Source organism: Sebastes fasciatus, chromosome 13, assembly GCF_043250625.1.
Source record: "Sebastes fasciatus isolate fSebFas1 chromosome 13, fSebFas1.pri, whole genome shotgun sequence".
NCBI lineage: Eukaryota > Metazoa > Chordata > Actinopteri > Perciformes > Sebastidae > Sebastes > Sebastes fasciatus.
In genome coordinates, this window is record NC_133807.1 from 18343947 (window position 1) to 18626707 (window position 282761).

A 282761-nucleotide genomic window follows, 5' to 3' on the forward strand; every position below is an offset into this window, starting at 1 on the left:
CAGTCAATATGTCACGGTAGCCAAAGTGTGATTTACTGGGTGATTTTATGCACTGGTTAGCCTTTTAATGTGAACACTGAGTGGTGAGCTGTGCACCAGATCTTCAGCAACCCTTGGCATGCATGAAAATTAATGTGGGAGGGATTATCTGTTTGACACAACGATAAATCCAACAGCTGACAAGTAGCATATCTCATACATCTACCTATAGCTCTGTTGCCATTGATGAGGCCACACTGTCTGATTCCCTGACTTGTCTTGTCTACAAATCTGTGTCCCTCCTCTCCCACTTCTTCTCTTGTCCCTTCTTCTTCTGCCTCTCTGTAAACCTGGGATAGAATCTGCTGGCATCAAGGAGGAAATCCACTGCTAAACACTGCTTGCCTTCCTTGTGTCTGTGCATCCCTCAGCCGATCCATTCAAGGCTGTCTCGCGTTTCATTTTATTTTCATTTCAGCAGCTTTATTTTGTGCAACTACCACAATTTAAAGCTGGGATATCGCAGCCATGTGAGAGAGGAGTTCATGTGTTACATCAATGCAGTAAACTTGAACATGCAAACCCCCTCCCAACCCCCCTGCTGCACACACATACACATACACCCTTTTGACTCCAACAGCATCCCTCCACAAACATTATCCTCTGCCATGCAACCCTCTTCCATCCACCATGCATGTCATCTTGAAAGAAGCAGAAAAGACAGAAAACATTCTTACTGTCTTCTACAATCCCTGATGAAATACAGAAATCCCTCCTCTGGAAAAAAAAAGGGGACAGAAGTAGAAAAAGAGAGGAGGGGGAGCCCAGCGGTTGCCAGTTGCAGAGGAATAAGGAGTGAGGAGGGGTTAGCAGGAAGATGATGAAGAAGACTGTGGTTAAAGGGGAGGAAAAGGAAAAGATAATCACTGCTGCAACAATGAAGACCCTCCTCCTCCACAGCCGCCGCCGCCGCCACGAGAAATCACAAGGTGTCCGGCGTGCTGCTGTACGCTGAGGGATGGAGCATTATCCTCGGCTCCCAGCCGTCCTCCAGCAGCAGCAGCTCTGTAGTAACACTTCTATCTGCTCGGTCCGGCAATCTCCCCATCCCTCGCTCTCTATCCTCCCCTCCTCCCTCCCTTCAGCATGTTCAGAGTCCCTCTCTCTCCCTTTCCTTGTACTGGTTGGTTGGTTTCTCTCCCTCACCCCCCTCCCATACCGTTCTCTCTCTCTCTTTCGTACCCCCTCCTCCCTCCATCTCTCTCTCCTCCATCATTACCCGGATACAGGGCATACCCCTCCCTCCCTTTATCTCTCTCTCTTTCTCTCTCTGTCCGTGTCTTTGATGTTTTGGAGTTAGTCTCTTAGCTGTGAAGAACTCTGTTTTTTTTCTCCTTCTCACAGAACTGAAAGTACCATACAACACAGTGGGATCCACCCAACGGTGCAGAGATACACACACCACCAAACACACGCATAAATAGATGATTACCACATAGTATCAACAACAAAACCACACACATCAATTAGAGCGACAATTTTAACGGATTCCTTCCATAATCCAACATTTATTTCCAAATCATAGACACAGAACAGCACAATCTGCAGCCAACATGTGCATCCTGTCTCTCTCTCACACACACACACACACACACACACACACACACACACACACACACACACACACGGAGATAAATATGAATTAGGAATGAAGGAGATGTGTATAAGAGGATGAGGGAAGCCACTGCTGCAATGCTTATTACCATACAGAGGGGGGTGAGGGAGGAGAGGACTGTGGGTGGAGAGGGAGCCTTCTACTGACGAGCTGAACTGAATAGCAAGTAGAAATCAACTCCATTATACCAATCAGTGATGAGTGAAGCATGTCAAACTCGCCTCATGGCTTTGATGAGCTAACAGCCCTATAACAGTTGGGGATGAGGAGGAAGAGGGGGGGTCATCATGGTTGTCTATAGTAACAATGATCACTGAAAAAACAGATGTTTTCAGCAGTCACATCTTCCTCTTGTTGCTGAGGGTGAGGATTATAAAATGTGCTTGCTTGACACTCGTTTAGTCAGAAGCTCTTGTGGATATTCAAGTGAGAGTAGGGCTGTCAATCGATTCAAATATGTGATCGTGATTAATCGCATGATTGTCCATAGTTAATCACAAATTAATCGCACATTTTTTATCTGTTCAAAATGTACCTTAAAGGAAGATTTGTCAAGTATTTAATACTCTTATCAACATGGGAGTGGACAAATATGCTTGCTTTGTGCAAATGTATGTATATGTTTATTATTGGAAATCAATCAACAACACAAAACAATGACAAATATTGTCCAGGAATATTGCATTTAGCATAAAAAATATGCTCAAATCATAACATGGCAAACTGCAATGTGAAACAGCTGTCAGTGTGTCAGTGTGCTGACTTGACTATGACTTTCCCCGAACTGCATGTGATTACCATAAAGTGGGCATGTCTGCAAAGGGGAGACTCGTGGGTACCCATAGAACCCATTTTCATTCACATATCTTGAGGTCAGAGGTCAAGGGACCCCTTTGAAAATGGCCATGACAGTTTTTCCTCACCAAAATTGAACATATAATTTTGGAGCGTTATTTAGCCTCCTTCACGACAAGCTGGTTGGTTGGTACCAATGGATTCCTTAGATTTTCTAGTTTCATATGATACCAGTAGCTTCACTCTAGCTTAACTCTTATCACTTAATTTTTAGGCAAGCTACAACCTCCGAAAGATCAATTGCGTTAATGCTTTAAAGAAATTAGTGGCGTTAAAACGCGTGAATATCACGTTAACTTTGACAGCCCTAAAAAAAAAAAAAACATCTGCTGGAAAAAACCCGACAGAAAACGGTCTGGTTACAGTAGATGTTGACGAGTGCTAAGCTGCATCTCAAATGTTGACAAAATATAACTGAATCCAGTTATGAATCTAAGACGGGAAGCTCTCTGACATCAGGCTGTTTCACACTGTTACATTATGAAAAATTATTATTATACTATGAAAAATGACTTCTCCAACACAAACCTTTCTGGATTAATACCCCTGTCTCAGTGTGCATTCTGATAAGCCTTTCTTATAAATCGTGCCTCATTTACTTGACATCCTAAATTGTTCACATTGTTTTTATTCTGCGGAAACATTTCCCAGAATTGTGCTGGTTTATTTGATTTTGCACGTCATCCTATAACTGTGATATAGTAGTTACATTTTTCCTGTTTATTCTTCTCTCTTCTCAAGAAACAATATTTCCAGGGAGTTGTAGATCTCATACTACTGTATGGTGCTGTTTTATTTGTTTTTGCACCATTTGTCATGTTGTGTTTTCCATTTTCCTGACAAAGACATTGTTGGGTTAAAATGTTGCCTTTTAGTCAAACAAACTCGCACAAGCTATAATTCAGCGGGCTGATATCGTTAGGGCTGCAGCTAACGATTATCTTAATGTGACGACTATATTCTTGATTAATTGTTTGGTCTATGAAACAAAAATGTCCGTCAGTGTCCAAGAGCTGAAGATGTTGCCATCAAATGTATTACTTTATCCTTAAACATATTCAATTTACTAAAATGTAGGACAAAGTAAAACAGCATATGACAATCGAGAAACTGGATGTTTTGCATTTTTGCTTGAAAAATCACTGGAATTGATTAAGAAAATTGTTGAGATTAATTTAATGTCAATCAACTAATTGTATAATTGACTAATCGTTGCAGCTCGTCTGCTTTCATCTGCACCTGGATTAAATATAACACTAGCTGTGCTCACAGATACCATACTGCATGTTTCCCACACTATTAACATGAGAGAAGTAAATGCCATGTCGTGGCATCATATCTCTGGCGTGGCGAGGCAGCCTGTGCTTCAACTCAAAGGTCACGCTAACCCTGACATCTCAGCTTTTGAAAGGGGTATTAATACGTATCATTTTATCACCATCCTTCTCTTTATTGTCTCACATTAACATTACATCCATTAGCTCCGAGCTGGGCATCTAGAAACTGATGTGAATGAAATGAAACCTCGCACCGCGGGGGCTGTCCACCTCCTCACTCAGCCAGTGACTCATGCGGAGGTAACTTTCTCACACAGTATTAAAAGTATTACACCATCTGATCTATTGGTTTCTTTAAATGAGGTTTGCATTGATTAGTCAGCGTGCATCTGCCAGCGCTGCTCCTCTGACTGATTGAGTCTGTATGTATCAGAGGGTGTGTTTAACAGGTTTTGTTCATCAGGCTAGAGCAGGACCGGCAGTATTAATTGGATGAGAGTTAAGCAGGCAGTAGCAGTAAGCTAAAAAGGATTGCCGTGCTTCATCAAAACCACACAAGCAACTGCGGTTTGTACACGGAGACGGGGGAGTCGATTTAATAGCAGACAGTCAGACTTAATAAAGAAAGATAGCCATAATAATGATAAGAGCAATATCCCTGCTTGTGCAGCTGACATATTTATTCAGCCCCCCCCGTCAGACACACAGGGTTTTGTTACAGTCATAATTTACACTAATGCACTGACACCTCAGCCAGTAGCCAGTCATTTGGAGCCTCTGCCATCTGTCACCTGGGAAATAATGTGCAACGCAGGTACACATTTCTAAAGCTCTCTGCTCAGGGTTACAGTCTGTTTGTGTCTCCTTGCTCTTTCACCACAAGGATGACTGCTCTACTGCTGCTGATGGTGGTGGTTCAACACTCACACGCAGTCAGCCATTTCACAGGGCTACTGCTGCCGTGAAACGCTCATATGACAGATTATAATCCCCAGAGTCGTAGCCCCAGAGGCTACATACACACATGCATGTAGTAATGGAACTGTGATCTACACAAGACAAGGAGAGAGTGAGGTGATGTCTTAATGAATAATCGTAAATGTGGAAAACTAGTAGGGTTAAAATGGTTGGAAAATATAGTTAATGTGGCACAAAATGGTGTTCTAGTGTATTTTGTATAAAGTAGGGCTGTCAAAGTTAACGCCATAATAACGCATTAACGCAAATTTGTTTTAACGCCACTATTTTCTTTAACGCATTAATGCAACTTGCAATTTTTAGGTTGTAGCGGACTCAGTTTTAAAGAGTGAAGATAATGGTATCATATATGTCGTGAAGGAAATAACGCTCCAAAGTTGCACTAAATTTTGGCGAGGAAAAACTGGCATGGCGATTTTCAAAGAGGTCCTTTGACCTCAAGAGATGTGAATGAAAATGGGTTCTATGGGTACCCACGAGTCTCCCCTTTACAGACATGCCCACTTTATGATAATCACATGCAGTTACAACTGGTAATTAAGCTCCACATTCCTCCACATTGACCAGCTACAACAGTAAAATGCTGCTTACACAATAAAGCATCAGTTTTAACAATTTAATAATGTAAAATATAATAATGTATCAGTCAAAGGGGACATTTCACTGCAGAACCAGTAATTGCTGATTCTTCCACCACCGCTTAAAAGGAGGTAAAACTGAGGGAATCATGTTTTTATGATTGCTGCCACCCAAGTAAAATCAATGTTTGATTAATGGTCGAATAAATCTGAGCAGAATAACAGCTTTATTTCTCCCCTATTTTTCCGTCGCTTTAACTGAACCATCTCCAAGACGCACTCTCCCTCACTACTATAAGGGATAATCTCTCCCTCTTTCCGTCCTCATTATGAGAAAACTGTTATACTTGGCATCAGAATTAACTGCTCGGCTGCTACTGAGAGCTAGAAAGAAAAGCAGAAGTGGGTCATGTGCTGCAGGAGAGGAGGGGAATCGAGGGGAAGAACGCAATCACTGGTTGTGTAGGATGAAAGCACAGGTAGAGAGGAAGGAGGTAAAGGCTGAGCACTGAACCAGGAGGACGAACGCTCGCCCTGAGCTTTGAAATCAACCACATGAAAACATTAGAAGATCACGGATACTCAATACTCATATTTGCTTTATTCCACTTATGCAAAAGAACAGGAGGCCAGTTAATAAACAAACTAAGGCTGTCAAAGTGAATGCGATAATAACGCATTAACGTAACTTACCCACGAGTCTCCCCTTTACGTCCACTTTATGATAATCACATGCAGTTTGGGGCAGGTCATAGTCAAGTCAGCACACTGACACACGGACAGCTGTTGTTGCCTGTTGGGCTGCAGTTTGCCATGTTATGATTTGAGCATATTTTTTATGCTAAATGCAGTACCTGTGAGGGTTTCTGGACAATATATGCCATTGTTTTGTGCTGTTAACTGATTTCCAATAATAAATATATACATACAATTGCATAAAATTAGTATATTTGCCCACTCCCATGTGTATTCAATACTGGGCAAATTTCTCTTTAAGGTACATTTTGAACTGATACAAAAATGTGATTAATTTGTGATTAATCGTGATTAACTAAATAATAAATATATACATACATTGGCATAATGCAAGCATATTTGCCCACTCCCATGTTGATAAGTTTTAAATACTTGACAAATCTTCCTTTAAGATTCATTTTGAACAGATAAAAAATGTGCAATTAATGTAATTAACTATGGACAATCATACGATTAATCATCATTAAATATTTTAATTGATTGACAGCCCAAAAATAAACATTAATATTTATCAGATAAAATGAATAAACATTAAAAGGCCCATAATTCATCTTTCTTTGAAATTCTTAATATTTTTTTTTAATTGACTGACTTATTAAATAAATTAGTGGCACGGATTGACACTAGGCCTATATGACTGATAAATAAAATACATTTACTGCATTTAACAGCTGCAACTGCATTCTACGATTAGGAAGCCCAAATCTGAATACAATGACGACAGAGTAAATTGTGTGATTATGAGGGACTCGATTAAATACTATAGAAAGGTATGTCATTAGATATGGGCAGATACATAATAATAATATAATATAACTAACATAGGAATTACATAATATGGTCCAGCCTTAGGAATGGATGTCTTCACCAATCTAATAACTGATTACATCGACGATCAATCAAATCAACAAGCTGTATAATATTGCAAAATTGTTCATTGTTACATTATGTCTGCAATCACATTGTGTGGTCTCTTGAAATTACGCAAAAAAAGAGAGTCAAAGACAGAAAATACAAAAAAGAATTAAGTGTCTTTAATGATATAGGCTACATTTGTACATTTCTACAGCAGACTTTCAGCAAGACTAACTGCCAATTAGAAAAAAGACAGAAGGTTTCACCTGTAACAACTGAAACATTGGATAAGATGTCAAAGGCTGTGAAATTAAATACTTGATGTAAATATTCAGTTCAGTATTTTGTCCCGTTAAATAATAATAAAAACATTTAATAGTTTGAACAATCAATGTGAAATATAAATTACATTAAAGCACCATTTCAAGGATGAGGATATTAAAATAAATAATTGGCCTTTCCATTTCAAGACAGTACATTTTCATAGTAATGAAAGGCTGTGCAGTCACACTGAACACTCCTGCCCGCTGATGTCAAATGGGCTCAACATACAGTACATCGTGACATGAGGGAAACGCTCGCGTGACTTCCACAATCTACAGCAAATAACTCTGCTAACATTTTTTATAAACACCTATAAATGTGGAACTGCATCAGCGACAACAAAACAACAGGAACTATTGCAGGTGATGCATAACTTATCCTTCTGTTCTTTCTGTTTGAAAAAGTAAAAACCGAATAAAAGGACAAAAGTCAGCTACTCTGTGAGAAAATTGTCACTTTTCTTGAGTAATATCTAAATGTTTCCAACTGGGAGAACTCCCATTACAAAGCCACTTTACTATCGATGTCTCCCACTCACTCACCCACTTAAGGACTCAAAAGAGCAGCTGTGAAAAGCTGCAGTTCATGTCACGCATGTCTTCACCCAGTAGAGTTGTCCTTGAATATATATTGTTTGATTTTACTGTACATCGTTCATGCACAAGCCTTTCATTGATGCACTAATGACTAATGATCTTACTAAAATCTGCAGAGCAACAGTAGCACGATCGGCTACGACAACACACCGTACTTTGATCCCTCAAGACCTGCCTGCCAAATGCATGCACACACTCGTTCACGCACACGCACACACACACAAAGTGAGAAAGGATCTTACTGTGAGTATAAAAAACGAGGGTGGACTGTTCCAACAGGTGCTTCAAAAAGTCACAAAAACATATCAAAGACTGAGGCACAAAGCTGCCTTTTTAAAACCAACCGATACAAGTACCAGCAACCGATGACGGCGCTCCTGTCTCTACTGCCATACGGTATAGAAAAAGTCATACAGCTATGTTACAGTAAGAGGGCTTTCAATGTTTACATGGCCTGTAAGTTCACAAATATATTTAATGCTTTGTTTTCTTTATGCATTTTTAATTTGGTATTCTCAGCAAATTGTAGTGGATATTTAATTTTTCTTTAAAAATCATACAGTAGTTAAAACACGCTAATACGCCCGCTTTACATAAAACTCTGTACAAGCCATTCACACATTAACAGTCCATCAAAATAAGGATTTAGAAAAGTGTCAATCAGTCAGCGGGCTTTAATTACTGGTAGACTATGAATTACAGTGTTTACAAAAACATCTTGTGGCAGAAACTGTATAATCCCCGTTCCAAATGTATTGTGGGATCCAGTGACTCTGAGGGTAGAAATCAATCCGAGTACTGGAGATCTAAGTCCACTGTACCGTCCGTCACCACTAACCTCACCCTCTTGGGTTTTGTGGGACCCATAGAGTGAGACGACGTAACAGGTTGTCCATAGTGTTGTGCGCCTTGGTGTTCCCCAGGCGGGCACTGTTGCTGCATGTCCTTCCTGCAATGTTCGTCCTGACCTTTGAGCCCTGAAAATCCACCCAAGGAAAAAGACGCTGGGTTGGACAGCTGGGGTCCACAGGGCTCGAGGACCAGTCGCCCTTGGGTGCCTGAAGGTTCCATCAGACAATGGTAGGTGTAGTTTGTCGAGCCTAATCCTGGGTAACCCTCAGGCCCATCCCTGAGCCCCAGGGTCAATGAATGATCTCCACTGAAGTTCAGTACGTAAGGAGGACCTTGATAGCCGTAAGGGAAAGAGGCTGAGGAGGCTGAGGACTGACTCCTGTTTGCTGGTGCTGGCGTACCAGGAGGCGTACTGTGGGCCAAGTGGGGGTTGTTGTGCTGAGGCATGGGCGAAAGAGACGAGCCGAAGCTAAAATCAAAAGGGTCTTGCTGAGTGTAACATGGCTGGTGCTTGTCTGTGGTCAACGGAGTGGATTTCCTGTCTTCTGGTGAATAAGCATCAGACACTTTGCTAGGAAAGAAGAAAGGTCTTGGCAGCGCTGAAAGGTTTCTGTATGCCATGTTGGTTTCACCACTTTCATGTTTGTCAGATGGCATCTTACTTTTAATAAAAGACTGAGGTAAACAGGAGTTGAGTTTGCTGAAATGTGGGTTGGACCTGCTGGGGATGCTGGAGGAGCCAAGATGGCCAACATCTTTTCCAAACCCTTGAACAGAAATGTTTCCTTTATGATGACCGTCTGTACCAACACCTAGTTTCTGACTCTGCTGGGTCTTCTCAATAGCACCTGATTTTGCACCGACAATTCTTGATGTGACGCCCGGGCTGCCAGCAGCCATGGCGTCTTTACAAGGTGCACTATACAAGTTCTGACTCTGGTTGCCCCCCTGATACTTGAGCACCCTGTGAATAACCGTAGAGGTTTTCTCGTGGAATTTGAATGGATTGTCAGGTGGATTGGGATTTTTCACAGAGAAGAGTTGAGGAGGGAGGAATTTGTTGGACATTTGAGGTGGCGGGACGGATTTAGTCAAGCAACTCTGGGGCACTCCTCTGACTGTGTTTGGCTGACTACTTGGAAAAGGCTGGGATTTACTGGGAATGGTCATACGATGGAAGGGGCCCTGGGCTTTAAAGTTCGATTGGGCTTTTGATTGACTTGTGCTCGCCTTGACGTTGATGGGGGGTTGGGTTACAGTAACAGGAGCGTGAGCGTGAGCTGTAACAGACGATTGTGTTGCACCAAACACCCGAGGCTTGCTGACTGCAGGATAGGACTGATTTCTGAAGTCTTCTCTGGACAGCCTCATTCCTGGAATTTTACTTAAAATTCGATCCTTAGCGGTGAAGTCAGAGTTGCCGAGAGCTGAAAAACTGAAACTGGGGTTGGGTGGGTTTCTGCCTTTGGAGATATCCTTTGCTTCACATTCCAGAGGAACAGCGTCGCTTTTGGAAGAAATCAGACCTGGAAAAAACTGCAGATCCTCACTGGTGAAGTTATTTCCTGGACTGGGAGGGCCAAGGTACGGCGTCTCAGTGGCCCATGTATCAGACGGGCTGTGAGAGAGGGGACTGCTGAAAGGATCTGTGGGTGGATCCAGTGAGCACAGATCTGACGGGGAAGATGGAAGTATGTTCTGTGGCTGATAATACCCCTCAAAGTTGAGACACTGAAAGTCCAGAATATCATCACAGCAGTTTGTGAAGTTGGGCTCACCGGAAAGCATGTTATCTGCAGTTGTGAATGGAGGAGACTGGGACGGGGGCTGGATGACAGAATTAGAAGCACTGGAACACGCTGTTGGCTTTTCCAACGTCTGAGATGAACACAAGCCCTCGGAGAGCCTGGAGAGACTGTTGTCAATTTGTTGGAGAGTGTGACTAAGACAAGTGGTGGGTGTTTCAACAGGCCCACACTTCCGTGGTCTCTCCATTTTGTGCCTCTGTTTCCTTCCTCCGCTGTTCATCTCTGGCCTTTCAGTGATTGCATCTGCAGCTGAGGATATCACTTCAGTTTTATTGTCGTTAAGAGGGGAAGACAGAGACAGTGGTGACAGAGACAAGGAAAATGGTGGCGGTTCTTTTTTCAGAAGGGCTGTGTTGCTGTTCTGTTTCTGCGAAGGGAACTCTTCTTTGAGCTTGCTAACATCAAAACATCCTTTCTTTTGTTTCCCTAAAATCGGACCCTTCACCTCTTTCTTAACATTGGGCTCTACTTTCAGTTCAGTTTGTATGAGCCCCTCTTTGCTGTCCACCTCCCAAATATCCTCCATCTTTCTGCGTAATTTAATGACTGGTAACGGAAAACCATTTGAATCCAATTCAGGCTGCAGTTGTGACTCAGTTTCAAACAAGCAGCAATTCTTTACAAAACGATCTTCAATTTTTGTTTCTTGCCCTACAGCTGACAGATCACTGTCATTTTTACCACTCTTGATTTTTTCTGGCAGCAGTTTGACTCCATCTAGAATTTCCTTATCAAGCTTCTCTTTAATTTCTACTTTGTCACTGGGCGTTTCACTGGGAACACATACACTTTCAACATGTTCAGAGTCTTTGTCTGATTTTGCGTCTGCGGGAGCAGTTGTGGTCTTTCTTTCACTCAGCCTCTCGCCTCTTCTTTTCAAACGATGCAATCTGCTCTTTGACTTCTTACTAGCGTGCACATGTGCCTGAGCTGCCTCCATCTCCATGTTTAAAATGGATACAGAATCCATGATGGCTTTAAAAGGGTCGCATGTCACCAACTCGTCTCCCTTTTCCGTTTTTAATGCCATATTTTTCATTCCTGCACTTTGCATCTCCCATACTCTCCCTCTCCTCCTCTTAAAACGAATCTTTAAATCGATGCCCGGCTTTGTGTCCTCCAAATCACTTTCCTGGAGTAACGTTTCCACCTCATCTTTCTTTTGAGATTTATTTGGAGTTGGATTTTTACCACACTGCTCTTGGATTTTAGCAGGACGCTCAGCCTGTTTGTCTTCTGCAAGCTTATCACACTCTGCTGCCTGAGCCTCGTCGGTGTCATCCTCATCTGGCCTCTCCAATTTACACTTTTGAACTTTCCTCAATGATTGGCTTCGCTGAACTTCATTAGGTCGGGTACGAAGCACTCGCTTCAAGGAGTTTTGTTTTATGATCCTTTGGGGGTTTAACCTCTGGACTTCTGTTCTCCTATTTCTAACTTTAACATGTCTTATCACTTTGCTACTCTCCCCTGAACATGTGACAATGCCCTGCCCCAGCTCTGAAGATGAATTTAGCTCAGTGGCTTCTTTAGAGGCTTGATCTGAAGCAGGATTCAAACCTTGTTCAGACTCTATTGCCGCAGAACTGCGAAATGTACGTTTCTTCAGAGGTATGTTGGACTGTATGTGTGCCTGTGGATTGGTATCTGGATGCAGATTAGTCGTAGCTTTTGCTGAAATTGGTGACTTATGAGGTAGTGGGTTGAGGCAGGTGGCCGGTGGGACATTATGCCTCTGTGGTGACTGAAGCTCACGCGACTCAGTCTGCACTGTAGCTGGGACTTCTTTGCTCAAGTGTCCCTTGGTGCTTTGCTTAGCTTCTGCTTTTGTTTTCGCTGCTCTAGGCCTCATCGTTCGTCGTCTTATAATCCTCCCCTGCACTGAACAATAGTAGCTGCCTCCATTTATTTCTGCTTCTTCCTCCTCAGCACTTTGCATTTCTTTAGAGGTCAAGGTAGAAAACCCTCTTCCTACAATATCTCCGTGTAATGTCTTATCTATTAAGGGTCTATCTTTTCTTAAAATATCAGATAGCAGAACCTTTGCCTGCTTTATGACAACATCATCTTCATGCCTCGTTACTGGCTGTTTCCTCACACTCGTAGCCATTTGTTCTGGTAATTTAACAACTCCCTCCTCCACTTTATTTTTAACACACTCTATGTTATTCTGTCCTCTAGCTTTTTCACTGGGCATTACTTTACATTCTGACTCTTTCACTTCTTCCTGGGTCTTGTTACTTTTACGTTCCACAATTGCAGATGCAGTATTTCTATTTTCTTTCTGCCCTTCAATTTTGCTTTTTACAATCTCCTGCTGCTCCTTCTGTATATCATCTTTTTCCTCTGACACTGGTTGTATTTCGATGACCTTATCTTTCCCCCCTTTCTCGCTGTGGGATAAATCACCTACAGAGTCGCTTGCTTGTAGCTTCCCTAAATTTTCTTTATCGATGGCCTTGAAAAACATTTCCCTCACCCCTCTGTTGCCTTCAGCTGTGGAGATCTCTGAACTTCCTGCCTGCCGCTGCTGAGATCGGGACATTCTTTTTTCTGACTGTACAGTCAGGGGCGCTGGTCTGGGACACTGGCTCGGCCTGTCCCTTCCTCTTAACGCTACTCCTTTACTAACTTCAGGGGGCTTTTCTGCTTCTACACTTAGTGGCACTGATAACCTTGTTAGGCTGACTGTAAGGTATTGCTTCAGTGATACTGGTGGATTGTCTCCAGCTTTCTTCGTTCCATCAGTGACTTCTAGCATGGACGACGCTCTGGTGGTCCTGTGCGCCCTTGGCTCAGCAGCTGGCTTAGGAGCCGTGTTGATGATGCAGGATTCAATGCTGCTGCAGTTGTTGCTTTGACTCTCTGTGTTTGCTTTTTCAACCTTGTCTTGTTTTATTGCACTGCAGGTGTTGTCATTTTGGACAGGGTTAATAACCGTTGTAGTGTTGGTTGTGTTACTGGACCCTGTTTGATGCGTGAGCGTAGTTTGACCCATGCTTCTTGTTCTCGAGGAGAACCTCTGGGGAACAGCCGGGCTATCCACCACTTTGACAGATTTCCCATTAAGGCCTGCGCTGCTGGCTGCAGGTCCACTTTTCTGACGAACTGACATGGAGGAATTTAGAGTGAAAGGCTTCAAGTTTACCTCACTGCTGTTATTTTCTTCACCAGTCAAATTCTGTTCACTCAGCCTGTTATCTTTTGGCTTCACTTCCTCCAGTTGTTGAAGCAAAGCCCTTTCTTTGCTTTTTGGATCCTTACACTTGAGCAAGAAATCCACTGAGTGACGCCGTACTCTGATTGTAAGGTCCCTCTGAGCAAATTGGGACAAAAGTGTCCAACACTGTTTAGAGGAGTTCAATGGGTGCTTTCCTGACCGTCTGTGCTTATCTCGTCTCCACTTCTTTGTCTGACCAAATTTTCTGTTCTTCAATGCATTTCTCCTCATCTGCTGGGTGAAGGAATTCCTTGAGGGGATGGCTATGAAGGAAAGACAACAACAAAGAAGCAGTTTAACTTGAAGCATCTCTTGCAAATGTGTATGTTTAAGCAGTGCATTAAAATCATGTCCATTAAACAATGACATTTCTACAGTATTCAATGATCAAAAAACTCTAATAAAGTGTTGCAGGAATGAATCCTAAAATCTGGAAATTAGTTAGCATTTTCTTCACTTCCGGTTCCCTCGTCTGGAAGTTAGTGGGTTTTTTTGAATGAGTTTTTAGTTAGATGCCTGTAATAAGGTCTGTGGTTAACACAAGTTGAAGAGATTTTAACGTTTTGCTCTACGAAATAAAATAAGTGAATTTGAAGTTTTTACACATCTTGAAAAAAGGCAGTTTCTAACAAGTGGCTAAATGAGACTACTAAACATCATCACGCCAAACACTTGTCCGTCATGCAACCGTGGTGTAGTTTTTTATAGCACAACGTTGGCTTTTTACTTCTGTCGATTGCATTTGCGATTTAAAAATCATAAAAATGGTGTTAATTTGTGAGGATTATCTAGCTGAACAAAACGTGTAAGTATCATAAACATTTGTTTGCCACAGAGCTTATTTTCCACAATAATCCAAAACCCAACGGAAAAAAATGACATTGGCTTTTTGTTTAGGGAACCAGGGTGATGCCAACTTCCTGGTTGGCCTATAGAAATATGTCATCCCTGCAGCACTCTTGACACTAAAATAAATACCTAGCCATAGGTATGATTTGAGTGACAGAACCCAGAACCCCAGCAAAGATGCGACTTTGGAAAAAAAAACGTGATTTAACCGACCAATTTATTAAATTGTTCTCATTAATTTTCTATCTAGTGAGCTATTTACTGCACAGCAGATGCGCCAAGATAGCCTGTGGTACTAGCAACGCATGTGATGATCGGAAAGGTGTGGGACAAAAGTGTTCAGGGTGTAGAAAGACGACACGTACTGTGAATTATAATGAGCCGGTTTTAGCATATTTTCTTTTTACAAGGAAGCAACCAATTATATCTATTGGCCCAAAACATATCACAGAAACAGTGGGACATATTACAAATGGTACGATTCTCACATATTTTGTGTCGCAGTGACATAAGAGCATACAGACACCCAATGTGAGTAAAAAAACAAGAGAAAACATAACAGAAACTTTCAATTATCAATTCATATACAACCTAAAGTGGCATTACAACTCCGTGCAAACTTACAGTATGTGGAGTTTGTAGCAAAGGGAATGCTGCTTCTTGCAAATAAAATGTCCAACAACCACGGGGACAGGTCTCATGCTTGAAAAGATCCACGCAATTGCTCCTCAAAAGATGCAGGGATCGCTTGCAACTAAGATGGGCTAAACCAAATCTCTTTGTATGTGGTCTCAGTTGTTAATGTTTAGTGTGTTCCCTGTTTGTTTCCAAGGGAGATGTCATCAAATTATTTTATATCCTTCATGGTTACTTGGTGGTACATGGTTTTGTTTTGCTATGGTTATACACATGCTACCTATAGTGCTGAAGTTTTCTGTTGTCTTAACCAAACTAATAAAAACAAAAGAAAACAGAGGTGCTTCAGGATTATTTAACAATTAAGTAAGATATGTAAGTAAACATGTTTGAGGATTCCATGTTACATTGATTCATTATGTCATGAAGAAGCAACACAATGTGCAGAATATATTTAAAACGTGTTTTAACAGGCTCTGGATGACTACATCCATAGTAATTACAGAGCTGTTCATCCCTCCCTATTTCCAAAACAATACATTTGGAAAAACTCAACAGCAATGTCTCTTTACAGAAATCATGACCCGGTTACTCAAGATAATCCACAGACCTTGTTGTGAGCAGTTTCATGTAGGAACTATTTTTCTTTCTACCGAACTACACCTGTCAACCGTATCACCGCGCATGGACGAGAGGCTTGTGAAAGGACGAGATGAAACATTAATGGCATCCTCCTCGACTGAGCTGTAACGTTAACAAGCTCAGTGGTTCTAGGTGAGCTAGCAGTATATAGTATAGATGCACGCTTCCTTCTGCGCGGTGAAACTTTTGGCGGTTGTAGTTCCGTAGAGAGAAACTAGTTTCTATATGAAACTGCTCACAACAAGAGCTGTGGGTTATCTTGAGTAACCGGGTCATAATTTCTGGAAAGAGACATTGCTGTTGAGTTTTTCAAATGTATTTTTTTGGCGCTTTGAGCACCACAAGCCAAGTGCCATCAAGTTCCATTATACTAGAGAGAAGGCAGACAACTATACAGTCGATATCTCCAAAACTCGGCTACTCACACCAAAACAATCTAGATTGATTAAAAGCACTACAGGTCATTTTTCAACATGAATTCTATCATTATTGACATAGAAAAAACCTGCCATTTTGCAACGTTACTATCATCATAGCATTGCAATTTTAGTATGTGAAAACATTATTAAAGCTGCCCTATAATTGTTTGCACACTGTCTCCATAGAAAATCAGTCCGGTGACATTTTTGGAAACAAACACAACAAAGTCAAAATAGAAAAACATTTGTTAAAGTGTAACTTCACCCCCAGGTCTCAGCCTTACTCCATGGGGCAGGTTTATGCTCGCCGTAGTGTCCCTGCCGCGAGTGTGCGCAAGACAAAAATTACATCATCACGTATTGTACGTAAAGCGCAAAGGCTCGGCAAGTTGTTGCAGCATTTGGTCGTGAACCTCTGAATTTGTATAACTAGGCGCCCGCTGTGCACGTGGGGGCTTTTCAGACAAGTCACAGTAAGATAAAAGAAAATAACTTAAATTAAAAAGTAAAATAATGAATTAGAAAGACGACCAATTCGTTTTTAAATGCTTTAAAAGCAGGAGATCTCTATTTTGCCAGCCGAATAAAGTTGTTTACAGGATAATAAATCTTTCAACCTTCGTTTCATTCCAACACATTTAATACTTAAGACTCCTTTCTTTACAGAGATCGTATAAAGGCGATAAAGTATGTCCATGAATATGAGATATGAGTTTATAGTTAATTAAAATTCCTCCCCGGCACTGAGGAGTTTGGTTTATGCCCTTTTGCCGGTAACACTCGTTGACTTCTTGCTTCTTCACAGAATATTTTGTTTATGTTGTTTATATGCCTGCTGGCATTTCGGAGAATACTGCAACTAACAACGCATTGAGCATAAACGCCTTTGTGCATGCACATATTGCACGCATCATCTGTGGAGGCCCGCGCCACGGTGCCTCGCACCAGTATAAACAAAGCGTTTCGTGACATAGATTAGTCCCAACAGGTCAACTCTGTCAGGATTGGCCTTGCAAGATAAGGGCTGATTTAAAACAGTAGTTGGCGTGTTGAGCCATTTTCAACCCATGAAATGCCTATATTTATAAATTTAAAAAATGTCAATATCAACACCAGCATTGATGTGTTTCATCACAGTTCAGTCATATCATTTAATTTACAGCTCAATAAACATGTTCAAGTGTGCAGAACCTCCTAAATATTCTTAGATCTGCAAACAGAGGTCACTTAACAATCATTTTGATAATGTGAGTTATGGGTCTCATAAGGTAATAAAGCAGGCAAGTGCTGAAATTTGACTCTTACTAAGATATATTCAACATATAATAAATTGCTGGTTTTAAAACTGGAATTCCAGCCAGGTTTGTACAAATATTGAGCAGAGTGGACCTTAATGAATGAGAAGTGTTCCTTAAGGCTTTCAATTTGATGGTGAATTTAACAATCACTGAAGTGATGAGCAGACTGTCAGGCTTTTAGTATTACAAGCTGTTATTCTTGACAAACTGCTGTATAATTGCATTGTACAGCTATTATTCCTGTCAGTTGGTTTCGAGCCACTTCTGTGGTGCTGAGAGGCTTTTAGGAAGCCAGCGATGCAAATTTTCTGTTTGAATTAGCGGACTGACAATATTTATTATGTCACTTTCATTTTAATAGTACTTAAAACGTTAATTTGAGTTTAATTTGAGATAATTTTAGCAGTTACCTTTAAAGATACCCGAGTGTATTCCTGGTATTGTCGGCCTCGCAGGAAAGTGACCCTTCTCTCTGTGATGACGAAGATATCTCTCTCTCAGGCGGTACTTTTGCCCCACGGGGTCCTTTGTTTCTTCACATTCAGGCTGCTTCCCTCTGTGTTTGAAGTGACCCTCTCCGTTCCTAAAAAACAGTTAAAATTACAAAATGAAATTCAAGTTAAAAAGTGTACAAGTTTTTTTTTTTTATATCAGATAAACAAAACCTTCAGTTTTCCGCAAAAACCAAGCAACAATAAAGACAATGTCTGATCGAATGATGGACACACCTCTCACAGGTGCAGCATTCACACATTTCATTGCCTTCCCCAAAAAAGCTGGCACCATAGTAACACGTGATCTCCTCCCCAGGTGAGATGGGTCGAATCGCTTCAACACATGCGATATTCTTCTCCCCGGGGACGAACTGGGCGGGTGAACAGGGGAAAGAAAAAAACAGCAAAAGACAAAGACAAAGGTTGGTTGGCCCATGGGATACATTAAAACAGAGCAGATAGAAAACAGAAGGAAAGCACCTAATACACCTAAAATACAATTTTAAATATGTAATATTTTACAGTGATAATTATTATTAGATTATGCAAATAGGCTGTAAGCATCTGTCAGAGTAAAACATCAATGATTTCGATTTGTCAAATCTCTTTAGTGCACGTGATAAATAAATATAGCTGTTTACCTTGCAGTTTGGTTTGCAGTCTTCAACACAGAAGGACAAACAAAGAGAAAAACACAGAGACAAAAGATTTCAAGTTATTAATTCAATCCCAGCAATGAGTAAAGGACTTGATATTTTGTTGATGAGCTACTGAATTAATTTAGCAAAAGGTTCAAAGGCTAAGCTGATTAACTCTCAAACGTTATTAAAAGATCTTGTCAGAGACTGCCCTCTGAGTGGACGGAAGAATTAACTCAAATTTCACTGGACCTCTCATGCACATTACAATTCAGTTCAAACACTGGGCTGACACGAGGTCTGTGAAGTGCAAACTGACTGTGTTTTCCTGTAATGACTTCTAAGGTTGACAAAATGTTCATGTAATAAAATTATGAATTTAAAAATAAAACTTTCACTTGGTCTATAAAATGTCAATGAGTAGTGAAAAATTTCACGATTTCCCACAGCTCAAGCTGACTCAATTAAATGTTTTGTTTTATTAGACAATCCAAAACCTAAAAATATTAAATTCATTATAGGAGACTATGAAAAAATGTGAACACTTTCTGGTTATCAAATTGTTGTTGACAAATTTTCTGTTGATCAACAAATTGATTAATCAATAATTCCTTTCAGCTCTACACTAAGCCGCTGATTTGTGACAATATTTATGATGCAGATACAGTCGTGGCTACGAAAAACATTCACTACCACCCTTGAATTAATGCACATTTTCTCTGTGGTGCAAAATTAGTTCATGATAAATCTGTGTTTTGGGTTTAAACTACACAAAACAATTGTTGCTACTACTAATATGTACGAATTCATAAAAAAAATTCATCATAAAATAAAAGCAAATTGGTGAACTGCACAAGTCTTGAATACATAAAGACAAGTTAGTTTGGTGACGTAAGATAATGGCATACACATTTGAATAATTTTAGAAAATTTTCTTTTCTGGAATTTAAAACTTAAATTTCATAATTCAGTAAATTCAATTTGAGAAATAAAAGTAATTTGCTGAGATATTAAACAAAAGCATAACATACTGTACAAAATAAGTTGCTCATATTGAGAGGTGTGATGCTCATGAAACACGCAGACATTAAGCATCCAAGGACAAAAGGACAATTTGTCAAAGACGCAATAACTAAACAAGATGGGAGTATTTAATGTTTAGTCGGGATTATGATTAACGCAGGAACACAAGAACAGAATCACTTGTTATAGGATCAACAAATTCCTCTTTCCCAATGAGTATGCAGTGCTTACATGACATGTAAAGTAGCTTTGACTATATAAATTGCAAAAATATTTGGATATACAACTGATTTCACATGAATAATATGCATTTTGTGAGAAAAGTATCATGATTGAAACTATAGGCCTTTCAGTATGTATTGTCAGCAATTAAACATTATTAGAAAACAAATTACTTAATAGTTGTGTCGTAATAAAAGACCTGCCAATCAGTTTGAGAGTGATGGCAGCTTCAAATCTTGTGTTTTGAATGTTGATATTTGGTTTTCAACCTTTGGTTGCCATTTGGATCAGACGGTAAGTACTGTACTGTCATTTTTTTTTTACATTCAAAGCTTCAATTGATGTTTTCGTATGAAGCTTTGAATGTCTGTTGTCATATTTTATGACATCACCCTTCAAAGAATAAAAGAAAAAAAGGTGTTTTGTTATCGTGGTTATATAACCATGTGGTTATATTAGATTCCACCACTGGAATCTAATTCTACAAATAGCATAATACTAATAATATTAGAGTAGCCTGATCTTTATCTGCAACTGTGCACAAATACTGGGTAAACAGAAAGCAGTTTGAATAGACATGCAAAAAAAATTAAAATCTCCGTAGCATTAAAATGTTGATTTAGAATTCTAATGTCAACGTTATGAATGAAGCTTCGAACTATTCGGCACCCTACAGACTGTGCCTTTAAAAATGTAATCCTGGCAGGTGAAAATGTTCTTCTGATGAAAATCACGGGCAAGTGCTCCAATTATATATAAAAATGTTGAATTGGTAAATCTATGTTTGCGTGTATGCTGGGAAAGAATGAGTCATGAATGTAAACAAACTCACCATGGTTAATAAAAGCTGCAGGCCCGAGCCACAGCTGAGTGCAGCGCTTGCGTGTGGAATACATCACACTGAAGTCATTGACTCCTGCCCTCAGCACAGCACCATCAGCGGGGCTCAGCTCTGCTATGCAGCCCAGCAGGACCTCCACTCGCTCTCCTGCAAACCTGCGGAGCAACAATGCAAGCTTCTCATATCTACAATTTAAAAAGAAACACAGTCCAGGAAATGCAGCAGCTATTGTTCAGCTATATGCTGCCTTGACAAAATTCAATGTGTGAGTGATTACCATTGCCTCGTGGAGGTTATCTTTGCTCCATTGGTCTCTGAGGAGTATCTGTCACAGGACTCTATCTTGACACCGCTATCCAACAGGAAGGCACCGAGGTAGCGATACACCTGCAGACATCATAGATGGTTTCGATCGTGTTCTCACATTCAAGTCACAAATTCAGGAATCAATGGTTGTTTTCTATTAATCTAACACAGAAACTAAAAGAGGGAGACTTCCAAACACAAATGTTATAATACAAATTTTAATGCATCTTGTCTAATTTAATTAGTGATTATTTTAAATGATTTGTAAGCCTAAACATCATCTTACATGTTGTCTCAGCAGTTCCTGTCGATGGCTTCCCAAAGCATCAAAGTAGTCACCAGCCGGTTCGCCCACTGTCAGCGCCTCGAACGTAGCATTGAAGTCATGCGTACGCTGAAAGCGCAACAGGGTCTCTTTGAGGTTACCCCAACGCCGGATCGCTGGTGGGGGACTAAAGAGGAGAGAAAAGCAAATGACGGCATATAAGAAGAGCAGAAACAATCACAGGACAAATTATAATCACAGTCCGTGTTAGTCTAAGGCGTGTCTTGTGAGTGTTGCTAAAATAACAGAGTATATATTAATTGATGTGCTTGGAGAACATAAGATCACAAAAACACCAAAATCAGTCACCAGTTAAACTTACAACAGAGTAGGGCTAAATGATAGTCACAATTATGTTGTTGAGATAATGATCACTAATTACTTGTGCATCTTTCCCAGTACAATTAGTTTACTTGTATTTAAGTATTCTAATTTAACAACTTTCATACTGTATTTAATAAACGTATAAATAAAAGCTGCTTCAAATAAACACATCTTTTAATAAAAATGACTAATAATCCATTATCATCATTAATATCATCAAATAGTAGATTTGTCTCTCCAGTAACATCCCACTTGCAGGTAGCCGGCAGCCACGATGCATTGGAGGCAGAATGTGTCAATAATCACGGCATGATCAAAACGTATATGATTGGTCAGACAGCTTATACTGTATGTGAATAGGGAGCGCTTAGATAAGCATCTTCTCCATTTACCCAGATGTCAAAGTTTGAAAAGCTATTACACTAAGTGTACTCTAGAGCTGAAACGAGAGGTCAATTAATTGATCGACAGAAAAATAAAAGGCAACTTCTTTGATAATCGAGTAATCGTTTCAGTCATTTTTCAAGCAGAAACAGTGAAACAATTACAATATTCTCTGATTCCAGCCTCTCAAATGAGAGGATTTCCTGCTTTTCTTTTTCATTTATCATTGTAAACTAAATATTTTTGGACATTTGGACTTTTGGACTTTTGGTCGAACAAAACAAGACAATTGAAGGTGTGAAGTTTGTCTCTGTGTAGTTGTGATGGGACATTTTTTGGACCATATTGATGATTTGGAGTTGACAGTGTGCAGGAACTGTGTTGAACTGCAGATCTGTCTTTTGAACAGACACAGGACAGTAAACCGCTGCTATTTGATTCCACACACTATAATTTTCCGATTAAAGACATGTTTAATTTATGTGTCTGTATATAGACACCTTAACAACAGGTCAGGGTATCATGACATGCTCATGCATGGCCCAGTAAACGAAAAACAACAAATAGTCAGAATAGAAAAAAAAACAATAATAATAATGTTTTAATGTGGCAACCCAAAAGAAATAATAAATTGTGTATATATATACACTGATGTGATCACATGTTAATTAGACGAAAATGAGAGGACTTCCTGCTTTTCTTTGTCATTTGTCATTGTAAACTAAATATTTTGGGGAATTTGGAGTTTTGGTCGAACAAAACAAGACATTTGAAGATGTCAAGTTTGGCTCCGCGTAGTTGCTTTGGACATTTTTTTACCATATTGATGATTTGGAGTTGACAGTGTGCATGAACTGTGTTGAACTGTAGATCTGTCTTTTGAACAGACCGCTGCTATTTGATATTAAAGACATGTTTAATTTATGTGTCTGTATAAAGACACCTTAAGAGGGGGTCAGGGTATCATGACATGCTCATACATGGCCCAGTAAACAAAAAAACAACAAATAGTCAGGATAGAAAAAAATAAACAATAATAATACTGTTTTGATGTGGCAACCCAAAAGAAATAATGAATTGTATGTATACACTGATGTGATCACATGTTAAATTAGCCTCTAGGATTTGTGACATTATTTTGAATTGAACATGTCTTTTGAGTGTCAGCTTACCTGATGTTCATTTTGTGGGTGCTGAAGCCCAGCAGAGGGTCCAGCACCAAACCGGTGGCCAGGTCATCTGTCTCACACAGCTCCTTCACACTCATTCTAGTGCATCCGTCCATTGCCTCCCACCATCAGCATGCTGCAGTCACAAAGGGGGTCAAAGTAACTGCTATGACGACAACAACAACAACAACCATCAAGAGTTGTGCACATCTCATCACAATCCAGTAGTTCAAAATGACATAACATTAGCATAACATTAGCTCCTTGCTCACTTGCATCAAGCAGGATCACAACAAACAGTCATGCAATGGACTGTTTATCTGTATTATATATGTCAAAGTAACTGCTATGACAACAACAACAACAATCATCTAAGAGTTGTGCACATCCATCCAGTCGTGCAAAATGACATAACATTAGCATAGCATTAGCTCCTTGCTCACAACCCATGTCATGCAATCAACTGTTTATCTGTATTATATATGTCAAAGTAACTGCTATGACAACAACAACAACAATCATCTAAGAGTTGTGCACATCTCAGCACAATCCAGTCGTGCAAAATGACATAACATTAGCTCCCCTGCTCACTTGTCTCCAGCAGGCTCACAATATGTCATGCAATAAGGTGTTTATTTGTATTATACATGCTGTGTTTGCAATACCTAGTAAATGAAGCTACGTGCAGGTTAGGAATGTGATTGAGTGCAGATTAGCATAACATTAGCTGTTGCTCACTTGTCTTTAAGCAGGCTCACAACAAACACTCATGCAATCAACTGTTTATCTGTATTATATATATGTCAAAGTAACTGCTATGACAACAACAATCATCTAAGAGTTGTGCAAAATGACATTACATTAGCTCCTTGCACACTTGTCTCCAGCAGGCTCACAATATGTCATGCAATAAGGTGTTTATCTACACTGTACATGCTGTGTTTGCAATGTGAAATGGTGCAGCTGCGTGCAGGTTAGGAATGTGATTGAGTGCAGATTAGCATAACATTAGCTGTCGCTCACTTGCATGGCTCACAACAAACAGTCATGCAAATCAAGTGTTTATCTGTGTTATACATGCTATGTTTGCAATACCAAGTATATGAAGCTACGTGCAGGTTAGGAATGTGGACCGAGCTGCAGATTAGCTCTCATAGCACGTTAGCTTAGCATGGAAATATGCGGGTTATCAGCTGAGGAAGCTAACGTGATGGTAGCACTAGCAGCTAAACATGAACCTGCCGAGCTGTGAAGCAAATGTGCTCCAAACTGTGATGCATAAACATACCTGGGAGTCTTGTGTATGCAACGAAAGTCTCGTCAGACAGACAGGTTTATCGCAGAGATGCCTGGTTGCTATAGAGCAGAGAAGTTAGCCTAGCAACAACAACCACAGCTAGCTCGCTGTGCTAGCCCGGACAGCTAGCCGCGTATGAAAAATGGAGTCTCCCTCGTCACTTCAGGAATTTGTTGGTTTAGTTGACGACAGTTAATCCCACAAATTGAATTTACAAAAGGGCAGAAACACACAACCGTAAACTCGCTTTAAAGGTGGAGATGTTATGTAGCTTAGCTAACTAGCTTTTTCTGCAACAACGCTTCGTCTCTTAGTAGCAAAAGTTGATGGGCAACGTTCGGTGCAACCAAACTATCATTTAGCCACGCCCACATGAGACGTGATTCGCTCAGGTCAAAGTCAATTTTACAAATGAGCTCTGTGATTGGTCAGGGGTGTTTTTGTGGGCGGGGCCATTTGGGTTAAAGTTCATACAGAGCAGAGAGCAGAGGTGAATATTTACCTCCAGTGATATGTACCTTTCTCACACTTCACACACTAAAGAGGAGGAGTATACCACACTGGACTCACATATTATACAACACAGATATTCTGTGTCTTGATAGCCTTTTTGTTAGTCGAATGAGAAAGTAGTTCAATCATTGCTCAACACCTTCTAGGAAAATAACAAAAAAAACATTTATGAATAAAAAATGCCAACAAAATTATTAAATTCATTATAAAAAAAATTCTTCTTTTCTTGTGTTTTTGAAAAAAAACACATTTTCCAACAATAATGTTAAGTATTTAAAGATATGATCAATGACAGATCTGCAAAGGTCTCTGCAAAATACGTCTCACTTTCCACTACATCCCCCAAAATAACACTAGTTGATGCTGTCTGTATACCATGTTGCCTCCCACCATCAGCATGCTGCAGTCACAAAGGGGGTCAAAGTAACTGCTATGACGACGACAACAACAACAACAACAACAACAACAACAACAACAATCATCTAAGAGTTGTGCACATCTCATCACAATCCAGTCGTTCAAAATGACATAACATTAGCATAACATTAGCTCCTTGCTCACTTGCATCAAGCAGAATCACAACAAACAGTCATGCAATATACATATGCAATATAAGTATTTAAAGATATGATCAATGACAGATCTGCAAAGGTCTCTGCAAAATACGTCTCACTTTCCACTACATCCCCCAAAATAACACTAGTTGATGCTGTCTGTATACCATGTGTCATGGCATGGCATATTGGAATCGGGTTGTAAATGATATATATAAATTGGAAGAAGGTCTGGAAGCTTCCTCTTAAATATAGAGTAGTGAATGAGGTTAAAAGGAGGTGTCCTTCAAAATGATTCATAAATATTAATACTCTGCCAATCACTATTCAATTCAATTCAATTTGCTTTATTGGCATGACTATCACGTGAACAATATTGCCAAAGCGTCATTTCAATAATAAATTAAAATTAAAAAAAGAACAAAATAAAAACAAAAACATATATATACATATATACAATTCATTAAGAAAATTACAATATATTGATATTTAAAAAGAACATGCAGGTAAATGGAAGAAAACAATAAAGAAGTAATTCATGTTTGTTGTGTCAATAAAACAAACAAACAAATAAAAAACAATTAATAACAATATATTGCAATATCAAAGGATAAATGTAAAAAATAAATTAAAAAAACATGAAGTAGAGGAGTAAATAAACGGCAGAGTGTGAGTTACATCTATTATGTGTTTTTGTTGTGGTTGTCTCTTAGGCTGTGACATGCACTGACGTATCCTGCAGCTTCTATGGCGATGACACTATTTTCTCCAAGTAGATGTTGTATTTTATTTTGGTCAAAGAGGGAATCAAAATTTACGAGTTTACATTTAATTATTGTAAAGAATTCTTTCCTAATTTCTTCATATGTGCTACATTTTGGCAGGAAATGTTACTGCACTACATGCACTACATGCAGACATTTAAAAAAGATATAAAGACGAACTTCTCTTTCTGTGATGAGTATTCAGAAACAGTTTTACACATATTTTTGCAGAGACCTTTGCAGATCTGTCATTGATCATATCTTGAAATACTTAACATTATTGTGGGAAAATGTGGTATTTTTTTTATTTATTTTTTTAAACACAAGAAAAGAAGAAACATATTTTTTTATTGAATTTAATAATTATGCTGGCATTTTTTATTCATAAATGTTTTTTATTGTGGGAAAATGTGTTTTTTGTTTTTTCAAAAACACAAGAAAAGAAGCAATGAGTGAACTACTTTCTTATTCGACTAACAAAAGGCTATCACGACACTTCATATCTGTGTTGTATAATATTTTAGTCTAGTCTGATATACCCCTGCTCTTCAGTTATTTGTATTATCCCCTGCATACTGAATCTGTATTATGCTCTTTTGTTTAATTAAAACAAAAGAGCATAGAGCCAGTCCAGTGGCCTCTCTTTGTCTGCTGCAAAGCATCTAACATAATCACTTACACAAACAGATAACCAGTATAGAGTAGAGATGCTGTCACCCGGAGCACTACCACAACCTGCCTGCTACTAGAAACATATTTACCATCTGTAATGTCAAGATGTCTAAGGATGAGATTGTTAAGAACAGTTATTATTTGCATAAATGTGTAATTAGGTTACTCAATATCTTATCTTCGGTGAGGTACAGTTTCATTTTGAATGGACAATTTATAACAATTTACAGACTGTAATTAAGAATGAGCCTTAATAATAAGCCAGTTGTAATGAGGAATGCAACATGCATAGCTGAAACCAGTATTTTGTTTTTGGCCATAAAAATTGCTCACAAATGATGGATTAGAAATGCGTCATTTTATGCATTTCTCAACTTCATCATAGTGTAAAATACAAGTCTGTTTACTGTGTTTGCAGACCCATAGCATTTACATAAATGACAGACTGAGTTGTTGTCTAGTATTAGTAGGCTATATTTATTAAATGGCATGTCAATCAATTTGAAAGTGATGTTCCAATCTTCTGGTCCGAGTTTGGGGTTTTATTTACATTTGGATCAATGATTGTGCGTTTAAAGGTTCAAAGTTAACGTTCAAAGACCACGTTATCTTTCCGTTTGAAATGTGCATATCTTTGATGCCTGATGCACACCTTCCTTCCTTCCTTCATTGAATAACAAATTAACCTTTGGAATCCAGGCTGTCAAAGTCCAGGTCGATAGACCCTGACTCCTGTTTGAAAACAGACATAAAAATGGTTTCTTTAAAGAATTAGCTTTAATATGTAGCTATGTATCTACCTAAGAGACATTGTTTTGCATTACTGCCCTGAAGCCTGTCAACAGTTTCAGGATCTGTTCTTTCCTACATTTTTGCGAATCTATTTTAAGATGTACATTCATTTTACAATGAAACTATTCAAATTGCTCCACCTCCAAGGAACATTTTTACCCAGAGCTGCCAAGTAGGGAGAAGTTGGAAAAATGGAATTTCCCCAACAACTCGTCTTGAGTGTTGAAATGTATTGGAAACCAAGAAGCCCAACTGGAAAACAATCCAGAGTGGTGCTACTGCATATTTTAAAAGGCGTTAAGGCATTTAAGCTCCCACAGACAACAATCGGCAAGTGAAAAGCAAACCTCACTCTGTCATCACAAAGGCTCAACTGAGGTATTTCATGTGGCTGAAGTCATCCATCACAGATTATGGTCCAGTTTTACACAGTTATCAATGAGTCTATCCTCCACCTCCTCAGTGCAGAAGGTAATTGATTGCACCTTTCACTAGTAGGAAGTATTTTTACCTGTTCAAATATTTATATAGTCTGTTCACACAACCTAAGCTCACATGTACAGATTTTAATTTAGTTTCTCCTGTGAGAACACTGCACACACAAGACTTGGTGTTGCTGTCTGGTGAAGACTCGTCTGATTCATAAATCAACAAGAAGATTTACGAGCTGACAGGAGGTGACTTCACTGTAGAGAAAGTCAGGCTGCACCGTCATAAATCTGCAGGAACATCACAGAGAACATGTAAATGTTGCAGGAACAGGATGTTTCCCTCCAGCAGGTGTGTCATCACAAACTGCTGCTGTTTGATGTTTTCTATGTATTTGTTACTGCTAGTGCTTTCTTTCACTATACATACTCATACATAAATATACTACAGTATATGCACTGTATTGTATTACATGCTTATGAACAAGATCTTTTTCATCCTATTTCCATTTGTAATTTTCAAACTTTATTTTGTCATATTAACATACTTAAACATAAACTTTATGTCATATACATACAGGTACATACATGAAATTTGACCTCTGCATCTAACTTATCCTTAGGAGCAGTGGGCTGCTGTAAAGTGCACAGGGAGAAACTTTAATTTACCTTGCGGTTAAATGACAACCCGCTACAGCTGGCCCATAACACATTAAACAGATTCAGAATTTTGCTTTTGACGGCCTGCATGAAATAAAAGATTACCCAGAGAATTTCTGGCTGTATTTCAGTTTAAAGCAAAAACTGTGATCCGATTTAGAGTATCTTACATGTTTTAATGCAGCTGCTTTGGTTCATTGTCTCTGAGACTTTCTTATAAGCATTCGCAGCATGTTTCACACTTTACAAGATAAGCAAAGGGGAAAAGATAAAAAAACTGCAAGGACAGACACAGAGAAGGAAGCAAACCATGCTGTGAAACCCCAGCCCCATTGATAAAACAGAAGAGAAAGGAAGAGGCTGGCAACAGAAAGATTGAGAAAGATTGTGTTATCTGTTTATTTCTTCTTCTTTTTTTTCATAAAACAGCCAACGCTTAACATGGTTGATTTGGTGAAGTGTCTCTGCTGCCTGAGCCAGGTGACATCTAATAAATAAATAAATAAATAAATAGGTAAATGCACACACCCTACTGACTCATGCACAACTGTTTGACAGTAGAGGCAGATTAATTAACTCCCTTGCCAATGTATGAGCCTTTTCTAACAGCTGATGCTACATTAACTCTTCATGTGGTTGTCAAATATTCAGATTTAATATATGTCAGAAACATTTGGAAAGAAAACCAGACACAAATATACAAATTCTAAGTTTTATTTCTACCTTTTAACAGACAACTTGTGATTGATTTGAAAACAAATGAAATACAAATAAAAAATACTGTTAATTTCTGTTGTTTCTTTTCCTTAATTGTAATAATCTAATAATTTCTTATCTACCCAGCGACAGTGCATGGTGCAAAACATCCCTGATTGATTAAAAAATCCTAATAAGCTTGCAGTATCTAGCGTTAAATTTATCAGTAAAAACAATGTGAACAAAGAAGTAATTCTTAGAGGTAATAACAACAGTAAATATAGAGTAACAAAAATGTTATAAGCAGAGGTTTGTACAGCTGTGAAAATGGGAATGAAAGTGGTCTTTATTGGACCATTTATTCAGAAGACAGAGATCTACAAGTTCCATAATGTTTCAGCACTATAATATTATCTCTAACAGGAGCCACTTCATTGTTTTGCATTGTTGAAGACACAATCTCTCCACTGGAGATGGTTTCCACGACATCATAACTTTCTGCTATCCTCAAAGACTTTAATACCTTACATTTATGTACAGATCTTTCTACATCAACTGTATCCACAAAAGGTGGGCCTGTCTCATTAACAAATCAAAATGACCTTCAAATCAACAGATCGCTCTGAACATTACCACGGTTCACGGTCAACTCATTTCAATATATCACCTTAAAACGGGAACAGAAACTGCAAGTCATCTGACTTGTGAATATCCTCTAATAATGGTGCTTATTGGTGTATTTGTCTTACTATATGAATGAATATAAATATGATGTCCTCATACCATTTGTTTTAGTTTAAACTTCACTTCCTGAGTTGATCTTACTGGATGTGAATTGAACATGAGCACACAATGAGGTCCAATGCTATTTATTATTTCACCTCTCCTACACGATATCTGATGCAGTTAGTTGCACTGTACGCAGATTGTTAGAAAGCCACGCAGGATTCTGAATAAAGCTTACTTACATTGATTTGAGTTTTAAAAAACATTTATTTGCTGAGGTACCGAGTTGAAAACCTCTTGCAGGAGGGGGGCAACGATAGGGCAGGATGACAGCTGAATTCCAGCTTCCTCGCCCTCTGCTCAAGTATGTGCTCACGCTCTGCACTAGACTTGCTCAATATTTACTGCTGCCGTTGCAATCTGGAGAGCTGCATGCGGTCACATGTGTTCATACTTGGACAAAGGGCAGAGGGATGAGGACAGACAGCAGACAAATAAAACCAGACACACCAGTTATGCAATGGGGAGGGGAACTGTGTTTTGATTAGAAATGGGCAGTGAGATACCCTGAAATACTGTAGAAAGAAACATGTTTCACCAGTCGCAACAGCCTGTGCTGAACTATGGGCTGTTTTCACTGGGGACACCCTGTATGCCAACTTAATGCACAACAGAAGGAATGAAGAATTTGTGACATTATGTGGTAAGAGATAGTTTCTAAAAAAAAAAAAAAAAAAAGCCTGTATGAACAAGCAAAAAGTGCCTTTTTGAATCTGAATTCAGTCAAGGGTGACTGTTGTTTTGGGGTTCACAGTTGTCACGGGATCCACTTGGATAATTTTTTTTAAATGATTTGATTCTCTCCGTCTATGGCTCTTTAATGCTTATTTAACAGAAAGCTGCTAAAAGAAAGCAACTCAGGATGATGACTGCTGTCACAAGCAATGCAAGCACTTCCATATCTTTGCTAATATTTACACAGCACAATCTAAGAAGCATAGAAAATGTACTAACTGCTATACAGTGGTAGCTGTTCGCCTGGGAGTCACCTGATGTTGCAAAACTTTAAGCTAGAGTCCGTGGGAACTTGCTGTACATGATTACCGTGAGTATATTATCATGTTTACAGTAAAACAATGATTTTGTGCTCAGATTCCTCATCAAGTTTAAAAGGACTGCATGTCAGAAATGTGGTCTGTTACTTCCATCCAAACACGGCTGTCTTTAGTGCTCATGTTCCTAGTTGCTTGCATGCAACCCTCATTCAATGTGGGTTTAGATTAAAATAAACCCACTCTTTGTTTTGTTTTTATGGCGGATTCAACTGAAGTGGTCTTAACTAGAGCACTTCCAACTGGAAAGGTCAGAGCAATGATTCACCATCTCATCTCCCTTTGATAGTTTTCACCTTTGATCACAGAAAAATATGGAAAAACCTTCGTCTTTTTTGTCCTCAGTAGGCATCTGGTCTTGAGTATGCTGTGTTAACGTTTAATAGAGATAAATAGTGGTGTGTATCTACTAGTGGAACATATCAACAGCACATGGTGATACTGTATTATAAGGTGAGGATTATTGAGCGTTGTGAGGCATTGAGCAACAGAGGACATTTACTTCCTGTTCCTGTAAGTCTTCCTGCTGAAGTTCATTAACTTGTTGAACTTCACAGTCATCCAACAATCATTAGAAAAAATAGACATTTTGCATTGAAGAGCTTCCTAATTAAATATCTATTTGTTTGTGATAAAAACAGGCAACATCTGGCTGTGAGACCAGCTTTGAGCTGTCCTCTCCTACAGTCATCTTTGGCTAAATCACACTGAAGCAACTTGTGAAATGCCCCTTTGTTTGAAGTATAAACTGGGCCAAAATGACACTTTCCAGCATCTATATTTTGTTTAGTCTCCTTCATAAGACATCTCTTCAAGCTGCTGTATTGTCAATTCAAGCTACCACACTCTAAAAGACAAGCGCAGCCACTCAGCATGGCAAAGGCTGCTGACAAACGTGACAAAGCAATGGCAAACACAAAGTGATCAGCGTGATGGCATAATTCAAATAAATGGTGTTTTTATTCATCTTCAACTTTCAGTGAACTAAAAACAAGAAAGAAATCAAACCATGTCGGTTTCATGTATCTACAAAAAAAAGAAAGAAATAAAATAAAGAAGCAAAACTATTTCACATCCATGACTGCGTTCTCAAATCATTGGTTTTTGAAAGGGAAGAGAAAAAAAAAAATATTATCTCATTGTGAATCCGTTTCATTCAAGGATTCAGCTGCACATATATCCACCTGTGCGCCCAGTGTGTGTGGTATGTGCCGTTACCATTTGACCGTGCAACTTGATCCCACCCCCCCTCCCCACCCATCACACAGACATACACACAGACCTCTGAAACAGGATGTACAAAAGCTTGTGTTTAGCATTAAACAGTGCAGGGCCTTAACATAAACAGCTAAGGCTCCTCTTCCTCCCCCTTCTCCTCCACCCCTGCACCCAGGTTTGAAATTACATCACAGATGGGCAAGAAGCCATCTCTACAAAAAGACAGGAAAACAGAACAGAGGGTACAGGTAAAAGAAAAAAAAAACATACATACAGAATACAGCAATTCCCTCTGTATCATTCTCACTTTTTTACACTCTCACACACAAAAAAGTGCACGCAAACAGCCAAACAAACAGTTAAAAATTGTTTTAGAGAGAAAAAACATGATTGAACCCTGGACACTTGTCTGCTTTGTAGCCATTTGGTGACGAGGGAGAAACAAGTTTGGGAGGTAGAGGAAAAAAGAGTGTTGGGCGGACAGAGGGGTGGCAGGTTGCGGGAGGGGGATCCAGCGGCTGTTATTTCTTGGCCTTGGCGGCCTTGGCTGAATTTCGCGGCGGGGTGACCGGTCTCCCAGATCCCATTCCTCCCCCTCCGCCATAAGGATACAATTTCTTATCTGCTGGCTTCAGAATCTGTGAGAGACAACGAAATACTCATTTAGTTTGTTAGACATACACGCTCACCTCTGGAATGATTGACAGTAGAAACCAATCTGACTTTTAGTATCTATTAGGGTTGTCAATCAATTAAAATATTTAATCCCAATTAATCGCGTGATTGTCCATAGTTAATCGCGATTAACTGCAAATTAATTGCAATTTTTTTATCTGTTCAAAATGTACCTTATAGGGTGATTTGTCAAGTATTTTAATACTCTTATCAACACGGGGGTGGTCAAATATGCTGCTTTATGCAAATGTATGTATATATTTATTATTGGAAATCAATTAACAACATAAAACACAGACAAATATTGTCCAGAAACCCTCACAGGTACTGCATTTAGCATTAAAAAATATGCTCAAATCATAACATGGCAAACTGCAGCCCAACAGGCAACAACAGCTGTCAGTGTGTCAGTGTGCTGACTTGACTATGACTTGCCCCAAACTGCATGTGTTTATCATGAAGTGGGCATGTCTGTAAAGGGGAGACTTGTGGGTACCCATAGAACCCATTTTCATTCACATATCTTGGTCAGAGGTCAAGGAACTCCTTTGTAAATGGTCATGCCAAAATTTTGCGCAAGTTTGGAGCATTATTTAGACAAGCTAGTCTGACACGGTTGGTACCAATGTATTCCTTAGATTTCTTCTAGTTTCATATGATGCCATCCTCTCTAGCTTTAAAACTGATCCGGCTACAATCTAAAAATCACAAGTTGTGTTAAAACTAATTTGTGTTAACGCATTATTATCACTTTAACTTTAACAGCCCTAATATCTATATTTCATAATATAGGTAAACAAGTTTTTTTAAAAAGGAAAAATACATGCCATTCATTAGAATTCATTAATGATCCATACTGTATAATCTTGGTTTGACACTGATGAACAGAATACATGCAGCAGATGAAGTACAAACACGGCTCTGTTTTACACACCTGGAAGGAGCACATGAGTGTCTCATCCACACTCATCATGGCACCGGCGTTGTCGAACTCTCCGCAGTAGTTGGGAGCAGAGAATAAGGTGACGAGTTGCCTCTTTGCGAAAAACTCATAACCGTCTTCCACCACCTGAGGACAAAAATGAGACAGTCAACAACATAGACGATAAAACACACGCAAAAAATTAACAGGTCAGTCGGTGACTCGCTTGTTGGTACCGTTTGAGTCCGGTTGGTTGAGTGAAGCAACACAGGCTCAGACTTTCAACTAAACAGGAGTACAGGAGTACTAAATGTTACTATACGTCTTATTGACATGGATGGTAATAAAGAATATTACATATTGGCATATTTAAGGTAATCACCTGCATTTCTTGTATATTTATAGTGAAATGAATCTAAAACAATTCACATTTACATATTTTTAGCTTAAAGCAATATTTCCCACACAAAATTACCAGTTACTCGCCTCATGTTACCTTGAATTCCTGAAGAAAACTGTTTTTCTCTCATGTCTCCACAGTGAACTAAGAATCAAAAACCAGAGAAAAGTCTTGATGAATTGAAGTAAATGGGGGCTGCGTTTAAAAAAAAAAAAAACTATATCAAAACATCCGTTTACAAACTCTCCCACAACTCGTGCAGAATAATCCAAGTCTCATTTATCCAGTCATATGCTCACTACTTCCCAAACACATGCAACTTCAGGCAAAACACTTATGCCTGAACAGTCTCACGCTTGCTGCGCTACTCGTCCGTGTGAGTCCAAAGTGTTAAAAATAGTAAATGAGACTTGGATTATATTGCAGGAGTTGTGTGCGAGTTTGTAAACCGATGTTCGGCTATAGTTTTGCTGTTGTTAAAACGCGGCCCCCCATTTACTTCTATTCAGACTTTTCTCCCTTTTTTTGAATTTTCATTCACCGAGAGGCATGAGAGAAAAACTACATTTCTTAAATAATTCAAGGTAACAGGGGGTGAGTACTTCATATAGAGATGGTCATTTTGGGGGTATAAAGAATTCCTTTAAATATGTTGAACTGAAATAAAATCCCAACAACGGTACACCCCTATTTCTTTCAGAGGACAAATGACAACCCCACAGCTTCAGTTGGCAGGGGCACAAGGCCTCCTGGCTAAACATTACCTGATGTGCCCTGCATATTAGGTCCATGTCGTGTTTGTGCAAAAATTTGGCCACCACATCTGCCCCGAATGTGAAGGAGACGCCACGGTCGTTTTCACCCCAGCCCAGCACATCTTTGTCTGGATCGGCCCACAGCAGGTCACACAACAGACCCTGGTCAGGCACGTCTGTGGGTCGCATTACTCTGCGGATCTGCTCCATGGACTGAAGATCAGGAGAGAGGCCTGGAGAGAGATCATACACCCATCTTAGTTTCGGTGTTATAGCTACTCATCCTCGTGACATGTTCTATTAAAGATGCCTACCTCCATGACAGCAGAAGATTTTCTCATCTACAATGGCAGCCACAGGTAAACAGTTGAAGCAGTCTGTGAAGGTCTTCCACAGCTTAATGTTATACCGTCGCTTACCTACCAACAAAAGAGGAAAGGTGAGAAGTTAGTGCAACATTCAAGAGAGCAGATTTGACATTTTTCCCAGTTACAAAAGTACTCTGCACTTACACTCGTCATAAAAGCCATAGATTCGATTAATAGAGGCGCATTCGTGGTTTCCGCGCAGCAGGAAAAAATTCTCTGGATATTTGATCTTGTAGGCGAGAAGCAGGCAGATCGTCTCCAGTGACTGCTTCCCTCTGTCTACGTAGTCACCCAGGAACAGGTAGTTGCTTTCTGGGGGGAAGCCTCCATATTCAAACAGCCGGAGCAGATCATAGTACTGACCATGGACATCACCTGTAGAGGGCAGCAGAGGAGCACAATCTGAGCACCATACTCTCACTGCTACTGGGAGTAGCTGCTGATCAGCTGATACAACTAGCAATTACAGATGAGCAAACTGTCTAGTAATTCATGAACAAAACCTCAGGTAATCATCCTCTCTTGCCTCAGAGTCAGTTGTAACCTATTTATGACTTCATGGTATTTCACACTTGACGCATTATTGAAACTCACAGACCACTACATTGAAACTCACCACAGATTTTGAGGGGAGCCTCTAGTTCAAGCAGGATTGGCTGGCTCAGGAAAATTTCACGGGACTTTAGGCAAAGGCCTCGGATCTCACTCTCTGACAGCTGGACATTCTTTCCTGGTCGAGAGCCCTTGACTGAAAGAAAGGGAGGTAAAGGGACAGACGTTTAATGGGAGATACACCACAAAGACACACCTTTGCTCAGAGCTGTAAGAACATGTGATTCAAGAAGGACATAAGGAAGAACAATGAAACGTGATCCTCAGATTTTCAGCCAGACAACCAGACTGGGAAGTAAACACCTCCCACCAGCCAAATGCTGGCAAATTCTGTTAGCGGTCTAGTCTAACAGCCACTTCAGCAGGTAACCACATTATTATTTAGAGGTTATATTATACAGTATGTGTACCCTAAGTTTTGGAAATCATAAGTTACTAAAACAAAATTCATCTTTATCAAACCACAACACAACAAGATGAGTCGGTGCACAGAGATGCAGCATCTGAGAAAACCTGATCAGTGCAAACTAGCCTGACGTTGTCAGCCTCAAAGACTCATCTTTTTGCTTAGGTGGCGGTTCAAACCAAAGCTAGGACAAAGACGTGAAACCCACTTCCTCTTCTAGGCGATTTAGCTGCTGCAAAGACGCTGCAAATACGCAAGAAGGATTCTCTTAATATGCACTGTTAAGAAAAAAAAGAATAACACTATTTAAAATAAAAAATAAGGCCAAGAAACAGGTTGTAACATAAAATTAAATCAAATATAAACTGTATTTATCTTGTAATAAAGAAGATTACATTCTGTTCCTGGCATCCAGCTCCTTTCACTGACGCTATCTGAAGAATTCAGCAGGTTTGTCAAGTCTCTCATTGTCATGCTTTTTCACACTTACCACACACTCTGAATGGAGCCAAACACAAATCATGATGAAGTCTTGAACAAGGAACCTAGTTTATTTTCCAGACAGATGATTAGCCTTAAAAATCACACGTGTTGTCATGGCTCAAGTGCTAGAAAAGGTAGGAGGGTGATGCGAATAACAGCAACAGAAAAATACACCTTTAAAAAAAGAGTTGGTAGTCACTCAGGCATTCTCAAATTATTTAATATCAAAGTATCACTACTGCTCATAATAGAGATCAAAATATGTGTACACTGACATGCCAACCGTAGGGTGCTTACGTGAGGCCATGCGACTACTTCTCAGCGACTGTGTGTCTACTGTGGCCTTATGCAAGACTGCCCCTGATGGAGTTTGGAATCTGGTTTGTTTGTATCACTGACAGAATCAATCAGACCCCCATTCCTATATGAGCTGCTTGATGCCAAAGCAGATCCCAACACAAACTGAACAATCCCACTAATGAGGAGTCTCATTCCCACCAGACAAATTCTATCACAGCATACAGAACAGGTTATGTACCTATAGAAGAGACAGACAGGAATCCAAATGTCTCAGTGACAATTACTTTTATGTTGGGTGTGAACAGAGCTCTCTCTAATATGTTTATGGGGATCGATTAATAAGCAGTTGTTGTTAGGGTTTCACCAGTAAACATACAAATAAACAGACTGCAGCTTTCACCTTTAAATGCCAAACAATTAAAGTGAAGCAGATCAAGGGTGAATAATAACAGAAGAACTAGGGAGGCCAATACTCAAATAGCTGGATTGGGTGTTGGTGACAATGGGGCCGATCTATTCAATTCAATTCTATGTTTATATACTATATACATTATATACTGCGATTTCAATTTCTGTTTCAGTTTTGACCGATTTGTTGCAGCATTAAAAAGGTTTACACTCGAATTGTAATTCCTGTTAATTTTGAAGATTTTGACTGCAAAGAAGTTGCTGATGTAAGATTTATTATTTTAATAATAAATAACAATTCAGTAAATGTATATCTGGGTATTTATGGAAAGCAATGTTTAAGTCAAGACTGATGTCACCTTACACATAAAAGAATGATCCCAGTCACTATTATTTATTATTTAGTTAATATTTAAACACTGGTACCGGATCGATACTCGGTACCGGCCGATACCCAAAGCCCAGGTATTGTTATTGGTATCCCGACTGAAAGATGGATCGGTGCATCCCTAAGCAGAACTATAGTTATTTTCAAACCAGGGTTATTTTAATAAACTAAAACTAAAATAAGCAGTGAAAAATATTGTTAGTGAACTGAAACTAAATCAAAATTATATCCTTTAAGAAAAACTAAACTGAAAGGACATGGCTTGGTTAAAAAAAACCTAATAAAATAAAAACAAATTGAAAATTCAAAAGTGTTATAACCTTGATTCAAACTATATTTGTTTCACAACATGAATTCTGTAAGCATACTTCCTACTACTGGCAAAGCTACACACGTATGTCTGAAATGATAGCTACTTGGTCAATACTGAAATCACAATTACTCATGATAGTTCTCCATCCCATAAACAAGATAATCCAGTTGAACATTTACAAAAAACTACCACCACTTTCACACGGTAACTATTAAGCCCTTACTTATAAAACTTGTTTCAAATGAACCGTACTTCCTTCACAAAAAAAGTGTTTAACCTCATAAACCAACATTTAAATAAAATGACTATACTAATGCCACCAGAGCAAACAAATAAGGATTCTTATCTCTATATACAACATGCCATTTCATTAAACTTGCAGGATTGCTTTGTGGTGAAAATGCTTTTGTCTCCGATGACGACTCTGTAGCAGAGAGCCAACAATAACAGGGTGCACGATGGAAACATTTGTGACTGATCAGACGGTTTTCCACTGATTGGTCATCAAGCAGTTTCCATGTGAATACTCTCTGGATTTCATGTACCAGTGACAGTACTGCAACACAAAACGCCAATATCACAAGTGATCAGATTAACTTGTGGTATCTAAAATCATGATCTAATTTATTACAGTTATTATTAGGGCTGTCCCGAATACCATTTTCTGGGCATCAAAGCTTTGGTGAGAAATATTCGAAGGTATTCAAAGCTTCGGGACAGCGCCGCTGCTGCACTACTGTACACACACGCAACTCTACACATACACAGTGATCTGTCTGAGAATAACTAATAATAATTCATGTTGAATATGAATAATGTTGTGGAATTATTCTTTATTTCATGGGCTACTTTGGGTTTTATACATTATAACATACTTCTATGTATAAAAAATACTGATTTGGAGGTCGATTTCAATGGCAACGGTCGAAGCGTTCGGGTCAGCCCTAGTTATTATCCAATTAATGGCAAAACGTCATTGAGACATAGGAGGATTAAATTACATGTAAACTATTTGGCAATCAAAATCTCACAACTTGCTGCAGGTTAACTCGATAAACTTTGAGAAAATAAGAAAAATAATTGCTGTGATGATTGCCAAACTAACATGTGCTTGTATACATATGGAAACAGAGGCACAGATAATGTTTTTAGTCCAAGTGACGAACCATAACTTGAGGAAATCACAGATGTTCTTCACTCCTTGTGATTTGTTGTTACAAGCAGAGAACCTGGCACTTAATTACAGACCATCCCTCAGTAAAACAGATCCAGTTTTAATTGTGCTCGCAAAGCACTTGGAGAGGGAGGGGAAGAGCAGAAATCAACAAATGGATGCAAAATAATGGCACTATCCTGAAGCGGAAACTAAAAGCAACAGTGAAAAGTAGTTATAAATACTGCAGTGCTGCTTGTCACTTTAAACCTGGATTACAGAAGGCTAAGCCCTGACAGAGCTTACTCCAAAGTTAGCCACATAGCCAGTGGGCAACAGTGAGCTTATCATGAGGGGTACGGACAAAAGGCTTTCCACTACACTGATCAGGGGACAGAAAACAAAGAGCTGGACCAGCACAACGGAAAAGCCATTGGGGTACCAGGAGTGCTGGAATCAACAGTTGGTTTGGTCCAGCAGTCCTGACTCAGTGCTGGGTGTTCTGGTTGAGCTTATGTGATGTCATGCTCTCCGGACATGCTATTAGCAACACACACTCACAGAATTACTTAGCCCCAGATCTACTCAAGTAATCCAATTGAAACTGCTCATTATCCAAACACATTTAATTGGTTCGGTCTCGAAACACAGTCAGCAAGCACGAGGGTTACCTTGTTGTCCCCATAGGAGACTGAGCTGCTGTGGAATGTAATTTATCAATCTTCTGATGCAGCACCTGCAGAGGCAAGTATTCTTCACTAGTCTTGAAGAGAGTAGACCCACACAACAGTAATAATAACTGCAGAGTTGTTATTCTCAGCAATAAAACCACAAATGCCGACAAAAAAGGTCAAGTGAGTTACATAAGAGGATATAAATACTGCCACTATCAGGCTTGTTTGTCTTCCCCTGCGTTTTGGCAGACAACCTTATCACGGCCCAAGTATAACAATCCATGTACAAAACACAGCACAGCAGGCAGGGTCCACAGTCAAAGTCAAACACTCAGACTCAGGAAGCACTATGACTGCACATATGCATATTTGTGAATAATCCAAATCACCTCCACCAGCTCAGCTTAGGCCGATCGTGAAGGGCCTTTATTTAAGAAGATAAATAAACAGAGGGCTACGGTCAAAGTTATTAACAGCGTTAGGCCTGGGAAAATGTTCTGTACCCAACATCCACATCCAAAATATCTTTGGATACTATGACTAACGCAATTTTTATGAATCACATTTTGTGGAAGTCATAAGACCCTTAACCAACATACGTGACGTTGCTCCTGTGAAAGTCACATAAAGTCTGTATACAGTTCCATTGGGGAAACACGTTAGTGTACGTGTGAAGCAGGCATCATTTCCGTGTCCAGAGCACTTGTCGCGCAAGGACAACTATAGAGGTCACAACCTTATTTCTTGTGCTCTTTAGATGAACTGTACAGTCGGGTCTGAAGAGATTTATGCTTCTGTTTGATGTCCTCAGGGCTGCTGTTACACAATCATCATGTGGATGTGAAGATAAAACAGTCCTGTGTTCCTTCACACACGAGCAACTCTCCAACCAAAACAAATCTGTCTCCACATATTGTATACACTGGGCATTGGAGCTACGGTTCGTGTCAGATTTGTAGAGCCAATACAGATTACAAATCACTCCTTATCTGCTTAAGGAACGTCTCATGTGTCAAGTTTCTTTTTTTGCAAAACCATTCTAGAGCACTTTTCACAACTGTAAATCATACGCACAAGATGTTTTACAGTTACAAGATAAAAATTACTTTTAGAACTATCCTAATATGTATGCGCTTACTGAAATGATATTTTGCATGGGGAGCACATAAGATGAAAAAGTAATGATGCAAGCAGTCCATATATATTGCTTCAAAAACAGCAGTGGAGAAGTCGAGAAGTCCAAGCTGCAGTTTCACACAGTATCACGGTGAGCATGTGCCAATCAAAGCATCTTTGTTTGTACACCTCATTAACAAGTCACTCTGGGGAAGGCTGTGGCTGCAAACTGTAATCAGACCCTCAACTGCAAAACAGAAAGTACAACAACAGTCTACCCATGTAAATGAGAAGCTCTGGTGGGAAATGGGGCTACAAATGGGGGTCGAAAAAAAACTATGATTACAAGACTGTTCTTACAGTAAGCCAGAGGCAAAGAATATAAACATCTACAAGTCAAAGTAATCCCTCGCTGCCATACTGCAAATAGCAATTCTCAGATCTCGAACTAATAACAGTAATTATTCAGACAGGACATTTCTCTTATTCTGAGCTGAAATACAAATCATCACCTCCTTGATGGAAAACAAAAACAAATGCATCAATCAAAAACTATAAATCCTAAGCCAGTAATGTATGGGTGTCTTGAAAGGCGCCTATAAATAATATAAATGTATTATGAGAAGGTGTAATTTTGCTCCTTTTTCATGCAATGTCACACTGTAACACCACCTATTTCACCCTCGATTTGCAGACTACATGTATTTATCGCTAATGAAAACAAGAGATGGAAAGCTATGATTGAAAAAATTACCTCTCCAATCAAATAACGTTAGCTAAACAATCTCTAAAGAGCAGAGAAGTTGATGGGGCGACAACCTTTCATCCGAACCCGAGAGCATCTTTAAGTAGGCTACTACAAACACACCGTGTGCTAACTTTAACCGATTTATCTGCTTATATAAAACACACATTCCTCTACCATCAATAATCTAAATTAAGTGCATTGCTACACAGTGAGTTTAAACCTACTTTACCAATTAAAAACTATAAATCCTAAACCAGTTATGTATGCGGTCTTGACAGGCGCCTATAAATAAAAAACAGTATTATGAGAAGGTGTAATTTTGAGTAAAATGTGTGTGATGTTTTCGTGCCACCTATTTCACCCTTGATTTGCAGATAACACGGTAACATGTATTTATCTATAATGAAAACAGAGCTATGATAAAAAATGACCTCTCCAATCAAATAACGTTAGCTAAACAATCTGTAAAGAGCAGAGAGGTTGATGTGGCTACAACCTTTCATCCAAAGCCTGAGAGCATCTTTAAGTAGGTTACTACAAACATACAGTGTCTATCTTTTACCTGCTTATATAAAACACACATTTGCTCTACCATCAATAATCTAAATGAAGTGCATTGCTACACAGTGAGTTTAAATCATCCTTACCTTCTAAGAGACTCTAAATAACTATAAATCCTAAGCCTGTAATGTTTGGGTTGTCTTAAAAAGGTGCTTATGAATAAAAAAAATTATTATGAGAAGGTGTAATTTTGCGTTTGTGATGTTGCTACTTCACACTGTAACGTAAACCTATTTCACCCTCGATACAACACGGTAACATGTATTACAGAGATGGAAAGCTATGACAAAAAATGACCTCTATAATCAAATAACGTTAGCTAAACAATCAGTAAAGAGCAGAAAGGTTGATGTGGCTACAACCTTTCATGCTCGCCTGAGAGCATCTTTAAATAGGCTAACTACAAACATACCGTGTCTAACTTTAACCGATTTACCTGCTTATATACAATTTCTGTACCATCAATAATCTAAATGAAGTACATTGCTACAAAGTGAGTTTAAACCTACCTTACCAATCAAAAACTATAAATCCTAAACCAGTAATGTATGGGTGTCTTGAAAGGCACCTATAAATAAAAAATGTATTATAAGAAGGTGTAATTTTGAGTAAAATGTGTGTTTTCATGCCACTTCACACTGTAACGCCACCTATTTCACCCTCGATTTGCAGACAACATGTATTACAGAGATGGAAAGCTATGATATAAAAATGACCTCTCCAATCACTTAGCTAAACAATCTGTAAAGAGCAGAGAGGTTGATGTGAACCTTTCATCCGAGCCTGAGAGCATCTTTAAGTAGGCTACTACCATGTCTATCTTTAACTTTAACCGATTTACCTGCTTATATAAAACACACATTTACTCTACCCATGAATAATCTCAATTAAGATAAGATAAGAGATAAGATATCCCTTGATTAGTCCCGCAGTGGGGACATGTGCAGAGTACAGCAGCAAAGGAGTGCAACATTGAAGATGCAGCAGCTACACAGTACAAAAAGTGTAACAAAATATGAACCATTTAAATAGAAGGAAGTATAAAAATAGGAGCAGTTAATACATGTATTAACAATAACCAGAATACAGTACACAGGGAGAGTTTAACCCATCCTTACCTTCCAAGAGACGCTGAATTATAGAGTCGATGTTTAATTTGTCTGGCTCCGCCATTTTCTTTATTTTCTGACGTTCTCGGGCAGTCAAGACCTTGGTCGGTTTCTCCTTTAATGCAACCTTAGATTGAACAAATCAGAGGGGGAAAAAGACACGTTAATCAAGTTAATCGTAACATACGTAACAAGAGTGCATTGCACTATCTATTAGAGCAATGTTTAGCCGAGTAAAAACAATGAATGAGCTTATCGCGAGCTGAGCTAACCGAGCTAGGTTGCTAGGCAGCCGCTAGTTAAGCTACCACATATCAACTCAACGTTATCGCTGTAATATAAGTATGTAATGTCGCCTAACCTTGTTTTCGGTTTGACGGTGGTCCTCCCGGAGTGAATAAATGTGTAATATGTATCCTCCGAGGTCAATATCGGCCCCTTTCCTTCGGTTTGTCCGGGTGCCTTCACTCTTCCCCCAGGCAGGAACTTTAAAAGAGGGCCGTGTCCACCGAAGTGTCTACGGTAACGTAGGGGGCGGGATCAAACATCAAACCGAGTACGTCACGCGTTTCTGAGACGCTGATTGGTCCAGCTTGCTATTTAGAATACGAATACTGGCATTTGATTGGCTGCCCGCTGGGTCCGTCATTTAACTGCCTCCCCTAGCCAGTTTACAACAGCATCAATGGAGAGAAGTCAGAGCTCAACCTGTGCGACACCCAGTGTTTACACATGGAGCTGCAGGTTGAAACCTAAAAAATACCATCTACAGCAGCTATTCTCAACCACTGGGCCGGGGCCCACTGGTGGGCCTCAGAGAGCCGCCTAGTGGGCCGCGAAGGTGCTGCCAAATGGTTAGATTAACCGCTATTCTGTATTTCAGAGGTTATAGCGGGCTCACTTTTAAAGCTAGGTATCACATGAAACTAGAAATCCTAAAGAATCCATCGGTACCAACCATGTCGTGCTAGCTTGTCGGGTGGGAGGTTAAATAACGCTCCAAAGTTATGCAAAATTTTGGTGAGGAAAAACTGTCATGTCCCTTGACCTTTGACCTCAATATATGTGAATGAAAATGGGTTCCCACGAGTCTCCCCTTTACAGACACATAGGTCACAGATGCAGTGACACAAAATCGAGCAATTTTTGGGAAGGTGGTCCTCGAAAAAATTGTAACAATCGGAAGTGGGCCTGGAGTTACAAAAGGTTGAGAACCCCTGATCTACAGTCTACAGCAGGACACAGAGCAACACCTGTACAGTCAAAAGGAATCGTAACATAAAAGCTTTGTAATAATCACCTTTGGGAGGCTCATAGTTTTCAGATTTAGTGAGACACAAAATAGGCTTCGCTTAAAGGGGACATATGCTCATTTTATTTTATTTTTTATAACTTAGTTTTTATTGCAGTTTCAGCAACTTATACAATCATCATCACATTCTTTACCAATGTATTTTCATTTTACAGATTTCTCTTTGTTTTTACACAAAATTACACAACTTAAAACATGGGGGGAGAGAGAAAACACAAAAAAACAAAATCTTAAACTGTAATTTCAATTGAATTCAGAGAAAAAGGGAGGACACATACTTAAACAATCCAAAGAATTAAAATAAAGTAAAATTAATTAATTCATTAATTAATTAATTAATTAATTAATTAACTAATCTAAATCAAAATAAATGTGGTGAAGGGTCGGAGGTCAGGGAGGGGAAGTGTGTGGAAGGCTATGTGTTGTATGGGTGTGTGTATGTGCTTAGAGAGATGACCTGGGTCAGGAAGACAAAGATACAAATATGATCCAGGATATATACAAATATTCAGATCACCAATCACTATTAGTATAATCATGGCATGGCTCCACTATATCATGCTAATTTTAAGGTTCATGTTTGTATTTTGTGTTTCTACTAGAACATGTTTACTTGCTTTAATGTTCAAAAAACACATTATTTTCCTCAACCTGTCTGTCTAAATATACCTTTATTCATGCTCTGTCTGAAACGCTCCGTTCTAGCGCATTTCAACGGAATGGCAACGGAATTGCGTCGCTAGGAAACAGCTTTGGTCCCTGTTTACTTCCTGTCAGCTGATGTCATTCACATACACTGCAACAGGAAATAAACTGGGATACATTTAGTATGTTTACATTTAAAACTGTGAAATGGTCTAAATATTGTAGATTTGTGACATCACAAATGGACAGAAATTCTAACGGCTTGTTTCAAATGCACAGTTTCTGAATACGGGCTGTGTGTATTTCTCTTTCTCTCTTATATTGAGTGTTTTGATACTTTCACATTATTAATATAGCACTTAAACCTGCTTTATAAAATAAAAGGCATGAAAATCTCACTTTTTACAATATGGGACCTTTAAAATCTATAAAAAAAAACCTATGGGCCATAGTTCCTGATAGAACAGATGGGAAAAAAAAACTTACAAGCACAATCATAAGACATAATGGAAAAATGGAACACCCTGATAAGCTATCTGTAGCTTGAAAATAGGGCCCCAGACACTAAGCAGGTAATATTTAAATATATATTTTTTAGACTACTAACGCATTGTCTGGATTTGAAAAAGTGCATGTAATATACAGAAACATTTACAACCTACAAAACACCTAAGACTAACCAAAGACCCTAAATTACTACCCTAACCATAACTATTTAATGTGCATAATTTGAAAGACATTTTCCTGTACTTAGCTGGCATCACTAGGATCCTGACTAAAAGTTAACCTGTAAAGTTAAACTATAAAGTTTTGTGGGTTTGAAAGGTGACATTTGAGTTTGTGTTGATGGACCCCACCAAAGTATCTGTGGGATTGATAGTTACATTTCAACAAAACAAGTGAATTAAATTATTTCTGGGCGTGGTACCATATCTGCTAGTCATTAAATAAATATGACAGAAAACAAGAAAGCAATGACCAATCTTACATTTGTTTTAATAAAATCTAGGTACGACTATAGGTATATTTATTCAAGTATACTTAAGTATTAATTTGAGATACTTTACTTCAGAATTTCCATGTCATGCTACTAGGGGGAAATATGATACTTTCTACTCAACTACATTCATCTGACAGCTTTTATTACAGTAACAAGCCAAGATACTTTTACAGATTAGGATTTTACTTGCACACCGTATGATAGATAATAAAATGTGAAGCCTTTTTCACTGATTAAACTACCCAAAAGTATATGAAATAGTTAAAATTATCTTCATCTCTACCAATTATAGCAGTAAAACACATGTATCAATGATAATAATTATCCAATAATGTAATACATGGTAGTATAAATATGTATGCATTATAAGTATTTTGATTTTTAATTTAATTTAATTTTGCTATAACAATTCAGTACTATTACTTCAGTAACATTTTCAATGCAGGACTTTTACTTTTAATTGAGCTTACTGAGTTACTTTTACTTAACATTAAAGTAAAAATTGACTTGGTGAGCTACAAAAGTGTAGTACAACTACAAAGGAGTAGCAGAAATAGATCCTCGGTGTTGCTGAGAATATGGGATCATTATTATTATTATGAAATTACAATTAAGTACAAACCTTGTAGAACACATTACAGTTGATGTAACATCTCAAATACAGTTAATATTCATGTAAAAATAAAAATACATGTGTGAGTTTGTGTTGCCTTAAATATTGTTATATAGAGAAAAAACACTCTGTGTTCCTCTCCATCACTGAAACTAAAATCTGAGTTGGTCTGTATATTATGCAAACCAAAACTGCGTGTGTCACTGTCTGCTTGTTTCTGAATGTGTTAATAACGGCTACACTTATTGGCATCACAACATTCCTTTTATATTTCCTAATTTTCTGTCCTTCCCATGATCCATGAAACCACATTTAAAATGTTGCGTAAAACTCCAAAACCCACTCTGTCTCGATTTCCTAAATTAGCCTCCTTACATTCGTCATCACAGTTTCGACAGAGGCAGGTGTGTGTGTGTGTGTGTGTGTGTGTGTGTGTGCGTGTGTGTGTGTGTGTGGGGGGGGGATGTGCAGGTATGGTAGGCGGTCTCTATTTGTTTGGACTGGAAAAAACATCGGCAGTCTTCCAGAATGACTCAATTATCCTTTTTCTGGCATCCCGTGATGGTTACAACCAAAATGAGTCAATCAGCTTGATCACTGTAATTACAACAACTTCTATTTACTACTGATGCTGAGACATTTTAATTTCCCTGTAAGTTTATCCACAGCGGTGTGCTCAGTGAGAACTCCTCTGAGGTGGAAAAAGAGAGGGAAACATATATGTATGTATGTAGGACAAGTCCAGTCTGGTTCTGAGGTCCTTCCCTCCTGTGTGCACTCCCCCGTTGGAGCACAACCCCACCCTACATCTTAAATTCCTTACAAATACCCCATCTTGTCACACCGTCTCTGCACAACACTTGTACATCACAAAAGAGCATCTTCAAAAACAGGCAGGAAGAAAGGAAGAATCAATTTTCCCATCAGGTTCAGAGAACACAGAATAAAAGGTATGCATCTTTTTTATCCACTTTTTATTCAGATGGACAGCCTGAGATTTGTAAAGAGATGTGATTCTGCAAAAGCTCGAAATGAAAGAGGATGAAAGGATTAGGTAAATACCTTTTTATGGGCACCAGAAAAATCATGGAAAGTGCAATTCAACAGCTGTGAGAAATGAAAAGAACAAAAAGGTACGAAAGGCTCAGCAGCATGTTTGTAATATAACGCTCAGTAGTTTTGAGGAAATTATGATTTTCAGGAATATGAACAAAAACATCCGATTCTAAATCCACTGACCCACATTAGATGAGTTTCAGTGTTCAATCTGCTCTGAAAGTTTGTGATCTGGGTCACACACGCTTAAAAGTGAGATATTTTTGTCCTGGTCTAAATTCAGCCAGTTACCCTGCCCAACCCTGACTGGGTTATTAGCTCTCCTTTAGATTTATGGGGAAGGAAGGTTTAATGGTCATCTGAGACATCCTGTTATTGAAGTTTGCAACACAATGCAGCAAAATGAGCTCTTCTGGGTGTTTTCAGATGGTAAAACATAGTTTGAATTGTCTGTATGGATGGAGAACAAAGGGAAGGGCTCGGCCTCATGAAAATAAGGTTATACATATACGGTATAAAAATATGTCTAAAGAGAATATTTAAGCTTGTGTTTCATTTATTTAGTTTAGTTCATTCAGTTTTAGCACCTCCATTTATGGCACATTTTCTTTGAATTTTGTTTTTATTTTTCCAATATCAAAACATTCAGCATTCATTAAAATAAATCACTGGCAATCAAACTGTTAAAACATTTAATCTAAAAATGAATTAAAGATCCTCGTGATTGAAAGTACTTCCTTAAACTGCATCACTTCGTGCAAAGAATTTGCATTGTTCTTCATTGTTAACCTGCCAGGTGTGGGTCCATTTTCTTTCCCTTTTTTTACTCAAACTTTAATTTTCACCTCTATGAAGTTGAATCATAAAGTGACCCTAAAATAAATAAGTAAGGCAGATTTTGAGACGTTTTGAGGGAGTGGTTCAACCAGTGCTGGGTGGAGATCCACGAGGCCATGGCCTGTCGGGACATGCATGTGTTTTAAAATGTAGCCCAAAGCCACATAATCCTGTGAAGGCCTGTCAGAGGGGACGGGCGTTTGTCTGAGTGGGTGTTCAGCTATGTGATCACAAAACCCCCACAGATCAACAGTAACACCACAGTAACAACAGATAAATGGCTCTTACATCTTGGATCAGTGCAGGAGATTCAACAACTCCTCCTCTCAGAGGAGTTTTATTCAAATAGCACTGAAGTTAATATGACCAATGAAACAGAAATAAACAAGGTATTAAATCCTGGGAGAGACAATTAAAAAAGGCATCCCCCTGTTTAGACGGTTGATACAAAGTTTTTGAGAGAAAAAGGTAATTACAAAAAAATAAACAGAAACATTAAGATTAAGCTGAAGGCTAAAGAAAATGTAAAGATTGCACAGAGTGCTGAAAAGTAGAAGCTGTAATTATCACAAACCATTCCTCTGATTCCTCTCTCCTTCTTGTTCTACTACAGGATGGGATCTGTTGGAGTCCAGATTGTGTGTGTGGGCCTCGGGCTCCTCGGCCTGATCGGGACCATCGTATGCTGCGCCATCCCGCGCTGGAAAGTGTCCGCCTTTGCAGGAAGCACCATCGTGACTGCACAGGTAACGAAAAGCTTCAGCCTTTTTCAACCAACATACAGTGTAAAATAATAATGTTTGTTTTACTTTTAACTGCTGCTTTATTTAACGTAATAGAGAAGATTTTAAACCAAGTTTTCAGGGCGTTTAAACTATAACATCATTTTTTATGAGCAGAGTAAAAAATTCAATATTTCCCTCTGAATTGAAGTTGAACTGGAAATAGCACATGTAGGCTACTGAGTTACATCCCAACACTGGGCATGAATGATGTATGAAGTAACTGACCTCTCTTTTTCTCTGTGTGTGTGAGTAGAGCACTCAGGAGGGCCTGTGGACGAACTGTGTGGTGCAGAGTACCGGCCAGCAGCAGTGCAAGAACTACGACTCCTTGCTGGTGTTGCCCTCTGACCTGCAGGCCGCCCGAGCCCTGACCATCATCAGCTGCATGCTGTGCTGCCTCAGCCTCCTCATCCTGTTCTGCGGGGCCGACTTCACCACCTGCATACAGAACGAAGACGCCAAGCCCAAGATGAGCCTGGTGGCCGGGGTGGGCATGCTGCTGTCCGGCATCTTGGTGATCATCGCCGTCAGCTGGTCCGCTCACAATATTGTGCAAAATTTCCATAACCCCCTGGTGGCTTCTTCGATGAAGAGGGAGCTGGGAGCGAGCATCTTTTTGGGTTGGGCCGCCGGCGTGCTGCTCATTCTGGGTGGAGGTCTGCTGTGCTGCTTCAGCAGGCCCGGATCTGGCTCCGGCGGGACCGCCAAGTACTACAGCAACAGCAACAGCGCCAGCAGCGCCAACAAAAACTACGTGTAGTGTCTTTATGAGAGGGGACTGGTGTTTGACAGAAAGGAGGGGAAGGGGGTTTAGTTGGTGAAAGACTGGGGAGCAACAAAGTAGATGACACCAGGGGTTGTTTTGGGAAAAACAGAAAAAATCTGTAAATACTGAATCCTGATAATAACTGTCTCTTTCATATTCATAGTTATACTGGTGATGATTTAAATCTTAACGCTGTAGTACTGTTAGGTGCTGGGTTATTCATATGCGATTTGAAAATAAATGGAAAGCAGATGTTGTAAATGACACACATTTTGTAATCTTCAAATTAAACAGTTTTAACAGATAAACTCTGATTTTGTAGCTGCAAAACTGTTACATTCTCTTTATGTTCCTTGAAATGTTTGACTTCTAAAGTGTCTTTAAAAGAACAACACAAGTTTAAAGTAAAATTCAAGATTTTGAAAATGTGACAGGCATATTTGTGGGAAGAAAAATGATAATCTAAGCTTTAAACTCAACCTTTAAGTATAAAGGAGAGACACCACTAGTACCTCATATTTTACATATACTTTGGATCAACCATTCTGTCTGTATTGCATGTTTCATCACTTATATTCCATCTTTGCTGTTTTTCTATTATTATTCAGACTAGTCTTAAACCAAAAGCACCTCAGGAGGCCTCAGGAAGCATCTGTGTACACTTGTTTTCTCTAAACCTCTACATGACATTGAAAATATTTTATACATTTCTTATCGCTCATTTTGTTTCTGTATATCATTTTGTATGATGATGAGTATAAATGATTGAAATTTGGTGTAAGTCAAATGTGTGTTTCATGTGTATTTCATTTCACAAAAAAGTCAGAACAGTATTTTGAAAATACAGAGGATTTTATTTCAAACTAAAAGCATATATTAAAATAGGAATTTTTAAAATTGATCAGACAAACCAAATAAACAAATTCAAGCTTCAATCCAAAGAAAAGTTTCATAACAACTGTAGGTTTCTATCTCTCCCTTTGTCTCACTACTATCAGATTTACAACAGCCCGTTTTTCTCTGCTCCACTGTTTCTCTCTTGACTTCTGCTTTTCATTTATTTTTCTTCTCTAGTTTAATCTTTGCTCTCCAGGTCCTTCACACGCCTGGTCAGCTCCTCTATCGCTGCGTTGAGCTCTTTCACCTCCTTTCTCAAGGACTGAACCTCCTGACAGACAGACAGACAGACAGACAGACAGACAGACAGACAGACAGACAGACAGACAGACAGACAGACAGACAGATTGTGTTATGATCGAGTATGATTGATTATACATATACATTACATGTAGTATGCAGCATTCAGATCCTTTACTTCGATACCAAAGTGTAAAAATACTTGGGTACAAGCAAAAGTACTGCACCCAAAACTGTCCCAGACTTTAAAAGTACAGAAGCACTATCAGTAAAATGTATTTAAAGTATCAAAAGTTAAAACACCATCATGCATTTTATATTATTATATATGCAGTTATTTAATGATTATTAATGATTATTACATTAGTGACGCTTTGGTGTGTAAGTATAGTGTGGAGCTAGTTTTAATTACTTTATATGCAGTACTAATGCACCATATTTTATATTTAAGATGAAATTAAGTTGATCTGTAAACAAAGTAACTGGTGACTAAAGCTGTGAAATAAATAATATTTCCCTTTGAAATGTAGTGGAGTAGAAGTATAAAGGAGCATAAAATGGAATTAAGTCCAGGTAAAATTTCTTAATTACGATACTTGAGTAAATGTACTTTACATTCCACCACTGCAACGATTGAAACAGTTATTGTAACGTGATATTTAGCTTTAAATGTCTCACCCCGCTGTTCTCCTGTTGATTCCCGGCAGAAGCAGAAGTGGTCTTCAGGAGAGTCTTGTGAACTTTGAACTCCTTGGCTTTGGTGGTTGTTGCAAAGCCTTCCTTTAGAGAGATCAGAATCGGCTTGCCTTCTTTTCCTTGAAACCACTCGTCGGCTTCGACTGAAGGCTCAGGACCGACAGTGTCTGGATACAGATCCTCCTGGAACAGATCCGACTGCACAGGCACAGGAGGAAATAGTGAGTTAAAGGCACAAATGAATCTAAACCCACAAACACAAAAAGTACATATAGTGTATATTGAATATTGTACCTTGCGTGGCACCGTCATGACTATGGGCTCACATTTCCTCTCATGGAGTTTGTAGAACCTGAAGGTAGAAATATTCATATTTTAGGTTGTTGTGCCAGCCTAGCTTAAGATAATAAGCTTCCTTTGGAGGAAGTAGACACATTAACACAGATAAATATATATATAAACAAGACTAAGAGTCTACAGGCATGTTAGTAGCTCTGTGAGGCTGCACTGAGGCACAGTGCGAGCGTAGCTAGAAACACATTAGTCATTTTTCACATTATAGTCTTTCATATCCTTTATGTCTGACATTTGGGGATTTCTCTGATAAACTGAAGGATGAAGTGTTCCTTTAAGTGAGAAAATTCTCCTACTTCTCAAGCTAAATAAACACTTTAAAAAGCCTCTTGGATCAGCTGGAAAATGCATCGTCACAAAGCTGAAAACAGGCTGTTTTTCTGACACCGTGAAAAGTTAACTTTTTAGAGATACACGGTTCTCACAGGACAGCAACACTATACAAACATATCATGATCTTATAGCATATGATGTAGTGATGTAGATTAAACTAGCCAACAGTATATAAAGGAGTTAAAAAAACCATCTACAGCAGTAAAATGCAACATACACATTAATGCAGCAGTAATATTAATCCAGAAACATCATATATAATAGTAAAACACTGACAGGGAACATTTTACTTTAGAATGTCTTTACCTGGTGATTTCACACTTGTTGACCTCCAGGCCCCTTTTGGGCATGTATCCCATCCCCTTCTGGCTCTCCTTGCTGCCGTACGTGGACAGGAAGTGGACATAAGGAGCTTCATCCGTCACCTCAAAGTAACGGAAACTGCTGTCCCCCTGAGAAGAAGATGTGAGAGAGTCAGCTGTATGTGTCCGTGTGTGGGCAGGAGAGAGAGGCAGTTATTTCAACATCTAAATCTCACCTTGCCACAGAGGTAGACGATTCCAGTGTCTGGGTCAAAAAATGGCAGAAGGACGCCGCTACTGGTGTCCAGTTCCTGAAGGGTGAGCGGCTCTCCGAAGTTCTTCTGTTAGAAGAGATTCACACACAAAAGAGTTTGATTATATTCAATGCAACAACCTGTATGAAAAATGCTCCTGGAGCAGACTGCAGGTAAGCCAAGGACTTATCTAACGGAGCTTGATGTGGGATATTGCAGAGCAGCACCGCCCTTAGCGCGGTAAGCTGGCAGTTGTGAAACAGCAGTGTTGTAAATACAGTAAATAACAGATTAGTAACATTTTAAAGTACCACAAAAGTTGAACTGTCAAGGTTTTCACATAATGTTTGAAATTTAAAGTACCCCTTCAATCTAAAAATATTTTATTCTTCTTTTTGTTATTTATGAGCTTCATGTGCAGGATGATGTGTGAGTTTTCACATTTATCTGCTGAAATTATGTAATTTAACAAACACATTTTTCACTTTTATAGAAAACCCATATCAGACACAAATTATTATTCAAAGCACAGTATTTTTACATGTCTTGAAACACATCTGGAGGGGATCTTGACCTATTTTCTTACTATGAGTAATAATATAAACACACACTTTTCTGCCAAAGTTGGAACTGTTTTAGATATCAAGTCATGAGAGAGGAAAAACAAAATATCATGAATGTCATCACTACTGCTGCGTTTTGTATTGTTCTTACCTTTATTTCATATTAATCTAACAGTTTATTTAACTACCAGTTTTTATGTCAAACATTAGCACTTTGTATGAGTGGGTATGAGCATTTTAAATGGTTTTTATTTATTTTTTTATGTGTGTAAAAATCTTCATTAAAAATATTGTTTTAAAAAAAAAAAAAGATATGAGAGTTATTCTTTATTTTGTACTCTTCTAACTAGTTTAAAGTGGGCAGGACCCAGCTGGAAACATGTGATGACATTTCTGGGTTGTTGCTGGTGTTGCCAGGCAACAGATGAGACCACACACACAGTCCTGATGAGTTTTTGAGTGCTAAACTTTTAATAAATAATACCTAACTTACTTGCTAACTTTTCCTGCTGCACAATATTTAATGTTGTAGAGAAAGATTTGAAAACATGTTTTTGAAGAATAAGAATCATGAATGTGAGTAAAGTTCAACCAGAGACAGAAGAGACTGTAAAAGACAAAAGACTTGAAGTTGAACACTCACCGGGTCCCACAGCGCCACCTGTCTCTCACTCACGCGACTGAAGCCGGTAGTGAGGATCTTCCCGTCGGCCACGAACACAGCCCTGACCGGCCTGAAGCCATCATGAGGCTTCTCCTTCTCCTGCAGGCATGAGAGGCCGAGCAGTGTTAGAGCTGTTACAGACAGAGCTATGGACTTATAATAGATGATCTCAAAGAAACTGTGACTCTATTATTCATAACAGACCAGACCTACGTTCTGGGTGGACATAGAATAACTCATTATTAGTAGAAAAATAATATAATATTCATACATTTTACAAAGTAAATTTTCAAATTATTTAATACTATGAAAATATCAAAAACAATTATCTTATTCTACTTGTTAAAATAAAAACTTAAAATTATTATTATTTTATATTATTATTATCATGTGCTAGAGCAAAAATCATAATAGAATAAATGAAAAACCTCACACTCAGATATTAAATATAACATTTCTAGAGTTTTGCACTGAAATTCACCAAAGAAGAAAACATTAACTGAAATCTCTCTCACATATTATAGAAACGATTAGTCAATTAACCAATGAGTCCACTGACAGACAATTACAGCAATTTATATTTTTTTCAAGCAAACATTTTCAGCCTCTCAAATGTGAGACATTTTAGTAAAGTGAATATCTTTAGGTGTTTGTCAGACAAAAAAAGCAATTTGATTTGGTCTCTGGTAAATTGTGATGGGTATCTTTCATTATTTTCTGACCTTTTATGGATGAAATTATTAATTAATTAATTAAAAAATAACTGGCAGATTAATAAATCATTTACACAATCCTTAGGTGCAGCCTGAATCATTACGGCTTGTAAGTTAAATGTCACACATGTTTGCAGGTGAAATATAATTTAAGACTTCTGTAAAGCAGCATTGTGGCTTTAAGTAAAAAACCTACGATGAGGACAGTGCCCTTGCGTGGGTCCAGCACCCGCAAGGTCTTGTCCTTGCAGGCGGTGAGAATCTTGGAGCCGTCCTGGTTCCAGCAGGCGCTGTAGATGAGGTCGGTGTGAACCGTGTCGATCCTCACCACCGCCTCCCCACGAGCCACGTTCCACAGGATCACCACGTTATCACAGCCTGCACGGACACAACAGGGACACAAGTGGTAAATGAAAAGAGGCATCACCGTGGGTTACTAGAAGGGCATACATACATACAAACATACATGTTTTGCAAGTCTTTATTACTGACTGGCATGAAAGATTCAGCCTCTATGGAAAGCTTTCACATTGACTCCCTAACCAGTCAGAGTTTCTGTATTACTTCCTGGATAAAAATCGTTAGTGTGCATCTAGTGTGTTTGGTGATAGTTATCATGGCTACACAGAAAAGAAAAGAGCACCACAAATATAACCCAGAACGTTATTTATTTAATCAAATACTTGACAGCGCTGGATTCACAGTTTGACCTCACCTAAAGTACCACCTTTATCCCAGACTTAAAAGCTGGATTATCAATAAATCAAAGGTTTGTACTGTGTATTAGCAGCAGTTAGAGCTGGTCGATAATTCAATTATTGTTTATCTACTATTAATATCATGATATTATCAATTTTAACCACATTGCCCAGTCCTAGTAGCTCTGAGCTGTTGGTATTTAGCAGGAGTCTGCTATCTAACACAGACAAATTGAGTGATTTAAGGAGTCCTGATAATGCCAGTGGTGGCAGAAGTACTCAGATCTTTTACTTAAGTAAAAGTAGCAATACTACAGTGTAAAAATACTTTGTTACAATTAAAAGTCCTGCATTCAAAATCTTACTTAAGTAAAAGTACAAAAGTATTAGCATCAAAATATACTTACCAAAAGTAAAAGCACACATTATGCAGAATGGGCAATTTCAAAATAATATATTCTTAACAATATATTATTATTAATTATATTTTTGGATTATAGTTATTGATGCATTGATGTGTTCAGCACTTTAATGTTGTAGCTGGTAAAGGTGGAGCTCATTTTAATTGCTTTATATAATGCTGGGTAGCTTAACTTATAATATTACATCATATTTTATTAGTTAATTTATTATTATTATTATTATTATTATTATTGTATAATCTAAATCTGCATAGTAACTAAAGCTATCCAGTAAACGTAGTGGAGTAAAAAACACAATATTTGTATTTAGATGTATAAAGTAGCATAAAATTGAAATATTCAAGTAAAGTACAAGTACTAAAAATTGTACTTAAGTGCAGTACTTGAGTAAATGTACTTAGTTACATTCCATCACTGGGTAATGCTGTGACACTTAAGTAATAGAGCTGATCGGTGTTCAGAATGAACAAAGTGGAAGGCTGTGAGAACTTCCTGTTCAACACAGGCGTTTGAGTCACACTCAACAAAACATCAAAGTCATAGCACCCTGGTTCCTCTAATATACGAGCAGATGGTCAGATCATGCAAACGCAATAATAACAATGAAAGAAATTTTATAATACCTGCAGTCATCAGCACATTGTGGGCGGTGGGGTGCCAGCTCAGGATGCCGACACGTTTGGAGTGGCCGTCCAGCTTGACAACAGGTTCTGTGAGTGGCGTGATCAGCCCGCCATCCGGGATCTCCCAGATCTATTTACCAAGGAATACACACATTACCGTATAACATTACAATACAACGTCATGTCATGCTTTAGTGAAAACTGAAATGCACGAAAGATCGAACAGAAAAGGTTCTGTTTACAACCTAGTGATGCTTACCATGACGCTGCAGTCCTCAGAGCCACTGGCAATGATGTTGTCATTGTGAGGACAAAACTCGATGTCCAGGACCGGTCCCGTGTGGCCACACACAGTGGGGTAGGACATGTCGATACGTCCTGTCTGCAGAGACACAAACATCAAGAAGGATGGTGAATACTACTCTCAGAAAACTCATCCATAGTGTGAAAAGTGCTCAAGGGACTGAAGCGTTACACACAACTGTGATGGAGTAAAGTTTAGTCTATCAAGGTGGGAGGAGGAAGTTGATAATCAGCTGTAACAAATTCCACAGCTATGCCTTCAATTAGTCCTAATGTCTAGTAACTGGGTTAGAGAGCAGATCAGGGTTCCAAACTTCATGACCCAGGGCATCATGATGATTCATTTTATGTTTCACCTGTTTGAAAGAAAAATTCTGAATAGACATTTTTTCAGCATGTATCAATCACGCCTGGCTCCACTGAGTGTATTTAAGGACCTTAAAGCAAGATGAGACAAACATGATAGCACTAATATTCATTTGAAAAAAACAGGATGAGTATTTCCAAGTCTCCGCAGTACATTTCTCTGCAATTTCACGCCCACTGATCCCTTAACTAATTTTTTTCCCTTGAGAATAGTATAGTACACGAGAGACAAGACCGTGAATAATGTGGATTCGGCAGGGTTCACCAAACTGAATTTAAGACTTCACATAGAGAGCAAATTAATACCTTTTTCACAGACATACAGGCCTAAATAGGATAACATGATGGAAAACTAGTTGGCCTAGAATGATTTTTTTATTATTATATCACATTTTTGTCAGTACTTCCCAGCAGTGTATAACAATATATCCTAATGATATAATTGATTAAATTAACATGACCTGGACTCAGATGAGCGGAATAAAAGGGATGGATGGATTACAGCAATGAACAATGTCTTTCGACAGCCTGTAATCACATACAGAAACATCTTATACCTAAAATTACTTATCAAATGGGGTCTGTGACCTAATGCACATCACTCTAGGGGTCCTTGACACAAAAAAAGGTTGAGAACCACTGGCCTACAGCATACAAGAGAAGATATTGTTTTGTAAAAGAAATGTAAAACTTTTGAATGCCTTTGTTCTTTTTGAGGAAACTGAAATCAATGATTTTTAAGACTTTTCAAGACCTGCAGATACCCTATATGTATATACAATTCACAAGCCTGAGGAAACATGTAGGACATCCAAAGCAAAGCTTCACTTAGTTCACATACTTTGACAAATTCAGATGTTCAGGTGGACATCAACAAGGTTTGCAATTTTCCACTTTTTCAGGAAATGCAATAAAGGAGTTTCAAGCCACCTAACATGCTTCACAAGTGACTGCAGAATAACAGTGTTGAAGCCACATCCTGCCCTCGCTGAGCAACGAACTCCTAATATGGTGAAAACTTCTCAACAGCAGAGCGAGTGACGTGTAGAAAGACTCAAAGTCGGCATCAAACTTCCTTATTCAGCTGAATGTATGATGATGACACGGAGTATTCACGTTTTTAAATGCAAGCATGGTGTTGAAATCAAGAAACCCAATGTTCATATGAAATGATCTACACTTCCAAACATGGTATTATGAGAAGTAGAGGAACACAGAGAGGCAAACAGCAGATATGTTCTTCTTGATGTGTTTCCTGTTTGACCCACCTTGCTCAGGGGCAACACCATGAAGGCTCCTCCGCCACTGGCGTCCACAATCATGGCCACAAACTTGGGGTTAACGGAGCAGAAGTTGCTGTCCCATGTCATCTGGGAGATTCGAATGTCATCGTAGCATTGGTCAGCTTTCACACCCTGGCCAAAGACGTGACGGAACTTACTGGTCCTCACAACCTTCCTAGACATGGTGAACTGGAGGGAAAGCGAGAGTTAATATGAGGAAAGGCTCAGAATGAAATGATGTGCAGGAAGCCTGTAGTACAAATAGTCTCTAATAAACAGATCTATTACTGTGCTTTTTAAAAGCACACTAAATGTCATTATTTGAATAAGACTAACCATGGCAAAGAGTTACCTGTAGTAATGAACCTTTATGTTTATGCTTGTAGATTTCATGTGGAAATAAACTGACAGACACAAAGCTGACGACACAGATGAAGAACACGACAGAGGAAAGCTACAAAAAAAAGAGGAAGCAAAAGCTTTCACAACTGCTTCCTCTAGTCTGTCTGTGACTACTACTCTGTCCTTCTCATCTCTCTTTAATTTGGGTTTCTGTGTGTAACTTAAATAACTTAAATAATTGTGCATGCTGAAGACAATTGTACAAGAAAGCAGAATGAAGATATAATGCTATTTACTATCAGTTGAGCTGCACATGCTGTATGGCGAAGAAGGCATATTAGTTACTCAAAGTGGCAGTTACACCACATCCTTCAGAGTGAGCAACAAAACCACCAACCTCTCTTTTTTGCTAAATTTCACGTTCACACTCTCGTGCTCTCATTGATTTTCCCACAGTCGTACATACTTGCAAATACATATTTTAACGAGTCACAAGTTAAATAACATACAACGAACGCATCCTTTACCAAAGGAGATTTATGTTAAAACTCAAATCCTGCATAAGTCCAGTCAATACCAGCTGCAAAATAATCAAACCTTGCACTATTTATCAACAATACCCCCAATTAAATACACTCAATATTTAGCTTTACCTCCATTTGTAGATTTTACTTCCTGAAATCTGCAGCCGCGCCTAAGCTCAGACTCACAAGAGTACAACAGCTTTGCTGCATGTGCATCACAAGACCTCTCTGCTGCTCTGCACCTAATTTAATAATCCTTTATAGAGTGAGCCGTAATTTTATCAGGAACCTAAATGCATGTCAATAATCTCTCTCTGCCGCTGCCTCTCTGTTGTGATGGAAAACATCGAATGGTACAAAGGAAACAATTCACTAAGTTGAAACAGGAGAACTCGAGCCATGAGGATAAGATGCTAGATTCAAATCAATGATCTTCTATTATCTGTATCTCTTATTTACCCATTATATAATAAATGTAGCTATTATAGATAATAAAATGATATCTTCACAGATGTTTTGTGGGTGTAAATGAACTGCAGAGAGATGTGTCAGGCCTACCTGGGAGTCTTGTGGCGGCGATTCAACTTGAGGAGTTTCGGCGGAGCATCCAACACCCTGCCGTCAGAATGAGGACTTAGAGGAGACAGTAGTTTAAAGTACATTACAAAACGACATGGAGGAAGTGAGACTTTCAAATGAACGTGGAAGTGGGAGGTGTCTAGTGTGACATTTCAGGGTTGAACAATTGAAGAAGGCAACATGTAGGGGAAGATGGTGCGTGTTTGATGAGATCTTTTGTTAGATTATATCAAGATTAAAATATTAGGACAATGCACACCAGATTTCTGAAAAGTGCAGTGATCATTAAAAGCATCATTACCAAGTCCCAGAAGCTCCAGACTAAAGTGATGCATTGAGATGCTCAGTTGAGGGCTGAAGGTGCAGTTTACACTGAAACCTGAGAGGAAACGTTTTGATGAGACAGCTGTAAAAATGTAAAAATGCTTCATGATTACTTATTCTTGATTATCTGTACTCTGATTTCAAACAAAATTATATATTGGGGGTCTATTATGGAAAAAGCAGACACTATATTTGACCTTTCTTGATTTCTCTCAGTTTTTTACAGTATTTGTGAGGATCTACTTTAACCAATATTACACTTGTTCTAATACTGAACCCAATTTTAAAGGTGCTCTACACGAAATTGTGAGCATTTCTATCGTCTCTGCACAACTCTCAACATGGCGACGGCTGAGCCGGCGCCTCGAACAGTGTTAACCTGAGGGGAAACGAAGGGTGGGTGCTACTGTACGCTTCTGCGACGACATTATCAGCTGTAACCGCCGTATGATAGCTGTGCAGACAGGGGGCCCTATGCAAGCTAGTAAGGCACGCTCACATGCATGAACATGCACTATATGCATGCATGACCAGCCCGGCGATGGCAACAATGCGAGGAGAAACCCGGATAACACACACAGAGGGAGAGTGACTTCATTCTCTGCACAGGTAGACATTACTCTTCTATATCTTTACATAACAAATAAACTAACTAGCTCTGGATATCGTATAGAGCACCTTTAACTTAAAGAAGCTATCAATTTCAGGAGATCAAAAAAGTCCGACTGAATAAAACTGTTTTAGCCTAGTTGTAATAAACTTGGCACCATCCATCCCAATGATAGCTCTATAGGCTGACATTTTTCGAGAATCATGTGGGATTCCCGCGGGATGGGAGTCAGTTTCACTATTCTTCACGTGACTGAGACAGAACAGGGAAAAACTCATAATAATTGCTCAGTTTTTATATATAAATATGCAGTTCTAATATGAATAAACCCGGTAACGGGACGGGACAGGAGTGTTTTTGTAGGAGTGGGATGGGACGGGAGTGAAAGTCCACTCCTGTGTTAACCTCTACTCTATATTAATTAAAAAAAGAAGAGGGCCCGTTTGATTGGAATATAGCTTAACCTTTTGGTGGAAAAATCCTGCCCAAATGATCACAACCCCGCCAAAAGCATTTTTACCCATGCAATCAGATAAAAAGCTGCTCAATTGTGCAGAAAATCCCCCAGTCTGGAAACACTGCCCTAGCTAACCATTACAACTACATGCATAACATCAACCTTTAACATAATTCTAACTTCCCTGAAACAAAGTCTGGTGAGGACCAACCAAAATGTCATCACTTTCCACTCCTTAAACTCAAATTGTTCCTCACAAACGCACATGCACATCTCAATAAAAGAAACATGAAAAGAAGAGATGGCCTGTAGGCAGCTTTAAAAATATAGACTTCAGTTTATTGCACAATCGTTGCTGGAGACTGAGGAGTGTGAGAGCCTGTCTGTTACACAGGACACTAAGGTTGGACAGATGTGTGAACTACAGCACAGGAACAAACTGTGTGTCTGTGTTCGTGCACATTAATTTGCAAGCACACAGACTGGATAATGAGGCACTCTCTGGGGATGCAGTCAGCGCCCCGTCAGTGCAAAAAAAGGGACAAAGCAAATTTGACAACATACAGATTTCATGCCTGTATGGGTTCTACAGGAGAGCTCATACACACATGTCAACATACATAGTCTGGAAATATAAATAAAAATAACTGCAAACCAGCGCGGACAGCATCACAAGCTGTCAGTTATTTTCATTTGCCTGCAGTATGGCTACAGTAATGCCTGCATCAGTGCACATGAAGGTCCACTAGGTGGAGCCACACTCGCTCCGTTGTCAGTTTAAAAATGCCGTGACATTGCAGATATGAAGAGACGATAACAGACAGACCCTCCAGAAAGCTCCCTTCATTCTAAAAGAAAGGGCTTGTCTCATTATCTGTACACATAGACCAGTGTCATCATTAGGGTCCACACAATAACAGTTATCATAGTAATCAGTATATAACAATACAGGTAGTCCATTATAAACAGGTCATTAAACAGGCTATCCGGCACCTGTGTTATATTAAAAAATGAATTTTGTTTTGTTAAGAGATGTGTTCATACATCATGTCTTTTTTTATTTATTTAACATACAGACAAAAGGAAAAATTTTCTGGCCAGGTTCCACTCCTGTAACATGGTTTTCAGAGAAATACTCCCTTTCCACCTTCTGTCTCCCATCTGTCCAACCTGTTACCCAGTTCATAGCATGAACAGACTGGACAAAGAGGACAGGTGGAGGTAGATGAAAGTCTCGCAGCCATGTTTCAGACAGCAGAGGTCAGGCCTTGGATGTTACAGCTACTGTTATGGCACCCTGAGAAGTGGGAGACCCAGGATGTTGGAGCGAAGCCCTCCGTTACAGCTGTTTCGAACGAACGCAAGTCGACTTCACTGTTACGTATCCTTCGGCTGATAATGCATAGATAGACCAGTGGTAGTCACGAGGTATTCACATGCCCGCCAATATTCAAATTCCCACGTGTCTAAAAAAAGTGGTTACATTTAAATGATCAAAAGCATTCTTAGTTAGGGTCACAAAAGGTCAAACAACTCTACATTAGCACTGAAACCAACTTCAGTATTTTTTTCTCTGTGTTGTTCACGTACATATGGACACAGCTAAGCAAACGCATGTCTTTGATATTAATCTGAAGCACCGCACCGAGCCGCGTCTGCTTCCATCTCTCATAATTCGCTTTGGCTGTGAAAGAGAGCAGCAGTTAATCCCATTTCTTCTTATCCTATATTTTCTTCCCTTAACATATTGTGTTTGTATCAAAAATGAATCAGGGTATATTGTTTGCACTGTATGTATATATAATCTACATACAGGTATTTACATTATTTATATGGACTTTAAATATGTTTCAGAATTGTAATTTACTTTAATCCAAAGCCCTTTTGAGAACGATGAACAGTGCAGTTTATTTGATAGTGAAGTAATGTCTCTGATCTGATCCGATCAATCACCGCCCCCCCGCCCCCCCCCCATGCCCTCCCGTGACATGGTCTGTGGATTATCTACGGTGAACAAACGCTTAGCTAACACTAGGAGACATCAGGTTTTGTTTTTAGAGCTACTTTCATGCATTTTTTCAGTTTCATTCAATGGCCAACAATACATTAGTTTCAGCTTTTACATTGTACCACGGTCATAGACGGTAATAATCATTGTGTCAGAGTGAGACTAGCAGACACAAGTATCTGACTCCTTATCGAGGAGAGGGGAGGGGCGGGGGGGACGCAGTCTGAGGCTAGCGTACGTGATTAAGACTGTGGGAAATCCTTCTTCATCTATGAGTCAGTGTTAGCACAGGAAGCAGAGCATGTGTGCTACACCTCAGACGCGGCTAATTTGGCAAGATGAAGTGGGTCTGACGGGATTGGCAACGAGTCAGTGGGCGGCTGTGACTGTTGGCATGGGGAAACAAGTGCAGTGTCATTAAGAAAGTAAAGTGTGCCTGTGGAAAAGAAATGGCACTTCAACCACTAGTCTTGAGCATGAAGGAACAGAGCAACAGTTTCTTTAACTCAAGAGTAGTGACTGAAATACCACAGAGGAACATAGTGGCAAATCAATCATGGACATTCGCACAGAACTTATACAGTACATGACAGGAGGGCACAGGGGTTCATTCCTGTTTGGTTTGGCCAGCTTGATAAAATACTATTACATTTTAAACGTCTATCCATGTTATAAAAAAGGTGCTACTCACAGAACACAAAATCCAGCTGCAGAGCAAAAGCGCCGCATTTAAATAAGGAAGCGTAAACAATGGCAATAATGTGCAAATACATTAAAACCATTTTCATTCAAGCCCAAGGAAAATTGACATAAATAATAAATAACATATCTTTAGAAGAAGGCTGCACAAGTTTTAAATGTCACATAACAATGTTATTTTTCTTGCTGATTATTGGGAACGTTATGTGACCGATGTTTTTCTACAACATTACTGTGTGACTGAGGAGTCAAAACTCGCTGGGAAAAAAAGTGTGTGGGGAGAATATGAGGAGCTAATCCTCTGGATTTGCACGGTTTGAATAAAACAAAAGATTTTCTCTGACCTCTAACTTGATCTGTCAGCCTGTGATCCTGCACAGCAACAACGTAAACTGCTTTAACAGCTGGCAGAAACATGATGTTACGTGCATCAGCAAATAAATACAACTGAATAAATATGACATGTTTCATTACAGTATTTGTGCATATTGTGCCAATACACAGGTCTTTTTTAACTGTAGTGTTGTAATTATTTAGTAACTTACAATGAAGGTACCTTGAAAATTGGCAATTATAAAGTGGCAACCCCTTAACTTTCAGTGCATCTTGCTGCCACATGTACATCACAATCTAATGTACACATGATGGCATTTCAGTGAAAAACATATTATCATCAGAGTGCTAGTTCATGTCTGCTCTGTCCTTTTAAAATGCACATTAGAGGGCTTTTGTACAGAACAAAACTCAGCACTCAGTTTATAACTTAACAATTATAAAAACCTAAGGAAAAGGAAATAGTGGCGACAATCTCCGTTACAATTGGAGGTTATCATATATGTGCAAGAATAAATAACGACGACTTTGCTTTGTTCCCATCAGCAAAAGTTTGGCGAACAGTAATGCCACCGAGCAACATAGTTTGTAAACGTGTGCACTTTCTTTTTACAGTACGTCATTGGCACTGAGCTCAGGTGCAAACGAAACACATGACACTGCACAATTGATTGTAATGTGTCATCCAAGCCACCTGAAGTAAGTAATCCAACATGCCAGCACACTCAGGAATAAACCCCCTTGCCCTTCTTCACTTCCTCGTCATCTTTTGGACAAATCAGACAGACACACACATAAATAAAGAGGCAGTGGCATAAAACAGGGATACACGGACAGAACAACCAGTCCAGTAAAACTCACTCAGTTGGACGTAGTGAAAACTCTATGGGTGCTTTGTGCAGCACTGACAGTATGTGCATGTAGTATAAAAATATAGGTGTGAGGGTGTCTGAGTGTGTGTGTGATGTGCATGAGTTGAGATATGGATGTGCTGCATAGGTAGCAACAGTGACATCTGAGAGGAATTGAGCATGTGATGTCTTTAGCCACAGACTGTCTTAGCCAACCACATCGACTAATGCTCAGGTAAAACTTCTATTATTAAGTAAAGGCTTGAGACTCAGCAGTAACCTTTTACTAGAGCCTTTACTTAAGACTTTATAGTGTTCAATACTCAGTCATGAAATTTAGTGTTTGAAATATTTCCATGTGTGTGTGTGTGTGTGTGTGTGTGTCTGTATACACCTGTGTGTCCATGTTTACGGAGAGTGACAGAGTCAAAATGCTTGTGCGTGTTACTTGACATACTTTCTCCTGCATTCGCACAAAGTACCAAGATGGACGTAGATATGAACATTCTGAGTTTGAGCGCACGAGGTGAACACATGCACGGAGAACATATTGTCTCACCTCACTGCATCAGTTCCCCCTGATTCCTCCCCCCTTCCCTCTGCAGAGAACCCCCTCCCCTCAGAGGTCCTTACGTCCCATTGCTCCTTGTGAGGGGTGGGGGCTGCAGGGGGCGTCAGTCTGAGGAGCAGTTGTAGCTGTTGATCCACAGCAGGTCGTCCAGCACCCCCCAGTGCAGGTAAAGGATGGAGCCTACCACCAGTACATGCATGATCTGGTGGCTGTTGCACCAGTAGTCAAAGAGGCCCGGGCGGAAGCGCTCCGGGATGCGCGTGATGTTGATGACCCCGCCCAGCACGGCCAGCGCATCCATCATGAGGAAGTGGCGTAACGAGGTGGGGCTGCCGCCACCCAGGCCCGCCCAGCGCAGCAGGAAGAAGGAAAAGCGGAACAGCACCTGCCAGGCGAAGGAGCGCAGCCGGCGAACGCTGCTCCGAGCCGTGACGGCGCAGTAGATGGCGTGGCTGGACAGCAGGATGTAGACTAACAGGGCCACGGTGCGAATGAACGGGTAGCACAGTAGCGTGCTGTAGACAATGGGCAGTGCCCCTGAGACAAGAAAACACACAAAGGAGAGTCAGCATCGAGAAGGGAGCCCGACTCAGCAGCAATGTAACGCCTGGTGCAAGCCACAGCGCACAGAGGTCAAATTGTTTGAACCTTGTGTGACACTGCTCTTTCAGAGTGTGGTGATCAGCATTCAGATCCTCTGATGTTTAGTCGCTGCCTGACTGTGTTAAATGGAGCACGAGCATTCATGTGGGAGTCATGTGGAAGCTCCTCAGGAAACTAAGCTTTTTTTGGATGTGGAAGCTTTGATGAAATAAAAAAAACTTCTCACCAGCAGAAAAATGAAAATTTGCTGAAATGCGGAAAAAAAATCATCAAGTCCATGCGGAGCAGAGGACTTTATGTTTAACAAAGGAGACTTAACTTTGTAGACTGAAAAGAGTTTGGTTTTATTAGACTCATCTGGAGCTCAGACGATTAGTCAACTATTCCATCAGCCGATTGACAGACAACTAACTCAACTCAACTCAACAACTCATTCTTAGGCAAAAATTCCAAAAATTGTCTGACGCCAGCTTCTCAAATGTGACGATAAATTGAATATCTTTGGGTTTTGGAGTGTTTTTTTGGACAAAGCGAATAATTTGAAGATGCCAACTAGGGCTCTGGGGAATTGTGATGGGTCTTTTTATTCTATTTTCTGACAATTTAAAACAAAGCGGGGGCTGGGTGATATGGCCAAAATCTTCTCTCACATTATAGGTCATTTCATATCTCAATAACTACTGTATATCTATATAACGATAGAGCATGTTTTCTAGTAATTCAATAAATATGTATGAAATAACCACATGGTAAAGCCTTTTTTCATGTGGATTAAATACTAGACAAAAGTACAGAGTATTTTCTAATTTTAAGAACCTGAGTGTAAAATGAACGCAACAGTTTTAAGTGAAATTATCGAGGAAAAATAAATAAATATAGACCTAGCCTTTATCGCGATAGAAACGATATAGAAAAATATATATGATAGACATTTTTATATCGTTTTGACGATATATATCGTCATATTACCGAGCCCTAGACAAAGAAAATAACAAATTGTTAGTTGCAGCCCGAGACCTAGGGTCTTCCTTAGGACCTCATCCTGCCAGAATAGTCTTTATGATTACCTATTCACTAAGTTTCAAAGAAAAGAAAGGCCAAATCTTCAAGCCTAGATGCTAGAGTCAAACAACATTGACATAAAGAATATCAACATTTTTTGGGACTCAGTATCTATTATATGATTCTATACATTAGAATAGTAGTATTACATTTAAACTAGGGGTGGTTAATATTGTCTCTAAGGAAAAAAAAATACTGGTACAAATATTACCCTTTAAGTTGTATGTTGATATAATAAAACATAGAAATCCAGTCTCATGTCAAAATATGAATTACTACATATTGGTTTTAATAGGCTAATACAGGCAGCAAGGTCAGATCAATAGTCATTTTAGAACTTGGATCATTGCTTACATTGGCCAAATGACTCAGTAGTCAAATATGTTCTGACAAGTCAGTGCTGGTGCAGCTCCAAGCAAAATATTTGCATGGGAAATCATAGAAGATCAATAAAGAAAAGTTCCACCCTCAAAGTAAACAGAGCAGCAATAACAGAAGGCCGGCTGAATCCAAAATGATAAACGGTGAAGAAATCTGCTGAGTTTGAAGAGAAGAGAAAGGCTCACCCAATGTGTTGATCATGCAGATTCCACACACGTCCAGTTTGAGGAGGGTGTGGTAGACGGGCTCGCCTCCCTCGTGGTTCATGAAGAGGTGGTAGAGCACCGAGCCCAGCTGGGGCGACAGGCAAGCCAGGAAGTGCACAACGCCCAACCATGTTACGCTGATCTGAGACCAGGGGATGTTGAGAGGCAGCAGCACCAGGAAGCAAACCAAAGGGATGCCTGGAAGGAGGGAGGGCAGAGAGACAGAGACAGTACAGGTTGTTAGAGCAGGTTTTACCTGAACTGTAATTAAAGATCCTGCCAACACTCAACACAAACAAACCTGAAACACTTTCAGGTAAAAATGAGAATACCTTTGTTGCACTCAGTGTCGTGTACTTTTTGTGCAATCATTATGCAATGTCTTCTGTTCCTAATTACATATTTTCACACTAATATTTGTAAAGCATATTTTGAAGGATTATATACTGTTAGAAGTGTTCTTCTTCTTTCTTCTTCAAAGCCTGAGGTAATGTGCACACTGATAAGAAAACCACCAGTTCAAGCACGATAAAACAAAACGGAAACTTTGACAAAACCAAATCGAGGTGTCATGTTTATTGTGATGGATTATCTGGCTCAGGACTTTCAAAGACATTTTGACGTTATTTTTTAAACTGTACAAGAATGAGTGGCCGTGAAGGGCTTCCCACTGTGCTGAGTGTGTGCAGACACCAGCAAGAATAATGTGGAGCATGGCAGAAAGCTACATGATTGGCACAAACGTATCAGTTCAGTGTTATCCTTTGAGGGAAAGCTAACACTAAATTCTTATTTTGATGCAGCAAAGGGCCATATCTCAAATAGCTACATAGCTCCAATGTAAGTTTCTCTATTGGGCGAGGTGTTCACTGCTATGTGAGCAAAAACCCAGACCTTGAAATTTGATCCACATATAGTTGTTACGATCATTTATCACTCTACGACACACATATTGCACTGCCTTCCCTTTTTTTTGCTCACTCTGCCTTTCCCAATGTCAAGGCATTTGTCCCGGCCAGGTGATACTGGCAATGCCTTCTACTGTAACACATCTATTTTAAGTGTGTTATCTCTGCTCCTCCCCCCGCTCGTCCTGAGCCGACCAGCCGTACTCAGTCTCACTCAGGGTTGAATACAGTAGAGAGGACCTCCTCTGAAGGCATGAACTCGGTGAAGTGTCTGAGAGCTGAGCTGCGGGCAGGATGTTTTCAGTTTATATGTAAAACAAACCGGCTCATGAAACTTAACCTGAAATGTTACAACAAAACAACAATGTTCCACCTGAGTTAAAAACACAGCTCTGTGCATCTTTGCTTCTAAATTTGGAGAATTGGACAAAAGCTCATTGGATTAAACATCGCTGCCTTATTATAAAGTGCTACAGGAATGAGTCCTAAAACCCGGAAATGAGCTATAGCACTTCTGGTTCCCTCATCTGGAAGTCAATGGTTTTTTTGAATGTTTTTTTTTTTTTAGATGCATGAAATAAGGTCTGTGGTAAACACAAGTTTAAGAGATTATAATGTTTTGTTCTACGACATAAAATACATCAATAAATACTCTACTGTGATGACCTTCATAATGAGGAAGTTGTCTCAGAAGCCTGTGAACACACTGATGATGTACTGCACTCTCTACGACTCTAGGATGTATTTTACGGTAGTAACAGGTCATGCTATTGGCAGTCTAATCACTGACCGAAAACAGAAGAACACCATGCAGATTGCTAACAAGCCGACACATCAGTCTCACCTCTGTCTGTACAGATTAACACATTACTGCAATTAATTTTGGCCTGCGCCAACCTATTAAAAGAATGGCGTATTGTTGTGTAACCATGGATCAGATGAAAAAGCCACTCCGGGCAATTCCTGTTATGTGCAGTTCAGTTGAATAGAAACATTTTTGTCAAACTTCCGCTTGTTAGCGGAGAGACAAAGCTGGCTTGAAACCTGTTTATAGTTAATTGAATTATTAATCCAAATTCACTCTTCAGTTTGGCACCATACAATATACAATTGAATGCACGGAGCAGATATCGGGCCAACACTGACTCATACAACTGGATCGGGTATCGGTGACAATGGGGCCGATCTATTCAATTCACTTCTATGTTTATATTTATATTTTCTATGTACTATGTTTATAACTATTCAGATCTTTTACTAAAGTAAAAAATAGCAATAAAACTGTGTAAATATACTCCATTACAAGTAAAAGTACTGCTCTCAAAATCTTATTTTAGTAAAAGTACTTATTACGCAGACAAACAGCCCGACAGTTGTTCTTCATAATATTGGAAAAGTGTTACCGATGCATTAATGTGGAAGTAGCATTTACACTAACTGTTTTACTTTTACTACAGCTGGAGCAGATTCTAACTAAAAATATACTGCAACTATTTCGATCTTCCATTAATCATTTCAGTCATTTTTAAAGCAAAAACACTGATTAAAATATCTCACATGAGAGGATTTGCTGCTTTTTTTGTCACATATCTTTGGAATCTGAATATTTGGGGTTTTGGATTGTTGCTCGGACAAATCAATACATTTGAAGACATCACGTGCGCTCTGGGAAGTTGTGATTGGGAATATTTCCCACTATTCTTATGTTTCATAGACTAAAAAGGCATTTTATAATTCCAAAAAATATGCTGAAAATAACCGTTAGTTGCAGCCTTTCCACAGTATACACTGTTGGGTAGTTTAATCTTTAACAATGTGTCACATTTTATAAGTTGAACATGTGTTTTTTTATGTAAAATCATAATCTAAACTAGTAGCTACAGTTGTCTAATACATTTATTGGATAAAAAGTACAATTAGTTCCCTCTAAAATGTAGTGGAGTAGAAATATAAAGTAGCATAGCTACTGAAGTTAAGTGCAAGAGCCTCAAAATTGTACAGTGCATCACCTGAGTAAATGTAATTAGTCACCAAAACCAACCTATCACTCTCAAATTAATTGTCCATGTATTAATGGTCCCATATCGTGCTCATTTTCAGGTTAATACTTGTATTTTGTGTTTCTACTAGAACATGTTTACATGCTGTAATGTTCAAAAAAACTTTATTTTCCTCACACTGTCTGCCTGAATATACCTGTACAACAGGTTGGGTCCATGTTTACTTCCTGTTAGCTGATGTTATTTACATACACTGCAACAGGAAATAAACTGAGACACATTTAGAATGTTTATGTTTAAAACCGTGTAATGATCTATATATTGTATATTTGTGACATCACAAATGGCCAGAAATCCTAACAGCTTGTTTCAAACGCGCAATTTCTGAATGCAGACTGTGTTTATTTCTCCATATATTGAGCGTTTTGATCGTTTAACGGTATTTATATAGCACTTAAACCTGCTTTTATAATGTAAAAGACATGCAAATCTCACTTTTTGCAACATCGGACCTGTAAAGGGACTGTTTGTAACTTCTTACACGTATAAATCACCCAAGTCGGTGTCCAATGTGCGCTCGCATATGCGCGCTCGCGTGTGGCTACGCTGTTCAGACAAGACTCCAACTCAAACTAAACGGAAGCACCTAAACCGCAAATTTATATCTAGTGAAGCCCGTCTTGCAAAACAGTGTTGGCCGCGGTCGGAGGACGCGGGGGAGACCGTAGCTTTGGTCTCCGGGACCGGAGTCTCTGCTGTACTCTGCTCCTCTGCCTGCTTGCCTTCACTCAGCTCGCTCCACCTCACGTGAAATATAGAGTGATATTGTGGTTTTAGCTGACGTGTGTCGCCTCACTGTTTTGAGCAATGCTCGTTCATGTCTATTTAGTGTGTGCACAAGCGCGAGCCCGACGCTGACTTTCGTTGATTTAACGGCCACAGGTGTCGCTGTAAACAAGCCATTCTGAATCTTACAAACAGTCCCTTTAAACCTGCTTTATAATATGAAAGACTTGAAAATCGCACTTTTTACAATATGGAATCTTAATATACCTGTCAAACACTATGCAACAAATACATATTTAGTTTTTTGTTTTTTTTTAATGATTCTCTTCAATAGTTTTTAAACCTAAACAGGCTTATATTTTCAAATATTCTTAGTTGGAAAAAAAAAATGTGGTCATGTGAGCAAATTGTCTAGGCTTTAGTGCAAAGTCTGGCTTTGCATCCTTCAGCAGGTACAATATCTGTACTGTGAATTAAAGGTCCCATGCTCATTTTAATATATATACTTTCACAGTATTTATATAGGACTTTAGCCTGCTTTATAATAAAAAAAAACATGAAAATCTCACTTTTTTATAATATGGGACCTTTAAGTGCAACATCTGGCTTGGCATCCTTCACCAGGTACAACATCTGTACTGTGATTAAGAAATCTCACCTTCTCACTAAGCAGCAGTTCATTGCAGGATTGTTGTACTCACCGTGAGTGTATATGTTTCCAAGTTCATTGTGCAGGTAAAACAGGCTCCTGATGCAGTCTTGCACAGAGGAGATCGGCCGGTATCCCGTCAGGACGTATTTGTTGAACTGAAGATGTGGAGGTGAACTCGCCCAGTCCAGCAGCCTGGGTCCATTCAAAAACGCCATAGCAAACAGGACCGTTAAAATGACTCCTCCGAATAAGTAAAAAACAGACTGTACACCTATATACACATTTAATAAGATTATTGCGACGAAAACCTTATGGGATACCATTGGTGTTTGTTTTAGGGGGGTTGTTCCTATAATTGTGCTGTTATAGCCTCCAATAGCTTCAAGTCTCTCACAGCAACCAACCAACCACCAACACCCCGGCAACGGTTGCTTAGCGCCGCCGCTGGTCGCTGTGAACCGCCGGTACCTGTGTGAGTGTCATCCGCAGGGCTGGAGACAGACACGGCCAGCCACATACATGATGGTGTGAGCTCAGGACGGTCATTTACATGTGGCATCTACAACAACAACATGACTGTGGAGAAGCAGCAGTAGTAGCAGACTGGTCCTCGTCATGATGGAGACACTTCCTCCTCAGTTAGTTAGTTAGTTAGATAGTTAGTATTCCGGTGCGGCGGTTGGGATGCTGCTGCTGCTGCTGCTGAGCAACGCGTCCATCCAACACCTCCAGATGATGCTAGCTTAGATCCTAGCGGTCAGATGTGAGGACTAGCAGGGTCATACCTTTACTTTAATGAGAGCAAACTGGGGTCAGATCCGTTTGGCTAGCTTTCGTAACGCTATTTTTTTTTTAAAAAGATCCGTGATTGTGGAGCAGAGATTTGTGGCTAGCAAGCCGGGTGAGTCGGCTACTACCGATGATGATGTCCTGTGACTGTGACTGGAGAAGCAGCAGCAGATATCTGAGTAGGGTGGCTCCAAACACACGAGGTCCGGTCCGCAAAGCTTTCATTCACTTACTTCAACATCTGTTTTATCCATTTGTTTCCCATAATAGTGTCTGTGCTGGCTGTATTCACTTGAAATGAGGGAGTCTTCTTCTCCTGGCGGCCTTTAAGTCCCCTGCATCGCCGCTTCACACCGAACGTCAAGTTACATAGCAACAACAATGACGACACTTCCATTCACCCGATTTCAAAATAAAACAAACTGCATATATATGAACGTGCCATATTTATATACTAGCTACAACTTGCAAACATTGAAATAATTTACTTTGAATTTATTGTCCACCTTAGTGGAAATTTGTCTTTGGCTTCTCTGTGGCTCAGAGGGTAGAGCAGGTTGTCCACCAATCGGAAGGTCGGTGGTTTGATCCCCGGCTCCTCCGGATCAAATGTCGATGTGTCCTTGAGCAAGACACTTAACCCCAAATTGCTCCCGAAGGCATAGCCATTGATGTGTGAATGAGTAATTGAGATCAGATCTGGATGGGCAAAGTTGGCACCTTAGCAGCCTCTACCATCAGTGTATGAATGTGTGTGTAAATGCTGACATGTAGTGTAAAGCGCTTTGAGTGGTCGGAAGACTAGAAAAGCACTATATAAATGCAAGTCCATCCATTACCATTAGTACATGAAAGATAAATTTAAACATGACATAAAATTCCAACATTTTGTAAAATAGTAAGTAGCAATAATAATACTATCTAACCCCAGGTTTTCTTAGATTAAATACAACTTTATTAGAATATGCACCATGAGAGAACAACATGCACTAAAAATAAATAAATGCATGCAGAGATCATCCAGCGGAGCAGAGGAGCAGAGTACAGCAGAGACTCTGGCCCTGGAGACCAAAGCTACGGTCTCCCCCGCATACTACGACCGCCGCCAACACTGTTTTGCAAGACGGTCTTCACTAGGTATAACTTTGTGGTTTTGGTGCTTCCGTGTAGTTTGTGTTGGAGTCTGAGTCTGAACAGCGTAGCCACACGCGAGCGCGCATATGCGAGCGCGCATGTGAAACTGACCCGGTAGATTTATACGTGTAAAAAGTTACAAACAGTCCCTTTAACTGAATTTTATTTAAAGATAACATTTTATTTTGAAGGGGAACACCTTTAACTTCCGGTCTTATTCTACTTTACTGGGTGTAGTTCCATGCTGCTTGGCGGCACTTGGCTCTGTAGCATAAAATGCCAACACTGACTGAGCTACAGCTGCGTTCAATACAGCCGGAAATATTGCAGTTACCACCTGAGCTCACATGATAAACAGAAAGACCTTTTTTTAAATTATTTATCAGTTATTATTAAAGCAAAAATTTGTATTTTCCTTCTGTAGTGATATTATAATTAAGTGTCTAAAAGCCTAGATGTGTAATTTTCTGAATACTATGATTATACCAGAGAAACTAAATTATATTTATTAGTATAGGACAGGGGTCAGCAACCTTTACTATCAAAAGAGCCATTTTAGGCAAAAAAAAAAAAAAAAAGAAATCTGTCTGGAGCCGCAAAACATTTGAGCATTGTGATGAAGGTAGTCTAAGTCTAAATATAGAGTATATAAGTCTAATGCAGTGAGGATCATAAAGTCATAACATAACGAGAAAAAAAGAAAATAACACGTAAAATTACTACTTTATAATATTATGACTTTATTCTCATAATATTATGATTTTATTCTCGAAATCTCAGATTTATTTTTTTCCCTCAATGTGGCCCTAAAAACCCGTTGTACCGTCGTACCATAGACCTACATCAATGATAAATAAAAATGAAAATATAAACAAAACACAGTTATTCATTTCCATTTTCAAAAAATCCACAGGGAGCCACTGGAGAGGGGCTGAGGAGAGTGGCTCCAGAGAGGCAGGTTGCTGACCCCTGGTATAGGATATGCATAAATGAGTCACTATCCAGGCAGTTTCAGTGCAGTGCTCAAATCTCATAGAAGTAACATGTTGCTTGACTTCTATATTACAACAACAACAAAAATACTGTCATTTATAGTGTCAATTTTGCTATTATTACTGCACAAAAGCAAAAGATGCAGGTTGATTTAGAGATTTCCGAGGAGCACTTGAAGGCAGCAGGTGACGCGCTGTAATCCTCTAATAGGAGAGAAGTGTTGAAGATGTGGATGAATCACACCACCTCCACCTCTCACCCCTCTCTGCTGCCTAGACCGGTCTGTATATGACATGTAGCCGCCTACAACCACACCTCTGTGGGACTGTGACGAACAAGACCCCCCTTCACGAATCTGGACAACCCACATGTCACATGTTGATTAGATGTGGTTAATATTACAATCAATTAATCCCAATTCTGCAGAAAGTGGTGGAGAGTTGTGGATAATAAAAAAAATATATACATGTTTTTTCATAATGCCTTCATATTATACATGTTTGCCCTTACAACTCAAACATATTTGTACTGCTGTCCACACTGTAGATATCTCACCTCTATTGTATTCCTATTTATTCATACTACTGGCTACTTATACCTCTGCATTATATATTTTGCCTGAGCAATAATCATTAGATTTACTTTTGTTTAGTATGTACACATAAATAATATTTTTTAATATTTTATAATCTATGAATCAGCCTATCATAATAACATTTTAAGGCTGGCTAACACCATCGTTTCTGACCCCAACCATGTTTTGAACAGTGAATATCAATTGTTACCATCAAATCGGAGATACATGGTTCCACCATTTAATAAGGTTAGACTGAAGCACTCTTTTGTAAACCAGTCAATCCTAAAACTAAATATGGAGCCTAATCTCAGATCAAATGTACGTTGAAGGGCCCTGAATATCGTCTTCTGTGATTGTAATGTTTAAATGTACGTATCCTTGTTTCTTGTCTTTGTCCTTTCTGTGATGTTGCAAATGGAGCTGCTGTTATGCAAAACAAATTTCAGACCTGTCTGACAATAAAGTATTATCGTATCGTACTTGCTGCACATATTAATACTGTTTTCTTACTGTATATATCATATCTACACCTTGCTTGTTTATTATTTATATATACCTCCATACCAGTGGTTCTCAACCTGGGGGTCGGAACCCCTAAGGGGGTCGTAAGACAATTTCCAGGGGTCGCCAGATGGTTGTGGAGAGAAAAATAAAATAAAATATTAAAAACAAAATAACATATTTTAGACTGGGGACTGGTTTGTACTAGGGCTGTCTAAGTTTAAGTGATAATGCATTTAAGCAAATTCGTTTTAACGCCACTGATTTCTTTAACGCATTAACGCAACTTGCGTTTTTTAGGTTGTAGCAGGCTCAGTTTTAAAGCTAGATTCATCATATTAAACTAGAAAACCTAAGGAATGCATTAATATCAAGCATACCATAATAGCTCGTCGCAAAGGAGGCTAAATAACGCTCCAACCTTGCGCTAAATTTTGGTGAGGAAAAAACTGGCATGGCCATTTTCAAAGGGGTCCCTTGACCTCTGACCTCAAGATCTGCCAATGAAAAGGGGTTCTATCGGTACCCACGAGTTTTGAGCAAGTCATAGTCAAGTCAGCACACTGACTGTTGGGCTTGAGTTTGCTATATTATGATTTTAGCATATTTTTTATGCTAAATGTAGTATCTGTGAGGGTTTCTCGACAATATTTGACGTTGTTTTGTGTTGTTAATTGATCGGTCGCGAACCGAAAAAGGTTGAAAACCACTGCTTTATACATGTGTAAAGTACTCTGTACTGCTTTATGCAAAGCTGATTAGATGCTAAACTGCATTTCATTGTCTCACTGTGCAATGACAAAGCATCTAATCTAATCTAAAAATGAACGGTTTCTTCTCCCTCAATTAGAGATATATGCATTTCCCCATATTAGATTTACTTTTGTTTAGTATGTATACATAAATAATATTTTTTAATATGTTATAATGGTCAGATGTGGCTCTATTTTGTTTGTCTATTTTAATGTAGATTAATTTTCTTCTCAGTGTCAGTATTTGCTGCTGAAACACCCCGTTTTTCTCAAAGTGGCTGACTAAAATTTGATCTCAGCGCATCATATACAACTGATGAATAGTCTTGAGAAATTGATGTGTCATAGTGTGACAGTCTTCTCTTCTCACCTAGTTTGACTACAGCCCACCAAAATGTGAGAAAAGTGGTTTGATCAACCTGTCAAACCATTTTCACACTCTTCTGTTCTCTCAAAGACCCCTCCTACACCTCCACACCCCCATCACCCCCATCCCACCCATGTCCTGCTTCCTTGCCTTTAAAAGCACAAAGTACTGATATAGATGCTCACAGTCCGATTCCAACATTCAGTGAACACGCAAGACAAAGGTGAGTCTATGCTGATTAGCTTGTATTGAAATACTTTCAAACTTTACTTCTGTGGGCTACTGAATATAATTATCATGATAATAATGATAATACTAGTAATAATAATAGTAATAATAATAATAATAATAATAGCACTAATAATAAAACAAATAACCTTTTTTCATATGGCAGTCTTCAGGTTTGTCCCAAGCTTTAGAGATGGGTCTAAAATGACTTAAAACAGGGATCCAGAGATGGTTTCAAGATGGGGTAAACAGTGGCATGTTTAAAATTGGAAGGGGGAGATATTGGTAGACAGAGAGTAATTAATAATGGCTAAAACATCTGGACCAACCGTCTGAAATACTGCTTTTAAAAACCAAGTGGGAATAGTCGGAAGGACGGGTGCATGATTTTGAAAGTGCAACAGTGATGGAAAGATTTCATTGAAGTGACTGGTGTTATTCAGCAAGTGTAATTCTCAAGCTTATGAACTTGGGAAGTTTTCTACATACAAGTGAGGCAGTGATATTCACCAGAAAGTGCTGGAAAATAATCATTTTTGAGAATAATTTGTCAAGCGGACAGTTTTTTTTGTGTTTTTGGGGATTTTGGGGGCCGTGCTTTAAAAATAAGAAAAGAATCAGTGTGTGTGACCCCAACCATGTTTTGAACAGTGAATATCAATTGTTACCATCAAATCAGAGATACAGGGTTCCACGATTTAATAAGGTTAGACTGAAGCACTCTTTTGTAAACCAGTCAATCCTAAAACTAAATATGGAGCCTAATCCCAGATCAAATGTACGTTGAAGGGCCCTGAATATCGTCTTCTGTGATTGTAATGTTTAAATGTACGTATCCTTGTTTCTTGTCTTTGTCCTTTCTGTGATGTTGCAAATGGAGCTCCTGTGATGCAAAACAAATTTCAGACCTGTCTGGCAATAAAGTATTATCGTATCGTACTTGCTGCACATATTAATACTGTTTTCTTACTGTATATATCATATCTACACCTTGCTTGTTTATTATTTATATATACCTCTAATTTGATCTCAGCGCATCATATACAACTGATGAATAGTCTTGAGAAATTGATGTGTCATAGTGTGACAGTCTCCTCTTGTCACCTAGTTGGACCACACCCCACCAAAATGTGAGAAAAGTGGTTTGATCAACCTGTCAAACCATTTTCACGCTCTTCTGTTCTCTCAAAAGTATTATCGTATCGTACTTGCTGCACAAAATAATACTGTTTTCTTACTGTATAGATCATATCTACACCTTGCTTGTTTATTATTTACATATACCTCTATACCAGTGGTTCTCAACCTGGGGGTCGGAACCCCTAAGGGGATCGTAAGACAATTTCCAGAGGTCGCCAGATGGTTGTGGAGAGAAAAATAAAATAACATATTTTAGACTGGGGAATGGTTTGTACTAGGGCTGTCTAAGTTTAAGTGATAATGCATTTACGCAAATTCGTTTTAACGCCACTGATTTCTTTAACGCATTAACACAACTTGCGGTTTTTAGGTTGTAGCAGGCTCAGTTTTAAAGCTAAATTCATCATATTAAACTAGAAAACCTAAGGAATGCATTAATACCAAGCATACCATAATAGCTTGTCGCAAAGGAGGCTAAATAACGCTCCAACCTTGCGCTAAATTTTGGTGAGGAAAAAACTGGCATGGCCATTTTCAAAGGGGTCCCTTGACCTCTGACCTCAAGATCTGCCAATGAAAAGGGGTTCTATCGGTACCCACGAGTTTTGAGCAAGTCATAGTCAAGTCAGCACACTGACTGTTGGGCTTGAGTTTGCTATATTATGATTTTAGCATATTTTTTATGCTAAATGTAGTATCTGTGAGGGTTTCTCGACAATATTTGACGTTGTTTTGTGTTGTTAATTGATCGGTCGCGAACCGAAAAAGGTTGAAAACCACTGCTTTATACATGTGTAAAGTACTCTGTACTGCTTTATGCAAAGCTGATTAGATGCTAAACTGCATTTCATTGTCTCACTGTGCAATGACAAAGCATCTAATCTAATCTAAAAATGAACGGTTTCTTCTCCCTCAATTAGAGATATATGCATTTCCCCATATTAGATTTACTTTTGTTTAGTATGTATACATAAATAATATTTTTTAATATGTTATAATGGTCAGATGTGGCTCTATTTTGTTTGTCTATTTTAATGTAGATTCATTTTCTTCTCAGTGTCAGTATTTGCTGCTGAAACACCCCGTTTTTCTCAAAGTGGCTGACTAAAATTTGATCTCAGCGCATCATATACAACTGATGAATAGTCTTGAGAAATTGATATGTGTTATAGTGTGACAGTCTTCTCTTCTCACCTAGTTTGACCACAGCCCACCGAAAAGTGAGAAAAGTAGTTTGATCAACCTGTCAAACCATTTTCACACTCTTCTGTTCTCTCAAAGACCCCTCCTACACCTCCACACCCCCATCACCCCCATCCCACCCATGTCCTGCTTCCTTGCCTTTAAAAGCACAAAGTACTGATATAGATGCTCACAGTCCGATTCCAACATTCAGTGAACACGCAAGACAAAGGTGAGTCTATGCTGATTAGCTTGTATTGAAATACTTTCAAACTTTACTTCTGTGGGCTACTGAATATAATTATCATGATAATAATGATAATACTAGTAATAATAATAATAATAGCACTAATAATAAAACAAATAACCTTTTTTCATATGGCAGTCTTCAGGTTTGTCCCAAGCTTTAGAGATGGGTCTAAAATGACTTAAAACAGGGATCCAGAGATGGTTTCAAGATGGGGTAAACAGTGGCATGTTTAAAATTGGAAGGGGGAGATATTGGTAGACAGAGAGCAATTAATAATGGCTAAAATATCTGGACCAACCGTCTGAAATGCTGCTTTTAAAAACCAAGTGGGAATAGTCGGAAGGACGGGTGCAACAGTGATGGAAAGATTTCACTGAAGTGACTGAATATGGTGTTATTCAGCAAGTGTAATTCTCAAGCTTATGAACTTGGGAAGTTTTCTACATACAAGTGAGGCAGTGATATTCACCAGAAAGTGCTGGAAAATAATCATTTTTGAGAATAATTTGTCAAGCGGACAGTTGTTTTTTTGTGTTTTTGGGGATGTTGGGGGCAGTGCTTTAAAAATAAGAAAAGAATAAGTGTATGTACTCCCCTAATTCGCATGTTGGCGTGTGTATCAGCAATCTCTTGCAGCTTATTCCTGTTTATTCATTATTTCTTTAGGCATGTTATACCGTGTCAATCAGCTGTGATTATATTGCTATTATTCTACTTTTGCTATGCACCTTCTATAGTAGTCCTATAATACTCCAATAATATTCCAACTGGAACATTATAGGGTTAACCTGGTGTGTTTGTATGTAGTGTTGATACGTAAAGTATATTATAATATATTATAGGATGTCTATAGACTGGCAGCAGGCAGGTATGCATGCAGAGCTGAGGTGTTTGAGCTATTCATTCAGGTTTTAGGAGCACTGGCCCAGTCAGGATGCTGCTACATATTATACAGAAACACATTCTCAATTTCTACAGTCAATAAAAGATATTACGAGATATTGGTTTTTGGGGTCCTCCGTTAACAAAATTTGAAGGTTTTTGACTTAAAACTATACAATTTTACGTCATTTTGTACCATTATCATCACTAATTAAATTATTATTTTAAAATGTTATTTTATTATTTATCACAGCCAATGTCTCAACATTTAATTCTACTGGAAATGTTTGCCCTGTAAAATCATATTCTATATATCAGAAGGACAGATTCAGAAAACTTTTAAATAATGTTTCATTAATTATATTTGTTCACAAATTTTAAAAAGTTAGAACAAACAGTTCACTAATTATTTGACAAAAAAACGACTTGAACACTGTATTGATAAATTACAGCACCCTCGTTCTCGACCCCCCCTCCCCTGTGTCGTGCGTCGGCTCGTCCAGATGCTCCCCACCTCATTTTTATGTTCATACGGTTTACACCTCTTCCTAACACACAGTGATCGAGCGAACTCTACCAAATAGAGCGCGAAAAACTGTCCAGATACTATGAACGATGTCACTATTACATAGAGAGAGTGACGTTGATTAATTGTCAGTTGTCAGCGTTGATTTTGACCAGGGAAAATTGGTTGGATGAGCGTTTTTTCAAACAAGCGACACGTCGCTCAGCCTGTTCGCGGGAGCAAGTTAGGACATCTTCATTAGGAAAAACTGAAACAATCTGATGTCCGCTCGTTCGCATTGTGTCCAGTTAGGAAGAGGTGTTATGAGGCGTGGCGCAAATATGCTGGTGCCATTCTGAGTCTCCCAGAGAACCTGATATGGAGAGGGCAGAGAAGAGTACCGGCAGCTTGTGAGAAGTTCCAGTACGCAATAAAAAGTCCCGGTACGCCAAGGAGTTGAATGTAGAAGTGCGGGTACTGCGTACTGGTGAGTACCGGTCCACTTCGAGCACTGGATGGAGGTGATATTTTAAAATAGAACGGAAGCAAGCCACAGAATCTTATTTTGTTACTTTCCTCTTTGTTTCTAGATACTCCCTGCCAGATTTCATACTTGTATTTCAGTCAGGACCACTTTAGTCAAAAACACTTATCCCATTTGCAGTAATATATACATTATATTTGGCGGTATGGCTCTGTTCTGGGACCTCCCTGCCCATCCACGCGCATGCGTGGATCCACGAGCCTACGTGGTAGCATGAGGCAAGGAGAGCACTCCTCCCTGCCCTTCCATGTGCAGACATGGAAAGCCAAAGGCAGGGAGAGCAGCAGCAAAGACCCCCTTGGGTGCAGAACAGAGCCGGCATCAATGACAACAGAATTGACATTGATTAAGTCATAAACAGTTAGGGGTGGGCGACATATCGAATATAGTCGATGTATCGCGGCTTGTCCCCCCGCGGTACAGAAAACGACTACATCGCGAACATCGAACACAAATTGTCATGTAATGTTTCCAAGCCATCCCTTTTTGTATGAAAGATTAAAATTGTTCCAAAGAACCACTAATGAATATCAACAGAAGGTTTTAATGCAGACATATGCTGCAGGGACTACAAGATCATAATATTAGTGTGATTGTATGCATCAAAGGGTTAAATTGAGCATTTATGAAGTACTTAGAGGATATTTGAAAATATTGCGATATATATCGTGTATTGCGATATAGCCTAAAATATCGCAATATTATCCTAGGCCATACCGCCCAGCCCTAGAAACAGTATTAAAAGGAGGTGGTGGGGTGGAGGTGGGTTGCGAGCAGCTTGTAGAGGAAGCAGCAACGGTAGGCCTTTCAAATTCTATACTAGTTTAGTCCGACCAGCAGCTTGTAGTGGTGAAGTAATAAACAGCTTCACATGCTCATGAATCATGTTTCTTTTTCAGGATAAACCATCAGTTTGCATCCATCATCCAACTCAACAGCAACATGTTTCTGTTGAATATTGGCATCTATGCCAGCCTCATACTGTCCCTCCCTCAGTGTACCCATCAATCCTGCACAGAGGGGACACCCAGTCAGTGCGAAGGAGCAGAGTTTGCTCCAGGTACCGATTTGGCCGGTGAAGGCTTTGATATCACCAAACTGGAGCGTAAGGGAGCCTTTGTGATCAACATGAATCAGTGGGAACACAAGGACAAAACATGCACTCTGTGCAGCAACCCCTATCTGGAGAACAAAAAGCAAAAGCTCCCGTTGTCAGTGGTGGACTGGAGACCAAAGCAGTCCTGCAGCATGAAAGTGGCCAGTGCAGTCCACCGATCCAGTGAGTCTCTGGTCACCTCCAGCTCCTCTTCTGTGAATAACAACTGGCAGATCAATCTAGATCTTAAAGTAGGACGTAAAGGTGCCTCACTGATGCTAGCTGGTACTCATTCTAAACTGGCTGATTACTCCATGGAAAAAACTAAGAATGACAAGTACAGCTTCACAAGCCAAAGCATGTCCTGTGAGTACTACAGGTAAGAAGACTTTTCTCTACCCACTCCCCTACATGCAACGATAAATGCAATGGACAAACTGAATGAACTTTAATGCTCAAATGCTATACTGGTTGTATACCTGTTTCATATTGGTCTGTCTCTCTTTGTCTGGTCTCACTGTGAACAGCTACCGAGTGTCCAACACTCCCAAGTTGCACAGAGAATTTCAAACAGCAGTCAAACAGCTCCCCACAATCTACAGCCCTGAAAACAAGCAACAATTTTACAAACTGATTGATGACTTCGGCACCCACTACGTCACCAAGGTGAACCAAAATGATGGCAAATAAATGCAATGTCATTAACAAATTCAAGCATTACAGAAATTATAGAAAGTAATACATTTGCTTATGCGGTATGTGTTTAAATATATCACTCCAGGTGAAGTTGGGAGGAAGTATTCAATCTGTGACCAGCGTCAGGCAGTGCCAGGCCAGCCTGCAGGGCCTCAGTGTGGAGGAGGTGAACATGTGCCTGGAAGTCGAGGCGTCGGCCAGCCTCAAGTTTACAATGAAAGCTCAAACAAAACACTGCAAGAAGGACATCGAGAAGACGGAGAGCAAGTCAGCCTTCTCCAGCCTCTTCAACGACAGGTATAGAACAACTTTGTCTTACATTTTGTTACATCTTCTATTCTTTTGCACTTTTAATTTACTATCTTATACACTGGAAGTGCCAAACTGTGGTTGACTTAGATGCCAGAAATATCAGAGTTCAAAAGCTCCCTCTTAATCCAAGACCCACTTTCTGTTTCTAAAAGCCGTTGGCTTCTCTAGTGTTCAAATGTATGCACTGGTTCAGTTCTTGAAGCAACTCTCTCCTCTACAGGTTCACAGAAATAAAGGGGGGCCATACCACGGAGCCAGACCTTCTCTTCTCTGCTGATAAAGATCCATCAGCCTACAAAGAATGGCTAAACACAATCCCACAGAACCCAGACATTGTCTCATATTCCCTGGACTCGCTTCACGAGTTACTGCCGACTAACACCACTGTCCGGAAGAACCTGCGCTCGGCCATTAGTCATTACATCCTGGAGAAAGCCCTGTGGAAGAACTGTAGTGAGCGCTGTCAGGCCGGCCGCAAGAGCGATCCGAGGGATACCTGCGTCTGCCAATGCCAAAACGACCCCGCTGTTAACCAAGACTGCTGTCCGACCCGTAAGGGCATGGCGCAGGTCATCATAACGGTACAACGGGCTGCTGGTCTTTGGGGAGACCACTTCTCATCCACAGACGGCTACGTCAAGGTGTTTTTCAACAAACAGAAGGAATTGCGTTCTCCTGTCATTTACAACAACAACAACCCCCACTGGGCCATGGTCTTTGACCTGGGGCCCCAGGATTTGTCCTCAGGAAATAAAGTGAGATTTGAAGTGTGGGATCGAGACAACAGCTGGGACGACGACCTGTTGGGAAAATGTGAGAAAGTTCTGACTGCTGGAGTCAAGGAGGATCTCTGTAACATGCATCATGGCCAGCTGTTCTACAAACTGGAGGTGAAATGTGCTCCGAGTCTGAGCGGAGATACATGCACGGACTATAAGGCCTCGCCTATGAGTCAAAGCCTGAAGAGGCTGTATGTGTCCCGCCATGCTCATCCTGTTCCAAAGGCCATCCTGTTAGAGATGGGTGTGTTTGTGGATGAAACAAGCTCACAGAGAAACCAGAGTCTTACTGCCGAGACTCCAGAGTTGGATGTGATATAACATGTCTGGCTTTACTGATGCTTATATCCAAGGTATTAGCAACATATTCTCACGGCAGTTTGTGAAATAGTCACAAAATGTAATCTATTTGATTTGTGTACACAGACACACTTTTTTCATGACGCTCAGCACGACTTTTGATAAAAACACATTTTTTGAGCATTTACCTACGAATGTCCAGCATGTTCCGCTCCAGTCTTTTCAAAATAATACTACTTCGTTAGGTTTAGGAAAAGATCGTCTTGGTTAGGTTTAGGCAACAAAACAAATTATTTAGGTTTAGGAAAAGATCGTGATTTGGGTTTAAATAACTACGGAAGTGCCGTAACTTAAGTACGGAAGTTACGTGACAAATCAACTTTGACTTCTGATTTCACACGGGACACAAACGCCGGTGTCCTGGGCAAAAGTCCTGTGTTTTTTGACCCACCCATCCGACCTACTCCCTACGCTGTGTTCGCCGCTCTTTATACTTCCCGGTTCCCAGTTACGTGGATTACATACAAATTGATTTTGTGAGGGAAAAAAAGTGAAATTCATGTCTATCTATAAGAATCAGTACATTCAATTGTGTGACTATTTCACGAACTGCTGTGCGACTGGGCAGTTTGATACAGTTAATCTAAATTAAGCAAAAGGCACAACAGTTGGGGAAGAATTAACAAACTGTTGACAAAGTGGCTGCGACTCAATATCAGGAAAATGTCCTCTATATTTTGCGTTCAGTTTTTATTTCAGTTTAATCTACATTGAGGTCTTCTGGTAGTAAAAGTAAAATGAGATTTGTGTTTGACAAAAGACTATTGTCATTAGAGGCTAGATAGAAAAGACAGCGTCAATATTTTCATGTATCTTCATATTTGCATCAGATAGTGCTCATTAGACACTGGCCTCTTTTGTTCCTGCAGTTGTTGAAATGTGACTTTGATTCAATGCTGCTTTTACTTTCAACCTTATCTTTGCCTTATTTTGCATTTTTAAAGCATTGTATTGCTTCTTTATGGGCTTTTATAACATGTACTAGTGTGTTTCATATATTTTAATCACATTATTGCCTTGTTGATTTTTTTACATGATGTTTGACTCCCATTTCTAAAGAGAGAAGTGAAGGATAGAACAATAAAGCTTTATGTTTAGATCACACATGTAGAGTTCATTACACATGTAATGTCATCATGTTAGAAATGTTTTATATATTTTACAGTCAGTTTCTCTCCTAGTTGCACTCTTTTTTTCTACATCTCCTCATGCATTTATCAGTTTTCATTGATGTTTTTTCTTGTTATCTTATCTGTAATACCCTTTTTGGTAATTTCAAAAATGTTAATTTCTCCATCTTGGATTTACCTTTCAGTATTCTTAATAAATGGCTTTTACATATGCTAAAACGGTTCTAACTCATACTTGTATGACTATATGTTGTTTGTGCATTTCAATTTAGACTCATTTACTTTGCTGCTGAAACAGCCCAATTCTATCACGGGGCTCAGTAAAACTTTTATCCCAGTTTATCATATATAAATATCAAGTTACTTTGTGCTTTTGATGAACTTAAGACTTTGATCATTATAGTGTGACAGTCTCCTGCTCTCACTAAGTACGGCCACAGCCCACCACCACTTCAGAGAAATGATAGGTCTGTGGTATCTGGTTCGTTATTGACTGGAAAGCCAACCATACTTTCATGTTGTCACTATCCGTTTGAGTTTCTCTACAGACCTCCAGCTCCTCCCTCTCAGTACTGGGGCTGCTCAACATCTATGAAACTGTCGAACCACTTCTTCCCCCCCCCACCCCTGCTCTCATAAAGACCACCATCACCTCACCCCCTCACCACCTCCCGCCCTGCTTTTTTGACATTTAAAAGCGCAAAGCGCTGATATTCATGCTCACAGTCAGTTTCACAAGTACAGCGTGAACAGGCAAGGCGAAGGTGAGTCTAAGCTGATTCTGAAATATTCTTTCACTTTATTCGAACATATGTAACCGTCTGTGGGTTATTTAATATTGTGTTAAGTTATTAAGCATCTGTTAAACTGTTAATTGTTGGATCATTGATTAATTCTATAGTATAGTTCAGTCCTGTCACATCTGTGAGAGTTTAAAATATTCAATGAGCTATTTTACTGTAAGACAAGTCCACTGATGTATAGAGCAACTGTTGACCAAAGCAATCGTGTGGTCGTGACAGTTGTGGAGATTGAAATGCAGTTGTAAAAACATTGGTCTTAAGAGAGGATTTTAAAAATGGCGATAGACTAGAAAGGCCTGACAGTAAGGGCTAAAATGTTCCACAGTCTGAGAGGCAAAAATGGAAAATGTTTGATCACCTTTGAATTTTGACTAAGAATGTAGAATAGTAAAGAGTAACTGATCAGAACGTTTAAGAAGTCTAAAATGGAATAGCTGCTTAAGAGATCCGAGATATAAATTTGTGCCGATTTATACAGAGCTTAAAGGCAATAAAATAATCTTTAAATTAATTCTATATTTCATTGGTCTCTATTCTTGGTGCCAATGAGGAAATTCTTGACAAACAGCAGGCAAGACCAGGATGACTGACTGACGCACATAAAGAAAGTTACAGCCGTTAAGATGCGGAATATGAAACATGTAAAACAGTCTCCTGATCCCTAGAAGACAGAAAAGACTTTATAATCGCAAGGCGGAAAAAGCTACTACTAATGACACTGCTTGTCAAATTTTACAGTACATTCAAAAGTGACATATAGACCTTTGCATGTTGAGGGACATTTGTCTTTATCTCATTTAGCTGAAGAACATTTTTGAACGTCCAGTGCTTGACGCCATTGTGGCAAATGAGAAGCGACTTATAGGTGCCCCGCTGAGTTTTCTTGTAAAGAAACAAAAGTTATGATTACCTCACGTGTTTCTCACCAAAACGCAGTGTGCTTATCCTTGAGGTCTAATAAACGGCGTTGAATGCATTTCCTTCCTCATCACATTTTCACAAATAAACTTGGGATGTCATGTTTTCTCGAAGCAAACCCAAGTGAAAGCATAATAACAGAGGTGCTAAAATAGAGCCTTGAGGTACACCACAAGAGTAAAAATCAAAGGAGAATTAAGAGTTATCACTCGTAAGTGAAACTGATCTAGAGTATTGTGCAGACGAGACTCAAACCACGAGGCCTTATCTTGTATATGAACTTTGAGATGGCCTTAAAGAACAGAATGGCAAACTTTATCAAAAGCAGCAGATGGATCAAATACAATTTAAATAACATAATTTCAACAGACATTTGTCCAAAATGTTGTTGTGGTCTACAAAGGAGAGAAGCTAAGACAGCTTTAACCAAGACCTTAGGTAAAGATAACATTTATGAGATTGTCCTTAAGTTATTAAGTACGATCAGATATAGAGTAGGGTTTTTTTTAAGAAAGATGTATCACTGTATGTTTAAAGGAGGATTGGACACAAACTAAAGAGGTGTTTATTAAGGATAAAATATTGGCCCAAAAAATGTCAAACACTTCTTTAAAAAGGAGTGACAGAATTACTATATGTCCAACGTCAAAGTAGTAGTGGTGCACTAACAAACTGTTTCACTTGCTTATGTTTGTTCAACTATAATGTTTCTTTTTCAGGATAAACCATCAGTCTGCATCCATCATCCGACTCAACAGCAACATGTTTCTGTTGAATATTGGCATCTATGCCAGCCTCATACTGTCCCTCCCTCAGTGTACGTATCAATCCTGCACAGAGGGGACACCCAGTCAGTGCAAAGAAGCAGAGTTTGCTCCAGGTACCAATTTGGCCGGTGAAGGCTTTGATATCACCAAAATGGAGCGTAAAGGAGCCTTTGTGCTCAACATGAATCAGTGGAAACACAAGGACAAAACATGTACCCTGTGCAGCAACCCCTATCTGGAGAACAAAAAGCAAAAGCTCCCGTTGTCAGTGGTGGACTGGAGACCAAAGCAGTCCTGCAGCATGAAAGTGGCCAGTGCAGTCCACCGATCCAGTGAGTCTCTGGTCACCTCCAGCTCCTCTTCTGTGGATAACACCTGGCAGGCCAATCTAGACGTTGATGCGGGTAAAAAAGGCGGTTCAGTAATGCTAGCTGGAGCTCATTCTAAACTGGCTGAGTACTCTATGGAAAAAACAAAGAGTGACAAGTTCAGCTTCACAAGCCAAAGCATGTCCTGTGAGTACTACAGGTAAGAAGGCGAGGACTGGGATGAAACTTTTCATACTCACACACTCCCCTAGCTCTGTCAATACATACAATAATTTTATACATCTGTTTCATATTGGTCTTTCTTTGTCTGATCTCACGGTGAACAGCTACCGAGTGTCCAGCACTGCCAAGTTGCACAGAGAATTTCAAAAAGCAGTCAAACAGCTCCCCACAATCTACAGCCCTGAAAACAAGCAACGATTTTACAAACTGATTGACAACTTCGGCACCCACTACGTCACCAAGGTGAACCAACATTATGAAAACAATTTTTAAAAATTAACAACAAAGCAGCAGATTTGCTTATGCGGTATGTGTTTAAATATATCACTCCAGGTGAAGTTGGGAGGAAGTGTTCAATCTGTGACCAGCGTCAGGCAGTGCCAGGCCAGCCTGCAGGGCCTCAGCATGGAGGAGGTGAACATGTGCCTGGAAGCCGAGGCGTCCGCCAGCATCAAGGTTACAATCAAAACTCAATCAAAACACTGCAACAAGGACATCGACAAGATGGAAGGCAAGACATCCTTCTCCAGCCTCTTCAACGACAGGTATTTTCTCAAATATTTTGTCACGTTTTCTATTTATTAACATACTTTGACTATTTTCAGCACCAAAAAAGCCAAATTGGCACAGTTCTTGAAGCAACTCTCTCCTCTACAGGTTCACAGAAATAAAGGGGGGCCATACCACAGAGCCAGACCTTCTCTTCTCTGCTGACAAAAATCCATCAGCCTACAAAGAATGGCTAAACACAATCCCACAGAACCCAGACATTGTCTCATATTCCCTGGACTCGCTTCACGAGTTACTGCCTACTAACACCGCTGTCCGGAAGAACCTGCGCTCGGCCATTAGTCATTACATCCTGGAGAAAGGCTTGTGGAAGAACTGTAGTGAGCGCTGTCAGGCCGGCATCAAGAGCGACCCGAGGGATACCTGCGTCTGCCAATGCCACAACGACCCCGGTGTTAACCAAGACTGCTGTCCGACCCGTAAGGGCATGGCGCGGGTCATCATAACTGTACAACGGGCTGCTGGTCTTTGGGGAGACCACACCACATCCACAGACGGCTACGTCAAGGTGTTCTTTAACGGGATGATGGTCCAGCGTTCTCCTGTCATTTACAACAACAACTACCCCCACTGGGCCATGGTCGTCGACCTGGGGCCCCAGGATTTGTCCTCAGGAAATAAAGTGAGATTTGAAGTGTGGGATGAAGACAACAAATGGGACGACGACCTGTTGGGCGCATGTGAGAAAGTTCTGACTGCTGGAGTCAAGGAGGATCTCTGTAACCTGCAACATGGCCAGCTGTTCTACAAACTGGAGGTGAAATGTGCTCCGAGTCTGAGCGGAGATACATGCACGGACTATAAGGCCTCGCCTATGAGTCAAAGTCTGAAGAAGCTGTATGTGTCCCGCCATGCTCATCCTATTCCAAAGGCCATCCTGTTAGAGATGGGTGTGTTTGTGGATGAAACAAGCTCACAGAGAAACCAGAGTCTTACTGCCGAGACTCCAAAGTTGGATGTGATATAACATGATTGGCTTTACTGATGCTTACATTACATAGCAACATTACTCTTTTTATTAGGTGTATCGATGAGGTTAATTGAAGCAAAATGATTTATCCATAAATGACATCCCTAAATCTCTACTGATCATAAAGAATGAGAAGTATGTCTGTTGGGGAAGAATATTTTAAGTTTTGACAAAAAGGCTGCAAATCAATTATGGAAAATGTTCCTAATATTTGGTATTTTCAGTTTTTGTTCAGTTTAATGTAAATTTAAGTCTGCAGTTTACAGTTTCTGTATACATGTGTTTGACAGAAGAGTATTGTTAAACAAAGCTCTCAGAAATCAACATCAGCAAAAGATCCAGATGACTGAAATGTATTGCTAAAATGTTTAAATTATATTCAAAATGTGAACAACAGCATAAGCAGAGATGATACTTCTATTGTTTTTATATACTGTATCTGTGTATTTGTATCATATAGTACCCATTATACTGGACTTGTCTTTCACAGCATATGCAGTAAATCATCTAAAAGTTCTTGCAGCTGTCAAAATGTGAATTTGATTCAAAACAGCATTTGCTTCTAAACTTATTTATACCTTATGTTTGACATGCTTTTATATAAAAAGAATGTTTGCAGATTGTGCAATTTTTGTGTAGCATTTTAATATATATACAAACATTTATATCATGTACCAGTGTGTTTTATGTATTTTAATCACGTCATGAATTTGTGTGTTTTTATTTACATATTGTTTGATTTTCAAGAATAAAAGCATAATATTTGAACTGCTCGTAGTATCTGATGTTTCATCTCATTACTTTTGGTTTGAGAGTTCGTGTTGCGTTTATCTTCGGCGGTGTTGCCCAATATCAGAAAGGAAGTGGTAAAACTTCCTGTGCACGGATGAGGCTTCGCTGACATTATTACACAGAGCAATGCATGCAGGTAAACAATATGTAAAGGTTTTTACTCAGAAGCTTCTATTCAGCATCATTTGACATAATTTATTGGATTAAAACAGTAAAATCATCATTTTAATATGTATTTTAAAACATTGAGGCACATTTCTTGCACTTAAAACAGATATTTATGTTCATCAATCACCACCAATTTTTTTTAAGTGTTGACAGAATAAGACTGGTGGGGCACTGCAGGTTTTGGAGCAACAAGACAAATGTCCACTTACAGAGAAAGACAAGACAAGGAGGTTAAGAAGAATTAGGCAGAAGACAAAACAGACAACACAACAGGACAAAATGGAGTGAAACACACAAAAAGCTTTAGAAACACATTACACCGAACACATTATGGAAGAGATCCACTTGAAGAAGTCCATGTCATTTGAATTAGCCTGGTTAAAGACAGAGACAAACAGGACAGGAATGAATCAGGAAACACTGATGGATTTGATTGGTTGATGATGTCATGCACCGATTGTAAACCTTCCTTCATTCTCACCTTTGTATCCATTTCCAAGGGCACCGTTCGCGCCGCCATATTTGCCAGCCTGGTCTCCTGTGAAAGGATCAACCAGTTCAATGTTAGAAATGTGCTCAGAAGGAAACTGCAGCAGCAAGAAAAAGAGGTTTGACAGCTAGGTTAAACCTTGCAAAATGGGCTTGGACTTGGCCAACTCACTATGCAGGCTCCATACTCTAGAGTGGAAAAATAATCCATAATGCATGCAGTTGTGCTTTTGTCGTGACAGCAGTTTAAGTAAAAGTACATGTTCAGAGCATGTAAAAAGAACAATTGTGAGTACAGAGTTCATTTTCTAAAAATAGCTATTTGTTTCACTCAGGAAAATAATGTGTATGTTTGAAAGTACAGTAATATTTATATAATACGCATGCAAAACAGCACAATAATAAGATACGCAAGCTATTTTGTAGCACAGCTGCACACTCACAGCCACTGTAATATTATGCAAGAAGACATGACTAATAAGGTCACCAGAAACAGTGAGTGGAAGTTGATCGTAAATGAGGAAGTCTGGGGGTTTATTGCTTACCCAAGGCATCTTGAGTTGCTCCTAAATGTGCACCGTAACCTTGTCAAACACAAGCAAAGAATTTACCTTTTTAAAACAGACAAAATACACAAAACACATTTATGTTATGATTTTTGGACTTCAAGAGTAGCTGGAGAAATGTGCGCAGCTGAAGGGTGTACTTAAAAATTAAAATCTCAATTATGCAAGACATACCGATACTAAAAATACTTATTACTGTCATGCTCATGCAGCCACCCCTGTGAATTGCAATGAGACGTACTTGTGTGACAAAAAACACACAATAGGGGTCTTGTGCATTGTCTGGAAGTGTGTGTATGTTTCTTTTGGTGAGAGAGTGCATGTAAATTCACCTGTTTGCTGAGCTCCATATCCTGCTGCAGCTCCTGAAACAACACAACACATGTAGATATTTGGACTTAAATCGGGGAAACAATGATGAGTTAATATAATAGACAGAAATATTGTGCATATAGAGACACAAACACACACAGCACAGCCTCATAGCACAGTCTTATATCAGATCACAAAACAACTCCTTTGCTTATTGTGTGTGTTCTTAATTAATCAGCATTGTTATCTGTTTTTTTTATTATCTGTTTGACTGAAGTTTCCAACCTCAACTTCACACCCCGCTGCTTTAGACCAACGGTACTTTTTCCATCAAACAGTTTGTCACACTTACTTCCTCACATATACACTCAGTCATTCTCACCATATTTGTTGCCGGTTTTGGCACCTTCAGCCCCAAGGTTGAGCTGCTGAGCTGGATACGGGTAGCCACCATCACCTTAGGAGGTGACAAATCCGTTAAGTATTCAACTGTGCTGATAAACATTATGGGTGATTGTGATGTAACAAAATGAGAATGATGTTTTCATTTCATTGTTGGAGTTTATTTCTTTTAATGAGGGCCCAGGTGTTGATTTTATTTTTGGTATTGTATTGTATAGCATTTTGAGGCCCTTGAAACTGAGACTGAAGACTACATCAATAAGCTAAATGATACACGTCAAAGTGTCCTGATATGCAAAAAATAACAAATGAGGTGCAGGCGAGAAAGGCGAGCCAATCAGAAATGAGTATTTTCAATGGTCATGGTAGAACTTCTTATCATGCACATAAGTTTGATATAACTTACTATGATGCGTACTGTAATACAAGTGTACTGTATTTTAGATTACGGTTGCAATTGAAGTTGCAAACACATGCAGCTCTTACCCTCCAGTCCAGAAGGAATCACTGGAGCGTTACCGTAAGGAACTTGAGCAGCTCCACCTCCTGCATGGAAACAAATCAGATGGACAAACTTACTCATGTCTCTTCTCTCTATTCACCCTTTCACCCTTTCACACGCTGTAATCCAGCTCTGTGCTATCCACTAGTTCATAACTGACTCATGCATGGAAAGCCACTTCGACAGAAAGCCTGACTAATAGTGTGTCAGAAGGATGAGGTCATCATGTCAGCGCTGCTCACCAAATTTGCCACCAGTTGAGTCTAGTCCTGCACCAAGTGCTCCTGAAAGAAGACAAGAGGGGCTTCAGTGACAAACATCACGGAAAATATATTCATACAGAGCTCTTATTGGTGAACTGTAGGAGGTTATTTCCCTCCAGCTTGATTCAACATTTTCTCAAAAATAATAGATTTGACTGAAATGTGGTCGGCAGATATTTTTATTTTTTATATTATATTTGTGCTCTGATCTGAACCATGCTGCTCTATAATCAACTCCTAAGTTACTATGAACTTAAACTATTACAGAGCCTGCAGCTTTACGTGCTGGTTAGTGTTGGTACATATCATCTTTTCCACTAGTTTCATTTTCATTTTTTATAAATTGGATTGTGCAGCCTTGCTGGAAGTCATTCACACTTCTAGTATTTCCGTGAGTTTATTCGTAAAAGTGTCAGTGCACCCAGAGGAACATACAGTGTAATCTCTTACCATACGCCCCCTGGACTTGTCCAGCGTAGCCTCCTGTACCGAGGGCTGGAAAAATCAGAAAAAAAACATGCAGGTGAGACACAGTTCATTCATTAACTGATTCACACCTTTAAATTAAACTGTGTGAAAAGCATCTACAGGAGCAGGAAGTCAGAAAACCACCAGATCGAACTGGTCAGCTTCTATAAATCAGAGACAATAGCTACACCCAGTGGATAAAACACCACACTGGACATGTGTGTTTTCTGGTCGGCCTCTTGTTATTCAGCTCTAAAATGTCGCAGGTTAAACCATCTACGGGTTAGTGCCATCTCCTGTTATGGGTTTAGGTTATAACTGTGTTACCTTCACGCTTCCCTGCTTTGTGGTCAGCACCATCAGATAACTCTGAAGGGTAACCAAGCCCTGAAACATAGTTCTAATTAGCATCATGATTATGTCTGTGAGCTAATGACTCTTTAAGTTCTCCTTAACCTCAAGTCTTTTTTCTTTAAATGACACTCACCAGCCCCGAGACCATCGCCGTAACCATTCCCATAACCTGCCGAGAGAAGGAGCGATATGTTAACACATTTAAAACGAATATTTACCTTTTAAAAAATAATTCAAAGCAAATCTTTTCAATTATAATCGACATTTCTGACTGTATCCAGAACCAAAAGGAATGGATATCCTCAATAGAGTCCTCTCTGCATGCATGTGTGGTACCTGTAGATAATGCTTTTGCACCAGAATCTCATAGAAGGAACAAAGAAAGTCACTAAACACAAAGGATCAGCCTGTCTTAGCTAAATATCATCACTCCTGTCAGTGACGGCTCAGATGCAGATTCTCTCTGACACCAAACAGAGTGAAGAGTGATCCTCGGTCATTGCAGGCAGACAATTCACGTTTCAAGGATATGGGTTTGAATTTTATATTTATATTGTCTTCTATGTTGCCTTCTGTAACTCACAGAGTGCACAATTTGACTGATAGGATTTGAATTTCTCTGATGAGATGCCACTTACCATAGCCATTGCCTGCCATGGCACCCAGGTATCCTGTTGCTCCATCACCGTAGCCTGTAATAACACACAATCAAAACATATTGTATTGTACGAGACACAAACACTTCTGCATTCGTATAAAAGACATCAATATTTCAGATTTTGATGCTCTGACTTCCATGCATACAGAAGAAGAGGAAAAGGCATCTAAAGGAGTACAATTTGGAGACGACTGAAATGGTTTGTGAGTGATTTTTAAAAAACACTATCAATTATTCACCAGAAAGGAAAACAAGACACTGAAGCAGCTTCTCTTGTGACCTTTAAAGAGAGGTGAAGATGAACTCAAACGCGGCTTACTTTTTTTCTAGAAAGGCCCACAAGCAAATGATCGGTTTACAAGGCAAAGTAGGAGTAACAGCTGATTTTCATCTGTGTGACACATGATCTACTGTGCGTCGGTGGCTCCACTCAGATTCTGAACATTGAGGCTTCGTTCACATTACAGGGTTTAATGCTCAATTCCAATTTTTGCCCAGATCCGATCTTTCTGCCTAGACTGTTCACATTCATGTTTGAAGTGACACATATCTGACATCAGTGTGAACGGATCCCTGCGCTGAAACGCCTCACATGCAACCAATAACATCACACACACAGGGGACTGCCGTAGGCCGCATTGTTTCAAAAATATACACTGGAGTTGTGTTGGAATCCAGTAACTGCCAGACTACATTGATATATTGCTCAATTTAACAGATCTGAGTTCTCAGTTACACAGATGATACTCCTAAATCATAATTTATGACTTTGTATGACTCCTAAAGAAAGACGTTTCATTTCGGCTGATATTTAACTTTAACAGCTCTTTTGTGAACTAAGTTAAATAAACTAAAGTAAGATGTGAAACGTTACTGTTTGACATCCCGAAACACCGCCAGTCAGCACGTCTGCGGAATTTTTATAACGTGATTTTCATTAAATCAGATTCTGCTTTGTGAAACATGATGAATTTATTAGAAGGCCTGAGTGAAATGTGAAAAGTCTGTTTGATAAGTTAATTTACATTTTAAATGACTGAGGAGGCAAATAAAGTCTTCAACTGTTTCCTACTGTCAGAGCAAAACCTCTGTTGACATATTGTTGAATTTTAACGTAGCTGAGCTTACCAGCTCTGAGTATCAGCTACTGATTTATTAAATCAAAGTTCTACTGAGTGAAACATGACGCTGAATTTAGCAGAAGAACTCTGTAATATAGAAAAAAGTCTGTTCTGTGGAGACAGAGTTTCAACAGACACTGTATGGTGAGTGATCAGTGAAGTATAATGTGGAAAAACATACACGAATTTCAATATGACCGCTCTCACAGTGGTCCTACTGCCACTGATCGGATATTTATCGGATTTATGACCATATATGAAAGTGGCCCAGATCAGATTGGACACAAATCTGATTTCTGTGTCACATGAGAGCATGTTTTGCTTGTAATGTGAACGTGGCCTAAAATTCAGGTGGAGAAAAATCTCAATTCTCTTAGGTCTGTGTTTTCAGATAAGTTTCTACATTGGAATAATGTCATTAGGTTTGTGGAGGAGTGGAGAAGAGTACAAGCTGAGATTGAAAAGGCTTCAAAAAGGAGACAGATAGTTAAATTATTCCACAGCCTTACCAGGTGACATCCCTGCACCACCTTGAGGATACCCTCCCTGTCCAAGAGCAGCAGCAGCTGGAATATATTTGAGAGAGAAAGAGAAAAGAGTTAGGAGTTAGGACATGGCACAAAAGGAAACAATTAGATCATAAACCCTAAATTAAACCACAGAAAGGAAAAATTAATGAACAATTACCTCCATGTTTGCCAGCTGCACCACCCAAGTATCCTCCCTGTCCCAAACCTGTAGGCAGTGAGTGGGAATCATTTACCACAGGTAGTGTAAATCTTAGGGCTGTCAAAGTTAACGCGTTTACACAAATTTGTTTTAACACCACTAATTTCTTTAACAAATTAACGCAATTAATTCTTTCGGCGGTTAATTGCAGGCTCAATCATGTCATACTAGCTCGTCGCAAAAGAAGTTAAATAACGCTCCAAACTTGCGCAAAATTTTGGCGAGGAAAAACTGTCAGCCATTTTCAAAGGGGTCCCTTGACCTCTCACCTCAAGATATGTGAATGAAAATTATATGGGTACCCACGAGTCTCCCCTTTACAGACATGTAAACTTATGATATTCACATGCAGTTTGGGGCAAGTCATAGTCAAGTCAGCACACTGACACACTGACAGCTGTTTCACACTGCAGTTTGCCATTTTTTATGCTACATGCAGTACCTGTGAGGGTTTCTGGACAATATTTGTCATTGTTTTGTGTTGTTTACTGATATCCAATAATAACTATATACATACATTTACATAAAGCAAGCTTATTTGTCCACTCCCATGTTGATAAGAGTATTAACTACTTGACAAATCTCCCTTTAAGGTACATTTTGAACAGATCAAAAATGTGATTAATTTGTGATTAATCGCGATTAACTATGGACAATCATGCGATTAATCAGGATTAAATATTTTAATTGATTGACAGCCCTAGTAAATCTACATCAGCATCTCCATCTGCTTGCTAGAGCTGTTTTCTGTGTGTCAGTGTCCAACATTACCTTGCCCGTAGCCCCCGGCGCCCAGGTTTGCTCCCAGATAGTTTCCTGGTCCACCGATATAACCTGCGGAGGAAGTTAATACAAGCTCAGCAAAATTACTTGTGATCTTCTGTAGGCTGGAGAGACATGAATGCTGATGTGTTTCTTTATAAAACACTAGTGACAACATTTAAAGTTTTGATCGCTCAGTCCTGCATTTGGTTGAAAGTCAGGTTTAAATCAAAATCACATTTTAAACACAGGATAAAACTGAGACATAATATCCCGCCTCATTCACTTGTTTCCATATACAGAAGACACAGCGGCTGCTGTTATTAATGGAGTGTTGGACATGTGCAGCTGACAGCGGAACAAAAAACAAAACACACACAAACAATAGATTTCAACATGTTTGCCAGGGTTGGATGGTTTTTTGCACCCTCTCCACTGGACACTTTCCTGGACTGAATCCCAAAAACCACAACACCAGATGCTGAATCTTCTTTCAGCATCTCTTTATAACATCTGTGGATCAAACTCTTATTTCTCCGTGTTTTACATACTGTCTTCTCTGTCTCTAATATCTCCCTCTTTTCCTTTTCAACCACCTGTAAAGCACTTTGAAACGTCTGTTCTGAAAAGTGCTATATACCTAATGTGTGCTTGCTTCAAATAACAGTATGTGGCAACCTGAAACACACTAGATACATACATTACCAGAAAGACACACAAGTAGACACAGAGATGTTGATGGAGGTATTACGTTTTTACCATTACTTACAGCAGAACTAAGAGCTACAGCATCAGGACCACTTTCTAGAAAACAGCACCAAGTGTAGGCTACCTGTTATACCTGTAGATATAGCTTAACATGCACCAACCATCATAAAATAAATACTGTGATGTGAAGATAAAGAGATTAACCAACACTGACTTTAAGAACCATGATCTAAACCTCTGTCTTGTCAAACTAGATCAGAGATTAAGAGACCATCACCTGCATCAACCATAAGTAAATATGAGCCTTTTAATGCACAGCCCAAGGTATTAACGAATACTACAAAACCCTTAACAAATGTTCCAAGGACTTTGAGCTCTTGAAGAAGGATCCAACCTTTGTAACGACAGAAGACTTTCCTAATTTTAGAAAATCCTTTCAAATTAGGAGTGTATGACTGTATACCACACATGAAACTGTGCTATAAATAAGCAAAAATGCATGGCACTGCGGATATGAAAGTATACTAAAGTATGTTTTGATTGATATAAATGTCTCTCAGTCAGGACTAAGTTTGATAAGCAGACAAAGATAGAGAGAAATGTCCTAAGAGACTAGCAGGTGTCCACCATTACTGCTGGCAGCTGAAGACCCTGAACCACCTGAACTGCAACACAGTGACCAAATTATTCAATAATAATCTATTTTATGTCTAAATTCAGGAAGGTTTTTCAGCATGCTCAATCCTGTGATGTTACAGGCATGTCAGATTTCTGACTTTATGCCAAATAATGTCATACACACACTAGTACAGACCAGCCCATTCTCAATCCCAGGCCGTCAAATACTGACACTTTGTCACCCTCGGCGTGTGATACCGACGCACAAGGCACCCTTTAGCATCTGCGTCTAAAGCAGCATAAACATGAATCCTGAAGACTACAACAATAGTTATTGACTGGCTCAGACACAGTTATCAGTTATGTGTCACTGATCACAGCTAACAAACTCTTCCAAATACAGACAAAGATAATACATACATTGTAGCTTCAAGCTGTATACTGAATACACACTGTGAAAGGGTTAAAGATGTTAGACGAAAACACGGACAACATCCAGAGCAGACAACGACGTGGTAGCGACCTGTCAATCACAAGGTAGCCACGCCCTAAAACATCACCTGCTTTATGGTCTGTTGACTCTAAATGGGACCATAATTTACTAAATGAACATCATGCTGTATTGAAGAAGACTTGAAACTAGTGATTGAGACCATAAACTCATGTTTATAATGTTTACTGAGGTAATAAATCAAGTGAGAAGTAGGCTCAGTTTCTCATAGACTTCTATACAATCTGACTTCTTTTTGCAACCAGAGGAGTCGCCCCCTGCTGGCTATTAGAAAGAATGCAAATTTACGGCACTTCAGCATTGACTTCACGAGCCGGAGGTCGCCCACTGGCTACATTTATGCTTAAATCAGATTATTACCCAATAATCCCAAGACGCAGGAAGTGACTACATGTAAAAGGGTTGATTATTAAGATAGCTGCCATCCTGCAGAAGACTCATCTCTCAGCAGTGTGGAAGAAGTCTAATAAAACAGGGCTAACACTTCAGAAGAGATAAACTTGTAGAGACTTTCCTAAAACAACAGGCACCTGAAAAATGGCGTTACTTAGTAAATTAAGAAAGCAATTCAAACAAAGGTGGGGAAACATAGAAGCAAATGAAAAATTATTTCATTTTGATAATTGATAGAAAGTGGATTTTTGGGGGAAAATAGTGAAGATCTGAAGAATGCACAAAATGATGACATTATGATGGTGTATAAAGACAAAGCTTTGCTCTTACTTGTTGCCTGGTCAGTCTGTCCTGGGATACTGAGACGTTCAGCATGGGAAAGGTGTTTTACTTTCTGACCATCAGCTGTAAAGCCTTTGGTTTTCTGCCCTTCTACTGAGGCAATGCCTAAACTTTGGGATCCACCTGCACCTGGGATCACTGGTCCATAGCTACCCCCTCTTTGTGCTTGAACATCTAGAGAACCATGACTATGATTTTCTACAGAAACGGTCCCATGGATTCTCGGCCCATTTTTGTCTTTAGCTACAAGGTCTCTGACGCCCTGCCCGTCTGCTACAGCAGGTAAATAGTCTCTGGATCCCTGACCTTGTGGAAGAGAGAATACATTGCTTCTGCCATCTTGAGTTTGTAAAAGAGGCCGTTGATAGGTTCTCTCTCCTTGTGCTTGTGGAGTTGCATGTCCAAGATGTTTGCCGTCCTTACCAACGTGACGCGGGAGCACTAAACCTTTAGTCTTCTGTGTTTCTGAGCCCAAAAGCTCATGGCGGTTGATACCTAGCACATCTGACAAATGACGAGTGGGTCCACAGTTTGGGTTTCGCTGATTTTGTTGGACAGATGAATCATAGTCTCTTGCACTCTGTACCTGAGAGGAAGCAAAACCCAGACTTCTGATGGTGTCTTCATCAAGAGGCAGTTGCTGTCTTACACCTCCAGCCGCCAGTGAGGCTCCATGGTTTGCTGTGCCCCTTCTTTCTAATAACGTAGGCTCGTAACTCTCTCTTCCGTGTGCTTGTGAAACAGCCAGACCAAGACCTTTATTCGGTTTATCAAGCGGTGTCATAGGTCCAAGTGCTCTGCTCTTTTCTCTCTTCAGATCTTGAACAGCTTGGCCCATATTGGCCATCTGAGGTCCACCCAAATCTGCTGCAGAAACACCTGGCGGAGAAATATCATCATGCATTCACGCCGTCTTGGTGGTTCAGAGACAACAGTGTTTCTTTGAGGGTCAGCAGCACACTGCAGAGGCCAGTGGCAAAAATATCTGCATTTCAATTGATGTGTGTATCAAAGCATTCAATGCAATACAACACATCATCCATAGAGTAATCAGTACTCAAATGGAGGTAACTCAAGGCCAAACGGAGACGAGACAAAATCCATTATGGTCTGAAATAAGTCCAGTTTCAAAGGACAGAATCATCACCATAATTAGGGACTGAGACAACACACAACTGAAGCCACACTTTGGAAGGACACTCACAGTGCTTCTCATTGAGTCAGAGCAATGACATCAACACATAACGCATGACATGACAACAAAATGTTGCAATCCCAAATTGTTGAAATGCCATAAAACACACCAATGTTACAGACAAGACAAAGACACCACCTGACTCATCAGTGTGTGACGAAGACAACTGATAAATAAAGCTTAGTAGAACACTGACGACGGGGCACGTAGGCAGACATCTAGGCAAGACTCTAGCAACATACAGCTTTCACAATATCAGAGTCACCTTAATCTTATTTTAAATCGAGTTGTTAGTATTTAGTTTGCATAACCTTTTTTCCAGCAGTCCCTTCAGCTCTTGTAAACCACAGCACCAAGAAGTCCACATACATCAACTCCCAGACTTTAAACTGTGGCAATAAGAGCTGGGGAACTCATGCAACATGCAACACAGATGAAACACTGACAGACAAACACAATCAGCTCTGCTGTGCACACAAAATAACAACAGAGGAGCTGCTGATGATAATAGTACAGTAGATAGATGTGATTTCATGCAAACAAGAGCCAGCATGAACTCAACGTCAGTGAATCACAAAGAAACCAGTTCCACAGGAGGTTACAGACAAATACGACACAGAGCAAAGACAGACACAGACTGACAAACACAAACACCCCAGGTTGCTGTGGTGAAGGTTTTACCAGGTTTATGTTCCTTAGCCTTCTGTCCAGTGGGATAGCCAAGTCCAATTCCTGATGATAGCAGACAGGGGAACTGTGAAAGATTTCACTCAACATGCTAACTGACTGAGAGACCCGGGCCAACACTACGACCAGACAAGCCTACAGTCTTTAGGCTTGTTTGCAAAGACGAGCATCTCTGTAACGGTGGATAAAAAGGCCCTCAGTTCAGTGGAACAGGAGGACGCATGGTTATATTAAAGAAAGACGTTGGTTTTGCGAGACTACTCAGCTGCCTTTGAATGTGATAATAAACCTGATTTTATCCATAACTGACGGCATAAGTGCGTGTTTGTGTCAGGAGCGGTGGTAAATAAGAAAATACGCTCCAGCATATGAATGGAAGAAGTAATGGGTTCTGAGGTAAGACCTGATTCATCACTTACCTGGTCGGGCTCCAGGATAGCCAATACCGCCTAAAGCCCCATATCCTGGCAAGAAAACAAAAAGCCAAGTTCAGAGGACGTGGAGCGAATCTGTAACTCTGACAAGCACTCTGATTACATCACTAGTGCCCTGGGTTTTTTTCTGTGTTTTACAGACAGATAATTTATTTGCTGAGATGCAATCTGCTCCTTATATCATGTTCACAGACAATGACAGAGTGCCACTTAGTGGAGATTTATCAAACAAACAAGCAGAGGGTTTACAGAGAGTGCAATTCACTGTGTATACTCTCATTTAGGCAAACGACGCAAGGAAATCATGGTACTATATAATTACTCACCTGGCACAGTCCCAAGGCCAGCACCATAAACTGGAAAGTGATAAAAACACAAAGTTTTATTTGTTTACATTTGTCTTCATTACACAGACTGCTTCAGAGTAATGCCAATACAAAATCAGAATAAACTCTTGTCAGGTTTGAAAAAAGGTGATGATAAAGACACACAAACAGGAGGACATGCATACTTATAAAAATGCCTCTTAAAGAAGAAATAAACTGTGACATAAGTTTCACGTCTCTCTCATTGGCTCAACACCTTTCATATATCTTGTTTCATTTTAGCCTCGACAGTTTTCTACCAAAATCTACATAAAACACAGAACAGATTACAGCTGCTAGAGGTGAACACATCTGATGGAGGACTACTCTGGGTTGCTTAAAGCCCAAGAAAACTTTAATTCTTAAGTATTTCTCTACAACATCAATATTCAGTATTAAATAAATGTCTGTTGAGTCACTGAATGAGGTAGCACAATGGTGATTGAGCTGATGATGAAAGCCCTTGGCCAGTAAGTGAAATCTTCTTTTTCAAGCTTACAGTGTGTTTTATAAATTTGAACATGCATGAATAAACAATTTAACGTGAGAGCTGTCCTGCTTGTGTTTTTTCTTTTTTTTTGCTTTTAAGGATCCAACACCCATCTACACATACTGGAGTTAAGCGTGCTGATTCATTATCAATATCTTCATAAAATAACGACGTTTATATTTCCTTTATATATGTCAGTCTTACCACGTTTCCCTCCATGGCCCATGCCCATTCCCAGTCCATTTGGAAGTCCAGTCCCTAATCCCATTCCTGTACCAAGAGCGGCACCTGCAAACACAAGATATTATGTCAAAAATGTGCAATATGTCAATAAACTAGTTTCATTATCTACATGGAGCTAATCAGTAATCTGCAACAGAAGTCAAGAGAAGATAATAAAAGCAAGTTGACTGTGAGAGTCTGTAAAGTGGTTATATTGACGTACCATATCCTCCCTGATGGGCTCCATATCCACCTTGCTTCAGGCCTGCTCTACCTCCTAATCCCAGAGATCTGTAACTACCTGTGAAAACAATCAAAGGAACATATTTTACATTGTTGTTGAGCAGCGGAGTCTGCCAAAAAGTATCATCATTCAGACTTTAGATACACGGATTTCTTCTCTGCATCAGGACTGGAGGGACGGGATTTTTTCACTTTGTATTTAACCTAAAAGGATAATAAAAAAAACTTTCGCTCTTTAATGGTTTAATGGTTCATTCATGAAAAAAGTCCTTTATATTTTGTATTTTGATTGAACATCCCCCTTTGCCAGTTGGCAAACCTGTCCTCTGTAAAACTTTTTAGGGGTGTAACTTTATGTTCCTGCCTTTGAGAACTGTATTTCAGGTTTACTGATGCTGCACCCTGCATTATATAAAGATTTATTCTTAAGACAACTTACCAACACCAAGCTGAGCCCCTGGATAACGGCCAACTAAGATTTAAAAAAGATAAATTACAAACATTACTTATCTGAAGTGAAAGTAATATAAGACAATGCAGAGTGCAGAAAGTGAAACGTACTTCCAGCCTTCATTGCTTTGGTGCCATATCGGCTCCCCAGTGCTCCAAGGGCACCTGCAGCTGAGGAAGAAGTACAAAAAGAAACAGTCGATGATTTTATTACACCATGTCTGTTACCTGTGTATTAGTTCTAAATTGAAGCAAAAAATATGCCTTCCCCTTACATTAATTATATAGGTTATTATATGTCATGTGTCCATCTAAAGTGATAACTACCATTTGATTTGACACTGGACATATTTTAAAATATTTCTAATACATAACTAGTTTCACATGTTACAACATACAGGTACATGTTACAGAAATCAGAATCAGAAACTCTTTATTGATCTGCGGGGTAAAATTGTGGCGTTACAGTTGCTCTTGTATCAACATAAGAAATATAAGAAAATAGAAATAAAGGAGTATGGAACATGTAAATTATGTAAATAATACTACAATATAAACAAAATATTTGTACAGAAATATAAGAACTAAAATAAAAAAATGAGAATGTAAAAAATATGTACAAATATTTGCATTAAGATGTGCAATATATAACAAATAACTACAGTGCACATAAGTAAATACAGAATACTGAGAAGTAAAGTGGGATCTACTCAGTGTGTTAAATATACTGTAAATGTAAATGCCAGAATGGTATAAATAAGGAATGAATACAAGTATTTCTTGAATGTACTGTATGAATGCAGTATTACTGACAGTATTGCACAGTACCTAACGTCACAGTACATTTGTACAGTATATGATGATATGCTAACACACTACAAATAATATTATTATATGTGGACATGTACTCTTCATGTGTTCTCCTGACCTATCTGTAAACCTAAAGACTTGCACAGCTAAAAATGCACACTTAGCATCCACAAACCTATAAATCATTGAGTTACACATTTTTTTTATTAATATATATATTATAATGACACATATTTGTACTTCAGCCTTAAGTGACAGTAATGTTGGTTAATGCATGCTAAGAAAACCACTGACCTCCAGGTTTTACTCCAATGCCAACACCTGATGCAAAACAAAACACAGACACCAAAAAGGAGAGACACTTGAGCAAATTTATCATTAAAGAAAAAAGGAGTTAATAAATTATCTATACGTCTTGGTTTGGGTATTGTGCTAGAAGGGAGCCCGCAAACTGGGGAATCTCTTGCGAGATTGTTAGGGTTAGGCATTAGGATAGTTAAAAATGTTAAAAACATTTAAAAACTTTGTGACTTACCTCTAGCTGGCAGCACTCTCCCCCAGGATACACTTTGAGGTCTAACCCCTAAAAACACAAAAGACACAATAATCATCATTGTTCAATCGCTGGCAAATTGTTCTTTAAATTTATAAAGACCAAAAATTATATAAAATGATTCAAGAGGATGGCAAATACAGTCAACAATAGACCAAAAGACATGTTTGCAAAAAAAATTATAATAATTTAATTAAATAGAAAATACATAAAAAAAACATTTAGGCTAAAACAAAAATGACAAACTAGATACATATTACACATATTAGTACAAGTATATGTTAAATATATGCATCCACTGTATGGAAACGCTGATAATAATGCATACAATTAAGCATGCATGATGCAGTGTGAACAAACAATGTGCGCAAAATTGAAAAAAAAATTTGGGGAAAAGAATTTCTAAACACTGGTGTGAACAGGTCTTTTACATTCATAGTTATTTGCCTTCAAAAATAATAGATGTTTGCAGCAGGAGTTATGTAAAAGTGATTCATTTATCTTTTTAGTAAAGCTACCTGTTTGCTGGTTTAATACTTTTCTATATAACTGACGTGGAGTGTCAGTAATTACATTTTTTGGATTACTTTCAGGCTTTCACCTCCTTTAACACTATCCCCAATAAGGTACTTTAAGAGACATAAAGATGACAATACTTCAAAGTGCTGAGTATTACAAATGCCACCATAGTGTCTTAATGTGAATACTGCCACCTGACCTGGCAACCCACAGGGGAGGAGAGAGGAACAGATATCCATTGATGGAAACAGAGGATGAGACTGTGTGGAGTCTGTTTGTTCTCCTCACGATTGGTCGTCAAATTTTACCTGCCTCTGCCACCTTTTCATCGCATCCTTTGATTCAAAGATATTAAACAATATAAACCACAGTGACTCACTGCTGGTGGAGCCCATGTAGTGCGGTCTCACAGACATGATATCTAACAAGTGAGTGAGAGTGAGTCACCGGAGATCCATCAGAGCTTTCAAGCTGACATTGTACTGCTTTTGACATATAGGCTCTTTGATAGAGTGAATCTGTCACCCAGAACAACAGCCACAACTTAGAAATACTAACTGTATAAATGCAATGAAGATTTTCTTAAAATATTACAAGTTTATGCAGAAATAACCACACTATGCTTTACATTATTTATAAAGTTAAAGTGTTGTCATTTTTGTTTAACTTCAACAAATATTTTAAATTTTCAATATTATCTTTTTTAACCTGATGATTCTCAACCAAATAAACTAAATTGAATATTATTACACGAAGGTGAATAGTATACACAATAATCTGAAAACTCCAATTAAATCAGATACATCTGATCATTTTAAGTGATTATACATAATAGTTGTACTACATGAGAGGCCAGAAGAGGAATTAATCAGGAATTAGATGTTTGAGAAATAACCAAATCTGTTAAAATAATCATCTCAAGTTTGACAAAACTGCAGGAAAATAGTTTATCAAACTGTGATGTTAGTATACAACCAGAGTTTTGTCTTTACTTGTGAAATCTCTGAGTTTTTCTTACCGCCTTGCAGAGTTAGCTGAGCCAGCCAGAGAACCAGCGAAGTCTGGAGCAGAGCTCGAACCATCATGATGGAGGAGATCGGGCACAAAAAACTGAGAAGCACTGAAGGAGAGCAGAGAGACCAAGGGATGGACAGATGAATGAATCGATGGATACTTAAAGCACGACTACCAACTGGTGTCTTATATATGGTATTCTCTCTGATACACTCCCACTGCCAGTCCTGCCCTCTGCACACACTCACTGGTGTGATTGGGCAAAGCCAAAAGGCCCATTTTGGTCCATTTCCACTCGCTGACAATGCACACACACACACACACACACACAAGGGAACAGAGATTTTCTCCTGCACCAGATAATTCACATATCACCTTAACCATCTATATGCTCTGAATGCTGCACCCAGAATATATGAGATTAAGATTAATATGAGAGTAGATTGCATTTGAGCTCAGGGTTTATTGTAGCATCATTCACGTGTTTCTGAATGCCTGTCTTTGTTTTACTGGGTGGAGATCAAATACATTCTGCCACAATAACAAATGTAGGGAAGGAAATAGACGACAAAAACAACAAAGCAACTGGGTTAAAAAATCCCTTCAGAGGATTTAAGAGCCAGAAAGGAAATGTTTCACTGTGAATACGCCGGCGCTAAAGAGCAAACACCCAGCGTGTCTGTCTGACTTCTCTGCCACTTGCTGCACTGTTAACAGGCTTTCAATACACGCAAAGACTCAAGGATTCAACGGTTTATTTGCCACATACACAAGTAATATGTGTGGTGAAGTGCAGTGAAATGAAAAAGAAATGTAAGGATAACACTTTTTAGTAAATTTCAAATATGCAATGTGCAGGTCAGAGCAACGGATTCAATGAGGACAATGTGCTAGATATGACAGAGGATGCACATCAGGTCAGTGGACAAAGTTCACCATCCTGTTGGCGTGAGTTATACTACCATACTATCTAGTATACCAGAAAAAGATTTAATGTGTCCCAATACATAGTGGCTATGTTCCAAATCGCATACTTTTTTTTTTTTTTTAAAGTTATTTTTTTGGGGGCATTTTCCATTTTATTGAGAGGACAGTGGATAGAGTCTTGGAAAGGGGGGAGAGAGAGAGTGGATGCGGAAAGGGCCACAGGCCGGATTCGAACCCCGGCCGCCGCGGTCAGGACCAAGCCTTGATACATGGACGCTCTACCAACTGAGCTAACCCAAGCGCCCGCATATCGCATACTTTTCCTTTTTCCTTTTAGTACATACTGCAGATAGAAGAGCAAGAGGGTCAAAGTTCAAGGCGACGAAGTAGTATGTCCCAATTGTATGCATACTGCATGCAACAGTAAGTACGTACTTTGTAAGAGCAGCTGCAGTACGTACTAAAAGTAAAAAGAAAAAGTATGGGATTTGGTACATAGCCTTAGTCTCTCTGTGTGAAGCTGGTGGTCTGTGGCTTCATAATCTAACTAGCGCTGGTTCTGCACTTTTTGGTGTACAAGTCCTGCACCGTGGTGAGCAGTATTGATCCGATGGTACGCTCTGCTGAGTGCATATGGTCTAGTGTTTCACAAACTTTTTTTCTGGGGACACACTTTTTAAAATTGACAAACCATCGTGACCCAATTCACAAAAGGCCTTCTCTATAAATCATGAGAAGAGCGAATCTGTGCGTAAATTAATGTTCCTGACTATTTTTACACATGATAAATACTGGCTCAAAGGTGAACTGCAAATATAAAAGTTAAACAGAAGACGATGGAAGAAATTCTTCAAATTTAATTGGTGACTCTAATAAAATCTCCTCTGACCCACCAGTGGGACCCGACCCCATCTTTGGGAATCGCTGGTGTAGCGGAGCAGTTCCAAGACCAGTTGGTGATGCCATCCATTAGGATGCTTTCCACAGGAGAAGGTCTTCAAAACACATGCAACAGTGTTTTCTCCATAATTACACTCTTGTCAGGATGGAAAAGTATCAGGAACAGCGGTTAGCCAGTCATAATGCAAACACACTTTTCCTTCCCCAGTAATAAACATGAAGACAGTAGAAAAATTAGGTTTTGACAGATGTGTTGAACTCCAAACAAACTCACCTGCGTCAAAAACGGTTAAACAACAGCGCTGATTTGTTAATAGAGTAAACATTACACCTCCTATAAACAAGAAGGGGAAAAGAATGAGAGAAAGCAAACAGAAGAGAAAATATCCTGGTGAAATGTGTACACTGGAAATTGCAAAGTAAACATTACATCATTTTTGTGCGTGTGTGTGTCGGGTGTTTTGTTAACACGCAACAATAAACAAACACACACATAATACCGCTGTAGAAAAAGCCCTCAAGGCTGCCACCTCAATTAAAACACCATTTTCAAGGAGTTTTCTATAGAAGAGCCTTGTAATCTCACTTATAACAGGCTGTCAGCTCTTTGGGGCAACATAGTGTGTAACTCCAGTCTGCTGAGACTGTGTGCAAGAAGCATTAGTCCATGGTGGCATCATGAAGGATCATCCTCATATCCTATAGTGTGGGAGGTCCCCAGCCGTTTCTTAATCTAATGTTTAAGTTTATGTCTTAACCTCAGGCACGGCAGCAATGCAAACGTCTGACTGGAGAACCACATACGATGGTTATGTTTTTGTTCGTTGTTTTTATGCCACCTGAGGAAAACTGAAGTCACAGGTGCGGACCACCTCATCATCTTCTCTGGTGGTACTGAGCATAAGACAATAACATAACCCACGTCTGACTCACGACTCCCTCAACCATGATTCACCTCTAAACATTTATCTGTCTGCATGTTTGAGTCAGATCCATAAGGAGAGGGGCAATTTTTCAAGAGGAGATGTCAAAGCTTTGAAAAGAAGAGCTGGTTGGTTGTTGCAGACAGTGTTGGCTCATTTAGCCAGAGAGCAGTATGAGAACAGGGTGTTCAGTGTCTGTGGAGACACATCTGGATGGCAGTTTCACTGTGGTCTGTCCTATTAGAAACACTGTGTGCCCAAATATATACATACAAATTACATTCTGTGTGTTTGTCTGCTCTCCTTATGTGTCCCTTAAGGTCGAAAGAGGAGAACAAATCTCCTAGGTAAGGAGAGTTACTGGTTAAAGGTAGACTCAGGATTTTGTTTAGGAACATCAGATTTACCAAACAGGATAAAATATTTTTCTGAGGTTGGTTTTACAGAAATAACTTTATATGGTTTCATAAAGAAGACCACCTCAGTAGGCCTACGATGTTTTCATCAACTGTACCCACTCATGCAGCAATGTCACTTAAAGGGACTGTTTGTAACTTTCTAAGCCTATAAATGTACCGGGTCGGGACACATGTGCGCGCTCGCTTGTGGCCGGAGCCTCTCCTCCTCTGCCTGCTTGCCTTCACTCACACAGCGCGCGCATTCTCGCTGTCTCGCTTCACCTCTAGACGTGAACGCGCGCTCACTCCACACTGCAGAAGAGTTAGTAGCTCTGAGAATATCTAGTGAATGCACAGGGGACGTTTGTGCAGAAATAACTGCTGCAGCTCCTCCAGACCAACAGAGGTTTTCCGTGTCTTGTGAAGTGACAGGGCTCTGCAGCGAGAAACGTTATCGTGTCCGACCGGGAGCCGGTGTCTCCCTCCGGACGCGGTCCGGAGGCGATAACGTTTCTCTTCCTGCTTCAGCACTGGCACCGACCCGCTTTTCCTGCTTCAGCAACACTAGGATCAGATCTTAATCATGTTCATGGAGAGACCTTCGTCTGGTCAGCTAACATTACTGCCAAGCAGGTGAAATATAGAGTGATATTGTGGTTTTAGCTGACGTGTGTCGCCTCACTGTTTTGAGCGATGCTCGTTCATGTCTATGTAGAGCGAGCAAGCGCGAGCCCGACGCTGACTTTCGTTGACTTAACGGCCACAGGTGTCGCTGTTAACAAGCAATTCTGAAAGTTACAAATAGTCCTTTTAATATTGTGATTCTCCTCCTGACCCCCCGTGGCCCATTTACATGTAGTGACTTACAATGGATTTTGATAGGCCTACATTTGCTCAACCTTCATGTTTAAATGCAATCTCTAGCAAATATGCAAATTGACCTTAGTATAGTGGTGCTACATGCTAGGCATGGAGAGCATCCCCCCGAAAGTATATATTTTGTGTAATATATTTCAGATATTTTATGCAAATCTGCAAATATAAGATTGTATGGTAAATCAGATTTCCACTACACAATTATCGTGGCCAAAAGAATTCACGATAACGATATTATCGCGATATCAATAGAAAATCTGGAAAAAATAACAAATTCATCTTTAACTGTTTATTGTGCGTTTGTCTCTTTTTTGTCATTGAATTACACTCAAAACACGAGTGTAGGGAGGTGGAGAGTCTATAACCAGAACTGTACAGATCTGCAATAGTATCATATGTGTATTATTAACATCACTATTTTATTTTCAAATATCACGTTTATCGTCATTACCAGTATATTACAGCACCCCTATGCCGAGCAGTGGATCCTGGTTTTAGAAATATAAAGGGAAGGTGTGCAGGATGAAACCTGCAGATCTATATTGTAAAAACTGTCAGTACGGGCCTTTTGTATATTCTAAAGAAAGTTTATGTTAAAGTGTAAGTTAAGAGTATTGGAGCCACCAAGTGGATGATTTTGGTCTCTGTAGTGGCCACTGATTATCTGCTATTCTGCAAGATTTAGTTATTATGCATGCTTCCTATAAAATACCCAGAGTCTCCATCATCAACAAAAGCCAGATTTATCATACAGCTCAATAAAACTCACTAGTTGCTGTTAGTCCTCTGTTTAATTCTCTCTTAACATAAACCAAAATTGTTCCACAGAAATTGCAAAACCACAAATATGGGAATAAACACAGACTGTGACATGGTCCAAATGTCTATTCCTGACTAACAAAGCAGTAACACCTGCACCTGATGACATGAACCTCCTCAATAAAGCCTATCAATCATCTCAAAATGCACCCGGCGCCACTTGGTGGTGGGAGGTGTAAACACCAATAATCTCAATTGAGTCTCCAGACTTGAACACTTTCATGAACAGCTTCACATTGGTCTTGAATTTGAAGATTTTGTTTTTTTCTTCTTAGCCTTAGCAGTTGTGTTTATTGGTGGTTTTATGCTCTTCTTCTTCCAGCTTGTAAGCCACTGTGGGCCACCTCCAGGGGGGTTAATATTAGTGTTCAGCTCCGTGTAGCGTTCACACACATTAAGGGGAGAACACAAAGACCTACAGAGTGATGGTGCTGGCTCACTCTGCATCCAGGTCTTACAGCTGAACCTGCATCTGGCTGAGCAGGTTTGTCCTCAGAGTGGAGGACAAAACAATAAAAATATGTTATTATTATTATTCAAAATATCCTCTTAGCCAGAACTTAAAATTGGCTCTTTTGTGTGAGGGAGTGTCAAGGGGTGAACTTGTGCCAGACTGTAAGTAAACATCCATATTGCAAATAATAAGACACTGAACTCTCTTTCTTCTCGTTCTGTCTGCACGGGACCTGCTGAGGTGATGGACAGCGGATGGAAGTTTCCACTGTAGAGTAATGTCGGCGCTCACATCGCTTCAAATCCCCAGCTGTCTCAGTCAGACTGGGACAATATTGATGATGGATCTGACTCCTCATGGTTTCATGTCCATAACCAGAGTCACAGGCAAGTCCCAGTCTCAATCAATCACATTAGAGACATCATTCCAGTATATATAAGCACAGAAACTTTGCAGTATTGTGCAGTCCTACGTTGCAGAAACAAGAATTAGAGAGCAGCAAACCAGTTTAAAATCACTAGAAGTGAAAATACAAGGCAACGGTCAGCATTAAAATACTTTTTTTCTGCCTCAATTGTATTTTCAAAACTACACAAACTTCCTGGAATCCGTTGCATGAAAAGCATATAAAAGGTCTCCAAGTTCAACAAAGAGTTTAGATGTGAGCTGCTCTGAACTGAACGCAGGAATATGGTAGCTAAGTGTCCAGAAAAGAGAGAGAGACACACAGATTTACAAGGCAAAGATGGGACAGACTGTTACACCTGGCAGCGGCTGCTTTCACCTCCGTCCAACATCACACACACTTACTGCATTGCACACACTCCACAGTCATCTTTCACTCAGCATGAATGCACACAGACAGGGGTTGTGTGGGTGTTGAGGGATGCTGTGGAGGGTAAACTCATCTGAACTCAGTTTACAGCACCTTTACCCAGGATTTAAATCCCTTATACTGTAAATGAAGTGGTGTCAAACTGATCATAAGAGGATGCAGTCGGGAAATATAATCTGTCATACTTCTGGAAAATATATATTTTTTATTTACACATCATTATGTGTGTGCGTCTGCTGTGTTGAGTCTACAGTGTTTCCTCCGACTGCTGTGTGTGTATAAACTCCACACCCATTGATGGAAATGATGTACTTCATCAGGTTCACGTAGAAATCCTGTTGAATCGGTGGAGTCTGTATGAGGCTGTCCATCATCCTGGCAATAAAAAAGCTGCTGTGTTACAGGAGAGAAACAATTAAATAAATGTATTCATTTATTTTTTATATTTTAATCTATGAGTCAAAACTATTAAATTCAAAACTAATTAAAACAAACACTTCAAAACATAAAACATCTCATTTGTCATTTCTAATTGAATACTTGCTTAAAGATAAGCTACATGTTAAAGTTAAAGGTCACACATTTTGTTCATTTTCAGCTGCATACTTGTGTTTTGGGTTTCTTCTTAATGTCTTAAGTGCAAAAACCCTCTGTCTGAAATTGCAACGGAATTGCGTTGCTAGGCGACAACTTGGGTCCATGTTTACTTCCTGTCAGCTGATTTCATATGGTGCCTTCAAATGTAACTCGTGAGCTTGTGTTTACAACACGGGAAGTTGTGTACACAATATGCTTGGCGTTCAAGTGGTTAAGTGTGAGAACACGTTGTTAAGCAACGGCAATATTAATATTACTGTCGCCGTCTAGAAGCCACAAGCTAGCAAGTGGGTAACATAATGCAGGAAATGCAAAGGCATAATGACAGAGGAAAAGGATGAGGCTGTTGGGAATATCAACATTTTCCTCAGACCTATTATAAAATTACAAAGACAAACAATATACGACTAAAATTACAATATATTCGCTTATTATGTACCGATAAATTAACTTCCAAGGCCTCCAACATTTCTGACAACGTCAAAAAATACGTCACAACTCGTGAACTTGGAGCTTTCAGAAACTTTCCACTTACGAGGTCATGAATACGATAAGAGGGGGGCGTTCACATGGACTCTTCTTGTGAACACGGTAAACACAACCCCATTTGTAGGCACAGATTCACTGCAACAGGAAGTAAACGGACACATTTAGAATGTTTATGTTAAAAACTGTGAAACAGTCTAAATATTGTATATTTGTGACATCACAAATGCAGAAATCCTGACGGCTCATTTAAAGGCACAGTTTCTGAATACGGGCTGTGTGTATTTGAGCGGATTGAGCTTTTCAATACTTTAATAAAAATCTCCCTTTTTACAATATGGGACCCTTCAGTTCCACCTTATAGACTATGCATATATAATCTTAATAACATGTGTGCAGGTTGGAGTGACTGGAGTCCAGCTACACACCTGCAGACCTGCGTGTGTCTATACCTGCCAGTACACGTCTGTGCGTGGAGTCTTGAAGCTGAGATGGTGTTTAAACTATGCCCACAATAACACGAGTGCGAGACGTTCAGACTGGCTGCTTGCATGACTGGCTGACATCACTGCTGGCTCCAGCTGCTGTTTGCACTGCAGCCTGAAGCCGCCCAGACAGAGACCCATAAAGGCTTCACTAATATCAAGAATTAACACTCAACGGAGAAATAATGAATTCAAACATGAAACAGAGTCTTTGTCTGAAGATATTTAAGAAGTACTCTTTTAGTTAAGTAAAAGTAGAAATACCATAATCTAAAAATACTCCATGACAAGTAAGTACAAGTATCCCTTCACAGTGTTGTATTATTATAGTATATTATATTGTCGTTTTTATCACCATGTAAGGGCATTTTCATATTGTAGTTCGTCAATGACAATGTGGAGATACTTTATATACTACTGGGTATATTAGTAGTACAGTACTGTATCATATTATATAAGCATATTTTTAATGTAAAAAGTAACTGTCAGATTAATGTAGTGGAGTAAAAACTACAATATTCTTTGCCAATGTAGTGGAGTAGAAGTAGAAAATAGCATAAAATAGAAATACACTATTCTCTGCCAATGTAGTGGAGTAGAAGTAGAAAATAGCATTATACAGTATAATTGAGTAAATGCACTCACATTCCACCAACGGTGATAATAAAAACCTACTTTTTATATCTCACTTCATTTTGTTTGACCTTTTGTTGTAAAATTGTCTTTGCTCTCTGCTCATCATACAGACTCTGTTCTGGTAAATCAGCTAAAATCCACATGTATGACACAACCTTTATGTTAAAGGTCATACAGGGTCACTTCAGTCCAGACTGGAGAACTCTAACCGAGAGGAGGGAAGCCCACCGCAGAGGTGTACCTGTATAACACCGACACCAACAACCAAAGGAGTCTGAAGGAGCGTCTAAGGACAGTGTCCTCATGGCAACACTGCTCCATCTGGTGGACAGTCTATCTTAATGTAAACAAATTATTATTAGAACGATACATACAGTCTCTTCTACGTGTTCTTCTTTCACATAAAGGTCACACTTCTGATTACCAAACAAACACAAAGGTTGAGTGGACCAAACCAAATGTGAAGTAATTAAAAGACTGCAACTATAGTGTATTATATATTATATATATAGTATTGTATGATTTAATATCTTGTACACATGCAAGCTTTTCCTTTTCACACTGAACTGCCAAATGAAAGCTCATGGACCTAAAAAAAAATTGTTTATATACTGTTTTACTTTAGATTTGTGTTGTTAATTCACATCTAGGTCTACAAATGTGCACATACAGTAATTCACATTCATTATGGCTCAGTACAGGCCGCTTTAAGACAAATAAATAGATTTTCTGATGAACTTTTCATTATTTTTCTCAATATACTTACATATATTATAATGTTATGAAATATTTTATTCCTTTGTGAAGAGTGACAATAAACTTTCCTGTTAAAACAAAATATACCAAAAGAAATTGTTAACTTTAACAAGATAACAACTTGATATATTACGTTATGTGTGTGAAAACTGTCAGATATTGTTACATATGACAGCCAGAGGCCTGTACACTATATTTAGAATAATAACTTTAACTTTTATTGCACAGGAGGTGTAAATCCTACAGGACTTTCATCAGAGGTGAGATATGAGACTTCAGGATATCAGTGTTCATCTAATCTCGAGACAAGACTGACCAAAAAGGACTTATAATACTAGGTGATTAATAAGTTAATAAATGTAAATAAACTGGATAAACATTCTGCACCTGTAGCCCACCACTGAGCCACAAGGGCTTTCATACGGCTCTCGAACTGAAACTAAAAATGAAGCAAACACACTGTTTATGTCCTGATAAGACTTCTCATTTAATGAGGATTATTTAGTCCTCTGCTCTTATTTCAGTCTTTATAATGCAGGCTGAATCTCCTCTGCAGCACCAACAACACACATCTCCTCCCCTAACACCCTCCTCCTCTTCCTCTTCCTCACATATCAGCTAACCTTTGCAGTTGCCCAAATATAAACTTTAGTTTCTTGGCGCATGGACAGATTGTAATGGGGAGGAGTCTGACACAGTGAGTTCAGCTCAGGACAGACTGAAGGACAAACAAGCAGTAAGGAGTATAAAATACGACTTTGACAGAAACATAAGAGGATAATAAAACATATTGAACACTGCCTGCCTGAAGAACAGTAAGTTTTTACTTGATTTTCTTGTATTTTGATAACAGTAGGCTTACCACCACCTCTTGATACACAGCAACAGGAGCAGGCCCAGCCTCAACTGCTTGTTGTTTGTTTGTTTGTTTGTTTGTAAAGGGCTATATGACTTACTAATTCTGCAAATTACTGTATATATGAGAAATATATGATTTTTAAATGGCTCTCTAGTTATTGTCATTATTGCAACATTGTTCTGTTGTGTGTTTTGGCTCAGTGTAAAGCTCATAAAGGCTCCTTAAATAGAAGAATAAACATGGGTTAATAACATTAAAATGTACTGCAGAGCTCTCAATCTTTCTCCACCTCTGCAGATGTCTGTGCCTCCAGTTGCTTTGGCTGCTCGACGGGTGATTGCTGCTGCGTCACATTCAAGCCATGAAGGAGGAGGTAAGTGTGTATTTACTGTCTCTCTAACAACAACAAACAAAACAGAAATGCATCAACGCCTCCAGATTCAGAGCGTCTGCATGCAACAACACCTAAGAGTTGTGTACAGTTGAAGCCTTTTGTTGATCATTAACTGAAATGTCTGCAGATCTGGCAGGCAGCCACTCACACAGACCTCTTGGCAAATGATAAGGAAATATATTTTATATTGACATGGACTCTGTATACTAGAGAGGACAGCTGCTATGTCATTTTTTACCTTATTTAGTGTACTTCAGTCATGTACTTTCACTGGTTGTGTTTTCCACAGCGAGGACCTGGAAGATACTGAGCTTTGTTTTGGCCATTCCTGGTGTTGCCGTCTGCATGGCCAACGCGTACATGAAGATGCAGGCGACCTCGCATGAGCAGCCAGAATTTGTGCCATATCCTCACCTGCGTATCCGCACCAAGGTGAGTCTCAAACTGCGTGCACTGGGATTTATATAACACCACGTAATATCACTGGTTTACTTCTTACGTTTCTGTGTCTCCTTGCAGAGATTCCCCTGGGGCGATGGAAACCACTCTCTGATCCACAACGCTCACACCAACGCTCTGCCCAATGGCTACGAGGAATCCCATCACTGAGAGGATCAGTCACATTTCTCAGCTGTGTTTTGCTGCTTATTTAAAACTCCAGTTTGCAGTGTACTTGGCTTAATTATACTGACCGAGGGGCCAAGCAGCATGATGGAATAAAACCACTTTGTGCTGTTTTACAATGAGTGCCATGTGTTTTTGTTTAATTCAGAGTAGTGCTCAATTTAATCAACCCTCAAGACCTCTATCAAAATGTGTTTTTACATCTCATTATCTAAACCATGTTCTACTATTTCAAGAGTTACAGCAGAATGCACCACTATTTATTTTTATGTATAAACACCATGTTCAAATCCTGCACATACAGGCTTTAAAAGATTAAAATAAGGTTGGTGATATTATAGATTTTTCATGATTAGCATGCCAAGTTTTTGACGAGTCGATTGTTTGATTTGTAGGTGGCACTAAATGAAAAGTCATCAAGATTCATCCTCTGGAGACAGAGATGAATTTCTACCAAATTTGATGGTAGTTCAACTAATAGCTGTTTGACTCTCTGTGGTGTAATTTAAATGATATAACTGACGGATATTCCCTAAATCCACTCGTTCAGATTACTGTGGTCATACTGTATAATCACACTCCAACAACAAGAAACAGAAAGCAAAGTGATGTTCCAACAATATATTCAGTGGCATAAATTTATATGGGACAGTTTGAATCTATACACTGTATATCTACTAATCCATATTATCTCTATGTACAAAATAAACAACTGGCTTCTAGACCAACCCTGATAATTCCAGTACTTCCAGCTAAATGACATTTATCAAATGCACTGCGGACATTTTCTTAAGACTTTTCTCCAAAAAAAAAAAAAGAAAAAAAAAATCACAATACAAATGTCGTTAGTAAATTATAATACATGTGTCATGCTGGGACGGGCTACAGTTTATATCAGGTAACATAAAAACTAAATTGAAATTTATGCTTCCAGTTTATGAAAATAAATCAACAGTCAGTTCTGTAAGCGCTCAAGAAATTCATACAGCAGGTTGTTCAGGTAACCGTGCCGTTGTTGTAACCTGCACTTGTACTTTCCAGATAAAATTAATACAATGGCAACTTTTCTAGAAGCTTACAACAAGCCACACAGTCGTAATCTGGGCCCTCTGAGTTCATGCCACCAACTCAATATTTCCCTCCTTGCTCAGCTCAGAGCTGCTGTGGCCAGACTTAGTAGATCCTCTTTCAGAGTTTCTGTACAGTCGGCCTCTCTGGCAAGTCTGCGAAGGCAATCACCAGCGAGGGAGGAGAATGAGAAGGGCCGAGGACAGTCCTGACATCCCAGCAGCAGAGACAGGCAGGCCCGCCCCAGTGCTGGGTAGCTGTACCGCTGGGAGAACCAGTAGACCTGGGGGAGGAGGGCAGCTAGGGGTCCACCTCGTGCACTGGCAGCTGAGGAAGAAAGCGAGTCCTGAGCTGCTGATTTCAGACGCTGTGCTGAGCTTTTCAAGTTCTTTGGTCTTAACCTTAACTCTTCTGGATCAAGTGATTTGTCCACCACTGACGCACAGCTTGATTTGGACACTGGAGTGGCACTTTTGATTGTCTTATGGTCTGAAGTTGTATTGAGTCGTCTGCTCGCCTTTTGAACTGCTCCAGCGCAAGAGGTTTTACTGTCTGTCTGGTTTGTTTTCTTCGTCTGTCCTGGTAGGTTTTCAGTTTGCACCTCAACACCAGTCAACTCTAACTCAGATGTTCGGTTAGCCAGGTTCTCCTCGGCAGACTCGATGCATTCTAGGACCATTTTAGATGCAGCCTTGTCCACTTTGGGAGCTGACGCAGCTCGACTGGAAGTCTTGGTGGAGCAGGACAGGAGAAAAGACACACAGAGATCCTCCAACTCTCTCTGCAGCTCAGTCACCAAAAACCTGCACGCTCCGATCATCATCTCGCCTAAAGCTGTTTTCTGGAAAGCGAAGTCTTCTGTTGAGTGATCCTCTGTCTCTTTTTGATAGATCCCCAGTCCTTCATGGACCAATTTGTCCAAGATCTGACACTGTCCTCTCCCCTCTACTTCATCACTTTCCCTGGTCGTTTCTGTGTCCTTGCTGAGGCGACATCCATGCAGGTAATGCAGCACTGGTAGCAGCATACCTGTGCTGACATCTTTGATGCGGATGGCTTTTTCCACATTACCCTGAGCTTCTCCAAATCCACCTCTCAACAGACCCCAAAAGTATTCAGAGCCGACCCCGTCTGTCCCCTCCACCCCGGCCACGGCCTCCCTGTTGGCTCGGACCTGAGTCTCGTCGTCCAGCTGCAAGAGGAGGTCAAAGTTCGAGGCTCCATAGGGACAGGTGTCAGCCAGGCGAGGCCGTTTTGAGGGAGGGGGTGAAACTTTATAAATTTTACTGACTGACTGTTTTGTTACTTTTTTGTTAAGCTCCATTTTGATGCCACCTGTCAGGGTAGACAGGCATCCAATCAGGAGGGAGGAGAACAGCGAGTGGAGCTGAGAAGTCAGGCCTGAGAGCGGCGAATTAAACCAATCAGAAAGCAACTTCCCACATTCAGCGGGGTGGTCTTCATCCACATCATCGTCATCGCAACCAAGTGGCTGCAGAGCCAAGAGCAGCCCACCGCTGTCCAGAAGAAGTTTCTTCAACAGGGACTTGTTGCTGTTGGAGAAAAGGAGGGTTTGTAATGTTCATATACGGTCATTTAAAGCTGTTTCTCACCAGTGCAATGCGAAAATGAGGTGCAAGAATGCAGAAAATCTGCATTCAAATTTTCCGCTTTGACAACTGTGCACACCGGGACCGGTGCGAATTACCCACGTTGCCGTGCTCCATTTTCGTCAATGAGGCCTAATGAGTTTCCTCCTAAATAGTGTCGTGTTCACTCCACACAAAACCTATCAAGACAAATAATGTCTAAGAAGCTAGAAATAAACTAATCGGACCCCAAATGTGATGTTAACGCTAGCTGTTGTGGCTAGCCCTGTTCCATGACCAACAACGTTTGCAAGGGCATATCAGCTACATCTTCATCGTATCCCAGCTGCTGGGCGACCTCAAGCCATATATTGTCCTTTACTTGGTTGTTTAGGTAGTTATAACCGAAAAAGCCATAGCCACAAACAGAAGCACATGGCTAATTATTATGCAGAATGAGGCACATTTTTTTATGACATCAGTTGGAAAAAAGGATTTCTTTGGTCAAACATACGTTTCCACAGGGGGAATCAGCTGAAATTTAGGTCCGTTCATAAGAACCCACAAAAACAGTTTAAGACATTTTCGTGCAAATTTTTCAGATGAAAATCCATGCTCTGATTAATATGTACAGATTCTTGTGACTACTGAGCTCATATCCATATAGATCTACCACTCACCTGCTGATTAACGGCAGAGACAGCGCACAGTTCATCTTGTCGGACTCAGAGCCTGACAGCATCACATGGGCTACGACCCCAGAGCCGAATCCAGACTCACACTGGACGCGCAGGTTATTAAGAAGAGTAAATCCTGCAGAGACAGTCAGCGCACAATTATTAACTTCTGTTGTGTGAAATAAAAAAATATCCAATATTGTGTTTCATTATAGAAAAGCTGGTTTTTGAGTATTATTCATGTCAGATGTAGGAACGCACCGATCCGATACGCCACATCTGTATCAGCCCAGATACTGACTTCATTAAGAGCATTGAGGATCCCTGCTCTCATGTGGTCTCACATAAAATATATTCCAATCTTCCACACAGTCAGATAAACAAGTTTTAAATTTGGGAAATAGAGAGCACTGCTATCAGACCTGTAGTTGTTTATGGCCAGATACCAGTTGTTAAGCTTAGGTATCTGGACCTGGAAAGTTTGATAGGTGGCTCGCTAGTCAAAATAATTAATGATTTAAACAATAATCTACTAATAATACAAGATAAATAAAATGTGAATTATCTACACCTTTTACAAGGCGAATGAGCGACTGTAGGTTGTGCTATCATCACTATTTTAAAACAGCAACAAGGGGCAAAATAATACCTCTTAGCTGTTCTAAAGTTACTGTGTTGCAGATAAAAGATCTTTATCTTACCAAGTTGTTTAACTTTGTATTTCACTCGGTCCGTCTGCCTCTCCTCTCCCTCAAATCCTCCCCCTCTCTGGCAGAGATGGTGACGAATCAGCGCGACCGAGCCGGTTCGGACCAGCGCCTGCAGACAGTTTGGGTTGCAGCTCAGCCGGCAGAGCATACGGAAGCACCTGCTGCTGGGGTCCTGGTGCTGGGTGAGGTAGTAGAGCAAGCCGGACATGACGCCTGAGCTGATGAGAGCAGCACTTGGGTCGGTGGAGTGGGAGAAGCGCGACAGCAGTAGCAGGATGGGCGACTCGGGTGTCCAGGGTTCAGGGTGGTAGGGGTGTTGGTAGGCCGCCGTGCGGGGCACAGAGGGAGGGGTATCAAGAGTGACTTTAGTCAAACAAGCTGCTGAGTGAGCGCGCTGCCTCCTCCTGTGAGGGGATGAGAACTTTGATGGAGAGACTGGTGTTTTAGTGGGAGAGGAGATAGTGGAGGAACTGGGCTGGGTTTGGGGTATTAGCGCACTGGATGGTTGAGGACTAGAGGGAGGCGGATCAGTGATTTTACTTGAGGATGACTGTTGGGGCTGGGCTGAAGAGGACACGGGGGAAGGCTGAGCAGCTTTTTTAGCAGTGGAGGAGGCAGTCGGGTTTGATGGAGAAGAGTGTTTAAGAGAGGAAAGGGAATCAGGGTTTGGAGAGGATGTGTGAGGGGATGACGACGGTGGGATCTGAAGGCTCCCCCATTCCCCTTCAACACCAGAGGAATCCAGCAGGTCCCCCTCTGAAGAGATCAATCCCTCAGACACCAACCAGGACCTGAAGAGAGAGTATAGAGACAAACAATGGAAATTAGTAGAATAATAAAATAATAGCAGATGATACCATTGTGTTTTTATCAGATCTTGTAAAGTCAATGCCATCCCTCTTAGAGTTGATCAGTCAATTTAGTAGCATAAAATCAATAAATATATGTTTAAAAATAAAAAAAGAATAATAAAATAATTCACAGGGAAAAATAGATAAACCTGTGCTTTTCGTTTTCCATACCTGAGACTTAAAAAGCTTGATGAACAAAGACCTTGCTCCTTTCCAGCTTCCTCCTTCTTGCATCCCTCAGGAGGAGGAGGAAAATCGAAGGAGTCAAAACATGAGGGGGGCAGGAGCTCAGAGGGAGACATGCTGGAGGAGATGCTCACATCCATCTTCTCAGCAGACTGCTCCTCGCCTCTGGTGAGCTCAACCAGTCGTGCAACCAGCAGAGGGACAAGCCCTAACTCCTGCAACTGCTCCATAGCAGACTCATCGAAAACAAAGTCCACACAGGCCAGGATGGCTAGACGGGAGAGGGGTTGACTCTGATGGGCAGCCAGAAAGCCAATTAAGACCTCCAATCCACCACTCTCCTTCACCTTGGCCCGGTTCACCGCCTCCTTGCAGCACAAGCACAGCGCCTTGAGGAAGACTCCAGACTTCAGTGGGTCCCTCTTGACCTCCTCAGTGAACTTCTGAATGACCCCCAGTGACCCCACGAGAGGGCGCAGGCAGCCTTGGGAGCACATGTTGGCCAGCGTTTTCAGCGCCAGCTCCTCAAACGGTTTACCGGACTCCCCCGACGCCATGACACCAAGCTGAGCGAGGACTCCAGAGCGGGACACCTCCCTGGCACATTCAACGCCACAGCCCCGGGTCAGTTCGTGGAGGGTCCTGAGCGCCGCCCGCCTCAGCGCCTGGGGATACTCTGGAGCGAGGAGAGGGGCGAGAGAAGATAAGGTCCCCTGGGTGAGCAGCGACATGCGGTTAGAGGGCGTATCGGAGAGGTAGAGGAGAGCCCGAGCAGCCGACTGGGCGCACTCAAGTTTAGGACAGGGCTCTTTGGGTGGAGCAGCAGTGGGTGAGGACGGGCCAGAAGACAGAGACACACACAGGAGGAGAAGAGGAACACCACCTGTAAAAAACGTAAAAAAGAGGATAGTTTTTAATCTGAGGACAAATAATACATCTCGACAAAAACATTTCACAGATCACATTAACAGTTTCTGCAAGCATTTTTAAATGTGAATATATATTTCCTATTTTAGGCACATGTCTGGACTTAAATCTAAATCAACATATTTGGACCTGTTGACATGTTTCTATACATATATTCAGTCTATCCACCGATAATGAAAGGTAATGATTAGAGCTGAAACGATACATCGATCTGGATCAATATATCAATTCAATGATCAAAATGATCCCAACATGACATGAATGTCTTCTTTTGTCCACAACTCAAAGATATTCAGTTTACTGTCATAGAGGAGTAAAGAAACCAGAAAATATACACCAGCCTTTTTTCCGTAAAAAATTCAACAGATTATCTAAATAATTGGCGATTCATTTAATAGTTGACAACTAATCGATTAATCGTTGCAGCTCTATGAGTAATTAACCAATTGGAAGAGAATCCGTAACACGGTGTGATCTGTTCATGCTGGTATATCTTTGAGTGTAAAAGTGTGAATATCGTACCACAAATATTAATAAACCCGTCCATTAGTCCATACGTGATTATTCTTTCAAACCAACAGGTGATCAACATTAGAACAATTACTACTATTCTGCTGCGACTGCAAAAGTATAATTTTAGTGAGACTTGCTGACATTTAAGACTTACCTGCAGAGTGGATGAGCGCAGAGCTCTCTGGATCCATGGCCAAGTTTCCCAAAGCCCGGGCTGCTCGGTTCTGGACGGTCTCCAGGGCCATATTGTCCTTCAGGATCTCCACTGAAACAGTCAATAATTGTTTTCACCATTACATGTCATAAAAAAATTACTGCAAAAGTTTAAAAAAGTCAACATTCAAAGATTAAATCCCTCATATGAATATAAATGACCACTTACCCACAATGTTTATTCCATCCAGCTTACGGACCTATAGTGGAAGACATTTAAAATGTGAGCAGTTTTAATGAATAGAGCTCAATAATACCTTTCTCTATTCCTTCTATCTCACCTGTATGCGGGTCTGCAGCTCAGTGCAGCAGTTTCCCAGGATGCTCAGAGCCAGGTCCAGGGTTTTCCTGGAGCACTCTGGGTGTTTGAGCAGGTCCAGCAGGGGCCGGAGACCACCTTGAGTTCTGAATCTGGCAATGCCAGCCTTGTCCCCCTTGATGTGCTGCGTCCGGATGGCAACCAGGGCTCGCCACTGAGATGCTCTGGACCGCTTGTCCCCATCTCCTCTGCCTCCACCTGAGTCAGCCTTGCCATGCCCCTGATGTTCAGCAGCCCCTGATCCAGGTTTGGAGAGGTGAGCCAAGCACCAGGTCAAAGAGGACTCTGGTGATGATGGGTGCCCTTCTCTGGAGGGTGCACGAGATTGTTTCCAGTCACCTTGCACAGGTGATGCAGCCATTATCCCTCTTGCCTGGTAATTATCTTCAGTTTCCTCCTCTCAGTTGAGACAGATATTATACCCACTGTGGAGCATCACTGGATGCTTCCAGTGAATTACTGAGTAATTAAATAACATGTCCTTTCACTTAAATTGTTAGCTTGTTTACTCAAAAGTTAAATATGTGCTCTTAACGACTTCTTCAAAGTTTCCACAAAAAATAACATTATGGTGTAGTCAGAAAACTACAGATACCATGAAAAAGATAAAGTTGTACCACCTGACGCCGCAGTGGCTGCTGGGAGATGGAGTTCCAACAGCTTCGGTCCACTCCCTAAAAACAGGCCTACATCGTGAGTAAGGCCGAACCAGCGTTATTCTACGTGATAGACGTGTGTTGTCTCACTATAACATATTTTTACACATCAAATGGCGGATTAAATAATCTAATTGATCAATGTTTTGTTACCACTGTGCCGAAAATTTTTGTGAAACAAAATGCAATCGCCTGTGTTAGCCGCTAACGCCATCTTTAGCCAAACAACAAAACAGGGGCGGTCGAGGGAGGGAGCAGGGAGTGAAGAGGTGGGCCGGTTACATATACGCTGGGATTTGTAGTTCTAAATTCGCTGCCGTTCACCTCCATAACTGCTTTCTTCCCTTTAAAAACTACATTTCCCATAGCAGTGATAAAAAGAGGCTTATATTGAATAAATCGCACCGTTAAGGGATTGTAGTTCAGCTAGTACACCAGAGAACTCAAAAGCCCGTTTGTATTAACTAAAACGGACTACAAGTCCCAAGCTGCTAAGTGACGTTGCTATAGTCATCGTTTTACTGAGATGTTGTTAAATAGAAAGCTACACACATAACTAATAAAAAAAATCTACTTTGAGTAATGTTTTAACATCATGGAGGTAATCGAGACAATTGTGATACAAGTAACTGAAGTCGAAACGGTTTTTTGAAACAAAATGCAATCGCCTGTGTTAGCCGCTAACTGCCATCTTTAGCCAAACAACAAAACAGGGGCGGTTGAGGGAGTGAGCAGGGAGTGAAGAGGTGGGATTTGTAGTTCTAAATTCTCTTGCCTTTCACCTCCCCTAGTGCATTTCCTCCCTTTAAAAACTACATTTCCCATGGTAGTAGTAAAAGAGAGGCTTATATTGAATAATTTGCAGCGTTAAGGAATTGTAGTTTAGCTGGTACACCAGACAACTCAAAAGCCCATTTGCATCAACTAAAACGGACTACAAGTCCCAAGCTGCTAAGAGACGTTGTTATAGTCATCGTTTTACTCGATGCGAGAAGACGCATCGGTGCCTCTGAGATGTTGTTAAATTCCACGAAAGCTAATAAAAAATCACACTTTGAGTAATGTTTTAACATCATGGAAGTAATCGAGACAATTGTGATACAAAGTACTGAAGTGGAAGGAAAGGAAACGGTCGTGTCCAGCGTGGATAAAAGCAGAGCAGGTTAGTAGCTCCTGAAGTTAAGCAGGTTTCATCCAGTCAGCGCATGAAGCGAGGAGGGCCTGATGAGTGCGCTGTCTCACTGATTACACTCATAAACCCTGACTCATATCATGTCAGATATGTGGTCTGGTAACTTACTATCTCAAATAGGTGTATCAATCAGACAACTGCAAAACTCCTGCAAACACTACAATAAATGGACAAGATGTTGAGATTGTTGAATTTTACAAGTATTTGGGTATCATAATTGACAATAAATTGACCTTTGAGAGGAACACAGACATGCTGTGTAAGAAAAGCCAGCAGCTTCTCTTTTGTTTGAGGAAGTTAGCCAAGTTCCAGGTTGAGAAATCCCCGATGACACTGTTTTATAAATCTTTTATTGAGTCAGTTTACACTTTTGCTTTTATTTGCTGGTATGCATCCCTCAACCTCAAACAGAAAAACTCATTAACAAGGGTGATAAGAATCAGCAGCAAAATCATCGACAACTCAGCAGAAATGTCTGTCTGAACTGTACAACAAACAGCTGATAAAGAAAGCAGAATCCATAATTTCAGACAGTACCCACCCCCTGCATTCAGAATTTAAGTTTCTTATTAGTCAAAACTAACCGATATAAATTCTCTTTCATACCCTCGGCCATTTCACTGCTCAACTCTCTAAAGTATAGGTAGTATCAGCACATCCACCCATGCCTGTTCTTCTGTTCTTGTCATTATCTTAATATTGTAACTCTTTTAATTTTTGGTACTTCAAGGTTTAACCTTTTTTCAGTGTTTTAGTATGTGGGAATGTACAGTATGTGTATATTGTCTTATTGTGATGAGATGTTGTTGTTGTTTGATACTGCGGCAAAACCAATTTCCCCTCGGGGACAAATAAAGGTCTTGAACTTGAACTGTGTCAAATATATTTAATAAACTTTAAAAAAAGAAATGATCAACCATTTGTTTTCCTTTCTAGAGTTTATATGGACACTGCAGGCGACATGGCACCTTGTCAACACCAGACTAGAAATGGACCAGGCTTTTGATCAGCCAGTATGCAAGAAGAAGAAACTGTGGGAGATGGTGGCGGAGAAAGTGAACGCCAAACTGAGGGAGTCGGAGGTCACCGACGTCACCGTGAAGGCGTACGAGTGTGACCTCAAGTGGAGAAACATGCTTGCCACGTACAGGAAGAACGCCGAGAGAGCCAAGAGGCTGGGGGCGGCCAGCGTCCACTGGGAGTTCTTCAAGGCCATACACGAGGTCCTGGGTAAGAGCCGGGAGGAGATGGAAGCCCAGCAGAGGGCCAAGCTCAGCGGGACGAGAGTGGGCAAGGCCATAGCCAGCAAGAGGTTCACCCCGATCCTCCCGACACCTCCCGCGACAGCTGCTGCCTGCGCTGCCCGGCCTCCGCAGGACGTCCTACAACTGTACATGGAGCTGCAGGAGAGGAAGATGAACATGTGGGCCCAGCAGAAAGCCCTGGAGGAGAGGAAGATAGAGGCTATTAACAACCTGGCCGAGGCCATCTCCAGCCTGGCTCAGAAGAACAGCACAGAGATGGCAAAGGATGGACATTAGACTGAACACTTTTATGATACTGCACAAGGAAAACGGTTTGTTATGAATGTTTTTAGATTGGTCATGTTTGCAAATTTTTTTACTGTTACATTTTTAAGAATAGTTTGGCCAGTCTGAACTGTGTAGGGCTGAACTTGACACAGAAAATGGGACGTATGGGACACAGACTCACATATCACACCCTAGGCAGCTTTAGTTTGTACTGCAAACTGATGAGATGCCTCCTCAAAGTTTCTGTTGATGGATGTAAACATCACGTTTTTTGTTTTTTTTAGAAAGAGTGAATTATGGATAGCAAATGTTGGAGAGTAAAAAAAACTAACATATTACTCACAAAGATTATACACAGACATCCTACCACAACTATGCAAGAGTAGAACATGTGACAAACTGAAACAGAAATGATCACGACATGATTGTGATCATTGTTCAAGGGAAGTCACAGTTAGACTAAAACACACTTAAGTGAAAATATGTATGCTGATTCCTAAGAGGTATCAATAACAGTATTCATAGACACGCTTGTACCGTTAATGTATTACTAATATAAACTCTGTTATCAGACAGTATGAATAACTTCCCTATGTATTCTTATAAGCAGTCCTGCAATAAATACTACTCTGTCCACACCCAGGTGGTGGACAGAATATTAGAAACACTATCTCTTTTGACTGTTTTATTGTGAAACTTTTACTGGCTATATTGTTATTATGGTATTGTGTCCAGACTGTGTCTAGAATTATTAAATTAGTCACCAACTGTTTTGATAATTGATTAATTGTTTGAGTAATTTTTTAAGAAAACAAAGCTTCCAGCTTCTTAAAATGTGAATATTTTCTGGTTTCTTTACTTCTCTGATAGTAAACTGAATATCTTTTGAGTTGTGGACAAAACAAGACATTTGAGGACGTCATCTTGGGCTTTGGGAAACACTGATCAACATTTTTCACCATTTTCTGAACCAAAAAACTCATCGATTAATCGAGAAAAAAAATCAACAGATTAATCGTCGATGAAAATAATCGTTAGTTGCAACCGTAATTGTGTGTCTCGACGCTGAAGACTAGCTGTTTGGACGGTTAACTTGAGTGTATTTAGAGTAATGAGACTTCACTGCCCTCCAGTGGTCACAGTGAGAAACTGCAACATTACGTTTTTGTGGCTAACGGTTTTAATATCAGTATAATCAATATTAATATCTATGTACAACTCAGTGTGATTATTACAGATAACGTAACATTAATAATGCTGATAACGGTATTAAGACAGTTTTAATTGGTCTGGAGATTAGTTTAACCTGTAAATGGTCATACTTCTGGTCATCACTTTCAAAATATTTTGAGTGATCAAACTGAATACAGAAAAAAACAACTATTCATTGCCCATTCATTTACTTATTTTCTCACAATTTGTCATATGTTCCTTTCAGCATCCCAGTTTCCACGAGTCTGGAAATGATCTCACTAATCATAAATTATGACTCTTCAGTGGATATTATTTGTTCCTTACCCATATGCTTTAATATGCTATATTAAAGACACAAAGGTTTTATTGGCAGTTATGTACTTCCACTCTGATGAAGAGGAACACTAGAAATACACTGTCATTTACATAAATCTACAGTCCTGGAGTCTATTTGGTATGATCACATTTTTATTATTTATTTGTAAACGGGGTGAAACTGTTCTGCAAAAACGTAAACTCTTCCTCCAGTATCATCATTTGTCATCTCTATTATGGTAAACCACAGTAATAATTATGCATTACCAGGATTTAAGGAGGAAAACTGTTAATTGCCACAATGTAAATGCTTTAACAGCAAACATATCCCTGTTTCCTGATAGTCATTATGTGTTATCTGTGCAGACAGATCCAGACAGTAGAGATTCTGTTAAAATAAACCTTTATATTAAAGAACTGTTCATTTACATCTATGAACACGAGTTTCCCACCAGACATCATCACATCATTAGGGGTGTAAATCACAAGTTTCATCACGATACGATATATTGATTTTTCGGACAACGATAGAATATATAAGGGATAATGTACAGCATCGCCCTGTCTGGGTTTATTTCACAACAATGACCCGCTAGCTGTACATAATCCTGCTTATTACACGGCTACTTACTTAAGAAATCAATAATTTGACACAAAAACGGTCTGCCAGAGTCCGACACCAGAACTGCGCCCATAGCAACGGTCTGTTATACATAGCAACGGTCTGCTATAAAGAAATAACAGACCGTAGAACGCCGTGATTGGCCAATCAGAATTGTGTATTCATAAAGCCGAGTAATAATTGCTGATATCACAAAGTCTGCCACGATAAGATTTTGATTTAATCCAATTTAGTGGCCTGCGATCGATATGAGATGATATCATATGTCCATTTAACACAATCATTTTACATTCATATCAACTCACAAAAAGCAACTAAAACATGAGTTGATCATTTTAATACTGGGCTCTGTAGGAGGGAGGTGTGCTTGGACGGAAATGGTGGCACAGACCTGCCATGGGAATTTCAAAATAAAGGCGTGTCTGAAAGATGATGATGTATCGATGTTGTCACTTTGCATTGATGATATTAGTTCGTTGATCATTGAATCGATATATCGATCAGATTGATGCATCGTTACATCCCTATGTGTTTTCAGAATCAAAGTTTTTAAACAACAAATCTGAGATGGCGTCACGTCTGTGTACACCTTCGTCATCTACCTCCCCCTCTCCCTCTCGGGTTATGGCTTCCTCCTTCTCAACGTCTCCTTGAACCACTTGTCCCATGTCCAAGTACACATTGTGCAACACACAGGCGGTCAGCACAACAGCTCTGGCTCGATCATAGGTTCCGATATCCAGATACCTGAGCCTTTGAAACCTGGCTCTCAGGTTGGCGACAGCCTGATCCAGGATGTGAAAATGCTCCTCCAGCGTCTTGTTGAAGAGCTCCTCTCTTGGTCCGTGACTTCCTGAGTATGGAGTTAAAATCTGAGCAGTAAGCAGGTAGCCGGCTCTGGCCACGAGGCAGCAGCCAGAGGGCATCAGTTCAGGATGCTGTTTGATTTTGTCTCTCAGAGCGCCGCCTCTGTCCACGTCTGATCCTTTAGTGATGCTGCAGTGTAGGAAGCTGCCTTTACGGTCGCATATGAGCTGCAGGTTTAGCCAGGAGTCGGGATGGGCCTCCTTCTTCATCCTCTTCACCTCAGGCACAGTGCTCTCCACATCATGTTTCCCTATTGGCAGGCGGATTGGGATGCGGATATGTCCCAACACTCCCAGGACCCGAGGGACACCTTGCTGCTCCTCCTGCTCCTTCTCTGGACTGCAAAGTGGGAATAGGGCTTCTTCAGCCTCCCTGCCTGGAGAATAGAGAGGAAATGCCCCACCATTATCATTTTTCAAACAGCTTTTTTTTACACTTGAATCATTGACAACATTGTACTGATGTCCCACAAACACTAAAGTTAACCCACCGACTGGCCACCTGATTAGCCTCTCCTCCAGCGTGTTGACGCGCTCGCAGAAAGAAAAGAAGATCCTGTGAATATTTCCTTTCTCCAGGTGGAATCGGCGGGATACCGAGCGGTAGCTGACGCGCTCAGACAGCAGAGTGAGGGACAGCAGGACAGTGTGGGACAGGGACAAGCGAGCCCGTCCGGCCATTCGAGCCCTGGATTTGGTGCTTTGAAGCAGGTCTGTGATGTACTGATGGGAACAAAAAGTCAGTCAGTAAATTCAACAGGTATTTCAGGTGAAATTGATCATATCACAATGTAATCACAAACCATTCAACATTTGAGAATATCCTACAACGACGTGTTCAAGTGCACTGCGAATAAGTGACTTTATATTACCAACTTTGACAGGTTTGTAAATTTACTCACAGGGGTCAGCAACCTTTACTATCAAAAGAGCCATTTTAGGCAAATATATAAAAAAAAATCTGTCTTGAGCCGCAAAACATTTGAGCATTGTGATGAAGGCAACACAGCTTATAGTCTAAGTATATAGTATATAAGTCGAATGAAGTGAGGGCCAAAGAGCAAATGTATTACGGAGTATTAGGGCCACATTGAGGGGAAAAAACATCTGAGATTTCGAGAAAAAAGTCGTAATATTACAAGAATAAAGTCATAACTTTCCGTGGAAAAAAAAGTCGTAATATTACGAGCATAAAGTCATAACTTTACAAGAAAAAAGTCGTAATATTACGAGAAAAAAAGTCTGAATATTAAGAGAAAAAAGTCAAAAGTTTACAAGAAAAAAGTCGTAATATTACGAGAAAAAAGTCAGAAGTTTACGAGAATAAATTCAGAATTTTTACGAGAAAAAAAAGTTGTAATATTACGGGAATAAAGTCATAAGTTTACGAGAAAAAAGTCGTAATATTACGTGAATAAAGTCAGAAGTTTATGAGAATAAAGTGAGAATTTTACGAGAAAAAAAGTCGTAATATTACGAGAATAAATTCAGAATTTTATGAGAAAAAAAGTTGTAATATTACAAGAATAAAGTTTAACTTTACGTGATAAAAGTCGTAATATTACAATAAAAAAGTCAGAAGTTTACGAGAATGAAGTTGGAATTTTACGAGAAAAAAAGTCGTAATATTACAAGAATAAAGTCTTACCTTACGATAAAAAAATTGTGATATTACCAGAATAAAGTCATAACTTTACGATAAAAAAATAGCACGTAAAATTACTACTTTATAATATTATGACTTTATTCTCATAATATTACAACTTTATTCTCAAAATCTCAGATTAATTTTATGGCCCTAATACTCTGTCGTACCATAGACCTACAACAATGATAAATAAAACTGAAAATGTAAACAAAAAAACAGTTATTCATTTCCACTAATCTTTTTTAAAACATCCACAGGGAGCCACTGGAGCGGAGCTGAAGAGCCGCAGGTTGCAGTTCCCTGCTTTAGTTCCAGTAACAGTCTCAGTTAGTAGGTCAGATCATCACAGACAGACTGATACCTTCACTGCAGCACCGTCAACAGTCTCCATCGGTTCTCCGGGATGTGGCTCCTCTTCCTCCGGCTGGATGCTGCTGGATGTTGTCGTCTGTAAAACTTGTGGCTGCACATTAGCGTGACTCTGCAGTAGCTGAACGTATATAGTAGGAGGAGGAGGCTGAGTGTTGAGTTTAGCTATCAGCTCAGCCTCCAGGATCTCCTCCACCGCCTGATCCAGCCGCTGCTCCAGCTCACCCGGAGACAGAGGCTGCCACTCCCGCTCCACCAGGTCCAGCACGGCTCTACCCGCCGACAACACACACTCACTGACGTCCATCAGGAGCCGGCTATGTGTTAAAGTCAGGGGTCACCAGTTCTTCATACATGGAGCACAACAGTGGAGCTAACTAGCAGAGTTATTTGTAGCTGCACAGGCAGGAATCGTTGCTAGCAAATGCTAGCCAGCTAGAGATGTGTGGGTCACGAACGAGCCGGTTTAAAGAGCCGGCTCCCGTCCGAGAGCCGTTTTTTTCTTTTCTTTTTTCTTTAATTAAAGGGACTGTTTGTAACTTTTTAAGGGTATAAATGTACCGGGTCAGGACACATGCGCGCTCGCGTGTGGCCAGAGCCTCTCCTCCGCTGCCTGCTAGCCTTCACTGACACAGCGGGCGCATTCTCGCTGTCTTGCTCCACCTCTAGACGTGAACGCGCGCTCACTCCACACTGCAGAAGAGTTAGTTTAGCTCTGAGAATATCTAGTGAATGTACAGTGGACGTTTTTGCAGAAATAAATGCTGCAGCTCCTCCAGACCAAGAGGTTTCCCGTGCCTTGTGACGTCCCATCAAACGGGGAGGGGCGGGGGTGCATGATGCGCTGACGGTCGACAGGTACAGAGCAGGAGGAAGAGGAGGAGAGAAAGAGAGAGAGGACTGTGGTGCGCAAATAGCAGACCACACTCAAAATACCTTTACTAGCTGCAACATTAAAGTAATGAACACAGAAAATATCCCAAAATAGCAAAAAAAAATATTAGTAAAGTATCCGACAAAACTTTGTAAAATTTCAGTAAAACATCCTAAAAAAAAAACATGTAAAATATCCACAAATATTTGTAGCAAACCAATTTTAAAGAATATTTGTAAGCGTCTCGAGATAACTTATGATTTGAGGCTATATAAAAATAAATTGAATTGAAGATAAGTGACAGTGGAAATGAAGCAGCATGTAAAATTACAATATTCTGGAAATTATAAGGTTTAGTATAATTATATTGAATAATGTAAGTGATATATGTGCACACATACTAATCATCGGTCAAAACAGCGCTAAATTTGGTTGAATTATAAAAAGGCAGAAGTGGTAAAATGAAGAGCCGTTTGGGAGCCGAAAGAGCCGGCTCTTCTTGGTGAGCTGAGCCAAATGGTCTGGCTCACTAAAAAGAGCCGGAATTCCCATCACTATAGCCGGCTAGCTAACGAACGCTGCCTTCAAGTGCTGTCGGAAAGTTCAAAAACTTTTAGGAACGACGAGCACTACTCACTGCGTCAACGTTTGAAAAGTGGTTTTGTGAAAGATGTATTGATTTTTTTCACTGTATAAATATTGAGCTTAGAGCTGAAACATTTCGTCGATTAGTTAATTACTCGACCGACAGAAAATTTGTAATTTATCGAGCAAAAGTTCCAAACATCCTCTGGTTTCCAGCAAGCCAAATTGAATTTGAAAGCGTCTACTTGGGTGCTGGGATATTGTGATGGGCATTTATCACTATTTTATGACCAAATATCACCATATTTTATTGACCAAACGATTAATTAATTAATAAAACAATCAACAAATTAATCTTTAATTAATATCTTTGGTTGCAGCACATATTGCTGGCTATTTTGTACTAGTTCTCCACATATAAGCTGATAAACACTAGCAGAACAACCAGTTTTGAAAGGTCCCCACACCACAGAGATAATAAAAGCCAATAATAAAATATGATTGGCTGCAATTATGTTTTAATTCATTGCTGCTCTCCTCATCAGTCTGCCATGAACTTCTGCGCTAGCTTGTTATTTTATATGGTAGTGACTCTTAATTAGCACTTTAAGAAAACACTAAACTCCGAGATATCTGCTGCTGTTAACAAATGCAATGCAAAATCAATTATTGTATTCTCCAACTGTGTCTCGAGCGTGCACAAAAATAATACAATATTGTGATAATGCATTTAGCTTCGACTACATACAAAAACACCACAGTGCACAGGGGTGAAAAACAGTTGTTTTAATGTTAAATCAGTTACAAGTGCAACTTTGATCATGTCCCACTGTTTAACAGCTTCAATTTGCAAATGTTAACGTCAACAATTTCATTCAACACCCCCAGGTCGGAATATACTTTCCTGTTGTAACTAATGGAGGGTTTTAGTTTTTAAACTGTAGTTTTCTAGATCAAGAGACCCAGTGTTATACTTTAGTTTGTTTTGATGTGCAGAGGAGTTGATTTTGAATTCACCTTTAGGAAAAGAATGTGTATTAAGGTATTAATGGGGTATAATAAAACACAAGTTGCAGCATGAACTAAACCTAAATGGGCAGTGATTCTGGGACAAAGGAGAGTCAAATGTGCAGCCCACTACTCTCATCACATGACAAACTACCTGTTTAACTTAAAACGGTTTACTATAAACAATTAGCCCCACTGATTCAAGTCAAGAAGATCTCCAAGATGTCAACAGCTACAATCAAACATTGGAGAGGAGAGTTGGTTAGTCCTCACCTTTGTTAGTAAGGTAAAAAATAATCAGTAACCACTTAATTCATTTTTGATTGCTGCTCTGCCTGTCGGACATTTCATTTTCAACACCAGGTCCACGCCAGCGTTACATGTGTTGTAGATACCCACGACTGAGTGCATTCAGTCTCAGTAACTTCTGTGAGCAGCTACAGTAGGAAAACTACAACTACTGATAGGTAAAGTACCAAGAAATGTTCATCTTAATGCCAGATCTCCTGCCAACAAGTGAATCCATTTTATTTCAGATCCATATTGTTCAAAAGTTTTTGAAATACAGATAGTAACTTAGAAATTCACAAACTCCTAGCTATTGTCGCAACACATATCCAGGCCAAAGACCAAAAAACATGTTAAATCCTAGTAATAGTTTAATAAAGAAACACACAAACATAAAAGCCTAAAAATGTCACACCTTATCAACTCCCACATTTAAGCCAGCAAAATAAAAAACACAAGTAAGGCAGCAAGAACCTTACTCCAAATAAAGACTAGAATTAATTAAATACGAGGTACAATTTTTTATGTTCAGCCGTTACCAATCCCATGGATGACTGACAGTGTCGTGACAAGTCCGTCAGGTATCTCTGAAGGGTCTTGTGTGAAATTATCAATTTATCTAGCATGCGTTCACCGATTTCAGGACAAATGAACCACTTTGAAGCACCCGCCCTCACATTTACAACAAGGGGAATCCGTGTTTGTAATTGTTTGTGCCCAGCTGAAGATCTGTTGTTGTCGGCAAGGTAAAACTCACCCGCGGAGGCATCACATCCCAAAGACTCAACCCCTCCCTCCCCCCGTGCATCCTCCCTCCGACCCCCTGTGCGTCCCTCTCGTTCCCCTGGCCCCTCCCTCACTGTACAGCCTGCTCGTTGGCTGTGCTGCCCGAGTCCTGGGGCTTCATGACGTCAGGGAGCTCTGGGGGAGTGGAGAAAGGCTCGACCCTCAGCTGCTCAAATGAATCATCTGGAAGTGACAACAGTGAAAAGACGGAGAGAGATGAAACATAACAGAGTAAATCAGAGCAGAAAATCAAAGCCACTACCGTTTCAAACAAGCTGATCAGCTCAGACTAGACTACACGACTACAACACTAACTGAAAATGGTCTAATATGGAGTTGATTCAAGGGTGAACTACTTACCACTCAGACGGAAAGCTAATCCCACCGTGGCTGGGGCCTGAGGTCGGGCTGTTTGATTTGTAAAGCCACAATTTCCAAGAGTTTGACCGTCATTTAGCATCACATCATCCTGGTGAAAAAATGTAAAGACATAAAAGTAGGAAAGGGCACATTGTTCATTCATTACATTTTTATCTTCCACGATACACAGTGCACATTTTCAGCCTTTTAAGACTTGGTGTTCAAGGCATCTGAAGAGATTTAGGAGACTGAGTTGCCGGAGCATTGAAATGCGTGACGACTCTTTCAATTTCACACAACGCTCTCTGTTGTGAAAATGACTTGTGTTCCTCTGAGCCAGAAAGTTTGTATTCAGTGGCGGTTAAGTTTTAAGATGGAAGACTTCTCTGACTGTTGGGTAAATTAAATGATGCAGTTGGCTTTTTAACACTCAGATAGAGGTGGGTGATAAGGTTTTATGTTTCAACATTAGGGCCGTCAAACGATTAAAATATTAAATCGTGATTAATCGCATGATTGTCCATAGTTAATTGTGATTAATTGCAAATGAATCACATTTCTTATCTGTTCTTTGTTCTTGTTTTGTCCGTCCAAAAGTCAGAAACCTTAATATATTCAATATTATTTTAGCTTGAAAAATTACTGAAACTATTAATTTATCATCAATAGTTGCCGATTAATTTTCTGCTGACCGACTAATCTTTGCAGCTTTAAACGGTAAAGCTAATTCTTACAACATAGACAAATTAATATCGTTTCACAGTATATATTTTCATATAGCGCCCACCCTTTCACTCACCTCAATCAGACAGTGCTAAAGCATGAATGTAAATTCTAATATTGCTCTAAAGATTGCTCAGGTGGGTATGAGCAACAATAAAAACAAATCAAAAAGCTGTGGTCACCACATACCACATGGACCACATAGCTGTGTGTGCTATGTAGTCCACTAGCTGGGCATTTCACTAAGAACTTACCTTGTAAAGTTTCTGATCTTCTGGTGGCCTCTTTAAAATGCCTTCTACAATGCGCTTCAGTTCATAGACTGTGGTAGACTCTTTGGCATCGGTAAAGATGGTCGTCTTGTGACGTCGGATCATTAGAAACACATCCTGAAGTGAGATCAAGTGACAGAAGACATAGTGGAAATGAGACACTGATGACTCACAAGAATTTTTACATCAGAAAAACGTCATCATTGACCTTGATGATCCTCAAACAGGATGCTGTAAATCTCTGGAGGCACATTTCACCCTGAAACAACTCATTCATGTTGTGGTGTTTTAATGAAGTTCTGAAGCTAGAAAAACAACCAAGAGTTAAGTAAAATATGCTGCATCTATAATAACATCCCGTTGTCTATTTCAAATTCATTAGCCCCATTAAGAAATAAAGCTCATTTGGGTTTTTAAGACAAGTAATTCATAATCAACTCATTACTGGTTGTCTGTCTCTATGATAAAACCTCCAGAAAGTGTCTGTTGCCATCAGCAGAGACGCTTTAACATTAGCAAATATTAACCAATTGAAACAAAAGCAACTTATTGTTAGGGATGCACCGTTACTGTATCAGATATCGGGCAGATACTGACTCAAATAGCTGGATTGGATATCCCAGTCACTTCCACACAGTGAGGCATACAGCTTATCAATTAAACACTGGTATCAGATCGGTACTCGGTATCGGTTGATACCCAAAGTTATCGCTATTGGCATTGACACTGAAAACGTTGGATCTGTGCATCCCTACCTATTGTGGGTGGGTTTTGATCAAAACACCTTCAGTATGCTGAACCGCTGTACAAAACCATACCCAAGTAAAGCCCTGACACAAAGTTATTCATACGTTTGAATATCTCATGATCATGCAAATGAACAATATGACAGATGTAAAGTCAACTCAAACACTAAGGTAGATAAAGTAAATATATAGTTTAAAAATAAAGTGCAGTGATAACCACTGCTGGCAAAAACAACTGTGTACTAGCCAGGTGGCAGGTTATTAGATCAAATCAAACCTTTGTTATAGACTCCAGATAAAACACAATATAAAATAAATTATAAACAAAAGCCCAATGAGAATTTATGGTTTAAAAAGAATATAAATTAGTGTCCTACAAAGAGACAACTCAACCAATGTTTCCACAGCTGGAGTACTAAACTTTATGTTTGATACGTCCAAGATGATTTAATTTTTAGAGTCATAAAGTTATTACAAATAACTTTAATTATAAGGTTTCTTAGAACAGTTTGTTTGCTTGTGTATACATCATGCCTATAATCATTGCCTATAAATACCTTCATCTGTCATTTGTTCTGTAATAAAAGATATTATACCTTATTACAGACACTAACTCTACTGTGTCAGACTGTGTGGCAGCAGTGGTGAAGCTGGCAGTGACAGTTTGGTGAGTTAGTTGATAAGCTTGTTTATATGAACAAATCAACATCTCTTCTCCATAACGTCACACCAATCTCTCTACACCGAGGCGTTTTAGGACACACGGTGCGGCAGCTGCCAGCTAGCCTTATAACGAGCTAACGTTAGCTTAGCAGATGTAGCTAGTCGTTAGCTTAGCAGATGCTAACATGATAGCTAGTCGTTAGCTTAGCTGATGCTACCAAGGTAGCTTCCTCTAACTATGGAAATCATGCCGCCTCTTCCAAGCTACCTCTAATTAAACACACTATGTGTTGCCTCACATTAAACATGTAACTGTTAACGCAAAGTGTTTTAAATATATATATTGTTAGATGCTAACGTTAGCTACAGACAACTTCAGCTAGCTAGTTAGCTTCTCCACGGCTAGCTAGTTAGCTTCCTCACTGCTAGTTAGCCATTTCAACAAAAGCAAAGTTAATCAGTTGAGCTGTCACTTATCCACAACAGTGTTAATGTATATCCTCTTTCATCTGGACTCTTCTCTGTTAGTATTGGTATCGACTCCGGCATTATAAAGCTGTATGTGTCCGGCTAGCTTGAGCTACAGTGTTGACGTGAAACCAGCCATCAGGAAGCTAACACCATGCTAGCATCGGTTAGCTAAACAAAGACCTCATCTTCTGGATGCTGGTTTTCTGAGAGCAGCTCTGTTCAGCTACTGACAGCACACATATCAACACCTAGAGGGTGACTTACTGACTCCTTAAAGTCAGGTTTCACTAGTCGACAGGCCATCACATTTTGAGCTGTATCTGTTTTCCTCACTCACCATTTCTTGCGGTTGGTTGCACACAGAAAAAAAAAACGCCTCCAACCGCACAGCGACGAACTGAGAGAGATCAGAGCAGCATCAGTCAGCCTGCAGCCCCGACACCAGCCAGCAGGAGGAGACATGAGGGTACAGGCACTTCCTTCTTCTCCTACTGTAACCGGCCGAGCAGCCATACATTTAATAATATTAAAATATATATATTAAAATATATATATTATAATAATAATAATAATAATAATAATAAAATAGATATAATATAATATATAATAATAATAATATATAAAATATATATATATAAATAAATAATATATATAAATAAATAATATATAATATATATATATAAATTATATATATATATAAATAATATATATATAAATTATATATATATATAAATAAATATATATATATATATATAAATAAATCATATAAATATAATATGTATATATAAATAATATATATATAAATAATATATATATAAATAAATTATATATATATATAAATAATATATATATAAATAATATATATATATAAATAAATTATATATATATATATAAATTATATATATATATGTAAATTAATTATATATATAAACAATAATAATTAAAATAAAAATAGTTTTATAACTATGGGAGCATTGTTGAGACTCATTCACATATCTTGAGGTCAGAGGTCAAGGTACCTCTTTGAATATGGCCATGACAGTTTTTCCTCCCAAAAATTTAGCGCAAGTTGGGAGTGTTATTTAACCCCCTTCGTGACAAACTAGCATGACATCGTTGGTATCAATGGATTCATTAGTTTTCTTTTAGTTTCATATGATACCAGTATCTTCACTCTAGCTTTAAAAATTGCAAAATCGAGAAATGTGTATTTCTCTTTTTTTTTTGTGAAAACAGTCAGAATAAAGCTTGAATCTGAAATTCACTAATTATGATACGTGGGTTAGAGAGTACAAAATCTCAGAGTTTTACACGCCAGTTCAATATATCAGCACAATTCAACAAAATAATGTGTTTGTTATAGTACGAGCTTCATTTTCCCTATGAACTCAGCAGTATTACATCTCTGTAGAATGAACAAACTGAACGGAGCTTCATCATCAGACCAATCATAATCATTCCTTCAATATGGTGAAACAAACAGGTGTTTCTTTTCAATGGTTGGTTCTTCTACGGTATGTGGGAGGACTTAACAGTTGTCACCGCAGTGAGTGGGACAGCTGAACTGAGAGCAGCTGAGAAAAACAAACCAAGCGAGGTGCCACAAGCTGTGAAAGATCAGGGTTTGTTTTTCCTCTTATGATGTTTATGACATTGTGGCTCGGTTGGCTGTTCAGCAGTAAATTCATATGATACAGAAAAAGATAAAAACATATAAAAACGTACACCTTTCTAAATAATAATTAAAAAAATCATTTTAAACGTACCAAAACTGTCCATTTAGGAGGTGCATTTTAAAAAAAACGTGACCCTTGAAACCAAATGCTCCTGAAACTCAGCTGTTTGTTTGACACCTTTTAAAACAAGTTGGCAATACGTACTGCTGACAAATGCCTTCATTTGGAAAAAACATTGATTATGCAGGAGTATCTTTGTAGTCTCATTTTGTATGTTGCACATATGATCAAAACAATTCTTATTTAAAGCAAGTTTATTTACATTTTTACATTTTATACAAATGAAACAACAACAATCAGGTACAAACTAATCCTGATGTAAAACATAAATAACGAAAGTCATTCTGCTACATTTTTATAGCATTTTTAAGACAATTCATTGTAGTACAATGTTAAATTCTGAATATATCGAAAAAATAATATACAAGCATGAAAATGGCTTTCTACTGAGCTGACGGACAAAAACGGGTCAAAACCAAAACATATGTCAGATTGAAAGGGTTGAAAATGATATTGAGTCATTGAGGAGAGAGGAGGATGCTGTAAGAATTTGCAGGTATTTGCCATACCTGTCGACAAAGTCCTCATCCTGGTCAAATTATCAGGCTTATCATGTTTCCGCTGTGGCCATGAAGTACTGAAGAATTCCAGCCCTTTTCCATGACCAAAAAATACTCTTCCTTCCTGGTTTGTTAATAAAACCGAGACCAGTTTGATTTCCACATCAATTGACCTGAAAAATAATAATACTGAGTGAGACAAGTTGTACATTAAAGTGACTTTTTTTTTTTAATTCCCTAATATTCTCAAAACTTCTGACCCTTTTACCACCAAAATTAGTGCGTATATGCAGTTTTTTTTAAATGCGGGAAAACCTGCTAAAAATAGGTTATAGATTCCTTTGCTATTGCCAGTAGACAAGTATGCCTTTCTGGGGGTTTTTTCTGATGTGTCACGTTCAACGTCACAAACGCGCCAGAAAACAGGGTTAGTAAACAGGGAAAAATGTTACAGTGCTTATTTCCTTTTAATATCAATCTCTCTTAAAACTCGGTGCCGACTAATTTGGAACTATCTTATAGTCCTGCTTGGACAGAGACGAATGGAATATGTTGCTGAAATGGCAAAGAAAGCGCCGGAAACGGGGCAGAAATGATTGTGTCCACCCAGGTGTCATGTTTCCATCACTGCCGATCAGAGCTGGAGGAGCCAATAAATACCCATGACTACTGCAGAGTCATTTGTCCCGAGAATGAATGCAGATTGTAACTGTTAAATGTTAGGGGGCTTTAGTTTTTTTTTTTGTCCAGTGGAAAAGGGGCTTGAGATTGTTTTTAAATTCACTGATTATATCTTTCTGGAAAACACCTCCTGAAAATGCCTAGATTTTCCACAAAATCCATGACCAGAGAAAAATGTAGAACATTATATTTAAGTATGGTATATACTTGCACACAAAAACATGTATTAAAATATATTCAACTCACCAAATGAACTTCATCTATCTAACCACGAAAGCACTTTCTTGGATCTTGGAATAAGCATACTGTGGAACAGAGAGGCAAGAACATCATCAGTCATTTTACAGTATATTAAAACAAAAGCTCGTCAAAACTCAAATGTACAAAACCTGCACTTACATCTAGTCCTCTTGGAGACTGAACGGGCTCCAGTCCCCTACAGCAGAGCACTGAGAAGGGTCTCTCCTTAGTCTTTGAATGCTCTTTGAAACACAGACTGAAAACCTTGGCAGGCAGGTAGACATCCCAGTCAGCTGCATGCTCCTCTGCTAGATCACCTACCATCCTGTAGAAAACATGCAGTCATGATGAGAACATTTTCAGTTACATGCATTACTTTTCTTTAATAGGATACACTTGTGCACTGCTGAGGAAGAGCTACAATATCAGTTTTGTACAAACACTTGACCTCTGTGTGCAATTCTTGATTTGCTATATTTTTCATATTCCTCTGCTCTGGCTAACTGGTCAACAACATGTCGATTTAGAGCTGGAAGATGCATCAATGCAATACAGATATAGTAATATGAATATAAATATTGCCTGTAACATTTTCAAAAAGGCACTGTAGGTAGTGTACAAACCTGTCGATCAGCTGCTGCGTGATCAAATCCATGGTGCCCGTCTGCTGATGATAAACAACAAGAGCGACGGTGATCTTCAGCAGATCTTTCAGTTCTCGGTTGATCTAGCATGGGGGTACAGTTACATAGTATATTTATGTGAAACAACGGCTGATTAGGACATTATTCCTGAAATACTTTATTATAAAACTAAATGTATAGCTAGCTCAGTCGCTCAGTGGGATTTTATTTTGGCTCTATTTCTTCAGTCTCTCTGAAAAGCATAAACGTTTTCCTTTCTTTCCATATTTTAAGCTACACAGCTGTCTACTATTGTACTGGATAGTCAAATCTGAGGACATTGTTATTTTAACTAAGATAAAATGGCAATTATTTTGTTAGCATTGAACAAAAGCAAATCGTATGCTGCTATACATACTGTGCATGGACATTATACCATGAAGAGCTACAATATCAGTTTTGTACAAACACTTGACCTCTGTAAGCAATTCTTGATTTGCTGTATTTTTCATATTCCTCTGCTCTAGCTAGAGAACAAGGAAGTTCTGTTTTTTAGCAGTATCTAGAGGACGATAACCCCAGGCTACCCAGAGGCAGAGATTAGAAATCCAAGCTGAAACAGCAGCCTGTGGTTCTTCCTTTCATCCAACTACGTCACTGTCACATCAAATGACGGCGCTGGATGCAGGAAGAACAGATTTTGCAGCTACAAACTCAGCTTTCTGGGTCAATATAGCACACACTGAGGAATTTATTGCTTCTATCAACTACATCAATACAGATTTTCCCTTTAAGCTCTCTATAACAATATGAACAGTTCAATGAACAATGCACTCACTTTGTGGACGATGTCATGAGGCAGTCTGGAGAGGATTCTGAGCGGGTATCCAAAGTGGGCGATGATGTCCACGATTTGCTTCGCCACATCTGCAGGGAGGCACGACTGCATAGGCACAGCCTCCACCCACTTGGAGTAGTAGTCCGTCACAGTCAGGATGTATTTGTGTGCGCTGAGTGTTTGGGGCAGCGGCCCTCTGACATCCAGACCGAGCCACTGCCACGGCTCTTTCACCTGCCATCACAACGGCAACAATGCCAGTCACTTTAGTTTGTGTTGTATATGTTGAAATACATTCAGGTAATCATATAGTAACTTACCTCTATCACCTTTTCAGGATCTTCACAGTCTGTCTGTGAACATTACAGATGAGCACTTATTAAAATACTTCATAATTAAGAAGTCAAAGTAGACAAAGACAACACACTGTAGTTTAAAACCATGAGGACTACTTACACTCAAATCATCATCTGGAGCCCACTGAATATCCTGTTGGTGCATGTGACACATAAACAAACTGACAAATTGGATATAAATATGACACAGTATGTGATAATAAACTGAATTAATGAAGGTAATCACCTAAGAACAAACAGCTTTTGATTTGCCTAATGTCATACCATAATTGTTGCTAAAAATGAACGTAAAATAAAGACATCACCAAGTTATCACATCATATCATATCACAACATGATGATTATTATAGAATAAATAATATATAATAGCACTTGCCCGTGGTGTGCAGTAATCTCCATGGAAGAAATGTGGAAACGACTCTATCTTCATCAGCCCTTCATCGACTATAATCCTCCATTTGTCATTTGACTGTTTTGGGTCTTTCTCTCTGAACATAAAACCAGAAAAAGCCAAAATATTAAAGAAGCAACCATCCAAATGGGTTCGAACTTAATACAAAACACTTAATAGTTTTTAGTTTCAAACTGAAACTGCCAAGTGTTACTTCCTCAGTTTCTGATGCAGGTGATCACAAAAGTGCATGAATTAATCAAAAAATCATTCAAACCTTTTATAAACTTGAAGTAAAGCATCACAATTAAGTAAATAAATGTCAAAAAATGCAACACTTAATGTGAATGAAAATCACTGCGGTTCTGTTGAGAAGTGCAATCAATTCTAGAGCTGAAACGATTAATCAATTAGTCAATTAATCCTCCTCATGCATACTCTTTTTATTCTTCCTACTGAGAACCTTTGCACATTCCCACAACTACCACTTCTAAAAATAATTAATAATGTCATTTTCCTCCTTTCTATATTTATGTTTGCTGATTTGTGTATTTATTTTTAATTTAATTTTCTCTTACTATGTTTATGTTATGCAGAAATATACCAAAGCAAATTCCTTGTACATGGAAAACTACTTGGCAATAAACCGGATTTGGATTCTGATCATACTATGTTGACAATCAATCAATAGTTTGTCATTTTTCAAGCAAAAATACCAAATATTCACTAGTTACAGTTGCTAAAATGTGAAGATTTGCTGCTTTTCTTTGTCTTACATGATATTAAACTGAACATATTTGGGTTTTGGACAGTTAATTACAGCTAATTACAAGACAACAGTTGGTAAATAAGTGGCCACTGATCAGCATGGTCCAAGAGATGCCAGCTTTGTACGACATCACAGAGAAACTTTATGCCAACAGAGTGGACTGGTAGTAAAGCAAGTATACAATAAAAATAGTGGAGGGTTAAGACTTCCGTGTTTATAGTAACATACCCAGCAGGCTCTTCTTCTGTCTGGCTGGGCTCTTTGTTCTGGACTCTTCTCCTTGCCGTGGCTTGAGCGGTCGTTGGAGACTGAGCTGGACTCGTCTGTGAGGTTTTAACACCTGCAGGTGGCTGGTTCACAATACAGACAAACAACACACACTGGGTTCAGAAACTTGAAAGCAATTAATACCTGACTCCATGGAGCTAAAGTGAAGTAAGGGCAGAATTTATGTTAATATCCTTGCATTTTAACCCCAATCCAAGAAAGCTCTATCTGTGCAAACAATGTTCAGAGAAAATTAACCAACAAGCTTGCTAAAATGACCACAAATGACAACTGAATTCTAACAGTTAAATGTCAATAAAACATGCTCTCACCTTTAATCTCTTACTTCTTCGGTTGATGGAAGCCTACAGCAGGGGGACAGTGACAGTAATTACATATGAGATCTTTATTTTAGAAAATTATCAGAATTTTAATGGAGCTGCTGACCTATTAAAGTGTTTTACTGTCTTATTCTTAAACTACTTTTCTCACCCAGTGAGGCAGCTGATGTTTTATTTTTACATGATCCACTGATACTGAGTAACTACATACAAACCTTTCTTTTCTGTGCTTTGCCAGGGGATGAAAATATGGTGGGAACGGCATCTTCTCGAAGTTTCACACATTTGCCTGTTCTGTCAATGAACTGCTCCTCGAAATGATCGATGCACAGCACGGAGAAGCGAGACGGGGTCCAGTCCTTCCACTTCATGTTCATAAGCCATTTCTTGAGCTTTCGGGGATTATACAGGGGAAACCTATAGCAGCACACAACTCATTAAAACAGTTCTGATGTGTGCAGGAAATAATACAACACTGAACTCCATTTAAAAGTCAGTAACTTTTGTCTTTTAGTTCTCATTAGCTTCATAGTAAAACATTACTTATTGTTTTATGCATAAGGAAGCGAGTACTGTACTTCTATAAAGTTTAAACATTTTAGTTTTAATATATTTATTACTGGTGTGATGGATGCAAGCAAAATACATCTAAAACAAATCGTGAAATACTGTTGCAAAGAGATGAACATGTTTTGTAAGGTCTATCTGGATCAAAGTCTTCTTCTGTCCAATAAATCATATCTATACTCTTCTGTAAGAGGGTATAATATGTTTGAAATATATTGAAAATATTGTTTAGGTAAAGCCTTAATGCTGGCATAAACCGACATTCACATTTGTGAAACCTTTATTCTATTTGTGAAAATGCAAAAAAGGGAGCTTTCACTGTTTTTTAACACATCTAGACCACATTGGACCAGGTCCAGATCAAAAAACACTATACCTAGACTTGTAAAATCGGAACAAGATTATCACAGAGAAGCCAGAGACTCTTTAAAACACTGTTTCAAATGTGTAAAACCTTTATTCTATTTGTGAAAATGCAAAAAAAAAAGAAAAAAAAGGGGAGATTTCACTACTCTTTCATACCTAGACCACATTGACCCAGATCCAGATCATAAACCACTATACCTAGACTTGTCAAATCTGAACTAGATTATCATAGAGAAGCCAGAGACTATTTAAAACACAGCAGAGGGGCTTTTCATTGTTTAATACTAACGTTAGCAGCATGTCTGCCTCCAGTCTCAACTGTTGCAGAAAAGCAGCAAACTGAGAAGCTGAAACTAAACAAGGTTTAACATTTTTGCTTTCATAAAAAGATTATCAAAATAGTTGCCTGAATCAAGTTAGACTCATCCTGTATCCGTTTCTTATATTTGTAGTTAGATAAATCATTGAAACGAGTTAGTGTTTAAAGTGTTTTTAACTGATTAATGCTAATGTTTATGTTAGCTTTATGCTAGCTAGACTAACCTGCCAGCTATTCTGTGATTTCTGCTGATAAATGTTAATACTCACTTAAAATACTTCACATCTGACTCGCTGGAGCTTTCGCAGTTGTAGGCACATTTATATCTTCCCATTTAGTACACAATTTCGTTTCATTTGCAACCAAACAAACTGATTGTGTTGTTTGAGCGACCTGTTATGCTAGCAATAATACAACTCAAATACTTCCGGTCAAAATTTTCAAAATAAAAACCTCCTGACACGTTTGAACATTTTTGGAGTGACAGCAAGATTAAATCTTACAATAATTGTATAGTATTGGTAGAATATATAATTATATTTGTACTTGTCTTATATCGAACCCTTTCATATTGATTAGTCAACATTATTAATTATATATTCATGTCACTCAAGTCGCTTTTATTTCACCAACGGATGTTGTTTCTTCTTTGTGGGCGTTTTTAATTGCTCATAAACGCCCGGCAACTTTTAATACATCGATGCCTGCAGCGCCACCTTGTGGATAAAAGATAGAAGGACAGTCATATTTTATTTTATTTTATTTTATTTGTTTGACACATTTGTACACAGGTAAATGCAGTGTCTTTTACATTTTAAAAAATAAAAATAAAAATGTGGAGCAAGTCAATTCATTTGTTCACTGACCCTCCAACTTTGAATTTTAATATACCTGAAAAAATAAAAAATATTCCCGTAAAAATATAGATTTTTTTTTCCCCTACTTGTATCATACACAAGATTTGAAATCAGAATGAATCAAACCAGGGATATTTTAAAACATTACTATTTAACATTAAAGGCACAATGAGTAGGATTTTCCTGAAAAACAATGTCATACAAAAAGAATCCCTCTCAATCATCATTTATGACCCACTAGAAGTGTGTGGTGGTGTCTGTATCTGCAGAGACCCTGCCCACTGCCTGTATTTTCTTATTTTGCTGTGTTTGTGACATTTCTGGGTGTCAGCCTCTATGAAAACGTAGCACGCATCCAAGAGGAAGCTACAAAAATGGTGGACACAGCACCAGAAACCCCCCGCAAATATAGCGAGGTGAAACGGCAAGCGGACAAAGCTCGTTCCAAAACGAGAGTGAATCTGGGGTTGTCTTTCACCGGCTGGCGAGCACCCTAACCCAACCGTGGTCAGGGGGTGTGTGCTTCTGGTGTCTTTGAGCCGGGGAGGAGGGGCCAACTTTGAATGTTGTATTTACAAACCGCAACCGACAAAGCCTGCTCATTCTGCCTTTAAAAATGCGAAATAGCAGCAGATGTCTCACAGCTCAGTTGATTTTTGTTTTCCACTCAACCCTCCACTCATCCCAGTCCAGTAAAGTTCGTTTTATGTCCCATCCTGCAGCTTCCACACCTGGAATTTATATTAGCAAAAATCATGTTTTCTATTTGTGAGATAAAGTTGGTGATTTGTAGGTTTAAACAGTCTTTGTGTGTGCTCACCTTTGAGAAATGGATTGAAAATCGTGTCCATCAACTTGTGACTCTCTTGCACCATTTCCCAGATACCTTTAAAAACATAAAAGCGTGTAAAGGAGAGAAAACCCTTCTATTAATGTAAAGTAAAGAAATGAATGGAGGTAAAGGCTCACTTTGTGTAGGAGCTTCTCTGGAAGTTGGAGGGCTCAACTTGCTGCTGAGCCACACAGCTTGGCACATGGCTCTGATTTCATCACAAATTGATGCTTCTGGTCCCAAACAAACACATACGCAGCCTGAAAGGAACACAGCACAGTTAAAATAAAGCATTCAAAGTATGTTATATGGCTCTTAAAGATGTTGTTGTTCTGTGGAGGAGGATGGGATGTTACATACCATTTCGTACTCCCAATAGGTAAGGCATATTGTTTCCCTTCAAAGCCAAATTCAGTTCCTCTGGGCTACAAAATAATAAGAAAATTATTCTAAACTGTGTTGGACTTTTATTGTGTGTAATTTTTCATCATATAAGCAAAATATTAAATTACCTTTGTACAACCTCCTGCAGCCTCACTCCAAGTTTGATTGGCAGCGTTTTCGTAAACTCTGAAAAAACAGAAGAATCCATTTCCAATGTACAGAATGAACATATTAATAATAATACTAATAAAATGTATTTAAATAGCACCTTTCCAAAACAAGGCTTACAAGGTGCTTTACAGGGAAAAATGTCAGTAAACCCGTACCAAAGAAAACTGGTTCTCTCTGATTGGCCTCCAGTGGACTCAGGATCCGTCTGTCTCTCAGGTACTGCTGCAGCACGATCGAAAGCCGCGCCTCGTTCAAGGTTTCCATGACAACCGAGCGCACAGCCTTGTAGTTGGCGAAGAGGTGGAGGATGGTGAAGAGGAAGAAGAGGCTGAGAGTAAGGCTGAAAGAGGTAGAAAGACATGACAGACTCTTCAAAAAACAAGTCCCTGTGTAAGATTCTTCTGGTAATTTATATAAGTTTTCTATAACAACTCTTACATTGGATTATCAGTGACGAGGGGAATGAGCATCAAACTGACAAACAGTCCGGCCAGACACACTAAAGTCTCCTGTAGGAAATAAAAGATATGAAGATGAGACAAGCACACTGCCCATCTGGATATGTTTTGATAATTTTGCAGATTTCTATTAAAGGTAAAAAAAAAAAATGGTACCTGACTGCCATCTTTGGCAGAAATGTCGGCCAAGTTGTCTCTGCGAGCCTGATGAACAGTCAGAGCAGCTCTGGTCGCACCGCCTGCCACTCCAACGAGGGACTGGAGGAGACAAACACACACTAATCAGCTTATATTTATCAATAAATACTAAGCAACCCTAAGTGTTTAATAGGTCAACAACAGAATATTTCGATAATCAATCAAGTTTCCCTTTCATATTACAGTTTTATAGTTTGTCGCCTGGTTCCAGAGCTGTGAATACAAATAGTGATAATAATGAATGAATGAAGGGAAAGGAAAAAGCCATGCAGTCTGATTAAGACGCTACAAAGTTTAAAAAAACTTTTTTGACTTGTGACTGTTTCAAATGAAGCACTGTCGACTTGCAACACCTCATCACAGGTTGCAAATGTCACCGGGTGGTGATTTTGTCTGCTCAGAATGTTTTATTTCAGACATTTTTAGAGGTCTTCGGGTGAAACATTACCCAGTAACTTGTGAGAAAAAAAAGCACTGATAGATAAATATAATATTAATTTTCTGCTTTCCGATTCTGTTCACTCACAACCTCTAAGATTTGTCTTGCAGCCCCCATGTTGGGAACCACTAGTTTAATCCTCTCTGTTTGGCCTCCGTTTTGTTACGATTGGCATTTGTCTTTAATGTAGAAATTGTGTAGACTACAATAATCCAACAAATTTGTTGATAATTTGATCAAAAATAATAATAATAATTCTTGACTCTGGAAAGACATACAGTATGCTGTGATAAAAAGTCTAAGCTCAAGGCTCACCTTTTTAGTTAATTATTTATCTTTGGAAAAAGCAGATTAAGTGAACATTGAGGTTTTAATTTTCATTACAGAGGACTGAACCACAGTGTTTCTTTTTACCTTGAATATCCCTGCAGTACACACAATCAGGGTGAAGCAAGCAGGAAAGAATGGAGCCGATATTTCCATGAACATGGCGATGTCGTTGAGAACATCAGCAAAAAGTCTGGTAAGAAATCAAAGAAAGAACGTCAGATGGGTAATAATGGTGATAATGAGTAGACTGACCAAGTATTTGTTATCTAGTGTATGTGCATCATGCATACCTCCATTTTTTGGCCTCAGAGTCCAGTTTACTCCTGGAACAAAGACAAAGAAACTGATCATGAAGAGGAAGTTCCATCAGTGAAAGAGGAGCACAGATAAAAAGGAAAATGAAGAGCATATGTACACTGGTGTTGCACTGGAAAAAGCCCAAAATATGAGCCTACCCTTTCTGCCAAGCGAAGACGATTCTTCCCAACATGCCAGTTCCATCTGCAGAGGAAACATTAGTTTTGCAAGTTGCACTTACCAACCATGCAAGAGTAATGTATATTCATGGTATATTTTAATTAGGGATCACCTCTAAGTAGCCAAGTGACTGTGGCTGCAGCTACTGTTGCCTCCTGGTTTCCAACACCGACACCTCTGAGAGAAGCCTGAGTGGCCAGAGTCCCTGACAGGGAGCTGCAGAAAGCCTGAGAGAGAGAGAGAGAGAGAGTGGAAAGTTAATAGTAGTTAGTAGTAGTAGTTAGTAGTTAGTAGCTTAGTAGTTTTGGTGCATCATTTACTGTACCTGCACAGTATCCCAAAACTGGTACTGCAGGTAATCACCACTGACGCTCTCTGGATAGCCTTGAGGCAGAAAGACACTCTGAAATAAAAAAGTTAACATGTGAATCTGAGTGGATGAGCAGTCAATGTAGCTACAGTACCGTTTAAAAGTTTGGAATCAGCTGTTGTATTGACGTTTTACTTCTTTCCTTCAATTATGCCTTTTTTTAACAGAGATAAAAACTGTATACTTCAGACACCAAATGTATTATTTACATCACGTTTTAGCCCCAAAAGAAGAAGATTGAAATAATTCAAACTTCCGTCTTGTTATAGGCTGCATTACTGTGACCTTGATACTGAAACAGGAACCTGTTCCTGTTTAAATCTACACACATTTTGATGCTAAACTTCCAGTTTCTTTTACCAATGACTGGTGATTTCTTCTGTTCTTATACAACTTTTGCTCAGAGGAGTCTTTGCCTCTTTCTGCCCTGCCCTGTTTCAGTTGTCAGTCTGGTTGAACCATTGTAAAGCATTTTGTTCTCCATGTACAAAACAAAGTGACATCTAATTGTAAAGAGGACTTTCTACAACCTAAAAGCATGAAAAGACCACTCACACATATAGATTAGTCCTCTCAGACATCTGACCTGACCCAGTTAAGCTTTTGTGGCAGGAGATCACAAACTTTTGAACTGTAATGTACATGGAAACGTTATAAATCCTTACTTTAAACACTCCAACAATAGAGTTTCCTCTTGATTCACCTTCACTCCCATCTCTTCTCCTCTCCATCACTGCATCCTTGGCAACATACTTCCAAGACTCTGCACTGCCATACCTCTCTGTGGCCAAAACTACACCTCTTTCTGTCTCCATTTAGGCTGCTAGGAGCAAGAAACACGCTAAACTGAAAAACAGTCTGAAATCCGCTGGAATGTATTTAATTAAAGTCCATGTTGGCTCAGTGTGGCATGAACCTGGACACAGTCTACGTGTCGTCCTCTGCTGTAGTGTTTGCTCTGAAGCACTTCCGTGTTTACTTCCGCCCTCACAGTTTGGAGAATCCTGATTGGTGGATTCGGAGTTTAAGGCGGGGCTTCAGTCAACCAATCAATCAACAGAGAGACGCACATAGAAATAAATGTAAATGTAAAAAAAAGAATATAATAATAATAATAATAATAACAATAACAATAATAATAATAATAATAATAATAGTAATAATGATAATGATAATAATAATAATAATAATAATAATAATAATAATAATAATAATAATAGTAGTAGTAATAATGATAATGATAACAATAATAGTAATAATAATACGTATTGTTATTATCATTATTATTATCATCATTATTATTATTATTATTATTACCATTATTATTATTATTATCTATTTCTATGGAGACACACTAATAATAATGATAATGATAAATGACATTATGACTAAATGCAACAATAGACATATATGTAATACAATCAATGAAAGTAGGAAAATTATTCCTGGTAGAAAGGCTCTTTGAAACACTTTTATAGGTACTGATCGGCAGAGGGCTACCATATAAACTGTATTACCAATAACTTTAAAGAGTTACAAAATTATACACAATATATATATCCAACAGATCTATATTTCTCGTAGCTGTTCCTAGGACTGCGCTCTTCTGGACTGAGGCTTCAGATGTCGTTCCTAATCTGCTGGAGCCACTCTCCCAGTTTGGGGGTCACAGCCCCGAGTGCTCCTACTACCACGGGGAACACGTCGGCTTTGACCTTCCACATTTGTTCCAGCTGTTCTTTTAACCCTTGATACTTCTCAGCCTTTTCATGTTCCCTCTTCCTGATGTTGCTGTCAGCTGGTATCGCCACATCTTTCACCACTGCCTTCTTCTGCTGTTTGTCAACCACCACTATGTCCGGTTGGTTAGCCAGCAGCTGCTTGTCAGTCTGGAATCTGAAGTCCCACAGGACCTTAGCCCTGTTGTTCTCAACCACCTTCGGTGGTATGTCCCATTGGGAATTGGGTACGTGCATCTGGTTCACGAAACTTGGACCGAGTTGTCAAACTAGGCGATCTAGTTCTAAAATTAAACGAGATTCAGCCGTGGCATCGCCCATTTCTCGCTTAAAATGTTTTCAGAAGTATAATTTGGTGGAGTGTTTAGACGGAATAATAGAACATTTACAAGCAGGCCGCCATGTTGTTTCCTGTTTGAAACGGCGAGCAGAAAACCAGGGACCAATTAGGTGCATTCAACGATCGGGTATGTCACCGCTTGAACGGCCAGTTGAGTGGAGCAGTGCGTCCACTAGTGTCCTCGCCGGACCTGATGGACATGTAGCGCTGGATTTAACATTATACATGACCACTGTGTAACAATTTAGCCACAAATTCCAAGACTGACCAAACTCGGTCCAGACGTATACTCAGTTTTGACCGAGTCTTGTTTATTATAAAGCAGGTTTAAGTGCTATATAAATACTGTGATGGTATCAAAATGCTCAATTCACATGGAAATACACATAGCCCGTATTCAGAAACTGTGCCTTTAAACGAGCTGTCAGGATTTCTGTACATTTGTGATGTCACAAAACACACAGGAAGTAAACATGGACCCAAGCTGTTGCCTAGCAATGCAATTCCATTGTAATTCGTTGAAATGCGCTAAAACAGAACGTTTCAGACAGAAGGTAAATACAGGCATATTCAGGCAGACAGTATGAGGAAAATAAAGGTAAACATTACAGCATGTAAACATGTTCTAGTAGAAACATAAAACACAAGTATGAACCTTAAAATGAGCTTCATATGGGACTTTTAAGTGATTTCCCGTTGGGGAGAAATTGTTCCTGAATCTGGATGTGACAGTAAGGATGGTCCCGTACCTCCTGCTGGAAGACTGGAGGTCAAAGAGATGATTGCTAACATGAGTTAAGGACGTTTGTGACTGTATTTGAACATACTGTTGCTCGTTTGGATGCATTTAGATCAAAATCTCCACCAGTTCTCGTAACTCTCATTAATGACCAAACTTTATTATAACTTTGAAGCTGTGCTGATTTACTGATGCAAAACAAGGCCATGGATCATAACCGGAGAGGTTTGTCATGTATCTACTGTTAAAAAACACATTTCTTTGAATAGAGTTTTGTACATGTGGCTCCATGGGCGTCATTTCCCTCTGTCCTACTTCCCTGAAACAGAGAGGAATGCACCTGACATGATGATTAATCATCAGTAAATGATGAAGTTGAGCCACAACGATTGGAGGAAGAGCCACAGCAGATCCCTCCCATGCTTGTTTTCACCGGTGAGGGCAGATCCAGCTGTCTATGACGGCTGGTTGAGCGTAACAGTGGGTGGCGTCACCTCTGACAAAATGCAGTCAGGTAGTCATGAATCGCTGAGCAAAGGGGGGAAAATGTTTGTTATCTCTGGGTGTTATCTTAACAGAGGGATGGCAGGAGACAAGCAAGAAGAGGCCTGTTCCACCCTCGAGACCCAAAATAAGATGTTTCAAATATAAGATGCAGTGATTGAGCGATGAGCTGGAAGATAAAATCACAACCTCTGTTTATTCTTCCAGGTGCATTTAGAAAACAATGAGGCAGATTGGAATCTGTCGCTGTTTCACCCCGAGGCGAGACAAGTGCTGACACACCTTTCCCCAAGTCCTCAGGAATGCTGCTCGGGAAAGAAGCGAGGGAAAGGTTGTCACACTGTGAGTAACGAAAAAGAGGGGAAGCCTGACAGGCGATTACAAGGAACAGGATATGAGAAGCAAAGTGAGGAAGGGCTTGACTGTACGTGTGGGAGGACAAGAAAGGAAAGCGCCTGAACAGTAAATGGGCGTGGAAGTTTCACACAGAGTTTCAGTCCCGGCTCTCAGTCTTGTCATTCAGCAACTTATATGGCACTTAGACAGGGACAAGCCTCCGAGCTGTTTGTCTGTTGGACTCCCTCTACGATGACAGCCGTGGTCATTGTTTGACCACGTGTGAAACCGAAACCTTCACATTTAAAAGGAAAAAGCTTCATGTGGCTCCTTAAACTGGGATTTTGTTTAAAAGACAACACACCTGCCTGCCTGCCATCTCATTAGGACTCAACTATCACTCTGAATCACACATACTGGAAAAACTAGAAGAAATCACTGAAGGAGTGTATTCAGACTGAGGAGCAGTGATCAGGTTTGTACTTTTAAATTTAACCCTTAAATGATGTGTTTGAAGTGTATCCTCAGGTCAATTTGATATTCTTTACTCAACTTCCTTTTTTCTGCGAGGAACAGATTTAAGATTTAGTTTTTAGTTTTCACAGAACAGAAACTTTCTTACAGTCACTACAAATGATTCACAGGCCTGTGCAGCAACACAATGATTAAAGTATTATTAAACCAGTTCAACCAACTCTTGGCTTAAGCATTTTTCCCAAAGTAACAAGCATGCAGAGTATGCTGGCGTGCCACGTACAGTACAGAGATTAGATACATCTTCACTACGGCAACTTGCCAGCCAAGTGGGAGGTTTCGACATTTTCTGAAAGTGTGATCGTACAAGTTTTTCAAGCTTTTTGTTTTTTTGTAGTTAACTGTTGACACTGTGTTGCGCCACTCAAAGGCTGCTTTCTGTTTCGTGCTGGAAATACCCAGGTCAGAGATATTCCCATGCTGCTCCCATGAGATCATACTGTGCTGTGAAGAACATGTTTAGACTCGTAGGTGACATTAAAGGTCCCATAGCATGCTCATTTTCAGGTTCATACTTGTATTTTGTGTTTCTACTAGAACATGTTTACATGCTGTAATGTTCAAAAAAAACTTTATTTTCCTCATACTGTCAGCCTGAATATGCCTGTATTTACCCTCTGCCTGAAACGCTCCGTTTTAGCACATTTCGACGGAATGGCGATGAAATTGCAACAGAATTGTGTTGCTAGGCAACAGCTTGGGTCCATGTTTACTTCCTGTCGGCTGATGACATTCACATACACTGCAACCAGGAATAAACTGGGACACATTTAAAATGTTTACGTTTAAAATTGTGTCGAAGGTCTAAATATTCTATATTTGTGACATCACGAATGTGCAGAAATCCTGACAGCTTGTTTCAAATGCAGCATTTCAGCTTTCACAGTATTTTATATAGGATTTAAGCCTGCTTTATAATAAAAACAAAACATGAAAATCTCACTTTTTTATAATATGGGATCTTTAATATTAAATTCTTTAAACTGAGATTGTCTAAGTCGCTCAGCACTGTAGGTCAAACTGCTGCAGGTAAACACATCAATCAGAATCAGAAATATGCTCTTATATTAACATAAAGGAATGTAAGAAAATAGAAATAAAGGAGTATGTAACATGTAAATAATGTACATAATGCTACAATATAAACACAATATATGTAAAGAAATATAAGCAAGTAATTAAATTAAAAATAAGAAATGAGAATATAAGAAATATGTACAAGTATTTGCATTAAGACGTGCATTATATAACATATAGCCACAGTGAAAATAAGTAAATACAAAATGCTCAGAAGGGGGATCTATTTACTGTAACTATAAATGCCAGTATAGTATACCAAATAAATAAATAAGAGTATTCCTTGGAATGTGCAGTATAAATGCAGAATGATTACAGAGTATGGCCTTATTGTTGTTAAGTCAGTATTGTATATAGCAGCTGATGGGTGAATCCAACCTTATAAACTATTAATACAAGGTAAACACTGCATGTCACAAGGGCAACAGGTCTCTTTGTTTTTAGCATAAATCAAAGCAGCAGCCTGCAGCACAGGGCCGTCAGTAAAGGGAAGTAACAGTGTTTGTCACAAGGAGATCAAGTGCAAACCCTGTAAAAACCCTGATATTCCCTTTGGGCCATGTTGAATTATACCTGGACTGCTTCTGGCTTTATCATTATGAGTCCCAAAAAAAACACGTGGGCCAGGTTTAAGAGGGGGGGGGAAATGTTAGTCTTATTATTAAATGACATTTAAATATGTCCATGCATATCTGTGGGAGTTTTGTTATTTTAGTGTACAGTCATAAATGCAGAGTGCATGCAGGGTTATACCAGTCTTACACAATGATATTTGGGTTTTATAATGGAAGGAGTCTCTGATATTGTGACACAAACACAACCTTAATGTTGTGTTTGGGCTCTTCATTTCTTATTTATACCATTCTGGCATTATATTTAACACACTTAATAGATCCCACTTCTCAGCATTTTGTACTTACTTTTAAGCATTTGGTATTTGCTTATTTGCACTTTGATTATTTGTTATATATTGCACGTCTTAATGCAAATATTTGTACCTTATTTCATAATATATTCTCATTTTCTTATTTTTAAATTTATTTTGTTTATATTATAGCATTATGTACATAATTTACAAGTTACATACTCCTTTATTTCTATTTTCTTACATTTATTTATGTTTATATAAGAGCAACTGTAATGCCCCCCCAGTGGGGTTCAATAAAGTATTTCTGATTAACTAGTCAGTATTCAGAATGTAAACAGGAACATAATAATAGAACAGAAAAGATCAAATACAACCCGTGTAGTCAGTGAGAATCGGTCTCATTGTGTCTGAACAATATTCTGAAAAGAAAAAGCACAAGTGTTTCTCACGGATCTGGGGCGTCAAAGAATACAAATTTTAATTAACTAAACATTTACCTACAGGGCTTGTCTCTGTAGGTCATAAAGTGTGAAACCAGTTCCTTAAATACCCCCTAATCTTGAAAAACAAACACATCTATCAGCTGTGAACAAAGTCAAAACCACGAAGCAGCCGCTCAGACAAATTCTTCTTTGCTTTTCAGTCGTTATTTGCACATAACTCACTCAAAATGTTGGTTTTATGAATTTTGACAAACCCTTCTTCAACTCTGTTTTGCAGAAATGTCTGAACCACCTCAGACAAATGTAACGGTGGATGAAGAAGTGGTCCCTCTGAAAGACCTCGATACCGTCCCAGGGTCAGGCAACAATAATCAAGTAATCATCAGCACAGGACAGGATGATGCCTCCTGCTGCCATGACAGGAACCACAGGAAACTAGCCATCTGCAGCATCATCTGTGGGATCACCTGCATCGGAATCAAGGCTCTCATTAATTCAGTCAAGGTATTTTATCGTCCAGCTCTTTTCATTCACCTCTAAGTCAAAATGTCAAAGAGCCTAAAGCTGCACATTCCCACATACCTGCAGGCCGCTCTAAACTGCAGCAATGTGACAGAAATGTATTTACAAGGATGAGTTCATGGCGTCAGTGAACTGCACATAACACGATCATGTTTACCACATAAACAGGCTGTGCTGCTGAAACACAACGGTTCACATAGACAGTGACCAAATAAGGACATATTAGTGCAATAGATCATGATATGATGTAGGGTCATGCATTATGTTGTTGTTATCACTGGTTGTGTAATATGTGGTTGTAATGTGCTTTAGTTCATGTTGTCTGTTCCTTTATAATTATTAGTATGGAAGCAGCTATATGATATGACAGTATGTCATGTGTCTGATCATGTGTGCAGCATGTGAGTCCAAGACAAATCTCCCGATGGGAACAATCAAGTGTATCGTAGTTTTACAGCAGCATAGCAGTTTTTATACATATATTTTTTAATACTGATAAAGCAGTTCGGTCTGTGGGAGCCCAAACAACAATGAAGTAAAGCACAAGGGTTAAATCGTGTCTTTTAAATCACAAAGCCAGACTGAAATATAAACTAGATTATTGCCTATTATCAGCGGTATTAGCTTTGTTATGTATGCACGTATTACTTTTACTGATTTAACCCTCAATTCAAAATGTTGTCTTGTTGTTACTTCAACAGGCTGAGGAGTCGACGGATTCGAGCATCGCTGCAATTTTTTCAAAACGGGCAAAGAGATTTGGCATCATGTCCATCGCGATATGGGTTTCTATTCTGGCTTTGACTCCCATACTGATGGCACTCATCTCGTATCTCCTCACTTTCCAAGACTGATCAGCTTATGAACTGAAGACAAGCAGAGGAGCGACTGTTTGGATGTTGATGGAGACAGACAGCGGACGATACCAAGCTGGGTATCAACTACTAAAAGCTATGAAGATATGAACAAACTGGTTGTTACATGAAACACAAAGAGACTTTGTTGTGCTGTACCAGTTAACACATTCCTACTTCTTCTTAACCAGTTATGTTTTTACACAAGGAACAACCACTTTACAACTTTTACATGTTTTTTTTTATATGCTGTAATATTTATTTAACAATATATGAACATATGGACAATTCAAGATCTAAATGACAATATAAAAATCCAGCATTGACTATAGTTTGAGACGTGACGCTACATGACACATATACATTATATATTAAAGATTAGACATACCATTCCCCAGTAATGACCCAATCCTTAATATCACACTTTACTCATTCTTAGATACTGTCTATACTTGCAGGTAGTACAAAAGTTAATAAATTACTCAATCTAAAAGTAGGAACATAAACGTGTTCAACAAGGATCGGGTCTCTACTGGGGAAAGAAATGGCAGTGCTTCACCAGAACAAGATCCTGCTCTTGTTGCCAACATTATCTCGGCACTATTGCATTGTTACCTTATTAGCTTTATTAATGTCAAATGTATCAATATGTTGTACTTTTATTCAAACATTTAAACAGAAACTATTTCAGAATAAAACAAAAACATTTGTGCTCCGAGTTGCTTTAAGTATCTTGACACGCCCTCGTAAAAACGGTTACAAACACGCCTACAAAAAACACGTCTATTTAAACAGAACGTCTTACAGGTAAGGCAACCGCATAAAAATTTGGCCAAAAAGAAAAAATACTTACATAGGCAGATTATCATGAAGTTACATTTGCAATACAAATATATAGACACCACAAAACAGTCCAGAGAACCACGGGTAATAAAAAGCCAACTAGCAGTGAAATAATCTGGACGCCGTATTGTTTCTTACAACAAAAACCTCTTCAGCCAGAAAATCTATAAACACAAATAATTGAGTACTGAGAACTGAGTAAAATGATTAACATGTGCTGCTTGCAGACACACTTGACGGTACATACAATTCCTGGACAGACACTTGAAATTGGCTGCAGCGAATACAAATCTCTTGCTGGCATATTTAAAATTCATTTTCAGCATTTAATAAAAAAAAAAAATAGCTGCCTTTATGGATTAACTTGCTGCAAGGTCACAACTTTCGTTTCTAGACAGCTTCACTTGTCGCTGATGGAAAGCTGCCGGGGTAAAAAAAGGACGGCAGAGGTGTGAATGACAAAAAAGCGACTTACTGTATAATGCATTTAACAACTATGGCGTTAACATGCGTCCTGAGTGATTGGATCACAAGTATGTCTGTTCACAGCTGGCATTAGAAGGCTCTCCACATGCGTCTTGAGTGACCACTTGTGATCGGATCTCACTTCCCCGCTCTATATGCAAATAAACATGTAGTAAACACATGGCTAATACAGCAGACGTTGTGACGTAATGTTACATGAATGTCAGTAATAATATCCTACATATTCGTGAATTTGGGTACATTTTTTTAACATCTAAATATAAGGTTATTGTACCGGCAGTCCCCGGGGACCTACGTGCCACCGACACTGACGCCTTTGCCAGACAACAGCGGAGCACAGAGCTTCAGAGAGCCGGGGATAAGAGAGAGCGGGCGGGCGTCAGCTCCATGCAAAGCAGCGAAACACAAACACATCTCCGACAGTATGATAATAACGCACTTTGCATGCCTAGTCTGTAGATATATGATCAGATCTCAATGCATCCTCAATGAGTGCATTCACATAAGTACTTAAAGCTGTCCACTTGTGATCCGATACTCAGGACGCATTTTCATACCAGTCTGAACATGGGCCAACTTCTATGAGGCGATACACTTCTGGCAGGCTACAAGTGCTACAGAACGCAATTCTTCAATAATCACTCGTCACCACAACAATCAGATTGTGCTGACAAAAAAAGAGCTGGAAGACTCACATGGGAATCTTCATGTTGGTTAGAAACAGTCTTATAAACAGATTTATCTCTTGCAGTGTTTTTTTTTTCTGTCAACTGTCTTTCTGATCGTCTATCAACCACAGATTCAACTGGTCGAGTTTGGCACAGAGAAGCGTGTCCACGTCCTGCACGCTGAGCGGCGGCTCGTCTTTAGGGAAGCCCCCTCGTCTCGTCCTTGAAGATGAAATACCTGCCTTTCCGACGCCAACAAGTGGCTTCTTTGGTTTCCTGGCCTCGCCGGCATCCAGGAACTCCAGAAATCGTTTGAGACGTCTCAGACCAAACCAGGACTCGGAGCCATTCCGCCGATTGAGAGGCACCTCGAATATGGTCTCCAGGCGGCTGAAACCCGAGTAACAAAGTCTAATCAATGAGCGAGTTCAGGAAGTTAGGGCAGTATAATTAAGTAGTAGTTATTGCGTTATTACAGAACCATCAATATCAGCTGATCTAAGCAACGGCATGATCTTTCCTCTGGCGCCACCCTCTGGTCAAACTTCTCCTCACTAGCAGCAACAATCTGAGGATGTAGCTGTGTCCCAAACCAATATTAATGCACACTAATTCTCAGCAGGTTTTGAGTGTGTTGTGTGTTCACACTGGAAAAGTGACAAAATAAAGTAGACCTCAAAACACTCCTACAATGCAATGTAGGAGGAACTGCTCACAGCTGGAAAGGATTTATTATTACTTTTTATGGTGATGATGTCATAATATATGATGACAGACACAGGAAATAATACAATACTTGCGCAGGTTGTCATCAAACTTTGACTTGAGAAAGTTACTGCCACAATTGCTAGATATACTGTCATTTTTTTTTTTACATTCAAAGCTTCTATTGAGGTTTTCAAATGTAAAAAAAAAAGAAAATGACATTGCATTATTTACGTATTACATTATTTCCTGTTAGTATAAAACGGTTAGGTACGTTGGCATCCTGTTTACTAAGTGCAAAAACGGTATACTATAAAGATATGTAGGCTGTTATGGAACCGGGACACAGCAGGTGCCTCCATCTTTCATCCATCAGACAGTTTTGTTTTGTGGTTAGTTTTGGGCGTTGCAGCATCACAGGTTTCGGCTGCAGAGTTTCTCTCAGTCTTGTCTATAACATGTTTACAGCAAGGCTTCACCCAAGCCCCTTATACAGAGACATTTTGTATTGCAATCTCATATTGCATGTTGAGTAAATTCATTATTATTAATTGAATTAATTGAAGAAAAAAAACACAGTTTTATAAATGTATAAAAGTCTGACTCAATATTTGAAAGAAAAATGGCTACAACATGTCAATTTGTCACTGCATCTTCATATGTCCAGGAGCACAGCATAGAGCTATAATATATAGAGTTGGTTTTACTGTTCCAAAGTCTAAAGGGAGAAGGTGGTGAAGCTGTAATTTATGTTGTCTGGCTGTATTTGACTTGTTAACCTTTCTGAAATACCTATTGTGTGTGTGTGTGTGTGTGTGTGTGTGTGTGTGTGTGTTTTTGTGTTTATATGAATCATTTAACATGCATTTATGTTGTAATGTTGACCTTACCTTTCAGGAGGTTTGCTGAAATTCTTATTGGTGTAAATTTCTTCCAAACTAAACTCCTTCTTTTTCAGTCTGTGGTGTAACATGAGAAGAAGAAAAAACACAGCTGCAATTAGTCTGAATATTGATCGGTGTTCAATAGACAACAGACATGTATTGACACGGACATAAGTTAACTTTCAATGGCAGTTGAAAATGTGACCCAATAGAATTTGTTCTACTTTCAAACAAATGTGTTGCATGGGTTTGATTTTGCTTCAAATGATCAAACATGAACTTGTATATTTATAACCAGTACAGAAGTTCTTTTACTTTAAAGGTTGCATCTATAAATACCTCATAGACCTTTTGTATTTGGCCCAGAGTTTGGTTATCAGACAGACAGGTTGCCTAAGATTTCCCTTTGAACTTCCTGTGTGTTACTATTCACCGGCTAGGTAAATAATAATACTATTTCTATAGGTAATAAATAGACGACTGAAAGAAATACAGTAAGTGAGTAAGACCCTTTGGTAAGTGGTGAGCGCATGTCGACACCTGAGCTAGCTCCATTCGCTGATGAAGGCGAACAAAGCGACTATAAGTTGAGATTCATTTGTCACACATACTGTCAGTTTCCGAGGTCTAGAGAGAACTCCCTTGCTCATGTATTTGGGTATTTACCTGATGGGTTTGGGCAGGCCCATGGGGGTCAGGTTGTTCTGAGGTTTGGGTAAAGTTTTCCGAATTCTAATAGACGACACCTTCCCTCGTTCCTCGAGCTTTTGCACCACCTGTGATGATGAACAAGAGGATTAGTGACCTAAATCATTCTGAAAGCATTACAAAATGTAGTTATGACAAAAGTACAGTTATATAGTAATAAAAAAATACACTCAGAACATATCAGCTTTTTTTCAGATTTTCGCATCACAAATAAAGGTATCAACCAATGAAGTTGTGTGGAACGGGTTGTGTTTCGCGCCTATATTTATGAAACAACAACTAGGAGGCCCCGTAGTCCGGATCAGGATGGTAAACTTTATTACTCCTTTCAATATTGACAAAGGCAGTGCAGACCAGATCCACTGCTTAACCTTTCACAATAAAAGCCCTAGACATACTGTATAATATTCACAGGTGAGTATTTCACTATTTCATGTCGTTTATTCGTCAAAGGCCTTTAGACTGCATTAGCGGTATCTAGGAGTACCTAATAAACTGGCAACTGGGTGTAAATCCAGACAAAGAAATTTGAGTCATAACATAAGTCATAACATAAACTAATGACAAATGGCAGTGTCATGTCTTAAACTACCAATTTTAGTATCAGAAACATTCCAAAAATGTAAAAGGGATTCAGTATAAAATGATGCTCGATAATAATGTGTTATAATTACACCTTTAGTACAAGATGTCATAACACTTGTGTAAAATAATGTATACCTTGATTTCAGAATCAGACAAAGCCTTTTCTTCTCTCAGCCCCACATCTTCAAACTCCTGACTAGATGAGCTTGTGTCCTCGCCATCATCCTCCTCTTCACATTGTCGTCTTCTCTCAATCTCACAGTCCAAAGTATTCCCACTGCAAAGAAGACAAATCAGTTATTAATATCAGAATGGTATTATCATAAAACATCTTATTAGATTTATAAAAGTGTGTTACCTGCTACTATAGTCTAACGTAGCACTAGAGGAGTCAATTCTTTCGAGGAATATCAATGGGTATATCGGAGGAGAAGAAACATGACTGGAATTGCTGGGACTGGCTGCAGATCCTCGGCGTTCGACCTTCTTAGAAAGGAACGCCAGGGGGCTCGAGAGGAAACCGGAAGCCAGAGCTGTGAGGGAGATGCTGGGAGAAAGGGTGAGACTCATGGACAGGGGCTGGGAGGCTCGGTCATACGGGAGAGATCTTCTGGATGGGTACACCTCCTTACGAAGGCAGAGAGGGGCGATCTCCCTCTCCACTTCCACACTGCAGACCGTGTGTCGACGAGCCCGCCGCAGGGATTTGTGGGCATGATGGAGAGACGGAGTGTTTGAAGACTGGTGTGGCGTGTGAATCCTGCTGTGATGGGCTGAATGCAGAGAAGAAGTCCATGGTGTGTCATGGGGACGGAAAGAGGGGATCTCTGGGCAAGAGTAGCTGCGTAACAGGCGCCTTGACAAGCCGTTTCCTGCGGAGCATGAACTTGTTGTAGCCAAGTCTGCATCGTCCATAGTGATGGAGTTTGTCACCTCTTCACCTTTACGTGTCCTACTTTGTAAAACCCTGCATTTTCTCCTTTGGTTATCGGCTCTCCTTGGCTTAATATTAACCCTTCTTGCACTGGACCTCAGCCCAGAGACAATAACGCTGCTGTGGTTACTGGCGTCGGCGTCAGTGGAAAATACCTCATCTGACACAGAAGCAGTGCTGATGACATGCTTAACTTCATTATGTAATTGTACATAACAGTCTGAATTAGGTTGGGAGGGTGGAGGAACAGGTTGTTGAATACTTTCAAACGGCGTCATTTCAAAATATAAAGGGTCCATAGAGATTTTATCTTTGCCTTCTTCAGGCTGGTTTTCTTTGGCTATCAAATGAAGGTCATGGATACATTGCTTTGTCTCTTGACTCCCACCTGACGCAGATGATTTAAGAGCATCTCTAAAACCCTTTTTGGGTCTCTTAGACGGCTTTTTGGAGCTCTCCTCTTTTTGAACTTGCTGAGATGTCTTCAAATCGGTGGGCGTGAGATCTAAATGCTCCATTGATAGAACTGGGGAGGTAGAAAACAAAGTGCTGTCTGACTCCGTAGTTGATTGGATCGGAGATTTCCGTTTTAGTGGTTTCTTGTTTATATTGCTGCGCTTGCTTGTGCTCTGGAGCGGCTTTATAGCAGGACGGGTGAGGTCTTCTGATGACAGCTCCTGCTCGGCTTGTTTCGTAGATGCGATTGCCAGATCCATACTGTTATTATCAATGTTTACATCGGATTTACAAACACCTGATCTTGTCTTCAGTCTTTTGGGATTCACCTTGCTGCTACCCTTTTCGTTGTTCTCCGACACACTACTGCTTTTATCCAGTGAGCAAACCAACATCGTATCAGAGGAACTTTCCGCCTGTGTGTTTAACACTGACTGCATTTCTTGTCCACCTTTTCCTTTCTTACTTGCTCTTGTTGAAACAGCCTGTCTTTTTGAAGCAGGCTTCAGCGTTTCTTCCTTATATACGATGGGATTTGTCGACACAATTTCTCTTCTCGGTGGTCTCAATGTGCCACCATCCGAAGCCACATTTAATAGCTCTTGTCTTTTTGTATACCTTGTACAAGGATCTGCTGTCAATCTCTTCCTTTTTACAAAGTCTTGGACATGACAGTCCAGGTCAACCCCCCGCTTTGCTCTCCCAAGACTTGCAGCTGAATCAATTTCAGAGTTTAGCTGCTGAGCATCCAAAGAAGGCCTCAGTGTCCTTCCATTAGCACCGTCATTTAAGTTCTTCTGGTGGCTTAGGAGAACCAAACTTTCTATTTTCCTGCCAACATCAGGCTGAGGACAGTCAGTGTCAGGCTGAGCATTACAGACGGAATCACCTTTGTTTGATTTCATGTGAGAAAACTGCTCATCACTAACCTCACACTCTTCCTTTTTGACTTCAGGTGTTGAGGTAACTTTCTTTACTCCAGATCTAGTTACTGTGCATTTCCTAGGCAGTGGTTTCAGCCGGACAGTCACTTTGTCCATAGCACCGGACATCTTTAACTTGGGTTCATGTGAGGCACTTACATCGACAGAGGGCTGTAACAGTGTGGAGGACTTGATAACTGATTCTGAGACGTCCTCAGAAACAGAGCAGGGTAAGGGACAGCATTGCAAAGGCACAGAATCAGGTGAATTTTTTTCCTTCTGAGTTATTGCACATTCATCTGCCTGATCGGAGCTGCGCGTTGGCAACTCCACATCAAACGATAATCTTTTTGAATATTTAAGAGCAACAGTTTCTTCTTGCTGATTAGCTTTAGCGTCCTGATTCCCATTCTCACTTTGTGCTTCTGGATGAAACGTATCGCTTGGCTCTGAGTGTTCAACGTCAGACGCTCCATCGGCCAGTAGCTCACACTCATCGAGTTTGTTTGGATGGTCCGTGCACGGTGGAGGACTGTTAGCTCTGAAGAGTTTAACAGGACTCATGACTATCTCTGTGAAACTGGCCATCTTCAACTTTAATGACTGAAACAAGGGGCCGATCACCCATCCCTTCGGGGGAGGCGCATTTTGAAAAGAGTGTCCAACAGCCAATTCCCTGCACGTATCCATGTCAGATCTAGTGGTGTCGAGATTCCGTGTGGCATCAACAGCCAACTGCTCAACTACATTTTCTGCAGCAGAGACATTTGGTTTCTTCTGTGGGCTTTTCTGGTCCTTTTGCCTGGAACAAAAATGGAAATTAGACTTTCAAAAACACAACTCAAAAGGCAGAAAGTGTCATTATGTCGAATAAAAACACCTACATATCATTTTCTTGTGAAAGCATCAATATAAGGTGTCAATACAACATCTTGCATCTGGCATCCTACCACTCTCTAGTTCTCTGTTCATTAAAACATGCCCACATCTACAGTATGCCCCTTTTCCTGTGGCCTGATATTGTAGGTCACATGGAAAGCTACTTGAACCATGCCTGCATCACAGACTGCCCACAGTTACTCACAGACATGACTGTTCTTTAAATACAGTTTCATATACACAGTTATTCCAAATTTGTAAGACTTGTTTTTTTAAATGTCTAAGTAAACACTTCTAACTAAATGATTATCATGCATACACAAGCTGAGAAGAATTTGCTAAAACACTTACTTATTTTGGCTCTCTGCTGCAAAACTGATATCAAATCCATCCTGCAAAATAAATACATAAACAGTTTACTGTTGTTTTAAGAAAATGATGTGTTTGGCTGAGCATTGATGCCATCTAGAGCTGCAAAGATTAATCGGTTAGTTGTCAACTATTAAAGTAATCGGTTTAAGTAATATTTTAAGAAAAAAAATATGTCAATTCTCGGATTCCAGCTTCTTAAATTTTAATATTTTCTAGTTTCTTTACTCCTCTATGACAGTAAACTGAATATCCTTCAGTTGTGGACAAAACAAGACATTTGAGGACGTCACCTTGGGCTTTTGGAAACACTGATCGACATCTTTCACCATTTTCTGACATTTTATAGACCAAACAACTAATTGATTAATTCAGAAAATAATCAACAGATTAATCAACGATGAAAATAATCGTTAATTGCAGCCCTAAAGCCATCCGAGTTGCTGATCCAACAAACTAATTCACCACCAAGTGAACGCTAAAATGCGGCGGTTTGTAAAAAAGCATTATTAGCAGATTTTGCATTTATAAAAGAAAAAAAAAAACTTTTCCAAACCTCTTTCACTTTTGATCAAAATTAAACAAAGCACTATGCATTCATGATTACTGTGAACTTTTACATATCTAAACTGCACGCTTTTGGTCAATTTAACTAATACCTTTCTTGCAAAAATTGCAATTTATTTGCACTAACTTCAGATTTGTAGTTTGGTAGTCATAACAGCCAATTTACTTGTTTACCTATTCAGTAATATGTGTTGATTCTGAAACACTGGTACTTGTTTACCTCTACAATTTTGCACGACAAGGGAAAGAAAAGACAATGAAGATACATTGCATCGCGTTTATGCGTTACTGGGTCATATTAAGACACTTGATTGCTTCTCTGTGTCAGACGCAGCAGACCGTGAAGGAGGATTAAAACACTCAATTAACCCTCACACCCCGTTCAATGTACAGGTCCCCAATGTTGACATACACAGCCGTACAGCACGGCTGCTGCACAAACAGATTACTGAAAGCCTTATTACATGAAAAATAGCATCAAGGGCATTCAGACAGACACAGAGAGGGTCGAGTGTGAGAAGATGTAACTGACCTCGTTTTGTTTCTCATGTACATGCGCGCCTTCAACTCTTGGCTGCCTGGACTGAGACACTTGTACCTACAAATCAGAGAGATGCATGAGAACAGTGACTCGTTTGATTATTGAAGAACAAGATTTTTTCAGTTAAACTCCTACCATGTTCGCACTCTCCCTTTGTGTCTTTGAGGGGGACGGATTCTGTCTGGATTCTGTCTGAGCTGCTCTGTCGTCTTTATTGCTCTGCTTTTTGGGAGTTTCTTCTCTGATCTCTTGAATGCGGCCACTCCTGTGTCCAGAATCTCCATTTTTTGCACAGCTGTGAATCAGAAAATCAAATCAATATGCAGCATTTTTTGTTAAAATACAGTGATAAAAAAAAAAGTTTTTCTGCATCAGAATCTGGATGTCCCAATCTGAGTCCTTTACAGATCAACATTAGGGTATCTAACACACCTAAATGACAAGGTGGAGTCACACTTTATTCTTCCCAAGCTACTAAATTCAAATACTGCAGGTACAGTATCGAAACTATAAAGTTTATGATCTTAAATTATTGATATGAAATGGAAGAAAGTTTAACTGGAAGAATGCAACTCCTGAAAGTGACGTGAAGTGATCAGCTAGCTAGAGAGTTCTTGGGGAAATAAAAACACTCGCAGTGTGCAGTTACAGAGTGATGCTTCTTTTACCTCGTGCACAACCCTTGGCTGACACTGGCTGCAGAGAGCACACAAACAGCCAAGTTTTATTTTGGTCTGCCATCAAGTTACAAACAGAATTAACGTTAAGCAGTGACAGCTGATATGACCTGCCGCCACTCCATTCGTCATTTTATCCGGCCTAAGCGACAGTCAGTGCCGGCTAAAAATGAGAAGCTGCTAGCTGAATGTTTTGTACGCTGCTCTTTGCTAATAAGAGAGAAGAGATAACAGATTAGTTACGGTCGGAGCTCAGCGAATCAGTGTGTTTTGCCAACCGGTGGTGTCAGAACAGAGTCACTCAGGGCGCAACTAAATCATTTCTCACATTCACACGCTCTGATTTTCACTTTGATATGCAGAGCACTGCTGAGCCCAGCTGTCATTAAGCAGGCTGTGTTGGTAAAGTAAGGATCAGATTTTGATCAGCTTTATCTTAGCTGATACCGATGCTTTGGAACGGCTCAGGACAGCCCTAATCTGTTTAAGTATTGGGCAACAAAACTGCTTAAAAATACATCCTTACTGGAGCCAATATTTAAACTTATCGAAATGCAACTTATCAAGCATAAATATGATGAATTAATTAATAATTTTGAGGACCTAATCTTCTTAAATGTGATAATTACTAGCCAACTGTGAGCTGATCATTACCATCCAACTTTCTGAGCATTTCTTTCATACGTTTTGTGTTGATTGCAGGGAACAGACTAGAGCTGGGCAATATGGCCAAAATCTTCAATCACGGTATAGGTAATTTCATATATCTCGATAACGATATATATCATGATATAGCATGTTTTCTGGTAATTCAATAAATAAATAGTCTATATGAAATCACCACATGGTAAAGCCTATTTTTGTGTCAATTAAATACTTGACAAATGGAGTATTTTCCTCAATTTAAGAACTGAAACGCAAAATGAACAAAACTTTTAGGTGAAATTATAGAGGAAAAAAATAAATAAATACCCCGATCACGATAAAACAATATAGAAAATATACACGATAAGACATTTTTATATCGTTTTGACGATATACATTGCCATATTGCCCAGCGCTAGAACAGATACACTTAAACATTTACAATAATTTTGTAAAGTATGTGTAGCTGAGGTGGGACCGTCAACATCTACATCCAAACTTCCAAACCTCCACCTGCTGTTTGACAATATTATTTAAAATAAATGTTACAGGCTTCCTACATTTCTGGTGAGATAGCTGTAAGTGACTCAAGACAGATCCTTTGTAAACAGGTGATAAGACCACAGTGTTTTGTAGACATCTGCACGATGCATAGTAGTACACCAGATAAATCCCAATAGAGAAAATACACGTTCTTAATCTCAGCACTGATGGAAATGATCATTTATCAGATAGTGGTCAAATTCCCATAGCATGTACTCCTTGTATCTGGAAGTCCTAAACCGTTCAGTCCTTAAAGGAAAGAAAGCAAGGAGGGGAAAATACATCTACAGCAAAAGAAAGAAAAAAGGTGCCGCGACAACTATACCTGGGAGTGATGGAGGAAAGGGGGAGGAGAGGTGGTGGAGGTTCACTGTGGGGAGGTGCACTACAGAAACTGTTTTGGGGAATAGCATGTTCATCCATTGGACAAACTATCTGAGGGAGCGAGTCAGAGGGATAAGTCAACATCCCCTTGCTCTCTCTTTCTCTCCTTGTCTGTCCTTCTCTGTAAATAACAACAACGAAAACACAAACAGACATGCGGGAAATCATATCAGTATGAAAGTACATCAAAATAGCTCTAAAAAATTAAGCTTCACTTACCTTTCTGATCTCTGGGATAGTGGTTTATTCTGAAATGAAGAATTGTAACATCTTTTAATAGTTTCTTTTTTAAATTGAACATTTTTCATCTTTGATTTAAATCCTGATTGGATTGATCCCTTCCTTGGTACTATGGCTGTCAAAGTTAACGCGATAATAACATGTTAACACAAATTTCTTTAATGCCACCAATTTCTTTAATGCAACTTGCGATTTTTAGGTTGTAGCGAGCTCAGTTTTAAAGCTAGAGTGAAGATACTATACTACTAGAAAACCTAAGGAATCAATTGGTACCAACCATGTCATACCAGCTTGTCATGAAGGAGGTTAAATAACACTCCAAACTTGAGCAAACTTTGGCAAGGACAAACTGGCATGGCCATTTTCAAAAGGGGTCCCTTGACCTCTGACCTCAAGATATGTGAATGAAAATGTATTCTATGGGTACCCAAGGCCAATTTTTCTTGGGCGCTACCCACATAATCAGCTGTGCTGCTCATCCCACAAATGCATGATCCTTACAAGTTGGACATCATTGTGAAGGTAAATAAACAGGCTTTCCAACGATGTAAAATACAATGATAATTAGCATTGTAACAACAGAGAAATCATCCACCAAACACAAGTTTCTGAACTTTTTTTTCCCAGTTTAGAAAATAAATCAAGTGTGGTGGTTATTAGCTATTGTGCAAATATTGTTGCTGGTTTTAATCTCAGTATTTAAGATTTTAAACGGTGATGTGAATCTAAAAACACCCTTTATAGTCAACATCTCTACAATAATTAGGTTGGTGGAGAAAACATACACTAAAAACTGATGTTGTGATTTTGAGCTTGGACCATTGTCGTTGGCACATTAATCAGAATGGTGTTTATTGCCAGGTGTAAGAGGTATACACTAGGAATTTTCTTTGGCTTTGTTGGTGCAAGACAAACTGTATAATAACAAAAGAATAGATAAAAACGTTAGAATAAAATAAGAATAAAAATGTACAATTTACAAAATAAGCTATAAACAAAAATACATTTTAGTTCACTTAATAGTCCGTTAGCGAAATGTTGGCTACATCTATATTAGCTAATAACCTTGCCAACTAAGCTGATAAAAAATAAACAATTTTTTATGATTATAGCGGATTAAATATGAATTAACGTTTTTAACTGAATGAAAGCGGTGGTTGGATAAAAACTGGGCGACGTCTAAATGCTGGAATGGAAACTGTTTAATTTTCAAACTTTTATTTGTGAGGTAACGTTTGTTAACATTAAACCTCACCGTGTGTTAAACAACAGCTATCATTCAAATAATAGTGTGAATTCAAACAAACATTAGCCACACTGTGAGCTTTATTGTAACTCCTGCATGGTTTAGCTAATATTCACCACAGTGTTGTAATATATAGTTTCATCAGCACCGGGGATTAGACGGAGCCGGTGGAGCTGTCATCTCCTCTAACGGTCAACTGCTCTCTATGAGGAGACTACGTACATCCTGGTTCTGTAGTTTAGCTGAAGACGGTTTTTTATGGCTAAATCACAGTAAACAAACTTACCAGAAACGTGTAGCTTTGAACCGCAGGCTGGTAGTCCGACCTCACCGTAAACAAGACATGCTGGACGGACACGGCGCCCTGCAGCGACTCACTAGTAGGGATGGGTTGGTCCGGAACGAGCCGGTTCAAAGAGCCGTCTCTTTTAACTGAACGATAAGAGCCGGCTTCCGTCTGACGGTACGTGTCCACAGGCTCCGTGCTTTCCACGCTCTCCATTCATTGTCTATGTAAGCAGCCGCGCAATGTATTCTGGTAGCGTGGCGTCGCGATTGGAGAGACTAGGCGTCACGACGCCCGCTCCTTATTTGCATGAAGTTGAGGGCTCCGCTACTTTATGCAAATCACGGGCGTCCGATGCGACTCGCCACCTCTCGAAACTCCCGATAATCTTTTAAAATAAACGTTGTCGATCCAAAATAAAGACAGATTCAGCAACTGCGTGGATTATTTCTTGCCTCAAATGTTTTCAGAAACACATTTCAGTGAACTATTTTCGTGAAATAAGAGAAGAAAGTTTCCAGACGAGCATCCATACTGGTTCCAGTTTGAAAGCTGGGAGCAGCAGCCAACGGAGGGAAAGCGTTCGTCCAATCAGGTGGGGACAGCCTGTGTCTAGTGACACGCCCACCAAGCTTCCAATGTTGGGAAGCGTTGCGTCCCCTTGCGATAAAAAACGCCCCTGTGGACACATACCATGAATGTTGTGTTAATTACGTCCGTGCGACCAATCAGGTGATGACAGACAAGGATCAAACCATCAAGCAGGGAGGGGCGGGGGTGCGGACGGTCTACAGGTACAGAGCAGGAGGGAGAAGAGGAGAAAAAGAGAGAAATGCGGTGCACGAATAGCAGACAAGATGAGTGACAGTCGGAAACGAAGCAGCATGTAAAATTATGGTATTCTGGAACTTATAAGGTTTAGTATAATTATATTGAATCATTTAAGTGATATATCTGCACACATACTAATCATAGGTCAAAACAGCTAAAGCTAAATTTGGCTGAACTATAAAAGGCAGAAGTGGTAAAATGAAGAGCCGTTTGGGAGCCAAAAGAGCCGGCTCTTCTTGGTGAGTTGAGCCAAATGATCTGGCTCACCAAAAAGAGCCGGACTTCCCATCACTACTCGCTAGATGTGTATCCGTTTGTACGAATCCAACAGCCAGACAGACGGCTCAACCAATCACAGCGCGACTGCACTTCCGCCCGGAAAGTCTCGACCAATCACAGAAGACTTTGATTACGTCGTAGGTGGAGGGCCAGCCAATAGGAGAGCGATGACAAAAGGGCTACATAAATAAGATTACAGTCTTCTCTTATGTCCTCGGGTGACCTAATATCTTTAAAGACCTACATTTTTATTAAGTAGAGGTGTTGAAATTATAGTTAATTTGAAAACATTAATTAATCACAATTAAATTATCACCAGTGAAAATGTAAGGATTTGTCACATTGATACATTAAACTCATGCAGGGATTACAGAATGGGTATAAAATAAGATAATATAAGATATTCCTTTATTAGTCCCACAGTGGGGACATTTGCAGTGTACAGCAGCAAAGGGGATAGTGCAAAAAACAAGATGCATCATCTAACACTGTAAAAAAAAGAGCTAAACAAAGTGTAACAAATTTTATCCATTTAAATAGAAGGAAGTATAAAAATAGGAGCAGTATATACAGTATTGACAATAAACAGACTTTGCACAAGTGGAAAATAATATTGCACAGTGAAAATGAAATGAAATTCCACCTGAAAATATCAGGTTATTGTCAGTTTTTGGTGTGTAAGTGGTCTACTGGGAGCAATGCTGGTTGTGGAGTCTGACAGCTGCAGGAAGGAAAGACCTGTGACAGCGCTCCTTCACACACTTTGGGTGGAGCAACCTGTCGCTGAAGGAGCTCTCCAGTCCTGAGATGGTGTCCAGTCCAGTTTATTGTTCAGGTGACCACCCAGGTACTTGTAAGATGTCACCATCTCAATGTCCATTCCCTTACAGGGCACAGAACTATAGAGGTCAAAGGGGTCGGTGGACTCCTGGGCCAGAGCCTCTGTTTGAAGTGTTAACAATTTCTTGTTGGAAAGTAAATGTACTCTAAATCTCATACAAAGAGACACAAAATGACTGCAAATGATGCAAAACAACTAAAAAGACTCAAAACAAGTACAAGGAGACACAAGATGGTGTGAATACACCTCCCTATTCTGAGAACATGAATTTATTCACTGCAAAAGTGCCATTCAATATTGAGGTTTGGAAAAAAAAGCTGTCTGAATTGACAAGCTAACAGTAGTATCTTTTCATCTCAACAGTAATACTAGGGCTGTCAGAGTTAACGCGATAACGCTAAATCTTTTTAATAACACTAATTTCTTTAATGCATAAATGCAATAAATGCAGTACCTGTGAGGGTTTTGTGGACAATATTTGTCATAGTTCTGTGTTGTTAATTGATTTCCAGTAATAATATACATATATTTGCATAAAGCAAGCATATTTGCCCACTCCCATGTTGATAAGAGTATTAAATACTTGACAAATCTCCCTTTAAGGTTAATTTTGAATAGATAAAAAATGTGACTAATTTGCTATTAATCATGATTAATCACAGACAATCATGCGATTTATCACGATTAAATATTTTAATTGATTGACAGCCCTAGTAACTACATGTGTAAAATACTCTACAGTAACAAAATAATTAAAATAATTATATTAAATGTCAATGTCCAAATGAATGTCAAGTGGGATAACTATTTAAACTTCACTAAATGATCTAAATTAAATCAGTTCTCAATGAGCGTTAAAATGAACCCACAATGTGATTTGGTTCTAAGAAAACCAATAACAGAGACAGGAAAAACATCTGATAGCAGCACCACATACATGAGTAATTTATTTAAAAACAATGTACAGAAAACAAAGCCCCTGTTAAAATGATTTGATACCAAAGCCCTGGATGAAAAGATTGAATATAGACTGAGGGAAAACATGACTGCTGAGAGTGATCGTGATGGTTGTGAGTAATTTACTGCTGGACACAAATCATGTAAACAGCTCAAAGTCTATTCTCTTGGAGTTGTAGAACTGAGCTCCCTCCTGTTCGATCCTCTTGCAGTAAACACCAGTGCTGAAATAGCCTTCATCCACCCAACCCTGGAAAACAGACATTAAGAAGATTAAAAACCCACCTGGCCAGATTGAGGTTAGGAAGAACCAGCCTGCAGCCCAATAATCTAGTAAACATAATGGGATTTACTAACGAGTTTGCAGGTACATAAGTATGCAGGAGAAAGACAAAATAATTGGGTAAATTATCTCAGCCTGCAGCTCGGTTGGGAAGGATAAAGCAAGCTAGTTCTCCGTTCTCGGCTGAGATGGACGGCATAGCGCTGCGACACGTGTCTTTAGGTTTGTTTAAAGGCGTTCATTTCTAAGGATTCTGTTATTCTACAGTAGGGGTATTATTATTTGTTATTGAATAAAAAACATTTTCCAAAAGGTTTGATATGTTTTATGCATGTTTGTAATCCCGAGATATATAAACGAATATCCAAATCCCCAAATTGAAAGTCGAAAACCTACATGACGAGCGAATAATCGAAATAGTCGAATATTTGGGTCCGGCCCTAGTTATTGTGTGATTTTGGTGAATCCGAAATGAAGATCAAACACCTTTATAACACCAAATACACATAATAACACAAACTAAATATAGCGTATACTTAAACTGATTTTTTTATGTGTCTAAAATACGTTTTTCTGCTGCACCCGTCCACAGCACAATATTGCTTTGCTCCCGTGCTGGTACTCTTGTCTGTTTCTCCAAACTGGGAGTGAACTGACCGTCATCTACTGTAGGTAATATACTGACTATGGATAAGTACCTCATATAACCTCACTTCAAAACACCTGAGCTATCCCTTTAAGTTTGTGCGTGTGCTAGATTATACTTTAAAACAGACATAAACTTCTAATATGACGATAAGCATAAAAACCAGAACTGTGTCCCGATTCCATACTTGAAAACACCACAAACAAACAAAAGTGGTGTTCTAAGAATGTACTCTTTTATGGATTTATCTCAAAAGGAAACCATACATTACCACTGGTACACTGCATCACCTACAAACTCAAGAACTGCTTTTTGATTTTGACCTGGTGTAAGAGAATACCTGCATCTGCTGACTGGTGAAGGGGCCGAAAACCTCTGAATCATCCTTGTTTTCCCATTTGTACTCCCACATCACTTCATCGCTCACTGAGAAGAAAACAAAACTAAATTAAATAAAACAAGATATTTTGTAATGTATTTTGTATTTTATACAAGTAACACTAAGCAACCTTTTGTGTCGTCTTCCTCATCCTTTCTGCCTGTATTCGTCTCGTCAAATTTATCTGCGAACATGTCAAGTTCATCTTCTTCTTCATCACCATCACCTCCAGGTTTCTTCTCCACAGCTGGTCGCTTGCTGCTCATGCTCTTCATCAAATAGGCCAGTTTTTCATACGTTTGCTGATAGATTTCAAACATCCCAGATCCAACCAGTCTGTCAGCCAGTGCTGTGAGCTTGTCCAGCTTTTCTGTATCCCTTTTAGCCTCCTCTGTGGGTTTACTTTCTTCCCTCAGCTTTCCCTTCTTCCGTCCTCCAAGGCCTCCTAGCCGACGGAGCGCTTTGGCAACTGTCTCCCCGGGTAGCAACAGTTCGATCACAGCTTCAGTGAGCTGGTGCTGCGTGTAGGATGCCAGCGGGTCCTCTGCAGGCTCCATATCCTCCTCTTCTTCTTCTCCTTCATCGTTTTCTTGGTTTGCCTGCTTCTCTTCTCTCTTTTTCTCTTCCTCAGCCTCATCCTCATCACCGGCTCTGCGTTTCCGTTTGGCTCCAAGACCTTTCTTCTTTTGTTTGAAAGGCTGTTCTTTCACTCTCACCTGGAAGAAATAACTTATTATTATGATTGCAAATTGCTTGAAAAGTTTTCAGACATGAAGCAAAAGTCCCTTAAAAACAATTACCCAGTCAATGTTGTCAAGCCAGTTGTCTCTAATCTGTTCTTCCTTTTTGATGAAATAGTTTCCCTCAGAGTCAAAGTATCCTTCCTGCATCTCCTCATCCAGGTTGAAAGGTGTAATAGAAACTCCCTCGTCAAAGTCGATTGTTGCTCCCTCTTGGCCTGAAAACATAGTTAACATGGTCTCAGCTGACATAATTACGGCACTGGTATGTAGCAGAAATGGACAAAAATTTCCAGTGTCAAAGAATTCAGCCCCTTCTTGTTAAGAGCGACAACAATTTCTGAAACTGGTCCAATATTGAGAGAGAGCGCTGTAGACGGCAGCTGCTCACAGGTTGCAATATGGTGCTATTGGGCCAAGCTGGCACCATCATTTACGTCCACTAAAAGTGCTTTTTTTTGCCATGACATGGCTTTGATTGTTATTATAAGTGTCTGACATTATGGAAAGAGTCTCGCTCAAGGAGAAGTCTTGTTCTGAAATCTGGCGAGGTGTTGGAATAGTAGAATACATCCATGGTGGAAACGAGAGTGCCAGCCGGGCAGAGTTTGTTGTGTTGGAGTACAGAAAGCATAGCTTAGTGATATCTAAAAGATTTTCAATGACATGGCTGAATATTTAGATGATTTCGATATTGTGAATGAGTTCTTTGAATTCGATGGCTGCCCGTATTTATTTTAGTCAGAGTATGCGGGTATTCAGATTTCACAAAACGACTTCTCCTTGAGATTCGGACCCAATAACAAACAGACCAGATCAAGAGAAAGGAAAGAAAAATGTTTTATTTCTCTTTAGGGTCCTTTCCATAATGTTGTCAGGCACTTAAAATAACAATCTGAGCCTGTCAGTGTCAAAAACAAACACTTTTAGTGGACGTAACGTAACATTGACGCAGCTCACTTGCCCTCGCAGCTCATTTTGCGGCTGCCAGTTGCCAGTTACAGCGTTATCCTTCAATACTGGACCAATTTCAGAAATTTGTTCTCCCCATTAGTCATTTACACACCAGGTTGAAAAATACCACAGTTACTCTTTAATTCACATTCTCATTATGGTGAAAAATTGTAGATTTATACTTAGGAGGAACATACTGTATAAATATAAACTTAAAGGTGTATGTGCACTTTTGTATATTCAATAAGTGTGGCTATATATTGAGGTAATATGTCATATCAAAGTAAGTAAGACCACATCTCTGTCATCTATCACTTCAAAGTTACAGTTCAGATATTAAACAAGACATACCCTCCACGTCATCACTAGCCAGAATATCATATTTTTTGGTGCTTTTTGTGTCTTCCCCTTCGTCCTCTTCATCGCTATCAAGGGAATGTTTGCCCTTAAACCTGGAGCCTGGTCCGCTCACAGCCTCACAAGTCTGGTTCAACAGAAGAGGAAAGAAGAGAAAAATATCACATTATTATGCGGACAAGTTACGAACATCATTCCTAGAAACCACACAATTTTTGATGAAAGTGCTTTTAAATTTTCGTACCCATATCTTGGTGTCAGCTACAGAGACATTTCAAAGTAGTCAAAGCATGCATGATTTTAAAAACAGAATTAAGGACTATTTGAACACTGACTGTACTCGTCCTGGTATTGACTGACACTACCAACTTGATGCAATTTGCTGTTTTGTTTTTAAGTCTGTTATTTATGCCTTTATGTGCCTCTTTGTGTGAATCTTTTATGCTGCTGTCTTGGCCAGGACCCCCCTGAAAAAGAGATTTTAAATCTCAATGGGAACATCCTGGCTAAATAAATGTTAAATAAATAATACAATTATTATTTCACATTAAATGTAATGGAGGCATCCCTTTTCTTGCTAGATGTCCTGACAACACTGTCATCGATTTAGCTCTACAACAGTCCACCTGTCTGTGTGTTCATTTAGTCTGACAGCTAAAAAGTGCACTTCAGCATGTTTCAGTCTTAACTTAAGGTTTAGGTGCACCGAAAAGCCCCTATAAAAGGACAAGAAAGAAAGGTCCTGCACCTGTCTAAAGCATGCAACTACAACATTTTATAAACAGGCAAACACTGACATGATGACAAACTCCTTATAGACAATTTCACTTCAAGCTGAGCTTCAGAAGTCATTAGTGCAATATGTATAGTCATCACTGGACCAAAGGAAATCCAGTGGTGACTTGGATGCTCTTTGTTATTGTCTTATAAAACGTTATTTTTCCACCTGAGACCATTTAGTTGTTAAAATTATATGGTTGCAGTGTAGAACAGTACATTTACTCAAGTACTGTATTTAAGTACAAATTTGAGGTACTAGTATTTCCATTTTATGCAACTTTCTACTTCTTCTCCACTGCACCTCAGAGGTAAATATGACCCTCTTGTTTGGCTGCTCCTCCTCCAGCTCTAACGAACCATTGATCTATTAGATGTGTTGTTTGTAAACAATGCAGTCCAGGACTACTGATCCGTTACCTTCTTGTTTGGCTGCTCCTCCTCCAGCTCTAACTCTCCGTCTCCGTCCTCAAATGTTACTTTCCTCTTCGACATGATGCTACAGAAGACAAAGCAGTGACTTGTTTACTCCTCAGACGCAGCTACAACCTCGCTGAATGTGTTTATAACACTTTAACAGAGCAGATTGTTGCAACGTTGTGAATATATGAGCTCGTGTTAGCTGTGATGCTAATCATGTTAGCCAACAACAGCAGCATGCAGAACAAGTAAAGCTATTTATCACAGTTTAAACTCAAAGTAAAGGTGATATTACATTAAGTTAACTACTACAGTATAAACCTATATATTAGGCTGGTGTGGAAACTTACAAACAAGCTGAAGAAACAGATGTTTATCTGTAAAAGTGTTGAAACCTGCTGAAATAATTCAAACGACGTTCGTTTTCGTTTCTTCTTCGTTTCTTTTCTTCTTCTCTTAATGTGTGTGCTGGTTGGTGAACAGCGACGCTGCGCTTCACCGCCACCACCTGGTGAGGAGGAGTACAGCCTACACTCACCTTAGTGCAGGGGTCTGCAACCTTTACTATCAAAAGAGCCTTTTTAGGCAAAACAAAATATTAAAAAATCTGTCTGGAGCCGCAAAACATTTGATCATTGTGATGAAGGTAACACAGTTTATAGTCTAAGTATATAGTATATAGGTCTAATGCAGTGAGGGCCAAAGAGCAAATGTACGACGGAGTATTAGGGCCACATTGAGGGGAAAAACATCTGAGATTTACAGAATAAAGTCGTAATATTACGAGAAAAAAATAAAATTACACGTAGAATTAGTACTTTATAATTTTATGACTTTATTCTCATAATACTACGACTTTTTTCTCTTTAACTTCTGATTTTTTTTCATAATACTACGACTTTATTCTCGTAATATTATGACTTTATTCTCATAATATTAAGATTTTATTCTCGTAATATTATGATTTTTTCTCATAATATTATGACTTTATTCTCATAATACTACGACTTTTTTCTCTTTAACTTCTGACTTTATTCTCATAATACTATGACTTTATTCTCATAATATAACGACTTTATTCTCGTAATATTATGACTTTATTCTCGTAATATTACAATTTTATTCTCATAATATTATGACTTTATTCTCATAATACTACGACTTTATTTTCGTAATATTATGACTTTATTCTCATAATACTACGACTTTATTCTTGTAATATTATGACTTTATTTTCGTAATCTCAGATTTTTTTTCCCCCTCAATGTGGCCCTAATACTCCGTCGTACCATAGACCTACAACAATGACAAATAAAATTGAAAATGTAAACAGAAAACAATTATTAATTTCCACTAATTTTATTAAAAATCCACAGGGAGCCACTGGAGAGGGGCTAAAGAGCCGCATGTGGCTCCGGAGCCACATTGCAGGTGGCTGACCCCTGCCTTAGAGGAAGAACTCTTGAAATAAAAAATTTTAAAAAACACACACAATAAAAAAAATACTCCTTCACAAATACAAGTCATGCATTTGTAATTTTCTTTTAATAATATTATTAAATATTATTTCAAATTATTTTATAATAAAATAAAAGAAATGTTGTAGTTCTCAGTAGTCAGGCAGCAGACTGGCCCAAAAACAGCAGAGTCTAAGGCACCATACAAAAACAGAGACATGTTTTTATTGGTATTAGCTTACATTTATTACTGTTATTCTCATTGTAATTTATTAATAAATACAAATTGTAGTATTTGACTGTAGTTCTATTAATTCAGTATATTTGGAGTGGTCCTGGTTTTTAGTTTATTTCGGGAGACACTGACAGCTGATAAACCTGGTGGAAGATGTATTGAGATCTTTTATTTAAGTAAAAAAAAATACCACACTATAAAATACTCCATCACAAATACAAGAATTTGCTTGTCTGAAAATTGTAGCCTACTATCTCTGCTAGAATGTGACATACAATAAAGCTTCTGTGGTCATAACTCAAACCCAAAAGTCAAATCCCACAAGTCAAATTTGATATTTTAAGCAACGTTTTGGATAGTAGTTTATTTTTCATGCATATATAACACACACATACACACAAACCTGGTAGGCAGGAGCATATAGGAAAGTTAAATCATTAAAAAAAAGATATTGTGTTTAAATCTCAGTCTCAGGTGGTTGTGATTTGACTCAATGTTTGATTGGTTATAGTATAAAATATTGTATAGTATAAAGATGTTTCATGTTGTGAATTTAACACCTGATGACCAATGTAATGACTGAAATGCTGTATTTAAAATAAATAGATACTTAATGACAATCTGCAGGAATTCAACACTTTCTTTATCATGAATATCAGTTTTCGCCCTGAGGTTCGACCTTTGACCTTAAGTTGATTTTGGCTCCTGACTCAGACTGTGGAGGCGAGCTGCTGCACGCAACAAAGACCCTGTAAATCTCTTCACCTCGGACTCTTTTAGAGTTTGAATTCCTTGAGGATAAAAAGGATAAGTGTGAGTCAAAAATAGAAACAACAAGCAAAGAAATGTAGCCGCACATTTTCCAGAGGCCATGTAATGCCTGTCTTTTCTTTTCATTGATACGAAACATATTCTTAATATTTAGAGATTAACAAAGAGAGACCGATTCAGGCCTGACCTTTAAAAGCAAAGAAGAGAATTTGACACACCTGATATACACACCTGTCACGATTCCTCATATCTGAAAATAAGCAGCACATCTCCCTGGAGACTCATCTACCAAGGGACATCTGCTCTACACACACCAGAGATTAAAATAAAAACTCAAAAAAGAAACACAAAAGCAGAAGTGAGAGAGCTGAGGCAAATACATCTTCAACATCCAGCATCTCACTTCCAGGTAGCACTTCTTGTGAGCGGGCGGCTGCTCGGTTCGGCTGATCTCGGGGTGGACTCGAGCGTAGAGGAGAGAGAATATAATGTGTCAGGATTTAGTTACCAGGAAGTGGGTCGAGTTATTTATATTTCAACACTCGTCCTCTGGTACCCGAGGGAAAACCAGTGGTAGTAACCTGAAACTATAATGTTCAAACATTGTCTGCTTCTGGATGCATCGAACCGATAGAGAACAACTGGCTTCACGTTGAGGAACTCTGAGGACCGAAGAGAAGATCTGTACTATAATCATAATATAATAATGTAAATAATGTCTGTGTGGAAGTAAGGTGACCCTGTGAGGGATTCAACGCTGGCAGAGGTGAGTCTGAGTCACTGTTTTCTATTCTGTCACTGACTCACTGTACGACAACTAAGGAAGGAGAACGACACTTGTTTTTGTTGGTTTTAGATCAACTTTATTACTGTAATTGTCATTATAACTTATTCATAAATGCAATTTGACCGTATATTCTGTTAATTCAGTATATTTGGAGTAACAATGGTCCTAGTTTTTAGTGCATTTAGTGACACTGACAGTTGCTTTTAAACCTAAAGGATAATAATAATAATAATAATAATAATAATAATAATAATAATAATAATAATAATAATAATAATATAATAATAATAATTATCTACTGAATTGAATTCAATAGCAAAGTGAAACGTTATTGTGGTCCCTGTTTAAAATCAGGTTGCTTGATGATTTCAATCAATGTTTTGCTGATAAAACTCCTGGATTCAAACATTTCTGGAACATCCTTCACCGTACATCAGTTTTCAGTATAAATACCTCATGGTGGAAGCAGTACTCATTCTTTTACTTTTACTTCCCTCTGATGAAGTATTAAGTAGCATAAAATGGAAATACTCAAGTAAAGTAGAAGTACCTCAAAACCTACATGGACTGCTGAGGATATTAAAGATCTACAAAGTTGAACTTCATGGAAAAGTGATAACTTATTGTGGTTTGTAGTTCCAGTAAAATCATGTTGCTTGATGATTTTATGTTTTGCTGATAAAAAATAATGTATTTAATCATTTCTGGAACATGTTTTACTGATACATGTCATGCAGTTTTAAGTATTTTACATTCTGAATGTTCTTCAGGTGTTGTGATGAAGCTCCATCAGAAGATTTTGACCCATTACCTGTCATGCACCTCTCCGGTAGATAAAGAGGGATATCTCTATAAAAAGGTTTGGATAAACATAAAACACAACATGAAATAACTGAATCTTAAGTACTGCTTTCCATAAATGTAATAATGCTGCTTTACTTTGACATCTGTCTTCATATAGAAAGAGAGGACTGCCACCTACCAGCGGCGGTGGTTTGTCCTGAAGGCCAACCTGCTCTTCTACCAGGAGCGTCCAGCTGACCGCCACCTGCTGGGGGTCATCGTGCTGGAGGGGTGTGCGGTTCGCCGCTCAGAGTCTGACGGACAGTTTGCCTTCTCTCTGGTGTTTGAGGGGCCCGGGCTGAAAACCTACAGATTTGCAGCAGGAGATGGTCAGACTCACGAGAGCTGGGTGAAAGCGTTGCTGTCAGCCAGCCACTGTTACCTCTCGCTGCTGGTCAGAGACCTGGGGAGGCAGTATGAAGGTGGGTTCGGTTTACTGGTAACAATACAACATTTATAGAGACTCAAGTTTATAGGGCTTTTGTGCTTTTATTTAAAGGGACTGTTTGTAAGAATCAGAAATGCTTGTTAACAGCGACACCTGTGGCTGTTAATTCAACGAAAGTCAGCGTTGCGCTTGTGCTCGCTCTACATAGAAATGAACGAGCATCGCTCAAAACAGTGAGGCGTCACACGTCAGCCCAAACCACAATATCACTCTATATTTCACCTGCTTGGCAGTAATGTTAGCTGACCAGACGAAGGTCTCTCCATGAATCAATGCTGATCCTAGTGTTGGCTTTTCCTGCCTCAGCCTCCCGACCGCGGTCAGAGGGAACAGGGGAGACACCGGAGTTTTGGTTGGGGACGATAACGTTTCTCGCTGCGGAGCCCCGTCACTTCACAAGACACGGGAAACCTCTGTTGGTGTGGAGGAGCTGCAGCAGTTATTTCTGCACAAACGTCCACTATACGTTTACTAGATATTCTCAGAGCTAAACTAACTCTTCTGCAGTGTGTAGTGTGCACGCATAAACGTGAGAGTGGAGCGAAATAGCGAGAACGAGTGCGGTGTGAGAATGAAGTTAGGCAGGCAGAGGAGCAGCGGAGCAGAATACAGCAGACTCCGGCCATGGAGACCCTTGATTTATATGTGTAAGAAGTTACAAACAGTCCCTTTAATATCTTCTGTGTTGCTATTTTTCTTGGCTATTATTCTGGTGGACAGTTAGATGAGAAGCCAAACTATTCCATTGCAAATGGTGCCATATTATTAATAATGAGGAGCCTAAATGTTTGTTAATTTCCTGTATTCCATCTGCAGAAGCTAAACAGCAACAAGGCTCTGGTGAGTCCCGTCACAGCTCCTCCGTCGGGGCCCTCAAACAGTCCACCTCCAGCTTCTTCTTCCCTGTTCTGGGGCCGACAGCAGCGGTGGTCAGGGAGTCGAGAAGCTTCAGCGCCGGCACCGTTTTACAAGCACCGTCTATACCCACCAAAGTGGTGGCTAAAAAGTCTCCTAAACTGTGGCCCAGGAGAAACGCTCACGTCACACCTCTTAATGGACCGGCACCTCTGTACGGTGAATGGCCTCTGGTGGGTTTCGATCCACTTGAGGACTTCAGCAAACTTCATGATTATTATGGACAGGAAGTGAAGAAAGCGAGAGAGGAGTGGCTGAGGAGTCGACGAGCAGAAGAGGAACACGTCGATGGAGATCTCATCGACCTGGGCTGAAAGAAAACCTGACAGTTAGAGACTGTATATATTCATATATGGTAGAGACCTCTAAAGAGGAAGTGAGTCGTTCATGTGTGTTAAAAAGGAACTGAACTTTAAGTGTTGTGGGTTATTTAAGAACATGTAGTTTGAGGTCCAGACACCTGTAAACCTGCTAAATGTTCCTTTTTTCATATGACGAGTTTAGATAATTTCTCTGTTAGATTTGTATTACAGAAAGTTGTAATTTGCCTGAGCCAAGACGGCCTTAAAGTGTCCGTGGGTTGCAACAAAGAACAGGCAGGAATCTGCACACAAATGCAGCATTTTGACTAACGTTACTAAGGTCTCTGCTCTATTAAGTGTCTAAGTAAGCCGTGACAGCGCAACACTGAGCCAGTATACACAATAACAGGACCCTGAAACTGAAGCAGTCCCAATCATTATTGGGATTTTTGTACTGTGACATCTCATGTCGTCCATGAAAACAGCATATTCCTTATTTGTTCTCATGTGCTCTCTGCTAACTGGAACCTGCTGTTAACTGCATAACAGTTCCCCGAGCAGTGACTCACATGGTGCAACTAATGGGTTCATCCATGGCATAAAAAGACTGTATGAAGCAGTATAAAGCAAAGAGAATTATATATTTTTCATTGCATGAAAAAATGAAAATGATCTGTCGACCTAGGTCCGATGATACACAAACAAGACTTTCATATTCTAGTTCAGTTCATAAAGGTTTAAAATGTTTAAAAAAATGTTTTTATTATTAACACTTTTCCTGCTATGACGTCAAAATGTCCTCCATGAAAAAGGCCTTTCTCTCCTTGTTTGTTCTGCTAACTGGAATCTGCATACCTGCTGCTGATTGCATTGAAGATATATGTTTACTATTTCATTTTAAATTGTAACTATCCATGGTGTAGACAGGCTGTTTGATGCAGTATTAAGCAAAGAGTATTATATATTTTTCATTGCATGAAAAATAAAATCAGTCCGTTGACTTAAATGTCTCATAATCTGTTATACACAGCCATACATTTGTGATATAAAATATGATGCTGATACACAAAATACAATGAGAAACATTGCATTTTAAATTTAAGTCCAGACTGTGAAGTTTGATGAGTGTTTGGTGAATGTTTCTGTTAGAATCACAGGGAAATGATATGGAAACTAGAAGTGCACTCGGGAGCGCAGACCTCCGCCAAGGCAGCTGTACATCCCGTGGCGGAGGTAATAAGCATGAGACAGATATATTTGTCTCTTTTACTGTCATAGAGAAATGGGATCTTGTGTTTGAATATTTTCCTCAAAAAGCAAAGTTGCTACTAAAAACATTAACGATGACTGTTTTATTCAAGCGTCCCAATTAAGTTTACTGTAAACCATGACAGTATGACACTGCATCCGATTCGACTGTTATCAGGCCATTCAATAGACTTTATCAGTCGCTATAAGCACCATAGATGTGAGTTATTAGGGGCCTACTACACCTACTACGTTGTAAAAGTGAAAGTGAAACTTAAAAGCAACACGTTCTAACACGTTAATCTGAATGAAATGTCACATTTTGAAAACAAACAAAAAGGCTTCTTTAGGTTTAGGCAGCAAAACTACAACTTCACATCTTTAGGTTTAGACAACAAAAATACAACTTCTTTAGGTTTAGGCACTAAAACTACAACTTCTTTAGGTTTAGGCAACAAAACTACAACTTCTTTAGGTTTAGGCAACAAAAAAAACGCTGGTTAAGTAGGGAAAAACATTGTGTTTTGGGTAAAAATATCTACGAACACAGAAAGACAACTAGAAGTGCACTCGGAGAGCGTAGACCTCCGCCAATGCAGGTTTCATATACGTCACTGCCCCTTTCAGTAGTTCTTTCAGTAGAATCCTTCCCACAGTTATTTTATATTACCTTAAAGCTACTTTAAGAGGGAATTTGTGGAAAACGCAGAGAACACTGAAGCTTATGAAGTTAATTTGCTCTCCTTTAAATGGCAAAAAATAAATCATTGATCCTATGAAGCATCAGAGACACTATACAGTATGTATACTGTATATGACAGTTAGTGGAGGATGGTAACCAGCAGGGGGCGCTGCAGGCACATTGTGCTGCAGCTAAACACCTGATTTAGAGTGGAAGCAGTATGATTTAGTCAGAAACAGCAGTTATTTATAAAAGTATGCAAGAGACCAAAATAACGCAGCTGGAGTTAAAACTGACATTGAGTTATCCTCTCATTTACTTGGATCATTACAACATGTCTGACTGTAATGTCCATCAAATCCACTGAGTTAATTAAACAAAGCACCTGCTTATGAGACAAAACGTGTAAATTTAACAAGCGTTATAAATATACTCTTCATTCAGCCTCCTCCACGTTCAACGCCAGCAGACTGAAAAAAAAACAAAAGCTGACATCTGACCTATACTTCAGATTTACAGCCTGGTGATTCATGGGGCACAATGGAGTCAAATAACAAAACAGGGCAACCTGAGGCAGCTCAGACACCACAGTAAAACACTCTGTGACATGTGACATGTGACATGTGAGTTTGCTCGAGGTCGTCTTTCTCGACGAGCTGGGAGCTTCTCCACATTCCCGCCCTGCAGACAGACATACCAGTCACCTAAAAAGTGATAGATGGCCTCAGAGGAGCGTGGCAACTCGTGTCACGTTACAGCAAACACTCCCTTAGAATGCTCTCACATCTGTATGGAAACACTTCCTCACGTCAGCAGCCTGTAAACACATTGTTAATGCAGACTGTATGTGTTTTACTACTGCGTTGTTAAGTCAGCTGTGAAAAGTTTGAGATGTCAAAAGTTTATGCTCAATGATAACTGTGACTCATAACGTTTACAATTGAGTGGGACAAATCTTAATGCAATAAATGCAATATTTAAGAGTTTATAGAAAAAAGAGCTTTTACTCCTCTTTTTTTTAACTTATTTATTTATTAATCAAGACAGATTTGAAAAACATAATCAGAAGCATTCCTTGATGACGAGACTCAGATTTCTAACTTCAAAAATTAAATCAAAAGAAGAAAATGTAGGAAGAATTAAATAAAATAGTACAAAGTGTCTTCATGTTTCATAGAACAAATTTGCTTTATGCCTAATATCATTTAGAGTTTTGGTTATTATATTAAATAAATTAAAAAATTAAAAAATACATTTACAATAATAACAATTGTTTTACCTGGATAACAGTGCATACATAAAACAAATGAACAAAAACACTAGAGAAAAAAAGAAAGGTTTCATCTGATGTTTCATTATATGCCTACTGTTGCTGCTATGACCTTCTATTACAGTTTCATGTATATTACTTAAAATATCTTTACAAAACATCCATTTCATATTTCATTAATATTTATATATGTTGTTACTAGGGCTGTCATTCGATTTAATTATTGAATGAGTGAGTAATAATGATTGTCCATAGTTAATTGCGATTAATTGCACATTTTTATTTGTTCAAAATGTAACTTAAAGGGAGATTTGTCAAGTATTTAATACTTTTATCAATATGGGAGTGGGAAAATATGCTGTTTTATGCAAATGTATGTAAATATTTATTATTGGAAATCAATTAACAACACAAAACAATGACAAATATTGTCCAGAAACCCTCACAGGTACTGCATTTAGCATAAAACAATATGCTCAAATCATAACAAACTGAAGCCCAACAGGCAACAGCAGCCGTCAGTGTGCTGAATTTCCCAAAACTGCATGTGATTATCATAAAGTTGACATGTCTGTAAAGGGGAGACTTGTGGGTACCCATAGAACCCATTTTCATTCACATATCTTGAGGTCAGAGGTCAAAGGAACCCCCCACCAGTTTTTCCTCAACAAAATTTAGTGTAACTTTGGAGCGTTATTTAGCCTCCTTCGCGACAAGCTAGTATGAAGTGGTTAGTACCAATGGATTCCTTAGGTTTTCTTCACTCTAGCTGTAAAACTGGCCCCGCTACGACTTAAAAATCGCAAATTGCATTAATGCGTTAAAGAAATTAGTGACGTTAAAACAAAATTGTGTTAACGAGTTATTGCATTAACTTTGACAGCCCTATTCGTTAGTCAATTACCTTTACTTCATTTAAAGAGGGCCCATCTTTTCGTTCATATAAATTACTTTTTCCATTCTATATATGTCCTCTATTGTTTCCAGCCACTTGTTTACCTCTCCAACTTCTTGTTATTTGTTTGAGAGCTGCAATTCTCAGGATCCAAAAAATATATAATTCTTCCTTTTGTAGGTGTTTGGTAAAATGAGAATTAGGTAATGCAATTCCCCTTCTTTCTTTCTTTTGTTTTAGGACATTATGAAATTATTAACGATATCAAGTGCCGAACATACAGAATGCAAAATGTCTGCAAGGAATCTGACAAACAGCTGAAGAAGAACAGCTGAAGGTAGCCACAATAAGCTATACATTATTATCATATTGTTATAATATAACTTATTAAGGCAGGAAACAGTCAAACCCAGCTGGTAGCAGAAAAACTCAAACATGCTTTAAAATGTCATAATCATCTCTTGATCTATGCACCTCAATAGTCACTGAATATAATGATTCATATTTCCCTTAATTTGTTTAAACCTTGAATTAAGATTTTAGAGCACTGAATCATTCATGTAAAGGAGACTAAGGAGCAGAAGCAACATTATGGCCTGTTAAAGGTCATGTTCAGTTGTTTTACCCCTTAAAATTACAGCTTCCAATTAAAATGAACAGTTTAAGAGGCATTTTAAAGTTTAAATTTAAGGGGTTTTGTTTCATATTGAATGTAAAAGATAGTCTATCAGTCTAAACCTCTTCACAGTCAGAACATGTGCCGTGTGACATATTTCACTCTTGCAACGAGGTGTTGATGATCAAGTGAACCGGGGGTCAAAGGTCAACACAAGGGGAGGTTTGACAGCCAGCGTCGGCTCTGGATGTCCCGATAAAAGATGAACAAATGTCTGTCTGATCCAAATTACCGCACGAGTGGAAACCAGTAAAGGACAGAGACATGACTCATGATTGGAAACACAAACAATCGGGACCAGAGAGCCGAGACAGCGGCCAGAAACAAAGTCCCCCAATACAGAAGAAGATTAACAAAGTAGTTAATGAAATGACAACAGATTATCTCTGAGGTAAATCTGGATATAATTCCTGAAAGAAACTAATGAAGGAAAGCAGTTTGTTCTCAGGGATCAGCGCATTGGTAGACGGTCAAGTTTATTTAGCTATTTCTGTCTGCCTCAGCTGTCCCTTTTATGCTGTTCTGGGAATGTCTGCTGCCATCGCCCCTCCAAGTAATCCTGTATATATTTAAGGGGGAGGAATGCCGGGTAGAGAGGGGTGGTCGGGCGGGTTCAGGGGGCAAAAACAGGTGGGAAAGTGTTCATGACCGAGGCCAAACACAAAACACACAATTGATGAAAGCGCAGCCAGAGGTTAATGGTGCTTTCACTGTCTGGCATGCTGTTGTTTATTTAACGCTGACGATAAACCTCATCCTGTCCTCAAGAAAAAACATCCAAATAAACAAAACAGGAAACAGACACAAGAAACCAGATTTACATAAAACACTACTGAGTTAGAAAACATGATATGAGATGCTTTGACATTTGAGCAACTTCTGCTCATAATAAATATTTAAATATTTCCATTTTATGTGTCTTTATACTCCTACTCTCCTATTGGTTAATTGGTTAATACCAATTAGGTATATAAATGATATAAAATACAAAGCATTGTTAAAAATTGAACCAACTTTTGGGGGATTTTAATGGTTTCATTTAAATAATCTTTGAGTCCCAAAGAGGTCAAATTATTCAATGTTTCACATAAAAAAAGCAGCAATTAGAGAAAAGACTAAATATTTATCTTATGACCTTTAGGAGGGTATAAAGTATTTTAAACTAGCTCTGCCTCAATCAGCTGCAACAGGAAAATTATTTTTATACAGTATCAATGTAATAATGTTGTTTATATAATGCAGAACGAGTACTTTTGTTACTTTAAGTACATTTTTCTGATCATACTGTACTTTTACTTAAGTAGGAGTTTGAATGCAGGATATTAACTTGTAGTTTAGTATTTTTATATTGTTGTACTGTTACTTTTATTTAAGATCTGAGTACTTCCTCCACGACTGCTTCTATATGTCATATCACACAATGAAATGATGAATTGATGAATTGATATTTTATTTGGAGTATCTTCTAATTTAGGGTGTATTTATTGTTATTTTATTTATTTTTATCACTATTTTACAGTTATTTATTTTATTTTATATTTATTTTTTATTATTGCTTTTTGCCTCCTGGATTTATTGTCTTTTATTTATTTATGTGTCACAATAAAAAATAATGATATTAATTGACAACAATGTTAAAGATAATGATGAATATGAGTAGTATTATTATTTTTAGTTGATTAACAGGAAGTTAAAACTTTAATAGTTAATTATAATAATAGAATCTTGAAAGGTGAGATTGGTGGGTGGAAAATGTGGTTGTTTTTTTACAACTTTTTCAAGCAGTCACAACTAAAATTATTACAATACTTTATTGTCATTAATTAATTTAATACATTATGTCAAAGCCTCCAATTCATCATGAGAGAAAAGTAAAAAAAAAAATGAGGAAAGAATATATAAAGAAGCCCAGGAAGCAATAATGCAATAATGAGTATTACAGCATGTAATACATACGTATATACACATACACTTCTGTGTGAGCAAGCATATCCAAAGATATACACTAATTTTCTATTTATACCCCAGTTATTTTAATTATTTCTTCTTCCATGTTGGTTGTTGTGTGAAGAGATATTTTGATGAGATGATATTTCAGAAAGAGACAGATGTCTCTTCAGGCTTCATGTAATAGTACTTGGTACTACTTCCATCATGACTTCTATCAGATTTGACATTAGCATCATTTAGCAGCTTAAAATAAGCGAGCCGAGCTGTGCACATACAGGGTCAAAGCTGCATCAGTAGCTGAGCGTATAGAAAGCTTGTATCTCAGTCCGTAATATAGCAATGGACATCACAAACCAAAAATAAAGTCCCTCTGCAGGCCGATGGAGGTGAACACAGGGAGGGTGGAGAGACAGAGTCTAATGGTCCAACAAGCATCTAAGTCCCGAATGTCCTTATTAGTCCACGTGGGACTGCAGACCTGCAGCACTGTCCCTCAGCTATCAGGTTTACTTAATTCCAAGACTCCTGGGTCTATTTTTGATCTCCTGTAAGGTGATACGCCGCCCCGCCATTATGTCTCCTTCACTCTTGCCATCAGTTCATCCTTGACCATCCTCCCTCGCCCTCTCTCTCTTTTTTCATCCCCATCCAAACTTGAGGCTGTGGCTAAAGTTAGATTGGCCTGCGGAGGGGTATATAAGGCCCCGGGGATGTACGACTAACGCGGCTTCACACTATCTTCTCCTCCTTGACCAGCCAAACCTCCACTCATACCGTCTCAAGATGGTGAGTACCAGGTTTCCCACATCTCTGCACTCTTCTGGTGGAAATATCAAACCAACCCCATGGATTAACTATGATTTTTTATGCATTTTTTTTGTTTTTGTCGAAGTTTGAAATAATATTAACAAAGAAAGATGGGAGCGTATGTCATCACTTCCAGTAGATGGAGTGATTTTGGATATTTTTTGTGGATTTTTGGATGATTGCAGTTCTTGGTGATGCAGTTTTAACGATGCTTGGGTACTAACGTGTTGTTAAATTCTAGTTTTACATAAAGCACTTCAGATTGCATGCCAAACTCAAACAATCTCCAGGTTTAAATTAAGGAAAAGGACCAAAAAAACAAGCCAAATGCATCTCATATTGGTAGTCTATCTGTAACCTGGAGGTTTACGGGGTAACAACATAAATCTGAATGGTCATGACATGATTGATGGGACGAGAAAAAAGAAAAATGTTGTTCTGCCTTATCTCTAATTTTAGATTTTTGTAGTTTCACCCTTTTAGGCTTCTAACAGTTACTCAAATTAAAAAAAGAAAGAAGTTCATAGGAGATAATCCCTATTTTTGATGGATATATGCGGGTTTACATCGCTTAATCTTAAGGGGTCACAAGTCAAAAGGGTTGGGAACCACTAACTTAGTAGCATCACTGTAACTTTTAGCCAATAATGTAACTGACTTACTTGAAGATGTCACTTGTGTGTTTGTCCTCCAGTCCCCAAAGAAGGCAAAGAGGAGGCAGGCAGCAGGAGATGGCGGTTCCTCCAACGTGTTCTCCATGTTTGAGCAGAGCCAGATTCAGGAGTACAAAGAGGTGAGATTTTTCCGGCCACACAGCGACACTCCATCCCTACAGGAGCCCATTTTATCTACTGTATGAGCGTCATTCATGTCAGAAAGCATTAGTGTTACTTAGTTAATCGATGGATATATCATGTAGAGAGCCTGCTGGGATTTCAGTTCAATTTCTTGGACCAAAATTAGAGTTTGGTTATGCAGCTCTTGGATCCATTTTCAGAGCAGTTGCTGTTTTGCGTGCGCCCCCTCTTTTCCCCTGACAATTTAATAAGCACGGGAATGTCATTAGGAGGAGCTCTGAAGTTTCTGTCACCATCTGAAGCCCTCCACATTTTGTTCACCTCTGACCTCCTCCACCAGCTGTCACTCAGACGTCTTCTTAAGGCTGACGGCTGCGAGGCCGAGCAGAACTGGACCTCCGTCGGCGTATTGTAGTGCGGAACAGACTGTGAGGAGCGAGAGAGAGAGAAAGAATTAATCTCTTTTGATTTGATGAGAAGATAAAGAGCGTGAAGGGCGTGTGTTGGAGTACAGTGAGGTCAGGGAGATGATGTTTTATAAGGATGTTCTGCCAAGAGATTGGATGATGATGGTGTCGCTGTTTTCAATGCGTTGCCAAAGGATATATGTGCTGCGAATAGAGGAAACATGCCCCCTGCGATAAGTGATACGGGCATCTTGAGTGCCACATTGGGAATGTATGACACGATGATTAGGGTTGATCTTAGCACGTCGCACAGATGGAAAGATAGCAGCCGGGGGGGATGTGTTTTGTGTCTGTCAGAGCGAGAGGAGTTCAAGTTCAAGAGGTTAAGTTTCATAGTCGTAAGTTGGACATGATGAGCAGATGAGACAGCTGTTATCTTATGATACGTTCCTAAATTAACATGTAAGAAAAGACTCGGGGTTACCTCAAGCACCCCCAGCAGCCCCTCCTCACCCCCATCAGTCAGAGAGGACTCTTCGGGTGCAGCCTTTTTATTGCACAATATCCTCTAACAACATTTTTAAAGTGTCAAAGACACTCGCCAGCTGGACCAAGTGATGACAGAGGAGTCCCTAAAAGTGTAAAGAGGCCTCACCCCGTCTGTCCACACACAGCCCATCTCCCCGTCTGTCCTAACTAAAGTAGTAAAACACACTCTGCTTCTCTTCTTTAGGCTTTCACAATCATTGACCAGAACAGAGATGGTATCATCAGCAAAGATGACCTGAGGGACGTGCTGGCTTCAATGGGTGAGCGCTGGTGGTGGTGTTGGTGGTGGTGGGATAAATCTATGTAAATCTATGTGTGGGTGACGATGTGTTTCATGGTCTAATTCGATTTTTCTTTGGGGTTTTTCAGGTCAAATTAACACGAAAGCTGAGGAGCTGGACGCCATGATCAAGGAGGCCAGCGGTCCCATCAACTTCACCGTCTTCCTCACCATGTTCGGCGAGAAGCTGAAGGGTGGGCGTCTAGTTTTCACCAACTGTCTCTCCCAAATTTTACATTATTTACATTATACTGAAGTTGGCTAAAGCTCATTCAGTCAATCAATCAATCAATCAATCAACCAATCAAACTTGATTTGTACAGCACCTTTCATACAGGTTAGTGCAGTTCAAAGTGCTTCACAGATGATTGACAAGCCGGAAATAAGACAGAGCAAGTGTGGAACGTGAAAACAACAGAAAAGAACAACAATTTGATAATTTGAGACCAATGCATGCAAGTAAAATAATAAAAAGGTAATAAAATAGAATTAAAAGCTATAATAAAAGTAGCACTAGTAGTAAAACCATGTGAAGTAAAAACTAGATTAATAAAATAAAATAAAACAGAATAAAATTGTATAACCTAAATACAATAAAATAATTGATTAATAAAATAATAATAAATTAAGTGAATCAAATAGTAACCATTCTTAATCAAAGGCTCGCAGTGCCTAGTAGTGGTAGTACATCTACTCAAGTACTGTAATTAGGTACAATTTTGTAGTACTTGTACTTGAGTATTTCCATTTTCTGCTACTTTATACTTCTACTTTACTATGTTTCAGAGGGAAATATTGTACATTTTACTGTATTACTATATTTATTTACAGTATTAGTTACTTTTAATATTTTCTATACAAAACATATGATTAGTTTAATACATATGATGCATTGCTATAGATATATAGATATAATGATCCAACAATATAATAATATAACACTGATTCGGGCTACATTTTACTCATACTGGAGTAGTTTTATTGTATGGTATTGCAACTTTTACTTGAGTTTTGAATGCTTCTTCCACCCCTTTCAGTCGGTGTAAAATAGAGCTGCAATGATTAATTGATTAGTTGTCAACTATTAAATTAATCACCAACCATTTTTCATAATTGATTAATCTGTTTGAGTAATTTTTTAAGAACAAAAATCTAAATTCTTAAATGTGAATATTTTCTGGTTTCTTTACTCCTCTATGACAGTAAACTGAATATCTTTGAGTTGTGGACAAAATAAGAAATTTTTTTGGACGTCATCTTGGGCTTTGGGAAACACTGATCGACATTTTTCACCATTTTCTGACATTTTATAGACCAAACAACTAATCGATTATTTTGAGAAAATAATCAACAGATTAATCAACAGTGAAAATAATAGTTGGTTACAGCCCTAGTTTAAAGGTTAACTCACCTCTGTGTCTTGTCGTCACCAGGTGCTGACCCCGAGGACGTTATTGTTACCGCCTTCAAGGTCCTGGACCCCGAGGGTACTGGGGCCATCAAGAAGGAATTGTGAGCATCTAAAAAAATAAATGATTTTAATGTTCATGTCCAAATAGGATCAATTCTAATTTTGACTCCCACAATCTGCTCTTTCCAGCCTTGAGGAGCTCCTGACCACTCAGTGCGACAGGTTCACCAAGGAGGAGGTAATATCCCAGAATACTGCATGTTTCTGGCAGACTGGTCTCATTATTCAACATATCCTCAAGTGCTAATAGTCAGACAATCATCCACCTGGAACATATAGATTTGTTTTTATAAGTTTATTTAATGGGGAACTATTATGCGTTTGTGCAAGTATGCACCTGAAAATGAGCATTATAGGTCCTCTTTAAATATATTTTACAAAAGAAAGGAAAAACATAAACAAAGCATGGGATCCAAGTGGGGTATACATTACTTGGTCAACTACCTTTATGTCCATATTGTCCTTAGACTTATCCAGATCCAGATATGATAGTGTCTATGAAAGTGTCGTCATTGTTTGCAGATAAGATAATCAACTTCCCCCATTTCCTGGGAGGGTCTTCCCCCTTATTCCATAGGGAAAATGTCAGGCCGCGTTCCACATCGCATACTTTTTCTTTTTACTATTAGTACATACTGCAGCTGCCCTTACAAAGTACGTACTGTTGCATTCAGTATGCATACAATTGGGACGTACTACTTCGTCATAACATTGGGCCTTGAACTTTGACCCTTGGGCTCTCATGGCGCCTTCAAATGGTGCCTTGCATACTGTGAATGCGACCGGTTGTAGTAGGACATCCTGGTAATTTGGGCATACTGCATTTGACAAACTATGTATTGGGGCATAGTAAATATTTTTCTGGCATACTATATAGTAGGGTAGTATGGGTATTGAACGCACTTTTCCATCACGTGTGTCCCCTAAACAATTTTGTAAAGTAAGCTGCCTTTAAAGCGTGAACTTTCTTTAACAGTGAGGGGATTATTTGACCGATGGACCAGTATCTCTAGAACATGCTGCATTCCTTTAAAGAATATCCGTAAGATAGTAGCGCCATGCTGACCCTCGATTTCCTCCCCTCAGATCAAGAACATGTGGTCCGCCTTCCCCCCAGATGTTGCCGGCAACGTGGACTACAAGAACATCTGCTACGTCATCACTCACGGAGAGGAGAAGGAGGAGTAAAGAGAAAGCTAGAAGTCAAGAAAGACAGCAATCCCTTTGCTATTCTGCCTTCCTTCCCTGCCCTCTTCTTTCCTCCTCTTCCTCCTCGCCCACCTTCTGTGTGAACCCATGTGTTCAGCCGTTCATGGTCGAACCAAAGACTTGTCACACTGACACATGAGAGGACTGCTGCCCATGGGGTGTCTATGTTTGCTTATGGGGAATAGGGTTGATTTCCAATAAAATTATCCTGTAACATCATTTCCATCAACAAGATTTTCTCAAAAAACTTTTTTTTCTCCTTGCAACCATCTTCTGTCTTCTCACCTCTACATCTCTGTCTGCCCCGTCACTTCCACCTCTGAGGTGTTTGTGTGAATGAAAAGTGTCCCTCTGCTTCCCTCAGCATCTGAGGAGAAGACAGGTGTATTTACTACTGGGATATGAGGACCTCATTCCTGATTTTGAAGATGTCCTCCTGGGTGGAAAAGGTGAGAGGAGGGAGAGCATTTGCAGGTCAGAAAGGAAAAAGTTGCCTCCTTAAAGTGACGACAACTTTTTTCCTTGAAAAGTGTAAAAAAGAAAAAAAATACCTGAAGGAGGGGAGAGAAAGGGCCGAAAGAAAACATTCAAGTCTTCGATTTCTTTCCCTCCGCTCCTTCCTGCAACCATTAAATCATCTTTTTCTTTCCATAAGCTGGACTCTTCCTAACCTTTCCTCTGTAAAGAATAAAAGGGACAAACTGTGAATAAAATCTCCTTTTGTACAATAGTGTCTCTGTTCAGTGGCTCTGTGGGAAGAAACAAGTCTGGTGAAATAAATATAATATTTATAAGATAAGATAAGATAAGATAAGATATTCTTTTATTAGTCCCACAGTGGGGAAATTTGCAGTGTACAGCAGCAAAGGGGATAGTGCAAAAAACAAGATGCATCAGCTAAAACAGTAAAAAAAAAAGGGCTAAACAAAGTGTAACAAAATATGAACCATTGAAGGAAGTATATAGGAGCAGTATATATACAGTATTGGCAATAAACAGACTATTAACAAAATTGCACAAGTGGAAAATGATATTGCAAAGTGAGAATTAAATGAATGAATGAATGAATGAATGACTGAATGAATGAATGAAATTCCACCTGAAAATATCAGGTTATTGTCAGTTTTTTGGTGTGTAAGGGGTCTACTGGGAGCAGTGCTTTTTATTATATATTTATTAGAAATGTATTTATTTATTACATATATTATATATAATATAATAAAACAAAACCCCTCATGAATATACATTTAGTGACATCTAGTGGAGCATCTTTACACCTGCATGTACTATTAGGAGCCTAAAGAGTGCTCCGAGGATGACGTCATTTTGTAGTCCAACCCGGAAGTTAGCATCGCCCTGGTTCCCTTGACAACAAGCCAATGACGTTTTTTCTGTTGGGTTTTGGATTATTGCAGAAAATAAACTCTGTGACAAAACAAACGTTCATGATACTTACAAGTTTTGTTCAGAAAGATAATCTTCACAAATGAATCACTTTTATGGTTTTAGAAGTGTAAATCCAGTCGCTAGAAGTAAAAAGCTAACGTTAGGCTATAAACTAACGGTCGCGTGAGCGCGAGTATACACAGCGACGCTGTAACGGCTGACGTGATGACGTGTGACGTTTCTCATTTAGCCACTTGTTAGCAACCGCCTTTTTTAAGACACGTAAAAACTTTAAAATTCACAAGTGGGGTATTTACTTACGTATTTTATGTCGTAGAACACAATGTTAAAATATCTTCAGCTTGTGTTAACCACAGACCGTATTTCAGACATCTAACTAAAAACTAATTAAAAAAAACCCATTGACTTCTAGACGAGGGAACCGGAAGTGCTAAAATGCTAACTCATTTCCGGGTTTTATGACTCACTCTTTTTTGTGCTTTTCATTTTATTTGTTTATTTATTTTGCACAATTTAAGACTATACAACATAACAAAAAAAGTAAATGAATAATATAAAGTGCAGGAAGAGGCAAAAAGCCCACTGGGCTTATCTGAAGCCTCCACCTAGAGACAATATTAATATAAAGAAATAATATGACTACATAATAATGATAACAAACAATTTGGAGAAGATATATATAATAACAACAACAATAACAATACAGTAAATATTTCAAAAAAAGATAAGTGTGTGTGTGTGTGTGTGTGTGTGTGTTACGTGGAAGTGTATGGTTAGTGTTTGTGAGGAGGATATTGATTTAAATATCTAAATATAAAGAGTTCTGGGCAATTGTAACCAAACAACATTTTGAGTGGGAAAAAATAAAAAACATAAAAACAGATACATGGACAACATGGGGATAAGCAATTACAAGACAGCAATTAAATGACCCTTTAAGTGACTTTTGAAACATTTCACAGATGAACAGTTTATTGATAGATGTGAAAAGGTATTCCATAATTTAGTTCCCCTAAATCTTATCGAAAATTGACCTCTACTAATGAGGAATTTAGGAGGATGAAGATTTAGAGACTGACTGGGTTGAGTAAGAATGGACCTGAGAATTTGTTTTAAAATAGGTGAACTGCTCAGGAATATTCCCACCAGAAAGTAAAGCTGTAGCACCATGGATGTATGTGTAGCTCTACCAAAGAGTATAGAAGCAAAGAGACAAAACTCTGGTGTTTTTTTTTTGACAACTTATTATATTTATAATATTTTTATTGTTCAACACAGGCCATTTCAGTAGAGACATTGAATATGACAATAGAATAGAAATAATTTAGTTATACTTTTGTACTGCACTTTGTAGGTGGACGTTTTATTGACGTCCAGTTGTCGCTTTCAGTCCAAAATGGCAGAAGCTTAGCTTTGCTGCTAGGTGTTGATGTTGCAATGGAACAAACTATTGGCTTTCACTTCTTGGCAATATATGTTCTTTGGCACAACTGTAAATAAATGACCACTTCTATTATAGCAGTGACAGCTGGTTAAAAATAAATGCTGGTTATTTAAATTCAGCCAAATTCATAATGTTTCCAAGAATAACAGTTGCATAAGCAGACATGTCTCAATATACACATTTCAAACACCGACAAAGACAAAAACACCATGATGATTTAATATATTATGGTTTATTACTCATCACAAATGTCATTATCATCATCAATTAAATACATCAGTTGTAGATCTGAAGGAATGAATTCAATTAGCTATATGATTTTATTTCACTTTCGCCAGAGAGTGACAATGTAAACTTAAAAAACACAAAAAGATGTAACGGCATGGGGGGGGAAAGAAAAAAACAGCTGAAACGCTTCTTCAAATATTTGCATTAGTGGGTAGTCAATCCCAATCAACTGCAATCAAGAGGAACGATTGCAGGATCGATGCAGAAATGCACAAAGGACCTGACAAAAACGGATTCGTCCTCAGTATTGCAGTGCCGATTCCATAAACTAGAGAGATTATTAATTTGATCATCACGGCGGCTTAAGCCCTCTGAAATAAGAGACATCAAGACATGAGCTGTGAGGACCTATTGCTCATAAACTATTGTCGTCCACGGGCGTGAAAGTGTGCTCAGAAAAAGCACAACATCCATTTTCTCCCACGGCACCGATCAGAGGTGAAATCAGTGCTGTTGTCACCATCAACAGTCATGATGGAGGATGGTTTGCATAGATGTGTTCAGGTTATCCTCACTAACACTAATCTGTGGGAGGGAGTGATATTTCTATATTTGAATGACAGCCATGTAAAGACTTGTGAAAAACAATGAAAATGCAGGACATGTTGGCTACAATTACACGAAAGTCCCTCTAATCCTTAACTACAAAAACAGTACAGTTAAAGAGCATCAATGTTTTTTTTTGCCATCAAATGGTTTTACACTAACTACCTGGCACTATTCATCGTATACTGATGGGGTTCAGTGCAGTTCAATGTATGCATAAATATGTTAACAGTACAGAACACTGAGTGTAAATAGGTTAGGGAGTTATTAGTCATCATGAACACAACTTGGTGAGACAGACACACTCAAGATGTCGAATTAAAGAACTATTCAAAGCTCATAAATCACCTCTTAGTATATTAAACAGTACGATTAAAACCTTCAACTTCCAAACGTTCTGTCTGAATCACTTGCCGTTTGTTCTGTCGGAGGCCCATTTTTCCACTCAGTCAATTTAATACTGCACTTCAGTAGAGCTGCAACCATTAATCGATTATTAAATTAAATCGCCAGCTATTTTGATAATCGATTAATCGGTTTGAGTAATTGTTTAAGAAAAAAAAAGTAAAAATTCTCTGATTCCAGCTTCTTAAATGTGAATATTTTCTGGTTTCTTTACTCCTCTATGACAGTAAACTGAATATCTTTGAGTTGTGGATAAAACATGACATTTGAATACATCATCTCAGGCTTTGTGAAACACTTTTTTTTTTTTTTTTTTTTTACCATTTTCTGATATTTTATAGACCAAACGACTAATCCAATTAATCAAGAAAATAGTTGACAGATTATTCGACAATGAAAATAATTGTTAGTTGCAGCCCTACACTTCAGTAAACTGGAGACTCGTGAACCTTTAGTTGACCAAACCAACAGTGACAGTAAACTTAAATAATAGCAAAAAGACATGCATCGAGTTTGTTGTGTAAAAGCAGAGGACTTGGCGTGCAAAGAAAAGAAATTAAACACTTAAATGATCCCCCTGCAGCTACACAGTGTGTAGTCGGCCATCGTTCCAGTCAACCAGGTGTCTTACTCACATAGAAAAATAGTCAGATCCAAAATAATAATAATAATAATTCATAATATACTATATTTGATTAAATTAACCACTTTGTACATAAATACACCAGAGCCCGAAGGTCAGAGATCAGAGGTTAATGCTACATTGGCACACCTGGCACCTCCAGTCAAGTGGCTTCCTATAGGTCCTCCAGGCAGACTTCAAACTACGACACCGGCCTGTTGAGAATCGCGTTTTCTACGTCACAACACTAACGGAGTGGTCGACTTCAGTGGTACTTTGTGACGAAATCACAAGTGCAAAAATCATCCTTCATTTTCTTTAAGATACTTGAAATCACATTCTAATGGGTTCTTCTCACCCATGCTGAAATTTGGCTAAATAAAAAATACACATGTAGGATTTTGTTTGTCAAAATAATACTAATTTTACAGATTTGGTCTGCAGGACTCGTGCACAGTCTCTGCTGGGTACTGCAGGTTTTCATGCAACCAGTTTATCAATAATGTTGCCCCTGCTTTTTTGCAAAAATCAACCTCAGACACAAGATATTGAAATAAAAACAATAAAACGCTCCCTGTGTGTTCTTTTGTCAAAACACACCTCATGATGTCTGGTTGTATTCTTAATTGTCTCCCTCTTGTCTTCTGTGTCAATTTCCCCCTTCAGATTTATTCCAGAAGAATTTGGGGAGAACCACTCGGGATTAAATGGTTTGACTTGAGAGAAAACGAACAGACTGCAAACAGGGAGGCCACAAAGAGAACAGTAACACATTTCACTACACTACTAAGGCACACACTCACTCACAACATTTAACATGACAATAAATACATCCTCAACAACATTACTAGCATTTCTGCCTTCAGTGCCTGTGTTTGAGACGACTTCGAAGGGTTTTCTTTTTGTCACTTGTCAACAGACGAGAAATGACGGGGCATGTGGAGTGCTAACAGGATCCTATGTACTGTAGCTACACTTCTTATTTACATACTCTATGGCACCAGAACTACTTCTGCAAACCTTCAGTTCAACAATCCTTTGAGTCTAACCACTGTCATCAATCTGATTAAAATAATAAAAAAATGAAAACAAAAAGAATTAAAAAACTAAAAGAGATAATGACTGTAACCTGTAATAATTCACAGTCCATGCTCCAGTTGAAAAAGGAAATTTGTCCCATCTTGCTAAAACTTGGTGAAAAAGAAATCATTGAGCGAGGGGCAAAAAGCCCACCGAAGTGCTATTAAAACCATGATCCAGTTTTCTCCACCATAGTCCCGGGACTACATTACGTCTTTGAAATGATGCGTTATACAGGAAGCTATCCCATTTTTTTTTTTATTAATCACTCTTTCTGTGTCTGGGGGTCTTTTGTTCCCCTGACCTCTTTTTTTGTTCAGCGTCCCTTTTCATTATCCTGGAATGACAGGGTGGAAACTAGGCCGAATCTCTCGCTGCTGCAGCTCCATTTTTGTCCTCAGCTTCTCCTCCCCCTTTGTCCTTTTTCTTCCCCCCTTTCTTCTTCTCTTTTTCTAGCCTCTCTTTCTCCTTCCTCAGCCTCTCTCTTTCAGCCTTGTCATTTTCTTTCTTTTCCTTCATTTTTTTCTTCTCGTCTTCCCTTTCCTTCTTCTTGTCTTCTTTGCTCTTCTTCTTCTTCTTCACCACCTCTTCCTCTCCGGTTGTGGCATCAGCCGCCGGCGCCACTTCTTTTTTCGAATCTGTAACTGGCGGCAGAGGTGCGTTGTTTGCCGTAGGAGAAGGGAGAGTGGGAGTGATTTTCTCAGAGACGATCTTAGGGGAGGGGGATAGCACGCTGGGCGGCGGTGCTGTGCTTTGTGTTGTTGGGGCCGCAGCAGGAGGCTGGCCCTGTGCCGAGTCGACTTCTGAGGCCTGAGCAGGACCACGTGATGAGCCAGCCGCACCCGCGACTAAGGGGCTCCGAATCTGGGGTGTTGGTGCCCTCTGACCTGCCCCTGGAGGCATAGGTGGTTTATGGATGGGGCCTCGTTCTGGGCTTGATGTCATAGCAGGTCGGGACTGCTGCGTCAGGCCCTCCATCCCTGAAGGCCCCGAGAAGGAGCCCTTCTTGGTGTGGGAGTGGAAAGGAGCCTTGGACCTGCGGAAGCCAGGAAGTGAGAGGAGGCTGGAGGAGGCCCTGAGGGGTCCTGGCGGAGGGATCGAAGTACCCAAGAAAGAGAAGCTGCCGCCAGAGCTGATGGAGGCAGCGCGGCGTTTGTACTCGAAGATGGCCCTCGTACCGTGGAGGCGGCGGCCTGGCTGGTGAGTCAGCTCCCCTCTGGACTCCCTCCACTTCCTCACCTGGACGTTGCACTCCCTCTCTATGAGTGACTCCGTCACCGGGAGAATGATGATCTGGACGACACATCAGACAGGGTAGAGACAGACAGAGGAAGTGAGGATTGACTAGACTCACTACAGGACGAAGTGACTCATAACTCGTGTCGCTGAGTAAAAACAGAAGCAGGTTTTGTTTGTGTATGTGAGACCCACCTCCTGTACCAAGATGTCCTCTCTGATAGCGTCAGGTGAGATGTTCCTTAGACGCTCCATGGTTTCATACATGCCCTGTAGTTCCCGAAGTTTATCCACAGAGCCGAGCATCTGTTTCAGAAGCACCAGGCCCACACGAAACACTATCTTCACCCCTACAACCAGAGACTTAGTCAGGTTTCTGTCACACTACACAGCAAAAATAAAACTGAATTTGATAAATTCTTAAAACTGACGAAAACATTTCAACTCAAGCAAGTATAAATGCAAGGGCTGTCAAAGTTAACGCAAATTTGTTTGAACGTCACTAATTTCTTTAACGCATCAACGCAACTTGTGATTTTACAGTTTTAAAGCTAGAGTGAAGTAGAACCCGGGAACTAGAAAACCTAAAGAATCCATTGGTGCCAACCATGTCAACATATTTGCCCACTCCCATGTTGATAAGAGTATTTAATACTTGACAAATCTCCCTTTAAGGTAAATGTTTAACAGATAAAAAGTGGACAATGAATTTGCGATTAATCGCGATTATCTATGGACAATCATGCAATTAATCGCGATTAAATATTTTAATCAATTGACAGCCCTAATAAATATGGATCCAATTTCTTATCAGATCATTATAATTCATCAGCAGCTTACATCAGGTAAATGTCGGTAAACAGTTCAGTTATAAACAGACAAGCTGTCTGAACCGTGTGGATATGAATGTTACCTTCACAGAAGAACATGTCCCATACGCGCAGCACACTGGCCCAGGGTAAGGTGCGTGAGAAGATGCACATGAACCACTCAGTCATGTAGAGAATCGGGTCAATCTTGAACTTCTTAAGATGGCGGTACGCCATCGGACACGTACGCCGCAGCAGGGAGAAGAAGATCTCGCCATCCAGCTGGATCGCTTCCTACAAGACAGAAATGACAAGTCAATAGAGCTGAGAAAACTGACACGAAGGTCTGGAAAAAGATTTGGTCCCTTCACTCACCAATCCAGCGCTGTAGTAGCCGGGAAGGTACTTCTCACATATCTGGACGAGGGACCAAAAAGCTTGCTGTGAAAACAGAACCAAATTATAGCAGTTAAGGTTATGAATACACTGATTGCATTAATTCCCACATTTATGTCTCCTGTCGCACCTGTTGTCAATAAGCAACCAAAACCTGCATGCTGCGATGACGATGATGATGAAGATTCGGTAATTTAGCAGTAAAAGCCTCACTGATTAAAGTCAAAACAAAGATAAATGGATTTCCAGCACCGTAGCTTTACTGCTTGATTTCTCTGTGTCATTTTGGCTGAACTTTCAACCGGATGTTGTGACGTCCTCGGACGGAAAGGGAGAAGCAAGTAAAATAGTCCGTGGACAGATGATCCTGCACTAAAATGCTTAACTTCTCCTTCATATATTAACCGTAGACCGATATTTACAGACGAAATAAAATATATCTGCTGGCTGGGATTGGTTGTTCCTCGTCACATCCTCATCGAAAAGTTGAGTTATTTTTTATCTCGGGGTGCAGCCGTCACACCCCGAAAAATAGCTGCTAGGAAACGCTTGCGCATCGCGACAACGTCACTCTCGCTTGTGAGTGTGCCTTTCCGTGCGTCTACATTGACTACAATGGATTTGAGGGCACAAAAAAGGTGGCATGTGAATGGCCCCTAAATCTTCTCATGCTTCCTTCTTCCTGTATTTGTTGTGCATAAATGATGGCGAGGCTGTTTTGTGATTTGGAGATATAAAGTGATGTATGAAAAAAAAATTATATATACACCCTTCCCGTCCTTCTGCTAAACAGAAAACGACTGCAATTGAAACTGTGACAACACTTACAGTAGATAAAGACACGCTTCGTTTGCTGCTACCAGGCGTCAACTACAGCAACTGTCCCAGCGTCAAGAGAAAATAACACACACTGCTACGTGAGTATCGCTACATCAGAACCAAACACCCTCACACAGACACACATTTATATATGGGCCAGTTTCAAACTGTCAGAATGCAGATTGGTCTGTGTGGTCACCTTCCTGTCAAACGTTCGGCTGATCAAAGAAACTGTAACTTGAGTCCTGTCTGTATTTGCAGGACACCTTGTTTCCGTCTGGTCAGTGAAGTTTCAGCAGTTTCACTAGTCTGCTGCTATTTTTAATTTAGCGCTTTGTTTCTCTTTCTCGCACGCCCACTCTCATTTTCTTATGAGCTCTCTTGTGATTAATGTTTCCAGTGAGGAGGGATAAACAGAAAGAAAGATCACGCTTTAAACAAAAGCATACCACGATTTATGATCCAGATACTCAAAAACAAACTGCATCTTGTGATATCAACTCATCTTCCTGTGAGCCCACTGGTCTGGAATCAAGTTGTAAATTCTTTAGTCTCATGTAAAATCATCACAGTGGACATTTGACCTACGACACAGTCTTGGGTGATGTGTGTTGGGGTTTGGAGGCATTTTGGGATCAAGTAACACAAAAGTAAATAGTAAGGTCCATTGGTGGCAACAGAAATTCAACACAACTCAATATCAGCTTGTGTATTTATGACGCTTTGTAAAGTAATTTGACATTGACTACGGTTACATGCACACTAATATTCCACTATTATTCTGAATATGACAATATTTTCAATTTGATACGGGTCATACGGGTAAACAGCATATTCAGTTTGAAAGGCCTTAAGTTAGGCCTTATTCCGACTTGAGCATTTTCAGATTAAGACATGTAGAATACTTTAATATTTTCAGGTTTTAGGAGCATTCTTTAGACATGTATACAGCGCATTCAGAATATGCGTCTCAATTGGGGGTTTTACGGCAGTTTGCGACACACGGCCTCTTGCCTGTTTACAGCCAGCTCTGTGCGTTGTACACAAACCATCTAGCCAACAGTTTACAGAGATGCATGCCCAAAAGGAAAGCCCACATCTCTGGTCGGAAGGAGAAACATACCCTCTTTTAAACATTATGAAAGACTTGGATATAAACAGGTTTTTGGATGTGTGCAAATATCGCAACGCCGACCTTTTCAAGAAGGTGGTTGAAAGAATGAAAGAGAGAGGCTGTGTTCGCCACCGGTTACGTTAATCAGAGTATGCACGGCTGCATGTAAACGGGAATATTAGTGGAATCAAAATGTTCATTAGCCATGTAAACAGCTTAGTAGGAATAAGGGCAAAAAAAATGCATGTAAACGTAGTCAGTGATGAACCCTTTTCATTTCACCACCGAGTGAGAACCTGTACCCCGATGGCTCAGCCCCTCACCTCAGCAGGCATATGCATGAGCAGCACTGCAGCCACTGGAGCCTGGGCCTGGCAGTAGCCCTCGTCAGGCCGGTAGATGGTGTAGGCCTTCAGGATCCGGTACAGATCCTGTTGTCTGCAGGAAGGAACAAACAACTAAATCATTCGGTGGTCAAATCCACCAAAATACTTTGACTCATGAGGGGAGTAATGTAAATCAAACTAACAGTAATCTGGGTAAAACAAACTGCAGACAAAGGCCTCCGAAAACACTTCAGAATAAAAGAATCTCGACACTACATCTCAATCACTTATCCTCTAAAAGACAATCTTATTATATTGTAATATGTATTGCGATTTTCATTAATTTCCTCATTTTATACATCCTCTATTGGTATACTTCTCTGTATGACATTGTCACTTTTTGAATTCATTGTTCTACTATTTTTTATGTATTTACTTCAAATTTTCTTCTTGTATCCTGTAATCAGTTACTCCAGGATCAATTGTCTGCTAGTAGTTACATACAATTTGAGGATTGCATTCAATGTGCAGGTATTTGTCTTGTCAACTCTGATGTAAAACACACTGTGGCTGTGTTTTGTTTTTACCCGTGGCCACCGCGAGCAGCGAACATCTCATGGAAGGGGAACTGTCTGTGGAGATCCTTCTCTATAATGTCCAGCCATTTAGCTTCTCCCGGCTCTCTCTCCAGCTCCTGCAGTAAGAAAAACATTAGATACAAGTTTTAGGAAAATTCTCATTAACTCACGGCAGAGGTGTGGACTCGAGTCACATGACTTGGACTTGAGCCTTTTGACTTGAAAATACTTGATGCCTTCCCCCAAGCCCAAAGATGAAAAATATGTTATTTAAAAAGTGTGTGCACAAAGACAATCAACTTCTCAGTATCGGAGGTAACGCCAACAGCATTGGAAATAGTGGGTTTATTTACTTTTTGAAAGATCTTTTATTGATTTTGTTTGGGAAGAGGTTTCACTCATGGGGGAAATAACTGAACTGAACAAACTGAATTTCTATCTTTTGTTGCTGAATCCCTGAAAAGTGGCATTTTTTTTTGTTTAACTCTGGACTCTTTATTTTTGGTTTGATTATCATACACTAAAAACCAGATCCACTTTGTTTGAACCAATCAAACAGCATCCAATCACGTTGCAGGAGAAAACCATGAAGAAATGACGTTACGTTACTGAGCGCCAGTTGGTGCCAGTTACTCTGCTGTTAAAATGTCATTACATGTGGTGAAGAAAGCATTATGACTTGTTTAGGACTCGAAACTCAAAGTTTTCTGTCTCTGGCTCATGGAGTCAGTTTCTAAATTAGCCATCAAAGTGGATCAGACTGTAGAGGCCTGTATGAAACCACATTTGAGAATCTTCCTCAGACAACACAAACAATATTAAGCAGACTGTTAGGACCCAGACCCAGCCGAGGCCAGACCCCCCTCCAACGTGGACACGGAGGCAGGGCAGGCAGGATTACCGGTCCTGATAAGAGGCTTACAGTTCGCTAGGTCTGCGCTTGCGCCCCTTTAGCACCCCTGAAGCTGAAATTGGCCACAGAGTCCCATTACAATGGACCCCAGTTTGAGCCAGTTACTCAATCAAAATACTGCAGACTCTTCACTGTCCTTAAATATTCTCAACACAGCTTTAAGCAACTTAATACAAACAGAGAGAGAGAAGTTCAAGAATTAAGAGAGCAGATTTGAAGAATAAAAGATCAAACTATATTTCCATGTAAATGCATTTGTGGAAGACTGGCAACAAAAGCATTTTCAGGACTATGAGAATTAAGTATTACTTATTAGTACTAGTATTGTTGAACAGTTGGAGATGAGCCTTACGGTTCATGTAAAGTGATATCTAAGAAATGCTGGCTTCAGAGAAACCTCCCTGCTACGAGCCGTCTCGTAGACACTGTCAATCATTTACGCTCCATGGAAAACACAACTCACTCCCTTTGACTACAGAAAGACAAGAGTGAAAGATACTGAATGAAATGGGATCGTTACTCTCAGTACACTCTTTAGTGCTTTTTTTTTAACATTCTTAATCTTCTTTTCCTTTTTGCCTTCAATAGTGTTAATTTTGTTAACGAAAACTACGACTAAGTATGTTCGTCAACAACCTTTTTTTTCCATGATGAGACGGCACCATTAAAACTCCGACTGTGACGCTATCAACATGTAATATTATTGATGAAAAAATACAAGACTAAAATGTAGTTTAAAAAAAAAACTACATTCACCTGCGCAGAGGCATATCAATAGCTAACAAAATTACTTAAAATAGATAGTGGGGGCCTGAATACATGTATAATGAATTATACCTGCCTATTTGTCTGTGTGAATTGATGACAGCATCTTAGACCTCATGTTTTTTGTTATACCCTTCAGCCTCTGTGTTAAGTCCATATCTGTCTAAAATGTCATCACATCATCATCTTATCCTATTAGACATTTGTGCGAAATTGTCAAAATTAGCATATGAATTCTTGACTTATGGCCAAAGACGCGTTTTGTGAGGTCACACTGATTCGATTTTGGTGATCAAAGGTGATCACCAAAATCTAATCAGTTCATCCTTGAGTCCTAGTCGATGTTTATTCCATATTTGAAGAAATTCTCTCAAGGTGTTCCCTGAGATATCACGTTCACGAGAATGGGTCTGACAGACAACCCGAAAACATAAGCTGGCGCTGAGGCATAAAGATGAAGTTAAAAAGACAACATGGTCACAGTGATACCTCAAATTTTCCAGGGTTGGCGTCCAGGAGCTCCTGGCTGTTGGACAGCAGCTGCCAGGCTTTGGCTCTGAGAGAAGATGGAATCCCCTTCCTGCAGCGCATCTTCACCTTTAATGCACACAAGCACAAAACAGGTATTAGCTCTGGCAGTACGTCAAATATAACCAAGCCAAGTATATTTAAAACACATCTGAAAGGCTGATGCATACCTTCTGGAAGCGATGCTTGACCCATTTATCCCAGTGGTGGAACATGTCAAGCCATTTTACCTCCCTCTGTCTGGCCACTTCCACTCGAAGGTCCTTTTCACTGTAATAGTGAGTAATAGAAAATGACTACATCACTGACAGAACTGGGAAGTACTCTTTTTGTTTTCACACTCTGGTAGGTTCCGACATTTGTAACTCTAAAAGGCACAAATAAATTACCTCAGTTTTTCTCTTACATTCATTTGTACAACATTATGCTGAATTGCTCAATTGATTCAGAACATCCTTAACATTGATCAGAATGCCACTACTGATGGTAAATCAATATTTGTTTTAATTATTCAACAGAGGAAGAGCAATTAGCTTGCCAGAAAAGTAGAAGCAATTCTGACAGAAAAGAGAGGAAGAGAGCAGATGGGCGTGAGAGGTGATACCACAGAGACACACAGTCAGTACATATTGAGTCACAAAAACGCTCTCAGCATTATCTGAGTCAGACCAAGGGGAGATAAAGGATGGACGGATATGTTTAGAGCAGCAGAGAAGGAGAGGACGACAGGAAAGAGAGGTTGAGACAGAGAAAAGAGGAGGACTATCTCTTTGGGGCAGATGGATGAATCAGTGAATAAGATGTTCAGGAAAGGCAAAGTGACTGATTAAAAGGAAGATAGGCAGGATTCACATTTATCAGTGTAAACCAGTTATCTGGCCTCTAATGATGTCTCATATTGCAAATCGTGAACTGTCTGCATGGAACCTTAAAGCTGCAGTCGGTCGCTTTGAGCCAATATGATGAAAAGTTATTTTTATAAAACTGTCACTATATCCTGTAGGACTGACCCGGAAGCTTCGAAGCTTCGAAGCTTCGAAGCTTCGAAGCGTCAACCATTGCCACGGTAATCAACCTCAAATCACTATTCAAATGCTTCGTTTTTTGTTTAGTTTTTATATAAGTATGTAAGAATAATGTATAAATCCCCAAATAGCCCATGAAATAAGGAATAATCTGACAATATTATTCATTATTCATATTCAACATTAATTATTATTAGTTATTCTCAGACGGACATCGCTGTTGTGTGTAGAGGTGCGTGTGAGTACAGTACTGCGGCAGCGGCACTGTCCCGAGCACTGAAACAGGGGAGATGAAGACAGACAGAAGAACATGTCAGCCTGCTGCTGTGCCATGCCGCAAAGCTTCGAATACCTTTGAATATTTCTCACCGAAGCTTCAAAGTTAAAAAAAATGGTATTCGGGACAGCCCTAATATCCTGACAGTAGTGCATGATAGATAATCTGTGCAAATGTCTTGCAAATGCCATTAGGAGCAGAGGAGGACAGAGATGAACATGATTTATTTCCCTCTGTCTCATGCACTACTACCAGGATATAGTGACAATTTTATAAAAATAACTTTTTATCATATTTTCTGAAAGTTACCAACTGCAGCTTTAAAAAAGAGAAGTGTCTTTTTTCCCCCTCCTTCAAACAGCCATACTGAATATGCGTCTCCAATTTCAGAACATCTCAGACATAATGAAATCACACAGGGATCAATATTTTGCACAGTGGACAGGAGTGTGAGTCAAACATTAATGTCATAATACTTACCCGGTGTCACTGTACTGATTCCCACCAAGGAAGCCATATTTATCAGTGCGTCTGACAGTCATGCCATTGATCTCTGAGTCTGAGCCAATAGAGCTGCCGTCCTCTCCAAGCCCAGATAGAGACTCCAACGTCCCCGACATCAGGCTGGCTGACTCCAGATAGCTGAGCGTGTCAGGGGCCGGCCGGGATCTGGGGTAGGGCAGCGGGAAGGCCGGCTCTTGAATCAGTGGGACAGTAGGGCTGTGGTGCTCGGCTCTGGTAGGGGTGTTGGGCAGCGCTGCTTTCATTGCTTCACTGTGAATGTCAGGCTTTGGGGAGAGAGGAGGAGGAGGAGCAGGCTGACTTTGAAGGACTTGTGCTTGTTGAAGTGGCTGATGTTTCTCCTCTTCGGCTGTTGCTGATGCTGCCGTATCAGTGGATGCTGGAGGAGCAGGCGTGGGAGTGGGAATGGGAGTGGGAGTGGGAGTGAGAGTGAGAGTGAGAGTGGGAGTGGGAGTGGGAGTGGGAGTGGGAGTGGGAGTGGGAGTGGGATTGGGATTGGGATTGTAAATGGGAGTGGGAATGGAAGCTGCAGTGATTTGGGGTTGGCCTGCTGTAAATTGACCCTCATCCATGACAGGATTTGTGTTGTGTGTGACATGCACATTGGGGTATAGATTAGGACCAGGATTGACCTCAGGAGAGGGGGATGCCGGTTGCACTTCGCTCTGAGCTGATGGCTCGCTTGACAGTGCTGGGGTCTCTGTTTCAGTATTCAAGAGCTCTGCAGCTGGTGGGTCACTGATCATCGTTTCCTGCTGAATAACATGACCTCCAGTCTCTGCATCTTTCCCTGCTGATTCCTCTCTCTGTGGAGCAGCCTCTTGTACCAATAATGTGAGGGGGGTCTCAGCAGTGGGTTTGGGAGGAATCATGGGTGGGTGGGGAGTCATGGGTGAACCCCCTGACGGTGCTGCAGAAGTGTTTCCAGTCAACGATTTGTCATTATAGAGTGAAGACTTGGGTGTGGGCATCTCCCTGGCAGACTCTGGAGCAGGGCTGTTTGTAGCAGGGTGCACTGATGAGGACGGAGGGATGGATAGAGTTGCATGAGGATCACCCAATGCAGGGGGTGATGGGGATAGGGAGTAGAGTTCGGCCATGGTTCCACTCTGATCTCTCCTTTACAAATAGAGAGAAAATTATGAAGGTGAGTTCTCTTTTGCCAGAGAGCAGCTATCAGTTGAGTCATAAATGTTGTAATAAATAGTTAAACAATTAGTTTTATAGTGAATAGAGATGCAAATCTCCTCAGCAACAAGTCATGACCCCTGCAACTCTAAAAGTCAACGCTTGATGCAAAAGATGAGTAAAGTGTCTATGAAAATCAGACTTCTAGGATTGTCTATAAAAAATAGGCACAGAGTTCCTCTTCTTAAAATTGGATCAGAGAATTTGGAGAAGCAGCTAAAGAAGTGAAATATATTTTGAAATCATGGAAATGATTGGGGAGACAGTGTGCAAAACATACACGCCTTATATACTCCGAATTCAGTCTTTAATCGGTTTCACTTGTAACTGCAAATCTGATTCGTTATGGGATTATTTCTGCAAATAATAATGTTTGCAACAAACAATAAAAGGCCAAGCTACATTTCCATTTCCTCTTTTGCTACACAGAAGCCTATATCATACAATAAAATTACTTTACTACAGAATATATATATAAGCAACTTTATTTCAGAAAAGAACATAAAAGCAGCTCTCAGCAGACATCACACCAACAAAAAGCTTAAAACTAACTTCTAACATCCCACTTTAACACAATTTTAGCAGGCTAGCCAGGGTGAAAGAAAGACATTACTGTTGGTATGTTTCTTCTACAGATGTAACTGTGCACTGACATCTCAGCAGACATCACACCAACAACATCAAAAAGCTTACAACTAACTAACATCCCACTTTAACACAATTTTACTTTATCAGCAGGCTAGCCAGGGTGAATGAAACACAACAAACCACCCTGACAACCATAGTGATCCAGTATTGTGCTGATGAAGCAGGTTCCTCCAGACAGCTAGCAGCTAATAACAGCAGCCACTTTGTTGTCATCTCCTCTCTAGAGGCCTTTATTTCAGTAAAGCACATAAAATCAGCTCTCAGCACACCAACAACATCAAAAAGCTTACAACTAACTTCTAACATCCCACTTTAACACAATTTTACTTTATCAGCAGGCTAGCCAGGGTGAAAGACAGACATTACTGTTGTTTCTTCTACAGATGTAACTGACATTTAACTATCAACAAACCACCCTGACAACCATAGTGATCCAGTATTGTGCTGATGAAGCAGGTTCCTCCAGACAGCTAGCAGCTAATAACAGCAGCCACTTTGTTGTCATATCCTCTCTAGAGGCCTCTCTCTCTCTCTCGAAGCGACTCAACTTCCCGATTCAGCCCACAGGAGCTCTGGTTCACTAATAGCTAATAGTCAACACCCTAACCCACCCTCCCTCCCTCCCTCCCTGCCTGCCAGGCCGCTGGCCGAGCAGCGTCCTAGGCCTTGTCCACTCCGCTGCCCCCGGTCAACTACAACTTCAGCCCCGCTGCTCAACTCACCCAGGACCGGCGTGTCAGTGTGATCCGTCCGCCTGGAGCCTGGACAGGACAGCCAGCCAGGGGGGTTCCTATCCGTACGATCCCCCCGCCACAGCTCCGGTTCAACAACCTCCTCTCCGTGAAGTGAAAACACGACAAAACACCGACACACCGGAGAGCAGGAACCTCTGAACGGAGAGAGGACCTGGAAGAGCTGACGGAGCTAGCTAGTTGCTAAGCTACCAGCTAGCTAAGTTAGCTTGTTTTAGCCTAATGTGGCTATTAGCATTAGCATTAGCTGAATGTGTCTGTTACCTCGGTTACACATGCGGACTTGCTGCGACCATTCTCGCCAAATTCAAGCAACCTTCTTGCAAGAAATAGTTTTCATTCTGACACAAAAAAATTACTTTCTTTCTTTGTTTAATTTATCCAAAACAGCAGAGCAGCAGCAGCAGAGCTACATCCAACATCCAACATCCAGCACCAGCAGCCTGCAGTTCCTACTGACAGCTACGTGCGGGTTCTCGTCAATGTCGTCGGGGACGCGCACGTAACCGTAGAGGAGCCTCCCTTCCACAGCAGAGATATACTGTATGTTATTGAACACTAACAATGCATTAGGCAACAGTGGTGGGAGGTAATTGAGTATATTCACTCAAGTACTTTACTTAAGTAAACTTTTAGGTACTTGTATTTTACTTGAGTATTTCTATAATTGTGCTACTTTATACTCCACTAGCCTATATTTCAGAGGGAAATATTGTAGGCTACTTTTTACTCTACTACAGGCCTATCTGATACTTTTAGTTCTAGTTAATTTGCAGATTAAGGTTATTGATAAAAATATAATTAACAAATGAATTATGTCAGTGTTCAGAAGGATTGATTACAAACACAAATGATATCTTACATTTAGCATTTAATATGTACATACATAAATACACACATACACATCGCCTCCCACTCCCACACAGAGACAGGTCCAGCCTTCTTCCCACCCCTAGAGGTAAATTTACAGAAAAAATAACATACAAATAATTTTTTTAATAATTTAATTAGTTAGTTCAAATTAAAAGTAATAAGTACTACAGTAGTATAGTTCATGGTGGTAAGATAGAAACCTTGAATGAATAAATTAATTAATTAATTAGGTAAATGTAGAGAAAAAAAAACAGCACGTACAAAATAATAATTAATAATTAAGTAAATACCCTAGAAAGGTTAAGAAGATTCTATAGGATTCTATATAAGTGATATATATATATATAAGTGAGAAGGATTCTTTAGAAATGTTAATTACTTCATCAAAGTAATTTAACTTATTACATTTAATTACTTTTTGATTACTTACTGTTTTAAACTGGGCAATGAACCTGAAAAGTCCTAAAAACATGAACTTAACCGGGCAATGTAAACCAACAGTCCTCAACACTGAATACTGTCAAACTTTTATTGAAAGTTCTTCAATATAACTTGAATTCAGATTGGAACAGAGCAACAGAATGAATGTTATATTCTATACGTTTTTTACCAAAAGTAATAGATCCGGATGTGCCCCCTTTGTAATCACCAACATTTTGATTAGTAGCCTAACTGTAATTTAATTACATATTTTTTCTCAGTATCTGTAACTGATTACAATTATATTATTATTATTTTGTAATTTCATTACGTAACTCCGTTACATGTAACTACAGGAGTTACTCACTGATTAATATAGATTACACAACCTGGTAGTATATACATTTGTTAATATAAACCCCACCTTTACCAGCTAAAACATTAAAGTAATGAATGAGTTTCACTTGTAACAGAATATTTCTACAGAGTTGTATTGTTACTTTTACTTAAGTAAAAGATCTGAGTACTTCTTCCATCACTGCATATTTATATTTCCTCAGGTTTGATTTAATTTGACACATTCATTACAGTGATCAAATATGTTTATTTACAAAACACCCTCAACATACTTTTTTAAATAAGAAGTTATTAACCAGTTGAAAGTTAAGTTGGAAGGATGGATGCGTATTACAATAGTATTCCCATATTTAGCATAATAGATGTCTTATTTCATATGGATAACTATAACATATATTTGGTAATTAATATAGTAATAATAATGGGAAAGAGTGTGTAAGTGTAAAAACAGAAAGCTTAATTATGTTGTGTTTATTAATGAAATCAAATACTTTGTCAAATCATTGAAAATTGTAAATAATAATAATAATAATAAATAAATAAACACACACATCTGTATTGTTGTTATTGTCCCAATCTTGATTTATTAATGTTCCTATAAAAATGTAAAACATAAAAATAGCCAAAGAGTTACATAAAAACGAGGGGGAAAAAGACAAACCCAAAGTTAAAACAATGACGGGAGGGTGTACATCAATACAACGTAATAATACAATTTTTAGCTGAATTATCAATCACTGGGATGTTTCACTTTACTGGTATGTTTTTGTTGCACCAGTAGATGGCGACATCCCATTTCATTACAAGCAGTGGTGATCCTTTCGTTGGATTCACATTGAGGCATGCTCACATTAACTTCAACTTTTTTTCTTCTGTTTTGGGGGAGACCATCAGAGGTTCTGTGGGGATTGTGCTTTCCTTTTCATTGTTGTGAGGATTGCCATGGTAAAAACCACAGGAATGACGGGGGCACCCAGGGGTGCAGGAACAATGTCAAAGTTACTCTACAAGGGAACTCCCATATATTTTGTCTTACTCATACAACTAATGCTATCCAGCTGGTCGTCATAGAGTCTGATGACAAGTTTCCACAAGAGTATAGAGAAAGACTGGGCCCTTTACACTGAGCGTAAACAAACTTCATTGTCTCCATAGAAATCCAGAGGTGGAGAACTCACAGTAACCATGTGGGCATGGTAAGAAAACATATTCACACTGAAACTAAACCAGGTCTCCAGGATGTACAAACTTTCATCATGATGTCATAATAAACTACGTAAATGACATCATTTATGGAAAGAAAAACAGAAACATGCAGCCTCTCCCTGTGATGTGAATCAAGTGCAAAAGCACGACAAGAAAATGTAGAATAATTAAATAATCTTTATTAAACACTTCAAAAATGTAACAAACTAAACATGATACATTTCATCGACAATGTCATAAAAATATTCTTTAGATTATGCAACTTAAAACATTGCTATCAATAATATATATTACTGAAATACAGGTCCATGTGAAGTCCAGCAAATGTTTGTAAATTGTGTTTACATTTGTCATAATTTACATAATTACAAATGCTGATGTTACAGCTCTGATGTAGAAATGTTTAATATCTGAATATTACAGCACATTCTCAACAAGAAGCACGATCCCTTGTACCAACTAAACACCAACAAAATTAATTCAATGGAATTTAATAATAAATCATAACAAGGCTATTAAAGTATGTGCTTCATCAGAATAAATTCTTTGATTGTGTTTTCTTCATGACTAAGCTAAGAATGCTAGACAAATATAACAATGAAAAGATCTTTTTATACTGTAATAATTACAGTTTGCTTTTACTGGGGTCATCCAGAGGAAACGTGTCGACCCATTTCTGTGTGCGGGCGCGACACTGGTCCCAGTCGTACAGAGGGCGGTACTGGAAGTGGCGCAGGGCTTTGTCTGTGCTGACAGTGAAGGAGGTGCAAGCCACGGCTAAGGTGTAACTGTTCAGCAACGGCGTGTAGTTATGAAAGGGGCTCAGTATCCAGCGGAGCACGTCATTGAGCATGGCCAGGAACCAGAGCACCGGAAAGGGTATGCGGACTCTTCTGAAGTTAAATGTGGAGAGGAACAGCATGTTGAATTCCTCGTAGTTCTTGTAGGGTGAGTCGTCGTAGCAGAAGAAAGATTCACCTCCGACTGTCTGCGGGCGCTCTCTCAGGGCTCGGGCTGCGAGTACATGCATCCAGGCCACGTTGCCTAGAAACACAGACAAGTGGGTGAATACCACATTGAATGATTGAAGATGTACTCAAAACATTTACCTTAAAATGTACTCAAGTGCCGAAAAGGAAAAGTAGTTGTTTTACCCTTCACATGTTATTAGGAGCTGAATTCATGGCCTACACCAAATACAGTATGAGGCTGAGAGATAGAACTAAGATATAACTACTTTTAAATAAGAGGAAAAGCAGTCAGTCTGAAGAATGATTTCTGTCACAGCCAAATTATTGATGAATGAACATGTACCTGGTATATATGTAAGTTATCATTTTAGAGAAAAAAAAATCCCACAACGTTTCATGCCATCAACCAAAGTTGAATATTGAAGAAGTAATCCCTTTTAACTATATAAAAATGTGATAAACAACGATAAAAGTATTAATCCTATAACTTTGTTTTTACTATTGAAACAGCATATATTCCTAGTGCAGCTGTATAGACCCCAGTGCTGTAATACTCACACTGGCCGCTGTGACTCACAGCTCTAATGACGTAACGCAAACGAACTTCAAGTCGCATCATAGCTGTGTAGAAAAAGATGCCACCCCAAAAGGCCCAAAAAAGGACATCTCTAACTTAACGGATGGCAGAAGAGGACGAGTTTATGCTGATTTGTAGGCTAGTTTGACGGCGACCAGTAGAAGTGGAGAACGTAAATTTCATGATGACAAGATAAGAAGGATGTGTCCTTTGGTTCAAGTATATACCCATATGATGTTAAGCGAGCGGTCAGTCGTGTTCCGGATCGGCTCGGGTTTGATTGTGTTTTGTCTTCTGATTTTTAAAACACAATAAAACTCTATTTTTCTTGCAACATACTTGTACAGCATCAAGTGATTCATTTGAGTAACCTGTGTTGACTTTCTGACACTATTAGGATTGAACATTGAATAACATTGAGCTGTGATCTCAGCCGTCTAGGCCCAAGGCCTGAGATTTCCAGATTCAACAATATCAAATAATAATCTCCCCTTTAAAGGGACTATTTGTAACTTTCAGAAATGCTTCTTAACAGCGACACCTGTGGCCGTGAAATCAACGAAAGTCAGCGTCGGGCTCGCGCTTGCTCGCTCTCAATATACATATATATTCCTATAGTGGAGGAAATAAGTATTTGATCCCTTGCCGATTTTGTAAGTTTGCCCACTTACGAAGAAAAGAACGGTCTATAATTTTAATGGTAGGTATATTTTAACAGTGAGAGACAGAATATAAAAAAAAAATCCCGAAAATCACATCATATAAAAGTTATAAATTGATTTGTATTTTATTGTGGGAAATAAGTATTTGATCCCCTAGCAACCAACAACAATTCTGTCCCCCACAGACCGGTTAGATTAGTCCTCTCGCTTTAAGAAAGTACTCCGAATCTCAACTCGTGACCTGTATAAAAGACACCTGTCTCAACTCATTACCTGTATAAAAGACACCTGTCCACAATCAGATTCCAACCTCTCCACCATGGGCAAGACCAAAGGGCTGTCTAAGGACGTCAGGGACAAGATTGTAGACCTGCACAAGACTGGAATCGGCCACAAGACCATCAGCAAGCAGCTTTGTGAGAAGTAGACAACTGTTGGTGCCATTATTCGGAAATGGAAGAAACACAAAATGACCATCAATCGCCCTCGGTCTGGGGCTCCACGCAAGATCTCGTCTCGTGGGGTATCGATGATCATGAGAAAGGTGAGGGATCAGCCCAGAACTACACGGGAGGAACTTCTTAATGATCGCAAGACAGCTGGGACCACAATCACCAAGAAAACCATTGGTAACACACTACACCGTAACGGATTAAAATCCTGCAGCGCCCGCAATGTCCCCCTGCTCAAGAAGGAACATGTACAGGCCCGTCTGTTTGCCAATGAACACCTGAATGATTCAGAGAAGGCTTGGGAGAAGGTGATGTGGTCAGATGAGACCAAAATCAAGCTCTCTGGCATCAACTCAACTCGCCGTGTTTGGAGGAAGAGAAATGCTGACTATAACCCCAAGAACACCATCCCCACCGTCAAGCATGGAGGTGGAAACATTATGTTTTGGGGGTGTTTCTCTGCTACGGGGACAGGACGACTTCACCGCATCGAAGGGAGGATGGACGGGGCCATGTACCTTGAAATGTTGGGCGACAACCTCCTTCCCTCAGCCAGGACACTGAAAATGGGACGTGGATGGGTCTTCCAGCACGACAATGACCCAAAACATACGGCCAAGGCAGCAAAGGAGTGGCTCAAGAAGAAGCACATTAAGGTCATGGAGTGACCTAGCCAGTCTCCGGACCTTAATTCCATATCAAATCTGTGGAGGGAGCTGAAGCTTCGAGTTGCCAAGCGACAGCCTCGAAACCTTAAGGATTTAGAGATGATCTGCAAAGAGGAGTGGACCAAAATCCCCCCTGAGATGTGCGCAAACCTGGTGACCAACTACAAGAAACGTCTGACCTCTGTGCTTGCCAACAACGTTTCTCCACCAAGTACTGAGTCATGTTTTGCTAGGGGATCAAATACTTATTTCCCACAATCAAATGCAAATCAATTTTTAACTTTTATATGATGTGATTTTCTGGATTTTTTTTATATTCTGTCTCTCACTGTTAAAATATACCTACCATTAAAATTATAGACCGTTCTTTTCTTTGTAAGTGGGCAAACTTACAAAATCGGCAAGGGATCAAATACTTATTTCCTCCACTGTACCTGAACGAGCATCACTCAAAACAGTGAGGCGACACAAGTCAGCTAAAACCACAATATCACTCTATATTTCAGCTGCTTGGCAGTAATGTTAGCTGACCAGACGAAGGTCTCTCCATGAACATGATTTAGATCTGATCCTAGTGTTGGCTTTTGTGCAGGCTGAGGCAGCGGGGCTCTCCAGCGTGTGAGAGAGCAGAGGAGACACCGGCACCCGGTCGGTAACGAGAAGACAACGTAAATCTCTGTAGAGCTCCGTCACTTCACAAGACACGGAAAACCTCTGTTGGTCTGGAGGAGCTGCAGCAGTTATTTCTGCACAAACGTCCCCTGTACATTCACTAGATATTCTCAGAGCTAAACTAACTCTTCTGCAGTGTGGAGTGAGCGCGCGTTCACGTCTAGAGGTGGAGCGAGCTGAGCTGTCTGAGTGAAGGCGAGCAGGCAGAGGAGGAGGGTACAGCAGCTACACGCGAACGCGCATATGCGAGCGCGCATGTGTGACGACCCGCTACATTTATGCGCGTACAAAGTTACAAATAGTCCCTTTAACTAGTGAAATAAACAAATAATATTTCCCTATACATCAAAAATGTACGTAAGTAAAACACTTGAGTAAATGTGCGTAGTTGCTTCACAGCTGTGACCACAGATATCTACAGTGTCTAATAATAGTGAACATGCATCCTCAATAGCTAAGATTTATCAACTTCTTATGTTCCAGTTGTGTAACATCAGCATCTGTTAGGGTGCTGTTACTCATGCTCACATGCACTATTGCTAATTTGGTCATGAACAACAGCCGATGAACTGTGAGTGAATAACAAAAACACATCAGCACTGAAACCAGCATGTTGAGACTTGTTTAAAAATGTCATCATCACATTTATTCAATGATGTGCTCATACTGCTGTATATATTTACGTTGTGCTGATACTCTTAATAAGGTATTGTTATCACCATGGACAGATTGCCCAACTGGGCACAGGCCCAGGGACTTAACAGGTACAGGTGCCCAACAGATTAGGGGGCCGCTGGGGCCAGTGCGTCTGTTTGAAGTTACAGCTAACATTTATTGTTGGGAAGTCACAAAGAGAGACGAAACTACCAAAAAGAGATGCAAAACTACCACAGAGATAAAAAACTACCACAGAGAGAGGGAATACTACCAAATAGAGACACAAAACCCCAAAAATAAATACAAAATTATCACAAAGAGACACAAAACTACAACAGAGATGAAAAAGAGAGACGTAAAATTACCAAAAAGGGACGTAAAACTACCAAAAACAGATGGAAAACTACAACAGAGATGCAAAACTACCAAAGAGAGATGCAAAACTATCACAGAGACGCAAAACGACCACAGAGAGAGGGTAAACTATCAAAGAGAGACAGAAAACTACCACAGAGATGCAAAACTACCAAAAAGAGACACAAAACTACTACAGAGATGGGAAAACTACCAAAAAGGGATACAAAACTATCCCACAGAGATGAAAAACTACCAAAGAGAGACAGGAAACTACCAAAAAGAGATGCAAAACTAACAAAGAGACAAAAAACTACCACAGATATGAAAAACTACCAAAGAGAGATGGAACCCTACCAAAAAGGGACGCCAAACAACCACAACATTTCTTGTTGGGAAGTCATAAAGAGACACAAAACTACCAAAAAGAGATGCAAAACTAACACAGAGAAAGGGAATACTACCAAAAAGAGACATAAAACTACCAAAAAAGAAATGCAAAATTATCACAGATATGTAAAACTACCAAAAACAGACACAAAACTACCACAGAGTTGCAAAACTACCAAAAAGAAATGCAAAAGTATCACAGACGTGAAACTACCAAAAAGAGACACAAAACTACCAGAGACGCAAAACTACCAAAGAGAGATGTAAAACTACCATAAAGAGATGCAAAACTACCACAGAGATGCAAAACTACCAAAGAGAGTCGCAAAACTACCATAAAGAGATGCAAAACTACCAAAGAGATGAAAAACTACAAAGGAGACGAAAAACTACCAAAAAGGGAGGCCAAGCAACCAGTGACACAAAACTACCACAGAGACGCAAAACTACCAAAGAGAGACGGAAAACTACCAAATAGAGACAAAAAAGTACCACTAAGATGCAAAACTACCAAAGTGAGATGCAAAACTAAGAAAAAGAAATCCAAAACTAACAAAGAGCCGTAAACCTAACAGACGAAAAACGACCAAAGAGACACAAAAGGACCACGAAAAGACGCAAAACTACCAAAGAAATGCAAAACTACCAAAAAGGGATGCAAATCTACAGCAGAGATGCAAAACTACCGCAGAGATGCAAAAACAACCAAAAAGAGACACAAAACTACCACAGAGACATACAACTACCACAAAAAAACACAAAACAACCAAAAGAGACGCAAAACAGGGGCCCATTGTCTCATAATCTGTCCATTAACATCACAACCAAGACATATGGATTAGATTATCCCTATTGCTCATGTTCATCGTGTTGTACAATTTGTGTTTTTAGCTCATTGGCTAGCAGCTGTTTAGAGAATCAGAGTTTTTTTATTATTATTGTCTGGACTGGCAAAACAGTAGAATACTGTAAAATGTCTACACTGTACTGTAAAATCTACATCACTTCCTGTGAAATGCAAAGGAAGTGCATAACAACTGTACTTCTGCTTTCTGGAGTGAACATAAGTCATGCTAGGCTTTTAACTGGTTCTCCTTTGCACTTTAGCTTAGTTGCCTTTGCTTTCAGAGTTAAAAAATACACCAGAGGTTTGTTAGTGTTGCTTTACTGAGGTCTTCATATTCCCAGAAAACATAGGCCATCGACTAAAGCCCTCCACCCTCTCCGGTCTTTTGTTTTGGTTAACTGTGACGTGTCTTTAAAGTTGTGATTATGACTCACACAAACTGTAATTTTACCTGCATAGACCCGTCCATGTTCAGAGTCTTCTGGGACCCCCCCGATGATCCAGCCTCCTGTTTTTTTACCAAACTTGTAGAAGTCTTTAATTAGCTGGTGGCCCTCACCGTAGATCCCCGTCGGCCTCAGAGAACACGTGTATAAACACTTTCCACCTTTCACCTGGACAGGAGACAAAACCAGGATTCAGTTTTGGGAAATCAGACGGGAGGCATACGAATATAAAAATATAAACCCAGAGCGGTCAAAGGGTAGAAGTTTATGGATTTTGATGGTAAACAGCAGGAGTGACACCAAAGCAAAGCCACAAGGGGATGGTCCAGCATTGTGTGGCAAAGTTGCTCAAGAAATTCCCTCATAATGTTTTTTTCAGGCTCTCCAGCCTCAGATTGTGTTACCCAGTCTTAACCCTTGTGCCTCACTTTAAAAAAGCTGCTCCGATGAGGAGAAGACAAAAATGTCAATGATTAGCAACAACATTGATTGTGATGCATTTTTATTTTGTGCAAGAAAACCAAGAAAATAGCATGTATTTGCCCCAGAGATCAAACATGAGAAAATGGCTCAATCTGGTGAAATATTGTAAAAAAAAAAAAAATGTTGAGGCTCTAGATTGAAAGCCTGATATAATAGAATTAGGGCTGTCAAAGTTAGCGCGATAATAATGCATTAACACAAATTCGTTTTAAAGCCACAAAATTTCTTTAACACATTAACGCAATTGATATTTTGGAGGTTGTAGTGGGCTCAGTCCATTGGTACCAACCATGTCAGTCTAGCTTGTCACGAAGGACGATAAATAACGCTCCAGATTCACACTAAATTGTGGCCAGGAAAAACTGGAATGACTATTTTCAAAGGGGTCCCTTGACCTCTGACCTCCAGATATGTGAATGAAAATTGGTTCTATGGGTACCCACGAGTCTCCCCTTTACAGACATGCCCACTTTATGATAATCACGTGCAGTTTGGGGCAAGTCGTAGTCAAGTCAGTACACTGACACACTGACAGCTGTTGTTGCCCAATGGGCTTGAGTTTGCCATGTTATGATTTGAGCATATTTTTTTATGCTAAATGCAGTACCTGTGAGGGTTTCTAGACAATATTTGTCATTGTTTTCTGTTGTTAATTTATTTCCAATAATAAATATATATATACATATGCATAAAGCAGCATATTTGCCCACTCTCATGTTGACAAGAGTATCAAATACTTGACAAATCTCCCTTTAAGGTCAATTTGAACGGATACAATTGTGTGATTAATTTGCGATTAATCACGATTAACTATGGACGATCATGTGATTAATCACGATTAAATATTTTAATTGATTGACAGCTTTATTGGAAAATTACATTGTATGTAATGATGTCTCTTTATGCAACAGTGGAAAGTTACTGTCTGTGTGCTCTTCGTCTCATGTAGTGGGAAAGTACTGAATGTTGACTTTTACTTGGACACTGTCTGAGTAAAACAACTCCTTATCTGTGCAAAACAACTCCTTTTCTCACAGTCCCTGTTGTAGATTTCTATATAGTCACATTGTAATAATCTTCTGCAGACTTTGTGTGGCTCTGTATAACCAGTGCCTCTTCTTGCAAGAATAAAATACAACAAAGACATTTCATTTGTTTGGGATCTTGATTTCAACGTTCATTAGGACTCATCTTGGAATATTGACAGAATTTCCATTACACAGCCCATCGATAATATTTCGTCTCTTTTTTGTCAATGAAATTAAAGAGAGATTTTGGTAAAGTTTTTACTTTTTAAACTACGTTTTAGTCGATTGACAGCCTTAAAAAGAATGCATGCTTTTATGCTGTAATGGCTGTGGGGTTTCAATGGGGACACTTTTTTGTCCTTAAGGGTCTGAGTGTACTTTGGCTACACAGTTTGTATTGGAACCAGTGTAAAGTGTTCCCTTTGTATGTCCTTTGGCACCCCCTAGTGGCGTCTGCAAATAGCTGTACTGAAGAGGAAGTGAGGTCATTGTAAACAAAGAATAACAGGAAGTGGTGTTCAAGAAGCTCCTTTTTGCTCAGGGAATCATCTGTGTACAATCTTCTTAATCCTGTGCTATAAATCCACAAAACCGGCTTCATCTGTAAGTTATTCACTAATCACAGTTATGTGAACATGTTTATGTCACCATTTCTTAGGTTGAGTACAGTATTTTGATAGTTAGTTTGTTTTCAACTACATAGAGATTTATTGATGTTTAAAGCATTGGTTCTTGTGTAAATATACTTTTATGCACCTGTTAGTTATGCTAGTGATTTTTTCTCTATTGATATATTATTTAGTACTTACAAGCACATTTATCTGATGTTTGTATTTTGTGCTCTTTTTCAGTTTTACAAAATTACATATTTTCCTACATTAAATCCTGCCAAATACAACAACTCGTCTGTTCCTTGGAGAATGCAATGCTGGAGAATATATTGTTGAGCTGGCTGTATAGCTGAAAAACACGTTGCCTGCAACAACTTTGAGTGAGGACAGCATAGTAAAAAGATGACCACCTAATGTGGGATTTTAAGAAGGATTTCAAGATAGACAAGCTACACTGCACTTCATCGCCATGGAAACCACAGTCAAGTCAGTAGAGGATCCAGATGAAGACAAAGTGAAAGGCTCACAAGATGGTACTGAATCAAGTACAGTCTTCTCTCACCATCGCTCCAGAAAATCACGCTCTTCACGCTCATCAACAAGCTCTAGAGTCAGCTTAGAAGCAGCAAGAGCCCGTGCCAAAGCAGAGGCAGCCAAAACTAGGCTGGCCTTCACAGAAAAGGAGAGTGAACTCAAAATTGAGAAAGCCAAGCTGGAAGCCAGAATTGATTACATCAACCAACAACGAGAAGCGGAAGCTGCTCATGCAGAAGCTGTAGTGCTAGAGACAGCAGCAGCAGATATGGATGGCTCAGACCACATTCAAAATATTAAGTTCTTGCCCCTTCAAGAGAGCGCATTAAAAAGAACTGAGGACTATGTCACCCACCATGCCCTGCATCAGTTTCCACAGGCACCTAAGGAAGAAAAGGACGTTCACTACCCCCCACCTCCAGCACTCACACCTCAGCAAGATTACACTGCTCAAAGTGAGGTCCAATCACAGATCATCAATAGGAGACCGATGTACCAACAGAGGGAAACACCGCAGTTTCACACAGATTTACTACAGCAGAGATCACACAGTGCTCTCCCCTACAAGCCATCACACTCAGCCAATACAAATCAAGCCAACACTACAACAGCTGATCTTGCCAGACTTCTTGCTAAGAACCAACTGGTGTCCTCAGGATTGACAAAGTTTGATGACCTACCCGAACACTACCAAGCCTGGAGGGAGACCTTCATCAACACAATTGAATATCTTGAGCTATCAGCAAGTGAAGAAATGGATTTGTTGATCAAATGGCTGGGTAAGGGTACAAGTGAGCAGGCACTCAGAATTAGATCTGTAAATGTCAGACAACCCTCCCTTGGTCTTAAAACGATTTGGGAGAGATTGAACAAAACATATGGATCTCCAGAAGTAATAGAGAGAGCTCTATTTAGTAAAATAGAGAACTTCCCCAAGATCCAAAACAGAGACAATCAAACACTTCAAGAGCTGGCAGACCTATTAATAGAACTGGATGTTGCCAAAAACGATGGGTACTTACCAGGGCTAGCTTATCTTGACACAGCAAGAGGAGTGCAGCCCATTGTAGAGAAGCTGCTTTTGTATCTCCAAGACAAATGGATGTCTCAAGGGTGCAAATACAAGCGAGAACATGGTGTGGCCTTTCCTCCTTTCTACTTCTTTAAAGAGTTCATCTGCAGGGAAGCTGAAGAGAAAAATGATCCCAGCTTTAACCTGCCCAGTCTCTCTACAACCTCCTACAAGAAAGAGAAGTTTGGTCAAATGAAACCTGTCTCTGTACATAAAACAAGCGTATCATCATCAGATACAGCGTCCAAAATAGAAAATCCTGACAGACTGTGCCCAATGCATAACAAACCTCACTCACTGAAGAAATGCAGAGGGTTCAGGAAAATGAGCTTTGATGAGAGAAAGAAATTCCTAAAAGAGAACAATATATGCTTTCGCTGCTGTGCTTCTACTGTTCACCAAGCAAAATACTGTGAAATCCCCATCAAATGTACGGAGTGTGACAGCGATAGACATCTTGCTGCTCTTCACCGTGGTCCTGCTCCGCTGTCACAGCCAGGTTTTTTCCCTGCATCAGATAATGGCGGGGAGAGAGAGGACACAGGGCAGCCAGATGTCACATCGAGGTGTACCGAGGTATGTGGTGAGGACTTCAAAGGCAAATCTTGCTCAAAGATCTGCCTCGTGAACGTGTACCCCAATGGTCATCGTAAATTACAGAGAAAAATGTATGCCATTTTGGATGAACAGAGCAACGTGTCATTGGCTAGATCAGAGTTTTTTGACATGTTCAGCATCAAGGGAGCTGCAGTGCCATACACACTCAAAACCTGTGCAGGGATGGTGGAAACAGCTGGCAGGAAAGCCCATGGATTCACAGTAGAATCTACAGATGGAAAAATTAACATGCCATTACCTATACTCACCGAGTGTAATGAAATCCCAAACAATAGATCAGAGATCCCGACGCCTGAAGCCGCGTACCACCACCATCACCTAAGACAGGTAGCGAGTGAAATCCCAAATCTCGATCCAGCAGCCGACATCCTGCTGCTTTTGGGAAGAGACATTATTAGGGCCCATAAGGTTCGTAAGCAACACAATGGCCCTCACTATGCACCATATGCACAAAAGCTAGACCTCGGCTGGGTCATCATAGGGGATGTATGCATAGGAGGTGTTCACAAGACAAACACAGTGAGTGCCATGAAGACCTGCATCCTTGACAATGGAAGACCAACTTGCCTTACTCCGTGTGAGAATCAGATACGAGTGAAAGAAATCTATAGTATCGAAGGTAATAGCAAGAATCCTCTCCTACACAAACCCACACAAAGTGCATCGTTGGTATCAAACAAGGATAATCTGGGAAAAATGGTTTTCTGTACAACAGAGAATGACAACCTGCTGGCCCACTCCATTGAGGATCTAACCTTCCTTCAGATCATGGAACGGGAGATCTTCCAAGATGACACCAATAGGTGGGTTGCTCCTCTCCCTTTTCGCCACCCACGGAGACGTCTCCCTAACAACAGAGACTATGCTCACAGCCGTCTGATGTCACTGCGACGGATGTTAGTGAAGAAGCCTGGAATGAAAGTGCAATTCACAGAGTTCATCCAAAAAATGCTTGACAATAAGCATGCCGAGCTTGCACCGCCACTCAAAGAAGGAGACATAGTTCTCATGAAGGACAGTCAGACAAAAAGAAATCAGTGGCCAATGGGAATAATTGTGAAGGTTATTCCCAGTAAAGATGGACTGGTAAGAAAGGTGGAAGTCAAAGTGACAGGAAATCAGACAGTCAAGATATTCTCCAGACCCATTTCTGAGGTGGTGCTGCTTTTCTCCCAGGAGGACAAGGAAACCTCGACAGGTTCTCCTGACTCACCAGCCTCTTCAGCATGAAGGTCAATAACAGAGCAGCTGAGTCAGGTGACATCATGGGAACATCGTGTCACACAGTCCACAGATTAAAACCAGAGATAGGAAACTGTCGCTGAGCGATAGCCTGGTGAACTCACTGTGAGACTGCAGTCATAACTTTGGGGACGTGGCAGCTTTCTCCTGTACAGACTCGGATTAGAAAAGACTGTGGGTTAATATGTTTAAAGTGGCATATTTCTAAAAATGCCAGGCGGGGAGTGTATTGGAACCAGTGTAAAGTGTTCCCTTTGTATGTCCTTTGGCACCCCCTAGTGGCGTCTGCAAATAGCTGTACTGAAGAGGAAGTGAGGTCATTGTAAACAAAGAATAACAGGAAGTGGTGTTCAAGAAGCTCCTTTTTGCTCAGGGAATCATCTGTGTACAATCTTCTTAATCCTGTGCTATAAATCCACAAAACCGGCTTCATCTGTAAGTTATTCACTAATCACAGTTATGTGAACATGTTTATGTCACCATTTCTTAGGTTGAGTACAGTATTTTGATAGTTAGTTTGTTTTCAACTACATAGAGATTTATTGATGTTTAAAACATTGGTTCTTGTGTAAATATACTTTTATGCACCTGTTAGTTATGCTAGTGATCTTTTCTCTATTGATATATTATTTAGTACTTACAAGCACATTTATCTGATGTTTGTATTTTGTGCTCTTTTTCAGTTTTACAAAATTACATATTTTCCTCCATTAAATCCTGCCAAATACAACAACTCGTCTGTTCCTTGGAGAATGCAATGCTGGAGAATATATTGTTGAGCTGGCTGTATAGCTGAAAAACACGTTGCCTGCAACAACTTTGAGTGAGGACAGCATACAGTTTATTATATACGTATTATAGGGGCTGAGGTTGAACTTCCACAATTAAAAAAAAAAAAAAAAAACGTCACACCCTTGCCAAATTTATACCACATGCATAAACACAGCCAAAATTTAAAATAATAAAAAAAATGTCTCTAGTGAGATACAAGGGTTAAGTTAAGATATAATACAGTATAAAACTGATATTCAGCATTACAGTAATAAACATTAATAAATGTATCTGGATTCCAATAACCTTTTTTCTATTCTGCATCTGCAGCTTTGTGTTTTTCTCAGTGTGTACAGATAAAATGTGCTTTTAATAACTCTGCCAATAAAACCACCACACTGTTGAACATAAAGTACCTTGGTGCTGTTAGCTTCCAGCACGATTTTCTCAGCCTTTGTCTTGCTCTTGGGATAGGCCATAGTGTGTTTCACTTTGTAAGGTGTGTCTTCGTTGCCCCTGTAGAGAAAGAGTTAAACAGTCAGAGGAGGAGAAAGTAAGTGGGTGGTGTTTTCTTGACCTTGCCATGTGTATGAGAGGAATGTGTTTAAATGCAACTTGCGTTTTTTAAGGTTGTAGCGGGCTCAGTCTAGAGTGAAGATACTGGCATCATATAAAACTAGAAAACCTAAGGAATCCATTGGTACAATGGTTAGAGTGGTTATCCTTCAACCACAAGGTCGGTGGTTTGATCTCCGACTCCTACTTTCTGCATGTTGACGTTTCCTTGAGCCAGACAATTAACCCCAAATTGCACTTTACAGCAGCTCACTGCTCCTTAGGATGCAGAGGTCAAATTTAATGTATGCACCTGTATGTGACAAATCTAATAAAGGGTTGAGGTTAAAGAAAGGTTAAAACATGTTGCTCACTGTACGGCATGTCTGACATACCAGACGGTCTCATGCAAAACATTACGGAGGGACAGTGTGACAGTAAGATAGTGAGTGAGTCTTTAAACGCCTCTTGATTATACCAGCAGGGTGCTGGATAATGTGTGTTGTGTACTTTTGTCTCCAACCAATCATATCTATTCTGAACAGGCTTTCCATGATTGCATTCAAGAAAGTGACCACAGAAACGTAACTGAGCCAAAGCATTTCTAAAAACAAGAGTGAAAGTGCAACCATGTGTACTCTGTGAGGAAAACAAACAAGTAAAACCAGAATGATATTTTTTTGAGCTTCACCTGATGAAGGCGTCTCCATCGACGTTGGGGCCAATCACCTCCATGCTGCTGGTGTAGAGCAGGCACTGGATGCCACACTCCACACAGGCCTTGATCACGTTCTCCGTCCCTGAGGAGAGAAAACGTTGTCATTAGAGAGATGGAGGATGCTGGGGTTGGATGGATCAGATTGAATTTTATTGGGTAATCCTCCACAGCCACACAAACACGGAAAACACGGACAACTCCCAGACCGGACAACACCGTAGTAGCAACCTGTCAATCACAAGGGAGCCACGCCCTAAAGCATACCCTGCTTTATGGTCTATCTGACTTTAAATGGGACCATAATGTACTAAATGAACATCATGCTGTATTAAAGAAGACTTGAAACTAGCGATTGAGACCATAAACTCATGTTTACAATGTTTACTGAGGTAATAAATCAAGTGAGAAGTAAAGTCATTTTCTCATAGACTTCTATACAATCAGACTTCTTTTTGCAACCAGAGGAGTCGCCCCCTGCTGGTTTGTTGAAGAATGCAAGTTTAAGGCACTTCAGCATTGACTTCACTTTTCAGACCTGGAGGTTGCCCACTGGGGGAACCAATGGGGGCTGAAAGCCACAGACAATCTGGGGAAGTCAGAAAGTATTGAGAGAAGGACTAACAAATTATTGTTTACAGAAAAATATAAATATATGACATCAGCAGCGTTATCCTTAAAATGTATTCCAATAGCTGTAAACTAAACAATCTAAATACAGTGATAAGGTGGAAAATCTTGCTGCATTCAAGTGCTCCTTGGACACGCATACTTCCCAATGTGTACAACCAAAGTGGTGCAGAGCTACATTGAGATGTAGCAGCAGAGGGAAGGAGGTTATCTATTCTATTTGGCTGCTACCTGTTATTTTGATAAAATGTAGTATAAAGACTGCCAAATATTAGCAAAATATTGTGATACTGTTTTCAGCAAATGATTGACTACACTCAGATCAGATCATCAGATTTTAACAGACCGTACTCAGTGGCTTATAAAGCTGAAAGTCCGTACTTGACTTTTCATTCTAGGAACAATTGATTTGTAGCGAGCCCGAGTACGGCACACAGTGTTCCCGTTAATCAAATAAAGTGGACTTTCTGGATCAAGTGTCCTCGGATCTAGGCCCAGGTCCCTGATAAGAAAGCCTCCATACTGAGTAAAAGTTACACTATTGGTCGTTGAGTGTTGGAGTTTCCCAATTGGCCGTTGTTGTGCATTTATATTGCAGACAATGATTTTATTTTTTCAATTTTGCCTGAACTTAATTTGTAAGAGCTGTCTTTGGGATTCTGAATGGCTAATATACTACATTAAACAATATCTTTTATCCTAAATAGATTCAGTATTATGGCCTATAGGCAGGCAATTACAATCTGTCACTTCCTGTTTTGCCGTTTTTGGTTTGTGGTTTGTTTTGAAGCTGGGAGGAGAGGTTGAAGAGTCTTACTAACGGTAAATGAGGAGTTGTTTTAGTTGATAATGTAAGTTTTGTTTGGAAAGGTTAAAGCCTTTAGCAGAACTATTTATGGACTTGTCTCAATTGTCTTTCATTCTAATCGCAAGGTAACATTATGGACTTTTACTTTACGATGATAATGCAGAGAAATCACTGGGATTTTGCAAAATTACAAGCTTGACCTGAACTGCTGAAGTGCAAATCTCCTTTCTCTGACTGGATTACTTCAACCTACCTCATCAAGACATGGATTATTTTTTATTTGCTTTACTGAAAGGACATTGTGTAAAGGCATGAGGTAAGCTGACAACAAGTGATGTTCATATATGACGACTGATTGACACACACACACACACACACACACACACACACACACACACTCTCAGACAGTTCAACACAAGTGACGCACCATTTCATATGTTGTGGGTCCTGTTTTGTGCTAAAAGCTGCTTGTGGATTATATATCATTTAGTTTTTCCTCTTTCTTTTTTTGGTGTACTCATGAGTTTTATTCTTGTCAGGCTGAAAAGCCCCTCAAGCAGCATTTATGCCATCATGTGACACCTAAACTCCCCACTGAACACCAAACTAATAGGGTTAAGCAGTTGACAGCAGGATGACCAACCATGCATAGTAAGGAACCATTCATTTACAAAAGGAAACATTCATTTACAAAATATGTAATGAAAACTAGTCCTTAATCCAGGTTGGACTATCTGCCACTACAGAAATGGGCAACCCGACTGGCTAACAATGGCCATATTGTCTCAATATTCAGCACAATTTAATTAAGGCCAACATTTTTTAACCCATGGGTGAAGTCACGTCCTTTAAAATCATCCAGAACAGGAGAAGGCGTGGGTTTCCTCTGTTTTCTGGTTTCCCGCAGTAAAACATTCATAAAACTGAATCAGTCATTGATTTTTCCTCCCCATCCCTTTTCCTTGCCATCATTCAGACCCTTGAAGTCTCACCTGAGACGTTGACAGAGACGATGAGGCTCTCTGGGACTTTGTGCCAAACGTCCACTAAGCTGGCTGTGTGGATGACGACATCGGTGCCACAGGATGCCTCCAACACGCTTCTGTAGTCTGTGATGTCCCCCTGAATGACCACCACCTTTGTTCGCTCTGAGGGAGAAACAGGCAGACATTTTGGGTGCTTTCACATTAGGGACCCGGGCCCGGATCCGAGTACACTTGTCCCCAAAGTCCAGTTCGAATGATTAGTGTGAACGCTCCATACGGTACCGTACGAGTCCACTTAAAAAGGTAGTCTGGAGTACGGTTCATGTGTACTTGGGCATGGTTTTCATCAGGTGTGAAAGCCAACCGTACCGAAACACGAAGGTGGACTGCTATTTAACGTGAGTAACTTTAGCAGTCAGCGAGTAGTTTTGAAACGCCGCCGGTCTCCACTGGAATCTGTATATGCTCGCAGCATGCACCTATCTGATCCTCTGAACTGCACGGCAGTTCAGATTATCTAGATCATCTTTCCTCCTCCTCCTTTTGTCATTGTAAACATAATTTTATTTCAATTGAGAAACAATTATAGATTTAATTCGATGGTGCAGGAGGAGAAATTTGTCAGTATATTTTGGGATACCAGGAATTTCCTCAAGAGTATGAGGTGAAACAGACTCTGCCATGCCTTTCTCACACCTTTTATTTTATACATTTTATTTAACCTTTATTTAACCATGACAAGCCATTAAGAACAAATTCTTATTTACAATGGCGGCCTGGCAAAAGGCAAAGCCTCTTGAGGGAAGGGGGTAGGGTCTATGTAAGGCATAATGTACAGCGAGCTCTGTCGGGGTTTATTTCACAACAATGACCCGCTAGCTGTACATTATCCTGTTTATTACACGGCTACTTACTTAAGGAATCAATAACTTGACACAAAAGCAGTCCACCAGAGTCTGATATCAGAACTGTGCCCATAGTAACGGTCTGTTATACATAGAAACAGTCTGCTATAAAGAAATAACAGACCGTAGAACGCCGTGATCCCCAATCCGCGTCAGGGTGTGGCATTGCCCTGTCAGGGTTTATTTCACAACAGTGACCGGCTCGCTGTATATTATCCCGCTTATTACACAGCTACTTACTTAAGGAATCAATAATTTCACACAAAACGGACCGCCAGAGTCCCACATCAGAACTGCTCCTATAGCAAAGGTCTGTTATACATAGCAACGGTCTGCTATAAATAAATAACAGACCACAGAAGGCTGTGACTGACCAATCAGAATTGAGTATTCAACAAAGCCATGTAATAAAAAGAAATGTCCTAAGTTAAAGAGCAGCACACAGCCAAACACTTCTGGCATACCATCACAACAAGCATTAGGCTACATATGACAACAAGCATTACATAACAGACAGATAAGCACACTAACATTTGGCAGTAGCAAACAACAGCATCGACAGCACAACAACAGAACAAGAGTAGCATAAACACGCAGTAAGTCAGTATGCAGCGCCCAGGTCTGCTAAACTCTGAGCACAATGGAAATATAAATTGTAAATCAACCAGGACTGACATCTTAAGGATTGCCACTTTAATTAATGTAGTGGTGAAACAAATCTTAGCCAGAAACTCAAAGCACAATTCTATTGTTTTTACGCAAATATAAATTGTAAATCAACCCTGAAATCTTAAGGATTACCACTTTTAACAGTTTTCTTCATCTCCTTGTATTTTTATATCTGGTATATTTGTATTGTACTTTGCACTATCTATCTATCTATCTATCTATCTATCTATCTATCTATCTATCTATCTATCTATCTATCTATCTATCTATCTATCTATCTATCCATCCATCCATCCATCTATCTATCTATCCATCCATCTATCATCTATCTATCCATCTATCCATCCATCCATCCATCTATCTATCATCTATCTATCCATCTATCCATCCATCCGTGAGGGCCAGCACCTAGGCAGGGAGCACCGCCCCTTGTAGGTGTGGTTGAGTGGAGCTTCCTGCCTTCATAAGGTCAGGTGTGGGTGATTAGAGTCTCTTTGTCTGACTCCTGGTAGATGTGTGGCAGGTCAACACTGTTTGTCCAGATTTGTAGTGCAGCTGTGTCCTGAGCCGTCCAGAGTGATGCTCTGTTACCCCATACTGAAAAGGGAAAGATTCAGCCTTTTGCCCCTCCCCCGGTTGAGCCACAGCAGAGCCAGTGAAGTAGGGCCCTGAGGAGAATGATTGAAGCTAGACTGCTGCTTTGCCTGGGTGTATTTAACACTGAAGCCTGATTTGACTACTGATAGTTTTAAATGGACTAAAAGAGAGACTGTGTCCAGCCACCCATTTGTTGATTTGGACACATCCAAGTCAGACTGTTGCATTGTTGTGGTGATTACTTGAAATACTTTTTAACCTTGTGATCCAGAACCAACTGATTAACATTACTTTGTATTTGTTTTTGTTCTTCCAGGCCGTGGGAGACCTGCGGGGAGTAGGCTAGTCGTGGTATTTCCCTTTTCACATGCCGTTTGGTAGGCCCAAAAGGGTGATAGTAACTTTTTACAGTTTCATACTTGTGATGGTGTGCCATGTAAAGAAATAGTTCATAGTGTGCTTACATGGTAAGTTTAAAGAGGGGTCATAATTAGAATCTCCCCGCAGACAGTACCCTGCCTTAGTATTTGGCATTTTTTTGTATTCTTTTGGGGTTTTAGTTTAAAAAGGGAGGACAGGTTGGAGTTTTTATGGGAAAACTGTTTTTAACTATTATTGTTGAATAAATATTAACTTTTGATTGTTCTCTCCTTTTTTAGGATATCAATTTCCAATCATGTTTTACCTTTTAATTAAATACATTTGGTAATGTGAAACTGAATGCATGTTTCCCGCTCTTGAATCTGTGAATTTATTGGTGTCAACACTAAGTAATTGAGGCCTATTGCCTGTGGGTCTCTGAAGTAGCATTGCATTGGCCATTCTGTATACCGTGTTGGGTTACACATCCATCCATCCATCCATCTATAATTACTGCAGTAGTTGACAGGAAGTAAATTTGGACCAAAGCTGTTGCCCTAGCAACAACAGAATGTCAAAGTAAAAGAGGCTAATGTAATGAGGAACCAGGCAAATAAACACTAAATAAAACACTAACATTACACCACAAACAAGCAGAAATAGATACGATATGATGTTGTGAACCGTGCAGTTATAAAGCCTGAAGTTAAATTAAAACAAGAGCTTGAAAGAGTGACTACGCCGAGGTAACGTTAAATTAGCAGATTCTTAAATGGAGTCTGGTGCATTAATCCTCTTACCTGTGCTGAGTTCGTTTAAACTCAAGTCTATGTGTTTGTCAAACACCCGGATCTCTGCCAGTTCATCCTCCTTCAGTAAGCAGATGTCTGCCGAGGAAGCCGCAGCCTCCGGTGACCAGATAAACGGGACCAGACATGCTGAGTGTGGAGCAGAGAGCTGAACTGATGGTGACTGTCACTTCTCTCTGTGAGCACTGAGCTCTGCAGGCAGCAGCACCAACACCACCACCACGACACAGGAGGAGGAGAGCTGGGCACCTTTTTTTTTTTTTTGGAAACTTGTAATGAAACATAGCAGCAGGGTCTGAAATTAAGCTTTTTCCTCACCTGCCACTGTGGCAGGTCACTGAACATTTCTACCCGCCACTAAATTTTTTTGTCTGCCACATCTGAAATCTGTGTAGAACACTTTAGAGTTGTAAACACTGATTCAGTGATACCAGACAGTATAAACATGGAATATATCATGTAGCCTTAATCCCTAACTACTTTTAAGTCAGGAATTGCTTTTTCAAAATAATATTTCTTAATATGAGTGAAAATGATCTGTCATGTTGATAGGTGACCTGGAATTATTACCTGCCATAGCCAACAGTTACCCTGTATTTGGCATGATGCAGGTGCAAATTTCATTCCCTGCATAGCAGCCAGTGGTGGAAAGTGCATTTACTGTTAAGTACTGTCGGCCTACTTAGGTACAAGTTTAATGTTGTTGTATTCTACTTGAGTATTTCCATTTTCTGCTACATTATAGGCTACTTCTACTCCACTACACCTCAGATGGAAATATTGTAATTTTTATTACACTAATATAAAAGATAAATCAATAAACAAAAAAAATGACAAATAAATATAATATTGATAAATAAATACGTCATTAAATGTAGCAAAAATAATATTGAAAATAAATGTAACCGTTAATAAATTGATATTTCTGTTTTAATATGCTTCTTTACTTATTAATTCCCTTATTTATTTACTCCTCTGTTTAATTTCCCTGTATTTAATTTTTATTAATTTTAAAATAATGTAATAATTTAAAATATTGCCAAAATAAATAAATCAAAAATAAACGCCAAAATAAATAACTATATTTAAAATTAATAAAAATAAATACATAATACATAAATACATAAAAGGGTGCGCATGCGGTTGGTATGCACTTGAAACTGTATTTGCAGTGGTGTTACAGCTGAGCCCACTCCAACTGACCAAACACATGAATTTGATGATGATTTTTAAGAACGAAGATGTTAACTTGTGTAAAACAAATATTATATTATGATGAGATATTTACTTATGGAAACGAGATGTTCTGTTTGTCAATGGTTGGCCTGATTTTCCCTATGTACACTCAAAATACTTTCATAATTTGACTGATGGATTTTAAAAAAATAAATATATCCACTAGTTGGACTAAATTTACTGACTTGTATCCTGATTTAACCCCATATATGAGTTACTTTCGGTCCTTTACGTGAGCCACATTCACTGTCAAGGCCATTACACACCATCATTTGGAGGTCACATATTACCTGAGGATCCCGGTCAAAGGGCAGTCTACTTGACTGTGTCCTCTAATAAGGGACTTTATCAGTTTATCAGATTTTGCAGCAGCTCCCTCTGGAGCAACAAACTTCACATATGCAGTAATACTCCCTCAGACCTGGAAACAATCTTTGTATTAGTTCTGTATAGCAGACCGTTGCTATGTATAGCAGACCATTGCTATGTATTGCAGACCGTTGCTATGTATAGCAGACTGTGCTATGTATAGCAGACCGTTGCTATGTATAGCAGACGGTTGCTATGTGTAGCACACAGTTGCTATGTATAGCAGACCGTTGCTGTGTATAGCAGACCGTTGCTATGTATAGCAGACCTATGTATAACAGACAGTGGCTATGTATAGCAGACGGTGGATATGTATAGCAGACCTATGTATAGCAGACGGTTGCTATCTATAGCAGACGGTTGCTATGTATAGCAGACGGTTGCTATGTATAGCAGACCATTGCTATGTATAGCAGACTGTGCTATGTATAGCAGACCATTGCTGTGTATAGGAGACCGTTGCAATGTATAGCAGACCTATGTATAGCAGACGGTTGCTATGTATAGCATACCTATGTATAGCAGACGGTTGCTATGTATAGCAGACCGTTGCTATGTATAGCAGACCTATGTATAGCAGACGGTTGCTATCTATAGCAGACCGTTGCTATGTATAGCAGACCATTGCTATGTATTGCAGACCGTTGCTATGTATAGCAGACCGTTGCTATGTATAGCAGACGGTTGCTATGTGTAGCACACCGTTGCTATGTATAGCAGACCGTTGCTGTGTATAGCAGACCGTTGCTATGTATAGCAGACCTATGTATAACAGACAGTGGCTATGTATAGCAGACGGTGGATATGTATAGCAGACCTATGTATAAGAGACGGTTGCTATGTATAGCAGACGGTTGCTATGTATAGCATACCTATGTATAGCAGACCTATGTATAGCAGACGGTTGCTATCTATAGCAGACCATTGCTATGTATAGCAGACTGTGCTATGTATAGCAGACAATTGCTGTGTATAGGAGACCGTTGCTATGTATAGCAGACCGTTGCTATGTATAGCAGACCTATGTATAGCAGACGGTTGCTATCTATAGCAGACCGTTGCTATGTATAGCAGACCATTGCTATGTATAGCAGACCGTTGCTATGTATAGCAGACCTATGTATAGCAGACGGTTGCTATGTATAGCAGATGCTTGCTATGTATAGCAGACCTATGTATAGCAGACCGTTGCTATGTATAGCAGATGCTTGCTATGTATAGCAGACCTATGTATAGCAGACCGTTGCTATGTATAGCAGATGCTTGCTATGTATAGCAGACCTATGTATAGCAGACGGTTGCTATGTATAGCAGACCGTTGCTATGTATAGCAGACCTATGTATAGCAGACGGTTGCTATCTATAGCAGACCGTTGCTATGTATAGCAGACCGTTGCTATGTATAGCAGACCTATGTATAGCAGACGGTTGCTATCTATAGCAGACCGTTGCTATGTATAGCAGATGCTTGCTATGTATAGCAGACCTATGTATAGCAGACGGTTGCTATCTATAGCAGGCCGTTGCTATATATAGCAGGCCGTTGGTATATATAGCAGGCCGTTGCTATGGGCGCAGTTCTGGTATCAGACTCTGGCGGACCGTTTTTGTGTCAAAGAATCCGTTATTCCTAGTCAACACCCTGCCTGCCTGGCCGAACAGTGCCCACTCCGCTGCCCTGGTCCATTTGAACTTCAGCTCTGATGCTCAACTCACCCAGGACCGGCGTGCCACTGTGATCTGTCCGCCTGGAGCCTGGACCGGACAGCCAGCCAGGTGGGTTCCTATCCGTCCGCTCCCCCCGCCACAGCTCCGGTTCAATGACCTCCTCTCCGTGAAGTAAAAACACGATAAAAGAAGCGACACCGGGGAGCAGGAACCTCTGAACGGAGAGAGGACCTGGAGGAGCTAACGATCGGTGAGCTAGCTAGCTGGTTAAGCTACCAGCTAGCTAAGTTAGCTTATTTTATCTGTAAAGTTATTAAATCAATGTAGTGGAGTAAAAAGTACAATATTTCCCTCTGAGATGTAGTGGAGTAAAAGTATCAGAACATGGAAATACTCAAGTAAAGTACAAGTACCTCAAAATTGTACTTAAGTACAGTACTTGAGTAAATGTACTTAGTTACTTTCCACCACTGAGTACATGTTATACTGTTGTGTTTTTCTAAGCATTCTTTACTGCTCCTGTTGGAATAAAATAATTGTTGATTATTTGAATAATTAATAACTATAATAATTATTTAACTGAAAAGTAGTCATGTGTTTTTGATACCTTCACTTTTTTTGCATTAAATCATACCGGGATGTGGGCATGGTAAGAAAACATATTCACACTGAAACTAAACCAGGTCTCCAGGCTGTACAAACTTTCATTATGATGTCATAATAAAATACGTAAATGAGCTCAGTTACGGAAAGAAAAACAGGAAAATGCAGCCTCTCCCTGTGATGTGAATCAAGTGCAAAACAACAACAAGAAAATTAAGAATATATCAAATCATCTTTATTAAAGATTTAAAAAATTTAACAAACTAAACATGATACATTTCATCGACAATATCATAAAAATATTCTTTAAATTATGCAACTTAAAACATTGCTATCAATAATATATATTACTGAAATACAGGTCCATGTGAAGTCCAGTAAATGCTTGTAAATTGTGTTTACATTTGTCATAATTTACATAATTACAAATGCTGATGTTAAATCATAACAAGGCTATTAAAGTATATCCGTCATCTGATTAAATTCTTTGATTGTGTTTTCTTTATGACTAAGCTAAGTGCTAGACAAATGCTAGACAAATATAACAATGAAAAGATCTTTTTATACTGTAATAATTACAGTTTGCTTTTACTGGGGTCATCCAGAGGAAACGTGTCGACCCATTTCTGTGTGCGGGCGCGACACTGGTCCCAGTCGTACAGAGGGCGGTACTGGAAGTGGCGCAGGGCTTTGTCTGTGCTGACAGTGAAGGAGGTGCAAGCCAGGGCGAAGGTGTAACTTTTCAGCAACGGTGTGTAGTTATGAAAGGGGCTCAGTATCCAGCGGAGCACATCATTGAGCATGGCCAGGAACCAGAGCACCGGAAAGGGTATGCGGACTCTTCTGAAGTTAAATGTGGAGAGGAGCAGCATGTTGAATTCCCCGTAGTTCTTGTAGGGTGAGTCGTCATAGCAGAAGAAAGATTCACCTCCGACTGTCTGCGGGCGCTCTCTCAGGGCTCGGGCTGCGAGTACATGCATCCAGGCCACGTTGCCTAGAAACACAGACAAGTGGGTGCCGAAAAGAAAAAGTAGTTGTTTTACCCATTACTTTTTAGAAACAACTTCATTCATTCTTTGGAATTTGTGGTTTACAAAGTTCTTCACATGTTATTAGGAGCTGAATTCATGGCCTACACCAAATACAGTATGAGGCTGAGAGATATAACTAAGATATAACTACTTTTAATTAAGAGGAAAAGCAGTCAGTCTGAAGAATGATTTCTGTCAGGGACAAATTATTGATGAATGAACATGTACCTGGTATAAATGTAAGTTATCATTTTAGAGAAAGTCCAGTTGTGTTGGGTGCTGTTACTCATGCTCACATGCACTATTACTAATTTGGTCATGAACAACAGCTGATGAACCGTGAGTGAATAACAAAAACACATCAGCACTGAAACCAGCATGTTGAGGCTGGTTTAAAAATGTCATCATTACATTTATTCAATGATGTACTCATACTGCTGTATATATGTATGTGGTGCTGATACTCTTAATAAGGTGTTGTTATCACCATCGACAGATTACTGAACGGGCCAACTGGGCACAGAGCTTCTGTTTGAAGTTACTGCTGACATTTCTTGTTGGGAAGTCACAAAGAGACGCCAAACTACCACAGAGATGCAAAACTACCAAATAGACACAAAACTACCAAAAGGAGATGCAAAAATACCAAAAAGAAATACAAAACTAACAAAGAGATGCAAACCAACCAAAAATATGTATATCTGTGTAATTTTGTGTAATTTTACCTGCATAGACCGGTCCATGTTCAGAGTCTTCTGGGACCCCCAGGACGACCAAGCCTCCTCTTTTTACAGCCAACTTGTAGAATTCTTTAATTAGCTGGTGGTCCTCACCGTAGATCCCCGTCGGCCTCAGAGAACACGTGTATAAACACTTTCCACCTTTCACCTGGACAGGAGACAAAACCAAGATTCAGTTTTGGGAAATCAGACGGGAGGCATACGAACATAAAAACATGAACCCAGAGCCGTCAAAGGGTAGAAGTTTATGGATTTTGATGGTAAACAGCAGGAGTGACACCAAAGCAAAGCGTAAGGGGATGGTCCAGCATTGTGTGGCAAAGTTGCTCAAGAAATTCCCTCATAATGTTTTTTTCAGGCTCTCCAGCCTCAGATTGTGTTACCCAGTCTTAACCCTTGTGCCTCACTTTAAAAAAGCTGCTCCGAAGCTGAGAAGACAAAAATGTCAATGATTAGGAACAACATTGACTATGATGCATTTTTATTTTGTGCAGGAAACCAGGCAAATAGCATGTGATTGCCCCAGAGATCAAACATGAGAAAATGTCTCAATCTGGTAAAATATTGTAAAAAAAAACTACAATTTTGATGCTATAGATTGAAAGCCTGATATAATAGAATTAGGGCTGTCAAAGTTAACCGCGATAATAATGCGTTAACGCAAATTCGTTTTAAAGCCACAAAATGTCTTTAACACATTAACCCAATTGATATTTTGGAGGTTGTAGTGGGCTCAGTCCATTGGTACCAACCATGTCAGTCTAGCTTGTCACGAAGGACGATAAATAACGCTCCAAACTTACGCTAAATTTTGGTCAGGAAAAACTGGAATGGCCATTTTCAAAGGGGCCCCTTGACCTCTGACCTCCAGATATGTTAATGAAAATGGGTTCTATGGGTACCCACGAGTCTCCCCTTTACAGACATGCCCACTTTATGATAATCACATGCAGTTGGGGACAAGTCATAGTCAAGTCAGCACACTGACACACTGACAGCTGTTGTTGCCTGTTGGGCTTGAGTTTACCATGTTATGATTTGAGCATATTTTTTATGATAAATGCAGTACCTGTGAGGGTTTCTGGACAATATTTGTCATTGTTTTGTGTTGTTATTTGGTTTCCAATAATAAATATATACATACTTTTGCATAAAGCAGCATATTTGCCCAGTCCCATGTTGATAAGAGTATTAAATACTTGACAAATCTCCCTTTAAGGTGCATTTTGAACAGATCAAAATGGGTGATTAATTTGCGATTCATCACGATTAACTATGGACAATCATGCGATATGCTGATGCTATAATGGCTGTCGGGTCATAAATCGTTGTTTTAATGGGTGTCAATGGGGATATTTTTGTCCTTAAGGGTCTGAGTGTATTTTGGCTGCACAGTTTATTATAGACGTATTATAGGAGCTAAGGTTGAACTTCCACAATTTAAAAAAAAAAAAAAAACGTCACACCCTTGCCAAAATTTATACCACATGCATAAACACAGCCAAAAGGATCAAAAAATTAAAAAGCCAATAATGTCCCTAGTGAGGCACAAGGGTTAAGCTAAGATATAATACAGTATAAACTGATACTCAGCATTACAGTAATAAACATTAATAAATGTATCTGGATTCCAATAACCTTTTTTCTGTTCTGCATCTGCAGCTTTTTTGAATTCCATTACATCGTTAAGGTTTTATGATTATTTGAACACTATTTTTTTTGTTTTCTTAGTGTGTCTTTAAAGTGTACCAGTAAAATTTGATATTAATATCTCTGCCAATAAAACCACCACACTGTTGAACATAAAGTACCTTGGTGCCGTTAGCTTCCAGCACGATTTTCTCAGCCTTTGCCTTGCTCTTGGGATAGGCCATAGTGTGTTTCACTTTGTAAGGTGTGTCTTCATTGCCCCTGTAGAGAAAGAGTTAAACAGTGAGAGGAGGAGAAAGTAAGCAGGTGGTGTTTTCTTGACCTTGCCATGTGTATGAGAGGAATGTGTTTAAATGCAACTTGCGTTTTCTAAGGTTGTAGCGGGCTAGAAAACCTAAGGAATCCATTGGTACAATGGTTAGAGTGGTCATCCTTCAACCACAAGGTCGGTGGTTTGATTCCCGACTCCTACTTTCTGCATGTTGGCGTGTCTTTGAGCCAGACACTTGACCCCAAATTGCACTTTACAGCAGCTCACTGTTCCTTAGGATGCAGAGGTCAAATTTCATGTATGCAACTGTATGTGGCAAATCTAATAAAGGGTTGAGGTTAAAGAAAGGTTAAAACATGTTGCTCGCTGTACGGCATGTCTGACATACCAGACGATCTCATGCAAAACATTACGGAGGGACAGTGTGACAGTAAGATAGTGAGTGAGTCTTTAAACGCCTCTTGATTATACCAGCAGGGTGCTGGATAATGTGTGTTGTGTACTTTTGTCTCCAACCAATCATATCTATTCTGAACAGGCTTTCCATGAATGCATTCAAGAAAGTGACCACAGAAACGTAACTGAGCCGAAGCATTTCTAAAAACAAGAGTGAAAGTGCAACCATGTGTACTCTGTGAGGAAAACAAACAAGTAAAACCAGAATGATATTTTTTTGAGCTTCACCTGATGAAGTCGTCTCCGTCGACGTTGGGGCCAATCACGGCCATGCTGCTGGTGTAGACCAGGCACTGGATGCCACACTCCACACAGGCCTTGATCACGTTCTCCGTCCCTGAGGAGAGAAAACGTTGTCATTAGAGAGATGGAGGATGCTGGGGTTGGATGGATCAGATTGAATTTTATTGGGTAATCCTCCACAGCCACACAAACACGGAAAACATGGACAACTCCCAGACCGGACAACACCGTAGTAGCAACCTGTCAATCACAAGGGAGCCACGCCCTAAAGCATACCCTGCTTTATGGTCTATCTGACTTTAAATGGGACCATAATGTACTAAATGAACATCATGCTGTATTAAAGAAGACTTGAAACTAGCGATTGAGACCATAAACTCATGTTTACAATGTTTACTGAGGTAATAAATCAAGTGAGAAGTAAAGTCATTTTCTCATAGACTTCTATACAATCAGACTTCTTTTTGCAACCAGAGGAATCGCCCCCTGCTGGTTTGTTGAAGAATGCAAGTTTAAGGCACTTCAGCATTGACTTCACTTTTCAGACCTGGAGGTTGCCCACTGGGGGAACCAATGGGGGCTGAAAGCCACAGACAATCTGGGGAAGTCAGAAAGTATTGAGAGAAGGACTAACAAATTATTGTTTACAGAAAAATATAAATATATGACATCAGCAGCGTTATCCTTAAAATGTATTCCAATAGCTGTAAACTAAACAATCTAAATACAGTGATAAGGTGGAAAATCTTGCTGCATTCAAGTGCTCCTTGGACACGCATACTTCCCAATGTGTACAACCAAAGTGGTGCAGAGCTACATTGAGATGTAGCAGCAGAGGGAAGGAGGTTATCTATTCTATTTGGCTGCTACCTGTTATTTTGATAATGTAGTATAAAGACTGCCAAATATATTATCTAAATATTGTGATACTGTTTTCAGCAAATGATTGACTACACTCAGATCAGATCATCAGATTTTAACAGATCGGACTTAGTGGCTTATAAAGCTGAAAGTCCGTCCTTGACTTTGCATTTCAGGAATAATTGATTTGTACCAAGCCCGAGTACGGCACACAGTGTTCCCGTTAATCAAATAAAGTGGACTTTCTGGATCAAGTGTACTCGGATCCCAGCCCAGGTCCCTGATAAGAAAGCCTCCATACTGAGTAAAAGTTACACTATTGGTCGTTGAGTGTTGGAGTTTCCCAATTGGCCGTTGTTGTGCATTTATATTGCAGACAATGATTTTATTTTTTCAATTTTGCCTGAACTTAAATTTGTAAGAGCTGTCTTTGGGATTCTGAATGGCTAATATACTACATTAAACAATATCTTTTATCCTAAATAGATTCAGTATTATGGCCTATAGGCAGGCAATTACAATCTGTCACTTCCTGTTTTGCCGTTTTTGGTTTGTGGTTTGTTTTGAAGCTGGGAGGAGAGGTTGAAGAGTCTTACTAACGGTAAATGAGGAGTTGTTTTAGTTGATAATGTAAGTTTTGTTTGGAAAGGTTAAAGCCTTTAGCAGAACTATTTATGGACTTGTCTCAATTGTCTTTCATTCTAATCGCAAGGTAACATTATGGACTTTTACTTTACGATGATAATGCAGAGAAATCCCTGGGATTTTGCAAAATTACAAGCTTGACCTGAACTGCTGAAGTGCAAATCTCCTTTCTCTGACTGGATTACTTCAACCTACCTCATCAAGACATGGATTATTTTTTATTTGCTTTACTGAAAGGACATTGTGTAAAGGCATGAGGTAAGCTGACAACAAGTGATGTTCATATATGACGACTGATTGACACACACACACACACACACACACACACACACCTACACACTCTCAGACAGTTCAACACAAGTGACGCACCATTTCATATTTTGTGGGTCCTGTTTTGTGCTAAAAGCTGCTTGTGGATTATATATTATTTAGTTTTTCCTCTTTCTTTTTTTGGTGTACTCCATGAGAGTTTTATTCTTGTCAGGCTGAAAAGCCCCTCAAGCAGCATTTATGCCATCATGTGACACCTAAACTCCCCACTGAACACCAAACTAATAGGGTTAAGCAGTTGACAGCAGGATGACCAACCATGCATAGTCAGGAACCATTCATTTACAAAAGGAAACATTCATTTACACAATATGTAATGAAAACTAGCCCTTAATCCAGGTTGGACTATCTGCCACTACAGAAATGGGCAACCCGACTGGCTAACAATGGCCATATTGTCTCAATATTCAGCACAACTTAATTAAGGCCAACATTTTTTAACCCATGGGTGAAGTCACGTCCTTGAAAATCATCCAAAACAGGAGAAGGCGTGGATTTCCTCTGTTTTCTGGTTTCCCACAGTAAAACATTCATAAAACTGAATCAGTCATTGATTTTTCCTCCCCTTCTCCTAGTCATCATTCAGACCCTTGAAGTCTCACCTGTGACGTTGACAGAGACGATGAGGCTCTCTGGGATTTTGTGCCAAACGTCCACTAAGCTGGCTGTGTGGATGACGACATCGGCACCGCGGGACGCCTCCAACACGCTGCTGTAGTCTGTGATGTCCCCCTGAATGACCACCACCTTTGTTCGCTCTGAGGGAGAAAAGGCAGACATGAAGTCAAAACTACTGAGTGGTACTGTATGTGCTGTGTACTGTGTGTGTATGAAACAGACTCTGCCTGGCCTTTCTCACCACTTTTATTTTATACATTTTATTTAACCTTTATTTAACCATGACAAGCCATTGAGACCAAATTCTTATTTACAATGGCGTCCTGGTAAAAGGCTACATATGACAACAAGCATTACATAAAAATCATGCAGATAAGCACACTAACATTGGGCAGTAGCAAACAACAGCATCAGGCAGGACAACAACAGAACAAGAACAGCATAAGCAGTAAGTCAGTATGCAGCGCCCAGGTCTGCTAAACTCTGAGCACAATAGAATTGTTTTCACGCAAATATAAATTGTAAATCAACCAGGACTGAAATCTTAAGGATTACCACTTTAAAATGGCAGTAGGCAGTATATTTTTGGCATCATTGGGCAAAAATTCCATAATAACCTTTCAGCATTTTGTAATTCAAGTGTTCTGAGAGAAAACTAGACTTCTGCACCTCCTCACGGCTCTGTTTTCAGGCTTTAGAAATAGGTGTTAACGTAACATAGTATTGATTCATATTTGATCAGCACTGCCTAGTTTGACCGTTTGGTCGGAGTTCGCGAGTGATTGACAGCCGGCTCTCATAGACAGCAGCTGGACAGCAGATCTCAGCTCAGCTCTTACTGATCGTTTTCCTCCGGTCTGTTTACATTACACCACAAACAAACAGAAATAAATATGATACGAGGTTGTGAACCTTGCAGTTATAACGTCTGAAATTAAATCAAAACAAGAGCTTGAAAGAGTGACTACGCCGAGATAACGTTATAAAACGTTAAATTAGCAGATTCTTAAATGGAGTCTGGTGCATTAATCATCTTACCTGTGCTGAGTTCGTTTAAACTCGAGTCTATGTGTTTGTCAAACACCCGGATCTCCGCCAGTTCATCCTCCTTCTCCAGTAAAACCCGCAGCAGATGCCTGCCGAGGAAGCCGCAGCCTCCGGTGACCAGATAGACGGGACCAGACATGCTGAGTGTGGATCAGAGAACTGGACTGATGGTGAACATAAGTCATGCTAGGCTTTTAACTGGTTCTCCTTTGCACTTTAGTTTACTCGAGTTAAAAATACACCAGAGGTTTGTTAGTGTTGCTTTACTGATTTCTTCGTGTTCCCTAGAGAACATAGGCCATCGACTAAAGTCCACCACCCTCACGTGTCTTTAAAGTTGTGATCATGACTCACAAAAACAGTAATTTTACCTGCATAGACCCGTCCATGTTCAGAGTCTTCTGGGACCCCCCGACGACCAAGCCTCCTCTTTTTACAGCCAACTTGTAGAAGTCTTTAATTAGCTGGTGGCCCTCACCGTAGATCCCCGTCGGCCTCAGAGAACACGTGTATAAACACTTTCCAGCTTTCACCTGGACAGGAGACAAAACCAGGATTCAGTTTTGGGAAATCAGACGGGAGGCATACGCATATAAAAATATAAACCCAGAGCGGTCAAAGGGTAGATGTTTGTGGATTTTGATGGTAAACAGCAGGAGTGACGCCACAGCAAAGCCACAAGGGGATGGTCCAGCATTGTGTGGCAAAGTTGCTCAAGAAATTCCCTCATAATGTTTTTTTCAGGCTCTCCAGCCTCAGATTGTGTTACCCAGTCTTAACCCTTGTGCCTCACTTTAAAAAAGCTGCTCCGATGAGGAGAAGACAAAGATGTCAATGATTAGCAACAACATTGATTGTGATGCATTTTTATTTTGTGCAAGAAAACCAAGAAAATAGCATGTATTTGCCCCAGAGATCAAACATGAGAAAATGTCTCAATTTGGTAAAATATTGTAAAAAAAAACTACAACTTTAAGGCTCTAGATTGAAAGCCTGATATAATAGAATTAGGGCTGCTAAAGTTAACGCCATAATAATGCATTAACGCAAATTCGTTTTAAAGCCACAAAATTTCTTTAACACATTAACCCAACTGATATTTTGGAGGTTGTAGTGGGCTCAGTCCATTGGTACCAACCATGTCAGTCTAGCTTGTCACGAAGGAGGTTAAATAACGCTCCAAATTTACGCAAAATTTTGTCAACGAAAAACTGGCATGGCTATTTTCAAAGGGGTCCCTTGACCTCTGACCTCCAGATATGTGAATGAAAATGGGTTTTATGGGTACCCACGAGTCTCCCCTTTACAGACATGCCCACTTTATGATAATCACATGCAGTTTGGGGCAAGTCATAGTCAAGTCAACACACTCACAGTTGTTGTTGTCTGTTGGGCTTGAGTTTGCCATGTTATGATTTGAGCATATTTTATATGCTAAATGGAGTGCCTGTGAGGGTTTCTGGACAATATTTGTCATTGTTGATATGTTGATAAGAGTATTAAATATCTGACAAATCTCCCTTTAAGGTACATTTAGAGGAGATAAAAATGTGTAATTAATTTGCGATTAATCACGATTAACTATGGACAATCATGCGATTAATCGCGATTAAATATTTGAATTGATTGACAGACCTATCTATAATATTTCGTCTCTTTTTCGTCAATGAAAATAAAGAGATTTTGGTAAAGTTTTTACTTTTTAAACTACATTTAAGTCGATTGACAGTCTTAAACAGAATGCATGCTTTTATGCCGTAATGCCTGTGGGGTCATAAATCATTGTTTTACTGGGTTTCAATGGCATTTTACATATTAAGGGTCTGAGTGTACTTTGGCTACACAGTTTATTATAGACGTATTATAGGAGCTGAGGTTGAACTTCCACAATTAAAAAAAAAAAAAAAAAACTCACACCTTTGCCAAAATTTATGCCACATGCATAAACACAGCCAAAATGATCGAAAAATTAAAAAGCCAATAATGTCCATAGTGAGGCACAAGGGTTAAGCTAAGATATAATAAAGTATATTTATTACGTTTATTACACAGCTACTTACTGAAGAAATCAATGTTTTGACACAAAAACGGTCTGCCAGAATCCGACATCTGAAGGTCTGCTATACAGAAATTACAGACCGCAGAACGCCGCGATTGACCAATCAGAATCGAGTATTCAACACAGCCGTGTAATAAACATTAATAAATGTATCTGGATGCCAATGACATTTTTTTTTCTGTTCTGCATCTGCAGCTTTTATGAATCCCATTACATCATTATGGTTTTATGATTATTTCAACACTATTTTGTTTTGTTTTCTCAGTGTTTACAGGTAAAATGTGCTATTAATGTCTCTGCCAATAAAACCACCACACTGTTGAACATAAAGTACCTTGGTGCCGTTAGCTTCCAACACGATTTTCTCGGCCTTTGCCTTGCTCTTGGGATAGGCCATAGTGTGTTTCACTTTGTAAGGTGTGTCTTTGTTACCCCTGTAGAGAAAGGGTTGAACAGTGAGAGGAGGAGAAAGTAAGCAGGTGGTGATTTCTTGACCTTGCCATGTGTATGAGAGGAATGTGTTTAAATGCCAAATAGACAGAGAGGAAACTAGAGCAGAGCGAGGGAGAGAGAGAGAGAGAACGGAAAACAAGTGTCAGAGCCCGACAACAGCAGACCAAAATTCATTCTTGTGAAATAGAGAATGCCAAACATTGTTCTGAGCTACAGCTGTAGTCATGCACTGTACGTGCAAACACACACAGACAGACAAACGTACAAACAAACACACAAACACACACAATCTGGAAGAATGTCGTGACCGATGCTCAAAGCAGATGGACGCTGGAAGTTTGCCACGGCAAGTATTTTGTTAAATCTCCTGCTCTCTACATCTTTTACCGTTCATAAAGGATTATACAATGTTATTTTAATCCAATTACGACTAATCATGTATATTTTGATTTATCATAATTAGGGCTGTCAAAGTTAACGTGATAATGCGTTAACATAAATTTGTTTTAACACCACAAATTTTTTAACGCATTAATGCAACTTGCGTTTTTTAAGGTTGTAGCGGGCTCAGTCTAGAGTGAAGATAGTGGCATCACATAAAACTAGAAAACCTAAGGAATCCATTGGTACAATGGTTAGAGTGGTCATCCTTCAACCACAAGGTCGGTGGTTTGATCCCCGACTCCTACTGTCTGCATGTTGACGTTTCCTTGAGCCAGACACTTGACCCCAAATTGCACTTTACAGCAGCTCACTGTTCCTTAGGATGCAGAGGTCAAATTTCATGTATGCAACTGTATGTGACGAATCTAATAAAGGGTTAAGGTTAAAGAAAGGTTAAAACATGTTGCTCACTGTACGGCATGTCTGACATACCAGACGGTCTCATGCAAAACATTACGGAGGGACAGTGTGACAGTAAGATAGTGAGTGAGTCTTTAAACGCCTCTTGATTATACCAGCAGGGTGCTGGATAATGTGTGTTGTGTACTTTTGTCTCCAACCAATCATATCTATTCTGAACAGGCTTTCCATGAATGCATTCAAGAAAGTGACCACAGAAACGTAACTGAGCCGAAGCATTTCTAAAAATGAGAGTGAAAGTCCAACCATGTGTACTCTGTGAGGAAAACAAACAAGTAAAACCAGAATGATATTTTTTTGAGCTTCACCTGATGAAGTCGTCTCCGTCGACGTTGGGGCCGATCACCTCCATGCTGCTGGTGTAGACCAGGCACTGGATGCCACACTACACGGGCCTTGATCACGTTCTCCGTCCCTGAGGAGAGAAAACGTTGTCATTAGAGAGATGGAGGATGCTGGGGTTGGATGGATCAGATTGAATTTTATTGGGTAATCCTCCACAGCTTCACAAACACGGAAAACACGGACAACTCCCAGACCGGACAACGCCGTGGTAGCAACCTGTCAATCACAAGGTAGCCATGCCTTAAAGCATACCCTGCTTTATGGTCTATCTGACTTTAAATGGGACCATCATTTACTAAATGAACATCATGCTGTATTAAAGAAGACTTGAAACTAGCGATTGAGACCATAAACTCATGTTTACAATGTTTACTGAGGTAATAAATCAAGTGAGAAGTAGGCTCATTTTCTCATAGACTTCTATACAATCAGACTTCTTTTTGCAACCAGAGGAGTCGCCCCCTGCTGGTTTGTTGAAGAATGCAAGTTTAAGGCACTTCAGCATTGACTTCACTTTTCAGACCTGGAGGTTGCCCACTGGGGGAACCAATGGGGGCTGAAAGCCACAGACAATCTGGGGAAGTCAGAAAGTATTGAGAGAAGGACTAACACATTATTGTTTACAGAAAAATATAAATATATGACATCAGCAGCGTTATCCTTAAAATGTATTCCAATAGCTGTAAACTAAACAATCTAAATACAGTGATAAGGTGGAAAATCTTGATGCATTCAAGTGCTCCTTTGACACGCATACTTCCCAATGTGTACAACCAAAGTGGTGCAGAGCTACATTGAGATGTAGCAGCAGAGGGAAGGAGGTTATCTATTCTATTTGGCTGCTACCTGTTATTTTGATAAAATGTAGTATAAAGACTGCCAAATATATTATCTAAATATTGTGATACTGTTTTGAGCAAATGATTGACTACACTCAGATCAGATCATCAGATTTTAACAGACCGTACTCAGTGGCTTATAAAGCTGAAAGTCCGTACTTGACTTTTCATTCTAGGAACAATTGATTTGTAGCGAGCCCGAGTACGGCACACAGTGTTCACATTAATCAAATAAAGTGGACTTTGGGGTCAAGTGTCCTCGGATCTAGGCCCAGGTCCCTGATAAGAAAGCCTCCATACTGAGTAAAAGTTACACTATTGGTCGTTGAGTGTTGGAGTTTCCCAATTGGCCGTTGTTGTGCATTTATATTGCAGACAATGATTTTATTTTTTCAATTTTGCCTGAACTTAATTTGTAAGAGCTGTCTTTGGGATTCTGAATGGCTAATATACTACATTAAACAATATCTTTTATCCTAAATAGATTCAGTATTATGGCCTATAGGCAGGCAATTACAATCTGTCACTTCCTGTTTTGCCGTTTTTGGTTTGTGGTTTGTTTTGAAGCTGGGGGAGAGGTTGAAGAGTCTTACTAACGGTAAATGAGGAGTTGTTTTAGTTGATAATGTAAGTTTTGTTTGGAAAGGTTAAAGCCTTTAGCAGAACTATTTATGGACTTGTCTCAATTGTCTTTCATTCTAATCGCAAGGTAACATTATGGACTTTTACTTTACGATGATAATGCAGAGAAATCCCTGGGATTTTGCAAAATTACAAGCTTGACCTGAACTGCTGAAGTGCAAATCTCCTTTCTCTGACTGGATTACTTCAACCTACCTCATCAAGACATGGATTATTTTTTATTTGCTTTACTGAAAGGACATTGTGTAAAGGCATGAGGTAAGCTGACAACAAGTGATGTTCATATATGACGACTGATTGACACACACACACACACACACACACACACACTCTCAGACAGTTCAACACAAGTGACGCACCATTTCATATGTTGTGGATCCTGTTTTGTGCTAAAAGCTGCTTGTGGATTATATATCATTTAGTTTTTCCTCTTTCTTTTTTTGGTGTACTCATGAGTTTTATTCTTGTCAGGCTGAAAAGCCCCTCAAGCAGCATTTATGCCATCATGTGACACCTAAACTCCCCACTGAACACCAAACTAATAGGGTTAAGCAGTTGACAGCAGGATGACCAACCATGCATAGTAAGGAACCATTCATTTACAAAAGGAAACATTCATTTACAAAATATGTAATGAAAACTAGCCCTTAATCCAGGTTGGACTATCTGCCACTACAGAAATGGGCAACCCGACTGGCTAACAATGGCCATATTGTCTCAATATTCAGCACAACTTAATTAAGGCCAACATTTTTTAACCCATGGGTGAAGTCACGTCCTTTAAAATCATCCAGAACAGGAGAAGGCGTGGGTTTCCTCTGTTTTCTGGTTTCCCGCAGTAAAACATTCATAAAACTGAATCAGTCATTGATTTTTCCTCCCCATCCCTTTTCCTTGCCATCATTCAGACCCTTGAAGTCTCACCTGAGACGTTGACAGAGACGATGAGGCTCTCTGGGACTTTGTGCCAAACGTCCACTAAGCTGGCTGTGTGGATGACGACATCGGTGCCACAGGATGCCTCCAACACGCTTCTGTAGTCTGTGATGTCCCCCTGAATGACCACCACCTTTGTTCGCTCTGAGGGAGAAACAGGCAGACATTTTGGGTGCTTTCACATTAGGGACCCGGGCCCGGATCCGAGTACACTTGTCCCCAAAGTCCAGTTCGAATGATTAGTGTGAACGCTCCATACGGTACCGTACGAGTCCACTTAAAAAGGTAGTCTGGAGTACGGTTCATGTGTACTTGGGCATGGTTTTCATCAGGTGTGAAAGCCAACCGTACCGAAACACGAAGGTGGACTGCTATTTAACGTGAGTAACTTTAGCAGTCAGCGAGTAGTTTTGAAACGCCGCCGGTCTCCACTGGAATCTGTATATGCTCGCAGCATGCACCTATCTGATCCTCTGAACTGCACGGCAGTTCAGATTATCTAGATCATCTTTCCTCCTCCTCCTTTTGTCATTGTAAACATAATTTTATTTCAATTGAGAAACAATTATAGATTTAATTCGATGGTGCAGGAGGAGAAATTTGTCAGTATATTTTGGGATACCAGGAATTTCCTCAAGAGTATGAGGTGAAACAGACTCTGCCATGCCTTTCTCACACCTTTTATTTTATACATTTTATTTAACCTTTATTTAACCATGACAAGCCATTAAGAACAAATTCTTATTTACAATGGCGGCCTGGCAAAAGGCAAAGCCTCTTGAGGGAAGGGGGTAGGGTCTATGTAAGGCATAATGTACAGCGAGCTCTGTCGGGGTTTATTTCACAACAATGACCCGCTAGCTGTACATTATCCTGTTTATTACACGGCTACTTACTTAAGGAATCAATAACTTGACACAAAAGCAGTCCACCAGAGTCTGATATCAGAACTGTGCCCATAGTAACGGTCTGTTATACATAGAAACAGTCTGCTATAAAGAAATAACAGACCGTAGAACGCCGTGATCCCCAATCCGCGTCAGGGTGTGGCATTGCCCTGTCAGGGTTTATTTCACAACAGTGACCGGCTCGCTGTATATTATCCCGCTTATTACACAGCTACTTACTTAAGGAATAAATAATTTCACACAAAACGGACCGCCAGAGTCCCACATCAGAACTGCTCCTATAGCAAAGGTCTGTTATACATAGCAACGGTCTGCTATAAATAAATAACAGACCACAGAAGGCTGTGACTGACCAATCAGAATTGAGTATTCAACAAAGCCATGTAATAAAAAGAAATGTCCTAAGTTAAAGAGCAGCACACAGCCAAACACTTCTGGCATACCATCACAACAAGCATTAGGCTACATATGACAACAAGCATTACATAACAGACAGATAAGCACACTAACATTTGGCAGTAGCAAACAACAGCATCGACAGCACAACAACAGAACAAGAGTAGCATAAACACGCAGTAAGTCAGTATGCAGCGCCCAGGTCTGCTAAACTCTGAGCACAATGGAAATATAAATTGTAAATCAACCAGGACTGACATCTTAAGGATTGCCACTTTAATTAATGTAGTGGTGAAACAAATCTTAGCCAGAAACTCAAAGCACAATTCTATTGTTTTTACGCAAATATAAATTGTAAATCAACCCTGAAATCTTAAGGATTACCACTTTTAACAGTTTTCTTCATCTCCTTGTATTTTTATATCTGGTATATTTGTATTGTACTTTGCACTATCTATCTATCTATCTATCTATCTATCTATCTATCTATCTATCTATCTATGTATCTATCCATCCATCCATCCATCCATCCATCCATCCATCCATCCATCCATCCATCCATCCATCTATCTATCATCTATCTATCCATCTATCCATCCATCCGTGAGGGCCAGCACCTAGGCAGGGAGCACCGCCCCTTGTAGGTGTGGTTGAGTGGAGCTTCTTGCCTTCATAAGGTCAGGTGTGGGTGATTAGAGTCTCTTTGTCTGACTCCTGGTAGATGTGTGGCAGGTCAACACTGTTTGTCCAGATTTGTAGTGCAGCTGTGTCCTGAGCCGTCCAGAGTGATGCTCTGTTACCCCATACTGAAAAGGGAAAGATTCAGCCTTTTGCCCCTCCCCCGGTTGAGCCACAGCAGAGCCAGTGAAGTAGGGCCCTGAGGAGAATGATTGAAGCTAGACTGCTGCTTTGCCTGGGTGTATTTAACACTGAAGCCTGATTTGACTACTGATAGTTTTAAATGGACTAAAAGAGAGACTGTGTCCAGCCACCCATTTGTTGATTTGGACACATCCAAGTCAGACTGTTGCATTGTTGTGGTGATTACTTGAAATACTTTTTAACCTTGTGATCCAGAACCAACTGATTAACATTACTTTGTATTTGTTTTTGTTCTTCCAGGCCGTGGGAGACCTGCGGGGAGTAGGCTAGTCGTGTTATTTCCCTTTTCACATGCCGTTTGGTAGGCCCAAAAGGGTGATAGTAACTTTTTACAGTTTCATACTTGTGATGGTGTGCCATGTAAAGAAATAGTTCATAGTGTGCTTACATGGTAAGTTTAAAGAGGGGTCATAATTAGAATCTCCCCGCAGACAGTACCCTGCCTTAGTATTTGGCATTTTTTTGTATTCTTTTGGGGTTTTAGTTTAAAAAGGGAGGACAGGTTGGAGTTTTTATGGGAAAACTGTTTTTAACTATTATTGTTGAATAAATATTAACTTTTGATTGTTCTCTCCTTTTTTAGGATATCAATTTCCAATCATGTTTTACCTTTAATTAAATACATTTGGTAATGTGAAACTGAATGCATGTTTCCCGCTCTTGAATCTGTGAATTTATTGGTGTCAACACTAAGTAATTGAGGCCTATGGCCTGTGGGTCTCTGAAGTAGCATTGCATTGGCCATTCTGTATACCGTGTTGGGTTACACATCCATCCATCTATCTATAATTACTGCAGTAGTTGACAGGAAGTAAATTTGGACCAAAGCTGTTGCCCTAGCAACAACAGAATGTCAAAGTAAAAGAGGCTAATGTAATGAGGAACCAGGCAAATAAACACTAACATTACACCACAAACAAGCAGAAATAGATACGATATGATGTTGTGAACCGTGCAGTTATAAAGCCTGAAGTTAAATTAAAACAAGAGCTTGAAAGAGTGACTACGCCGAGGTAATGTTAAATTAGCAGATTCTTAAATGGAGTCTGGTGCATTAATCCTCTTACCTGTGCTGAGTTCGTTTAAACTCAAGTCTATGTGTTTGTCAAACACCCGGATCTCTGCCAGTTCATCCTCCTTCAGTAAGCAGATGTCTGCCGAGGAAGCCGCAGCCTCCGGTGACCAGATAAACGGGACCAGACATGCTGAGCGTGGAGCAGAGAGCTGAACTGATGGTGACTGTCACTTCTCTCTGTGAGCACTGAGCTCTGCAGGCAGCAGCACCAACACCACCACCACGACACAGGAGGAGGAGAGCTAGGCACCTTTTTTTTTTTTTTTGGAAACTTGTAATGAAACATAGCAGCAGGGTCTGAAATTAAGCTTTTTCCTCACCTGCCACTGTGGCAGGTCACTGAACATTTCTACCCGCCACTAAATTTTTTGTCTGCCACATCTGAAATCTGTGTAGAACACTTTAGAGTTGTAAACACTGATTCAGTGATACCAGACAGTATAAACATGGAATATATCATGTAGCCTTAATCCCTAACTACTTTTAAGTCAGGAATTGCTTTTTCAAAATAATATTTCTTAATATGAGTGAAAATGATCTGTCATGTTGATAGGTGACCTGGAATTATTACCTGCCATAGCCAACAGTTACCCTGTATTTGGCATGATGCAGGTGCAAATTTCATTCACTGCATAGCAGCCAGTGGTGGAAAGTGCATTTACTGTTAAGTACTGTCGGCCTACTTAGGTACAAGTTTAATGTTTTGTTGTATTCTACTTGAGTATTTCCATTTTCTGCTACATTATAGGCTACTTCTACTCCACTACACCTCAGATGGAAATATTGTAATTTTTATTACACTAATATAAAAGATAAATCAATAAACAAAAAAAATGACAAATAAATATAATATTGATAAATAAATACGTCATTAAATGTAGCAAAAATAATATTGAAAATAAATGTAACCGTTAATAAATTGATATTTCTGTTTTAATATGCTTCTTTACTTATTAATTCCCTTATTTATTTACTCCTCTGTTTAATTTCCCTGTATTTAATTTTTATTAATTTTAAAATAATGTAATAATTTAAAATATTGCCAAAATAAATAAATCAAAAATAAACGCCAAAATAAATAACTATATTTAAAATTAATAAAAATAAATACATAATACATAAATACATAAAAGGGTGCGCATGAGGTTGGTATGCACTTGAAACTGTATTTGCAGTGGTGTTACAGCTGAGCCCACTCCAACTGACCAAACACATGAATTTGATGATGATTTTTAAGAACGAAGATGTTAACTTGTGTAAAACAAATATTATATTATGATGAGATATTTACTTATGGAAACGAGATGTTCTGTTTGTCAATGGTTGGCCTGATTTTCCCTATGTACACTCAAAATACTTTCATAATTTGACTGATGGATTTTTAAAAAATAAATATATCCACTAGTTGGACTAAATTTACTGACTTGTATCCTGATTTAACCCCATATATGAGTTACTTTCGGTCCTTTACGTGAGCCATATTCACTGTCAAGGCCATTACACACCATCATTTGGAGGTCACATATTACCTGAGGATCCCGGTCAAAGGGCAGTCTACTTGACTGTGTCCTCTAATAAGGGACTTTATCAGTTTATCAGATTTTGCAACAGCTCCCTCTGGAGCAACAAACTTCACATATGCAGTAATACTCCCTCAGACCTGGAAACAATCTTTGTATTAGTTCTGTATAGCAGACCATTGCTATGTATTGCAGACCGTTGCTATGTATAGCAGACTGTGCTATGTATAGCAGACCGTTGCTATGTATAGCAGACGGTTGCTATGTGTAGCACACAGTTGCTATGTATAGCAGACCGTTGCTGTGTATAGCAGACCGTTGCTATGTATAGCAGACCTATGTATAACAGACAGTGGCTATGTATAGCAGACGGTGGATATGTATAGCAGACCTATGTATAGCAGACGGTTGCTATCTATAGCAGACCGTTGCTATGTATAGCAGACCGTTGCTATGTATAGCAGACCGTTGCTATGTATAGCAGACCTATGTATAGCAGACGGTTGCTATGTATAGCAGATGCTTGCTATGTATAGCAGACCTATGTATAGCAGACCGTTGCTATGTATAGCAGATGCTTGCTATGTATAGCAGACCTATGTATAGCAGACCGTTGCTATGTATAGCAGATGCTTGCTATGTATAGCAGACCTATGTATAGCAGACGGTTGCTATGTATAGCAGACCGTTGCTATGTATAGCAGACCTATGTATAGCAGACGGTTGCTATCTATAGCAGACCTATGTATAGCAGATGCTTGCTATGTATAGCAGACCTATGTATAGCAGACGGTTGCTATCTATAGCAGGCCGTTGCTATCTATAGCAGGCCGTTGCTATATATAGCAGGCCGTTGCTATCTATAGCAGGCCGTTGCTATGGGCGCAGTTCTGGTATCAGACTCTGGCGGACCGTTTTTGTGTCAAAGAATCCGTTATTCCTAGTCAACACCCTGCCTGCCTGGCCGAACAGTGCCCACTCCGCTGCCCTGGTCCATTTGAACTTCAGCTCTGATGCTCAACTCACCCAGGACCGGCGTGCCACTGTGATCTGTCCGCCTGGAGCCTGGACCGGACAGGCAGCCAGGTGGGTTCCTATCCGTCCGCTCCCCCCGCCACAGCTCCGGTTCAATGACCTCCTCTCCGTGAAGTAAAAACACGATAAAAGAAGCGACACCGGGGAGCAGGAACCTCTGAACGGAGAGAGGACCTGGAGGAGCTAACGATCGGTGAGCTAGCTAGCTGGTTAAGCTACCAGCTAGCTAAGTTAGCTTATTTTATCTGTAAAGTTATTAAATCAATGTAGTGGAGTAAAAAGTACAATATTTCCCTCTGAGATGTAGTGGAGTAAAAGTATCAGAACATGGAAATACTCAAGTAAAGTACAAGTACCTCAAAATTGTACTTAAGTACAGTACTTGAGTAAATGTACTTAGTTACTTTCCACCACTGAGTACATGTTATACTGTTGTGTTTTTCTAAGCATTCTTTACTGCTCCTGTTGGAATAAAATAATGTTGATTATTTGAATAATTAATAACTATAATAATTATTTAACTGAAAAGTAGTCATGTGTTTTTGATACCTTCACTTTTTTTGCATTAAATCATACCGGGATGTGGGCATGGTAAGAAAACATATTCACACTGAAACTAAACCAGGTCTCCAGGCTGTACAAACTTTCATTATGATGTCATAATAAAATACGTAAATGAGCTCAGTTACGGAAAGAAAAACAGGAAAATGCAGCCTCTCCCTGTGATGTGAATCAAGTGCAAAACAACAACAAGAAAATTAAGAATATATCAAATCATCTTTATTAAAGATTTAAAAAATTTAACAAACTAAACATGATACATTTCATCGACAATATCATAAAAATATTCTTTAAATTATGCAACTTAAAACATTGCTATCAATAATATATATTACTGAAATACAGGTCCATGTGAAGTCCAGTAAATGCTTGTAAATTGTGTTTACATTTGTCATAATTTACATAATTACAAATGCTGATGTTAAATCATAACAAGGCTATTAAAGTATATCCGTCATCTGATTAAATTCTTTGATTGTGTTTTCTTTATGACTAAGCTAAGTGCTAGACAAATGCTAGACAAATATAACAATGAAAAGATCTTTTTATACTGTAATAATTACAGTTTGCTTTTACTGGGGTCATCCAGAGGAAACGTGTCGACCCATTTCTGTGTGCGGGCGCGACACTGGTCCCAGTCGTACAGAGGGCGGTACTGGAAGTGGCGCAGGGCTTTGTCTGTGCTGACAGTGAAGGAGGTGCAAGCCAGGGCGAAGGTGAAACTGTTCAGCAACGGCGTGTAGTTATGAAAGGGGCTCAGTATCCAGCGGAGCACATCATTGAGCATGGCCAGGAACCAGAGCACCGGAAAGGGTATGCGGACTCTTCTGAAGTTAAATGTGGAGAGGAGCAGCATGTTGAATTCCTCGTAGTTCTTGTAGGGTGAGTCGTCATAGCAGAAGAAAGATTCACCTCCGACTGTCTGCGGGCGCTCTCTCAGGGCTCGGGCTGCGAGTACATGCATCCAGGCCACGTTGCCTAGAAACACAGACAAGTGGGTGAATACCACATTGAATGATGGAAGATGTACTCAAGACATTTACCTTAAAATGTACTCAAGTGCCGAAAAGAAAAAGTAGTTGTTTTACCCATTACTTTTTAGAAACAACTTCATTCATTCTTTGGAATTTGTGGTTTACAAAGTTCTTCACATGTTATTAGGAGCTGAATTCATGGCCTACACCAAATACAGTATGAGGCTGAGAGATATAACTAAGATATAACTACTTTTAATTAAGAGGAAAAGCAGTCAGTCTGAAGAATGATTTCTGTCAGGGACAAATTATTGATGAATGAACATGTACCTGGTATAAATGTAAGTTATCATTTTAGAGAAAGTCCAGTTGTGTTGGGTGCTGTTACTCATGCTCACATGCACTATTACTAATTTGGTCATGAACAACAGCTGATGAACCGTGAGTGAATAACAAAAACACATCAGCACTGAAACCAGCATGTTGAGGCTGGTTTAAAAATGTCATCATTACATTTATTCAATGATGTACTCATACTGCTGTATATATGTATGTGGTGCTGATACTCTTAATAAGGTGTTGTTATCACCATCGACAGATTACTGAACGGGCCAACTGGGCACAGAGCTTCTGTTTGAAGTTACTGCTGACATTTCTTGTTGGGAAGTCACAAAGAGACGCCAAACTACCACAGAGATGCAAAACTACCAAATAGACACAAAACTACCAAAAGGAGATGCAAAAATACCAAAAAGAAATACAAAACTAACAAAGAGATGCAAACCAACCAAAAATATGTATATCTGTGTAATTTTGTGTAATTTTACCTGCATAGACCCGTCCATGTTCAGAGTCTTCTGGGACCCCCTCGAAGGCCAAGCCTCCTATTTTTACAGCCAACTTGTAGAATTCTTTAATTAGCTGGTGGCCCTCGCCGTAGATCCCCGTCGGCCTCAGAGAACATGTGTATAAACACTTTCCACCTTTCACCTGGACAGGAGACAAAACCAAGATTCAGTTTTGGGAAATCAGACGGGAGGCATACGAACATAAAAACATGAACCCAGAGCCGTCAAAGGGTAGAAGTTTATGGATTTTGATGGTAAACAGCAGGAGTGACACCAAAGCAAAGCCACAAGGGGATGGTCCAGCATTGTGTGGCAAAGTTGCTCAAGAAATTCCCTCATAATGTTTTTTTCAGGCTCTCCAGCCTCAGATTGTGTTACCCAGTCTTAACCCTTGTGCCTCACTTTAAAAAAGCTGCTCCGAAGCTGAGAGGACAAAAATGTCAATGATTAGGAACAACATTGACTATGATGCATTTTTATTTTGTGCAGGAAACCAGGCAAATAGCATGTGATTGCCCCATAGATCAAACATGAGAAAATGTCTCAATCTGGTAAAATATTGTAAAAAAAAACTACAATTTTGATGCTATAGATTGAAAGCCTGATATAATAGAATTAGGGCTGTCAAAGTTAACCGCGATAATAATGCGTTAACGCAAATTCGTTTTAAAGCCACAAAATGTCTTCAACACATTAACCCAATTGATATTTTGGAGGTTGTAGTGGGCTCAGTCCATTGGTACCAACCATGTCAGTCTAGCTTGTCACGAAGGAGGATAAATAACGCTCCAAACTTACGCTAAATTTTGGTCAGGAAAAACTGGAATGGCCATTTTCAAAGGGGTCCCTTGACCTCTGACCTCCAGATATGTTAATGAAAATGGGTTCTATGGGTACCCACGAGTCTCCCCTTTACAGACATGCCCACTTTATGATAATCACATGCAGTTGGGGACAAGTCATAGTCAAGTCAGCACACTGACACACTGACAGCTGTTGTTGCCTGTTGGGCTTGAGTTTGCCATGTTAGGATTTGAGCATATTTTTTATGATAAATGCAGTACCTGTGAGGGTTTCTGGACAATATTTGTCATTGTTTTGTGTTGTTATTTGGTTTCCAATAATAAATGCTTTTGCATAAAGCAGCATATTTGCCCAGTCCCATGTTGATAAGAGTATTAAATACTTGACAAATCTCCCTTTAAGGTGCATTTTGAACAGATCAAAATGGGTGATTAATTTGCGATTCATCACGATTAACTATGGACAATCATGCGATATGCTGATGCTGTAATGGCTGTCGGGTCATAAATCGTTGTTTTAATGGGTGTCAATGGGGATATTTTTGTCCTTAAGGGTCTGAGTGTATTTTGGCTACACAGTTTATTATAGACGTATTATAGGAGCTAAGGTTGAACTTCCACAATTAAAAAAAAAAAAAAAACGTCACACCCTTGCCAAAATTTATACCACATGCATAAACACAGCCAAAAGGATCAAAAAATTAAAAAGCCAATAATGTCCCTAGTGAGGCACAAGGGTTAAGCTAAGATATAATACAGTATAAAACTGATACTCAGCATTACAGTAATAAACATTAATAAATGTATCTGGATTCCAATAACCTTTTTTCTGTTCTGCATCTGCAGCTTTTTTGAATTCCATTACATCGTTAAGGTTTTATGATTATTTGAACACTATTTTTTTTGTTTTCTTAGTGTGTCTTTAAAGTGTACCAGTATTAATATCTCTGCCAATAAAACCACCACACTGTTGAACATAAAGTACCTTGGTGCCGTTAGCTTCCAGCACGATTTTCTCAGCCTTTGCCTTGCTCTTGGGATAGGCCATAGTGTGTTTCACTTTGTAAGGTGTGTCTTCATTGCCCCTGTAGAGAAAGAGTTAAACAGTGAGAGGAGGAGAAAGTAAGCAGGTGGTGTTTTCTTGACCTTGCCATGTGTATGAGAGGAATGTGTTTAAATGCAACTTGCGTTTTCTAAGGTTGTAGCGGGCTAGAAAACCTAAGGAATCCATTGGTACAATGGTTAGAGTGGTCATCCTTCAACCACAAGGTCGGTGGTTTGATTCCCGACTCCTACTTTCTGCATGTTGGCGTGTCTTTGAGCCAGACACTTGACCCCAAATTGCACTTTACAGCAGCTCACTGCTCCTTAGGATGCAGAGGTCAAATTTCATGTATGCAACTGTATGTGGCAAATCTAATAAAGGGTTGAGGTTAAAGAAAGGTTAAAACATGTTGCTCGCTGTACGGCATGTCTGACATACCAGACGGTCTCATGCAAAACATTACGGAGGGACAGTGTGACAGTAAGATAGTGAGTGAGTCTTTAAACGCCTCTTGATTATACCAGCAGGGTGCTGGATACAGTGTGTTGTGTACTTTTGTCTCCAACCAATCATATCTATTCTGAACAGGCTTTCCATGATTGCATTCAAGAAAGTGACCACAGAAACGTAACTGAGCCAAAGCGTTTCTAAAAACGAGAGTGAAAGTCCAACCATGTGTACTCGGTGAGGAAAACAAACAAGTAAAACCAGAAGGATATTTTTTTGAGCTTCACCTGATGAAGTCGTCTCCTTCGGCGTTGGGGCCGATCACCTCCATGCTGCTGGTGTAGAGCAGGCACTGGATACCACACTCCACACAGGCCTTAATCACGTTCTCCGTCCCTGAGGAGAGAAAACGTTGTCATTAGAGAGATGGAGGATGCTGGGGTTGGATGGATCAGATTGAATTTTATTGGGTAATCCTCCACAGCTTCACAAACATGGAAAACACGGACAACTCCCAGACCGGACAACACCGTAGTAGCAACCTGTCAATCACAAGGGAGCCACGCCTTTAAGCATACCCTGCTTTATCGTCTATCTGACTCTAAATGGGACCATAATTTACTAAATGAACATCATGCTGTATTGAAGAAGACTTGAAACTAGCGATTGAGACCATAAACTCATGTTTACAATGTTTACTGAGGTAATAAATCAAGTGAGAAGTAGGGTCATTTTCTCATAGACTTCTATACAATCAGACTTCTTTTTGCAACCAGAGGAGTCGCCCCCTGCTGGTTTGTTGAAGAATGCAAGTTTAAGGCACTTCAGCATTGACTTCACTTTTCAGACCTGGAGGTTGCCCACTGGGGGAACCAATGGGGGCTGAAAGCCACAGACAATCTGGGGAAGTCAGAAAGTATTGAGAGAAGGATTAACAAATTATTGTTTACAGAAAAATATAAATATATGACATCAGCAGCGTTATCCTTAAAATGTATTTCAATAGCTGTAAACTAAACAATCTAAATACAGTGATAAGGTGGAAAATCTTGCTGCATTCAAGTGCTCCTTTGACACGCATACTTCCCAATGTGTACAACCAAAGTGGTGCAGAGCTACATTGAGATGTAGCAGCAGAGGGAAGGAGGTTATCTATTCTATTTGGCTGCTACCTGTTATTTTGATAATGTAGTATAAAGACTGCGAAATATATTATCTAAATATTGTGATACTGTTTTCAGCAAATGATTGACTACACTCAGATCAGATCATCAGATTTTAACAGATCGGACTTAGTGGCTTATAAAGCTGAAAGTCCGTCCTTGACTTTGCATTTCAGGAATAATTGATTTGTACCAAGCCCGAGTACGGCACACAGTGTTCCCGTTAATCAAATAAAGTGGACTTTCTGGATCAAGTGTACTCGGATCCCAGCCCAGGTCCCTGATAAGAAAGCCTCCATACTGAGTAAAAGTTACACTATTGGTCGTTGAGTGTTGGAGTTTCCCAATTGGCCGTTGTTGTGCATTTATATTGCAGACAATGATTTTATTTTTTCAATTTTGCCTGAACTTAATTTGTAAGAGCTGTCTTTGGGATTCTGAATGGCTAATATACTACATTAAACAATATCTTTTATCCTAAATAGATTCAGTATTATGGCCTATAGGCAGGCAATTACAATCTGTCACTTCCTGTTTTGCCGTTTTTGGTTTGTGGTTTGTTTTGAAGCTGGGAGGAGAGGTTGAAGAGTCTTACTAACGGTAAATGAGGAGTTGTTTTAGTTGATAATGTAAGTTTTGTTTGGAAAGGTTAAAGCCTTTAGCAGAACTATTTATGGACTTGTCTCAATTGTCTTTCATTCTAATCGCAAGGTAACATTATGGACTTTTACTTTACGATGATAATGCAGAGAAATCCCTGGGATTTTGCAAAATTACAAGCTTGACCTGAACTGCTGAAGTGCAAATCTCCTTTCTCTGACTGGATTACTTCAACCTACCTCATCAAGACATGGATTATTTTTTATTTGCTTTACTGAAAGGACATTGTGTAAAGGCATGAGGTAAGCTGACAACAAGTGATGTTCATATATGACGACTGATTGACACACACACACACACACACACACACACACTCTCAGACAGTTCAACACAAGTGACGCACCATTTCATATGTTGTGGGTCCTGTTTTGTGCTAAAAGCTGCTTGTGGATTATATATCATTTAGTTTTTCCTCTTTCTTTTTTTGGTGTACTCATGAGTTTTATTCTTGTCAGGCTGAAAAGCCCCTCAAGCAGCATTTATGCCATCATGTGACACCTAAACTCCCCACTGAACACCAAACTAATAGGGTTAAGCAGTTGACAGCAGGATGACCAACCATGCATAGTAAGGAACCATTCATTTACAAAAGGAAACATTCATTTACACAATATGTAATGAAAACTAGCCCTTAATCCAGGTTGGACTATCGGCCACTACAGAAATGGGCAACCCGACTGGCTAACAATGGCCATATTGTCTCAATATTCAGCACAACTTAATTAAGGCCAACATTTTTTAACCCATGGGTGAAGTCACGTCCTTGAAAATCATCCAAAACAGGAGAAGGCGTGGATTTCCTCTGTTTTCTGGTTTCCCGCAGTAAAACATTCATAAAACTGAATCAGTCATTGATTTTTCCTCCCCATCCCTTTTCCTTGCCATCATTCAGACCCTTGAAGTCTCACCTGAGACGTTGACAGAGACGATGAGGCTCTCTGGGACTTTGTGCCAAACGTCCACTAAGCTGGCTGTGTGGATGACGACATCGGTGCCACAGGATGCCTCCAACACGCTTCTGTAGTCTGTGATGTCCCCCTGAATGACCACCACCTTTGTTCGCTCTGAGGGAGAAACAGGCAGACATTTTGGGTGCTTTCACATTAGGGACCTGGGCCCGGATCCGAGTACACTTGTCCCCAAAGTCCAGTTCGAATGATTAGTGTGAACCAGTGGCGGCTGGTGGATTTTTTTTTGGGTAGGGCCAATCAATTTCAACAAACATCCTAGTACGATTCAATGCAAAAAAAGGTATCAAAAACGCATTACTACTTTGCAGTTACATTTTTATCATTTATTCCAACACTGACATAAGGACATCTTATTCATACAATTCAGTATGTTAATATACTAGTGCTTGGCTGTTCCATTGTCATGCCGTTAAAATGGGCTGTGAGAGAAGAGAAGTGGAGAGAGACGAGAAGACAAGATCACGCGAGAACTGACATGAGCCCTGACGAGAACAGAGAGAGACACACGTGAACGTGCGCGCGCACACCATGGGCCAAATCAGTTTGGCCCTCCCGGAAGTCTTTTTTACGGCGCTGATTGGATGAATTGTATGTCATTCATGCTTGTAATCATATATCTTTAATCAGTGATTGGCTGTACTGCTTATTAGACCCGCCTTCCTTGGGCCAAATCCATTTGGCCCCAGAAAGTGCACGTGCAGCAGAGCAGCTGAGAGGTGCACTAGCAGAGAGTTCAAGGAGGAAAGCAGATATTTGGCGCAGTTATCCTATTTTACAAATATTACGGGTATATTCCATAGGTCAAAAACACACATATTGACAATTTTTAGAATTTTTATAATTTTTATAATTAATAATTTTATAATTTTTTTTTTTTTTGGTGGCTCAAGGTGGGTGGGGCCAGGCCCCGTGGCCCTCTATTGGCCGGCCGCCACTGGTGTGAACGCTCCATACGGTACCGTACGAGTCCACTTAAAAAGGTAGTCTGGAGTACGGTTCATGTGTACTTGGGCATGGTTTTCATCAGGTGTGAAAGCCAACCGTACCGAAACACGAAGGTGGACTGCTATTTAACGTGAGTAACTTTAGCAGTCAGCGAGTAGTTTTGAAACGCCGCCGGTCTCCACTGGAATCTGTATATGCTCGCAGCATGCACCTATCTGATCCTCTGAACTGCACGGCAGTTCAGATTATCTAGATCATCTTTCCTCCTCCTCCTTTTGTCATTGTAAACATAATTTTATTTCAATTGAGAAACAATTATAGATTTAATTCGATGGTGCAGGAGGAGAAATTTGTCAGTATATTTTGGGATACCAGGAATTTCCTCAAGAGTATGAGGTGAAACAGACTCTGCCATGCCTTTCTCACACCTTTTATTTTATACATTTTATTTAACCTTTATTTAACCATGACAAGCCATTAAGAACAAATTCTTATTTACAATGGCGGCCTGGCAAAAGGCAAAGCCTCTTGAGGGAAGGGGGTAGGGTCTATGTAAGGCATAATGTACAGCGAGCTCTGTCGGGGTTTATTTCACAACAATGACCCGCTAGCTGTACATTATCCTGTTTATTACACGGCTACTTACTTAAGGAATCAATAACTTGACACAAAAGCAGTCCACCAGAGTCTGATATCAGAACTGTGCCCATAGTAACGGTCTGTTATACATAGAAACAGTCTGCTATAAAGAAATAACAGACCGTAGAACGCCGTGATCCCCAATCCGCGTCAGGGTGTGGCATTGCCCTGTCAGGGTTTATTTCACAACAGTGACCGGCTCGCTGTATATTATCCCGCTTATTACACAGCTACTTACTTAAGGAATAAATAATTTCACACAAAACGGACCGCCAGAGTCCCACATCAGAACTGCTCCTATAGCAAAGGTCTGTTATACATAGCAACGGTCTGCTATAAATAAATAACAGACCACAGAAGGCTGTGACTGACCAATCAGAATTGAGTATTCAACAAAGCCATGTAATAAAAAGAAATGTCCTAAGTTAAAGAGCAGCACACAGCCAAACACTTCTGGCATACCATCACAACAAGCATTAGGCTACATATGACAACAAGCATTACATAACAGACAGATAAGCACACTAACATTTGGCAGTAGCAAACAACAGCATCGACAGCACAACAACAGAACAAGAGTAGCATAAACACGCAGTAAGTCAGTATGCAGCGCCCAGGTCTGCTAAACTCTGAGCACAATGGAAATATAAATTGTAAATCAACCAGGACTGACATCTTAAGGATTGCCACTTTAATTAATGTAGTGGTGAAACAAATCTTAGCCAGAAACTCAAAGCACAATTCTATTGTTTTTACGCAAATATAAATTGTAAATCAACCCTGAAATCTTAAGGATTACCACTTTTAACAGTTTTCTTCATCTCCTTGTATTTTTATATCTGGTATATTTGTATTGTACTTTGCACTATCTATCTATCTATCTATCTATCTATCTATCTATCTATCTATCTATCTATCTATCTATCTATCTATCTATCTATCTATCTATCTATCTATCTATCTATCTATCTATCTATCCATCCATCCATCCATCCATCCATCCATCCATCCATCCATCCATCCATCCATCCATCCATCTATCTATCATCTATCTATCCATCTATCCATCCATCCGTGAGGGCCAGCACCTAGGCAGGGAGCACCGCCCCTTGTAGGTGTGGTTGAGTGGAGCTTCCTGCCTTCATAAGGTCAGGTGTGGGTGATTAGAGTCTCTTTGTCTGACTCCTGGTAGATGTGTGGCAGGTCAACACTGTTTGTCCAGATTTGTAGTGCAGCTGTGTCCTGAGCCGTCCAGAGTGATGCTCTGTTACCCCATACTGAAAAGGGAAAGATTCAGCCTTTTGCCCCTCCCCCGGTTGAGCCACAGCAGAGCCAGTGAAGTAGGGCCCTGAGGAGAATGATTGAAGCTAGACTGCTGCTTTGCCTGGGTGTATTTAACACTGAAGCCTGATTTGACTACTGATAGTTTTAAATGGACTAAAAGAGAGACTGTGTCCAGCCACCCATTTGTTGATTTGGACACATCCAAGTCAGACTGTTGCATTGTTGTGGTGATTACTTGAAATACTTTTTAACCTTGTGATCCAGAACCAACTGATTAACATTACTTTGTATTTGTTTTTGTTCTTCCAGGCCGTGGGAGACCTGCGGGGAGTAGGCTAGTCGTGTTATTTCCCTTTTCACATGCCGTTTGGTAGGCCCAAAAGGGTGATAGTAACTTTTTACAGTTTCATACTTGTGATGGTGTGCCATGTAAAGAAATAGTTCATAGTGTGCTTACATGGTAAGTTTAAAGAGGGGTCATAATTAGAATCTCCCCGCAGACAGTACCCTGCCTTAGTATTTGGCATTTTTTTGTATTCTTTTGGGGTTTTAGTTTAAAAAGGGAGGACAGGTTGGAGTTTTTATGGGAAAACTGTTTTTAACTATTATTGTTGAATAAATATTAACTTTTGATTGTTCTCTCCTTTTTTAGGATATCAATTTCCAATCATGTTTTACCTTTAATTAAATACATTTGGTAATGTGAAACTGAATGCATGTTTCCCGCTCTTGAATCTGTGAATTTATTGGTGTCAACACTAAGTAATTGAGGCCTATGGCCTGTGGGTCTCTGAAGTAGCATTGCATTGGCCATTCTGTATACCGTGTTGGGTTACACATCCATCCATCTATCTATAATTACTGCAGTAGTTGACAGGAAGTAAATTTGGACCAAAGCTGTTGCCCTAGCAACAACAGAATGTCAAAGTAAAAGAGGCTAATGTAATGAGGAACCAGGCAAATAAACACTAACATTACACCACAAACAAGCAGAAATAGATACGATATGATGTTGTGAACCGTGCAGTTATAAAGCCTGAAGTTAAATTAAAACAAGAGCTTGAAAGAGTGACTACGCCGAGGTAATGTTAAATTAGCAGATTCTTAAATGGAGTCTGGTGCATTAATCCTCTTACCTGTGCTGAGTTCGTTTAAACTCAAGTCTATGTGTTTGTCAAACACCCGGATCTCTGCCAGTTCATCCTCCTTCAGTAAGCAGATGTCTGCCGAGGAAGCCGCAGCCTCCGGTGACCAGATAAACGGGACCAGACATGCTGAGTGTGGAGCAGAGAGCTGAACTGATGGTGACTGTCACTTCTCTCTGTGAGCACTGAGCTCTGCAGGCAGCAGCACCAACACCACCACCACGACACAGGAGGAGGAGAGCTAGGCACCTTTTTTTTTTTTTTTGGAAACTTGTAATGAAACATAGCAGCAGGGTCTGAAATTAAGCTTTTTCCTCACCTGCCACTGTGGCAGGTCACTGAACATTTCTACCCGCCACTAAATTTTTTGTCTGCCACATCTGAAATCTGTGTAGAACACTTTAGAGTTGTAAACACTGATTCAGTGATACCAGACAGTATAAACATGGAATATATCATGTAGCCTTAATCCCTAATTACTTTTAAGTCAGGAATTGCTTTTTCAAAATAATATTTCTTAATATGAGTGAAAATGATCTGTCATGTTGATAGGTGACCTGGAATTATTACCTGCCATAGCCAACAGTTACCCTGTATTTGGCATGATGCAGGTGCAAATTTCATTCCCTGCATAGCAGCCAGTGGTGGAAAGTGCATTTACTGTTAAGTACTGTCGGCCTACTTAGGTACAAGTTTAATGTTGTTGTATTCTACTTGAGTATTTCCATTTTCTGCTACATTATAGGCTACTTCTACTCCACTACACCTCAGATGGAAATATTGTAATTTTTATTACACTAATATAAAAGATAAATCAATAAACAAAAAAAATGACAAATAAATATAATATTGATAAATAAATACGTCATTAAATGTAGCAAAAATAATATTGAAAATAAATGTAACCGTTAATAAATTGATATTTCTGTTTTAATATGCTTCTTTACTTATTAATTCCCTTATTTATTTACTCCTCTGTTTAATTTCCCTGTATTTAATTTTTATTAATTTTAAAATAATGTAATAATTTAAAATATTGCCAAAATAAATAAATCAAAAATAAACGCCAAAATAAATAACTATATTTAAAATTAATAAAAATAAATACATAATACATAAATACATAAAAGGGTGCGCATGAGGTTGGTATGCACTTGAAACTGTATTTGCAGTGGTGTTACAGCTGAGCCCACTCCAACTGACCAAACACATGAATTTGATGATGATTTTTAAGAACGAAGATGTTAACTTGTGTAAAACAAATATTATATTATGATGAGATATTTACTTATGGAAACGAGATGTTCTGTTTGTCAATGGTTGGCCTGATTTTCCCTATGTACACTCAAAATACTTTCATAATTTGACTGATGGATTTTTAAAAAATAAATATATCCACTAGTTGGACTAAATTTACTGACTTGTATCCTGATTTAACCCCATATATGAGTTACTTTCGGTCCTTTACGTGAGCCACATTCACTGTCAAGGCCATTACACACCATCATTTGGAGGTCACATATTACCTGAGGATCCCGGTCAAAGGGCAGTCTACTTGACTGTGTCCTCTAATAAGGGACTTTATCAGTTTATCAGATTTTGCAACAGCTCCCTCTGGAGCAACAAACTTCACATATGCAGTAATACTCCCTCAGACCTGGAAACAATCTTTGTATTAGTTCTGTATAGCAGACCGTTGCTATGTATAGCAGACCATTGCTATGTATTGCAGACCGTTGCTATGTATAGCAGACTGTGCTATGTATAGCAGACCGTTGCTATGTATAGCAGACGGTTGCTATGTGTAGCACACAGTTGCTATGTATAGCAGACCGTTGCTGTGTATAGCAGACCATTGCTATGTATAGCAGACCTATGTATAACAGACAGTGGCTATGTATAGCAGACGGTGGATATGTATAGCAGACCTATGTATAGCAGACGGTTGCTATCTATAGCAGACCGTTGCTATGTATAGCAGACCGTTGCTATGTATAGCAGACCGTTGCTATGTATAGCAGACCTATGTATAGCAGACGGTTGCTATGTATAGCAGATGCTTGCTATGTATAGCAGACCTATGTATAGCAGACCGTTGCTATGTATAGCAGATGCTTGCTATGTATAGCAGACCTATGTATAGCAGACCGTTGCTATGTATAGCAGATGCTTGCTATGTATAGCAGACCTATGTATAGCAGACGGTTGCTATGTATAGCAGACCGTTGCTATGTATAGCAGACCTATGTATAGCAGACGGTTGCTATCTATAGCAGACCTATGTATAGCAGATGCTTGCTATGTATAGCAGACCTATGTATAGCAGACGGTTGCTATCTATAGCAGGCCGTTGCTATCTATAGCAGGCCGTTGCTATATATAGCAGGCCGTTGCTATCTATAGCAGGCCGTTGCTATGGGCGCAGTTCTGGTATCAGACTCTGGCGGACCGTTTTTGTGTCAAAGAATCCGTTATTCCTAGTCAACACCCTGCCTGCCTGGCCGAACAGTGCCCACTCCGCTGCCCTGGTCCATTTGAACTTCAGCTCTGATGCTCAACTCACCCAGGACCGGCGTGCCACTGTGATCTGTCCGCCTGGAGCCTGGACCGGACAGCCAGCCAGGTGGGTTCCTATCCGTCCGCTCCCCCCGCCACAGCTCCGGTTCAATGACCTCCTCTCCGTGAAGTAAAAACACGATAAAAGAAGCGACACCGGGGAGCAGGAACCTCTGAACGGAGAGAGGACCTGGAGGAGCTAACGATCGGTGAGCTAGCTAGCTGGTTAAGCTACCAGCTAGCTAAGTTAGCTTATTTTATCTGTAAAGTTATTAAATCAATGTAGTGGAGTAAAAAGTACAATATTTCCCTCTGAGATGTAGTGGAGTAAAAGTATCAGAACATGGAAATACTCAAGTAAAGTACAAGTACCTCAAAATTGTACTTAAGTACAGTACTTGAGTAAATGTACTTAGTTACTTTCCACCACTGAGTACATGTTATACTGTTGTGTTTTTCTAAGCATTCTTTACTGCTCCTGTTGGAATAAAATAATGTTGATTATTTGAATAATTAATAACTATAATAATTATTTAACTGAAAAGTAGTCATGTGTTTTTGATACCTTCACTTTTTTTGCATTAAATCATACCGGGATGTGGGCATGGTAAGAAAACATATTCACACTGAAACTAAACCAGGTCTCCAGGCTGTACAAACTTTCATTATGATGTCATAATAAAATACGTAAGTGAGCTCAGTTACGGAAAGAAAAACAGGAAAATGCAGCCTCTCCCTGTGATGTGAATCAAGTGCAAAACAACAACAAGAAAATTAAGAATATATCAAATCATCTTTATTAAAGATTTAAAAAATTTAACAAACTAAACATGATACATTTCATCGACAATATCATAAAAATATTCTTTAAATTATGCAACTTAAAACATTGCTATCAATAATATATATTACTGAAATACAGGTCCATGTGAAGTCCAGTAAATGCTTGTAAATTGTGTTTACATTTGTCATAATTTACATAATTACAAATGCTGATGTTAAATCATAACAAGGCTATTAAAGTATATCCGTCATCTGATTAAATTCTTTGATTGTGTTTTCTTTATGACTAAGCTAAGTGCTAGACAAATGCTAGACAAATATAACAATGAAAAGATCTTTTTATACTGTAATAATTACAGTTTGCTTTTACTGGGGTCATCCAGAGGAAACGTGTCGACCCATTTCTGTGTGCGGGCGCGACACTGGTCCCAGTCGTACAGAGGGCGGTACTGGAAGTGGCGCAGGGCTTTGTCTGTGCTGACAGTGAAGGAGGTGCAAGCCAGGGCGAAGGTGAAACTGTTCAGCAACGGCGTGTAGTTATGAAAGGGGCTCAGTATCCAGCGGAGCACATCATTGAGCATGGCCAGGAACCAGAGCACCGGAAAGGGTATGCGGACTCTTCTGAAGTTAAATGTGGAGAGGAGCAGCATGTTGAATTCCCCGTAGTTCTTGTAGGGTGAGTCGTCATAGCAGAAGAAAGATTCACCTCCGACTGTCTGCGGGCGCTCTCTCAGGGCTCGGGCTGCGAGTACATGCATCCAGGCCACGTTGCCTAGAAACACAGACAAGTGGGTGAATACCACATTGAATGATGGAAGATGTACTCAAGACATTTACCTTAAAATGTACTCAAGTGCCGAAAAGAAAAAGTAGTTGTTTTACCCATTACTTTTTAGAAACAACTTCATTCATTCTTTGGAATTTGTGGTTTACAAAGTTCTTCACATGTTATTAGGAGCTGAATTCATGGCCTACACCAAATACAGTATGAGGCTGAGAGATATAACTAAGATATAACTACTTTTAATTAAGAGGAAAAGCAGTCAGTCTGAAGAATGATTTCTGTCAGGGACAAATTATTGATGAATGAACATGTACCTGGTATAAATGTAAGTTATCATTTTAGAGA

The 282761-nt window shown here is 39.6% G+C and overlaps 23 protein-coding genes, 1 long non-coding RNA gene and 3 pseudogenes across 42 annotated transcripts in view; 8 read left to right on the forward strand and 19 right to left on the reverse strand.

The window, feature by feature from the left end:
• Positions 1–1117, reverse strand: part of shank1 (SH3 and multiple ankyrin repeat domains 1) — an 89581-nt gene extending 88464 nt beyond the window's left edge. For 3 of the 7 annotated variants that reach the window (XM_074655932.1, XM_074655931.1, XM_074655930.1), the window contains exon 1: positions 717–1115. The gene's annotated coding sequence lies outside the window, so the exon portion shown is untranslated. Of the gene's footprint in view, positions 1–716 lie in introns of all 7 variants that reach the window. The other 4 variants (XM_074655934.1, XM_074655933.1, XM_074655929.1 and 1 more) reach the window with 2 other exon arrangements.
• A 6000-nt stretch (positions 1118–7117) lies between these two features.
• On the reverse strand, positions 7118–24975 carry kmt5c (lysine methyltransferase 5C). Of its 2 annotated transcripts, none has more exons than XM_074655940.1 (9): positions 24612–24975; positions 23327–23459; positions 21408–21573; positions 21093–21202; positions 20807–20970; positions 18733–18752; positions 18326–18462; positions 18020–18180; positions 7118–14016 (listed from the first exon to the last, which is right to left on the reverse strand). In XM_074655940.1, exons 2-9 carry the CDS (start codon positions 23437–23439, stop codon positions 8660–8662), a joined length of 6228 nt encoding a protein of 2075 aa, XP_074512041.1. In that variant the 5' UTR covers positions 23440–23459; positions 24612–24975; the 3' UTR covers positions 7118–8659. The 2 variants fall into 2 exon arrangements, with proteins under 2 accessions (XP_074512041.1, XP_074512040.1); XM_074655939.1 differs by having other exon boundaries at positions 18008–18180; positions 24612–24974.
• Positions 24976–33109: 8134 nt separating this feature from the next.
• ppp1caa (protein phosphatase 1, catalytic subunit, alpha isozyme a) lies at positions 33110–44664 on the reverse strand. The gene is made up of 8 exons (XM_074655941.1): positions 44508–44664; positions 44156–44273; positions 36492–36623; positions 36020–36250; positions 35822–35926; positions 35517–35740; positions 34365–34499; positions 33110–33393 (listed from the first exon to the last, which is right to left on the reverse strand). Exons 2-8 carry the CDS (start codon positions 44208–44210, stop codon positions 33277–33279), a joined length of 999 nt encoding a protein of 332 aa, XP_074512042.1. The 5' UTR covers positions 44211–44273; positions 44508–44664; the 3' UTR covers positions 33110–33276.
• Positions 44665–48553: 3889 nt separating this feature from the next.
• On the forward strand, positions 48554–51947 carry cldni (claudin i). Its single transcript, XM_074655958.1, has 3 exons — positions 48554–48666; positions 50223–50355; positions 50648–51947. Exons 2-3 carry the CDS (start codon positions 50224–50226, stop codon positions 51152–51154), a joined length of 639 nt encoding a protein of 212 aa, XP_074512059.1. The 5' UTR covers positions 48554–48666; position 50223; the 3' UTR covers positions 51155–51947.
• Positions 51948–51993: 46 nt separating this feature from the next.
• Positions 51994–61424, reverse strand: coro1a (coronin, actin binding protein, 1A). Its single transcript, XM_074655955.1, has 11 exons — positions 61296–61424; positions 59857–60060; positions 58179–58301; positions 57920–58049; positions 56373–56554; positions 55443–55562; positions 54219–54323; positions 53987–54132; positions 53288–53345; positions 52976–53191; positions 51994–52328 (listed from the first exon to the last, which is right to left on the reverse strand). The coding sequence occupies exons 2-11, from the start codon at positions 60052–60054 to the stop codon at positions 52236–52238; spliced, it is 1371 nt and encodes a 456-aa protein (XP_074512056.1). The 5' UTR covers positions 60055–60060; positions 61296–61424; the 3' UTR covers positions 51994–52235.
• A 5716-nt stretch (positions 61425–67140) lies between these two features.
• Positions 67141–74945, reverse strand: paqr4a (progestin and adipoQ receptor family member IVa). Of its 2 annotated transcripts, XM_074655957.1 has the most exons (4): positions 74790–74945; positions 73817–73959; positions 69401–69619; positions 67141–67706 (listed from the first exon to the last, which is right to left on the reverse strand). In XM_074655957.1, exons 1-4 carry the CDS (start codon positions 74819–74821, stop codon positions 67273–67275), a joined length of 828 nt encoding a protein of 275 aa, XP_074512058.1. In that variant the 5' UTR covers positions 74822–74945; the 3' UTR covers positions 67141–67272. The 2 variants fall into 2 exon arrangements, with proteins under 2 accessions (XP_074512058.1, XP_074512057.1); XM_074655956.1 differs by lacking the exon at positions 74790–74945 and having other exon boundaries at positions 73817–74239.
• Positions 74946–81631: 6686 nt separating this feature from the next.
• Positions 81632–88203, forward strand: LOC141780631 (perforin-1-like). Its single transcript, XM_074655942.1, has 5 exons — positions 81632–81662; positions 84511–85086; positions 85235–85373; positions 85489–85700; positions 85936–88203. Exons 2-5 carry the CDS (start codon positions 84554–84556, stop codon positions 86813–86815), a joined length of 1764 nt encoding a protein of 587 aa, XP_074512043.1. The 5' UTR covers positions 81632–81662; positions 84511–84553; the 3' UTR covers positions 86816–88203.
• A 421-nt stretch (positions 88204–88624) lies between these two features.
• Positions 88625–93331, forward strand: LOC141780632 (perforin-1-like). Its single transcript, XM_074655943.1, has 5 exons — positions 88625–88748; positions 90425–91000; positions 91128–91266; positions 91357–91568; positions 91681–93331. Exons 2-5 carry the CDS (start codon positions 90468–90470, stop codon positions 92558–92560), a joined length of 1764 nt encoding a protein of 587 aa, XP_074512044.1. The 5' UTR covers positions 88625–88748; positions 90425–90467; the 3' UTR covers positions 92561–93331.
• A 155-nt stretch (positions 93332–93486) lies between these two features.
• LOC141780633 (uncharacterized) lies at positions 93487–114639 on the reverse strand. 5 transcript variants are annotated; one of them, XM_074655947.1, is made up of 27 exons: positions 114497–114639; positions 111805–111864; positions 111524–111666; positions 109708–109809; positions 108153–108200; positions 107912–107938; positions 106919–106978; positions 106797–106829; positions 106338–106415; positions 106097–106180; positions 105364–105393; positions 105023–105067; positions 104598–104648; positions 100159–100221; positions 99346–99393; positions 99168–99224; positions 97518–97571; positions 97013–97048; positions 96853–96912; positions 96508–96552; positions 96037–96078; positions 95779–95838; positions 95273–95347; positions 94911–94943; positions 94558–94596; positions 94005–94061; positions 93487–93897 (listed from the first exon to the last, which is right to left on the reverse strand). In XM_074655947.1, exons 3-27 carry the CDS (start codon positions 111594–111596, stop codon positions 93893–93895), a joined length of 1305 nt encoding a protein of 434 aa, XP_074512048.1. In that variant the 5' UTR covers positions 111597–111666; positions 111805–111864; positions 114497–114639; the 3' UTR covers positions 93487–93892. The 5 variants fall into 5 exon arrangements, with proteins under 5 accessions (XP_074512048.1, XP_074512049.1, XP_074512045.1 ...); XM_074655948.1 differs by lacking the exon at positions 104598–104648; XM_074655944.1 differs by lacking the exons at positions 104598–104648; positions 105023–105067; positions 105364–105393; ... (8 more) ...; positions 111805–111864; positions 114497–114639 and adding an exon at positions 102710–104062.
• A 4817-nt stretch (positions 114640–119456) lies between these two features.
• cox6a2 (cytochrome c oxidase subunit 6A2) lies at positions 119457–120788 on the forward strand. Its single transcript, XM_074655961.1, has 4 exons — positions 119457–119610; positions 119952–120027; positions 120338–120480; positions 120568–120788. The coding sequence occupies exons 2-4, from the start codon at positions 119952–119954 to the stop codon at positions 120655–120657; spliced, it is 309 nt and encodes a 102-aa protein (XP_074512062.1). The 5' UTR covers positions 119457–119610; the 3' UTR covers positions 120658–120788.
• A 490-nt stretch (positions 120789–121278) lies between these two features.
• Positions 121279–128618, reverse strand: armc5 (armadillo repeat containing 5). The gene is made up of 7 exons (XM_074655959.1): positions 127688–128618; positions 127576–127606; positions 127348–127458; positions 125739–126636; positions 124708–125507; positions 124010–124142; positions 121279–123293 (listed from the first exon to the last, which is right to left on the reverse strand). The coding sequence occupies exons 1-7, from the start codon at positions 128084–128086 to the stop codon at positions 121820–121822; spliced, it is 3846 nt and encodes a 1281-aa protein (XP_074512060.1). The 5' UTR covers positions 128087–128618; the 3' UTR covers positions 121279–121819.
• A 702-nt stretch (positions 128619–129320) lies between these two features.
• Positions 129321–131773, forward strand: LOC141780644 (uncharacterized). Its single transcript, XM_074655960.1, has 2 exons — positions 129321–129543; positions 130510–131773. Exons 1-2 carry the CDS (start codon positions 129456–129458, stop codon positions 131112–131114), a joined length of 693 nt encoding a protein of 230 aa, XP_074512061.1. The 5' UTR covers positions 129321–129455; the 3' UTR covers positions 131115–131773.
• Positions 131774–133231: 1458 nt separating this feature from the next.
• Positions 133232–136879, reverse strand: LOC141780635 (putative nuclease HARBI1). Its single transcript, XM_074655949.1, has 3 exons — positions 136112–136879; positions 134594–134825; positions 133232–134479 (listed from the first exon to the last, which is right to left on the reverse strand). The coding sequence occupies exons 1-3, from the start codon at positions 136424–136426 to the stop codon at positions 133761–133763; spliced, it is 1266 nt and encodes a 421-aa protein (XP_074512050.1). The 5' UTR covers positions 136427–136879; the 3' UTR covers positions 133232–133760.
• A 1470-nt stretch (positions 136880–138349) lies between these two features.
• elob (elongin B) lies at positions 138350–143378 on the reverse strand. 2 transcript variants are annotated; one of them, XM_074655951.1, is made up of 4 exons: positions 143233–143378; positions 140998–141132; positions 140021–140129; positions 138350–139843 (listed from the first exon to the last, which is right to left on the reverse strand). In XM_074655951.1, the coding sequence occupies exons 1-4, from the start codon at positions 143233–143235 to the stop codon at positions 139731–139733; spliced, it is 360 nt and encodes a 119-aa protein (XP_074512052.1). In that variant the 5' UTR covers positions 143236–143378; the 3' UTR covers positions 138350–139730. The 2 variants fall into 2 exon arrangements, with proteins under 2 accessions (XP_074512052.1, XP_074512051.1); XM_074655950.1 differs by lacking the exon at positions 143233–143378 and adding an exon at positions 143160–143213.
• Positions 143379–144869: 1491 nt separating this feature from the next.
• On the reverse strand, positions 144870–151380 carry LOC141780638 (uncharacterized). Its single transcript, XM_074655954.1, has 12 exons — positions 151219–151380; positions 149913–150114; positions 149689–149721; positions 149318–149439; positions 148306–148417; positions 148030–148062; positions 147894–147926; positions 147574–147807; positions 146736–146839; positions 146272–146437; positions 146119–146177; positions 144870–145364 (listed from the first exon to the last, which is right to left on the reverse strand). The coding sequence occupies exons 1-11, from the start codon at positions 151281–151283 to the stop codon at positions 146133–146135; spliced, it is 1149 nt and encodes a 382-aa protein (XP_074512055.1). The 5' UTR covers positions 151284–151380; the 3' UTR covers positions 144870–145364; positions 146119–146132.
• A 314-nt stretch (positions 151381–151694) lies between these two features.
• Positions 151695–156448, reverse strand: rusf1 (RUS family member 1). Of its 2 annotated transcripts, XR_012596707.1 has the most exons (15): positions 156131–156448; positions 155421–155498; positions 155208–155322; positions 155074–155119; positions 154909–154941; positions 154703–154808; positions 153808–153909; positions 153632–153702; positions 153349–153533; positions 153151–153208; positions 152999–153063; positions 152776–152898; positions 152627–152692; positions 152365–152537; positions 151695–152244 (listed from the first exon to the last, which is right to left on the reverse strand). XR_012596707.1 is itself a non-coding variant. In XM_074655952.1 (14 exons), the coding sequence occupies exons 1-14, from the start codon at positions 156278–156280 to the stop codon at positions 152452–152454; spliced, it is 1284 nt and encodes a 427-aa protein (XP_074512053.1). In that variant the 5' UTR covers positions 156281–156444; the 3' UTR covers positions 152304–152451. The 2 variants fall into 2 exon arrangements, 1 of the variants encoding a protein (XP_074512053.1); XM_074655952.1 differs by lacking the exon at positions 151695–152244 and having other exon boundaries at positions 152304–152537; positions 156131–156444.
• A 2408-nt stretch (positions 156449–158856) lies between these two features.
• Positions 158857–164125, forward strand: LOC141780648 (uncharacterized). Its single transcript, XR_012596708.1, has 3 exons — positions 158857–159598; positions 162323–162549; positions 163269–164125. It is a non-coding gene; the product is annotated as an uncharacterized LOC141780648 (long non-coding RNA).
• prr14 (proline rich 14) lies at positions 163657–177221 on the reverse strand. 3 transcript variants are annotated; one of them, XM_074655962.1, is made up of 11 exons: positions 176991–177221; positions 175438–175466; positions 175160–175339; positions 173105–173264; positions 172961–173026; positions 171844–171884; positions 168659–171415; positions 168436–168577; positions 167674–167783; positions 167014–167082; positions 163657–165808 (listed from the first exon to the last, which is right to left on the reverse strand). In XM_074655962.1, exons 1-11 carry the CDS (start codon positions 177204–177206, stop codon positions 165517–165519), a joined length of 4062 nt encoding a protein of 1353 aa, XP_074512063.1. In that variant the 5' UTR covers positions 177207–177221; the 3' UTR covers positions 163657–165516. The 3 variants fall into 3 exon arrangements, with proteins under 3 accessions (XP_074512063.1, XP_074512065.1, XP_074512064.1); XM_074655964.1 differs by having other exon boundaries at positions 164164–165808; positions 175160–175269; positions 176991–177090; XM_074655963.1 differs by lacking the exons at positions 175438–175466; positions 176991–177221 and adding an exon at positions 173638–173665 and having other exon boundaries at positions 164164–165808; positions 175160–175399.
• Positions 177222–179859: 2638 nt separating this feature from the next.
• On the reverse strand, positions 179860–184959 carry cd2bp2 (CD2 (cytoplasmic tail) binding protein 2). The gene is made up of 7 exons (XM_074655965.1): positions 184805–184959; positions 184455–184533; positions 183252–183384; positions 182007–182164; positions 181337–181922; positions 181168–181253; positions 179860–180148 (listed from the first exon to the last, which is right to left on the reverse strand). The coding sequence occupies exons 2-7, from the start codon at positions 184527–184529 to the stop codon at positions 180038–180040; spliced, it is 1149 nt and encodes a 382-aa protein (XP_074512066.1). The 5' UTR covers positions 184530–184533; positions 184805–184959; the 3' UTR covers positions 179860–180037.
• Positions 184960–187369: 2410 nt separating this feature from the next.
• Positions 187370–191218, forward strand: pheta2 (PH domain containing endocytic trafficking adaptor 2). Its single transcript, XM_074655966.1, has 4 exons — positions 187370–187683; positions 188475–188563; positions 188666–188969; positions 189812–191218. The coding sequence occupies exons 2-4, from the start codon at positions 188483–188485 to the stop codon at positions 190222–190224; spliced, it is 798 nt and encodes a 265-aa protein (XP_074512067.1). The 5' UTR covers positions 187370–187683; positions 188475–188482; the 3' UTR covers positions 190225–191218.
• A 6359-nt stretch (positions 191219–197577) lies between these two features.
• On the forward strand, positions 197578–203183 carry mylpfa (myosin light chain, phosphorylatable, fast skeletal muscle a). Its single transcript, XM_074655967.1, has 7 exons — positions 197578–197719; positions 198435–198533; positions 199678–199753; positions 199863–199967; positions 201207–201285; positions 201374–201422; positions 202331–203183. The coding sequence occupies exons 1-7, from the start codon at positions 197717–197719 to the stop codon at positions 202430–202432; spliced, it is 513 nt and encodes a 170-aa protein (XP_074512068.1). The 5' UTR covers positions 197578–197716; the 3' UTR covers positions 202433–203183.
• Positions 203184–208484: 5301 nt separating this feature from the next.
• Positions 208485–220598, reverse strand: tbc1d10b (TBC1 domain family, member 10b). Of its 2 annotated transcripts, none has more exons than XM_074655969.1 (10): positions 220112–220598; positions 217512–218672; positions 215900–215999; positions 215691–215798; positions 213533–213639; positions 212943–213057; positions 210666–210731; positions 210395–210584; positions 209677–209831; positions 208485–209538 (listed from the first exon to the last, which is right to left on the reverse strand). In XM_074655969.1, exons 2-10 carry the CDS (start codon positions 218651–218653, stop codon positions 208603–208605), a joined length of 2919 nt encoding a protein of 972 aa, XP_074512070.1. In that variant the 5' UTR covers positions 218654–218672; positions 220112–220598; the 3' UTR covers positions 208485–208602. The 2 variants fall into 2 exon arrangements, with proteins under 2 accessions (XP_074512070.1, XP_074512071.1); XM_074655970.1 differs by having other exon boundaries at positions 220406–220547.
• A 2558-nt stretch (positions 220599–223156) lies between these two features.
• LOC141780655 (3 beta-hydroxysteroid dehydrogenase type 7-like) lies at positions 223157–243369 on the reverse strand (annotated as a pseudogene).
• A 4031-nt stretch (positions 243370–247400) lies between these two features.
• LOC141780657 (3 beta-hydroxysteroid dehydrogenase type 7-like) lies at positions 247401–255028 on the reverse strand. Its single transcript, XM_074655973.1, has 6 exons — positions 254846–255028; positions 253792–253947; positions 251339–251447; positions 250545–250644; positions 248719–248881; positions 247401–247956 (listed from the first exon to the last, which is right to left on the reverse strand). Exons 1-6 carry the CDS (start codon positions 254991–254993, stop codon positions 247538–247540), a joined length of 1095 nt encoding a protein of 364 aa, XP_074512074.1. The 5' UTR covers positions 254994–255028; the 3' UTR covers positions 247401–247537.
• A 2-nt stretch (positions 255029–255030) lies between these two features.
• LOC141780670 (3 beta-hydroxysteroid dehydrogenase type 7-like) lies at positions 255031–264891 on the reverse strand (annotated as a pseudogene).
• A 2995-nt stretch (positions 264892–267886) lies between these two features.
• LOC141780665 (3 beta-hydroxysteroid dehydrogenase type 7-like) lies at positions 267887–279464 on the reverse strand (annotated as a pseudogene).
• Positions 279465–281943: 2479 nt separating this feature from the next.
• LOC141780667 (3 beta-hydroxysteroid dehydrogenase type 7-like) overlaps positions 281944–282761 on the reverse strand; it is a 175133-nt gene continuing 174315 nt past the window's right edge. For both annotated transcript variants that reach the window (XM_074655978.1, XM_074655977.1), the window contains one exon: positions 281944–282404. In XM_074655978.1, the coding sequence (XP_074512079.1) occupies positions 282363–282404 (42 nt within the window). In that variant the 3' untranslated portion in view covers positions 281944–282362. The remainder of the gene's footprint in view (positions 282405–282761) is intronic.

What these genes read in the sequence shown, in the direction of transcription:
- LOC141780657 (XM_074655973.1), bottom strand. Translation starts at nt 254,993, where the DNA reads ATGTCTGGTCCCGTCTATCTGGTCACCGGAGGCTGCGGCTTCCTCGGC. An exon ending in TTTAAACGAACTCAGCACAG is followed by an intron (nt 253,948 to 254,845) that starts GTAAGATGATTA and finishes TTTCTCCCTCAG; the next exon opens with AGCGAACAAAGGTGGTGGTC. An exon ending in CGTCTCTGTCAACGTCACAG is followed by an intron (nt 251,448 to 253,791) that starts GTGAGACTTCAA and finishes TTCTCTCCTCAG; the next exon opens with GGACGGAGAACGTGATCAAG.
- LOC141780635 (XM_074655949.1), bottom strand. Translation starts at nt 136,426, where the DNA reads ATGGACGTCAGTGAGTGTGTGTTGTCGGCGGGTAGAGCCGTGCTGGAC. An exon ending in TTGACGGTGCTGCAGTGAAG is followed by an intron (nt 134,826 to 136,111) that starts GTATCAGTCTGT and finishes TGTTCCCATCAG; the next exon opens with TACATCACAGACCTGCTTCA. An exon ending in GCTAATCAGGTGGCCAGTCG is followed by an intron (nt 134,480 to 134,593) that starts GTGGGTTAACTT and finishes TCTATTCTCCAG; the next exon opens with GCAGGGAGGCTGAAGAAGCC.
- LOC141780631 (XM_074655942.1), top strand. Translation starts at nt 84,554, where the DNA reads ATGTTTCTGTTGAATATTGGCATCTATGCCAGCCTCATACTGTCCCTC. An exon ending in ATGTCCTGTGAGTACTACAG is followed by an intron (nt 85,087 to 85,234) that starts GTAAGAAGACTT and finishes CACTGTGAACAG; the next exon opens with CTACCGAGTGTCCAACACTC. An exon ending in TCCAGCCTCTTCAACGACAG is followed by an intron (nt 85,701 to 85,935) that starts GTATAGAACAAC and finishes TCTCCTCTACAG; the next exon opens with GTTCACAGAAATAAAGGGGG.
- armc5 (XM_074655959.1), bottom strand. Translation starts at nt 128,086, where the DNA reads ATGGCTGCATCACCTGTGCAAGGTGACTGGAAACAATCTCGTGCACCC. An exon ending in ATACAAAGTTAAACAACTTG is followed by an intron (nt 124,143 to 124,707) that starts GTAAGATAAAGA and finishes CTGTCTCTGCAG; the next exon opens with GATTTACTCTTCTTAATAAC. An exon ending in TCTCTGCCGTTAATCAGCAG is followed by an intron (nt 123,294 to 124,009) that starts GTGAGTGGTAGA and finishes TTTCTCCAACAG; the next exon opens with CAACAAGTCCCTGTTGAAGA.
- cd2bp2 (XM_074655965.1), bottom strand. Translation starts at nt 184,529, where the DNA reads ATGTCGAAGAGGAAAGTAACATTTGAGGACGGAGACGGAGAGTTAGAG. An exon ending in GGCTTGACAACATTGACTGG is followed by an intron (nt 181,923 to 182,006) that starts GTAATTGTTTTT and finishes TATTTCTTCCAG; the next exon opens with GTGAGAGTGAAAGAACAGCC. An exon ending in TCACCAGTCAGCAGATGCAG is followed by an intron (nt 180,149 to 181,167) that starts GTATTCTCTTAC and finishes TCTGTTTTCCAG; the next exon opens with GGTTGGGTGGATGAAGGCTA.
- LOC141780632 (XM_074655943.1), top strand. Translation starts at nt 90,468, where the DNA reads ATGTTTCTGTTGAATATTGGCATCTATGCCAGCCTCATACTGTCCCTC. An exon ending in ATGTCCTGTGAGTACTACAG is followed by an intron (nt 91,001 to 91,127) that starts GTAAGAAGGCGA and finishes CACGGTGAACAG; the next exon opens with CTACCGAGTGTCCAGCACTG. An exon ending in TCCAGCCTCTTCAACGACAG is followed by an intron (nt 91,569 to 91,680) that starts GTATTTTCTCAA and finishes TCTCCTCTACAG; the next exon opens with GTTCACAGAAATAAAGGGGG.
- pheta2 (XM_074655966.1), top strand. Translation starts at nt 188,483, where the DNA reads ATGAAGCTCCATCAGAAGATTTTGACCCATTACCTGTCATGCACCTCT. An exon ending in AGGGATATCTCTATAAAAAG is followed by an intron (nt 188,564 to 188,665) that starts GTTTGGATAAAC and finishes GTCTTCATATAG; the next exon opens with AAAGAGAGGACTGCCACCTA. An exon ending in CCTGGGGAGGCAGTATGAAG is followed by an intron (nt 188,970 to 189,811) that starts GTGGGTTCGGTT and finishes TTCCATCTGCAG; the next exon opens with AAGCTAAACAGCAACAAGGC.
- rusf1 (XM_074655952.1), bottom strand. Translation starts at nt 156,280, where the DNA reads ATGGAGACAGAAAGAGGTGTAGTTTTGGCCACAGAGAGGTATGGCAGT. An exon ending in CTATTGTTGGAGTGTTTAAA is followed by an intron (nt 155,499 to 156,130) that starts GTAAGGATTTAT and finishes TTTTTATTTCAG; the next exon opens with AGTGTCTTTCTGCCTCAAGG. An exon ending in CAGAGAAGCTCCTACACAAA is followed by an intron (nt 152,693 to 152,775) that starts GTGAGCCTTTAC and finishes ATGTTTTTAAAG; the next exon opens with GTATCTGGGAAATGGTGCAA.
- paqr4a (XM_074655956.1), bottom strand. Translation starts at nt 74,090, where the DNA reads ATGGTATCCCATAAGGTTTTCGTCGCAATAATCTTATTAAATGTGTAT. An exon ending in TGGAAACATATACACTCACG is followed by an intron (nt 69,620 to 73,816) that starts GTGAGTACAACA and finishes CCCTCCTTCCAG; the next exon opens with GCATCCCTTTGGTTTGCTTC. An exon ending in CTGCATGATCAACACATTGG is followed by an intron (nt 67,707 to 69,400) that starts GTGAGCCTTTCT and finishes TTCTTGTCTCAG; the next exon opens with GGGCACTGCCCATTGTCTAC.
- kmt5c (XM_074655939.1), bottom strand. Translation starts at nt 23,439, where the DNA reads ATGGACGGATGCACTAGAATGAGTGTGAAGGAGCTGTGTGAGACAGAT. An exon ending in AGGAACTGCTGAGACAACAT is followed by an intron (nt 21,203 to 21,407) that starts GTAAGATGATGT and finishes TGATGTCTGCAG; the next exon opens with GTGTATCGCTACCTCGGTGC. An exon ending in ATAACCTCCACGAGGCAATG is followed by an intron (nt 20,971 to 21,092) that starts GTAATCACTCAC and finishes GTTGCTCCGCAG; the next exon opens with GTTTGCAGGAGAGCGAGTGG.
- LOC141780644 (XM_074655960.1), top strand. Translation starts at nt 129,456, where the DNA reads ATGGAAGTAATCGAGACAATTGTGATACAAAGTACTGAAGTGGAAGGA. An exon ending in CGTGGATAAAAGCAGAGCAG is followed by an intron (nt 129,544 to 130,509) that starts GTTAGTAGCTCC and finishes TTTCCTTTCTAG; the next exon opens with AGTTTATATGGACACTGCAG.
- mylpfa (XM_074655967.1), top strand. An exon ending in GGACGTGCTGGCTTCAATGG is followed by an intron (nt 199,754 to 199,862) that starts GTGAGCGCTGGT and finishes GGGGTTTTTCAG; the next exon opens with GTCAAATTAACACGAAAGCT. An exon ending in ACAGGTTCACCAAGGAGGAG is followed by an intron (nt 201,423 to 202,330) that starts GTAATATCCCAG and finishes TCCTCCCCTCAG; the next exon opens with ATCAAGAACATGTGGTCCGC.
- cox6a2 (XM_074655961.1), top strand. Translation starts at nt 119,952, where the DNA reads ATGTCTGTGCCTCCAGTTGCTTTGGCTGCTCGACGGGTGATTGCTGCT. An exon ending in TTCAAGCCATGAAGGAGGAG is followed by an intron (nt 120,028 to 120,337) that starts GTAAGTGTGTAT and finishes TGTTTTCCACAG; the next exon opens with CGAGGACCTGGAAGATACTG. An exon ending in ACCTGCGTATCCGCACCAAG is followed by an intron (nt 120,481 to 120,567) that starts GTGAGTCTCAAA and finishes GTCTCCTTGCAG; the next exon opens with AGATTCCCCTGGGGCGATGG.
- LOC141780633 (XM_074655944.1), bottom strand. Translation starts at nt 103,625, where the DNA reads ATGCATGATGATATTTCTCCGCCAGGTGTTTCTGCAGCAGATTTGGGT. An exon ending in CATGGCAGGCAATGGCTATG is followed by an intron (nt 97,049 to 97,517) that starts GTAAGTGGCATC and finishes TTCTCTCGGCAG; the next exon opens with GTTATGGGAATGGTTACGGC. An exon ending in ATATGGAGCTCAGCAAACAG is followed by an intron (nt 94,597 to 94,910) that starts GTGAATTTACAT and finishes GTGTTTGACAAG; the next exon opens with GTTACGGTGCACATTTAGGA.
- coro1a (XM_074655955.1), bottom strand. Translation starts at nt 60,054, where the DNA reads ATGTCTAGGAAGGTTGTGAGGACCAGTAAGTTCCGTCACGTCTTTGGC. An exon ending in AACAAGTGTGAAATCACCAG is followed by an intron (nt 53,346 to 53,986) that starts GTAAAGACATTC and finishes TTCTACCTTCAG; the next exon opens with GTTCTACAAACTCCATGAGA. An exon ending in ATCAACAGGAGAACAGCGGG is followed by an intron (nt 52,329 to 52,975) that starts GTGAGACATTTA and finishes TCTGTCTGTCAG; the next exon opens with GAGGTTCAGTCCTTGAGAAA.
- cldni (XM_074655958.1), top strand. Translation starts at nt 50,224, where the DNA reads ATGGGATCTGTTGGAGTCCAGATTGTGTGTGTGGGCCTCGGGCTCCTC. An exon ending in GCACCATCGTGACTGCACAG is followed by an intron (nt 50,356 to 50,647) that starts GTAACGAAAAGC and finishes GTGTGTGAGTAG; the next exon opens with AGCACTCAGGAGGGCCTGTG.
- LOC141780638 (XM_074655954.1), bottom strand. Translation starts at nt 151,283, where the DNA reads ATGGGAAGATATAAATGTGCCTACAACTGCGAAAGCTCCAGCGAGTCA. An exon ending in TCAGATGTGAAGTATTTTAA is followed by an intron (nt 150,115 to 151,218) that starts GTGAGTATTAAC and finishes GTGCTGCTATAG; the next exon opens with GTTTCCCCTGTATAATCCCC. An exon ending in CTCATGACATCGTCCACAAA is followed by an intron (nt 146,840 to 147,573) that starts GTGAGTGCATTG and finishes CCCCCATGCTAG; the next exon opens with ATCAACCGAGAACTGAAAGA.
- ppp1caa (XM_074655941.1), bottom strand. Translation starts at nt 44,210, where the DNA reads ATGGCGGAGCCAGACAAATTAAACATCGACTCTATAATTCAGCGTCTC. An exon ending in GGCTCCCCTCAAAATCTGTG is followed by an intron (nt 36,251 to 36,491) that starts GTGAGTTTCAAT and finishes TGCCCTCTACAG; the next exon opens with GTGATGTCCATGGTCAGTAC. An exon ending in CTATGGCTTTTATGACGAGT is followed by an intron (nt 35,927 to 36,019) that starts GTAAGTGCAGAG and finishes TTTTGTTGGTAG; the next exon opens with GTAAGCGACGGTATAACATT.
- elob (XM_074655950.1), bottom strand. Translation starts at nt 143,198, where the DNA reads ATGGCCTGTCGACTAGTGAAACCTGACTTTAAGGAGTCA. An exon ending in AACCTGACTTTAAGGAGTCA is followed by an intron (nt 141,133 to 143,159) that starts GTAAGTCACCCT and finishes ATCTCACTTCAG; the next exon opens with GATGTGTTTCTAATGATCCG. An exon ending in AAGATCAGAAACTTTACAAG is followed by an intron (nt 140,130 to 140,997) that starts GTAAGTTCTTAG and finishes TTTTTTCACCAG; the next exon opens with GATGATGTGATGCTAAATGA.
- tbc1d10b (XM_074655969.1), bottom strand. Translation starts at nt 218,653, where the DNA reads ATGGCCGAACTCTACTCCCTATCCCCATCACCCCCTGCATTGGGTGAT. An exon ending in TCAAGCATCGCTTCCAGAAG is followed by an intron (nt 215,799 to 215,899) that starts GTATGCATCAGC and finishes TGTGCATTAAAG; the next exon opens with GTGAAGATGCGCTGCAGGAA. An exon ending in CCAACCCTGGAAAATTTGAG is followed by an intron (nt 213,640 to 215,690) that starts GTATCACTGTGA and finishes TTCTTACTGCAG; the next exon opens with GAGCTGGAGAGAGAGCCGGG.
- prr14 (XM_074655962.1), bottom strand. Translation starts at nt 177,206, where the DNA reads ATGGAGAGCGTGGAAAGCACGGAGCCTGTGGACACGTACCGTCAGACG. An exon ending in CTTTCCTCCATCACTCCCAG is followed by an intron (nt 173,265 to 175,159) that starts GTATAGTTGTCG and finishes TCTGATTCACAG; the next exon opens with CTGTGCAAAAAATGGAGATT. An exon ending in TACATGAGAAACAAAACGAG is followed by an intron (nt 171,885 to 172,960) that starts GTCAGTTACATC and finishes TTTATTTTGCAG; the next exon opens with GATGGATTTGATATCAGTTT.